General features: G+C 38.5%; 15 protein-coding genes and 1 non-coding gene across 26 annotated transcripts; 7 read left to right on the top strand and 9 right to left on the bottom strand.

Moving 5' to 3' along the window:
- Positions 1 to 1165: 1165 nt before the first annotated feature.
- fam131aa (family with sequence similarity 131 member Aa) lies at positions 1166 to 7304 on the bottom strand. The gene is made up of 5 exons (XM_059344816.1): positions 6928 to 7304; positions 3663 to 3774; positions 3400 to 3576; positions 2095 to 2235; positions 1166 to 1952 (listed from the first exon to the last, which is right to left on the bottom strand). Exons 2-5 carry the CDS (start codon positions 3751 to 3753, stop codon positions 1414 to 1416), a joined length of 948 nt encoding a protein of 315 aa, XP_059200799.1. The 5' UTR covers positions 3754 to 3774; positions 6928 to 7304; the 3' UTR covers positions 1166 to 1413.
- A 1833-nt stretch (positions 7305 to 9137) lies between these two features.
- On the bottom strand, positions 9138 to 31093 carry eif4g1a (eukaryotic translation initiation factor 4 gamma, 1a). 2 transcript variants are annotated; one of them, XM_059344098.1, is made up of 32 exons: positions 30650 to 31093; positions 28716 to 28842; positions 28540 to 28626; positions 28270 to 28302; positions 27618 to 27638; positions 26190 to 26366; positions 24060 to 24159; positions 21617 to 21768; positions 21277 to 21369; positions 20581 to 20656; positions 19575 to 20480; positions 19397 to 19485; positions 19021 to 19207; positions 18665 to 18798; positions 18362 to 18481; positions 17841 to 18227; positions 17491 to 17634; positions 17142 to 17378; positions 16810 to 16914; positions 16269 to 16574; positions 15855 to 15972; positions 15660 to 15762; positions 15139 to 15473; positions 14883 to 15004; positions 14584 to 14756; positions 14347 to 14472; positions 13951 to 14032; positions 13685 to 13783; positions 12742 to 12885; positions 12564 to 12645; positions 11493 to 11633; positions 9138 to 10567 (listed from the first exon to the last, which is right to left on the bottom strand). In XM_059344098.1, exons 2-32 carry the CDS (start codon positions 28788 to 28790, stop codon positions 10386 to 10388), a joined length of 5136 nt encoding a protein of 1711 aa, XP_059200081.1. In that variant the 5' UTR covers positions 28791 to 28842; positions 30650 to 31093; the 3' UTR covers positions 9138 to 10385. The 2 variants fall into 2 exon arrangements, with proteins under 2 accessions (XP_059200081.1, XP_059200082.1); XM_059344099.1 differs by lacking the exons at positions 27618 to 27638; positions 28270 to 28302.
- Positions 17021 to 17097, bottom strand: LOC131981159 (small nucleolar RNA SNORD66). The gene has a single exon (XR_009395285.1). It is a non-coding gene; the product is annotated as a small nucleolar RNA SNORD66 (small nucleolar RNA).
- Positions 31094 to 35032: 3939 nt separating the features above from the next.
- tfa (transferrin-a) lies at positions 35033 to 45114 on the bottom strand. The gene is made up of 17 exons (XM_059344296.1): positions 44956 to 45114; positions 44699 to 44841; positions 43409 to 43514; positions 42445 to 42636; positions 41810 to 41939; positions 40876 to 40931; positions 40004 to 40167; positions 39677 to 39830; positions 39405 to 39568; positions 39204 to 39300; positions 39083 to 39103; positions 38230 to 38394; positions 36735 to 36888; positions 36576 to 36646; positions 35868 to 36052; positions 35535 to 35724; positions 35033 to 35380 (listed from the first exon to the last, which is right to left on the bottom strand). Exons 1-17 carry the CDS (start codon positions 44993 to 44995, stop codon positions 35334 to 35336), a joined length of 2079 nt encoding a protein of 692 aa, XP_059200279.1. The 5' UTR covers positions 44996 to 45114; the 3' UTR covers positions 35033 to 35333.
- A 7281-nt stretch (positions 45115 to 52395) lies between these two features.
- Positions 52396 to 62981, bottom strand: ubxn7 (UBX domain protein 7). Of its 3 annotated transcripts, none has more exons than XM_059345206.1 (11): positions 62850 to 62981; positions 60996 to 61149; positions 60173 to 60237; positions 60000 to 60065; positions 59147 to 59259; positions 58226 to 58372; positions 57842 to 57932; positions 57429 to 57559; positions 55694 to 56198; positions 55518 to 55597; positions 52396 to 54510 (listed from the first exon to the last, which is right to left on the bottom strand). In XM_059345206.1, exons 1-11 carry the CDS (start codon positions 62953 to 62955, stop codon positions 54349 to 54351), a joined length of 1620 nt encoding a protein of 539 aa, XP_059201189.1. In that variant the 5' UTR covers positions 62956 to 62981; the 3' UTR covers positions 52396 to 54348. The 3 variants fall into 3 exon arrangements, with proteins under 3 accessions (XP_059201189.1, XP_059201190.1, XP_059201191.1); XM_059345207.1 differs by lacking the exon at positions 62850 to 62981 and adding an exon at positions 62344 to 62395; XM_059345208.1 differs by lacking the exon at positions 62850 to 62981 and adding an exon at positions 62065 to 62174.
- A 3618-nt stretch (positions 62982 to 66599) lies between these two features.
- ppp1r7 (protein phosphatase 1, regulatory (inhibitor) subunit 7) lies at positions 66600 to 73214 on the bottom strand. Its single transcript, XM_059345155.1, has 10 exons — positions 73142 to 73214; positions 72288 to 72383; positions 71331 to 71386; positions 71186 to 71251; positions 70945 to 71075; positions 70544 to 70706; positions 70242 to 70358; positions 70031 to 70135; positions 69806 to 69892; positions 66600 to 68498 (listed from the first exon to the last, which is right to left on the bottom strand). Exons 1-10 carry the CDS (start codon positions 73179 to 73181, stop codon positions 68322 to 68324), a joined length of 1038 nt encoding a protein of 345 aa, XP_059201138.1. The 5' UTR covers positions 73182 to 73214; the 3' UTR covers positions 66600 to 68321.
- A 2975-nt stretch (positions 73215 to 76189) lies between these two features.
- LOC131980434 (uncharacterized) lies at positions 76190 to 81497 on the top strand. The gene is made up of 6 exons (XM_059344677.1): positions 76190 to 76475; positions 77677 to 77859; positions 77975 to 78235; positions 79155 to 79253; positions 79571 to 79588; positions 80679 to 81497. The coding sequence occupies exons 1-6, from the start codon at positions 76409 to 76411 to the stop codon at positions 80762 to 80764; spliced, it is 714 nt and encodes a 237-aa protein (XP_059200660.1). The 5' UTR covers positions 76190 to 76408; the 3' UTR covers positions 80765 to 81497.
- A 2705-nt stretch (positions 81498 to 84202) lies between these two features.
- cdc20 (cell division cycle 20 homolog) lies at positions 84203 to 89040 on the top strand. Its single transcript, XM_059345444.1, has 11 exons — positions 84203 to 84305; positions 84729 to 84930; positions 85022 to 85164; positions 85252 to 85348; positions 85457 to 85582; positions 85688 to 85884; positions 86049 to 86143; positions 86239 to 86467; positions 86703 to 86828; positions 86936 to 87053; positions 88322 to 89040. The coding sequence occupies exons 2-11, from the start codon at positions 84750 to 84752 to the stop codon at positions 88498 to 88500; spliced, it is 1491 nt and encodes a 496-aa protein (XP_059201427.1). The 5' UTR covers positions 84203 to 84305; positions 84729 to 84749; the 3' UTR covers positions 88501 to 89040.
- Positions 89041 to 91518: 2478 nt separating this feature from the next.
- Positions 91519 to 97196, bottom strand: elovl1a (ELOVL fatty acid elongase 1a). The gene is made up of 8 exons (XM_059344599.1): positions 96867 to 97196; positions 96098 to 96190; positions 94373 to 94563; positions 94185 to 94265; positions 94035 to 94091; positions 93806 to 93911; positions 92415 to 92554; positions 91519 to 92301 (listed from the first exon to the last, which is right to left on the bottom strand). The coding sequence occupies exons 2-8, from the start codon at positions 96156 to 96158 to the stop codon at positions 91993 to 91995; spliced, it is 945 nt and encodes a 314-aa protein (XP_059200582.1). The 5' UTR covers positions 96159 to 96190; positions 96867 to 97196; the 3' UTR covers positions 91519 to 91992.
- A 7022-nt stretch (positions 97197 to 104218) lies between these two features.
- Positions 104219 to 116278, top strand: bokb (BCL2 family apoptosis regulator BOK b). Its single transcript, XM_059345107.1, has 5 exons — positions 104219 to 104469; positions 105010 to 105349; positions 108228 to 108356; positions 112714 to 112877; positions 115261 to 116278. Exons 2-5 carry the CDS (start codon positions 105127 to 105129, stop codon positions 115384 to 115386), a joined length of 642 nt encoding a protein of 213 aa, XP_059201090.1. The 5' UTR covers positions 104219 to 104469; positions 105010 to 105126; the 3' UTR covers positions 115387 to 116278.
- Positions 116279 to 116979: 701 nt separating this feature from the next.
- thap4 (THAP domain containing 4) lies at positions 116980 to 122202 on the bottom strand. The gene is made up of 5 exons (XM_059345108.1): positions 122062 to 122202; positions 119284 to 119437; positions 118511 to 118620; positions 117803 to 117906; positions 116980 to 117610 (listed from the first exon to the last, which is right to left on the bottom strand). The coding sequence occupies exons 1-5, from the start codon at positions 122084 to 122086 to the stop codon at positions 117494 to 117496; spliced, it is 510 nt and encodes a 169-aa protein (XP_059201091.1). The 5' UTR covers positions 122087 to 122202; the 3' UTR covers positions 116980 to 117493.
- Positions 122203 to 122312: 110 nt separating this feature from the next.
- agxtb (alanine--glyoxylate and serine--pyruvate aminotransferase b) lies at positions 122313 to 126396 on the bottom strand. Its single transcript, XM_059345106.1, has 11 exons — positions 126058 to 126396; positions 125355 to 125547; positions 125184 to 125248; positions 124911 to 125011; positions 124752 to 124822; positions 124578 to 124662; positions 124364 to 124462; positions 123743 to 123812; positions 123358 to 123453; positions 122979 to 123107; positions 122313 to 122666 (listed from the first exon to the last, which is right to left on the bottom strand). Exons 1-11 carry the CDS (start codon positions 126319 to 126321, stop codon positions 122559 to 122561), a joined length of 1281 nt encoding a protein of 426 aa, XP_059201089.1. The 5' UTR covers positions 126322 to 126396; the 3' UTR covers positions 122313 to 122558.
- Positions 126397 to 130772: 4376 nt separating this feature from the next.
- kif1ab (kinesin family member 1Ab) lies at positions 130773 to 167391 on the top strand. 6 transcript variants are annotated; one of them, XM_059345102.1, is made up of 49 exons: positions 130773 to 131062; positions 132807 to 132983; positions 135244 to 135317; positions 135519 to 135701; positions 135803 to 135871; positions 136160 to 136338; positions 136433 to 136544; positions 137780 to 137857; positions 137991 to 138056; positions 138158 to 138175; positions 138270 to 138348; positions 138441 to 138519; positions 139328 to 139470; positions 139678 to 139716; positions 141499 to 141698; positions 141898 to 141977; positions 143012 to 143087; positions 143171 to 143250; positions 143337 to 143443; positions 143582 to 143665; positions 144361 to 144541; positions 145105 to 145177; positions 145268 to 145364; positions 145455 to 145603; positions 146798 to 146976; positions 147775 to 147912; positions 148032 to 148150; positions 148839 to 148924; positions 149084 to 149219; positions 149793 to 149976; positions 151161 to 151251; positions 151343 to 151461; positions 151558 to 151613; positions 151757 to 151865; positions 151971 to 152037; positions 152780 to 152864; positions 152955 to 153060; positions 153337 to 153360; positions 153506 to 153620; positions 153754 to 153887; positions 154004 to 154065; positions 154148 to 154293; positions 156343 to 156531; positions 156624 to 156695; positions 158548 to 158657; positions 159416 to 159535; positions 159676 to 159868; positions 159965 to 160083; positions 163026 to 167391. In XM_059345102.1, exons 2-49 carry the CDS (start codon positions 132878 to 132880, stop codon positions 163090 to 163092), a joined length of 5178 nt encoding a protein of 1725 aa, XP_059201085.1. In that variant the 5' UTR covers positions 130773 to 131062; positions 132807 to 132877; the 3' UTR covers positions 163093 to 167391. The 6 variants fall into 6 exon arrangements, with proteins under 6 accessions (XP_059201085.1, XP_059201083.1, XP_059201088.1 ...); XM_059345101.1 differs by having other exon boundaries at positions 130774 to 131062; positions 141568 to 141698; XM_059345100.1 differs by lacking the exon at positions 139678 to 139716.
- Positions 167392 to 172678: 5287 nt separating this feature from the next.
- On the top strand, positions 172679 to 179675 carry espnlb (espin like b). The gene is made up of 7 exons (XM_059345182.1): positions 172679 to 172810; positions 173869 to 174004; positions 174130 to 174248; positions 175888 to 175901; positions 176188 to 176356; positions 177879 to 178259; positions 178371 to 179675. Exons 1-7 carry the CDS (start codon positions 172787 to 172789, stop codon positions 179469 to 179471), a joined length of 1944 nt encoding a protein of 647 aa, XP_059201165.1. The 5' UTR covers positions 172679 to 172786; the 3' UTR covers positions 179472 to 179675.
- A 1376-nt stretch (positions 179676 to 181051) lies between these two features.
- Positions 181052 to 189096, top strand: rab6bb (RAB6B, member RAS oncogene family b). Its single transcript, XM_059345432.1, has 8 exons — positions 181052 to 181202; positions 184087 to 184145; positions 184997 to 185050; positions 185463 to 185568; positions 186365 to 186476; positions 186615 to 186708; positions 187162 to 187228; positions 188065 to 189096. Exons 1-8 carry the CDS (start codon positions 181133 to 181135, stop codon positions 188127 to 188129), a joined length of 627 nt encoding a protein of 208 aa, XP_059201415.1. The 5' UTR covers positions 181052 to 181132; the 3' UTR covers positions 188130 to 189096.
- Positions 189097 to 191958: 2862 nt separating this feature from the next.
- Positions 191959 to 200281, top strand: aire (autoimmune regulator). 3 transcript variants are annotated; one of them, XM_059344850.1, is made up of 14 exons: positions 191959 to 192096; positions 192380 to 192532; positions 192616 to 192790; positions 193793 to 193939; positions 194025 to 194090; positions 194171 to 194302; positions 195207 to 195334; positions 195421 to 195542; positions 195689 to 195758; positions 196532 to 196651; positions 196750 to 196871; positions 198636 to 198717; positions 198807 to 198905; positions 200093 to 200281. In XM_059344850.1, exons 2-14 carry the CDS (start codon positions 192386 to 192388, stop codon positions 200174 to 200176), a joined length of 1494 nt encoding a protein of 497 aa, XP_059200833.1. In that variant the 5' UTR covers positions 191959 to 192096; positions 192380 to 192385; the 3' UTR covers positions 200177 to 200281. The 3 variants fall into 3 exon arrangements, with proteins under 3 accessions (XP_059200833.1, XP_059200834.1, XP_059200832.1); XM_059344851.1 differs by having other exon boundaries at positions 191979 to 192096; positions 192257 to 192532; positions 200096 to 200281; XM_059344849.1 differs by having other exon boundaries at positions 191980 to 192096; positions 192257 to 192532.
- Positions 200282 to 216644: the final 16363 nt, after the last annotated feature.

The following is a 216644-nucleotide window of genomic DNA, read 5'->3' as shown; positions in this document are numbered from 1 at the left end:
TTTGATCAGGTAACTAGTTGTTATTATAGTGTGGACTACTGCTGCACTTCAGCCTCTAGTGACCAAAATGAGTATTACAACAGCTAAGACTTAAAACTTCAGTACTCAAAGTACAGATCAATTAAAAAAATTCCAAAGATGGTTTCTATCATTTTATGCAGTTCTTCACACTGGTGTTTCTTTTTTCTAACAGGTTTGCTTTTAATTAGTTATTTGACGCTATAAAACTGGGGTGTGACATCACGATTGACAGCTGTGATTGACTGGTCAAGCCGATGACCTCGATACCACGGCTCCACCAGCTGATCGCTACTGCACACACTCTGGCTCTGAATGTTCAAGCTCCCGTATCTGGAAAGCTCTGGATTTATCTTTGTACAGTTGAGTGGATAACTAGAATGATTTTTCTCACTCGCCTCTCATAGCTTCTGTAAGTTTGTGTTTTCTGGAATAAATATAAGACAAAATCTTTTTTAAAAATTCATATTTATATATACTTTGCAGGACATTCAGACATTCAGTATCAAACATAGCCCAACCCACATGACACTGCATAACCCAGAAAAAACAACACTACAAAATATCCATAGAAAATCAATGATACACATTACTCTTCACAATAAATGTACAAAACTCAGTTGGAACAACAGCTTTACATTCTGGTTGAACTCTCCGATGCTGTATATATATGTATGTATATATATATATATATATATATATATATACAGCATCGATCAACGGTGGAGCGAGATCAGTACATGAAAGGCCTGGAGGATGAGAGACAGAAGAAGGCAGCGAGTAGAGAAGAGATGATCCGAGGAAGAGGCAGAGGAGGTGGAGGGAGTTTAAAGGTATAGTTTGGATGTTTGGAAGTGGGGTTGTATGACGTACTTATCTATGGTGCTACCAACAGTAGGTGGAGGTCGGCACACCTTTAGTTTGGAGAAGCAGGCAGGAGTACCGATATAAGACATAAGATTTCACCACTTTAGCTGTCACACAGCCTCCTTTAAGTTTGGGTGAGGGGAACTGAAGCCGTTCTATGCTCTTTTCAAAGCCACCAGACTCCATTTACAAAAACAGTCATTTTACTTAGCAAGACTAATTGTGTAAAACGTCAAAGTAGTAGAACTGCAACTCGACAGCTCTGTGATATAAAATTACTGTTTTTGTCAATGGAGTCTGGTGGCTTTAAAAAAGAAAAAAACGCAGAACCACTTCTTTTTTTTTTGCTGGTACTCCTGCCTGCTTCTTCAAACTGAAGGCATGCCGATCACCATCGACACACTGACTATGGATCATATAACCCTGATTCACAAAATCCGAACTAGCCCTTTAACAGTGAAAGCAGAATATATTATGTGATATCCAGAATCAACACGGACTCAAAGATACATAAAGATGGACAACACATCACATCAAATACTCTTTCTTCTCCTCTACCTCATCCCTCTCCTCCTCTTCATCGAAGGACGCCACTCCAGAGGAAGCCCGATCGGAGAAGAAGCTTCTCCCACTGGAATGCCACGCTCGAAACTCGTGAAACACGCTGCCTTCCTCCTCTTCATCCTCCTCATCCTCCTCCCCAGGAGACTCAGAGTGCGAAGTGGAGTAGCAGGAGTCGAACCTGCTGCTCCTGGCCCGAGGCCTCCACTCAGGCTTTTGGTGGACGCAGACCACACCGTGCTGCTCCTCAAGAGTATCCAGCCTCTCCTCCTCTTCCTCCTCCAGGAAGGGAGTCATGCAATTGCTGGGTAAAGTAGGTGAATTGGTCTTGGATGAATGTGGGTCACTGTGAGACGCAGGCCTCCCACAGAGCAGGCTGCCACTGCTGCTGCTGCTGCTGCTGCTGCTAATGCTGGAGCACAGGAGGCTGTCGGAGGCCGGCGCCTCACCAGCATCCACCTCAGGCTGGCACGGCGCTCCGCTGATCGGATTGGACGTGGTGGCGTCTGAGGGAGGAGCAAAAAGTCAGAACACCTGGAAAGACGGATGGGTGGTTGGGGGAGAGGATGGGCAGATGAGGTGTTTGTCAGTGATGATGCAGCAATGAAGACGATGAGAGATGAAATGAACAAAATAATAGCTGGATACCTGCGCTCTGGCTGGAGAAGTTTTGAGTATGTCCATTGGTGTGGGCGTCCTCATAGTCTTCACAGTCTTCCTCATCATCATCATCTATAGACGCCCAGGCACGCAGCTTAGCCTCAGCGATGGCAAACTGCTCAGCCACTCCTGGCAGGAACACATGTCCAATAAATTAATAACCCATACACACGATAGAATAGTTGTGTGTGTCTCTGATCACTTAAACCAAAGGGTGATTTTCTTAACATCTTTTATTTGTACTTTGCCTACAGATGATGAAACTTACAATAAAAACAAGTTGAAGTGAGAGCCAAAAAACAAACCTGCAATCACAGCCTTTTGCCATAGGTGCAGCCAAAGAGAACGTGCTAGGATGTGTTTTTTTGCCTGTGTCATTCACCACGAATACTTATTGCCTTTTTCTTCTGGCAGACTCTCTGTCTCAAGCTTAAATGTCCGGCATATTCTTGTCATCACAACCTGATGTGAGAAACTGACACATGTAAGTACTTGAGCTTGCCTATATAAACTGGACCTCCAATGTACCTACTCATGTGCATGTGAGATGAATCCAAAGCGCTCTGCCCATAACATTTTACTCTGTAACTCTGTACCATTTAGGTCCATCCGTACAAAAAACGCATCATGCAGATCTTTTGCGATTGTAACTTTAAATAATGGGAAAAATTGTGAAGACCACCCAACACTATGTCCCAAAGCCAGTCCGAAATGCAAAAATGTTAGGTTTGATAAGGACAAAAATACTATCAGCAAATGTGAGTATTTTTGCTTGAAAAGTATCTTGCGAAAAGATAAATTCATTTATGTTCCGTCTCTTGTCTCAAACTCTTTTGAAATCTGCAAAGCAGCAAAACAGTGTCCTTATTTTGGAGCAGTGATCAAAGCATGCAGAAAAGACTTTGTGATGCACAGTCACTATGTGACTACTTCCCTCCCTCTCTCATTCTCTCTCTTGATCAAACCACGCCGGCGTTACCGGCGCCAGAGAGGATGAGTCACAGCAAAACAACAGGAGCTGTTGTACCATTGGTGGGCAGTGAAGTGTTCTGGGAGAGTCTCTAATAGGCCACCATCTGCTGCCAAGACAAACCATCACCCAAGAGAGCGCGGTGGGCGGAGCGGACTGCTGACATACAGGAGTTTTAGGGGATTAGGTGCATGACAGAAGGAGATGATGCCGGAGCTAAACTGGGCTAAGTAAGAGGATGCACGTGCCCACGCAATCATACACCAGCTAGTTATACGGGGATGCAAAACACACCCTTGGCTAAAGGTCAGAGAAATTAATACCTGCAGCAAACCGGGCCTCCTTCTCTCCTTCAGTCAGATGGCAGTAGGAGCTGAAGTGGGCGGCTGGTGGTGGGTTCGCAGGTTTAGGCCAACCTTTCCACTCAATGAGGTGGGCGACCCGGCCCTGAGCCAGAGAGGTCGGCTTCGTCACATGGTCCCTCACTGCCTGAGAGATGCCTGGACACAGAGAGGTGGAGGTCAGCGTCGGAAACTCCATAGTTTTAAAACACACACACACACACACACAAAAAGAAGGTAATTACCATTTAAGGAGGATCTGGCAAGTGCTGCAAACTCATGGATGCCGACGCTTTTCCTCGAGTCTGCTGGAGATTTTCCTGACTTTGGAATCATTTCACTCTCCTCAAATTTCACCTGTAAGACACAATATGTTTTAGCAAAATGCCAATGCATGGAAGCAGCAAATTATTTGCTGTTTTGTCCAAAGTTGTGCAACACATCCAGCAGCTATTTCACAAAACAGTAAATGTTTACTGTGTCAATATTTACGCTGTGAGAAACATCCTAATAGCATCTCAATGAAAAGCTCAAATTCAAATATGAATCACAGGACAAACATACTGACACACACAGCTGTGGCTTCCATGCCAAAATAAATACTTCATCCTAAACTGAGACCTACACTGCTTGAAAAACGCCTTTCCTACCTCTTCCTCTCTTCGTCTCTCCCTTCGTTCTCTACCCCTGGACCTCAGCCTCATGGTGGACGTGCAGAGATGGTGTCACAGAGCAGCAAACCAACACAACTAACGGTCAAAGCTTGGGTTTACTGGTTTAAACCATCGGGCAGACAAGCAAACAGCTATGCCCTACATTTACTGCACAGATGCTAAAGCCACAGTAAGCCGGTGAAACCGGTTAGAATGGTCAGGGTCGAGGCAGCTGAGGGCAGTAGTGACAGTCTCCATGCAAACATATGGCATTAGACCAGCTTCGGTAAGCAGCTCCAGCCAGGCGGGCGCACAAAGCTGCTGATCCCTATTAAAAGTGGTATTGCTACCCAGCTAACCCCACATCCCAAAAAGAATTTAAAAAATACACAAGAATTAATTTAAACACATATTTTTAAATGTATTTCAGATTAGCATTTGATTGAAAATGTTTTTTAACATGATTATGAATAATAATTTATTATTTTATTCACTAATTTTCCTCTATCTATTATTTTAATGTAATTACATATATTTTACCCCTCTTGCGTTTGGCTGCGTTTGAGTGTATGTATCTGTCCATCTGTCTGTATGTCCACAGCACCGTCTATATGTTCATTGATCTCTAATAATTAGTTTAATAGTTTTTGTTTGTTTACCTAGTTTTTAGTCTAGCCTCTATTATTATTATTATTATTATTATTATTATTATTATTATTATTATCATAGCCTTTAAATCTACTTTTCTATTGTCAACATTTTATCCTTGTTTTGTATTTTTTATTTAGTTTTATTTCATTCTGTTTTACTTTTACTATAATTATAGCTTTTAAATGTATTGTATTACATTTTCATCCCTTTTATGTGTATACGTGCATTGGTTTCTGATTGTTAATTTAAAAAAAATCGGTTCATTTTATAGAGTTTTTTGTCTAGCGTTTATTATTATTATAGCCTTTAAATTTACTTTATTGTTTTTTACTGTCATTATTTTTTGTTGTTTTATGTTTTTACTCTAGTTTTAATTTCACTATTACTCTTAATATAGCTTTTAAATCTTTTTAATTTTTTAATTTTATTTTTTAAATTTGTGTCTATGTTATTGCATATACTGTATGTGCATAGGTCAGTCTGGTCAGTTTGTTGGCTGGCTGGCTGGCTGGATGGATGGATAGATGGATAGATGGATAGATGATAGATAGATAGATATATAGATAGATAGATAGATAGATAGATAGATAGATAGATAGATAGATAGATAGATAGATAGAGCAGGTGAGTATTTCAACATGTTGCCAGCACACAGCTCTGAGCACGTGCATGACTTGACAGATATCCTTAAGCAGATTGGCTCCTAAAGCAGCTAAAGGAGAAGCGGCTCCTGTCTGTGGTAAAAGGCTTAAACGTTAAAGTAAAAAATGACAGTAAATGTGTGTCAGAGGCAACACAGACAGATAGGGAGCTGGGAGGCAGTGATATGAAGCCCGGGCGATGTTCAACACTTTCAGATGTGAGCTTCAGCTTCAAAACACACCGGTGAGCGTCTCAGACGTCACTCATGCTCAACACTGATAAACACACTGCATGTTCACTGTGTAGAGCTCTGCACACACAGATTTCTGCACCATGGACGTCTTAAATCATGTTGACAAAATAAGACACTTTATGGAAATAAGCTTTTTTCTTTGAACTGTTAGAAGTGTGGATTGTTTTAGGGTCATATGCCAGCTTTTACCACCATCTACATGCTGCATAGTTCTTTTCCCTACTCTTTAGTCTCTCTTAAGTCTGTGTCTGTTGGAAACAAAGAAATAACACCTTGTCACAGAACACGTGTATAATAAATTTAGATTTTTTCCCCCTCCTAACTTTGTTTTTGTTGTTTCATTTATATAAATCACTTAGTCCCTTTTTTCCTTTGCTTTTTGACTCTTGAGCTAACAAGTGTCGTTCCCCAGTGAGAGATCAATAAATGTATCTTGTCTTATTTAAATTTGAAAATATTTGTGGTTTTGACTGTCCCAGCCAAAATGTATATTTTCACTATTTCCTAGCCCTTACAGACTAAATGATTTATAGAAGAACAATTGACAGAAAATTAAAATAATCATTAGTTGAATGTTTGAGACTGCTCTCTTTGATATTTGCCTTTTTTTTCTTTTGCACCTGCACATGATTTGGCCTCTCTGGAGCAGTTAATTTTGTGATGTTGCTTTTAAAAAACTCCCACCTTAACACGCTGATTGCCAGCTGACAAATGCTGTTATAATTGGCATCCATCAACAGCATCAACAGCATGTGAAGCTGTAGCAGTTTGCAATTGTAATCAAGCTGCTTAAAGTCCTTTATTATTATTATTATTATTATTATTATTATTTGGTCCACTCCTCTGCAGGAGCAGACTGGCTGTGTGCCTTTTTGACATGACCAATGACGTGAACATGTCTGACAGGATGCTCGTGTGACATCCACACAGCCAGTGATGTGACTTGTAGGACCAACAAGTGGATACGAGTGCAGCCAGGCAGACTGAATGGAGAGAGCTGCAGTGCTGATGTGATGTGTGTGTTTTTCTCTCTCTGTAAATTGAAGCAGCAGAAAAGCGACACGCTGACGGCTGAATAACACATCACCCCGCCATTGATGGGTGCAGGCCTGTAGCCTGCAATTATGGGGGAAACAACGCACGGATGCAGCGGCGGGTCTCATGGCAACCTCTGAAGTCTCCATCTGCATACCAATAGCTCCATACCTGCAGCGGATAAACACCGAGAGCCCCCTGCCCTTTATATGCACCCTCACATCTCTAACGATGCTCGCAATGACCCCCCCCCCCCTCTAGACTCTCGGTACCTACCTGTAAGTCGGACCGCTGCGGCTCATCATAATGCGCTTTAATTGTCTCCAATCCGATCAACAGATGATACCGCGCGGTTTGTGCCCCTGCAGCAGGCTCTGCGGAGGATCATTAATGCCACTCAGTCGGCGGAAACATCCTCCTAACTCCTGCATTAGGTCTCCAGCGCACACACACCATTTGTTGCTCGGTATATGGGTTACACAGGCTGTCCAAATGTCTCCCGATGGCAAGCGTCATCAACGCAAGGCGGTGTCACATCCTATCTCCCCCTCCTCCCCCTCCTCCTCATCCACATGCAGCCAACATCAAGATACAGGAACCTGCAGCTTTGGCCCCGCACAGCACCGTAGCTCATTCTCTTCTGTTACTATTATTTATATAGGCTTCTTTACCGCTTTGAACAGGCTCAACAGGACGCAGGCAGTAGGCTACGGGCATGCGGTTCATGCGTGGACGTTTACTGCAGTCTGTACTGCAGAAAACGCTGGAAAGATCCAGATATTATTTTGCAAAAAAAATAATAATTCTGCCATACAGTACAAACCAACGAGAATAATACATTACACAAGAGATAAAATCCACAAATTTTATCCAGACTTCTCTAACAAGTGTGAAGTGTCCTTGAGCATTCCTCCTATTAGTTCTGTACAAAAAGTGTGAAATTTAATTTTTTGGATTTCATTCCACTGCTTTTCTGTATTTTCAATTTACAGAAGCGAAAATTATTTTAAAAAATGAAAACTCAAAAAGCCAAAAATGTCTCTAGTTTTATAATTATATTTATATGGAGCACATTACTTAATAAATTGAAATATCACAAATTAATTTAGCACCAGATAAATTATTAATGTTAAAATGATGAGCTGAAGTAGTCATCTCTAGCAAGATATTAGGGGAAAACATTTCCTGTTTCCACCTAATGTGAGGATTATTTTATCAGTTTTATATCATTGTGTGTAAAATATCTTTGGTTTTTGGACAAAATTTAAAGTTGTCATATTGCGTTCTAAAAACTTGTTATAAACAGTTTCTTCTGAAATGTTATATTTATCATGTATGATGGATGTGACTGAATACATCCACAGTTGGAAGAAAAAGCCGTCAGTGGGGTTTACAGCCCATTTCTTGCCCAAGGCGACCTGGTGGGTGAATGAAGGCATGATAGAATTTACACAGAGGCACCAAACTCACTTTTTATATATTTTTTTTCAAATTAAAAATCTTCACTGCATGTAACTAATTGGAAATATTTTAATGTAAAAGTGACATGAGACCAGGATTAGTCAGTGGCCCGTTGTGACTGAACGAATTAAACATTGAATGTTTATGACCTTGAGTATCTATGCGGCTAGATGACATCATGGCTGATAACCAGTCTACTCAGTGTCTCTATACAACCAGAACACACACACACACACACAACCATATAATCACCCCGGATATGACAGGTCTCTACGGAAGCCCGGATCCATTTTCGTAGTCTGATCCAAATTATTTTCTTGTGTTTAAGACTTAACAGGTGGGAAAAAAGGTTGTGTCAGAATTACAAGTTACTTTTTTTATTTGTGAAAAAAGCAGTGTTTGAGAGGTGATTTCTTTCGTCAGAATGGTTGCTGTTGTAATACTCATTTCAGCCACTGGAGGCTGATGTACATCACTCCGCCGGGCTCTAAATTTGACTGAAAGCATTCATGTTTTCTTCCAGGTGTTTATTTCTCATGTACATGTATTGGGTTTTAGCAAGTCATGTTACATTACTGCCACGTCTTTATTTAAATTAATAAATATCCATTACATAACTAGCCTTCAGCCTCTTGTGGCCGAAATGAGTATTACAACAAAGACTTGCACCTTTTCCTCACGTAACAATTTTCTCAAGTTTTAATCATTTCCTCATCTAGTTTAACTCAGGGATATTCACAATTATATAATAAAGAGTGATATTAACTGTAAGGTTCAATTCTAAACAATGAAATAGGTTGGAGGTGGAGCAAGTGCAGGAAATTTTGCAAAAATAGAGCCATTTTTTTTTTTTACAGTGACACATCGCTTTGCCTTTGCACGGAAAATATTAACCTGCTTTTTAATCATAAAGACAGGAGAGAAACCCATTAGGACTTCAAAAATGGATCACCACAATTTTTTTTCCTCACTTGACGCTTCAGGCTTCCGTACGCTTCAGACAGACTTATGCAAAACTCTGCTCGGCAACTTAATAAGTCCTTTATTTGCAATGTTCCGTGACCTCATCTTTCCAGTTTCCGATGCAAAAGAAGCAATAATTTCTTAAATAAAGAAAGCAAAAGAAAAAAAATATTTACAAAATTCCAATACAACTAATAATCAATGGATTATCTAAAGCACCTCTCTGCATCTGGACAACTGCCGTTTCTGTTGGAAAAGGATACACTGCAATTACATCAGCAATTTATCGTTTCTGAAAAATAAAACTGAAAAACATGTTTTTTTTTAATTATTATATATGTACAGAATGCTCCTGAAATAAGTTTCCACTTAGAGTAGAAAAGGCTTTCGGATCATTTCTGCATTTTTTTTTTAGTTTTTTTTTTTTTCTAACTTTATATATTTTCATCAAGTCAATTTTCTGTAGATTTCAAGTTTTAACGGTGATTGGGTCATTAAGTGTCCTCTACGACAGCTCAGGTTTAAGTATAGAAGAGGTAAAGATGAAGAGTCAGTGTGGTTCACTACTGGGGATGGGAGAGGATGGCTTAGAGGAAGCATTAAGACCACCCCCTAGTAGTCAAGGTCAAAGGTCAACACCAGTCCTCCATGTTTTTGCCCTCTGTCAGTTCATGATGGGGCACAGGAATAGAAAATAGACAACCTTTGCTTTAAAAACTCCATCAAATTAAGATTAGTTCATGTACATTTGTCTATTGACGTTTCATCCACTGTATCATTAATAGAAACACACTTCAGTCATGCTGCACACTCCAGTAAGGGACAAAGACATAAGAGCTGAGTTTGGATTGAACACACATTATGGCATGACGTATCAGGCAACCCACCACACCACACGCCCTGCTGCAGACCAGATAGGATGTTAGGCGTTATAATTCATCTAGAGCCAAAAAAAGCAGCCTGTTGGTTTGTGTTATCGTGAGAGAAAAGAGTTTCGTAGTGATGTGGGATACTTCACACCTCGTTAACAAGCAATCCTGCTGAATCAGTTTTCAAGTTTATTTGATGAGGACACTTGCTGTGACAAGCAGGTGAAGAAATAATGAGGAAGCAAGAGAGAGGGAGGGTAGAGAGAAATGATTGTTTTCTGAGTCCATCCCTCAAAGAAAAGGAAAAACAATAAAGATTTATCCTCATTGAGGATTGATTTCGAGTCTGCCTCTCTGGCAATATTGTCCAAGACTCTCTGCTGCCGCCTGCAGAGCCCCCGCCTTGCCAAAGGGGGGGCGGCAGCTTTCAGTTCAGTCTCTTTATTCCTTGTCAGATTCCTCCTCGGCCTCGCGGAGCCAGGTGAAGAAGGCGGTGACTGATTTCAAGGCCACACCTTTGCCTGTTTGCTCTGCGGGGTCTTTGCTGGATTCCCATTTGTAGAAGGCCTCCTCTTTAATAACGTCCTCATCGTACAAGGCGTCAAAGAACATCCGCAGCAGGTCTGCAGAGAGAGGAGACAGAGGTCAGTATCGATCTGACAGAAGTGCCAGTGAGACAGTAATTTGCAAAGCTGTCCATTTTATTACTTTATATTCATGCAAGAAATATGAAAAATGCAATTAAATGGTAACCTGAATGGGACATAGAGAACAAAGTTATGAGAATCATCAGCTTATAGTGATCAATTTGTCCAAGAGAAACATGATCTCTCTTTATATAGTATATAAAGATATAATTCAATAAATTTGCCCTATCTTGAGCCTGAGATTTGATATCCGTTACAGAACAGTAAGGCTTGTTTAGCCCCAACACATTACAGCTGCCACTCTAAGGTAGATTTAGGGTTCTTTCACGTGTGAGCAGTTTGGTCCTTAAGAAACAAATTCGAACTCTTGGTTTTGCTAGTGTAAATTCTCGAATGTATTCTCAAACGAACTCTGTTCACTTCTGAGTGCACCAGAGTCAGTTCGCAGCAGGTGAGAACGCAGTCCGAAAAAAAAAGAGGAAGGAAGCGAACCAAAACAGCACATTCTGGGATGAATTTTGGCGCAAATTTGGTAATCAACACCAGGCAGGGCAATAGCAGGCTTGAAAAATGTCTCTTGGACAGACGTGGTCTAATGATGAAGTAAAGGCCCCTATGTGATCGTCTGACCATATTTCTATAACACAGCTGCTTGTGGCTACACAAAAAAAAAGCTGCAGTAAAAAATTATTATAGCGACAGAATGGTGGCCAGTGGATTCAATTGCACATCAGATAAAAAAAAAAAATTTAAAAAAAAGACAGCATCTGCAGCGTGACATTTGTTTACAGTGCTTGGTGCGCTTGATAAAGCACAGTGCGGGAGCAAATCAATTGCAACTTCATCACTGAATTGCACCAAGTCTGCTAGACTTAATAAGCGAAAGGGACCCAATACTCACTTGCTGGTTGCTCCATGTGAACCATCAGTGCCTGGAGGGCGTAGAGGGCCTGCAGCTCTTTATGCTCATCACACAGGTATCTCTGCAGCAGACTGGCTCTCTGGCCAATCTGCCGTGCATCCACCCTGTACGGGTTGTCACCTGAAACAAGGAGATCCAAACTCATAAACTGAAATGTTGTATGCCATGAGAAATTTGTTAATTTACAGGGTTGACTATAGCCTGGCTAACACCAGACCAAATCTCATTTGAGATTAGGTCTGGACACCTACAATGCATTTCTCTGTAGAGGAGGTGTGGTTTACGATCCTTCAGAGCCGTTTATTGGGCGCTTAGAATGTCTATCAAAAGCGTCTGTAGGTAGCTCTTAGCCAATCAGATCAGTTATACCAGATGACGTAGTAGAGCAACAGAAATGGATGGTTGTTGTGTGTGTGTGTCTGTGAGAGAATGTTGCTTGCTGCGTTGCTTCTCCAGTTCTCGCTTTCTGAAGATTATTTATTTTCACGCTTTATTCCCCCTCATGTCATTCTGCCACACACATCCACTGGTTTTATGGGCAACAAACAAGCTGCTGCGGCTCTCTCGGCGGATCTGCTGTCCCCCGGCTGGTAGCGAGATCATCGGCGGTGACTGACTGTCTCGCCGCCTCGGCGCAACGAGCCGCAGAGACCGCCGGTGCGGCGCTAATAGCCCCGCTACCGGTGATCTCGCTACCAGCTGGGGGACAGCGGAGCCGCCGAGAGACCTTTCGCCTTTCAACTTTCGCTCTAAACTATTTAAAACACCATCTACAGCTAAAGAGAGTTCCGCGTCTGCAGCAGCCATGTTGGATCCGGAAAGCTTCCAAGTGCCGAGTAGTACGCGTCATCGTCTCACCGTCCCTCCCCGCTCTGTGATCCCTAAAACAGGGCTAAGAATCTTTCCTGGTTTCCAGACTCCGCCGCAGTTCGAAATTAAATTCGAGCGTGCAAGGCAGTCTGGGTATACCCAGGCTAGGTTGACTAACAGACAAAAGACATTAGATGACCAGCAGCTCTTACTTTTACACGCTGCATTAGTCATACTTACATATAATGGCAGACTGACACACTGATGTCATCAATGCTCGTACAAACTGGTTGGAAGCAGTTTGTTGCTCATCCAAGTTAGCCTGAAAAGAAAAATTGAAAGGGGGAAATATAAATGATCCATGCAACTTTTACACTGAATAAAACATGGAGCTACATCACTGGTACAGGTCACACACCTCAGCCCAGTCTCTGATGCGCTGGTTGTTGGCCTTGTCTTGGAGGAGCCTGTCCAGCTGTTTGGTGAGCTCCTCTCCACTGAGGATCTTCTTTGTATCGGCTTCCTTTGACTCCGTCTCCTCTCCTGTGGTGAACTCCACTTTCTAAATTGCGTAACAAAGAAAATTGAAGATGTTACATTAAGTCACCAACTTGTAAGTTGATCGCTTTTATTTATGCATTTCTTTCAACTGCAAAAAAAACAACAACACAGGCTATGAGGGGTAAGTGGGTATTAGCATGAGGCCTTTGTCTTGATATTCTATATATATATATATATATATATATATATATATATATATATATATATATATATATATATATATATATATATATATATATATATATATATATATATATATATATATATATATATATATATATATATATATATATATATATATATATATATATATTTTTTTTTTTTTTTTTAAATCAAGACAAATAGGCTTTCTAACTGTTAAAATTTGGCATTTTCCAAACCCTGTGTCATGCCGTTTAATTAGCTTTTTGATATGTCACACCTGTAAGGTTAATAGATTATGGAGAAGGATGCTTACTAACATGGATTTTAACAGATTTGTGACCAAACTTGCGCATAGAACAAAGTATTAAATATTTATGTCGACAAATGACAAATAAAATCCAAAGTATTGCATTTATATTGGGAAGCTGCTAGATTGTTCGGCCCCGGCAGTCTACATGTCAAAGTATGCTTGGCCAAGACACTGAACCCCCAAATGCTCCCATTTGTGTGCAATGTTTACCCTGCCTACCGTACAAGGTGCCACATTTAGTATGAAGAAAAGTTCTATACATCACAATTGAGAAAAGCTTCACCCTCACCCCCCTCACACAGTCTGAGTGGTTGTTTTCTTTCTGATACCACTGAAGCCTACAGACCTGTTCAGTGACAAACTTGTTTACATCTTCATCCTCGGGCAAGAAATCACTCCAGTTCAGCCCACCCTCTGTCCACATGGCCCCGACTTTCTTAGGGGTCTGAGGGTAAAATAAACCAGACAAAAACATTAAATCAAACAGGTCTAAACTGTCAAGCTGCATAAAGATTTTGCTAATGTACAAGATGATGTAATGAAATAGATATTAAGGTTTGCATCCGATTCGCAGAAGGTGCCGGGTTTTTCGGGGACTGATATAGAACATACCATTTCTTTGCAGAGTAACTTGAGGATCTGTACCAGCAGCACGCCAGCCTGCCCCAGAGGCACGAGAGGCTTTGAGATCTCCCTGGAAATGTAACACACATACACTGAATTCCACTTTCTTTGAACAAATTATTATTTTGTTATATATTAGTAAAACCACAGACCATGCTTAAAATCGGCATCGGTCTAAAAAATCCCATATTGGTCGGGCTCTATGACAGACACCTGTAATCTTTGTGATAAGCTGACAACCAGGAAATGTTGCTATTACGTCTCAATTACTAAAAAAAAACCCTAAAAAACAACTTGAAATTAATAAAAGAAATCTATGCATAAAAAGGAGGATCTATTGTTATTTATGGACAGAGCAATGAGTCAAATGTCCGTTTAGCTCACCTGAAGAGCTGTCCCATAGGGATGCCTCCCTCATGGAGCATGGGGGTAATGAGTTCAGCCAAGTAGAGCCAGATGTGAGGTATATCTATGGCCGTGTCTTCCGCAGCCTCCAGGGTCTCTTCTAGCCTACAGTCCCAAAAAGCACACAGCACTCAATCTCACTTTAAACACAAAATATGCTGAATTTCCTCGAAGGCATTGGAGAACGTGTGCTTATGTTTTTCCTTTAAAACTCACCCTTTGTAGTACTGCTCTGTGGGCAATGCCTCTGCTTTTACAAGCTGGTGCAGCAACAGGCCCATGTGCTCTCTAGCGATCTTGCTGCGCTCAAGCGTCGACTCCACGCCGTTCCGCACAAACACGTAGAGCAGCGAGGCACTGTTGAGTTCTGACACACACTGCAACGCCTCCTACAGCAGCAGAAGACACACAAGATGTTGGCTGTCAGAGTGCTTTCATGTTCCAAACGTGCTGATTAAAGCTGAAAGGAACATTCACTTTGTTGCGTGTGAGTTTGCATGGCGTCATGTTTGTACCTTCAAGTCATTAATGTGGAGGTATTCTTCAATGATGGCATTTGACTTCTTCTCTAACTCCTCTTCACTCAAGGCAGGTTTTGAAAGAGAAGGAGGAGGAGTGGGGGCGCTTTCACGCTTAACTGCAGAGAAGAAAAAGGATCAGAGTTAAATATCATTCCAATCTCTGTGTGTATATATAGCCTTTCTTCCAGGACATTTTTTCTACCATTAAATCTATTTCAAATCTTCACTTTGGCTCAGTTGTTTTTTTTACCTGGGAGGTCTTTGCTTGGGGCCCTGTCCCGGCTTCCTCGGTCCCTGCTTCCTCTGTCTTTGCTTCCTCTGTCCCGACTTCCCCGGTCCCTGCTTCCTCTGTCCCTGTCGTCGGTCATGCTGGCAACGCGACGCACAGGCTCAGTTGCGGCCCGCAGGTCTCCGGTCCTCCCGCCGCGCTCCTGTGACTCTCTGCTGAAGCTTCTCTTGGTGATTTGGTTGCGGTTCCTGTCGTCACGACCTTCCCGTCCCTCGCTGCGATCAAAGCGGTCAAATCGATCCCTGTCGCGATCTCCCCTGTCTCTGTCACCACCACGCTCACGGCTGGAGCTCGACCTAAAGATTGTAAGTGACACAAAAGTTTCACATTTAACGCAATGTTGTACCAATAAATCTGATCTTAATATCGTCGCTATCAAGTCGCCATGCACTCTTGTAAACGGTGAAGGAGGTAAAAGAAGACAAAGAGCAAAGCATGAAGACATTTCATTTGGTGAGAAAGTATCTGCAGCTGCTGAATACCTCTGGGGAGCTCTGCGATCAGAGTCCGCTGAAGACAACAAAGAACCGGACTGTTGCAGGGCTGAGAAGCGGTTGAGTGTGCTGGTAGCTGGACGACCAGTATCTATTAAATAAAATTAATTAAAAGGTTAGATTAACACACCAATCGCTGAAACAGCTTTATGCCACACACTCCTTTTGGAGGTGGTGTTTTACCTGGCTCTCCGCTGGCTGGTTTTGCACCAGTTCCTCCGCTGCTGCCTTTGCCCCAGCTACCCCACATGCCTTTTCCCCCTGGAGCCAACAGCTGATTGTTGAAGTCCAGAGAGCCGGGCTGATGGTACAGACAAAAGTTGCATTAACAAACAGGATACCCTCACATTTATACAATGCAATTTAAAACTTAAGGCTTGTGACTTAGCAGAACAACCAAAATAATCTGTTGATCATAACAAAATGCATTTTTCCTCTACTTGTACAATGCTCTTTTCATCATTTACAGCTACACTCAATATACAGTCACTCAATATATACATTCTTGTTTTAGTTAGTCTGTGAATTGTCTGCACTATCTTTTTCATCACCATTCAAGATTTTAGACAAATGTAGCGAAAGCTTTTGTGTCGTTACCTTTGTGATCTTGCTAAGGCGGGTGGTGTCGATGGGTCTGTTCTTGGAGATGGGCACTGTGTTCCATCCCTCATCCTGAGGCTGGTTAGACCGGCCGCCTCCGGGTGTGTGAGAGCCTCGGCCCCCCATGTTCCCTCCCATCCTGTCCCCTCGTCCTCCTCCTCCACCTCCTCCCCCTCCGTCTTTCTTGGACATGAGCTGCTGCTGGACTTTAATCTGTTCCCTGTGCTCTTCCATCTCCGCCTCCTTGTGGATCTGGTCGATTGTTTTAGGACCCTGGTCTCCTCTACGAGGCACCCAGTTGCACTGTAGATCACAGATGGAGGAAGGTTATAAGACAGTCTGTAACTGTTCCAACACCTGTCATTAATGTCTACATTCATGGCTCCCATGCCACACACTCCCTGTGCATTACTTCACACATACACCGTATAAAACAATTCAGCTCATTCAAGAATACCTCTTTGCATTAGTCACCACTATAAACGCTTGTTATCGGTTCTTTATTGCTAAATCCTGTTGTGGAAGAATTAATATTTACCCTTCTGAGGTCCAAGACGTCTTGTAGCATGAAACGGATTCTGGATGAGGTCTTTCTCTCTTTGATGATCTTGTCCATCTGGTTGAAATACTGATCCATACGAGGCTAACAGGGAAAAACGAAGCAAAGTGTTTTTTTATGAGTCATGGCTGCAAAGTTTCCACCTCAGTGTAAATAAATTGAAGAGACTGATTAATAGGCAGAGAAATGTCTCCTCAGGTCCTCAGTCCCATCACTAATCATCAGTGGCCCAGACACGTGGCACAAAAAAAGAAGTCATCACCGGAGACGATCCGAATGTGTAAACGGCTGAATATACATGCTTTGCTTACCTTGGCCTTCTCAAAGTCCAGGTCTTTGCCGATTGTGGAGAGCAGCCTGCAAAGACACTCCAGAGATTCTTCATCATGATTCTTCAGTAGTTTCACTACGCAGTCATGCATGATGGCCTCCGTCAGCATCTTCAGCTTGAAGAGCTCACCAATGAACTTGATGTTACCCAGAGAGCGGCGGCGGGCCTGGTCTCTGGACTCCTGCAGCTCCACCCTCAAACGCTCACGCTCCTCTCCCTGAGGGCAGATAAAGGTGGACGTTTATGTTTAGTGGTGGGGTAATACAAGTTGAGTCTCATTAAACATCAAAACCTGTCGTGGTTGTGAGTGTGGGGGACACAATTGTTACCTCTTTCGCAGCCTCGATTTCTTTTTGCTTTTTCTCAAAGATTTCATCATCATCCTGGTCCTTTTCGAACTCTTTCTGGCATCGGTTAAGCAGCAATTTGCGGAAGTTCACAACAACACCTGGCTTCTCTGTGGGGACTTTCAACTGAAGGAGGAGAACATTGAGTATAATTAAACATTTTTACATACATTTTTCATTTGGCATAAAAAGCTGATGAGGAAAACGTCAAACAGAAAATGAAAACAGTGGTCAAAGTGTGCTTCATCAGTTCCAAGATAAACAGTCAGTGGCCAAGACAGAAAAGTCATCCCTGGAACAAATGATAAGATCTGGACAAAACCTCGGCTTACCCCCATAAGGCAGCGGCACATGTTGGCGTAGGCCACAGAGAAGTTGGGCTCTGAGATGGCCTTCTCAAAGATGAGGTCAATGGCTCCCTTCAGTCTTTCTTCTGTGTCTATTGTCAGCTCTTGAACTTGTTTCATCAGCTCCTGAAACTTCTGAGGGGTCAGCTTGTTGAGGATACTGCGCAGGCGCTTGAACAGCTCTCGTGTCTTGGCCTGTTCGGGATCATCGTCCTCCACCTCCTCTGCACGAGCTCGGGTAGACTTCTTCGCCGTTGGCTTCCAGGCCTTCTCAGCCTTATTGAGCTGCACGTCGTCACTGAGGGACATGCTGCTGATGATTTTCCTCGGCTCTTTCCTCTGACCCTGCTGGGAGCGACGTTGCCCAGGTGGCTAAAAGGAGTGGAAGGGATGCATATTAAGAAAAGTTAGAAAACCTGATTCAACATAACGCATGCATCGAATTATGATTATTGCCTTAGGGGCAAGAATAATCACCCCAGATAGGAAAAGACAAATTCACTCACTGGACCTCGTGGTCCTCCCACTGATCTGCTCCCAAGGTTCCCCAAATATGAGGGTGTAAAATCAGGACCAACATTTATCATTCGAGCTGGGTCAGCCGGCCGAAGTGGAGTCTTGTTTGCCTGAAGTTAAAGCGAGAAGAGAAATTACCTTAGTGTTGATACAAAATACTATCATTATCACCATCATATAATAAAAACACTAATGACATCAAAGGATAAGTGAATTACTTCCATTCAGCTTCTATTTCAATAGTTATGTTCATAATCACACTTCACAGCAAAATGATGTAAAACATTCCCAACCTTGTCCAGGACCACATCACTGATGATAGGCAGGCCATCAGGTTTGTGCATACTGGCGCTGCTAAACTGGAAGCCCAGGAGGAACTCCCTGTCGTACCGCTTCTTGTCTTCTGGGTCTATCGGCTTCCATTGTTCTGAGAGATGTATGAGAAAGGTTATATATACAGTGTTGCATCAAAGCAACTACATTAACTGCAAAAGGAAATGAGCAAACTGACTGTGCCTTCATTTTTTATATTTTTAAGTTTAGGGTTATGTGCATACAGCAACAAATGTACATTAAAGGAAGCTGTTACCATTTAACTACACATTAAAAATTAATAGGACCTTTTCTGGGGAATCTTAGCAAAACCTACCTTCTTTGTACTGGTATTTCTGCTCAGTTGGCTCAGGTGTGGCTTTTGGTTCGGCATTCTGCTTGTCCTCTTTCTCCTCCCAGGTCTCATCTGCAACCTCAGCAGGAGGTTCAGGTGGAGCAACAGGGACAGGGACAGGCTCGGCCTGAGTGGACGAGGGTTCAGGAGCAGGCTTGGCTTCTTGCTCCTGCAGCAGTAAATGAAAAATTGGAAAAGATGAAGTAGTGTTATGATAACCCAGTTACTCATCAGAGAATGCAGTGTTTTATATTAACACATGGTGTTTGAAGTGTCTCAGCAGTTCAGCTGTGTCAATAATATTTTTGAGGATATTTGGTATTAAATCTTTCATGTTGTCAACTTGACTAGTACACACCTCTGTGAAGGCATCCAGAAGGTCTCCAATAGCCTCCTTCTTGTTAAACTCTTTCATGTTCTTCCTCTTCTTTGGCACAGACGTTGCAGCTTCAATAAAAAAAGAACACAGTGTTGACATTTAAATGTTGCACGACACATATGACAATAAACCTGAGCCAGAATCAACTTCACCCTACCTTGCATAGTAGATTCCTCTGTAGGGCAGCTAACAGAAGCAGGAGGGGCTTCCTCACTTTTCTCCTTCTCTTCCTCTTTCTTCTCCTCTTCCTCCACCATCTCCTCCTCCTCTTCCTCCTCCTCCTGGGCGGGCACTGCCGTTTTAGCCACAGGTGTGGATTCCTGAGATTGAGAAGCGTCAGGCTTGTCAAGGGGTGTAGTGTCTGATAACGCCACCGTCTCGGACAGTTCCTCAGTGTCCTGGGGAAGACCGTTAGAGAGGAGAGGCTCTGCTGCTTCAGCTGGTGTGGGTTCAGGTTCAGAGGCAGAGCTTGGGGCGACGTTCTGGGTCTGTGGAACAGCAGGTTCCTGTGCAGAGGGTGGAGGTGAAGAGTCTTCAGTTTCTGTCTTTGTAGCCGTTTCTTCTTCTGCCTCATTAACAAGGTCAACTGTTGCAGCAACCTCAACTACAGGCTCCGACTTAGGGCTGGCCACCTGCTCAGCTTTTTCCAATTTCTTCACTTCCTCAGTTTTCTTTTCTTCCTTCTCTGGTGCTTTCTCAGCTGGAGCTGGGGAAGCCTGTGGTTCTTCCATTTTGACAGGTGCCTCTTGTGCTGCTAATGATGGCGACGGACCGACAGGAGCGTCTACTGTGTCACCAACTTTAGTATCATCTTTATTTTCTGTCTCATCAAGAGCAGTAATAGATGCTTCTTCTTCAGGGGGAGGAGAGGGAGACTGCAGGTCCTCTATCAATGGGGATGGCTCCTCAGCAGCGGCTGTCGGGGCTACAGATTGTGCGGCTAACTCAGCAGGCGGAATCATCTGGTTGTCCGTTTCTTGTTTGGGCTCCACCACGGGCTCTGTATCTGCTGTGGCAGGAGGTGGTGGGGTTTCAGCGCTAGCAGGGGGATCAGTGTTTTCATCTGGGTAGCGAAACACATAAAATAATCACAATAAGAAAAATGTGGAATACAGCCATCTTAATTTTTTTTATGTTAAACAAAACTGAGAATATGAAATCACCTCTTCTGGTCAGGGTAGTGGCAGGCTGTGTAACTTCACCATTGGTCTGTGCAGGACTTCCATCTGCTGACGAGGCCTACAGTCACAAAACAGAGTTAAATGTTTTGAAGCACTAATGATTGAAATGGAAATGCACAGATTTACAACCATCCTATTAAATGTTATGGTCATTCTAAGATTGTCGTGGGTCCTGTGTATTGCATTGCATTCTGTGCCGATAAAAAGATGTTAGCACAGATGTAAAAACTCCTTTATGATAAATAAATACGTTGGGAGCTTGTGTGTTAAGAATTTTTAAACTGTGCTTTGTTTTCACTTTCTGTCCTTTCTTCATACAAACAAAACCAAATGTAATTTCCTCTCTTCAAAATTAGAGTATAGTAATGACCTTATCATGATGTAGGGTTTTATAATCCCTTATATTCCTTTGTGTTATTAACTTATAAGGACTTTATATTGTAAATAATACATTTGTCACAAAAAAGTAATTAAAAAGTTAGAAATGCAGACAGTTCTACCTGTGAAACTGAAGATGTTAAACAAAAAACTAAACCGTCCTTTATTGGACACCACATGAATGCAGCGTAAATTTATATGAAAAATTAGTAATCAGTTTTCCTTTCCTTCCTTTAACCATGTACACAACCATGCTTGTTTTAAATCAGAGTTTAAACGAGTCACTAAAATGCTCCTTACCTGTGGGGGAGTCGGTGTGGTGGTGGACCTTCCACCTGACATTATCTCCTCTGTGATATCACGTCCGCCCTGGTTGGGGTCTCGTATCCTTATCTATAAGCAGACAGGGTAAAATCAGTTAGGTCTCCACAAAACATGTATCCAACATTAAAATACAGACAGAACCCAACAATGCTGTCACTACTGATCTACAGCTGCCACCCATCATGATGAATACTATTGTTATTTTGAGGTAAAAGAGAAAGTTCCACACTGAACACACAATACACTTTCTGTCTATACAATTTTTTTTTTTTAGTTCAGACAAGGGGCGCTCTGCCCTTTTGTTTTGACACACTACCGGTTTGCGTTCCCTCTTTAGTGGCCCTTGTGACTGTGCCGGTGGCTGCTGAGGAGGCGGGGCTTGTTGCTGTGGCTGGGGAGGGGTGATCATGACGGGTGCCGCCTGGACAGACGGAGAGTACTGTGGCTGAGCTGGATAGTATGCTCCTGCTGTTGAAGTAAAATGAAAAAAAAAAATGAAAAAAAATTACGTTGACAAAAAAGAAAATATTAAGAAGACGCAGCTTCACACTAAAACAACCATCCATCCGGGAGTCAGAAGATCTCCCCCGTAAATTATTTTTTCACTGGGTTTTTCTGAAAACCTCTGAAAATTCCTGTAGGAACACAGAAAGAAGAATCCACACTGAGAGCCTATACAAGCTGTGTGGATCAAAGCAAAAAAAAATTATTTTCATATTGACTAATATGCAGGTTGATTTATGTGTTGTGATATCGAGTGACAGCGCCATTGCTGTGGTAGCAGAGTTGAACTCAACAAATAAAACCACAGATGTAACAGGTAGCCCGTGTCAATGTTTAATATCAAAAACACAAGTATGAAATTGGGTATTATGACAAAGGCTTTTGAAGTACCATCTCTCACACCCAGACTGTGAAGGTCTGATAGAAGAGACATGTTAGAGTGTGCTGTGGAGTTAATGAACGCAGACAACATTATAAGATGAATTGTGATCATAAATCAAGGAACCGTCAATCTGGGGCTCGAACTTAAAGTCGCCTGCCGTCCCGGGGATGGGGACAAAATATTTAAAAAATAAAATAATAAAAAAAAAGACATCATGACTGAAGCATTTTGGGAATGTAGACAATGCAAATGTAATTAAACCATCTATGATGAAGTTATCAATGTTGTATATACACACTTGTACACGCACGACAGAGAGGTGGTCTTCTCGCCTGCATACAGGCCCATGCAAACCGAAAAAAAAAGGCATATCAATGCAAAAAACTTCTGGTTCATTGATTTATCCAGTTGACATGGATTCAATTCATGAACATATAATTTTTTTAACGTTTTTCACAGAATGTGATTTTTTTTTAAAAATTGCAATGGTGTCTTTGACTTGAAAATAATTTCATTGTAGAAAAACATTTTCCAAATAGGTGCACCATATGAACAGCAATGTGATCTAAAAGGGCATTTGTCCCCATTTCATCTCGACTTTAAGACAAGAAAAGAAATCTCAAGTTTCACTATTAAAGGTATTTATAGTAAAATTAATGTTTTTATGTATGTGTAATTCACTTTATATTCCATTTTCATATAAAAGTAAAAGTGTGTGTTACCAAAATAACAAAAAAAAACCAAAACCAACATTTACAGCACTATCAGAGACAGGAAGTGCTGCAGAGATTTTTGCCACTAAAGCCTGCTGACCAACACACAAGCACACACACTACTCACCAGGGTAGCGCTGGGAGGTGAGAGGAGCACCGTGGAGAGAGAGACGGCCGTTCTCTCGCCCGCCCCCTCTCCCCCCACCACCCCGCCTCTCCCTCGCAGCAAGAGAGGGCTCTGAACCAACGCAGCAAACAAGAGGAAGGGAGTGAGGGACGGGAGAGGGAGGAAAGAAGGAGAGAGGGCAGGAAGAGACAGATGCAGAATGAGTTAATGAGAGGATCCAGAGGAAGCAGGGTGTTAAAAAGGTCCCATGAAATGAACATCTTTTATGTATTCTTACCTTGTGCTACTAGCTGCATTGTGTTTTATGTCAACTGTTTCTTTTGCATATCTTTCAACAAAATTGTAATTTTTCTTCCTGGAAAGAAGTTCTGTCCACTGAATCATTGTACACTCGCCTACACAAGTGTGTATGAGTTTTAATTTTTTCCCATCTGAGGTCTCGTATTTAGGAAAAATCCATAAGATTTGTCCTTCAGCAAAGAGCATTTGCAGCAGTAACACAAGTCAAACAGTGTGTTTGGGGTGGCATTATAAATGTGTGTGGTTGTGGCAAAACTCACATTTCTCTATTTGAGTCTTTGTCAGGAATACTTTTCAGTAATATTCAAATTAGATCCCTCTTAACATTAAATCCAACCCCAACTGCATGTTTATGTTGACATGCATCCAGCAAAGGAACAAAATTCTTGTCTCAAAGCCATTTCATGGAACCTGTAAGGCAGTGTCAGGTGAGACTGCAGATAGAAAGAACACAGGCCAAAGCAGAATCAAGCCAGACCACATGCAACTGGCAGTTCACCACGTACAGCAGTATTTTGACCCATAAAAGACATTGATCATACCGACCAGCCAAGCAAAACCACAGCACACCCAGCAACACCTTATTGGCACAGAGATGTGCACATGGATATGACTTAACACTACACACGTCTACTGAAAATCTGTTAAAATTTGAAATTTCTCCTCTTAACTGATAATCCATCAAGTTTATGGTTGTGCTTGGTTGCTGTTGGTCTTTGTCAAAAACCCTTACCATAACCAGGGTATTCAGCAGGGCTAGTTCCCGGATAGAAACCTGCTGTCCCGCCGGTCACAGGATACTGCTGAGTGGTAGGCATATATGGGGCCCGGTACTGCAAGGACAAAATAAAGAGTCAGATGCAACAACAATAGATGGGACAATTAAGTTGATAGAGCATCAGGTTCATCTCTGTCACCTCCACAGTAATACTGTATACTACTGTATTGGTTCAAAAAAAGAAGAGACCCTTTTCCAGCATGCGTTTTTGGAAGATATCAAACCTCACTAGAAATACAGCTAATTCTCCATTACGTGTATCAGTCATATGCTACACACACTCCTGTCAGGCTCTTGGTCACAGACAGAATGATTTTCTCTGGCTGTTACTAGTTTCAGTCTTTTTGAGGTTCCCATTATGACAATATGTGACAGTGGAAATTTTTGCCTGCCTGACAGATGATTTGGTTCCCAATCTGTTTTGTTGGAAAATGCTTTCAACTCATTTTTACCTGCTGAAAAGGTAATTTCATTGTGGCTGCAAAATGAGCTACATGATCCATCAGAAACTCCAGTAAACCATTTTATTTTACACTCGCTTTGTCGGAGCAGGTAGTCTCTCCTCTTCAAAGAGAACATCTACGACTGTTGGCACGCACATATCTTAACTCTTGAACCAGGGGTTGTATGTGCTTATGGCCTCTGTGCGCTCGCAAATATTTGGTCTGACCACCGGAGCACTGTTGGAATATACAGTTGTTATATTCAGCGCTAAACACTGTTGGAGTTACTATGGGCACTCTGTCTGAGCAGCAGCGCTGAGCACATTGAATATGTGATAAACAGCTGAAATTGCAGCTAACTACCATGGCATGTCATGTAGGGCTGCAACTAACGACTATTTTAATAGTCGACTAGTCACTGACTATTGAAACGATTAGTCGACTAATCGGATAATTATTAATTTTTTCTTAAATTTAGCATGAAGTTGCTTTAAATATGTGGCAAATGATAATAACACAAGAAAGATGGGTACTTAAATGAAAAATGCATCTTTTATTGAACAATTCAGCTGCTGACTCATACAAAAAATAAATAATTCTCTGTCAGTTTTTTCTGGACAGGAAAATGTGTTTTATAAAACTGTATTTCTGCTCCATCAAGTGGGTGGAACTGGTTCTGGGTTCTGGATGTAGTCTGGGTTGAACTGGGCTCACCTGTTGGAACCTCGTATCACAGACCAGCACCAGTACTGACTCAGTGAGGAGCCTGTTGCTGCTGCACATCTGCTTCTTCTGCAGAAAGGCTCCATGCTGGCTTTCTGCTTCAGACTGCATGCATTTAATTTAAAATACGTTCGTCAGACATAACGTTAAAGCTCTCTTTTAAAGCGAAAAAAATCGCTTATAAACAAAACGTATTGGTTTGAATGTTACTTGAATCTTACCGAGGCGAGTCAGACTCCGTTTGGTTCAAACGCCCGACGTGCTTTCTTTTTAAATGCTCGTGCATCGCCGAGGTGCTGCCGTGATACGCAGGTCTGCTTTGCAAACCTTGCAAGCCATTTTTTTATTGGCCGTATCCAGGCTAAAATGCTCCCAAACTTTCTAAGTTTTGGTACGTGTAGCTGTGTTGGACGCCGGAAGCGCGTACGTTACCGCTCGCGCTCGGCAGAGATTGTAATGAAGTGAGATGCCTCACTCTGTTGGAAAAACACGTCTGCCGACAATAGTCGACAATGGAACTCATTGTCGACTATTTCTATTATCGATTTTTGTCAACAACGTCGACGAATCGTTGCAGCCCTAATGTCATGGCAACTTAGTGTCAGAAGTTTCTTTAAAAAGCACAAAAAGAGTGATTGGTGTGGTGGACGATGAAGGACGGGCTTGTTTCACCTATTTTTTGTTTGTTATATTTAGGCATCGTGGTGTTGATGTTAAAAAAGTGAACCCATGGTCTCGTCTTTTTCTTTATATTCATTATAAAAAATATGAAAATTAGATGCTATTAAATGTTTTTTTTGTTTATGGAAATGACTCATATTAATAGATTATGATGAAATTTCTATGAACATGTCAGTTGTTGGGTAAAGCAGTGACGTGTGTCACTTTAACAAATGGATGATTACTAGTGTGAACCAACCTGTCCAGGGGGGATAAAGTAGCCCTGAGAGCCAGGGAAAGACAGCTGCTGCTGGGAAATCATCATCATCTGGGAGCTGGGCGGGTAGACATGAGCAGGTCCGACAGGTCGTTGGCCAGTACTTGTCTGTACCCTTGGAGCACTGGTGGCCATGGCTGGTCTGTTCTGATAGTAATTCTAGAAAACAGGTAGAAAACCAAGGAAGAGGGATGAAGAGTCTTCACAGCACAAGCAAACCTTATGCGCTGTGTGTGCATTTTATGGATGTCAATGATTAATTGATTTTTGGTAAACTGCTGTTGACAACTTAACAGTTAAAAATGTATATTAACCGATAATGCAGAAGACGAGGGACATGTGGTAGAACGGTCAGAAAGTTGTAAGATGTGCATGGACCACTAGGTGGAGCTTCTTACTTTTTTTTAATGAGATTGAGTTACAGCCGGTTTGGTGATCACAAGTGGCAAGTGTTAACCAATAAGATGCGTTGACGTAGCGTCCTTCCGGCCGTCATATCTGTTGTGCGCATGTGTCGCTTCCAAACCCCCCAGAAGTGACGGCCAAAATACTAAACTCAAGGCTTCAAAATTGCTGTCCACAAATACATAGGTGACATCATGACTATGTCCACAACTATGACACAGTCAATGGGTGAGCATCACCAGAAAGGGCCGCAAACCAACGCACTTCAAAAGTAGAAAAAAGTGGTAGAATGCCTCGCTTTAGATGTAAGGAGTAAGGCTGGTTAAGGTTAGGCTAAGATTATCTGGGTAAGCGAATACAAAACTACATTCGATGGGCACATTCTAGCATCTACCCTGAGATATCATTCAAGCTGAGCATCTTTCTGTTTAATAATAACAGATGGGCACTCTGCAATTTTAAAAGAGCCATTATTTGTTTTTAGTTTATCATTTAAGTAACTTGCCATTTACTTGATCCATTCTTTCAACTCTTAATATAGCCTACTCTGATTCTGCACAGTGGTTAAAATTATTTTTCTAACAGAAAAATATCTAATGTATCAGAAACCGATTATCAGTTAGTCTGGTTGGACAGTCAGACTCACCACTGACCTCCGTTGGAAGCACTGACAGAAAGCATCAGTGCACAGCAAGTTCAGTTCTTGGAATACACAGAATCTAAATCAGAGGTGTCAAACTGATCCATAAAAAGGGCTGTGTTGCTGCAGGTTTTTGTTTAATAGAGCAAGAGCACATCTGATACAACACATCACCTGAGGGAAGACAGTTAAGTTGCTTAGGTCAGAGCACTCCTGCTTGGTTGGAACGAAAACTGACCCTTTCATGGATTAGTCTGACACCCCTGGTCTGAATTGTACTGAATGTCATGTCTCCATGCTACACTGAGGTTAGAGTTAAGAGCAAGTTAAGATGGGGGAAGAGGGACGAAGAGAAAAGCTGTTACCTGTAATGCTCTGTATCCACCCTGCAGCCGCGCAACACATGAGCAGAGAGCAAGAGAAGGAGTGAGATTAAGGTGCAAATGAGGACAAGAGACAATGTGGAAGGTTGAGATTACAAGGTGTAAGAAGGAATAGTATGAGAGGGAGCATCAAAATATCACTCAGCCATGAACAGTAAGCTCAAACAACCACATGCAACTCTGTACACATCGGCATAGAAGTAAGATCCCTCAAGTGCTACAGGTCCCTGTTATGGGAGGCTGAAGAATCACTTTATGGGTTGCAGGCACATGCAGGCAGCGAAACAATGTTAGAATGCTGCAGGTACTAAAATCTATAAGCTTTAATATAAAACATTTAATAAATAACATAGTGAATAAAGAATAAATAAGGCCGTGGTGAAATCTGCTCTTAAAACATTGTGACCAAGCAAAAACTAAAATAAAAAATATATTAAAAAAAGACACATCCTACAGAGATATATACATTTCTAGAATAAGATTAAGAACTCAATATTGCCAAACCTCAGGAAAAGTAAACTCATCTAATAAACACTACACCGTTCTCATCTAATTCTCCAACATGTGGAACTAAAATCATGCATTACACTAGGGATACATTGGGGATGTAAGGAAAAGTGAGGGGTGTTAGTACCTGTTGGTGTAAAGTACGGGGGCCTGCAGCAAACTGGGAGAACGGCAGAAGAAAGGAAAGAAGTGAAGATTGACATTCAAGGAGAAACATGGCAAATAAGCCAAAACACACACACAGAATTAGCCAAAGCCTAATAGCAGAAGAAGCCGTGTCAGAAGTCCTTGTGAGAGAGTAGGAGGGGGAGGGATCCCATACGAGGCAAAAATATCACATACTTAGACACCGAATACAAATACCTTTGCAAAAACTAAAACATGCAATGAGCAATACCTGTCTTGGCTGAGGTGTAGAGTTCATTTGTGGAGGTGGAGGGGTGGCAAAAACAAGAGAAGTGGGCTGTCCAGGACCGTAGGCGGCCTTGAGAGAAGAGGATGGAGGGAAAATTAACATTACTAGACTTTAATTCACCAAAACCAGTTAGATTTCACAATTTCACTTGCTCTCACCTGTGTCAATCCAGGGGATGGGGCAGGGTTTGGGACGGAGGTGGGTCCCGTTATAGGCTGTGGTGGTTTGTTCATTTCACGTTCTTTTGTGGTTCTGCATTAGGGTGGCCTTGTGTTGCCAACCTTCCTGAGGAAGAGAAGAGGAAGAAATACAAAAGAGATGAACAATCAGGCAAGTGTTGAAGAAAGGTACTGAGAGAAAGTTGCTTTGACTAAACAGTTGATCTGTACATATGATCATTTCAGTCACAAAGGTTAGATATTACTAAACACTGTATAAAGACATGAATCTTCAGTTTGGCATCATCTATCCAAGCAGTGAGGGTGTGGTCTGTGGTTTCGCCTCTGATAACGCCGCCACCACCACCTCCTCCCACCATGATGTTCACTTGCATATTGAATGGCTCATGCCTGCACTCTTATGAGCAAATTGTGATAACTTTATCCACACATTATTTGCTCAGATATTACAGCAATATACTTATTTTTTAACCTTCAACTAAAACTGCAAAGAGGTCAAGGTGGCTATTAAATCACTTTAAAACAGGGGACTGACTTTAAAAATACAAAAACAAATATTTCAACATGATCAGGACTAAGCCACAAGGCAAAGAGCAAATAGCTCCTGGGGATTATTTCTATGGTTTGGAGATCTGCCTCCAAATCATATGCACCTGCCACCAAATTACTTGGACTGGTCTGGTTTGAGAGAATTTAAGAAAATGGATACCTCAGGTCAAAGTTCATTTACTGTGGTAACAGTGGCTTCAATGAACCCCTGACTGTGCTAGCTACATGTGCAAATAATCCATTTGTATGCCTCTATGTCGATATGAGTTAGAAAAACTGATTGTAATTTCCCTAATCAAGATAAATTATTGCTGTACAGGTCCTGGAATAACTAATTCATTGTGGAGTTAATGGAGTTTAATACTACTAGCAGACGTGTCATCCACCATCCACCTGCTGACACGGGAACTACCGCTAGCTGCTAGCTAATGCCATGCTTTATCCAGACAGGGCATCAATGTACAAAGCTACCATACTGTCAGCAGAGAGGGCTAACAGTCTTTTGAAACAGTCATTAAATGTGACAGGTACTCTCGGATAAGCTTTCCTTTGTGTCAAAACCAAGTTATGGTATGATAGGACAATTTAGCGAGCCCGCTAACGAGGCGGCATTCCCGGCCGAAGAAGGTTAAATCGTTAGCCAGCAGCTAACGTTACGTGTCCCACTAGACATTCTGCTTAGTGACGCTACGTGGCTGAACGCCGAGTCCACGTTAAACCTTAAAGCACACAGATTGTTAGTTTTACTGTGCTGATGGATAATATATTTACTAACCAGGACTCGAGAGGGGCCAACCAGCCGGCCCTAGCAGTAATGTTGCAACACTTGACACCTATAAGGTTATAAGCTACCGTCAGCCCTGTCCTGAGGTGGTTCAGGCCCAGCAAGCTCCGTGAGCTGGTGAAACCATCTGACGTTAAACTCCACTTAATATTATACCAACAAGATTTTTAAAAAAGATCAGGTTTTCAGTGGACCCATTACAATTAAAACGCTCGCTCTAAAACACAATTAAAATGTTTTTAAGCGGTGATACCATAAGCGTGAGGGCTAACTAGCGTCACCTCATACCGATAACCTGAGTAAAGATTAGCTGTCATTGCAGCTTCGGCTCCAGAGAACGGCTCAATATTAAGTACCCACCTTTAAACTGGCGCTAAAACATTCAGATTACTTTGTTTTTGATCAGTTGTCGTGTTGTGAGCAGGAGTAGCAGGCTCGCTATCCCACTGTGAGCACTGACAGCCGGCAGGGCCTGCTCAACCAGCTAACATTAGCCAGCTAGCCTGTGTGCCTTTGACAAAAATGAAGCCCAGGCACGGGCGGACTTCAAGCTAGCGCCATCAATTGGTTTTATTCTTACCAGGAATCAATAGTGAATATGTTGTAAGATGGGAACTCGGGGTTTCAGCCTCGAGTGGGTCTTCTCTTAATGAAAGTAGTGGTGTTGTAGTTTCCTTGTCCTTTACTCCAACAGAAAAGTGATGCCCTTCTTGGCTATTGACTTAGCGAGCTAGCTAGCTAGCTAGCTGACCGGCAGATGGGCTGAGTGCTGTTACTGTCACTTCGGTTTAAATCCCCGGCCGTGCAACAGTGACAGTGCTCAAAATCAATTAATATAGTACTTCGGGAGTACTATTGACAACTCCGATGGCCCCGAAAAAAGCCTCTGGACCGGGGGTCCATGATCAAGGCGTCGATGGTGACGGATTGCCGGTTAGGTATGTACACAAGTGTCGCATCAGGAGGCTCACAGCGAGGCCATAATGGATGTTTCTGCTCTATGGAGCCGGCGCGCCTCCAAGTCGCATGGGCAACTTCCGGGAAAATTACATTTTGATGCCGTTTCCTTGGTCATGTGATACAGGAGCTCAGATCAATTCATCAGCCCTTACTAACAATAATCTCATAATCATGTGTACTACATTAACTGAAACAAATCGTCACACTGTTAAAATAATCGCCTAAATCATTTTTTGTCAATTTTTTTTGCCTAAATCATCTCCTCATAGCCACCTATGGCAAAAATCGCCTACATCCTCAGTTGATCAGATCATGTGATTTTACCCCTTTAAGATAATGGCCTATGTCAAGTGTGACTTAAGCGGATTTATTATGCCTAAGTCAAAATAAAATGTGACTTAGGCAATTTTTTGAACATGCCTTTGTGACTTAAGCAAGATATGGTAACACTTTATTTTGAAGGTGTCTACATAAGAGTGACATGAGTGTGTCATAAACATGACATGGGATGTGTCATGAACATTAATGACACTTTGAAGTAACATTAATGCTCATGATACTTGTCATGTCATGTTTCTGACAGGCTTGTGTGACTCTTATGTAGACACCTTCAAAATAAAGTGTTACCATATCTTGCTTAAGTCACAAAGGCATGTTCAAAAATTGCCTAAGTCATTTATTTCTCTTAAGTTACATAATTTACACACAGTGTTATTACTGTGCCAATAGTCTGCACTGGGCTTCGTTTTACAGAATGTGGCCCAACACATACAGATGCATCTCAATAAATTAGAATATCATAGAAAATTTTATTTATGTCAGTCATTTAATTCAAAAAGTGGAAATAACACATTGTATAGATCCATTACACAAAGAATGAACCATTTTGTGTCTTAATTTATTTAATTTCTTCTAACTATAATGATTATTGCTTACATTTAATGAAGACCTAAAATTCAGTGTCTCAAAAAAAAGAATAATTTTAAAAAGTATGTCTAATATCGAATTGTTGGCCTCTGAAAAGTATGTCCATTAATATGACTCTATATTGTTTGGGGCTCTTTGACTTGAACTACTGGAAATTGACTTTTCCATCATATTCTAATGTATTGAGATGCACCTGTCCAATATTAAATATTAAAACATTTAAACACACAAAAAAAATATTAGACCCTTGTTTCCTTCAATTTCTAATAACCAAGATCATTATCAAGAAAACCATGGAAAATGTCTAGATATCAGCTCTTAAATTAAACTCTTATGAGCTATTTTTGTTGTTATCATTATATTTGTCCAAACAAATGTACCTTTAGTTGTACCAGGTATTAAAATGAACAAGATAATAGAGAAAACAAGGGTGGTCTAATAATTTTTTCCATGCCTGTATTTCTTGAGAACTGGCTTAACTCCATCTGTAACTATAAAGAAAAGGGCTATTCCCACATCATATGTTTAACCCAGGTCTATCCCTAACTCTGGAGTAAGAGTTGACTCTGGTATACATTGTTAACCCAGGGTCTGGGCTGGGGAGTAACAGAATTAAAGTAATGGGATTACGTATTTAAAAAACAAAAAAACAACAACTGTATTCCATTACAGTTATAATTTAAATCGGTGGTATTTGAATACACTGCCTATAATAAAAGATTACCTGAAGGGATTACTTTTTTACTTTTGGTTTGTTTTGTTTATTGGTTAGTTCATCGTCTCCTTTTTATCATATTTTTTAAAATTGTTTTATTGTCTATATTACTTCTACCTATTTATTAGCATTTTTGTGTTTGTGTATCCAGGTTATCCAGGTCCTGATGATTATAAGTTGTTCACTTGCCTGCTGTTCGCTATGATTTAGCATATTTGTCTTCTTGTATTCATTTTACCCGGATTTTGTCTTGCTGTTTAGCCTTCTGTTGTTACATTACCTTTTGCTCTTGGTGGCCTTGTCTGTTTTTGAAGATGCTATACAAATAAAGGTATTATTATTATTATTATAATTGTGTAGTAATAATAATAATGATGATATTATTATTGTTATTATTATTATTATTATTATTATTATTAATAATAATAATAATAATAACAATAATATTGTATTATTATTATTTTCCACCCCCAAAGGGTCTGTCATGGACCAGCAAAGAAACTCTTGCAATTTGGAGCAGATCCAAATCACAGTGTAAATATACAAATTATGTTTTGCTTTTGTTTACTTTTCAAAATAGGGCATTTACTGAGGTCTGTGCTCTTAAATTCATACAAGGCATTTCCCATGAACAGATGAAAAAAATAATAAGTACAAAAAGTTGTGTGTTCAGTGCACCTGCCACATGACAGTGGCAGAGGCATAGACGAGACACTGTAGAAATGTGTTTTTGGCATGGAAATGTATTACCCAGACAAATGAACACAAATATTTGGAATACGTTACTTAATCTGAGTTATCTAATTGAATATGCTACAAAGTACATTTTCATGACATCTAGTGAGATACATTTTAAAAGTAACCTTCCCAACACCGCTCAGGGTTAACCTAAGCCCAAGGCTGTACAATTCACACTGCACTCCTACTAGCTCTGGGTTAAATGTCTGTTTGAACACATGAATAATGTTAACACTGAGCACTGTTTTACACTGGCAACTTTAGCCCCATGTTTTTTTGATTTTCAGGGGATAACCCCACAAAGTTGTTGCTAACAGGGCCAATATAAACGCTCCCTACGCGCGTACAGTGTGAAAAGCCATTAGAATAGAATCGATTTTAATTGCATCTGCAGAGGAAGAAACCTTCTGAGTAGACCTTATGGTAGAAGTGAGAATAACCCAAGGCCCCACAATACAATTTCATCCTGATACTTGAGTCACAAAACAATATTATTGCAATTTTGCAATATGGTGAGTTTTGCGTTACAATATATTGCGATTTAACTGTTTAACTGTATTTTGTGCCCACAAAATTAAATCCAGTCAAGAATTTTTTGTCAAATAAGATAAAATTCTCAGTCTATTCATCTCACTTCAGTCTTTTTATGTCTCCACAATGATTCAAACCCACAGACTGACCAACAAAGTATTCAGTCAAATCAAATTTAACTGATATCATCAGCAATATACATGCTGATATCAGATCAACATGTATGGATGACAACTATTGCAGCATTTTGTCAATCTCTCCTCAACTTTAAGCATCACTGCTCTGAATTTTTTTGAATGAAACATTAAAAAAAGCCTAACTTTGCATCATTATTTCGACAACTTCTCAATGCGATATCCGGACACACATGGCTGTAGATTCCTTAGATCTTCTAGTTTCACATGACACCAGTTTCTCCAGTTTTATTCCAAAAAGTGAGCCCACTATGGCAAATATTCTGAAGGCCTGCTAAATAATAATATAATAATAATATGATAATAATATTGATACTTTGCAGCTATGGATCGATATAATATTGCCACTCAAAATATCGCGATATTAATGGGAGCTTTAATCTTTCCAACCATAGTCTATTGAAGAAAAAAAAAGTACTATCTTTTATAGTCCAAGACTGTAATTTTTTTATAATGTCAAGCATAATCCTGTTAATGAAATGCCCCATCTAAAAAAATATTTTGTTCTTTGCTTTTATCCAAAGATGGCTGTTTGATTGGTTATAGCATCAGTAAATAGCACTATTGGCAGATGTGGAATATAATATTCATGATTATGTTTTCATCAGTGTATGATTACTTGAAACTAAGAATTCTTGTGTTTTTTGTTAGCTTAGAATGAGGAATTCATATCCATAGGGAGCGGGTCCTCTGACAGAGTTCACCTATTGCACCGCCATGTTTCTACAGTGACCCGAAACACTTCTGAAAACACATTAAGGCAAGAAATAGGCAACACAGTCACAACTTAATTCAAATTTCATCAGTAGAGAGCACTGTGGAAGCAAATTTGATAATATTCTCTCTTTCATAAAATCTCTCTATATATTTATATATAATATATACTGTCAGCACAAAAGAGCATTAAAAAGGTTTTATTTGAGAAAAGTCTGGCACATGTTGACAAACATAGTTGATCCAATAACACAGGAAATGTTACATTATGTCTAAACAGCATGAAAACAGTGGTTGATTTGATTTGAAAGTTTTGGTAGTGCAATGTATCTGTTTGTTGATTGTACTTCTAAAAAAACAACAGGTCTACAACAAGATCAGTAAGAAAATGCACAATGCGATTTTTTGATTGAGTGTGGCAAGTGTTGGTAAGGCGCTGGAATCAATGCGAGCAGAATTAGGCACCACATGGTCCATGGTTGCCTCTAGTTTTTTTGCTGGCATGAATGAAAAGTGCAAGCTGTCTCCAGATCTGTGGGAAACAGAAAGACACAAAAACTGACTTGGGACACATATTTTCACAATATATCTAGGATATAAAGACATAATATATAAAAATAGATATAAAGACACACTATTAATCTATTCATCTATTAAGTGACTACCCTGTTAGTCATGGTACCAACCTGGAGTGGATTTACTGCACTGTCTGAGTGACTTCATGGCATTCATGTAATATTTTCCCAAAAATGATTCATACGATGTCCCAGCTGGAACCTGCTGCAGACACCTAGTGGAGTCCTTGAAGAGGAGGTTCTTTCCATTTGGTGACTCGAACATCTTAAATTGGGCACTGGAATCGGGACCAAACTTGGACTATAGATAAGAAGAAAATCAAGATTTAAAACAGACTATTAATTCCTTTTTAGGTTCCATATCAAGGCCAAAAATCAACAGAGTTTTAGGGTAAAACCACCCTGTATCTTACACCTCATGACCTAAAAAAATATATCACTGACCTGCTGGTCCAGGAGAACGCTAACAACGTCGTTGTATTTATCCGGGCGAGTCACCACAGCATGGGCAGGCACTTGAGCCAGGTGGCAAGATGCATATTCACTGATTGGCACTCGATCCTTCCCAGGGCAGATCAGCCGGTATTCATCAGGGTTCACAGGCTTGGCCCATTCTGGTGCAGTTTGGCCTTTGACAAGAAGGGAAAGAATGTTGTAGTATTATACACTGCAAAAAGCCTCAAAAAACAAGAAAAAAAAGTACAACAATTAGGTGTATTTTGCTTAAAAATAGCAAAATTATCTGCCAATGGAACAAGAACATCTGGCTTGTCAAGACTTTCCAAAACAAGTAAAAATATCTATTATTATGCTTGAAATAAGAAATTATTACTTTGAAATAGCAGTTTTATACTTGTAAGTGTTGATGAAACAGCTTTGGAGCTTTTGATATTCTAGTTTCACGCAGTATAGGTCATAAAATCCCAGTAACAAGCTGTAATATCTAGTTAGATCACTAAGGACCAAAACACTTAAAACAAGTGAAACAGTCTAACATAAAAGATGCTTAAAAGAACAACTATCTTATCAGACAAAACATAAGCATATATCCCCTTGATCTAAGATATTTAATCTTACTTAGATTTCAGTTTTTGCAGTGTACAAAACAACATTCTAAGTTGAGATGAAGACAGATCGGTGTCAGTCTCTTACCAGTACGACTGTTTTCTGGAACAGTTGTGTGTTTGACGAAAGCAACATCACCGGCACCTTCAACCAGACATCTATAATGACATACATAACATAACTTAGCAAGCTGTCCTTAGAACATACTTGCATTTAAATTAGCATGCAGAAAATCATTGCACTTACCTAAATGCTCCAGCATAGCCATAGTACTTCTCCTCAGCGCTGGCTCTGCATTTGGAATTATCTCCCACTGTTGGTGTTTCGCTGCCGCCACACTGTTTGCAGAATGAAGAGTTCTGGTCTGATCCGGGGGCACAGCCGGAAACGAAGAACTTGCCTGAGGAGAAGAGGACTGTGTTAATGCTGCATTCAGAGGTGTAGAAAAGGCAACCATGCCTCCTAAACATTACATTTCTAGACTACCTGATGGTTTTGAAACATATATTTTAAGTGAAACAGAATTGCCATTAGGTTGATGTTCTCTGACAACATTTCCATACCAGCTGCTGTACATGACAGTTTTCTACAGCACAAAAACCATATAGGGGATTTTGGGTATACAAAGTTAAGAATTTTGTCACTTTGGTGAAGGAAAAATTGTGTTTTTTGTTGAGTTTGAGTTAAAAAAAAACAACTTACAGTCTAACATTTGCTAATAAAAAAGAACTACAAGGTTTGTGTGTTATGAAAGGTGGGCGTGCTTACAGGTGCAACTCAATAAATTAGGATATCATAGAAAAGTTTATGTCAGTAATTCAATTCAAAAAGTGGAAATAACACATTATATAGATCCATTACACACAGAATGAAACATTCCATGTCTTAATTTATTTAAATTTTTCTATGTATAATTATTATGGCTTACATTTAATCTTCATTAAATGTAATTAACCTAAAATTCAGTCAAAAAAATTGTAATATTACAAAAGAACGATTTTTAAAGTATCTTTAATTTAGAAATGTTGGCCCCTGAAAAGTATGTCCATCTATATGACTCAATACTTGGTTGAGGCTATTTGACTTGAACTACTGGAAATGGACTTTTCCATGATATTCTAAATTACTGAAATGCATCGGGGTGGAAAAAAGGAAAAGGAACTCTGCTGAGTGCAGATGATGATGTGTTGGGATTTGCCATGGAACGTGAATCTGTTACGCACTTTATTGTCATCGGCCACTCTCACTGCCACATCCCCTTGTATGAACGGTTAATCTGCTGTAATTTGGCAAATTACCAACCCATTTTCACTCATTCTTGTGCAAGGCTGCAAATCCATTTTGAAGTTATGCGCCTTTTTGCAACTTTGCTGCACCCCGCTTTAACCAATTGGTATGAGTGCAAAACACACAGCTCACAAATAAAATTACAAATAATTTACCTCAATGTCAAATTTCTGTCTCCTAGGACAAAAACTGTGGCTGCTGGAGGGTGGGAAAAATGTTGTGGAATCGGCAAGTTATAGAGCTGCTGGTCTGCTGTGGTAAAAGTCACAGCTAAGTGGACTTTGTATTTAAATATGTGCATATTTCGCAATTGTGCAGATACTGTGCGTTCAATAAGAAAACATTTCCTCACAATGCTGATAAAAAACAAACATTTTGTTTCTTTTCTAACATATTTGTGATTTCATAGTTAACTATATATAATTTTTGGGAGAAAAAGCACAGAGTCACTTACTGAAATCACAGTCGTTAGTCTGATTGTGAATATGGCCCATGGGGATGTTCCAGCCAGCAGTTCTGCCCACGCCTGTGTGGCAAGACCTCTTTCCCTTAAGGGTTTCCCAGGTCAACCCAGAGCTCTCCTTTACCACAGCAACAGCATAGTAAGAGGAGGCTGCGGCTACAAGAGTGTAAGTACAGAAGGTGAAGAATCAGAAAACTATGTGCCAGTTAGTTATTAGCTACTGTTTAAAATTTAATTTAAACATTCATCTAACAGCTGTGAGATACCAACATTTTTCCTGCTCACAAATCATCTCATAATTAATCATAATAATCATAATCTCATCATAATTTTGGTGTAATGTCCTCGAGAAGAAGAACTACACACTTTGTCACTTGAAAAAAGAAAAAAGAAAAGTGTTCACTTGGTAAACTTTCAATGAAATAAATCCTGTTAACTGTAACAACTGTCATAAAGTAGAAAGTCTTTTAGCCAACACGCAGCAGGTCAGCTGAACATGCCAAAATGCTATGTTTGTCACAAAATTCATTTAATTCCATCCGAACTTATCAGAAAAAATCCTGTTTTTCTCATAGTTAGCACCAAATTACTTAACTCTTTCCAAGTCACTTCCCAGGAGTTATTAGGAAAGTAACAAAATTATTTCTAACAGATGTTTTCTGGGATTTTTGCCATTGTAATGTTTCTTTCAGTGGACTGCATTACACCTGCATTACACCTAAACACTTTACCCAAACTAATAACATGATTCAAGATTAGTAAAAAAAAAAATCAGTAAATGTGTTATCTTTTGTTTTAACTATAGTGATATCTATACTTTAACATTTAATTTAGAGTATTTTACCTCCGGGGGTGCTGCACAGCGCTGTGAGGAGAGACAAAGATTTAAATATTACTTCTGTAGAAAAGGTGAAATAAAACACAGGATTGTATGGGATGGTTTTAGTGCTATCTAAGCTTCATACCATTATCATACTGCTCCACCATAGCAGGAACCAGACGACACTTCCCAGCTGTGTACACCTGTCCTCCATCCACTGCCATTGCATCAGCCTCTTGACGCTACAGGATAACAAAGATGACAGATAATCAGAGACAAAACGACAAACAAACAAAAAAATCTCAAGCCTATGACAGTTTCTCAATTTCATCCAAGACTGTTTTACCATAATCTTTTTCATGCAGTCTTCAACTGTTGGCGCACTCTCGCACTCAATGGCGGCTTCACTACCCTCAACCGTACTGAAAGCGCTCCAAGTGTCACACTTCGTTGTCTCAGCGTGGCCCACAGCACACCATTTAAGAGCAGTGGATGTAGACTCTGTGGCCACTGGAAAGCGAAGCACAACCATTATCCAAAAGTGTCTGCTGGCTTCTGCCTTTGTGTGATGGTTGGAGTGTTATTACGTGTGTTTTATCTGCCTTGGTTTACAAGTACCTTTCTTCAGGGAATGGGCGATGCTTGTGTACTCAGCGCCCAGATACAGGAAGAAATCTGTAATTTCCGGCAGCCGCAACAGCCTTGTTGCTGAGTCCTTGAACATCAGGTTTTTAGAAGGTGCATAGGCTTCAGAGGAGAAGAGGTTAAAGCCCTGAAAAGACAAAAAGTAATTAATTGTGAGGTAATTGAAATATAAGTCACATGTTTAAATGAATCCTTTCATATCATGATTCACTTTTTTTCTCCCTCTCATTAGGCAGTCAACTCTACAACTCGCTCTGATACCACACAGATATGCTCTAATACAAATATTTTGTATTTTACCACTGTACTGTTGAGGCTAGTCCAGATCAAGTCAGACAACACTTTGTCCTTGCGTGTGACAACAGCATGAGCTGGTACTCTGGCCAGGTGGCAGGTTTTGTAGCTGTCGATAGGTGCTCTGGTGTTATCCTTGCACAGCAGCTCGTAGTTGGCCTTTTCGTCGGCTGAAAGTGTGTCACAACAACATTTTATCAGTTGTGGTGATTATAACCAGGAGTTATTTGCTGTGATTTGAATTTAAGTGCAATTTTTTTTTTTTTTTTTGGGCATTTTGTAGCTTTATTGATAGGAGAGATATTGAGAGTGAAAGGGGGAGACAGAGGGGAAGACATGCGGGAAAGGGCTCCGAGCCGGATTCGAACCCGGGCCGCCCGCTTACGAGGACTGGGCCTCTGTGGTACGCGCTCTACCAGGTGTGCCACCGGGAATGCCCCTTTAAGTGCAATTTAACAGTAAACTGAGCCTCATAAGTATGTATTAATGGCATAAATACAGCACACCGACATTGGAAAGCTATAAAAAAAAACTTCTGCGAAAAAGATATTATCCGTAATTACAGATTAAACCCCCTACAACAGATAATTTGCTTAATGTAAATACCAGTTTAAATAATGAAAATGGTGGCAGGTTTCCTCTCTTCACTTTTTTTCTTTTGGTTGTATGCTTTCTTAATCATGTAATCTACATAAAAAAGTGATGCAGATGTAGATGTGATGTTAAAGATACCTTACAAGAAATGCAAGAATTTTTGTTGTTCAACTGAAATAATTCAGAAAGGTTGTATTCCATGAAACAACAAGTCTATTAGGCTGCATATTTCTATGAGATTAAAGTTCTATACATATTATAACTGATGATAATATGATACTGACCAGGTACAGTGAGATGCTTCACAAAGGCCACGTCTCCCTTGCCGTCCTTCAGACACCTATTAAGTAGATCAATCACAGGTGCATCAAAATTACAGGTTTGTGTGTTACCAGCAGTATAATGTATTTCTGCAGGGGTTAAGGAAGCAGCAAATGAGTTAAAAATGTCACAGAACAGAGATGTGATCATATTTATAGAGATTTTGTGTCATTCGTACAACTACAGCTGCCTTAAATGACCCATGTTTACATTTTGTAGTTAGTGGTGCATACAACTATATTCATTTGAGCATGAAATCTTAAAAGTGCAGTGTAAAAATGCACAAAATTACTTCTTGCAATTAATGTTGGTCTGCTGTGCTTGCACTGAAAAAAAAAAGAAGAAATCACGGTAAGTGGTATTTTATTTGCTTCAAACCTTTTGTATTCCTATTTATACTGTTATACATGCATTTGAGCATGAAATATGTTAAGTTACATATTAGTAACATATTTAAAATTGCAGTTTCATCATATCTGGTTAAGTGCACGGTCTTATATGCAGCCCTGTGGTAGTGTCAATGAAAAAATGTGGCCCCCTCCAGCATTTAAGTTGCCCATCCCTGGTCTACTTCATAATCAACAGAAATACCTCACTACCAAGTCCTCACGTCCATTTATTTCACTTTTTAACCATCTTTTCAGAGCTTGTTTACTTAGATATTTAGAGACTAAACTTAATGAAACTGCGACTGTTTCACAACATTAAGAATGTATTTAAAAGTTTAGGAATTTGGATTTGCGGATCTACTGCCACCGGTTGTGGCGGCAATTTAAAATGCACCACCATGGGTCGTTTTAGGGGTAGGACCTATGTGGTTGTTTGGATTGGAGGACTAAATGTGTAGAGGATAATAGAGAACAGTCACAGAAGAATCAGAGGAACACAGATACTGACTGGAAGGCGCCGGCGTAGTCGTAGTAAGGCTCATTGTGGGACCTGGAGCAGTCTCCTTTGCACAGTTTACACAGTGAGGAGTCACGTGTAGCTCCGGGGGCACAGCTTTCCACAAAGAATCTGCTCACAGCTGCAAAACACAAAGTAGATTTTAAAAATCCTGAAGTCCCCAGTCCCTGCAACAAAGCTCCCAACATCATGAAGACAGTTAGATCAAACTCCATGAAGAAAGTCCCAGCAGGTTTCAGATAGCATAAACATTTTGTTGGCTTTAAAGAAACTGAAATTAACCCAGGAAAGCAAACACACTAAAAGCTGTAGAAAAAGAGAGGACTGTACCATTCTGTTTCATTTTATTTGTAAGGTTGGTGTTTCTTTCTGTTTTTGCAGCCCTTATGCTATGCTAAGCTAAGCTAATGGACGGCTGCTGTAACTTCATGTCAAAAAGACAGATTACAATACCATTACAGGTAACTATAATGTAATAAAATAAGAATTCCCAGAAGAAATGCTAAGGAGAGTTTCTCAATGGTAGCTACAGCTCTGAGCAAAAGTACACATATTATTTTTGGCTGACTTACCTTTGACATAGCTATTTCCCACTGTGATAAGCGGTGACATAAGTAGTAACTCACCCTTCTCCACAGGCTCGTTTTCAATGCCGTCCCACGTAATGTAATTCATGGACAGCAGAGTTCCTATGGGGATGTTCCAGCCTGCAGATTTCCCCAAACCAGTGTGGCAGGATTTCTTCCCGTTGAGCTGGTTAAATTTAAAGTCAGTGCCCTTCTTCACCACAGCAACAGCGTAGTAACAGGTTTCCGAAGCTGGATGTATGCAAAACAATTGAACGCAAAAAGTTAAAGGGGAACTATAGTTCCTTAACTGATTGTAAATTGGTCATATATGACCAATTTACAATCAGTCTCCCATTCATTGTCTTTCTAACTCCATCTTTTAAACTCAATGGCATCACAAGTTTGAGACCAACTTCTCTGGTTTCTGGCTTTGTAGTTCATGTTCATAAATATTAATTGAACTTTTCTAGGCCATGGAAACAACATATTGAAAATCTTTAGGGCTGCCCTCTCTTAGTTGATCAGTTGGACACATCGGTTGTCTTGGTCTTAGTCGACTAAGAATTCTTTATTTATCTTTTTTTTCATGCTGAATGACAGACACCTCTCTGGTAAATACACACTTTAAAGTGTTTTTGGATTATTCTTTGAGAAACTCAGTTTCACCGATCTGTTGACTAAATTAACTTATCAATTATGATGAAATCGTATGAGTGTAAGTCGACCAAGAATTCTTTAGTAGATTAGTAATTTTTGTGCTTTTTTCATGCTGAATTACTTATTTCAAGAAGCGATTTAACACATCTCCGGTAAAAACATGCTTTAAATTGGTCTTTGTCATGTTGATTAATCAACTAATCACTTAGTTGACAAAATCTTATTAGTGTTAGTTGATTAAGAATTTCTTTAATCAAGGGCAGCCCTAGAAATGTTACTTGAGGTGGTGTTCCCCTTTTAAACATGTAGCTCATACAATTCTGTGCTAATTTTATTAGTAAAGACAGCTGATGAGTGAACATACAGCTCTCGCCGTAGTCCTCAGCAATAATGGGATGCAGCTCGTAGGGTTTCAGTCCAGCTGTGTAGATGTCCCCTCCATCCAAAGTGATGGCATCTGCAGTAGCATCCTGATGCAAAAACACAAAGTGTCACCAACCAGCAGCACAATGTGTGATGTCTTCAACAGCTCAAACATGTGAAGAGTTAAACTAAATTCAGTTTATTCTAGTATTATACTTTTTTTCACAGTGCTAAGATACGTGTACGTAATTTCTTGAATGCTTGAATCAAATGCTATTTTATAATTCTACTCCACGACATTTCAGGGGGAAATATCTGACTTTTCTATACTAATTTGACAATTGTAGTTATTACAGTTATTTCACATATCTCCATCCATTTTCATGGATTTTCATGATTTTCAATGATCATTTACAATTAGAACATGATCATTATATGAAATATTCTGCATGGTGTGGACTTTCCCCCCCGATACTTTTAAGTTTATTTTCCTCTTTCGGTACTTTTACTCACTAGTGAAATGTTAAATGTAGGACAAGCTTGTAAGTGCTTGCAATGAAAAATGTTTACAGTGCAGTGTTGATACTTTTGCATAAGTCAATGATGGTCAGTTCAAACCAAAAAATAATATTGACCATTGACATCAAACTGAATACAGAGCTATGATGATTATACTTTTTGGTAGTGGTTTAAGAAGTATTTAGATCTTTTACTTCAAAAAAGTATGAATACAACACTGTGAAAATACTCCACTATGAGTAAAATGACTGCATTCAAACTCTTACTGAAGTAAAGTACAGAAGTATCAGCATCAAAATGTACTTAAAATATAAAAAGTAAAAGTACTCGTTGTGCACAATGCCCCCTCTCAGATTGTAATATAAATACATACAGTACAGTGCAAAAGTCAGGTGTGAAAAAAATGGCTAGAAGAATTTATGCTGGCTTGAAGGCAAAGGGTGGTCACATCAAAAATTGATATGATTAAGATTTTTTATTTTGTTTACTCACTTTGCATTTTGTTAATTGATAAAAGTACATTTTTAAAATTTATATATTTTATATTATATATATATATTTATATATTTTCGGGAATGTAACTAAAGTTGTTAGCTAAATATAGTTGAGTATAAATTTATGTAAAAGATAAATACTCAAGTAAAGTACAAATACCTGGATATTGTACTTAAGTACAGTACTTAAATGTACTTAGTTGCATTCCACCACTACTTTTTGATGCTTTTATTTACTGAGCACATCTTATTGGATTATGTTAGGCTACTGTTCTCACCTTTATTGCAATGATGCAGTCGAGGGTGTTTGCTTTCTTCACACAGGTAAACACAGGATTGATGGCTGAGAGGGCCTGGCATTTCTCAAATTCTTTGTCCGACTTGACGCACCATTTCACCTTTGTTTCCGCAAACACAGCGGCTGCAAAAGCAAATGGATAAATAACAATGCAGATACAATGAGCAAGAAATGTGTATGTGTTTTTTTTTTTTTAAATGCCTGTGGAAAAAAAGAAAGAAAAAGAAATGTCTTTACCGAAGCATCCGAGCAGCGACACAAGGAGCAGAGTCTGCATGTTGGACGGCGGGTCTCCAGGTCAGCAGAGCAGAGAGTCCTGGAGGCAGCTCGCCCTTATATAGCAACCCTCAAAGAGAGGAGGGAGAAGTTTGCTCAGGTTTCCTAATGTGTGCGTGTGTGGGCGCGTGTGCGCGCGTGTGTGTACTTTTGTGTGCGGAGAAACGGGATGGTAAAAAAAACATGTGAAACACATCTGAAATTTCCACATATTGGAAATTCACAGACGCTGTTTTGAAGCTATTTGTTTGAACTATGTGGAAACATCCAGAGGACCAGAGAACTGTTTAACATGCTAAAAAGAAAAAGACAATTCAGTGTTAAACATGAGCACATGTCCTCGGTCCCATTCAAAATATTTTTCGGGATTTTAGGCCCATTTGTAATGAATTAAATAAAAATTAAAAAACATGCTGCACGTGTTAACATGCTTTGTGTTTTATGCTGTAGTTCTCTTTGGTTGCTTCCCCAGTTGACCTTTGAGGATAAATAAAATGACTGATTGACTAATCAGTTTATTTATTGATTGAGATGGCTTTGTATTTTTTCTGTCTGCCACTTATTGCAAAACCTGAAGTTACAGAGATTATATTAGAAAGTATTTTTCCAGTCATTTCAGGTAGAAGAATGAATGATCCTGTAAAAACTTATTTTAAAAAAGTTGCATTTATCAAAGTATTTTACTAGTATTTTAAGCTGCAGTGTGACCCACATAAGAGTGGTGTTTACAGAGTAAACGTTACCCAAGACGAGAGCAAAGGTTTATGTTGATTTGTAATTTGAATCAATGATACATCCTTCTTTGTTCCAATTTGGCAAACCTTGAAATATCCCCAAATAACTTTCACAGTAGATTTCATGTTGCACGAGGTGCCTTTGGTGGCGCAACTTTGGAAGATCCAGGACATGACACTGGACAAGTTGAGAGATTATAACTGTAAGGACACTCTCACGGTATTTTAACTATCATCCTTTTGTGCTTTTACCCCAGATAAGAGAGATCAAGAAGCCAATTTGATATTTATGGAAAAAAGAGCCAAATCAGTAGAAACAATGACATTCAGATGATTTAGTATATAGATATTGTATAGTGCAATGCAGCTGAACAGTCAAATAACAATGTTAACAATATATATTTCAATAGGAAAAACTAGCATTATGTAACCACACTACTCAAGCTGTTATATTCAAGGTTTTCAAACTACAGGTTGTAGAAAGCAGATATATGGACTGAGTACGTTAAATAAAACAGTACAGTTTTAGGTATTCTATTTACAGATATGATTGGAAGTGTATTAAAAGCAGAAAAATCCCTGAAGAGCAAAATCAAAATGTTTAAAGAAAAAAAATCACATCACATTCCATTTTAATTTGCACTGTTAAATGTTGATCAGGTGCCCATAAAGTAGATGTTCCACAAAATGCCATTTATGCTGAGTCATTTCAGACTATGTAATCTTGACCTGAGTCTAACCCTATGGCAAAATCAGTCAAGGGACGTGACACAGAAAGGAGGACTCAATTGCACGACAACATCAGATTCCAAAAATCAAAAGGTATTTATTCAGAAAGGAGGTCGGTACACAGGCAGGCAGCCAAACAGGTAAAGGTATCCAAAAAATAGGCAAAAAGGCAGAATCCAAAAGATGAGCAAGGTATCAAAATCCAACAAGACTATGTCTGAGAGTGAATTCTGGTAAGTGAACTATGAAGAACAATGAACAGGCAAAAAGATAAGAAACAAAGGGGGTTATATACACGTCTAATAACAAGTGATGGGAAACAGGTGTGGGAGACACAATCAGGGCTCAGGTGCACACAGAATCCAAAAGATGAGCAAGGTATCAAAATCCAACAAGACTACTGCTGAGAGTGAATGCTGGTAAGTAAACTATGAAGAACAATGAACAGGCAAAAAGATAAGAAACAAAGGGGGTTATATACACGCCTAATAACAAGTGATGGGAAACAGGTGTGGGAGACACAATCAGGGCTCAGGTGCACACAGACGAGGAGGTGGGCGGGGCAGACAGGAACCTGAAACAGAGACAGGGGTGAGTGATCAAAATAAAACAGGAAACACACGACATGGAACATAAAAGTGAAATTATGACAAAATCTTTATTCCCCCCTCATCCACTGAGATAAACCCTACACTTAGTATACATAGGCCTTCTGTCCACACTTGAATGCTGACCGAGCCGACAGGACACAGGCCCAGGGGCCCGAAGTGTGAGCATCACGACTTGGCTTAAAACCACAGAAATATGCGTAACAACTACAAAGAGACGCAAGACAACAAAAAAGATGCAAAATTATAACAAAGTCTGTATTTTGCTCCTATGCAGGAAATATGGAGGGGCCTTTTGCATGTCTGTGCCAACTGTCCACGGCAGACCTGGGCATGAGTTGGCCTGGGGGCCACATCCGGCCCGTTGGCTGTCCCTGTCCGGCCCGCGTAAGGTTACCCGGGAATAAGAAATCAATACAACCACAGTGCTTTTATTTTGAAAGCGATTTCCATATGTGCATGCATGCACCTGCACAGAAATTGCTTTCAACAAAAACACCAAGTTACCTTGTTACCTTGTCACTTGCTTTTTGCAAGTTAATAAATTGCTGGTTTGTTGCATAACATACATGCTCTTGATTGTTTTTGTGGTTTGAATGTATGTTGTGTTTAAAATAAATGGGAAAGTGAGATGACGATTGGAGATTTTATTATTTTTTACTGCTATATTTAACTTACTCCACATTAACATAGCCTTATCATAACATGTATTCTTTCCAGTAGCAGCTCATAACCACATAATTACTGCATTTTATAGAGTGATGAAATTCATATTGAGCAGAATTAACTCTTGAGTATTGGTCCGGCCCTCCGTAAACTTTACAGTATCACATGTGGCCCCTTGCTAAAATGAATTGCCATGGGGCCCATTGTCTTCCATAGTCACAAGTCATTTTAGTGATGAGACAAGTCAAAAGATAGTATACAAAATATCAGGAGATCATCAAAGGAGTAAGCCTGGAATTGCCCCCATGAGAGAAAATTGGGGCGGTCCCTGGTCCTATTTTTTTTAAAGCATTTTCAAACTTTACGCTAACAGTACACTAAAATGTGTGTCTGAAAACATTCCAGAGTAACAGGCAACGCAGTAACAGGATCTTGTGTCATATTTGATCAGCGATGTCTAGTTTGACAGTTTGATCTTTGTTTTGTGAGTCATCCTATCAAACCCGCCAGGCCCAGGCCACAGTGGCTAGAAATCAGTCTGAATGAGAGAGTAACCAGACTCATTTGCCAGAGCAAATAAAAATGAGCTCGGCAGACATACGGTATTATTGGTCTTTCACTGGTTAAAGATTTTCACAGTATTTGCCTTGTGAGTCTGAATATGAGTCTTTATCCCTGCACCAGTTTCCCATCATAGATTATTGGGCCTTTTTTTAAATGTGGTGACACTTTACTCAGTAATGCTACTTCTTGATAACAGCCACAAAGTCAATAACATCACTGTTCTGTAGTCATTACACAAGCTGACATTTACTGCATGTTTTATTTATAAACAAAAAAAAACAGGCATGGCTATTATTCTACACTTGAACGGTTTCTGTTCAATTGAGCAGAATTTTAGCCGAAGGCACCACACAAAAACACTAATTGTAGGAATTTTAAAATATTAATAAATGTTGAAATGTAGAAAATCACAGGAAATAGGCGACAAATATTTGTAGTAGTAAGAAGAATATTAAAATGAAAAATAATTTCTAATATTTTACATTATTTCACTTTGTATATTTTACACTTTTGTTATTGATGGCGATAGCAGTAATAATAATAGTAATAATAATTATAATAATAATAATAATCTTTTTCTTCTCTTACTTAAAATCTGCTGCTTGGAATTATTGTTAGATGTGAAAGAGGAAAAAAATAAATATGTATAAATATAAAAAAAAAAAAAAAATTTCTGAAGTAACCCAGCTTCCTGAAAAGCCTGTGGGCCTCTTCTGACTGACTGCATGTCTGACAGAGATTACAGCCCACAGGGTCATCCTCACTGTGCTAAATCAGAGCTGATAATCTTATTATCAATGATTGTTCTCCTGAAACATGCAGAGCAGGGGCGTAACAAGGCATTACAGGTTGGCCAGGTCTTTGAGTCTGTGACACAGCGCTCTACGTGGCTTTATGTACAGTGCTTCGGTACAATTGCCATTTCAGATGTACGTAAAACTTTGTACAATAACCTGTAATGTGCTGCTTCATAAAATAAGTTTGTTTCCATGGGAAGGGGTCCTGCACCTGACTAAGAGAAGCCGAGTATAAGTGCAGGAGTGAGCTGCGGCACCTTTGCAGAGGCTGAGGTTAAGCTAGTTGAAACAACTTAAACGGTTTAGCAGTTTAGTCCAGTTGTTCCAAACCTGAGGGTCAGGGCCCCTAATATGGTCACAAGATAAATCTGAGGGGTCGTGATTTGTTTGATGTTGTTTTATGAACTGTTGGATCATTTAACTCTTTTGGGCCACAAACAGCTGTTATAATTAAACAATCGAAGAAGTTTATGGTTTTTTTTAGGTAGAACAACTCATTGACTGAATGGGTAACATTTTCTGTGTCTGCCCTGTGATAGTCTGGCGACCTGTCCAGGGTGAACCTTGCCTTTCCAGATGGGATTGGCTCCAGCCCCCCACAATGAGAGTTTAGATAATGAATGAATGAATGAATGAATGAATTAAGCTTATCAATTGGTGGAAGAGATAAAAAAAAATCCATCTGAAATGTTGTGTTGTAGCAGTGTCAAATGGCCTAATATGGAATTACTCACGTTAAGTCCGACTTGTTGATGACAAAGACGCTGCACAGCAGGTTTACGCGAGCTGCTCATAGCTGGGATCCTGGTGGGATCCGCCTGCCTCACTTGTGCCTCTTCTCTGCAGGCTGTTATTCTCCCTGTGCTCCACTGAGCAAGAAATCCCTGCTAGGAAGGAACTGAACATCTTTAGGTGTAAAGTAACGATGCTAACTGTTGTAAAGCTATTTTCTTCATTCTCTCCGAGGGTCAGACTGGACACTACAGTGACTCATTACTAACTCTCGAAGGCACAAGTGGTATAACAAGACAGGACCGGCCGAGGCTAGCTGGTTAGCATGCTAATTTCCGTAGATATCTCTGCAACATAATACAAACAGACGTCTCTGACATAATGTCAACACTGTCACTTCTTCACATTCGCTTCATAATGTTCTTTCATTTGTAGAATGTTTTTAAAAACAAAAAGCTGGCCAAATCTTACACATTGCACCTTTAAGTTGCTTGAGAGGAGGGTTTACATTTTTTGCATTTAACTTTGATCACAGTGCATTTGATTAAGACTTCAAAACGTATCATATTTAGGTTACATCCAGCTGTTTTATGCAAGATAAGAAAGACTGGGCCAGTCTTGTGATTGAAATTGATCCACAAACACTTTAAACTGCAGGCTCCTGTCTTCTGCATAAATTACAGCTGTTCAAGCGATATAGAACCACACTGCTATAAAGTTGAGGAATTCACAAAATACAAATTGAAACAAGAATAGTTACAATTGTCGCCGGAGAGGCAAAGACACCCAGATGTTTAGTTCAGAAACACAAGACCCATTTCCCACGATGCCTTAGCACCTTTCATTTAGACTCTTGCCACTTAAATGCCCACTTCTTTCAAGCTCCACACTTCCAGTTTTTAACACAGACTTACTCTTAAATGAAATGATGCCTTAAGCCCAAAATAAATAGATAAAACTTTAGAAGGCTCATTGAGAGCCGCAGAACTTTAAACTCAGCCCCCACATGGTGAACTGATCACATATTAACTTCCATTGACTTATTTCTGAGAACTAGCTGACAGGTCTATGTCTGACTGGGGTCAACATCCTTCTTATACAACCGACATAACCTCAAACATGGCAGGTCATGAGGTAAACGTCCTGGTTACGTTAAAAAAATAAGGTTTCAAGTTAAATGAATGCAGGTTATAGTTTTTATAGGTGGAGACATGTTTACAGTTGGGCTTTAAAATGTTTTATGAGCTAGAACTCCAATATCAGAAAACTTTAAAACAAGCATCATGTGGCGAACTCAGGCTGTCTGAGGGTCAGCAGCAAAAAAAAGGGCACCAGCTGCACATGGTGAGCACCAGCACGTAGTTCTCATGTAGGGCAGCCTACAGGGCAATGCAGTGGGGTTTTTCTATCTAAAGGCACCCAATAGTGAACTGCATTATGCTTTCTCTACTGGAAGGACACCTTAGAGGGCACTTTACCATGTTTAATCTAATATAGGGGCACCAAAGATGGCACTTCTGCTGCATTTAATTTGAACACAGGGGCACTGCTGCCCCCTCCCTGGGCTCTTCAATGATATATTAACTACTGAAAGCAATGCAGATGGATCAGTGATTTAAAGTTGATCTTCCAAAGGCCATCATGCAAAGAAAACCTAGAAATATTAGTTGTTCTTTATTTGAGGCAGATGGTCAGGGCAAATACAGCATTTCTGGGTTTTTTTTTTTAAGTTAAGGGGGAAATGGGTTCAGTACTTTATTTGGTGCTGCCCTTTGCCAGCACATCTCCCTCCACCCTCCGTTTTCTTGTTACAAAAAAAAAAAGAAGAGTGGAGAAGGAATGCCCTTGACGTACTGTAGTATCCACACAGTCAGCAGAGTGACACGGAGTCAGTGTCCTCATCTGTTTGTACAGCTGCAGGTCCTTTTCTTTCACCTCTGACTGTTGACCTGAACACACATCATCAGCTGGGGCCCTAATTCAAATGCGAATATAAAAATGAGGTTTTTTTAACATGTTAACTCAAGACATGTTGCTTTTTCCCCCCAAAGGCTTCACACTAAATGTGATATACAGTATGAATAAAGTGTTATATTATAGCCGCAAAAGATACTGTAGCATTGATAGCAGCCTCTTATTTTTCTCATTATAAAGATTTTCAATATTGACACAGTAACGAGCACCAAAGTGAGGAAGCTATTTTGAAGATAATTTTTTTCTGCAGCACAATTGGATTTTTGAGGTTCTTGGGATGTTAAAAAATGTCAGAACCATAAACTGTATAAAATATTAATGTCGTTTTTCTGACATCACATGGGTTTCAAACAAGACAAAATGAAGCTCAGTGTGGCGGCTACGGCTGTTGCCATCTTGGCAGTGCCCGACTCCTCCTAACACGTGGCTTATCCAGAAATGGAAATGGAAAAGAGGTGGAGAGGGGGTGAGCTGAGGCGGGCTGAATGAAGCCTGGTTTCTGAAACACGCCACCTGTGATGGCACGCACCTGTCACTCAAAGCAGCCACATCATCAATTATGCGTTAGTTAACGCGTGGGGGACATAGCACTGCAAATTTCGATCATTGATATTATCTTTAATGACGTGTAAAAGAATGCTTGAAATTGTTTTGCTCGACAGGAAGAGACTGGTGATGGTTAAATCTCTTCTTATATTCATCAAATCAAAATTGCAACATTTGAACTAATCCTTTAAATGGCTTGTGAGCCTCTGTAATCAAATATTTATCTGAATGGCCTGCGATTCAAGCTGACATTTTACTTCATTGCTGATATCAGTTAGCTGACATGGCAGCACACATCACTTCCTTTCATCCTTTCCAGGGCTCGAGTGCTTGGTAAAAACAACAACCATTAAACAAAGAGAGGTGGAATAGAAAAGAGAAACAGCTACTCTCCAGGACCAACTGCAACAACTTGGAAGTTTTCTTGTTAAACATTTTTGTTTCATCACCCAAAAACTTCCTTAAGGCTGAACAAACGCATGGTGTTAAGTTTGTACTCTATAAAACATTTGTAAAGCTCATTTAAATATTTTTACCTCTTCATTAGTTTCACTGGATAGTGTTCTTGTCCCTCTTCACCCAATTTATTGAAGAATTGTTGCCATTTAAGGCACATTACTGCCACCAACTGTTCATATTTTAAGCTTCATTTAAAATTTCTGACTTTGACCATGAACTTCAGGTCACTTTTTGAGGCATTTAAACAGAGGTGGTTCTCTCATCTTTATGTAACTGCAGTCATCTTTTTCATTACTTAACATGGTCAGTCTCTGGTTTAGACCTAAATGCCAACAAATCAGGCTAGAAAGCAACATGAAACTATTGAAAGAAGTTGCTAAATGTGCCTTACTAACCTAATCTGATTAAAGACTGAGTAGAGACACGGGGCAAGCTGGGTGCATACTGAAACAAATATTTAGCTTGTTACAGTCGATTCTCAGCAGTTTCCGCTTTTCTTCTCTATTTGTTCTGATACCGGTTTGGATTGTAACTAACATTTGTCTCATCACCTTGTACCCGTGAGGCTCATTTAAAATGTGACAAAAGACCAAGCAGAATCTCCCTTGGTTTTGGTGGTTATATTTCAACATCAGCATATTTTCTTGGCAGCATATAAAAAAGAAAGGAAACAATGACTACAGCTAAATATCAGTCTCTCTAAGCGATCTCTGTACAGTGTAGGTCCGACTGATGAGATGTGCCACCCTTCATTCATTCCCTTCTGTATCAAAAGTTGAAATCCAAAAACAATCTACTAGTCTCTAATTAACCAATAGAAACTTGAGTAAAAATGTGCAGATCAACCCAAATGCTCTCAGATCTACACAAGTGCGTCGCAGATGTTCGACACATTTTCTTGACTTGTAATTAGCGGACCTTTTTCTCTTAGTGCCCCTGTGTTCCAAATAATTACAATTCCTCAAACAATGACTGTGTGAGAGACCAAATTTGGGTCAAAATAAACAATAATGAGCCTCCCTTTTCCTGTCCCCAGGTACAGAAAATAAACAAGAAGAGCAAGAAAATAAACTCTGACATTTAACATCCTTTCTGGGAGGTAAAAGTCTTTTTATACAAGTCCCCTGTGCCTCATTGTCAATCAGTGATCCATTATTTGGGCTTTTTAAAAATGTTTTAATATGAGCTATTGTGTATATATATTCTATTATGATGTGCCTCAGTGTTCAGAACAAAATGAAGCCTGCATCAGAAAAGAATAAATCACATTTAAAATAATTAAAGAGTGCCGACATCTGTAACGCCTTACTGGCCAATTGTAGAGAAAGGTATTAGGCTGTCAGTAAAGACGTCAGTATTCAGACTAGTGGGGCGGCAGGGAAAGTAGTCCATCCATTTAGAGTCGTCTTGGCAAAAACTGGGCCTAACTCCAGGAGAACAGAAGGGTATGGGATCAAGGCCTGTGACATCGTCCCAGATCATTGGTGAAAGGGTGAGGTCAATCAGAGAGATACGGACAAGCAAAAGTGAGTGTGTCTGATGAGGCTAGTTCCTCTCTTGAACAAATACAGTCTCTTGTGGACAAAGTCCTGCCTCCTGCAGTGTGATGTCATAGTCCAAGTGGGCGAGCTTCCTTCTGGGAAAGTTGGTGACGAGTTCGAAGCGTTCGTTCGGGTAGCCTTTGGACTGGACGTGTCTTACCAGGGCCTTGACGAGAGAGAGAAATCAGACATGTTAAGCAACAACCAGGATTCATGTAATAATACTCATGGTTCACTGGGCACATGTTCACATTTATTTGACTTCAAACAATAGTCTGACATTTTGGGAAATACACTTATTCACTTTGTTACTACGAGCTGGATGACAGGACAACCACCACTCACACAGCTGTACAGTGAATATGAAGCTGGAGCCAAAAAACACAGGTAACTTAGCTAAACACATTCTTGAATCCGATCAACTATCAGTGGGACAAAGATTTAGCCCCTTGGGAAACAAACATTTCTGGGGTTCTGGTGCAGCCAGAAGACAGCTGGATAATGGATATCCAGGCCAATATTTCCTCTCATAAATGGACTACAAACAGAAACCAGAACCCTTCCGAAACTTAAATGTTGTCCCGTTGCCTGCAGCTTCTGTATTCATATGCTGATATCTGTGTACAGAGATTTGGTTTAGCATAACAACTGGAAAATACTAAGGAAAGAGCTCACCTAGCTCACTAATTACCGTGTTATATCTTATTGTTTGAACAATACAAAAACCAAAGTGAAAATGTTTTTAAAAATTGCAATTTTGTAGGGAGTTCAGGGCTGGAAGCAGCAACGTCCTGGAATCTGGAGAGTGCTCCTGGTCATAAATAGTCGGACACACTAGCCCCTTTAAGATGGCGATTTTTTTTACACAGTTTTAAGTTGTCTACACAGATTAAACAAATGCAATATAATGTGTTAACTAGTGAGGTTAATAGTTACTGGTAGGCAGCTTTATTTTTAAACCTTTGGACAAAACTAGGTGAGTGGTTTGCCTCCAGTCTGAACACTAAGCTATGCTAAGCTAAGCTAAGCTAAACTCACCACCTCTTGGCTGCAGCTCCATAGTAGGTGTACAGACATGACAGTGGCATTCTCATCAGAGTCTCGGCAACAAATTCAAGATACGCATCTCCAAAAATGTTGACCTATTTCTTTAAAAAAAAATTGTGTTCTCACCAAAAGTTTTGCTTTAGAAGACAAGGAAATTTGCTCCCTCTGACCATCTGGGTAACGGAGCATCAACCGGGCTTTGGGACCTATGTGAAACAAAAACCCGACCATCGTGTTTAGTTACTCCATCACTTTAACTGTCATCATAACTGTTTGAGGATTAAAATGACACAATGACGTACCATTGTCATCAGGACAGTCTATGTCACAGGTATTAGTGGTGCTGGTCTTTGAAGGTCCAGCGCTTTCGGCCGCTGGGGGACAGTGGTTACCTCCAGAATCGGCGTCCGGCTGAGGATGACGAGGACCAGCAGCTGAGGGCTCCAGGTGGTTCTTTTTGCTGTCCTCCTTCTTGTGACTGTGGTTGTTTTCTTTGTACGGAGACTTTCTGTGGGAAGAAGTGGAACTATCCGGATGTAGACGCTGCTGGGCCGCTGTGGCTGAAGAGAGCAGGGTGTGTTTGCTGATACAACTTTTTTCTTCGTGGGGTACTGGCACTTCGCTGTCTGAGCCATCAACAGAAATGGGCCCCTCGCTGTCAGAGAAAGGCTCGGCGTCTGATTCGTCATCTGATCGAGGGGAATCGGGGACGTCGGGGGTATTTGAGGACTCGTAGTGGGTCTCCTGTAGGGAGGCTCGGATCGCTGCCTCCAGCTGACTGTCTTCGCTGGCATCGATCAGGCTCTCCTGGAACAGAAAACAGACTGCAGCTGTAGAAAACAAATCAAATATCTGATATAACTTAATACACTAGTCAAGGCCGAGTACTGGTCAGAACTGATGATAATGTGACAATCTTGGGGGGTGGGGAACTCATGCTAAGTTCACACTACACAATTCAAAAAATGGTTTTCACACTGCATGACTGACTGGTGACACTGCAAGATGTTTCAGCAGGAAGAAGAGTATGTAGGTGTTCCAAACTACAACTTGTCGCAAAAACACAGACGAGATGTGACATGGAAAATTATACAATACCATCAGGTTGCGTACAGCTTCTTAAGAGTGAAAAACAAGCACTCTGAAAGTGGCTAAACCACAAACGTTTCCAGACCCTTGCAGCTTTTATCATTACATGTAAACTGTTATTATAAAGGCAATTGCAAATCTAACCTTTAGAGATTTAATTTATACTGCAAGCCATCAATGTATGTTGGCACTTTTATTTATGTCAATTTAGATTGTATGTATGTTTGACAATGATTATTTCATGCTTGCTAATTTACAGATTAAGAGATTAACAGATGATTTATTTAGCTATGAATGACAAGTGAAGGCAAGAAGGCAACGACTTTCAAACAAGTGGATCATTTTGTTCAAATGTACAAAATGATCTGATGACGATCTTCTTCTTTGCCATCTCAATTAGATAAGTGTCAGCTTTGCATTTGGTTTGAATTACCAGGAGAAAACAAAAAAATGGGAAAACAAGACTGTTTCATGTCAAATATTTTGGGTTCGATTGATTGTGTAGATTTAACACCAGATTATGTTTTCAAGGAGTATATTCATATTCAAGTATATTCCTAACCTTGAAAACATAAAAGATTAAAGTTAAGCAATTTTAGTTGCAAAAAAAATCTGTATTAAAGTTGTGTAGTGTGAACCAAACATGGTGCTTTCTGAGGATAGGATGCATGCAGAATTTAAGAAGCCATCAGTAATATGAGATTGATGACCAATAGTACAATGTAACAAGTTCAAGTTTAAGTTTAAAATGTCATCTTTACATGTATTGCAGCCTTTAGGACAAGGAAGTGATAGGAAGGAAGTTCCATCATTAAATAAAATACCCACAATCCCAGTTAAAAGCTCTGCAACTGATAAATGAGAGTTTTGACATTCTCAGAAAGAGAATGAGAGAGCTCATAAAAAAAGAACAAGAATTAGAGGTGGCAAATGAGATGAGAAACCCACAGATCTTGCTCGTTTGGCAGGGGGTGCGTGACAGGATGGCCCATCGAGCTGCCCGTGCTCTGCCAGGAAGCCAGTTGTCTGCTCCAGGAATGATGCCACGTCCAGCTGATTCCACTCCACCATTTTCTGACCTAAAACGAACATATTTCAAAAGGTCAATAACAAAATAAATTCTATAACATTTAAGCAGCAAGAGCAATAGTATTTAGACATGTTTTGCCTTTACTTAATATTGTGCTTTGTGTGATTTAGATATTGCACTAGTCCATATTGCGACTTTGACAAAAATTCTGAGAAATTGTTTAGTCCTTGCTGTCCTCCTTCACCCAGAAAACAGCAGAAATATGGTGTAATTAAAGATCCAACAGCAGAACGGTGGATAATGCAGAGATTAACTTTCCATAAACACTTACCAGTGCGGGGATCGAGGATAGAAATATAAGGAAACTTGTTCAGCTTATAGAACTGGATGTATCTTTGCCCCTCTTCACTGTCATGGTATACCTGTAACGAAAGAAAAATGTTAGATACAATAAGGACATGGAGCTCACTCCAGAATATACTTAAATTAAGTTACATTTAACTGAATATCAAGATATCAAGACAAAGTCTTCACTCTTCATGTTCTACAGTAAAAGAAGTGGGTACTACAACATCATTGTGTTCTTAAAAAGCGTTCCGCTCGACGTTCCTGTCAATTGAGTATAGCCACTGGACCATTGCAAAGAACTCAAAGTTTGCAGGAACATGAAAGCATCACAGACCACATGCTACCCTGGACCTATGAAACTACTTACCTGCCAAAATATGAAGTGTTCTCTGATGATGGTCTTCACTGCATCGTTACTCCAAACATCCCTGTTCAGACATTGGCAGGCAAAGTCCTGAACATTTTGAATGTTGATCATTAGCCACTTGTTCTCCAGTTGTCCACAGTCCTTTGCCTGTATGCACAAAATGCCACAGGAAATCAGGCAGAGTTTAGTAACTTATTTGGCTGTGATTGGGTTCAAAAAGCATGTTTTTTATCGTTGAAATTAAACTATTAAATTAAAAACAAACATAAACCCTAATGTTAAATAGACAATGTGAGGCAGTCCCATCTCAAAAAGATCTATTTCAATGAAATTCCTTTACTCTATATGTCATAGTCATATATGTCATTTAAAATGTTGCATAACACAACCAAGCCATGAAAGACTTTGCTATGTGAGAGACAGTAACATGGCAAAAATGTATTGAAACTAGGGCTGAAATAGAATTTTGAGTCCTTTATAGTTCTAGCCATGATTATGCTGTTTCCAGATTAGGTACAGGGCTTAAATATTGCATTAAAAAAAAAATAGTCCACAGTGTGTTAAATGTGACAGGAGAAAAAAGCGCCTTGAAACTGCTCTGGGTTCAGAGGTTTAAATGTGGTAAAGCTATAGCCTGATAGAAGACTAATAACTAATATTGTGTCTCTTTATGGAGAACCATCTACATCAGCGTTATGTGATCACATGTCATGGTAAGTGTGCAGATTACATTTTACACTCTACACCAGCTGCACAGAGAGAGAACCTGCATGCTTAGAAAATAACAACTTGAACACAGCTGCCCCTCTTTGCATGGCAGACCTGGTTCACCTACACCACCACCTTCTGAAACTTCAATGAAAGTTCACGCGAACGGAGTAAAGGCGTGTGGTTTAAAGCGTCAGGTGAGTGACTCCTCACCGTCTCAAAGCTGCCTTTGTGCATGAGCTCAATGGGAGGACGGAAAAGGTCTGCCAGGGTGCTCAGTTTCTTATCCACTGTGCCACCATTACGCAGCTCCTGTTCCTGGCGAACTAGGAATAGAAAAACATTCACGGTCATTACAGGAAGTGAAGACACAGTGCAAAAGGTTGGGACAGAGAGAAAAGGGGCAAACTGTCTTATTGGTTGTACCTAGGGATGGGCGTTTGGAAGTTATCTGCCAACTCAATTATCTATAACGTTAACAATCAATTGATCGATTAAATGTTATGTTTTCATGCATACTCCAGTACGTATAGAAACATGCATACATGGGCAAAATAAAAGATATATATACAGTACTATGCAGAAGCCTGTTTTAATTCAGGACGCTTTTATTTTGAAAGGACAAAAAGAGACTTCCTGACGATCGTCAAACTAACTCCAGTGAGGTGATACTTTAAAAATAACTTTAAGGAGTTCGATGTTTTATGAGTTAGCCCCCTGAAGAGACATGAGGTTATTTTTCACAGTAATTCATGCTAGAGAGGTTTAATACAGTAAGATAGTTTTGCTAAAATTAATACTCTTGTATTTTTGTGTGTTTGTGATTGGCTTATTCACGTACGGCCGCAGAACTGAACACTCGGACGTGTTTAAGTTCAGTGAGTGCTGATACGCAGTCATAGATAAAATTAAAAAACACACAGATCAATAAAAAATTCCACGTGATTGACCAAATTCTTAACGACCATTAATCTTATTATTCCCACTCTTAGTTGTAACTGTGCAGCATTAAACTACACCACATCCAGTACTGAGCAGATTCTTTAAGCTTGGAAAGTTGACTCACTTGTTTCTGTCTGGAAGTCCCGGAAACCGTCAAATATAGATCGAGCAGGTCTTCTTCGCTTTGGCACTGCATGTACAACAGACGTGTTAAAAGTCACATTCAGCAGATGATTGAAACAGCACAGCTTAGTTTAACAAATGATAGCATGGGTCAAATAAGATAAAGTAGAATACCTCCAAACAATGGTTCAGGTTCCACCAATATGTCCTGCTTCTGGGGAATAGGTGCTCGTACTTCACTGAGACAAAAAGCAATAAACACACTATTATTCTAAGAAGCAATTGAGAGCAAAACATCTGAAATCCATTTAGTCATATAGATACACTCTCTTATTGTGTTACACCTCCCAGCAGAAAGACAAATCACAGCAGTGCTCTGAACCCCAGTTTCGCCTCTCAGCTAGGGATGAGAATTGATAAGATTTTACTGATACCAATGCCAATATTGATTCTGCTTATCGGTCGGATTCTTTATCGATTCCCTGATTGATTCCAGATCATTTTCAGTGTGGAAAAAAAGTAGGCCAACAAAAGGTTTACACAGAGAACGTTTTATAGAATTGATTTTTAACCAAACCAGGGAAGCTGTGGCACTCATTAGTGTCAAATACATGACATTCCTGGAATTAAAGCCAATGTTGCACAGAGAGATGTTGCAGCATGTGTCTGCTATTCCACCCTGAGGGGAAATTTTCATTGAACAAACATTGCAAGCAGCACTGTTGTTATATTTCTTTCTGTGAAATGTGGCCATAGCACCATCTTTTTACAAGACGACGCATGAGTTGGAGGACTTTTTTCTTTCAATGCGCAACTGTCAGAAAAACATGCCGGCATTGATAAAAGAAATTGATAAACACAGAGGCGTATGATTCTGATGGATGGGACAATTTGTAGCTGTTTCTCAATTCTGATCCCCCAGTCCCAGCTCACTGGCAAATACTCAGATAAAGTAAATTTTGTCTGACACAAGTTTGTGAAGAAAAATATCACTAACTCTGTAGGTGGAGCTCTGCTGCTTGAAGCTGCTGAACTGGAGCTGGTGCTGGGCTCTTCTGCAATCCCGCCTCCGTCCAGAAACATCGTCACTGCCATTTCCAAGTTGTTGTTGCATGCTTCCAACATATGCTGCCCTACACTCTCTGTGGCTCCTAAAAGAGTGTTGGACACAAGCACGACATTGAAAAACATAACTTATAAAACCGTAATGCACAGAGACATTAATATGTTCTACTACTTGCCTTTAAGAGGGCCTATGGTTATTATTATGTGACTATGTATGACTGAAGTGTGACCAATGCTGACCAAGATATGAGCTATTGGGAAACTTCACAGTTCAAAAATGAATAAAATATGTAATAGGACAACTGTTTCTAAATTACCACAAATACTTCACATTGTCAATTATGTTTGGAATTTCTATACCTATTTGCACACATTAACAGTGATGATACATCTGTAAATCTGAACATTAAAAGTGTAATGTTGCATCGCTATTAATAACACAGTACAATGAAATGACTGCAGCTCTTCTGTTGTATAGCAAATTATCCACTCAAAGTATCATAATAATAATTATGCATGTTTTATTCGGCTGACAACATATCACATATACATACAGCTAACCAAAGTTTTTGTTTTATTTCTTGCCTTAAAGAGACACTGTAACATTAATTTGCTTATTTTTAACGACAATGCAAACTTGCACACTTTTTAAACAGCTTGTCAAATTCATTGTTAATGTGAACATCGTGGTTAGTACCACTTTATTTTTAATCAAAATTACTTTCTCGTTTAGTGCTAAATTAAGTTCAACTATGGAATATGAAATGCAACAACAGTGCTTAAAAGGGCTAACATGCATGCTGTTGCAAGTTGACTGCCACACTTTTTTGATTAAATGAATGAAAGGCAAACAAATGCCTGTAAATTAGAAAAAATATGCATCCGGTCTTAACAAAGGCTACGGTATGCTTTGGGAAATAGAAGTCAGTATGAAATGTGGCAAGCATATCGGCTACGTGATTTGTAGGCTGCAAATAGGCAGCAAAAACACCGGAAATTACCTTAAATGAGCTAATATCATGAAACGGCACAATGAATAAACTATGAAAACAGCATGCACGTGAGAAAACACTAGATGTGAGGGTTAACTTTTAGGTTTTTTTTCCAAGTGCAGAGCACGGCTTGGCTACATTGAGCTTTCCGTGTTCACTGCGCATGTCCGTTTCACTTTCCAAGTCTTAGCAGCAGCAGCAGCCCCCGAACTGTTTTCTTTTTCCGTTAAATAACTTAAAGACTGAAACACTGTCCATCCGCAAATCACACATAAACTATTGAGGAACCTCTGAACGAGTAGTCGGAGGCGGACAGCGGGCTCATCAGAGTGTGGTTTTAGCGTTTAGAGTCAAGATTGAAGATTACAGTAGCACAGCGTAAAGCCTGGCTGGTGATGAAGAAGGGAAATGTTGCACAGCCCGACAGCCATTCCACATTATCAAACAACATGCAGGGGGAAAAGAGGCACAGAAACAGCTCCAGCCTGGCGATATAGTGTCTGTATTAACCAACACTAAGAAAATATGGTGTTATTAAGTGGCTGTGATGGATGAAAATCAAATCGGGTGGTTTAATGCTCCTTTTTCTGAGTCTTTGACTTGAGTTTAGCAGATAGGTGCCTGTGCTTTTCCCCCTCTGCTCAGCATTGACAGCGTAGGGGCCAGGGGAAGACTTAACGTCCGTTTTCTTGTCTACGCACTAATTTGGTGATTTGATGAACAAGGGACCTATTCCTGTTGGATAATTAGAACCTACTTAATAGATCAAGCGCGAAACAAAATGTTATTTTTACCTGTTATTGCTGTGAATTGTTGTATTAACCCGTTCACCCCCGGAGCTGAGGTGTCTCCGAGCGCCGCCATCTTACCGCCACAAACAACAACATAAATGTCGCGCATGCGCTACGCCGTCCTTTTCCCCCCTGCCTGGCGCGGCGCGAGCCCCATACGTCACCAGAAAGATTATGCTGCATTGTGGGTTATTTAGTTCACCAAAACTCGCCCATCCTTAAACTATTCAGAAGAATGTTCAAAATGATTTTTGAATCAATTAACAATGATAAATATTAATACATGTAGACATCTTCTGTAATATAATAATTTTGTAGATAAATTTGAGTTTTGTTGTGTCTTTCCTGTTTTTTAATGTATTATGGTTCTCTTATTATTTTTATTTATTACATTTTTGTTATCTTAATCAAATTTAATTGTAAGTAATTCTATTCTATTGTTATTATCGTTATCTGTTTTACTCTATTTTATAGTCTATGGTTTTACTTTGTACTTGAGCTGCTGCAACACCTGGATTTACCCATGGGGATCGATAAAGGAATTATTATTATTATTATTCATTACATTCATTCATTATTATTATTATTGTGGGTTATTTAGTTCACCAAAACTCCCCCATCCTTAAACCATTCAGGAATATATATTTGAAATAATTTTTGAATCTACTAAAAAATATAAATAATAAATGTAGACATACATCTTCTGTAATAGAATAATTATTTAGATAAGTATAAGCTTTGTTGTATCTTTGTTGTTTGCTGATGTCTTATGGTTCTATTATTTTATTTATTTACATTTTTTATCTGAATGTAATGTAATGTAATTCTATTCTATTGTTATCGTTATGTTTTACTCTGTACTTGAGCTGCTGCAACACCTGAATTTACCCATGGGGATCAATAAATCTTATCTCATCTTTTGTAGTTTGTCCTTGGTAAGTACTCGTGTTTATTTTAATTAATTAATGAGTTTTTTATTTATTTTCTCTCTTTTAGTTTTTCTTTTTAGTTTATTTCTGTACTATTTACATACACTCCTGCACTATATTTGTATATTTTATGTATATATACACACACACACACATATGTGAGTAGATATATATACAAGATATATTTATACATGTATGTTTATATATGTGCGTATGTTTATGTATTTCAAGATACTTAGTAAGAAATGTAATTATTTATGATGCCTAAATTTCTATGTTTATGCATATTGACACTGTTCTATTGTGAAAACATGTTTAAACTTTTTAAAGGTTATTTAGTTCAGTAAACATACATAACATGATCCCACTTCAACTAAACCAAAAAATGATATACAGGGAGTGCAGAATTATTAGGAAAGTTGTATTTTTGAGGATTAATTTCATTATTGAACAACCACCATGTTCTGAATGAACCCAAAAGACTCATTAATATCAAAGCTGAATATTTTTGGAAGTTGGAGTGGGGCTTTTTTAGTTTTAGCTATTTGAGGAGGATATATGTGTGTGCAGGTGACTATAACTGTGCATAATTATTAGGCAACTTAACAAAAAACAAATATATTCCCATTTCAATTATTTATTTTCACCAGGGAAACCAATATAACAGCTCAACATTCACAAATATACATTTCTGACATTCAAAAACAAATCAGTGACCAATATAGCCACCTTTCTTTGCAAGGACACTCAAAAGCCTACCATCCATGGATCCTGTCAGTGTTTTGATCTGTTCACGATCAACAGTGCGTGCAGCAGCAACCACAGCCTCCCAGACACTGTTCAGAGAGGTGTACCGTTTTCCCTCCTTGTAAATCTCACATTTGATGAGGGACCACAGGTTCTCTATGGGGTTCAGATCAGGTGAACAAGGAGGCCATGTCATTAGTTTTTCTTCTTTTAGACCCTTTCTTGCCAGCCACGCTGTGGAGTACTTGGATGCGTGTGATGGAGCATTGTCCTGCATGAAAATCATGTTTTTCTTGAAGGATGCGGACTTCTTCCTGTACCACTGCTTGAAGAAGGTGTCTTCCAGAAACTGGCAGTAGGACCGGGAGTTGAGCTCGAGTCCATCCTCAACCCGAAAAGGCCCCACAAGCTCATCTTTGATGATACCAGCCCATACCAGTACCCCACCTCCACCTTGCTGGCGTCTGAGTCGGACTGGAGCTCTCTGCCCTTTACCGATCCAGCCACGGGCCCATCCATCTGGCCCATCAAGACTCACTCGCATTTCATCAGTCCATAAAACCTTAGAAAAATCAGTCTTGAGATATTTCTTGGCCCAGCCTTGACGTTTCAGCTTGTGTGTCTTGTTCAGTGGTGGGCGTTTTTCAGCCTTTCTTACCTTGGCCATGTCTCTGAGTATTGCACACCTTGTGCTTTTGGGCACTCCAGTGATGTTGCAGCTCTGAAATATGGCAAAACTGGTGGCAAGTGGCATCTTGGCAGCTGCACACTTGACTTTTCTCAGTTCATGGGCAGTTATTTTACGCCTTGGTGTTTCCACACGCTTCTTGCGACCCTGTTGACTATTTTGAATGAAACGCTTGATTGTTCGATGATCACGCTTCAGAAGCTTGGCAATTTTAAGAGTGCTGCATCCCTCTGCAAGATATCTCACTATTTTTGACTTTTCGGAGCCTGTCAAGTCCCTCTTCTGACCCATTTTGCCAAAGGAAAGGAAGTTGCCTAATAATTATGCACACCTGATATAGGGTGTTGATGTCATTAGACCACACCCCTTCTCATTACAGAGATGCACATCACCTGATATGCTTAATTGGTAGTAGGCTTTCGAGCCTATACAGCTTGGAGTAAGACAACATGCATAAAGAGGATGATGTGGTCAAAATACTCATTTGCCTAATAATTCTGCACTCCCTGTATATTAAAAAAACACTTTTATGCAGTCCCTGTCAGTTCACTTCATGTTTTTAAGAATTGTAAGCTCTTGGAGACCACTCTCTCTGAAGCAGGAGTGTTCATATTTGAAATCAACACAGAAACAAATGTACCCCATCTGTGCTTCTAGAGAATCAGCATCAGAGATTGTAAAAAATATGGACAATATATAAATCTTTGTAAAAAATTCCATTTGATGAAGTGCTGTTTTTGCCACTTTTACATTGGTTTCATTTTTCAAATTAGTACATATTTAATACTTTTCATTTGAGTTTAATTCTCACTGGAATATATAAATTGAGGCAGACTTGATAGACTATTAATTTATTGAATTACTAGAGAACATGCTATATAGTGATGTTAAGATAATTACCTAACATTTTGACTTGAACCAGTATAGGCCAACCTCTCAAATTAAAACTATATAGACTTTCTCTTTAAGTAGTGATATTTTATTATTTGCATAATACATTCAGTTTGAAAACAGCATCCAGCAACGTCAAGAACCTGCAGACTTAGTTCTAACAACAATCAGCTACTAGCAACTTGAATTGCTCATCCTGCGACCAATCAAGGTCAGCTTGTTTTAATTACGGTATCTTACACAAATCTGCTGTACCTTGCGTAAACAAGGAAGAGAGAAAAAAATATTTCACTTTACAAAGGGAAGGTGATGATGGCACGACTTTCTACATCATGAGTGCAAACTATATTTACAAATACACAAAGTGACACTTCTGATCCCACTGGCCAATTGTTAAGTTAAATATGAAGCTGAATATAAAATAACATTACATTCTTATCAATAGTGTCCTTCAGTTTTGCCGATACTTTGATATGGGCTTTAGTTGAGTTCTGGGTCAAAATAACTAACCATAAATAATTTGATTTATGATCATAATGTCAATTTCTTTGAAAAAGAGCAAATTTGTCATCTGAAGACACCTTTATTACAAAACAGCAAATTATGCTGTAATTTTCTTGCCCCCAGAGGGAGATACAATAATAACTCAGGCCACTTTTACAGTTTGAAGGTGCAGTTTATACTCCAGATGAGAGGAAATGGATGATAATGGTCAGTATCTGATGTTGCACAATTATTTTGCATTCTCCATGTAAACACAGCAATGCATTCAAATCTGATTTGTCTGTACAAATGTGATTTTTTCATCCTGCGGTGGGAAATTATTCTCATACAAAAGATGCACCACTTCTGAATTGTAACTCGGGAGCAAATCAAGTGCACTCTAGCATTATATACAGGGGACCAAAAGAATAGGCCCTTCAAAGTTTTCATCTTAGTGCTGGATCTATGACTTCCTATGGCAAAACAAACATGATTTTCTATTTTTGAGCAATACTGAAGGGCAAATGAGAATATTACAGAATGTGTCACTGTAGCTTCTTTACACATCTGAACATTTTATACTCCAAAATGTGTTTAAAAATAGGTAGCAATTTATCTTACATTAGTAAACAACACTTATGTGAGACCATTCCTGCCATTAATAAGTAAATTCACTTCAAAAACAATCTACAATTAACTGTTATCAGTCAGAATAAAATGTATGAATGAAAAAGAGGACAAAAGCTGTAATCAGTGATGTTTTAGGGTAAAAATGAAAATAAAAATGGGGAGGTGATGTCCCACTGGTTGCAAAACTTTAAAACTTTATGGACACATTAAATGATTTTTACATTCTCATGAGCTTTTTTTTTTTTTAATTCAGAGGTCACTGTTATTCATCAGAAAATGAGCTGTAAAATATCTGGACATGACAAAGCATAGACAAGGCTGCTGGACATTAAGATTAATCAGTAATACTGGTTTATTAATATGATTCATACGTTTCTGCTGTTTTCCTTAAAAAGACAGATTTTTACTGAAAGGGCTTGAATCTCAATGGTGTCATTGTAGCATATTAGGCTCAATTTTAGATGTTTATGTCGCTGTTAAGTTTGGTAACTTGATTAGGCGAGCTCTGAAGCGTGTTGAAATCAAATGATAAGCATTAAAATATGTAAATCATATTTTGTTATGGATTTTCCCTTTAATGTTGATATTTATTTTACCCCGTGTTCCTTGTAAGAACCGTCTCATCCTGTCCAACCAAAAAGAATAAACTCAACAAAATCCCTCAAATAGTAAGAATGCCACCCTTTTCCTTTCATATGATAGCAGTGCAGCTTCAACAATGTGATAAGACTGATATCTCATTTTTCTGATGAATGATTGAGGAAATGTCTCCATACTTTATCCCACATGCAAAGCAATGAAAAATAAGTGCATAGGGGGAAAAATGACAAAGCAGGGTAGTTTTTAAAATCCTTTTCACAGTTCATATCCAGCTTAATAAATAAATAAGCTTCCACACAATAGCATAGATCAATTAAGGTGTGAGTGAGTGCATACATGCATACATGTATGTTGAGTGAACCATGGGTGAGGGTGAGTGTTGGAATGTATATTTGAGTGACTATATGATTCAGTGTGTTTCAAAATTAGCTTTTGTTTTGTAAGTAGGGCAGGCAGGGTGCTGTGGGACAACACTGTGAAGTTGACAGGTGGATTTTACACTGCAGTTTAGAAGCGGATGAAGGTAGCGTCGATCTGGCGTACGCTGGGCAGCGCCAGCATGATCTTTCGCCGGTACTGTGGATCCTTCTGTAGTGGGTTTCTTTCAAGGTAGACCGTCTCCAGAGACTTGGCATTCTTCAACTCATCGAGATCGGACCAGTTGTCTATCTGATTATCGTTCATCTGGGGAGGGATTGAAAGACAACACAGCCGATAAGAAGACAGACAGAGTTTTGTCCTAAAAAGATAGCTCAAAAACAAACTTTAAGGACTCTTGCATCAGTTCGGACAAAAGAATAAGAATTGTGAGCTAATGATGCAATAGGTTCCTCAAATGGTTCCTAACCCTAGGCGAAAGTTCCTGTAATTAGAATGGGCCTTGTGGTTCAAAGTCTGAGCAGGGATCGCCTCCACACAGCTCTTGTTCTCATTCCCAGCTCGTCACATACTGATGCTTGGTCAGGACGGCTTGGCCTCACTTTTTAACACATTGTGTAAGCCGAGTAACTTACATGCACTCGCATTCATGCACAGCCTGATATGCATCAACAACAAAGAACACAAAAGCTCAAATTACAACACACTCAGAGAGAGAGTAACTCTCTCTGCTCAGGATGCCATTACTCCACTACATCTTTCCATAGTGAATAGTTGTTTGCGGCTCTATTGATGTTCTGAATGCCATATATAGCAGCTTTAAATATCAATTGATTAGTTGCATTTTACATGTCACGGCAAGACAAGCACAGGTATAATAAATAATGCAATTACCAGCTCCAGGGCTCTGGTTTTACATGCTGGATCTGTGACATGACCTACTGAGACTTTTACTATAACAGAGACCCTATTTAGACTAGTTTTAAAATGCGTCTCGGGCGATCAGATCACAAATGGACAGGTGAGACACACCTGTGTGTATCATGCGTCTCCCAGAATGTGCGGATTTCACTACAACATACACCACTTCCGCTAGCTCAAAAATGCCCCGCACACATTTATTATGTTGGACAACAACAACTCAAGTTGCTCGATTTAAACTGTGTTTCTCAGGGTAACTACAAAGATAAAATAATTAACATGTATGGCCGTTGTGTTGGACCATTAGCGCTGTCATCAAAACAACCACCACACGGCCTGCACTGACGATGCATTTTCCTGTTATATCCTTATTGAGGACGCGTCAGGACCGGCGTTTACACTATAAAATAATTCCAATTTGGTCAAATGCGTTCTAGACCACCTTGGCAAGTGATTTGAGTGATATGATCACAATGCATCTTTGACCCTGTTTACACTTGTATTTAGCGCTGACCACTTCTGATCTTATCGCCCAAGACACATTTTAAAATCAAGTGTAAACGGGGTGCGAGACATTGTTTATGTTCAAACTTACTACAAAATGTCTCCTGTGAAAAGATGTATTGGCAGTTCAATATGATACCAAAGACCATCAAACTACATTCTAGTTTAAGTTCACAAAATATCCGTACCCAGAACTCCTGCAGGTCTGTCAGATGACTGATGTTTTCAATTTTCTTTACTCGATTGGCCGCAATGTCCAGGGTTGTAAGCTTTTTCTGTGAGGGGAAACAGCAGTGTTTGAATGTACAGGAGAAAAACATTGTTGTACATGTTTGCACAGTTAGCAAAATACATGACAGACAGGATGGCATTCAGTCCTTTCAGAAATAGTCTGTGGAATCTCTAAAACTCACATTGTTTTCCAAGCCCTCAATGACCTCAATGCCATTGTGGCTCAGGTAGAGCTCTCTCAGGTTGACAAGATTCTGTAGACCCTCAATTTTAGTAATCCGGTTACTCTGCAATGAAAGGTAGACAGATTGTTTCGGCAATGTTTCCACATACACACTTCAATATTATTCTTGTAACCACCCACACATGTGCTGAAGATAATTTGTGAATTACCTGAATGCTTAAAACGGTCAGGTTGTGTAAACCCTCCAGATTCTGAAGCGTAGTTATTTTATTGGTGCCAAGAAACAAACTTTTCAAAGATGAAAGGGTATCCAGGTTCTCTATGACCTGTAAACACAACAAAATGAAAAGGTCACAATAAAAAACAACATATTTATTTATTATTTCACTAATGTCCTGTAATATCTCATTTTAAACAGCAATTTGGAAAAGGCATGGCTTTCCATGTGCAGCATTGGTTTGCAAAGTTTTAACCACCTCTCTTAATACCCAAGAGACTATTTTTGTCCTACCCGGATGCGATTGGAGCCCAGCTCCAGCATGTCCAGGCTTGTGAAGTGTTCCAAGTTGGCAATGCTGCCAATTTTGTTATGTAGCAGAAAAAGTTTCTTCAGCTGAGTCATCGTCTCCAGACCCTCCATCTTCCTCAGCAAATTGAAGGACACATCGAGCTGCCTGAGCATCAGTAAAACAAATATGCTCATTAGGATTACTTGTATTTGAGATGAGTTATTTGTTCCATGTCAGCTACTTGAAAAATACTACATATTACAATACTAATATTTCTACATCCCAACATCAATTGATACCTAATCGGGATCTTAATTAGGATCTGGCATAAATAATTTTACTTTTTCCCTCTCTGGATATTGATAATATACAATAGTTTCCTAATAATTTCCTGTAAACTTACTCCATCTCTGTGAGGTTGTGCAGGTTCTCCAGCTTGCGGATCTGATTGTCATAGAGATCTAGTTCCCGAAGTGAGCTCAAACTTTCAAGGTTTTCTATCTTTTTAATAAGATTCTGTCGTAAGGAGAGTGTCTGCACAAAGAAATAGAAGAGAAGGAAAAAAAAAGATACGATTAACAAAGGGAAAAAAGGAATAACTTCTGCATAGCATTACTTCATCACTAAATACTGAGGTTACTTACTTTAGCCTTCTGTAGAACCTCCAATCCTTCAATCTTTCCAATGCGACAATGAACAAGATCAACATCCTAGTCAGAAAATAGAAAGCGTGTGAGAGAAGAACTTGAAGAGGAAGAACACTGCAGTGCTTTTAGGCAATTTTCTAACCTCTTCCTCTGGGTCCAAGGTTATGGTGTCCATGTCAACAGGAGACTCTTCTTTACCTTTAACAGGTGCAAAAATAAATAAAATACACCAAGGTATGGTATTTATACACAGGATATAGAAACAAAAAGCTGTTTTAAATAGATTTTTTTTAAATTGGGCTTGTATACTTATCAACAGTGTGTTACCTACAGTAGATGGCAGCACACCCTCAGCTTGGAGAAGAAGGCAGGAGTTCCCTTTTACTCTGCAGTCAGACAGCCCTATTCAAGTTTACGAGGGGAACTGAAGCCGTCATCTATGCTCTCATCAAAGCCAACAGACTCCTTTGACAAGAACAGTCATTTTCCCTTGCAAAACACCAGAGTTGCTGGTCTATTACTGCCTTGATTGGTTAATTTGTTTGTGTTAACGTATGACTTTGATGCTTTAAAAAGTTAGTTCCTATTCAACGCCACACTATAACACAAACTAAGTAAATGATCGAGGCATTAGTTGACCAGCAGCTATGGTGTCTGTGAGGTACAATGACTGTTTATGTCAAATTAGTCTGGTGGCTTTGAAGAAAGCATAGATAACGTCTTCAGTTCGGAAGAGGGCTGTCTGACAGCAAATTAAACCAGTTAAAACTTCTAAATATATCATACTCTGATACTGATACTGACTTTTTTAGGTAGCTACAGTACATTTTGTCTGCATCATTATATTGCTTAGCTTCCATGCTGGTTCACCTTCCTGCTTCTCCAAAATGGGGAGCCTACTCTAGGTAATACACATATTATGTAATAAGTACTTCATACTATCCCACTCAAAAATCCAATCTATTGCTTTAAAGCAATTATGCTCTCATGTAGGCAGAGTGATCGCTCGGTGTGACACTCTTTATCATTCACTCTGAGGTTAAATTGCAGCTGATTTGTGTCTCGTTCTACATGTCTGTGGAGAAGATTGATGATTTACTTGTGGTAGCGGGCTGATTGGGGTCCACATTGCCATTGATACTCCTCCTTCTGGTCTCATCATCACCAGACTCCTCAGACTCACCCCTTCGGTCCACTATAGTCAGCAGACAAAAGAGAGCAGAAGATTAATTACACCATACAGACGCAGAGCTGTTGCAACAGTGACACATTTTGCTGATGCACATGTAATGCGATGCAAAGGCCAGGCCCAGCTCCATCTCGCCCACTTGGGACTCGGGGGCTCATGTGGAGCATCCAGCCTCTGTCTGACTGTCACAAACCATAACTATTAACCAATTTATTTTGTTTCTGCCCTCCGAAACACTACGAAAACATGTGTTGTAAACCTGGAATTCACCCGCCGCCTATTACCTATTTAATCAGTTGGGTTTAATTGGTGTGGGTGTGATCACAGCTGTATTAACAGTCGTGCCTGTTTAAAGTAAACTCGGAAGCTAATATTAGCTTCTTCACATTAACACACGGGGTCACCACTGCTAACCATGCTAGCTAGCTGATTGGACCACAGTAGGCAGGTTTAGGAGCTAAAATTTGAAGCGTGTTATCTGGGCATACACAAAACCCTGTTTTAGACCATAAGACTAGACAATGAGCCTACAGAAAGTGAAAATAGATGTTGACTAGCAGCTACGAGTTATCTGAATAACGCAAGCTAATGAGGATTGTTGTTAGCCTGTTAGCTAGCAAGCCAAAGATGAAGGTGTGGTTAGCAACAAGGAAAACAAGCAGCCAGATGTGTTAATATAAAAACACATAAATTTGTCTGAATGAATGCCGGCTCATCATGATAATACAATAATGTCACGGCAGTATCTTTATATATTTTCTCACCTTCCATCTCTTGAAGCTCTCCAACAGACCGGGAAGCCATGTTTCCTGTAAACAGTCCTGACAACCGCTCAGCCAATCGGGTGGAGGCTTGATCTGTGGCCAGACACTAGAGGGCGCTGTTACACCACACACTGAAAACTGCAGGTTGAGTTCACTTTATATTTAACAGTGGAGGAAGAAGTATTCAGATCCTTGAGTGAAAATATCTCTGTTACAAGTAAAAGTCCTGCATTGAAATATGACTTAAGTAAAACTACAAAAGTTGCATCAAAATGTACTCAAACTAACAAATGCAGCCATTATGCAGGATGGCCTATGTTAGAATAATATTCAGTCATGAAAAAAAATATTAGACCACCCTTTTTCTTCAATTTGTTGTTCATTTTTATGCCTGGTACAACTAAAGGTACATTTGTTTTGACACATATAATGGTAACAACAAAAATAACTCATAAGAATTTAATTCAAGAGCTGATATCTAGACATTTTCAATGGTTTTCTTGATAATAACCAAAATCATTATATATTTAAGAGCTGATATCTAGCCATTTTCCATGGTTTTCTTGATAATAACCAAAATCATTATCAAGTAAACCATGGAAAATGGCTAGATATCAACTCTTAAATTAAACTCTTATGAGCTATTTTTTTTGTTATCATTAGCCTATATTTGTCCAAACAAATGTACTTTTAGTTGTTCCAGGCATAAAAATGAACAAGAAATTGAAGAAAACAAGGGTGGTCTAATATATTTTTTCCTGTATATTACATTATTAAATTCTAATATAACGTTATATATGCAACTGGGTGGCTTAACTTATAACAAAACCTATGTTCAAAAAGAGATCATAGATACAAAAGATCAGTAAAATAAGTTACTAAAGCTTTAAACAAATGTAGTGGAGTAAAAGAAGAATGTCTGCCCCTGAGATGTAGTGGAGTAGAAGGATAAAGTAACAATATATATTTAATAGTAAAGTACCTCAAAGTACTTGAGAAAATGTGCCTTTGTCACGTTTCATCACTGGTATTGACTAAAACAATACCAGCATCATTACTGAAGTACTGAAATTTGAGGCGCTTTGCACAGCTATAAATATCAGAGGGAAATGTAGTTTGGTAGTACTAATACCACACTGTGAAAGAACTGCTTTACAAGTAAAAGTCCTGCATTATCAGAAAAATGTACATGAAAGTAAAAGTAAAAGTGAAAGCAGTCATCGTGCAGATACCTGACAGTGTTTTAATATTATATGTGATGTGTCTGGGTTAATATTACTTCCCCAGGAGGAAACTTAAGCCTAACATATTTATTTTTGATTAAATATTAACTTTCAACTCTTTTTAGTATGGAAGAGTACAGAACATTTTACTGTTTTGAACACAAACACTCCACATGAGTCCCTGTTTAGTGTCACAACTGACCATGATTCTAGAAACATGAGACACACATTATTTAACGAAGCAGGGTCACAAGCTTGTGAAAGGTGTGGTGAATGTGAGTTTATCATCCAGCACTGCAGAGACAGCCATATTGGATTGTTATGAGAACATATAAAACAATGTAAGCATTTAATCCAATAGTGTGTGTTAAACAAGATTAAAAGCAGTGGTGATCATTCTTGTCTTATGTTGAGCTAAATGTGTGTGTGTTACAAGTAGGAGCTGTAACCTGATATACAATGATTAATCACTGTAATGTCAAGACTAGTAGCAGTATGGTAAAATCTTGATATGATAATCTTGATAAGATTTTGGTGCATGTGTTTTTGGCAAAAGCTTTGAAGCTGCTTAATTTGCCACAGAATCACATGAAGCATAAAACAGTCCGACTCCCCTCTCTCTGCAGAGTCCCCTGCACGCTCACAGCAGACTGTTTATACAACCACTTCCCATCTGGCTTGCATACCTTCCATTTTAAGAATCCTCCTGCAAAAACATTAAAGCACTTAAAGGTCTGGTCACTACATTAGCACCCAAATTATTATCCTTTATATAAAATATCATGACATGACATAATATAATGTAACATAACACACAATCAGAAGATAGACTGTACCTCAACATGCTTAATCAGTATACTACTATGTCATTGTATTTCTGATAACATAAACTTGTTTTGTTTTTTAACTTACAGCATCAGATATGATAACAATTACAACATACATGACCTGATATTAAACTGGGAGACTAAATGAACAAAATGTTCCTTATTATCAGAAAAATAAAAACAACTGACTTTATCAGCCAGCATAACATTACACCTCATGCATTCATTCTTCTCTTTCTCTTACTTTTTTCTTTAAGATTTTTAAAATAAAAGTCACCTCAAAGTAATGAAATATACAATGTATTAGTGAAAAAACTGCGCATTATTCCTACAACAGGTCTAGACCACACATAAATTGTGTTTGGCAAGGCAAAATACTGGAAAAATTCTCCTTAATTACTCGTACAAGCCATTTGAAAAACTATGGTTCTTGCGTGAAATTAGTTTGAAATGAATTACTAAAATAAACAATAATACAGAACATGTAGCCATATCATGCTTAACTAGGTAACTGATAGACTGACAGCACTTACATTTAATTATTAACTTAAAAACACCAAAAAATATGTTTTGGGGGGTCTGGATGTTATATTTTCCTTGTATCAGAATATATAAAGTGATTATTGTATTGATAAATTTAAATATGCATACCATACAGGACAATAAATTAATTGTACAGAGACCTCAAAACATTTCTAGTTTGATGTTTATATTTATGGTAAATCCAGATGCAGGTGATGGTAATGATATAACAACCTATTGTCATATGAACATGACACGCCCATGAACTAACTTTTAGGGGATTTGTGTTAAGTTTGCAACTCAGTCACCTCTGTCTTGAGTTTGTTAGTTAATTAGTTAGTTTGTTTGTTTAACTCATTTTGTGGATCAGGGCCTTGTTAATGGATCTGTGGGAGATGACTTCCTGATCCACGTGCAAGCTGAATTAACCAATCAGAAGCGAGACAGATGAATATTTAAAGAAGTCTGTCAAAGCGAAACAGCATCCAGCCGAGGAGGATAGTCGTGTTGTCGTCCGTCCCCGTCATTTTCAAGTATTAGTGAAAGTTTGTTCTCTCGTGTAGGATTATTATCAGCGCGTGGGTTACCCTTAATGGCTTAAAACAATCCTTTCTATTTATAACTCTGGAGAGTTTTGTCCTTCCTGCACGGTTGAACATCGCACGGTTTTAAGTCGACCGCAAGTGGAGCTAGAAATGCATTTTCTCGGCATTTTTGTGCTAATTTTATGCGACTTGTCACTGGCTATTCCTGTTCCTGTAGGTAAGGAGCTTGTCTCTTTGAACTGAATTACTGTTTTGTGTTGCTAATAGACCACACCGTGAAAGAATAATACACAAAAATGTGACTGGTTTGTGTACTTTAGTTAATCTTTGCAGGCACTTAACATTACCCATAATACCACACAGTCAACTATTGTGGTTACGGTCACACGGGTGAGACTGATTTAATGTTTACACTGTAACTATCATGTACAGCTGCACAATGTCACCTAAATAGCCCTGCAATAAATTCTGTCTTTATGACATTTACGACTCAGCTTTTGTCACTGTCAAAGGAGTGCTAGTTCTTCCCAATTGTTATTTATAAAGCCATAGTTAGTTGTGTTTTGGCATTATACTAAATTAAATTGAAAGTTTAGTTTATTATCCACCCCTATTAAGGAAAAAAATATTAGTCATAAGAGTTTAATTTTAGAGCCGACATTTTGCCATTTTCCCTTGTTTTCTTGATAACCAAAATCATTATCAAGAAAACCATGGAAATGGCTAGATATCAGCTCTTAAATTAAACTCTTATGAGCTATTTTTGTTGTTAGCATTATATTTGTGCAAATAATAATAATAACAAATGATAAATTGAAGAAAACAAGGTTGGTCTAATAATTGTTTCCTTGACTGTACATGGCTAAGGGAACACATTCTTGCAAACACTTTCAAACATGCAGTCCCTGTCTGACAGTGTCTTTTTGTGGTTTTCTTCTCTTAGATTGCATTAAATTGTACATGTGTATCTAAACATCCCAGTGACACAGTGTAGGTTACTTTTTATTCCACTGCAAATGCAATGATTATACTTTACAGATTAAAAATTAACTTTTCACAGTGCATTGCGATGGTGAAAATGACCGAACATGTAATGTGGTTGGACCCTGTGCCACTTAAACCAACACATGAGAATGTAACCAAAATTGATGTGAAGCCATTTAAAGTTTAACACACTAAAAAGGACCAGTCATTGGAAATGAGAGTTTCTTTTGAGTGCTTTCACTTCCTCTTTACATTTATAATCTCTTCAATCTAGGTTTTGCAAATTAAAACATTCATGCGGGACTACTTTTTAAATGAGTTTTAGGCAGTTTTGCATCGACGTTGCTATAGTGAGTTTTTTCCTGTTTTACTGTTAATCCATGTGTTTTGGTCTCCTCCTTTTTCCTGTTAATCCATGCGTTTTGGCTGCTTAGATACCATCATAGTGCAGGTCCAGCAGTGGGGAGTGGTCGGTGCACAGCATGTCATGGAGCAGGTCCTTCTTAATGGAGTCTCTATTACTGGAAAAAGCCAGGAAGTCGGCAGCATAATCCAAACCATGTCAGCTGATGCACTCCTTCCAACTCTTATCAGTGTCAACCAGACTTCAGTCCTGGGTAAGAAAATCACCATGTCCCAGTAACGAACATAACGACTCTGAAAATTGACATAATCAAAAGCTCAACTCAGTCAAACGTTTTGTTTGCTAATAATAACCTTTACCTTCTTTAGGGAACCACACTGTACTTCGTTCTCGTGAATGCATACTGGAGGGGTCTCAGCTGCACTGGGCTGACCGTGTGTTCTGTGATGGGAAAGTCTATCTGACTCTGGACCACACTGACACGTGGACGGCCCACGTACCGGAAGCACTGGTCTTCAAAGTGTTGTGGGAGCGGGAAGAGCAGCAGCGCACAAAGACGGAGAGGACACACCTGCAGGAGGGATGCATCAAGCTGATGAGAGAACTGAAGCTTTCTGTGGAGGAGCCAGGTATATAATCTTTCTTGCTTTTGAGAACAGATTTTGTGAATATCAAGCTTCAAGAGATGTGGAAACCAAAAGTACCAAAGTACATCCTTTCAAAATACTCCAGTAGTGTGCTGTGGACATTAGCTTTTAAATGACCAGATTTTAACTAAACCCTTTTCTAACTTAAAGCAGCTACAATGAACTTTAATTTCATGTTGATTTTTGTGCCCTCTGTGGACAACAGCTGTCATGTTTCTGCCACCACCTTGTGTCATAAAGATCTTGTTCTGGCTCGCTTGGCTGTTTGTGTAAGTGAATGAATGAGGAGGCAACTTTAAATGAATAAATACATACTCCCAGGAGGTCTAAGAGGAAGGGGGACAATTCAGGATTTGTTTTGAATATTAAATGTGAATATTATGAATCACATCAGTAAGAATATTATAGGATAATTCCCTCCATAACAGCCTTTTGATTTTAGCTCTTACTTGATGATCTCATGTATAAACATTACATCATTAAGTACATGATTGTTACAATAAAAGCACTCTGCCTGTGACACAATAATCAAATGTAGGTTTATTGTAATGCAGGATCCGTTCTGCATTATTAATTGTTGGATTGAATTAATCACAATATTAGCTGATGCATTTCCTGGGTCTGTAGGCCTGGTAGTTTTGACTATTTCTAGGGTAAAAAAAATGAGGGGAAAAATGTCTGAATGCCGCTGGCCGTGGAGGCAGCTGATGCCATTTGACTACAAGTCATATGACACAATGCATGCTCAAGATATTAAAGAGTTGTATGAAAGTAAAACATCTTTTCATTTTTTCCCCTGCGGTTGCAACAGTTCACCTCAACATGCACTTACCCACAAATTTTACAGTGGCCAGTTTGGTTGAAACGCAGTTTGGGTTAAATATTGTTTTTGTTTTCCTAGGTCCAGGGATTCCTTTGCCTCAGTTTCTGATCCCAATCTTGGCCCTGCTGGCGTTTACAGGACTTATCATAATCAGCCTCCTCCTCTCCAAAAACCGGGGTGAGTAAATGGGTATTATATAATACTAATTTAATAAAACAAGTTGCGCAACCTTTAATCACAGCTACATACTCAGACGCAGCCTTCATGATACAGTAAAACATTGTGCAATCTAGTCTTGTGGTGCATGTTGTCAGCAAACAGCAGGAACTATTTAGTCTTTACATCCACTTTGATTTAATTCCTCGTAAAATGCAGCATAACTTTGCCATATTTTGAAACGTCTCCTGTCACATGATTTTGGTATGGAGTCTCATGCTCACAGGGAAATGTAAAGCGTAGTCATGTGCTTTGTCTTTCTCACACTCTCTGCCTAGGTTTGAGGCACCCTGGAGGTAAGAACACAAAAATCCTTATGCTTTCTCTTAAGTCGCTGTAGGCTTCTCAGTTAACAGTGCTGGGGAAAGATTGATAGAGGGTTAAATATTAAATGAACTCAAAGCAACATATGCTTTAGATGGGTATTATGTTAACTGTCCTTTGTCCATCAGGTGATACTGTGGGTGCAGTTTGACCTTACTTGACTGCAATAGTTAGGTCAGCTGGTGGCATAGTGGTGATAGTTTCTGAAATAAAACTCTGTTGTGGGCAGTGGATGTTTAGGAGGAGATAGCTGGTCAACAATAAATGCCACATGGAAGTGGTGGGCATCATCTGAAAGGGGGGAACCTGAAGATTAATTTGAGATTCAGCTCAGCACTATGTGTCAAGTTGTTCAAACATCTCTAATAAAAAACAATTAATCAATGAATTAATTAAACTTATTAACATTAAAGTTTAGTCAAAACATTATCATCTTTCTGAAGTTTATTTCAGTGCTCAACTATGCCCCATAAGTTGTTGCAGCCTTTTTGGGTTGATACCATTTGTTACATACATTTGGTACTGAATTAGGCGTTTTTTTATATTGAGGATGGATAAAAATAATTTGAAAAACTCTCCAGAATATTACATAGATACACCAAGACCTTTGGAACAACACAGACAAATCCAAGCTGTGATTTGGTTTCAAATTTTTTTTGAGATTTCTGTATTTTCAGTGATATGATGACGAGCACCTGTGTTCTCTAAACTATTGAGAAACCCCTTATTATCAACACACCTAGGAAAGCTTCATCTGAATGCTCTGGGTCTCTAGTTTGTGGTTGTAATGTTTCATGAGGCTGTGATCATCATAGAGGTCACAGTAGCTCATTTTATAAAGTGAGGTCAAGAATCTTAAAAGAAGAGGATCTTCAGTATTCCCTAAAATTGAGGAAAACTGATTAAAAAAAGCCTGAATGCTAACAGGTTAATGCTCATAAGATTTAATTAGGAGTGATTTCCAATAATCTCTAACAGTAGATGAAAGTGTGCAGTTAATTATGCTAGCTTGTTTTCTTTCATGAATGTCAGCCTCATCTGTGCTATTTGATTTTGTTGCAGGTGTTGTTGGCTCAATTATTCATTATCCTAAAGACATGGCTGAAACGGCTCCGGACATAAAAGGCAGTGGTTACCATACCTTGTAATTCAAAGCTCCAGCTGGTGAACAGGGTCACGTTTGAATGTTCTGCTCCTTTGCTACTGTTTAATGTCCACTTACTGATTTATTCAACACTTCTACTTCGTTCTGTGTGTGGAAAGTGTTGATTGTAACCAAACTTTTGCTACAGTACCAGCAGCTCACTGTATGAAACGTGTGGTTTGGCTTCCAGACTGTACTAAATGCACTTTAATGCATGCATCACACTTACACTGGTGCTTTTATTGCAAATCTATACACACACACATGCACAAAGAAATGTAAATATGTCCGCTGCTTGCAGCAATGGACAAGCTTGTTTTTGCACAATTAAGAACACTAGGCATTTTTTAATGTCTGGACTAAGCTATTCATCTAACCAGCTTGTGGAAATGTATACAAAGGAAATGTTCTATTTTAAGTATGTATAGCATCCGTTGCAAGTTAATACAGTGAATGTCACAAATTATTTTACAGTCTGTAGATGAAGCTCTGCTGAAATCAAGTGTGTGATTTGTTTATTTTTAGTTGTGTGATTGACCAATCACACATAACTGTGCCAAACACTGGATGGACTCCTGTAAGTGTATCCGGTTATCCAAAGTCTCGACTGTGCTGCGTTGTTATGATTTTCATATTTCTTGGTGATGCTCTATATTCTTATGACCGTTTGTATGTTATCCCTTATATTTGTTCATGTTCAATTTTAAGAAAATGTTAATTAAAATGCTTTTACGGAATGTTTTTGTTCTTTAATCACTCGGTGTCAGGTTGGCTCAATGACTGTTTAAGGACAAATTGCTTTTCTTCCTCACTTTTTATTTGTGGACAATTAAATGCAATGGTGGAAGACCTTTTCAGATCCTTTAAATAAGTGAAAACTGCCCCACTACAATACACAACACTACTGATAGTACACTACAAGTAAAAGTTGTGTATTTAAACTTTACTTAAGTAAAACTATGTAAGTATTATCAGCAAAATTTACGAATTTAGCAAAAATTATCAAAAATTAAAGTACTCACTGTGCAGTAAAATGTATCCTGTCAGTGTTTTACGATTAAATATGATGTTTTTGATAAACCATAATGTGTATGTTGTATTTTACTGTTGCAGATGTTTAAGGTTGCACTCATTTTAAACTCCTTTTATACTGTTAGGTAGTTTAATCCACAAAAGTGCGTCATATTCTGTAAGATCATGATTGTAGCGGTGCTGATAATGTGATGGTTTGGGCCTCAGTCTCTCACCTATAGGCTGTCAATAAAATGAATGACTTGATATAAACAGTGCAAAACTAGATTATTAGATTTATTTTGTTGTATTCTTCAAATACTTACCAGATGTGGTGGTCAGTGCTTCAGGCCACTTCGTCTCATGAGCACTAAAAGCTGTGATACGGCGCCATCACCTGTTGGAAACATACCTACATCATACAGTATTCAAATATAAACATACTGTTATTTGAAAGTTAGACCTATATTATTTGTAACAACATTATCAATGATCATGGTTTTAAAAATGGCAGACTTTTATTTTTGTGAGAGGATTTCTTCATGGTTTAGAAGTTTACATGTTTTATGTTCATTTCCATAATTATTGTTCCAAGTCTCCAGAAAGAAGAAATGAAAATGATGGTTATTCTCTTACTGGACACAACTGCTTATTATTTAACACAATCGAAGAGAGCTATCAGCTGCTTTGGATTATATCCATGTAGTCCTTGGAGATAAACATTAAGTAGTGGATTTGATATTTTTTTGATGAGGTTTAATCAAGGACAGAATGTTTCTTTTGCTGTAAAGGTTAGTCTCTGTGATGTGAACAATGAAGTTCTTACTTAAAAGTGATAGTTTTAAATTTGCTCTAAAACCATATTTAACATGTTGACAGAAGTTTAGTGGGAGCCCACTGAGAATGAATGCTGTCAAGTTAATTTATGTTATTCTCATGAATTTATGTGTCCGAGACTTCAGTTTATATTTCACTTTATGTGTCTCCCATAGAGACAGAGAATATTATTTTCTATGTATTAGTAAAGTATTTTGAGTGTATTTATATTAATAATTAAAATTATTTTTAAAACAATGTCTGGTTGTATCTTTTGGGGATTTCATGATGTTAGCACTCGAGCACCATTGAAGTTTTTCAAAGTAGATGTACTTCTATTAAAATAATGTGAATCAGGACAAGTTATTAGGCAATGATCAAGCTGTGAAAAGCTTATCAAATGGTCCATTTGTCTCCTGAAGATTGTTAGAAGTCTTTGATTTTCTGAATTCAATCAGATTACTCGCCAATCATAATTTGACAGTTAATCACCAAATGTTATTCATGATGACACCAGCTGGGCCAAACTCACACACATCACTAACACCGCTGCCAAGATAATCGGACTCTACACCCAACCTCACAGAACTGAACAACAGGGCCATCTCAAACATTGCAACCACAATAGAACAGGACATTTCACACCCACTCAACCAGTACCTCACCCCACTGCCCTCTGGGCGTATGTACAGAACTTTAGGGTGTAAAAGGGCTCGCCTTGGCAAAAGCCTGTCCCACAGCCATTACTGCTCTAAATAACAGGGCGTGCTGAGTGTAATTTGTAATACCTGTCATGTATTATCTGTGTTACTTGGTGTTGTCTGTATGTACAGTGCTGTTAAAATGATCTAATGGCTCTTAGGCCACAGTGCACCACCAACTATGTTGAAAGGTCACCAATTGGCCATTTTTGATCCTTAGTCAAACTGGATAATTCCCAGGTTAAGTGTTTAGGTGTCATCGAATCACTGACATGTTTTAATTTAAATTTTTTACTTTTAATGTCATTTTCCTGTGATTATATGACCTTCAAATACATTTCTCAATCTTCAAATAAGGAAATAAAACACATTTTATAACCGATATTTCAAAGTGAAGCAAACATGTGACTTTTGAGAAAAGTTTTATTGGAATTTCATTTATTTATTTATTTATTAGATTGAATGAATGAGATAATTATCTCATTAATTAGATATTTTTATTATTCGTAAATCACAATCAAACATTCAAAGAAAATTATCTGACCAGTCTTAAAACTAACAATTGCAAACTCAATCTTTGAATTAATTTACTTTAAAATGTATTACTGATTGATTTTTTAAAAATGTGTTTTGCTTGTCTGAGTAAATATTTGTAATGTTTCGAGGTGTCTGTTAAGTCTATAATAATAATAATAATAATAATAATAATAATAATAATAATAATAATAATAATAAAAACAACCCTAATGTAATTTTGGCCAATAGGTGGCGATATGTTTTCTGAGTAGAGGGTTGCTTTCGGCCTGTGATCTGTGCAGAAGCTCCCTCCACCAATCACATAAAGGCATTTGTAAATGTTGCTATAGCGATAACGAAAGCTCTTTAAACGAACCAATCGCATGAGCGCATTCTGGCATTTAAATTGTGGAGCGTCATCATCACGAAATTCAAACTTTGGGAAGAGACGAGAGAGAAAGACCAGTATTGCAACAGTGTATGCCACGTTTTCTTGAAAAGGTGAGCTCATTTAGTTTGTTTTGATGTTATGAATGTGCCACTTTTTCATGTATTTAAACTATGAAAGCGGTTAATGCAACGTTGTGCTTGTTTAACGTTACATTAGGTCAATGCTAATTTGAGTTAGTTTACTTTAGGTTAACGTATTTTTAATTACAGCAGAGTTAAGTTGGGTTTACATTTATGATCTATGATTAATACATAATTGGGTAAGCTGATGTAAAACGACGACTTGTTTTTTTTAACTCCCTCTCAAAAAAGACGCTTTCATTCTCACAACAGCCGCTATCGATACATTTGTGATGCTAGCGTTAGCATGCTAACGCCTAGCTAGCTAACACTCCCCCAAACATTAATGTTAGCAGGTGACTGTTGCACATCAGATGAACGGCTTTTATATATTTTTGCACGGATGTATTACAGGTCGTGTGATACCTAGATGAAATGGCGCAGTTTGGGTTTGAGAACGACATCCACAGTATCTTGAAGCTGGATATGCCCATCACAAACGCTCCCATGGCGAGGTGGCAGAGAAAGGCCAGCTCATCCAACACCTCCGGGTTGTCTCCTGGCAAATCTGGCAATGTTTCGCAGAGTTTATCAAAAACTCCGAGCAAAACACCAGGTAATGTCTGCCATTATATCCGCGCAATACAACCCTTAACAAAGCTCTCTGCAAATGTTAACCACTTGAGTATTTTTTTTTTGTAACCTAGGCAAAAATAAAAAACAAACGCCGTCTAAGATGGGGGGCGACCGCTTCATTCCCACCAGAAACAGCAAACAAATGGATGTGGCAAGTTTCCTGCTCACGAAGGAGAATGAGCCTGTAGACACAAACAGTGCTCCTGGAACATCAGTAAGTTATTATCTTGATGCATCTCCTTGTGATCCTTCAGAGAACTTTTTTTTTTTTTCCAAAAATAATTTTGGCTGTGTCTTAAAGGAAAACCAGAAAGCTTGGTCCATGTCACTGAATGGATACAATATTGAAGATGCAAAAATCCTACACCTTGGAGGGAAGCCGCTGAATGCTCCAGAAGGTAAGTATATAAGTCTGTCAACATGGTTCCCGGCAAGAATATTGCATGATTGTAGAAAGTGAGCTTTTTTTTTATTTATTAACATGAATTTATTGGTCTAACTTACAGGCTATCAAAACAACTTGAAAGTTCTCTACAGTCAGGGTGCAACTCCTGCGTCTCTGAAAAAGACAAGATACATATGTTCAACTCCTGACAAAATCCTGGATGCTCCTGATCTTCGAAATGATTTTTGTAAGTCTGACACAAGATAATGATCTTAGTCTTACTTAGTCTTAAACTAAGTATACCAATCCTCTACACCTAGTAAACATTAATTTGGTCTCCTTTTCCTTCCAGATTTGAACTTGCTTGACTGGAGCAGTCGAAATGTTGTTGCTGTAGCGCTTGATAACAGCGTTTACCTGTTGGATGGTGCAACAGGAAACGTCACTTTTCTAATGTCACTGGAGAGCGAGGATGACTACATCTGCTCTCTGTCCTGGACCAAGGACGGAAGCTACCTAGCTGTCGGCACAAGTGACTGCAAGATTCAGGTCTGTGCTAGTAAACATGCCACCTTAGTTCATAAGGACACAAACAATCAAAAAACTTCTTCCCGTTTTGTGTTTTATGGTGTGTGTGTATATGTGTGTATGTGTGCATGTGTATATATAAATAAAAATGTGTATTTTTTATTTTTATTTTTATTTTTTCTTAGTTGTGGGATGTTTACGTCAATAAGCGTCTACGCAGCATGGCCAGCCATTCGGCTAGAGTTGCTAGCATGAGCTGGAATGACCATGTTCTCTCCAGGTATATTTTTTTTAAATTTATTTTTGATACAGAAAACAACACTTGGTGTGGCTTTGTTGGACTCTTGTGTAATGTCTTTGTTTCTCTCTTTTTAGTGGCTCAAGAGCAGGACACATCCACCATCATGATGTGAGGGTAGCAGACCACCACATCTACACACTCACTGGTCACTCACAGGAGGTGTGTGGGCTGAAGTGGTCCCCTGATGGGCGATACCTGGCCAGTGGAGGCAATGACAACATGGTGTACGTATGGCCCCGTATAAATGAGGGCAGTGCCAGCCAGCCAGTCCTCAGCTGGGGTGAACATCAAGGAGCAGTCAAGGTGAGTGTCGTCTTGTAATGGCAAACTGAATTTTACAATTATCCTAAAAATCAAATTTTTCACTCTTTCAGCATAATGCCTTTTAAGACACGGTGAACTGAAGCATTTTCCCAGTTTTTAAGACTCTCTAACTGCATTTTCACTGCAACTTAAAAACTGCAAGGTGTTGATACTGTTACTCATTTTATTGCCAAAGACTGTTAAGCTTGAAACGCACTTTTGTTTGTCACTCTAGGCTTTGGCTTGGTGTCCATGGCAGACAAATATCCTCGCATCTGGAGGTGGTACCAGTGACCGTCACATCCGCATCTGGAATGTAAACAGCGGCTCCTGCATCAGTTCACTTGACACTAAGTCCCAGGTACCTACACATGGCTGAACCCTTTTTAGTTCCAATTTTTGGGGGAATTATTTTCAGTCAAATGTACTAGATTTTTCAATTAAAAAATTTTTTTTTTTTCTTTTCAGATCTCATCATTGGTGTTTGCGCCCAACTACAAGGAACTGGTCTCTGGTCATGGATATGCCCACAACAATGTTGTTATCTGGAAGTATCCTGCTCTCACCAGGGTGGCAGAGCTTAAAGGCAAGTAACTGTTTTTCATTGCAGTGTCATTGTTGTTCGTACGAAGTGTCAAAAGTTGTAAAGGCTTAAGTTGAACCATTGTGTAAACTGGATTATGTTGGAATATCTTGCAGTTTAAAGGAACACTCCACCGTTTTTTCATATTAAAACATGTTATTCGGTCAAGTAAGACGAGTTGATACAGACCTCTTGTGTCTCAATGCGTGCACTCAATCGCCCTGGCGCGCGGCACCACTTGGCTAGCACTTAGCCCCGTTCATTCATTAGGATCCAAACAGATGGACAGTTAGAAGTGACCAAACTCCTCCACGTTTTCCCTATTCAAATACAGCTACACGAGTAGTTAAACGACCAAGTATGGCGACACAAAATAAAACGTGGCGCTTTTCTAAGCGGATAAAAAGGAGAACTATAATGTATGGCGGAATAGCACTTGGGAGCACTTCGACTCGGCGCAGTAATATCATCACTCCTGAAAAATCTTCTCCCTCTCCCTCTCACTTCCGCTCCCTCTCACTTCCGTCAACAGAACCAACGTGAGCTGCACCAGGAGTAGTAGTTCGAGCAGAGCTGACGAAGTATCAGGTTGTAGGAAGATATTTGTGAACAATCATGGTTATAACGTGCATCGTAAAGGGTTGCGATAACAAGCTGTTGACGGAAGTGAGAGGGAGCGGAAGGGAGAGGGAGAAGTGCACGCAGGGCGATTGAGTGCACGCATTGAGACGCAAGAGGTCTGTATCAACTCGTCTTACTTGACCGAATAACATGTTTTAATATGAAAAAATGGTGGAGTGTTCCTTTTAAGACAAATGCTTGAAATAATAATAATAAAACAATTCGGTCACTGCATTCGCATCTGGAAAAGTCCCTTGCTGTGGAAATTTGCATTAATTAACCAAAATCAAAACATACAAGTTAATATAAATACCAGGTTAAATAAACTGATTCGTGTGAATATTTATGTTAAGGCTTCGAGTCTGAACATTTTTGACACCTTGGAAGTGCTTGTTTTACTTTTAAAAGCTGTAGGAACTAGGCTTGGTCCAGAATTAATAAGATGGTGGTTAAAGCCCATGTAGCGGGTTTTGTGCCCATATGATTTTAGCATTTTCGATGTCTTGCACTGATAAAATCATTTTTGTTTGACTGCACATAACTAGCTTTTGCATCATTGTAAAAATCCCCTTTTAAAGTTGTAGGAAACATGCTGTGAGCTGTAAGGTCTTGTGCTTTCTGCAGGTCTAAACGTATTTCTTTTATTACAGGGCATGAGGACAGAGTTCTGAGTTTGGTTCTGAGCCCAGATGCCGCCACTATGGCCACTGTTGCTGGAGACGAGACTATCCGTCTGTGGAAGAGCTTTGAGGTGGATCCTCTTAAGAAGAAGGCCAAAGAGAGGCTAGTCAAATCAACTAGCAGTGCCATTCATCAGTCCATCAGATAATTAATGCCTTTTTTTTTTTTTTTAAATCAATGTTGAATGAGTTAAAGTTTTATTTAATCTACAATAAAGATATCTACAGTGTTTTTGCTGTAACTGGCAACTTTCTGCTCCTGTAGGATGTATTGAATTGTTAGCCTCTTGTTTATACACTTGTATTGCTAATTTGGTGAAGTAAAATGGTGACTGTTGGTTTTTAAGCTATACTGTTTAAAGTGTATTTATGACTTTCACTTGGATATTTTATAGTTTGGATGCATTGTAGACAGCCAACTGGGTTTAAATAAATGATTTGCTTACCACTTAGGCTGTTAATTTTTTTTATTGATGCTATTGAATTACAAACTGGAGAACTTGATAACAATTCAGATGCTGTGATAAGTCATAACGTTAATCTCCACTGGTGCCTAATCCTAAATGAAGGATGTAATTTTATTTTCCTTTGCTCTCAGTCAATGTAATAACACAAAACTGACTGTTTCAAGGTAGTGTGCGACCAGGGGAGTTATGTAGGCCACATACAAATAAAATGCATTGCCAGACCATTTTCCCACTGTGGTTTTAGTGTATATGACAGATTGAGACTGCTGGACATTGAAAGTACACATTGAGGCAAAAGTTTTATGTAATGTGGCTTTGATTTAAAACCTTTCCAGCAGTGTTATAGGTAGTGTATGTGTAACCTTTATCTTAAACTATAGGCCATAGATGGATATTTATCAACCTCCATGCTGGTACATCTAATATTTGATATGTAATTTCATTAAACTAGTGCAGTGCCCGTAGGAAATATGTATTTGTATAGTTGGAAATGTAATGCAACATAAGTGAATAAAGCTAAATCTCCGCTTAGCATGCTAATCTCGAAGTACAGAATTTGCGCATTACATGCAGACCACTACAATGTCTGCAACTCCATAAAACACTTTTCATAAGGTACGCACACCATCCAGCACATGCACACTGAAGATTGATATTTGCTGGAAACTATTTGAATATTGGAAAATCGAACCTTGTAGCGCACTTTAAAACTGAAAGATAGGTAGGTTAAATAGACCTACAGATGAGATGAGTCAGGATGGAAATCAAGAGTGAATTGTGTTACTGACCAGGTGTAGGCCTATCACACAATGGGGCGGAGCTCCTCTAAAAGGCGTCCGATCGGAAACAGCAATGCTGCAACACGTCCGACGTTTAATATTTTGAAAAATGAATTAAAAAATCTTAAATCGAGGATGCACACCTTCGTGCCATGTGCAAGCCACATACGAAATCTGAGGTCAGTCTGACTAACGGTCAGCGAGATATGCCCTAGACCAGGGGTCTCAAACTCAAATGAGCTGGGGGCCACTGCTGGCACTGTCGTCTCAGTGGGGGGCCACTTCAGGGTTCCAGTTTTTTTTTTAAATCACACATTTCTGAAAACGGGGTTTATTTTCAAATATTGTATATTACAAAAATATTAAATTCACAGTAAGTGCAAATGTTTTTGGTCTCATTCTTAAATAACTAATCAAAGCCTTTCATGAACTAACTGACAGCACTTCTGTTCATATTGTCTTCATATTAAATAACACAAATTATTTTAACATTTAACTCAACAGACAAATCACTTCTGAGTCCATGTGGGCTTTATTTCTTGCCAGATACAGATTTTTCTTGGAATTGTCTGTGTTCGTCATCCACTTTTCTCTTACATTTGGAGAGCGACATCTTTAGCTTCTTCTCCTACTTTTTACCTTTTCTTCTTCTGCACTTCTCTTTCATGTCATCAGCACTTCCTGAAATCATTTTGGATTTATTCATTTATTAGATTTTTTTATTTAAATTGCACGCAAAATTATTCTCATTGTGGAAAACAAATAAAAATAAACTTGAAGGGCTAAATTGCATTTAACTTTTTACGTCAAGATGCGGGCCGGCTGTATCGGGGCTGGAAGTGGTCCCGGGCCGGGAGTTTGATACCCCTGCCCTACACACACACACACACACTTCTTGCTTTATAGATTGATGTGAACAAATGCTAAAAGGGCAGATCACAGCAGCACAGGTGCAGAAAGTGATAATCATTTCAATGCAATGCATGCTGGGAAGCTATCAGACACACCTACTCCCAGCACATTGCATGAGGGTTAGGTTTTGCCACCTCCGACACTTGGTTTAGCTGCTGTTAAAATACTGTATAACTAAGATATGTGGGAAAGTTGCCAGAATAAGAATATTGTAAGAATATTGACAAGAATATTGTCAGCCATGGCTGTGGCTCTCACTTAAGCGATGACATAAGATACCTTTATCAATAAAATAATTCTGTTAGAACAGAAATAATCATCTGCTTTACAGGAATAACAGTATCCTGTTTAGCAGTGTTGCTGGCCGTTAACAATCTAATTGTCAAGTCTTTCATTGGGCTTCTATTAGAAAAAATGGGTTAGATAAAGTATTCACTTCCAAGGTGAAACATTTAAAAACACAGAATTATAAAACATTTTTATTTCTGCTTAAGTCAGAAGCAGGTTAATCTATTGAACATTGTGAGGGTTAATGGTAACATAAACAGCTCCACCTTAACATCCATCCCTTAGGATTTTCTGTTGTAAATATCAGATCCAGTTCTTAAAAGGTACTGCTTCAAAAATAGATCATCCTTCGGCTGTCATCAGTGCACATATGTAGTTAACAACAGCAAAAACACTGATAGGTTTACCAATCAATATATACATTCTGCAGTGATGGCACACTTATCTAATTTAATGGAAAGTACTTTCTTCATGCACAGTGTGCTGAGAGAATAGACCACACATTGTTAAAAAAAAAACGCTCAATGGATCAATATAACAGTGTAAATGTCACTACCTAATTATGTGAAAATGCTCAATGCATCAATACTGTAATATACTGTATAACATTTATTTTTCCACAAGTCTTAAAATTGAATAATTGAGGTGTGGTATGATTTCTTTTTTTCACAAAGTGCACACCATAACTGCTTTCCAAATGACATAGACCTTTATCTAAAAAAATGTTTTATTCCAAGAGATAAATAGAACAAACAGAAAAAAAACTAAATATTTGACATTTACAGTGAAAGCTTTTTTTGTGGCAGTTATTTATATGCGCTGGCCTTCAGTGGAAACTGTGCAATACTCCCAAGCAACAGCGGTCATGCCAGCCAAACGGTAGTGTAGGTCAAGCTTGTGTGTACCAAGCCTGAGTTGAAGAATACCATCAGTGACAAAATGAGCACCAAGTGTTCATCACAGTTAATAGTTTTCACAACGACTAACAAACGCAATGCTGCAAGTAGAGATCACCACCAAAACACATATCCCAACAAGTCTGCATAAGAACGACAAGATTTAAAAAGTAGTTACAAAGTTTGACATATCGAAAACTGTGCAATTCCAATATGCAACTAAATATGAATGACATTTTAAAAGGTTGCTCTGGGGGGCCTCCTTTAAATGTCTCCTTCTCATTTCCAGAGTCACCATGTCAGATTTCCTTGACTTTGCCCATGACGATTTTGCCGTTGGTGTGGTGGTGCGCATGTCCATTCTCCAGGTGTTTCCCATTGGCCACCACAGTGACGGGTTCACTGATTGAGCCGTTCTGTTGTGGCTTGTCCACTACGGCAGGAAGTCGCTGTCCCTTTATGTAGGCCTGTATCCAAAAGTTGGAGAAGAGGACTAAGAAGAAGACACCGTGCATCCAAATCAAGTGGATCCACATGGGAACCTGGAAGTCGCACTTTTCCATGAAGTAGTACTGGCTGATGTGAAGTGAGACCAGAACAAACTGCGTCTGTAAAACAACGGAGAAAGGACAGACTGGTTTTAAAAACGCCTTGGTAACCCAGATCTATTGTAAAATCACGTCATGTCATTATAGATATTCATTTTTTTAAGGGGACATACTATCTGAATGGCAGTCATGTGCTTCTTCCACCACAGATATTTCTGGAAGCGAGGTCCTGCAGCAGAGAGTAGGTAGTAGAAGTACATGATAACATGGACGATTGCATTCACCATGGCATGGAAGGTGCCCATTCCTGCAGCTGGAAAGACACAAAAAGGAAGTTTCAATACACATTTTTATGCAACTGAACAGTGATCGGCCTAATTTTTTTTTTCCGGAAGTGTATTTTCATTTATTTGGATTCAAAGTAGTGTCATTCTGTCTTTTAAATCATACAACCACAAGTCATTGGTTCCAACCTTTTAATACGACCCACGGGTTTGTTTTTAAAAAGAGAGCCCGTAGTTCCCACATTTTGTGGGACGATGTCTCGTCCCAGAAATAGTTGCTATAAATTATATTATCCTTGTTTTGTAGAATGTTTTATACCACTGATATAATGTGGTGAAGTGCATTATTTGATAAAATAATAGCACAACAATGCAAGTTCACCCTGTTTGAAGAGCAATTCACTTTTTTTGTTTATTTAGAATAAAAAAAGCTAAGGCGCTGTGCCTTAGCTTTAAGTTTTATGTTGGCTGGGAAAACATTGCTGTTTTTGTGGAATAATACTGTCAAAAACTTTGGTGCCACTCTTATGTAAACACAACAGGCGACATCCTATGATAACTTCTGCTGAGCTCCATAAATTGATGTTGTAAAAAGTGATCGCAAGGTTGTTCTGAGTGAACAGACTTAAAACAAATAGGCAGATAACTGCTGATTTACAAAGTCTGAAGAGACGCTGAGCCTCGCGTTGTACATTCGCTGCCATGACTAAAAAAAAACAACTAAACAAACTGCATTTCATTGTCTAAGTACCTGTACTCAATACTCAATGACAAAACTAAATCTAATCTAATCTCATATTGTAATTCTTGTGATGGGCCTACTGATACACTTATCGGATGACGTTTTAAACACATCATTAACATTGTGAAACAGTTGGGTTAAGTTTAAGCTTCAAAACTTTTCACTTAAGGTTAGGTCAAAAAAAGTACATGGTTAGGCATAGCAAAAGATAATAAAAATAATAATTAAATGGACTCTACTACCAGAAGTGAGGCGGTTATGTAGGTGATGTATAGTGCAAGGTAAAGTGTGACGTTCATATGCATGGTAGCTTCATAACTTCACAGAGCAATTATTTTAATACTAATACGCAACATCACTTCCATACTGGCGTCCTTCATAATTACTATGGCCACTAGGGGACGCTGCCTAACGACAAACGTAAATGTGGGTAATTTTAGCTGCTGTACAAACGACCAGTGAGGCTGTTCTTTGGAGAAAGGACAATGTTGTCATTTTTTATGCGTACTATATTCATGTATGAAGTGTTAAAACTCACCAGGAGTCAGCGTGATACCCCACCACCACGACCACGGCATGAAGGAGTGATGGAATACATGAAGAAATGTGATCTGGCTTTGTTTCTTCCTCAGCACGAAGAATACCTCAAATTTTAAAAAAGAACAAACTAAAGTTACCAGGCACAGAAGACATGTCAGAGGATTAAAAAGTCACGAGAAAAAGGCTGTAAAAAGAGGAAATATTTGGTAGGATGAAAATGTCCTTACTGTGTCAAGGAGTTCGATGTATTTTGAAAAATAAAACATCCAACACACCCGAACCAGCTTTGGGAAGGAAAAGAAGAAAAGTGGGATAATTAGAGATCATTTTTTAAACTGTGCACAATCATCGAAGGACACAACAAATTACTGGCTTACCCGAAGAGCCTGCGGGCTGCTTGAGTAGTCAACAAGGTCACATCTCCATGTGAAGGTGGTGGCCCATCCAGACATCAAGAACTAGGTGACAAAAACACATCAGCAGCTGTTAATCACGTTTCACAATCTCTCTGGTTTGTGAGGAAATAGGGCTTTTAGTCACTTACAACTCAAATCATTTTGCTCACCTCGTACACGATGTAGCCGTTCAGTGAAACCATGACGAGGTTGTAGACAATCATGGCTTTGTTGAGATGGAGGGGCTTGCGGTTTGCCATCAGACGAGGTCCGATGTAAACCGAGAAGAAGACATATAACAACAGGATGACGTTCATATCTACGGGGTCATTCATCAGCGGGTAGTCTCTGATTCTCGCATCTGGGGACAACAAAAACACACTTGTCATTGTCTCAGCATGTCTCGAGATAATGAGATACAATCATGGAAAAAAAATATTAGACCACCCTTCTTTTCTCCTTTCTTTCTTGTCCATTTTAATGCCTGGTAAAGGTAAATTTGTTTGGACAAATATAATGACAAAAATAGCTTATAAGAGTTTAATTTAAGAGCTGATATCTAGACATTTTCCATGGTTTTCTTGATAATGATTTTGGTTATTATCAAGAAAACCATGGAAAATGGCTAGATGTCAGCTCTTAAAATAAACTCTTATGAGCTATTTTTGTTTTTATCATTATATTTGTCCAAACAAATGTGCCTTTAGTTATACCAGGTATTAAAATGAACATGAAATTGAAGAAAAATGGTGGTCTAATATTTTTTCCCATAACTGTCAGTCATTTGAGATCATGAAATTAAACAAAATAGAGCTAAGCCATTGCAGCCAAGTCACCAAATGAAATAGCAAACTACAGATATGTTTAACCTAAACATTTTTTTTAAAACTACAAATATGTTGAAAGGGAACATTTTTCTCAACCTGTTCTTATTGTGACATGTGATGATTTCTGTTTTTTAGAACTTTGGTTCAGGTTTGACACCAAAACCTCTTTGTTATGTTTAGGTAAAAAAGAGAAAAAAAAGAAGTCCTGCGCTGATTGGTGACAGACACCCCACCCCCCGATGGTCCTACGTGACTTATCATTACGTCGTTTCGTCACTGAAGAAGATCCATGCATTTCTGGTTTTCAAAATAATTAAAATGCCAACATTTTTTTCTGGTGACTGGGCTTTGCCTCTAGATTTCTATCTCACTTGACATTCCATGCTGACGACTGATGACTTCAAAGCTCAATGTAATGAGAACGCCTATTACTGTATGTGCTTTTGTTTTTATGATTTGTTCTAAATCTGTTTTTGAGTGAACAAAAAAAGTTGTTATTTAGTGAAAACTAAATTCTGCATCTTGAAAAAAACATGTATTTTGATATTTTGAGAGAACACCATATTGTTTGAACAACTCATGATCTGGAGAATAAAATTAACTTGTTATCAAAGGAAATAAAATGTTTAAATCCATGGCCATTAAGGGCCTTTGTTCATGTAGGAACTGTTTTCTTTCTAGTATAGTTTCTTCATGAAACTGCTCACAACAAGGTCCGAGTATCTACTTGAGTATCATGATTTCTGGAAAGAGACACTGCTGTTGAGTTTTTCAAATGTTGAGCACCACAAGTTCAACATGCCATCTAATTCCATTGTATGCGAGAGAAGGCAAACATCTCTACAGTTGATATCTCCAACACTTGGCAACTTACACCAAAACAATCTAGATGTATAAATAACACTGCAGGTAAGAGGAAAACATGCATTTTGATTTGGGGTGAACTGTCCCTTTAAAGGGACAAAAGCAAAAATGCCTTTCTCAAACAATTTACACAGAATTTTACTATAAAGTCATGAAATCACCAGTTATTTATTCACAGAGAGAGACTGAAACAAAGACACTTACCTGTCCTCAATTTTATATAATTGTGGAGTTTTAAAATGTTTGATACAGCTTCTTGCAGCATGGTGACTGCGTGTTTCTTGTCCTATAAAATTGCTGGAAAAAAGGGAAAAAAGGCAAAAGACAAAGAGTCAGAAATTGGAGATGAAGCCAAGCTGAAAGTGAAGTTGGTTGGGCAGGTGAGCGACAAAGCGACCTGTCCTCTTGCTTCCCCCACTGACTGAACAAACAGAAGACAGCTGCAGGCTCATCAAACAGCCCTGAGTGCTCCTGGGTACAACCTTTCAACAATACACAAGCAACATGCACTAAAAGCTCCTTTCACTGCCAAAGTGTAGCATCTAAGCTAGAAATCCTCACAGTTTTAGCAACAAATGTGCTCCATTTAAAAGAAAAAACTTCACTTTATTTCATTAAATGTAAAAGAAAACAATGATTCAGTGTCAAAAAGATAAAAAGGATGAATGCTTCATGAAGGATTGTGAAACATCTGTCAGTCTAGAGACAATAAAATATTCTCTTGCTGACTAACAGAGCAAGTTGAACAGGTGAGGCAAAAACTTGGCCTAGATATGAGCTCATCGGTGAGTAGGGGAGTAAAACTACAGAGCATACTTTATTTAAAGCAGCAGAACTAATGACTTGGTGTCCTTATTCAGATAAACCTAAAGTAAACTAGAAAGTGTATCTGGCAAAAGACACAAGTCTAACAATGATAGATTTACATTAAAAAAAACAACCCACAATGAATATTTTCACAGCAGATACAAACCTTAAGTCCTCACAGTCCTCAGCACTCTCTCCTGTGTGGGGAAAGCAGCTGCACAGCCAGAGCAGGCAGGGACTCAATCCAGAGAATCAAACAGATCAGCAGCACCAGTGAGAGGTGATCAGGTGGAAACCAGATACATGCAAAATTATTATTCCGTGGGTGGTAGCCTCCAGCTGTCTTCAAATGTCTCTGATCTTTCTTTTTTAAACTAGAAATCCAACAAGAGCTGAAAGTTTCACAGGTAAGAAACAGGAAAAGAAGCAAGAGAGAGAGAGAGATGAGGCCAGCTATTCTAACTATGGCACAGAGACCATTCAACTCAATTTAAACCCTGGTGCACTTCGACAGACCTTCCTAGTTTCAGAACCACACCCTGTTTCAATGCTTAGCTCCACCTTCCTATCCTCACTCAGCCTGTTTGTGATTGGGCTGTTTCATCACTATGTGGTGGAGGGGTCGGGGTCATTGAGTTATGGTTAAAGGAACGCAGACCCAGGTGTGAATGGCCCCATTGTTGGGCAATGAAAACCAGTTATTGACATGAGGATAAATAACTAAATAAATAACTGTAAGACAAAATAAAAATTGTCCTTGAAAAAAACAAAAAACATTCAGAAACAGTTTAAAAGTTAAACAAAATTCAGCAATAGGAGCTACATATAAAATAATCAAAATACTCAATAAAATAAAAGTTAATCAGCATTATGAGGATTTTAAAAAGACTGTGTGACCGAGAGCACAATTATTAAATTATAATTTATAGATTTAAAATAAATTTATTGGAGTATTTAAAAAGTAATAACAATGATAGAAAACTTAAAAATAATAAAAATAAAATGAATTATTGATTAAATATTATTAACAAAAAGTTCAAGGTTGAAAACTGCAGAATAGTAGAGTAGTTTAAAAACAATGAAATCATGATAATATTAATAACAAAAATAAAATAGTACACTATTTATATATAATAACAGGGATAGAAAAAAAGCGAAAAAAGCAATGTAAAAACAATTTGAACGTTTTACAACATTAAAGTGAAAAAAGTTACACAACATTGAGCAACAGGGGCTTCATGTAAAATATTGTTAAATAATTAAAATATTCAATAAGATAAAAGTTAAGAGAATAACTTTGTACATGAACAGGTTTAGGTGACAGATAAAAGTGAATTTAGGCCATAAACAGTGTGAAAGCACACTTTTAAAAGTTTGTTTTTCAGTGGGATTTAAATTAGGATAAGCAGCTCATCAGTCTGGTTGTTCCTTTAGAAAAGTAAGATGCTCCTTGTGTCAATCAAAATAAAAAGGCTGATCAATTTTACTTTAAATATGTCCCTCGAACATGATTTAGGCCAAAGGTGAAATCAGATATCAGGCATTCAAGAACCTAACGTAACTTCTTGAGTTGCCCATCCCTTCCTGTTCTGTTCGGTTGCGGGCCAACCCTTGCTGCTGCAACTTGCTGCCTCTGGTTTTACCTGTTCCCCCAGTGCCAGGTATGACGGGTGTGAGACCTGGATAAGATTTGAAAGGTAGGCTACTCCCCAACTCGTACGATAGACTGAAGGTTGGCAGGAATGAAAGGAATCTCTGCACGAGAGAAAGAGGGAGGGAGGAATCATAACTGTCTGTTTACATATAGTATGACACATGGTGGCTCTTCAGTAAAGTGAAGGCATGAAAACCACAAGCAGGACATCCATTCATGTGTGGTTAATGCAGAAAATCTTAAATGCAAATATGACATTATGATGTTTTTTTCCTAACATGTGCACAGGTTTTGATGCGAAAGATGCACATAAGCCCCCACAGTGGACACTAGTGTGTCATGCTGAACACTGACTCCAATGGGTCAGCCCTTATTAGTGCTGCACAAATCTTTCAAAACCAAGGTGGTAATATGAATAAATTAACTAAATTGGATGGGATGCATCACTGGCTATATTTCTTCTGCAATTCATGCTATTAATGCGCCTTGTTTTTCTTGAATATACTCCATCTGCACTAACCTGTCTTGTGCAGATTAGTGCCATTATGTGGCTTTTATATTTTATGCAATGTGTGATTGAAAGGCCCATAGTGCAGTGGAGCAAATATAATCAGAGATAAGTGAAGATGATGCTTTTGGCAGTGATGCTGAAAAGCTGCCAGTAAAACAAGGGTTAAAAAAATAAGTTTAAATACTTCTTTTCATGGCTAAAAAAACATGTAGAGAAGTTTTTGAACAAATTCCTGCGTTAGACAGTTTACCAAAGGAAGTAAGGCTGATTACATTTGGTGTTTGTATGTCATGTAGTCTAGACTTATTTTTACACTGAAAGTGTAGTTTGGATAAAAATTTGACCCATGGCTACTAAATGGCTACTTAAAGGTGTGGCTCTCAGTCTCACTTGCCTCAGGTCACCAAAAAAACCTAAATGGAGAAACTGAGCTTGTTAACATTTTCATTTTTGGTTTCACTTATTTGTCTCTAAAGAGGGGGGATGCAACAGTTCACACAAGTAATTCTGCAAAGGAGAAACTACACTGGAGAATTCTTTCAATGCTACCAGAAGCCAAGGGTCTGGACAAATCAATAAAGCCATCCACAAGCAGTTGGCAAAATTATAAAGCATTGGTGTACTTGCCCAACCAATTGGCCTATCAGACATATCGATATCTATCCTATCAGCAAATCTGTTTTTCAATATGTGCCAATTTGAAATATTTAAAAAATATATATATTTAAATGGTCAGCAATTGGCTTATACTGAACATACACTGATTTCTGTATGCTATTAATATTATTTGGATTTATTTAAATTGCCAAAAAATGAGTGATAATGAAAACACATTGGTTAGTTGTTATTGTATTCTTTATTTAATTGGTCAGTGGCTAATTCTGATCATACAGGTGCATCTCAATCAATTTTTATCTATGTAAGTAGTTAAATACAAAAAGTGCAAATAACACATTATATAGATCCATTACAAACAGAATGAAACATTTCATGTCTTAATTTATTTACTTACTTCTTATCATAGTCGTTATGGCTTATATTTAATGAAGACCTAAAATTCAGTGTCTCAAATTTTTTTAACATTACAAAAGACCAATTTTAATTTTAAAAAGTATGTTTAATATGGAAATGTTGGCCTCTGAAATGTATGTCCATCTACGTATATGACTCAATACTTGGTTGGGGCTATTTGAACTACTGGAAATGGACTTTTCCATGATATTCTAATGTATTGAGATGCACCTGTACATTATTATTTACCTATTCATTTTATTATTATTTTATTATTTTCTCAGTGTTTCTAGAATTGGCTGACAATGTAATACACTGTAAATGTAATGTTTAAAAAACGTATAATAATATAGATATATTTTTTATCAATTTATTTGTTCAAGAAGGCAGCCTTCTGAGTAGCTTTGCCCAGTCATATTGGTGTAAAATTTGATGCACAATCCACATATAAAATTACAATTTTTTATTACAGCTAAAAAAAAAAATAATTATATTTGAAACCGTATTGGCAATATTGCTCATAGAATGAAAGCATGACTGAAACATGTCAATGTTTTGCACACTGACTGAGAGTTGCTGTCATTATTGTCTCTAATATGACACAGTCAGCTGTTTTTCATGGCAGCCATGCTGCCAAACACTACAACACACTCTGTTGTCGAACCCTGTTCTTCTTGGTCTTGTGACCCTTTCACATTGCCTTCAGCCAAGGTTTTGCCCAATAGAATTACATAGAAACTAACAAACAACAAAACAACATAACTTTGTCTGCTGCACATACTTCTCCGCCCAACAGCATAATGAGAGAACAGACAGCGGCCTCTAGACATACCGGGTCGTCCTCAATTTACCAATTGTGAAGAATTAGACAGGATAGATGCCTCAGGATGTGGATGGCTTGGTTGCTGGGAATGAATGAATGAAGTCAGTGAACATGAATGCAGACATGCATGTGGTGGTTTATGAAGCAGCAGTCAAAGCCGCCTCACACAGGCTGATGCAGTCACCTCTCAGTGATAGTGACAAAACGAGTTTGTGTGTAATTAGCAGTGGTGTCTAATATGCCAAGAATTGTGTTTCGTAATACAGTATTGTAGTTTGCAACTCAGCTGTGTTTCATTCATTGCAGTTTTAAAAAATAATGTCCAGGAATTAACCATACTCTTAATTATATTGCATACAACCTGTTATACAACCCAAGAACAGGGTCAGTTGTGCTCATATTTAAATGTTGAGGTTTCACATTGGAGCAAACAGACATGAATACAGACTCAAAGGGGGGCGCGGTTCTCCATCATAGCCATGCTATTCTTTTAACAGGATCACTAAGAAACCCATTAGCATGCTGATCACTGAAACCCCAATGTCTCAGGACACAGTTGACTTTTAACATTTTGTGGTATAGCGTTGCTCAAGAATGTTCAGACATTGATTCTGGGCTTTACGTTGATGATTATAGTAATTTGTATGTTTTTTGCATTTTTCGTGCTGTTGTGACAGTGACAGAGAGAATGGAAGGAGGAGACAGAGGGGAATGCAGCAAAGACACCTCGGGCTGGATTCGAACCCAGCCTTAGTGGTATGTGCTCTACCAGTGAGTCACCGGATATCACCTCATTGGTACTAGGTGCTATATTTACACTTTGAAAAAAACCCCAAGAAAAACCCCAAGCTTGATTTAGTCTTTGAAAAACTTAAATTATAAAAAAAAAAGTGAAAAAGTGACACACACACACACACACACACACACACACAGGTGAAAGGTAGAAAGGTAGAAAGAAAGAAAGAAAGAAAGAAAGAAAGGTAGAAAGAAAGAAAGAAAAAGAAAGAAAGAAAGAAAGGTAGAAAGAAAGAAAGAAAAAGAAAAAAGGTAGAAAGAAAGAAAGAAAGAAAGAAAGAAAGAAAGAAAGAAAGAAAGAAAGAAAGAAGGAAAGAAAGTGGCATTATGTGGATATGGGGTCGCATTTTTTCTTTAACAACAAATAATAATTGCAGGAATATTTACATCCTGTTAGGTTCATTTCATTTATATGCTCAGAAACTCCATGAAACTTTCCTTGGTAATTATTTGTCCTACCTGAAATTACCTGTTTCTCTGTCTCTTATGATCAGTGTAAATCCTATTATTGTATTATTAACAACAAGGATCAGGCTATGATGAAGGTAAAAATATTAACCATATTAACCAAACACTACTTGCTAATGTTATGGTGTTTTATTTACGTATATCGCTGAAAAAAATAAGAGTTTAAATTGCCTCTTTCTTTTAAATGAACGAACTCTTGAATGAAGGAAACGACCGTATTGACCTCAACAGTAAAGTGAAAAACAGCGACACTCAGTGGCCAAACAGTTAACTATACAAAAATGAACTAATAATTTAGCCTCATAAAGTTTGTAGATAATTATATGTTAATGCCATTATTAGAGTAAATAAACAACTATAATATGACAATCAACACCCACCCACACACACACACACACACACACACACACACACACACACACACACTGGGGTAGAGGGTAATTAACTGATAAGAGACACTGTTTATGGCCTCGCCGCCTCTCTCCTCTGACTGACCTTATTTTCTTTCTTTAATGTTGTTGGATACATAATACAATTATTTCGCCATCACTACCTTTCAAAACAGCAACAATTGGCCTATTTTATTTTAAAAATTACATAAAATAACATCTATGGAGCCCCCAGGGGGATGAACATTATTGTATTTGGGTCTAATAAACACAAATAATAATAATAATAATAATAATAATAATATTAACAACAACAACAGCAACAGCAACCATCAAGCAATAAAACAAATGTGACAATACAATAACTAAAACTTCTTCAGACAAGTAATACCATAAAGCCCAATTAACTCCACGTCAGAGGACTCTAAGTGCAGAGTAGGACACCTATATTTATCTGCCCTGCGTGGGATTAAAGGTGTAACACTTTTGGCCATGGAACTATGGGAGGAGATTATGTGTTGACTCATTCACCTGGGAAACCCCATTTTAATTGTCTCGCTGTCATTAAAACGTTTGTCTTGAGTCCAGCCCTGGATATATAGGCTAAGTTCTTTCAGGGTATGGCTGTCACGATTTCAGTACTTGAATCATAATTCGATTGAAAGCAGAATGTGTTAAACTGAAAAATTGACCATAACAATTTATGGTGTGTGGTGCATTCCAGAAATATATGACAGTTATATCACACTTTATGCTGTATAATATATCTTCTTAAAGAATTATTTTGAAAAAGTAGGCCTAAATGACAGCTATCAGGAAACAACACGTCACACTGTTAAAATAATCGCCTAAGTCATTTTTTGTGAAAATTGTTTTTTTAAAATCCTAAATCATCTCCTCATGACGCCGGCCACCAATGGTAAAATCTCCTACATCCTCAGTTGATCAGATCATGTGATTTTACCCCTTTAAGATCATCACTTCTTTGACAATTTGCCACATTCATAGGCATCAGATAAGAACCCAGCAAAGAAGAGCTAGAGGGAGATTGTTTAGTTATCAGTTTAGTTTATCTGTGTTTTATTGTTGACACTAATATTGGTAACACTTTATTCTAAGGTGTCTACATAAGAGTGACATGAGTATGTCATAAACATGACATGGGATGTGTCATGAACATTATTGACACTTTGAAGTAACATTAATGCTGATGATACTTGTCATGTCATGTTTCTGACAGGCTTGTGTGACTCTTATGTAGACACCTTCAAAATAAAGTGTTACCATATCTTGCTTAAGTCACAAAGGCGTGTTCGAAAAATTGACTAAGTCATTTATTTCTCTTAAGTTACATAATTTACACACAGTGTTATTACTATGCCAATAGCCATCCTTTGTTACATCCTTTTTGAGTGAAATGATCAATAAATGTCATATGTTACACTTTTGGTTTCCTGCAAAACTTGAAAAATGAGTCAGGCGATTATTTTAACAGGGTGACAAACAGCAACAATGGTATTTTGATCTTAATGCATCAAGATTTGATCGTCCAATGATCATAGCACAGCAAAAAAAAAAGAAAGAAGAAGAAAAATTGAATAGAATCGTGACGTTGAAAACTAATCGTGAATTTTGGAGAATTGTCTTTTATCACATCATTACGCCAAATTAACCTGCCCAAATTTGTGAATGAAAATCGAGATGCAGTTGATTTGTCTCCCTCCCCTGGGTCTTGTCTTGATAAACTGCTGGAAGGCAGGAGTCGAACTCCTCCTCCGGGCTCTCCTGACTCAGAAACCAACGCACCCGTTGAGCGCCAATGAGAAGGTGGAACAACAGGTAGGCGTCCTGTAACTGCGTCCATCGACTCAGTCAGACAGTCGGCGCTTTCCTTTCCGGGGGGAGAACAAGTGGACCGAGAAGACCATGAGCTCTTTTAGGAGTAAGACCTGAGGCAGAACCCGTTTTCTAATCATCTGAAAGTGTTTATTTTGAGAGGAGACGAGCGGTTTGTCTGTGTTTGTCGCGCTCTTTTGGCTGGGAAACGCGACAGAGAGCTGGTCTGAAAGGTTTTTCTGATATCAGAAGCAGGGGCATCTCAATGTGGACACACTAAAGGTAAACTTGTTCTTCTTGTGCAGCACCCTTAAATATTAGCCAAATAAATCTATACTCTGAGAGAGCATATATCTTAAATATTCTACTCTTTATCCGGTTACTAAATGCTGCACTTCGCACTTGCAAATCGCATGCCTAGACAAAAAAAAAAATTCTCATATCAAGATAGGCACTGTTGCTGTCTAAACCGCTAAATGTTTCCCTTGTCATCTTGTGGTATCAGCTTGGTGTTGCATAATCCAAGAAATGTAGCAATATCTTGACTATCCCACCATGTGACTCACAACAATAACGCCTCCATCATATTCTTATGTAAGTTTCTGGTCTGATTTAGATCCTCAGTGTCTGTATACACCCAAAGTCCTTGTGAATGTAAAAAAGTAACAGCATGAAGTGAATCACTCAAGATGCTTACTTTTTTTTTTGCAGCATTGTGTTGATTTAAAGTGTCTTTGTCTCTCACCCTGTCTGACAGAAACATTTCAAGATGCCTTTAAATCTGTCTAGCTGTCTCTAAATAAGGATTTTCTGTCTTCACAGCTGCCATATTGTCTCCATCGTTACACTGTGTTCCTCTGGGATTAAGTGACGCAGAGACACAGCTGATCCGAGGAGGTCAGACGCTCTCTGACCCAGATCCCCCTGCAGCAGGAGGACATGGAGGTCCTGCGGCGGTCCTCTGTGTTCGCTGCAGAGGTCCTGGATGTGTTTGACCGGTCATTGACTGAGAAGGAGCTGGTGTCCCAGTCCAAAGCCTTGTGCAGAGACTTCATACTGTCCAGACTCAACCAGAATGGACTGGGGTGGTCCAAAAGTGAACTCAACCTCTCTCCCTCAAACGCAGCGCTCGCTGAGGTGTCTATGGTGCTTCTCTGTCTTGGTAAGACAAACCTGAAGTTCTGCAAAGGCTTGAGTTCAATAATGGGCCTACATTCAATTCATCCTTTTGTACTTTGAGCCTCATACATTCAGGAGAGGAGGGCTCCAGTAAGATGATGTGTCAGAAGTGGTTTTAACATAATTATTTTAATTACATCAGAAGTGCATACTCAATAAACGCTGCATCGTCCATAGACTTAATTTTGTATTGTAAGTGGCATTTTAATACATCAAAAAAATATTTATTACTTATATAGGATGAGGACAAAAACTTTGAAATTACAAAAAAATAATAAAAAATAACTGTAAATTAATATGTGATTGAAATGCACCAAAATAATATAAAAAAATAAATGTGGGCTCAAATGTTCTTTTTTAGATAAAATGTGATAAATTGGCATTTATTTCTAAATGTGCTTTTTAAAACTTATGTACCTGTGTTTTATTGCCCCTATGTTTTACTTTTCCATATATTTTCCCCTTTTCTGTATTTATTTTGTATTCATTTTAATAATTTTAGTATAGGCAGTGGAGAGATGACACGAAATAGGGGAAGACGTTGCAGGAAATTGTGGTTTATGGTTAATGTCTTAACAACGCATGTTATTTCAGTAGAATGAGTGAGACAGAAAATGTTTTTGCCCTGAATTTTCAGTATTTTTTTGAATTAAATGTTTTGTGTAGAGCATTTGATCATTTTTTCCATGTCATATCATTTAAAATAAATAAATAAACCTCAAATAAATCTTAAATAATTTCTAGAAAAATCCTGAATCCAAATCTGTACCAACATGTTATCACATCTTAAATTAAAATCTAATTGTTTTTGAAATATGAAATTTGCCACCAAGTTTTTAAAAAATATTGAACTTAAATCTAACAGGTAGAACTGTTAGATTTGATAAAATATGTAAAATATAGCTCCTCTGGAGGTAATAACTGCAACAGGAGCAGGGAAAATAATCAGTTATTATCATAAAAGCATTGGATTTGAGACTTCTATTGGCAAAATGCAAATCCCATGTTACACTTCTTACCAGTAAAAACAATAGCATAAATGAACACAACCCCTGCCCAATGGGACTGGTGCTGGATCTGAGAAATAACCAGTAAAAAGAAGATCCACACATCAAATAGCTATCATTTGGAGGATGTATTTCTGTGTGTCAGTCAGTTTATTGTGTGTATTTCCTTGAGTAAATTAAGAAGGTTTCAGAATTAAAGTCTTTGACATTCTGTTCGCTGGAAAGGAAACTCAGATCGATCAATAAGTTCTCATCATCTAGTCTGACTATAACTGGAAGCCAGTGGGAGCTGACTGCGCTGACTGTGATATGATCACTGCTCTTGGGTCTAAAATGCAGAGTTGCTAATCTACTTTTAGATAATAGTAGGCTGAGTTGAGCTGAGATGACTCAACAGAGCCGGAACAGATAATTGATACATGTGAAACATAAGAATCTAGACTGAATAACTGCTCAGACTTGACTGTTGAGGACGTTTACACACTGCTAACCGACACAGATACAGATTTTAGAGGTGAAAATTAATCTGTAACAGATATGCTGACTGATAAATTAATTTTTTGAGCTAGAATGTAAAAAGACCTTTTTAAAGTGGAGTGTGCATTGATTTTTCACCACTCTGCAAAGGTAACCAGTAACGCAAACATTAAACTTAATTAAAAATAATACATCATACAAACAATGAGTTACATTGTCAGCCAATTCCATAAATGATAACTGAGAAAATACAGAATAAATAGGAATAAAATAGATAGCTAAATAAACATAATTTCTATTTAGTCAATTGCTGACTTTTTTTTAATATATATATATATATATATATATATATATATATATATATATATATGAATAGCTAACACCATTTCATTATCATGCCCAGCATTGTTTTCTGCATTATATATTGTGCATAAACAGTTTTCATAACAGCACATATCGGACAGCATATACACTGATATTGGTATTTTGGCATTTGTCAGCCGATATATCTGTCAGGCTCTATTAAGGATTGTGTGTCAGTAGTCTTGTTTCCATCAACATATTACTCAAATTTTGAAGATTCGCATGAGAAAAGCTTGATGGAAACTCCAAAACTCCATAAAACTTTTGAAAATGCGCACAATGGTTTTAAGCTCGGTTTAGGTGGTTTTTGTCTTTTTCGAAAACTAGTTGATGTGATGAACGGGAGACGAAAAGGCTTTTTCTGAATAAATTCTGACGTATTGAACATTTAACTTACATGACTGATCAGCTGTTTCCGCTCTGCCGATTATTAGTTGCCCAATTGAATCAAATTCCTGAAGACTTCTCTCCATTTTCTCTCGTGGGTGGTCAAAATTGTCTGATTAGCAACCTCTTTTTTGTTGTTGTTGTTATTCTCTCATGCAATCTCTACTTCTTCTACTGTTTACTGACAGATTAGCCTACCGCTATACATTACATTGCCATCGTCTGAACAAAGTACGTTTATGCAGCTTTGTTTTTTTGCTCTAAACCAGTTGATGGAAATTTGCATTTTCTTTAATTTTGCCTCAAAATTAGCTTTGACTTCAATGGAAAACTTGGCTTGTGTGTGTGTGTGAGAACAGCTTGAACCAAGTGATTACATCTGGAAGACTTGACTCACTCTACAAGCCTGGTGTGTTTTTAAGAGATAAATGTTTTACTCTGAGCACGTGAGTGACCCTCCTCAGCAGGACAGAGTAAACCATTTGAATCTGTTGAATGGTTGGATTGTATAATAGTTTATATAACCCAGAGTGTTTAAGTAATTGGCTTGAACGGCGGTCTCACCAACAGACTTCTGATGCTTCTCTCTCTTTTCTCTTTTTGTCTGTGCTCTCCCTCTGTTACTAGGCGACGAGCTGGAGTGTATACAGCCCAGCTTGTACAGGAACGTGGCGCGGCAGCTCAACATCTCTGTTTCCATGGAGAACATGGTTTCAGATGCCTTCATTGGAGTTGCAACAGAGATCTTCTCAACAGGTACGCAGCTGCTGCTGAAGGTGGTGGAGATGATGATGATGATGATGATGATGATGATGATGCAGCATGCTGTACGCTGTCCAAACTAAACAAGGAGTCTTCCGCCAGCACAGGAAGTGATTTACACTTCCACAGAGCCTCAGACTGCTGACGGAGGCCGTTACTGTGATTAAACAGGTGTGACTCTGCGGTTTCCGTCAGGCTCTTCTGGCTGAGAGCTGTTTTAGTGAGAGTGAGTGGGTGTGAAGCGTAAGTAGGTGGAGTGAGACTTCAAATTCACATAATCACTCCCACAGATTTTTAGAGTCACTAAGTTAAGACACTGATTTGTGGATAGTCTGAGGGTATGTGCTCTTATAGACTACATAGTGGATTAAAGTATACTGCCTTATTATTAGAACAATTAGACTTTTCTTTTGAATTCAGGTAATGTTTGGCCCAAAATACCTGCTTTAGCCCACTCCTGATTTAACTGATTTACCATTGTATTAATTCCCCTATTCTTTTTTAAAACATTTCTATATACTTTTGTTTATTTATTGTACTATAGACAGTAGAGAGATGACAGGAAAGTAGGGGAAAACATTAGAAAAATACCTCCTTCTGCCCACTTCCTCCTGATCTGATGGAACACCATGGGGGAAAACATGTACAGTCATGGAAAAAAATATTAGACCACCCTTGTTTTCTCCTTGCTTTCTTGTTCATTTTAATGCCTGGTACAACTAAAGGTACATTTGTTTGGAAAAATATAATAACAACAAAAATAGCTCATAAAAGTTTAATTTAAGAGCTGATATCTAGCCATTTTCCATGGTTTTCTTGATAATGATTTTGGTTATTATCAAGAAAACCATGGAAAATGGCTAGATATCAGCTGTTAAATTAAATTGTTATTAGCAATTTTGTTGTTATCATTATATTTCTCCAAACAAATGTACCTTTAGTTGTACCAGGCATTAAAATGAACAATGAACTAAAGAAAACAAGGGTGGTCTAATATTTTTTTTTTCCATGACTGTATGTAGTTACGCTGAGTGACGAATTAGTTTTTGGTCCCATGCCATTATTTACAACTTAAAGAATTATTTCGCAGGTCAAGAAAGTCACAATTTGTTTAAATCTCAAGCATGTCCCAAGACATTTTTTTCTGTCAAGTGTCAAGTCACAACACAAAACCTCATTGTACATCTGATTTGCCCATTTACCATGGTATGTTCTGCAGTTTGCAGAAACATAATGTTACAATGCTGACATAATATTTTGGGGGTTGGGTTACAGAGTTATGAGAGAGCAGATTGTATTGGGCTAAAATTAGCTAACATTAGCCCTCACAGATACTAACTGATCCTGAATGCTTCTTGTCAGAAATCTTTGATGTTGTGAGTTCAGCAGTTTGCCTTTTTTGCTGTAATTTCCAGTGCTACATCAGGCATGTGCCGTGCAGTATGTTATTCTTAAGCCATTTGATTTCCTGTTCTTATTGTGCAGACAGGAATAACAGAATAAATCAGTATTAGATGTTTTTGCTTGAATCTTTGTCCAGTCCTGGTTTTGTCAGAGGTTTTGTCAGTCTAGTGTGGTCTAGAAGTTATAGTGCTGGCCTTTGAACTGGTTTTAAACAGTCCTAAAAACAGCTCTGCTTTGTCCACTGTTCAAAGCAGCACTGATATTTTGAAGTAGCCAAAAAAGAGACATTATGTCCTCAGTGTGAGCCTTTGGGATTGATTAAAGTGTGACAAGCTACTAAAACATGTTTCCAGGAAAGATAAAAAATGGACCTACTTAATGTAATTTTCCTGCCTGTCTTCTGGCTAAACTTGAGCTTGTTTAGACGTCACAAGGATGTAATTTTTGGAAACAGCGTGGGATTCCTCCTGAAGAAAAACAAACTGTTGAACCCAGGCTGCCCCAGCCTTCTGGGATGGGTTGAAACCTGAGTATAAATAGAAAAAAGCGCATCCAAGTTTATTTTTCCTGCTCTCCGGAATTTGTTTTATAAGGACTTATGTAAGTAATTCATCATTATGCCTCCAAGTGCTTAACATGACCACAAAGGAATGAAAACTCCAGTGAATTTATGTCTCGTATCTTTTTTAGAAGCAGTTTAGTGGCCATCTGTACCGCGGTCTCCGTCAGTAAAATCAACACGGCTTGTCTCTCCACCATCTATCTTCGCCTGCCTCCCACTTCTGTTCTTCCTCTTTCCGCCCTCCTCTCAGCTTTATCCCTGACAATCTTGTCTCTATTCTTGTCCTGCTTCTCAGTAGGGAGTGAGATGTGACGTGCTCTGACTGCTTCCATGTACAGTTATCTCATTTAAGCTCGCTCTATCCCGATATAGCCACAGTCAGACGCCGTCGGTCAGCCATGACAATGAGAGGTTGACTAAAGAGGCTAATGCCATTAGGTCCTGCTGTATCACCAGCGGTCGTTAGGACACTCCCTGATGCCCTGGAAACTCAACCTAGAATGCCATTAATAATGCGACTGGATTATTTATGTAGAAAAAAGGACAAAGAATTTGCCTTTTATAGCTTCATGGCTCTGCTTCTTAGGGGTTGAGCTGGCTGATTAATCAAGTTTTCTTTTCTTTTCATTTTGGCTTTCAACGATGTGAAATGAAAACAAGATATTTGAGATAAAACCATTATTGTGCTGCATTCCTTTTAGAAATTATTCTCCTGCTTTGCCTTGTGTTATAAATCCAAAGCACCCCTTCTTTCCTTTTACAGCGATGCTCTTTCACAAGAGATACAAACTGGGACATGTATGCATTTTCAGTAGCTTGTGGCAGTGCACTACAACATATTTGATGTAATTTATTTTGGTCTAATTTATTGTCATATATTGAGTTTATATTTTGTAGTTTTCAGTAGGTTGTGGAAGCGCACCAGTGTCATTAGTTAAGATCAGTTGAAACCTATATTTTTTTATCTAATTCATTTTAATTATTAATTTTCATATTACTTGTTTCAATGTATATGTTAACATATTTATTTTATTCATTTATCTACCTTTTTTACATTCATTTTCGAATTTGTATTTCAGTTGAACCGTATTCAAAATTACAATTAAATATACACTTTTTAAAATTTGATAAATGCATTGTGGTAGAATATTTATGTCCTAACTTCTTAAATTAATTCATAAAATATTTCAGTGGAGGCCATCAGAGTCTCCTAGTCAAGCAACTGCAATTTCCACAACATGCATCATATTTCTGGAGCCAGTGAGTGATGTTAAATCATTGTGATCTCAATATTGACTAAATAATCAGGAAAAACCTTTCTGTGAAAACCCAGCAGCTCTTTTAACCTCAGTGATCGCCAACCTCCAGGCAAAAACAACACAATCTCCCCTTTAATTAATAAGTGATCGGTGAGACGTCTTATCAGCTACATTAAAACAAATGTACTGGTTTGTTGACTTAAACCTGGTATTTACAGTTTATTTCAGTACAAGGTCCACCGCCTGCCCCACACACTCCGTGTCAGGTCACAGATTATGCAACGGATAATAAGCACAGAGGGGAGATGGGTGCTGAGGCTTCGTCTGGACTGGGTTGGACACCCAGAGAACAGGAAAAGGTGGTTTGACTAAATATGGCAGTTTATTGATTCCAGTCAGGAAGCTCGGGTCTTCTGGTGTGATATTTTTGCTTCTCACTTATCAAACAACTGCTTTGTGACTGCAAGACTGAATCAATATCGGCTTGAATTGCTGAAGCATAAAGATCCACTCAGACATATTTTAAGGCGAGACACTACAGGCAGAAATCGGTCAGTTTTGGGATTTTGGGCTATTTTATTTTATGGTGATATCTATTAGTTCCCCTGTAGTGTTTCCTCTTAACCCTTAATAGGGCACTCCTTGAAATACTTGCAAATTTCAATCCTAGAGAACATTGGAGGATATTACATACAGCCAGAATGTGGACTGTGGAATGTGTTTAAAAAACATAGGGACCCGGGGGAGGGGGGGTCATATTTTCAGAAAAAGTTTACGAGATTAAAGTGGCAAATCTACAAGAAAAAATGTGCAGATTAATGAGATTTAAATTGGTGAATCTGCGAGAAAAAAGTTGCTTTTTTCCCACTTTTTTCTCGTAAATCTGCGACTTTTTCCACGCAGATTTGCCACCTTAAATCTCTTAAATCGGCAACTTTTTTTCTTGTAGATTTGCCACTTTAATCTACTAAATTTGCAACTTTTTTCTCGAAATATTAAGTCACCAAATACGGTTCTTCACCCGATAAAGGGTTAACAATATATTAATAATGAGCATCAGGTGCTTGCACATCTATGGATAAAGACATGAAACATAACCAGATGATGTCTGTTTTTCTCTCTGTAGGTATAACATGGGGGAAAGTGGTATCCATGTATTCAGTAGCCGGAGCCCTGGCGGTGGATTGTGTCAAACAGGGTTATCCAAGCACCGTTCACATCTTGGTGGACAGCCTCGGCCAGTTCGCCCGCAAGTTTCTGGTTCCCTGGCTGAAGAGACGGGGAGGATGGGTAAGAGACTATTTTATTTGGGGGGAACTTTCCTATTTGCTAAACTAATTAATGTTTCTGGTCTCAGTTTTTTAGCTGATTTCTATAAGATTAAAGCTGTGATGCGGGTCCTGACCCCCTCTGGGGCTCGCCAAAGCTTCATGGGGTAACAGAAGTAAAGCCCGCCTCTTGCTTTATTTGATTTGCTGGACCAAGTGTGTAGAGGGGAGCATGCGCCAGGTGCACTGTACCATAGCTTATGACAAACATACCGGATAGTAGAGGTGGGAATCACCAGAGACTTCACGATACGATTTTATCCTAATACTTGAGTCAGGATACGATATTATTTGCATTTATTTATAAAGCATTTTGCGATTTGGTCGAGTAAGAGAAAATTTTCAGTCTATTCATCTCCCTTCAGTTTTTTGATTTCTCCACAATGAGAGTCAAACCCACAGACTGACCAACAAAGTATTCAGTCAATCTGAACTTAACTGATATCAAAAATGTATGGACGACAACAATTGCAGCTTTTCTCAAACTTTGCTCAACTTTAAGCTTCACTGCTCTGATTTTTTTTAAATGAAACTCCTAGTTTCATATGATACCAGTATAACCAGTATATTCCTAAAAGTGAGTTGCTACGGCCTCCGAAAAAAAGAAAAAAACAACTGTGAAAATACTGACGCTAAATAAACACTAAATATTGATACTTGGCGGACCATGAATTGATATAATATTGCCACGCAAAATATTGCGATACTGTACTGTATCGATTTTTTTTTTTACCCCACCTCTACTCCATAGGAGGAAGATGGTGCATTACAAGCTTTGCTAATGCTCCCAAATTGTATGCACTTTCTTGTGTCCTAAGGCAAATAATAACATTTTCTTTTCTTTTGTTTTTGTAGATATTTACACAGCTAAAAGTCACATTTAGCATTATGAAAATTAGTTATCTAGGTTAATAAAAAATATGATATATCAGGCTTGTATATATCAGCGCTTTTCTAAAAACTCAAAGATGCTTTACGAGCTGTAATATATAAAATGAAATTAAGCAGACTTTAATAATCACATTTTTAAAAAGAGTTAACTAGGTAATAAAAACATGGGAGGTGGGTTTTGAGGGCCAAAAGAAGACAGTGTGAGGGCTGTTTTGATGTGGTTTCGTAGTGAGTTTCATACAGAGGGGGCGGTGACTGAGAACACCCTGTCTCCCTTACTTTGCGTGACGCTAACGCTATCTGTGTTCTCGATCTGTGATCTGAATTGCTGAGACAGAGACAGGTCAGGAAATAAAGTTCATGCTTTCTTTTGGATTTGTCCGTCTGAAAAAAAATCCATTTTCATATCAGAATGTCCAGAACACATGCTGCTTCTAAAAAAATGGGTCCAATATTTGCTTTGGCAGCTCTCCCATTCGATTAAAAGGCCTCACATCTGCTGCGAGTCTCCTAAAGGGGCGTGGCCTGACCCAGATACAGAAACTGACTCGACATTGAACCGTCTCGCTTCAAAACTGTCTCTAGTTTTACCTTTGGTACCACAATGGTTTTAAAATATATTAAAATATATATTTTTTTTACCACAAACGCTGCCTTTTTCCTGGCTAAAAACTCACTTTTATTCATTAGCGTTCCCTGATAGGGCCTGATATGTGTCTGTTAAAACTGTGTGTTTTAACACTCCTGTTTTGTTCATTTCTCAGGAACAGCAATAAGGTCAATCCAAATAAACATTGTTTATATTTCATAATTAACTCCATTACTTGCCATCTCAATCAATATTTAGTGCAATGTTGTTCTTTACCTCTCACAGATCACAGATCATGGTTCATTGAGGATAATTCACTCGTTTTTCATTAAAAGAAAATGCATGTTAAAACTTTTTTTTTGTACACTGGAAAGACCTACATATAAAATACAATAGTCTTACATGACATTGAGTTTTTGAAAATTGTATTTTACATTTTAAATTTTTTTTATTTTTTGGAGTGATGTTGATAAATTAACACGAGTCACCTCTTCTCTTCGGGGTCAGATTGCCCCCAACAGTATCTATGTAATATAAACATGAAAATATGTGAAATGAACAATTTTCTTTTTATATGTTGATTGCACTTATTAAGCCAAGCAGAAGTTTCAACCCGTTAAAATACTTTTAAACTATTTTTTGGGGGATTTTGAAGTTTTGATATGAGTCAATTTGACCCGTAACATAACAGAAGGGTTAATGATATTTTATAATCCTGAATTTGTTTTATGGGAAACACTTTTTCCCTGAATGTGCACCTGTTTTTGTAAATAATATTTTTATTTGGCAAAAAAAAAAATCTATTAAAGTTAATACTTTGTTTCATGGTAGTCTAATTTTTAAAATATGAATTTCCTCTCATCAGACGGAGATCACGAAATGTGTGGTGAAGAAGGATCTAACCCCTGAGCATCACTGGCTGTCGTCTGTCATCGAGTCCCTGAAGTACTTCCTCACTACTATGTACGTCTACATCATGAAGGAGCCTTGAACCATCAGAGATTTAAATCTCAGACTTGTCAATAATCGATGGAGCGGAGATGGTCGCTGTGCCTGTCAGCTGTTATCAGTCTGTCACTGAACGACCATCCGCAAATGTTTCATCAGCTGTGTTGTGTTGTCTTGCTGTTGGACAAGTGATTACCCTTCATCCAAAGTGTAGTCACCGTGTTATTTAAGAGTATAAACGGCAACTAAACAAGCTGTTGTCGCTCCATCTCTTCTACATACTCTCCCGCTGCTTACATCGGTGCAGTAAACCAGGCTTCTCCAGTGTTGTGACCGTAATGTGTGATGGTGTTCTGGTTGAATGTGAGGCCCTTTGCACTCCTGAGATAAACTGTTCGACGTTAAGTTTGTCGCAGAAAATGTACCTGAAGGAGGAATGAAGGTGGAAGCCACGTTTGTAATGAAAATGAGGCTCAGCTGGCTGAGCAGTTAGAGTCTGAAAATGACACATGATGAAGCAAAGGCTTTCCCACTTAGGCTTTATCTACACTATTTTACTTCACCAAAGCACGAGCAGCGTCTCGTCCCAAATATAATTCAACTTTCTGCTGCAATTTTTAGACACCACCGACCGAGAAATGTTCAGTCTCACTTTTGGCCAAAGAACTTCAGGACATGAGGAATGATACAAACTGCACCCACGTATTTTTTGGTGAAATTAATCTCCTTTTTAAATGTGTAAATAGTTTTATTTATGATTTTATTTTACTTTTTTCTATTTTGATTATGACTTCAACAGTTGAAGGCTCTGCAGTATGAAGACAGCGGCTCTTCTGTGTGACTGTTTGGTATGCTTGACGGTTCTCATTTGCACAGTGTTATAAATGTGTCTGAATGTTTTTTAAAAAATGCAAATAAACTTAACAAAATCTTCACACATGTACTTATCACGTTGATTCGTTTGATACTGTATCCCACTAATCTGACACAGGTTTTACCCCATCCTACCATTTTACACACGAGGACCCTAAAATACACTAATGTAAGAAACATCCATCATAGCAAAAGGTTAACTTATTTCTTGGTTATATAATTACGGTCATCTGAATTTTACCCCTTTTAAGAAACTTTGCCAATTTCCATATAGTTTGAAACAAAAATGGAGCATGAGGAAATCTGTCTCCTTCAAAATGACAATATGTAAGCCTTAAGTTATGGCAAACATTTAATCTTTGTTGCATATCTATTAAAGCTGCATAGGCATCATTTGGTGCTTTTTAATTTGCATTTTTAAAGAGCACTAATTATAACATGAATAATTACCTGAACACATGACTTGAAGCTGTAATGCACAAAAGCATCAATAACACTTGTAAATGTATTTAATATCAGTGGAGATAAACTCTAAAAATTAAATGGATGGAACATGAAGCTTAAAAAACATCAATATGTCAAGAATAAATGACAAAGTGAAGAAAAAAGTTAAATAACTTATTTCCTTTATTGCAGCCTATATAAAACATCTCCATGTTTGCTTTCCAGAAAAAAATTATTAAAACCAAAAACACCACCAATAAAATACAAACATGATTGTTAAAATCAGGGCGTCAGCGTTTGGAGCTCTGGTTGAGACAAACAAAGTGCATTACAGTAGTCCAGTTGAGAAAAGCTGAAATCATGTATAACTTTATTTAAATCACCTCTCCGTGAATCTATTACACACTCAAACAATGTTCGTTGACTTAAGAAGGACAGCATTTACATCAGCTTTTCATCTTAAAATAGTGCTATGAAAGCTGAAGGTAAGAAGACATTGGACTTAACATTAATTCATCAGTGCTTTATAATTCTTATAGCTCCATTAAACATCCAAGTGATAAATATTACGATAACGCAAGCACCCATACTCAACCAACCCCACTTAGTGCAATATATAATCTTTATTTTTATTTTGACAGCAACATTAACTCTACATCAGTCTCACTGTAGTGCCTAAACAAAGTTAATACTCTATGTCATGTATTTACGTACCATAACTCATTTATAGATTTATCGGACTAAACTGTGATAATTGATCAAGTCACAGTTAAGCATCATTTATCGTTCCTGACACAAGAATATGTGTAAAAGAAGCCTGGCGGCCCGTTGGGTCAAGATGACCGACGGTAGGTGATGTGCAAGTGCTGCATCAGTGGCTGGTTGTCTGTTGCCATGGAAACTGTCTGCTCCAGTCTCCCATCTGGTCGGAGCTGAAACACTCGAGAAATCTGAAAGATGGATGAGAGCGGGCGAGGTCGTCGGCATAAAAGGAAGCAAAAAAACCAAGTTATTTTATTGATTGAAATGAGTTCCAGAGTGAAGTTCTGTTGGTGCTTCATGGACTGCGTGGGAAGAAATGTTAGACAAGATTTAATTATTAACAATGAGTGCTGGATCCATGGTCAGAGAGTCAGTTTTACCTTCTGTACATACGGCTCTCTGGCAAAAGAGACTCTGGCTAGAGTCTGGCTCTGTAGGTTCAGCTGCTGGGCTGTCAGCTCTCCCTCCTCAATCTCCACCAGACCTGCTCACAAACACACTTATAGTCATTATAAAGTCATGAAACACACAATCGAATTACCAGCTTCAACAGCGTGCGCCTGGTATTGTTTTAACTTTATGTGTGTGTGGGGGTCCTGGAGACAGCTACTCTACCACCACAAAAGCAGTTTTTTAGTACTCTGCCAGGTGTTTCTATGTCTGTCTGTAAACTTGATATCTGCAAACATGCAAGATGCAGCCATGATACTTTACAGGTGTGACCATGAGATCAAAATAAAAAGGTAAAGGTCAAGGTCTAGTTTATTCCTAGAGCACCTTATACGCAACCAAGGTTGACCAAAGTGCTTTACATAAATGAATAACAACAAAAAATCCAAGGTACAGGTAACAAACAAATTAGAAATAAAGTCTTAAATTGTACATTGGAAATTGTTTAATAACAGTATAACTCGTTTATGAGAATAATTTATTACCTAAAATGCAACAACATGACAACAAACAAAGAGGTGTGTAATTACCACTATAACTATAACCCTTTCCCCTGATTCCCTGAACCCTGATTCCAAAAAAAGCTAGGATTCCTAAAACAGAAATAAAACAGACAATCATTCAGACAATCAAACTACCTGAGTTCTGTGCAATCATGAACGCCACTCTGTTGGTTCCTGGCTGCATCCGGATGAAACCACACTCCCTGTGCAGAGGCTTCTTGCTCTCTGCATGGAAGGCATTGAACCTGTCGAACACAGTGACAGCGAGGGATCAGCTGAGGACTGAAGATGTCAATATGATGCAGTTTTCCTGCTGGTAGACTGTTTAGTTGAGTATTTAAGTTATCAGTGATGCTGGGTGAGGGTCAGATGTAACATAGGCTTTAAACTTTCAAACAGATTGGGCATCAAAACACAGTTTTCAGGCTGGCGTTAAAGGGATAGTTCAGATTTTTTTAAATGGGTTGTAAGAAGTACTATTCATAGTCAACCTGTTGCCCACAGTAGAAGTTATTTTTCAGCAAAGAACCTTTTACAGATCAGGAATATACTGGGGACCGCCTCATGTATGTCCTTTGGAATAATTTTGCCTATTCTTAACACTTCTGTAGTCTCAGTTATGTAAAACATAACAGAAATGTATTGTAGATTCAAGTAATGGGTTTGTTAAATGAAAACATAATCAATGAACTATTATTGATTCAAAAATTTAAAATTATGCAAAAACAAAACTGCATTCTTCAAATGATATTCCCTGAAAATATTTCACATCATATTTTCAGAGAAATTTGAGTAAGTATGTTGTATCATGACATCTTCATATATGATTTCTTTACAATAGGATTCCACTGAAAGACAGTAAATTATCAGACTGAATAATTGCCCAGCTCTACTCCAGTTTAACCTACATGAAGTTGATGACTGGTTGTCCCACGTGGCTGAAGTTCAGTGTCTCTATGTAGCGGAAAGGTTTTATAGAGGTAAAACAGCCCTCTCCAGGTTCATCTGACTCCCAGGTACCCAGAAGCCAGTCTAGAGGGAGGAGGGCTGGGTTCAGCTCCACTGGTGGTAAAACACACACAAAGTTTATGCTGCATTATCATAAAAACAAAGAACAGAAGGTCCATGTGTGGTGGTGATCAAATTTTGTGTTGCTTTGTGTTGCACTGTATGCATTGAATTGTGCAACTGAAATTATTTATATTATTATTTATTATACAGTATATTTATCTTTTTTTATTATAATGATCAAAATATTGTCTCACAATTAATTAACTTACTCTTCACTGAATGCTCCACTTGCACATTCAAATAATGGAAAAAGAAATAATTAAATATATGTGTGTATGATGTTGTGTAATTATTTGTTTACCAAAGTTCTTTATAAGTAGAATATTATTTTTGTTATAGAAAGTGATTTCTTGACATGACTCACTTTTTAACCATCAACATGTTTAAATATTTGAATGTAGTACTGAAGGAAAGTAACTTGAAATGTAAAATTGATGTTTTTACATTATTTAAGGTTTTTATAGCAAACACACACGCGAAAAATAAATATACTGGTGGGATTTCTAAATTTGAATCAGATCCAAATCTCACCCTATTTTTTTGTGTACACCTTGATTATTTCTTTGTATTTATTTTTATGTTATTATTATTATTTATTTGTACTATTTTTTTTAAATAATGAAAGAGTGGGAGTTGTACTCGTTGTACAACTGTAAAGTTGTACCTTGGCTCCCTCATCCACTCGCATGGCTTCTCCTATCATAGCTATGCCGACGACACCCAGCTAATCTTCTCATTTCCCCAGTCTGAAACACAGGCAGCAGCACGTATCTCTGCATGTCTGGCCGACATCTCCCAGTGGATGTCCTCGCACCACCTCAAACTCAACCTGGGCAAGACTGAGCTACTCTACCTCCCAGGGAAGGGCTCTGACCTCTGACCTCCACATCACTGTGCAGAGCACAGTGGTTGCCTCCACAGAAACCGCCAAGAACCTTGGCGTGACTCTTGACAACCAACTGTCCCTCTCCACAAACATCACCGCCACCACCACATCTTGCAGATTCTTGCTGCATAACATCAGGAGAATCCGTCCGTTTCTCACTCAGAAGGCAGCTCAGGTCCTGGTCCAGGCACTGGTCATCTCACGCCTGGACTACTGCAACTCCCTCATGGCAGGTCTGCCTGCCAAAGCCATCCGACCTCTGCAACTCATCCAGAATGCAGCTGCTCGATTGGTCTTCAATCTTCCCAAATTTTCACACACAACACCCCTCCACCGCTCCCTGCACTGGCTACCTGTGGCTGCTCGGATACGCTTCAAGACTCTAGCTCTGGCGTACTCTGCTGCTAATGGTTCAGGTCCTACTTACATCCAGGACCTTGTCAAACTCTACACCCCTGCCCGTCCTCTCCGCTCTGCATCAGCCAAACAGCTAGCGACTCCCACCCTCCGCGGGTCAACTCGCCTCAAAACCACTTCCAGACTTTTCTCTGTCTTGGCTCCCAAATGGTGGAACGAGCTCCCCACCGACATCAGGACCTCAGACAGCCTGTACATCTTCCGCCGCAGGCTGAAGACCTATCTCTTCCAACAATACCTTGGTTAAGCCATGGTCACCTAACACATATATATATTTAAAAAAAAAAAAAAAAATTGCTCTTCTTCTTCTTCTTCTTCTTTTCTATTCTTTTCTTCTTTAACATATAGCACTCCTGTAGCAACGACAGTTAGCTCTTAAAGTTATGTACTTACTCGATTCCTATGGTCTATGTCTAGTACCATCAGGTTGATGCACTTATTGTAAGTCGCTTTGGACAAAAGCGTCTGCTAAATGACATGTAATGTAAATGTAATGTAATGTATGAACCATTTGGGTTTCTTTCCTCTCCCAATTAATATTACCTGTTAATAAATACTATATTATCCTTGATCTTTTTGCAAAACAATAAAAAAGCAAAAAATTACCAAGCAAACATAGGAACGCTAAAAAAAACCCGGAGAAAAAGTGTGGAAATTTCATGGGATAATTCCCATAATTTGTCTGCCTTTCATCAAAATGCGCCATGGTGCTATTCACTACTTCTACCAGTAGGTGGGAGCAGTGTTGCGCTTTGGTGTTTGGCAGTTTGGCAGAAAGAAACCAGAAGAAGACGCTTCTGTCGTAAAACCAGAGGAAAGTGAATGTTTATATCACAACTCACATGAATATAGAAACTCTTCCAACAAGACGCAGTTACCACAGCGACATTTGAGTATCGATAAGCCTGTCACAAACAGCAGCATTCAACATTTGGTATTAAAAAGTAAAAAACAGCTCAACCTTTCCGGCGGTTGGCATTTGTTTACTATAACTGAAGCTAGAGTTAGCTAACAGCTAGCTTACTTTCGTTATCAAAGTTAACTTAAGATTAACTGAAAAACCCCAAACAGTCAACGGTAAGTTTAAGTTGAATGTAAAAAAGGGTTAAAACACATTTTACGTGTGTACTTTGATATTTTTCTTTTAAATTAATTTGCTTAAACCATCTAAATAGGTAACGTTAGTAGACGTTAGCCTCTTGTCCATTTTATACAGTCTATGCTCTTGTCACTGCGACATTGAAGCTAACGTCAGTACAGTTTACATAAATTCACTACTTGTCTTTAATTTAAAATTTAACCATCATCCTACCTGTGTTATTAGCAGGACACGCCATCTAACCGCAGTGAAGGATTATGAATGCATAAAATCAGGAACCAGATTAAATGCCACTAAATAAATAGTTGCACTGCCACTGTTTATGACGTACTTGTATTTATACGGCCTCACAGCAGGGAATCTTGGGAAATGTAGTTCAGGCAGTCAAGCATATTTATAGGCTTTTGTAGGTATTTCTCAAATAGTTTCTTACAGTTATTGCACACATTGGGGCAGGAAAAGTGTTTGATAAATTAAAGCACACTTTATTGACATCTTTCAATGCTCTCACATATCTGCTCCTTTATTGGAAAACTAACCTACTTATACAATAAAGGCACATTGTCTTTGTTTAATAAAATCTCTATATAGTGGAATGCACAGAAAAAATCCTGAACTTTATGCACTGTTCCAGGTGTCCAGCAACTGAATATTTACTCTTGATTCCTTAATGAATGAGTACAGAGTGAGAGGTCAGGGAATTTGGTGTCTTAAGCCCTGCTCTTTTTGCAGTTCTTGAGGGCGTCTGCCAGGGCATGCAGTGCCATGTCAGCATTATGCTTCTCACAGTTGTATCCCATCAATCCGATCCTCATTACCTAAAGAAAAGAGAGGTGGAAAGCACATTGCGTCAGAGCCAGCAGTGACTCAGCAGCATAACTCAGAAAGCTGTAAAGACAGCAAACTGATGACACTGCCCCTGCTTTAACTGTTGAAATGTATTTATTCTGGATGTTTCATTTAATTAGTTTCATAGGGGGGATAAATGTGGCTATTTTTTCTTGTAAAAAAAACATTATTCTATCCAGGGGCATTTTCCTTTGTCAAAGATGAGCTGATGACCATTACCACAATGTTAAAGGAATACATTTGTCAACTGTATAGGGTTGGAAAAACTTGCAGTAACCCACCATGCCAATGGAAGGGCCCAGGCCTCCGGTCATCTCCATCTGGTGGTGTTTCATCATGTATGCCAGCAACTCCCTCCAGTTGTAGCCATCAGGGATGGCGATGGTGGTAACAGAGGGAAGCCTCAGGTCCTGCAGGATATGCCACATGGTCACAAAAGCGCACACAATAACTGGTCAGTTGTAGTGCAACATAACAGTGCTGTATCTAAAAGTGCTAATATGCAAGGCTACAGTCTGTATTACTGATTATTTCTATCTATTATATATGTATATTTTTATTCAATGTTGTTTATTCTTTTTGTCCTGTACAGACAAGCTCTTTGTTGACCCTCTGCAGAAAAAACCCTGCACGCTTTTGTTTTATGTCTGTCTCTCTCACCCGTTCAGGGATGAAGAGCTTGAGGCCCAGGTCCTCCAGTCCTCTGTACAAATAGGATGCCACCTCCTTGTGTTTCTTCCAGGATTCCTCCAGCCCCTAGAGGGAGACAAAGATCAATTGAGGTACTTGAGAATCACACAGAAAGAGGGTTATTCAAACACTGCCAACTTGCACTATTAGAGGTAAATTCAGAAAACTAAAAAACACTGCTTTCTACTCACTTTTTCATTGGCAAGAAAAATAAATGTATTGAAAATAAAAAGACTAAGAAGATTAAAACATTGTGTCTCATGGGGGATTAGAGTGATGTAAATAAAAGTGATTTGCATATTTAAAGCCAAAAAAGAAAAAGAAAAAAGTAAGGCAATAACTTATGATCCTTTACCTTCTCAGCCAAAATTGCCAGACCTTCCCTCAGAGCAAAGAATCCAGACACTGGACCAGTGTGGTGGTACCTAAAACCCAGAGCACACGTGATGAAATATCCAGCACACTTTAAGTTTAACTTTTAACTTTAACAAAGCTTAAGTAATATAATCACGGTTGCTAAAGATGCTGGAAATCCTTGACACTTAAGTTCTAATGTGGTGTTTCAGGGTTTAAAAAAAACGTGGATACATTTGATTAGATTTTAAAATGTGTTGAAAATGCTTGAAAATGAGGTTATATAGGATGTCAAGTCTAACATCACAGGTGACACATTTTGAATACATTTTGTATTTTGTGTTTTTCTTTAAGCAAACATAATTGTGTTTGCTTGAACCACAGTAACATTTAATTTAATGTAATGAAGAAGTGAAATAAACAATATACTATATATACTTTATGTAGGTTGTTATGTAAGGTGCCGGTAAACCTTTAAAATGCACTTTGAAAATGCTTTAAAAGTGCTAGGAACCCTGAATAATAATCTCAAAAATCTAATATTTTTAGTCTTATGCAACAGAGTTAAAATAGGGTTTATGAAGACAATCAGGATGTAGTCAGTTGGCTGCAGTGGACTTACACTCTGGCTGGTTGGCCATCACAACCCCAGTAGTTGGACAGATGTGTCATATCAAATAGGTAGGATACCGGTTTTGTTTTCCTGTTAAACATCTTGTGGCTGTGAGGGGGAACAGTGACACAAAGAGATGCTTGCTTTGGCTCAGTTTTTTTTGCAGTTGTGAACAGTTTGGACTTGTATATGGAAAAAAATAATGCAAAGAGTTCCACCTTACCATGCTCTGTCATTAAAGGAGATGGGTGCGGTGCCAGGAGGCGCATTCAGAGCCTTTTGAGAACCACTGTACAGGATATCAATATCTGGGCACACAATGAAAGGCATAGTTTATCACATGCAAGCACATAGTCGCTGGTAACATCATTTAATCCATTGTTAATCATTGTCTTACTTTGCTTGTCCATAAAAATTGGTGCCGCACCAAGAGACGCTACTGTGTCAACCAGAAAGAGGCAGTTATGTCTGCAGGAGATATGATAACAGTGAGACATTTGGTATTCTATTTGGTATTGTATAAATGTGTTGTGAAATGTTTTAGGATGAGACTCACTTCCTGCAGATGTCTCCAATGCCGTCCACTGGGTGACAGAGGCCAGCGGAGGACTCTCCATGTGTGAGGAAGAACAGGACAGGCTTGTGTTTTGCCATGGCCTACAGAAAGAAAACAGTTAAATCACATATGTGTTTTTGTTACAGACAGAGAAACTCATTTTGTTTCTCAGTCACGTATTCAACATAATAGTTGAGGCATTTTTACTGCTGACATAATGTTTTTATTGGAGCTTTAATAAATTATGGGCTACTTCAGAAGCAGTGTGCCTACCTCTTCAATTTCCTTATTGCTGAAATATCCTCCAGGTGTCTTTACCATTCTATGTACATTGGCACCTAAAGATGAAACACATTTAAGATATAAGTACGTATATATATGCAGTTGTTTATATTCGTTGATGACCCAATGGAGCGAGCGTAAAACCCGTGCGTAAAGACGTACCCATTCTTTCTGCAATTTCTGCCACGCGCTCTCCCCAGATCCCGTTGATGGCGACGAGCACGCTCTCTCCGGGCTCCACCGTGTTGAACACCGCGCACTCCATGGCCGCATGCCCGGAGCCGCTCATGGCTATAGTCATGTTGTTCTCGGTCTGAAAGATGTACTGGATTCCTTGCTTGATGTCATTCATGATCTGAGAAACACAACGGAAACATTTTACCCTAATTTGTCAGTTGCTGTCTCCAGTTGCTTTCAGTGATTCCAGTGAATGTGTGCAACGTCGTTCTTGCGCAATTACGCACAAACTATTGATCTTCGATTCCATGCACATATCAATTTGGTCTGTTTATAATGAAATCTGAAAAACAGTTGAAAATGAATTGATTAACATGTATACTTGCTGCACCACAACAAACTTTACATTTTAATTTAGTCTAATAAAAACAACATTTAAGGGGTTGAAAAAAAATATTTAAGCAATGTATATAAATTTAATTAAATTATACCACAAAGTTAAATGTCACAATTCTACTCTAAACTACTTAAAGAAATAATTCTGTTTTCCAGGTTTTACAAGACAGAGTAGTAATCGTATACAGGAAGCACCTGCGCCCCCAGGTTCAGTATTAACGTAAGACTTCTTATTTCTAGCTTTAATAATTAAACATGAATATATAATATGAGTTTTAAGCAAAGCGTTTACCTCATACATTTCTGGATGCAGGTGACCAATTATCGGCCTGCCCTGTGCGGCTAAAGTACGTGGAGGAACGTTTGAGGGTCCCGGTCCGAACAGGTAACGCAGAGGAGCCTCCAGCGGCCGCAGCATGCATGCTGGCGGCGGGATGGAGAGTGAGGACATGGAGCGGTCCAGGCGCTGGAGCAGAGGCGCGCTCCTCGCGGCCAGCGGACTGTCGAGGGCCTGCTGGGCGAGCAGCGCGCTCCGGCTGAACAAAGCCCGCTGCATCACGGCTGGTGTCCTGAGAAGCCTGCACCGAGTGGGATCAACACCGACAGACGGAGGGACTGAACCTGACTGTGAGTTTTTGGTGAAGATTTAAGACAAACAGGTCTTTGACCTATTGGCCATAGGGCGGTGTGCCTCCCCTTACAGCCAACCCTTCCCTTGACTTCAGGGCTGGCAATATGGGAAACAATACCATATTAAGTAATTACAACACATGGGGAAAAAGTGTGTGTGTGTGTGTGTAGTTCAGATCCGTGGTTAAGCAAAGAGCACTTACATTTTAAACTTTATAATCTAGAAATCAATAATCAAATCAAAAATCAATCATCGAGAGCTTACAGGTGACTTCAAAGTAGGACTGGAAATATATTAATGTATATACAGTATATATATATTGTGATATAAGACTGGATATTGGGTATCCTAGCATGGGATAACTGTTGTCTTTTGCTGGTTTTAAGGCTGCATTACAGTAAAGTGATATACTTTTCTGAACTTACCAGGCTGTTGTTTTGCTGCTCTGTTATCAGCCTTTACCCTCTTAGTCATCATATCCACATTACAGTTGATTATTTACTAAAAGTCTTATTGTGTAAATATTTTGTGAAAGCCCTAGTGAACCCTACACTATTGTTAATCGTTACAGTTTGAAGATACCAGAACAATTTTTGTGACTTATTTGTGGTCAAGATTCACAGTACAGTGGAAAAGTGAGGACTTGACAGCCTTGAACTGGTTCAGGTCAGTTTGGAGGTGGTTTATTGATTTTGTCTGTGCCTTCAGTCACAGCAGCATTGCATTTGTAAAGAGGAGTATCCTCTCAGAGAACCAATCTGCTCTCTCAGAGGAGGACGGGGCACAGGCACACACCCCCCCCCCCACACACACACACACACACACACCAATACACACGCACATGCACAAACAGCCACCTCAACACACACCACAGAAAATTTCTCAATTTTATTGTCTAGTGCACAGAAGCAGCGTGCATGTTGTCAGTGTTGCTTGTAAAGATAAATAAGCATTTGTGGTTACATCAGGCTTTGTCCTGCTTTTTTGTGTTTTCACACGTTAGATGTTTTCAGATGTTTTTAAAAAAATGAAATGTTTTTTCTGATTTCAATGAAAAATGAAATTCCGTACAATAGTCTTGACCTCTGCCTATTTAAATGTTTAGAGTTTTGCGTTATTAGGACTTTATGATGGAAGTATATGAAGACCTTTCCCATGCTTACTTGTGTCTCACAAGTTGTTTATGGGTTGATTCATTTGTTAAACAGATTTGGTAAATTTGAATTTTAATCCATACAGAATACCACATTACCTTGAGGAACACTGTCGAAAAATCCATCAACCAACCAATCCATGCTGTGATTTGGTTTTAAAAACTTTTTTGATTTCTCCAGAATTGCATTTTCTGTGATTGGATGGTGCTTCTGTTCTCGAAACTGCTGAGAAGCCCCTTTATTCTCAGAAAGGCCATACATCCTCTGAATGCTCTACGTATCTAGTTCATGGCTGTAAAGTTTCACAAGACTGTTATTATCCTAGAGGTTACACCAGGTCATTTGATACAAGGTCAAGTTCAGAAAATGGTCTCAGTTAAATGGCTTCTATGGGGACTAACATCATCACACATGAATATGATATTGAACCCACTAGAGTCTCAGCTTTCCAGTGATATTCAGTTTATGCAATTGGGACAAAATATGCAGAAATATTAAAGTACAGTATACACATTTGTTCTGCATGCAAAAACAGCTGTGTGTATGAGTATAAAGTGGGCCTGTCTGTAAAGGGGAGAGTTGTGGGTAACCAAGGAGCACCTTTTTCATTCAGATATCTGGATGTCAGTGATCAAGAAGCCCTTCTGAAAATGGCTGTGTCAGTTTTTCCCTCGCTAAACTTTAGCCTAACATTGCTGGCCTTTGTCCCAGCAAAAACGTACGACATGGTTGGCACCAAGGGATGCTGTTGATCTTCTGGTTTCATATGATACCGGTATTTTCAGGCTACTAATTAAGAGAGCGTCCTTAGCTGGGCCTGAGTGAGGTCCAGGCTAATTATTACAGGGGTTCTGCCCATGTTTTGGGTGACTCACATCTGTATGTTGAACAGCTCGATAGATAGTGAGATAATTTCACTCCAGATTCATTTTTAGTACAAAGTGTGTATGGAACTGTCCAAGGCCGTATTATTGGTAATTCAGGGGGGGGAGTCAGCGCTGTACTGTACTCTAAATGACAAGTTCTGCTTCACCTGATAATTATTTTATGTTACCAGATATGCAAAACATTAATATTTAGTTTTATGCTCAAGTATGAAGGAAGAAATCATTGTAATCATGTTTTTAGGGATGTTAAAGATTAAAAGAGGTCAAGATGGCACTCGAACCATTCAGGTCAAACATTTACATGAACATTTCACTGTGATGTTAAACATATGTTCTGATTAGGTTGTATTTTTCTTTAGGACATGATTATGTTTCTCATCCATAAATGAACAGAATGTCATATTGCAGCTCTTTTTTAACTTTTGTGTCACAGCGAGCAGGATCACCAGAAGGTGCCCCTCTCTGAGTCTGGCTGGGTAAATAATTACACCACTGGTAAATAAATGGGACTCGCTGTTATCCTCGTAGTGGCCTTTGCACTGGACTGAACACTCAAAATCTACCAAAGAGAGCAGGAGGAGGAGCCGGGGAGGGACAGACGTAAAGAGAGAGAATGAGAGGCATGTGTGTACAAGTTCATCAACAGGTGGCGTCATAAAACCTTCAGGTCAGGCCTCAAAATAAGATAATAATGTACAAGGTCATGTCCAATTCAACCTCATCCCAGTTTAAATAACATAATTATTATGGCTTATAAAAATGAATTCACACAAATACCGTTTCATAATTTAACTTTATAATAAAATGTAAACAAGGATGAAAATGAATGTATAAAATATAACATTCAGTTTTTCACAGATAAACTGGTTTCTTTTATTACATTCCAAATGTTATGTGGCACATTCACTGAAAGTCTTTATCCTTATATATAATTGTCTAACCAGTCAATAAATGTCACTATATGCTATCCTTATAGATGCTTTACAAAAGGGCACTCGGTATAGATTATGATTATTGTTGACAAAAAGTTAAAAAAAAAAAAAATTCAAAATTCATGAAGTACTTTTTTATTTTATTTATGTATCATTAAATTTTACTTAAGAAGTGAGTGAGAGAGTTTCTTCTTCTGTTGGCTGCATTAATACTTTAAACATCATAAAAGTGGTGTTCATTTGTGAAGATTATCCAGTTGAACAAAACACGTAAGCATCAGAAACGTGTGTTTACCACAGAGCTTATTTTCTGCACTGATCCAAAATCCCATTGGAGAATTCTCAATAGACCCCAGGGCGATGGTACTTTCAGGTTGGCCTCCAAAAAATATGTCATTTTGTTTTCTCTCCTTAGAGAAGCTGTTAGTTGTGTTTCTTTATATACATCTGATAATATACTAATGACAGTGAGAAGGTATTCTGCATTAGAAGTAGAGAAAAACTGAAATTTGGTTATAATCATCTGCTTATAGTGATCAATTTCACATGGACAGATGTGATCACTATATGCGGTTTCCTCTGTACTAAAAACTACACACTCCTTCACATATGTAAGGAGAGGATTTGAGTCAGGAGACAAAAATAATGAGAGAAGGATATTAAAGTTGTTATATATATATATGTGTAGATATTCACAAATGTGTTGTTCCCGTGTCAATAAGTCATCAGAGGAACGGCTCGTCTAACAGTTAGGTAGACTGCAAGCTACAACCTGATTTTCATCAATGTCATAAAATGAGCAATAACCACAATATTTACCCCCCCTCCCCCTTTCTTTTTCTCGATATATGATGACTTTTTTTTCCCTTCTCTCACTATTTTTTCCTCCTACCTGGCTCCAATCCTCTCCCATAGTTATGAGATCTACCATGCAAGCTCATGTGGGAAGTGGTTATTGAAGAAATGTATGACATGGCCCTCAGGTTGTCTCTTTTTGGTGAAAAGGGTGTTGTTACAACCATCCCCAGTCTCCCCTACTCTACTGACTATCAACAATCTCGAAAAAAGAACAAACCTTAATCTGTTTTTCTATTTAGAGATAAATAATGAAGCTCAGACTTAAAACTAACATGTGTTCCCAAACCTCAAGTCTCTTATTTCCTCCCATATGTGTTTCAGGCTCATTATGGTCCCTCTCCCTGCCTGTGCTGCGTGTCTGTGCTGCATCGCTCTGCCTCATGGCTGCCTGCTGCTCATGATGATGATGCTGATGCTGATGTCATCACCGCCTCCCAGCATCCCTGTCACAGCAGCACCGCCATTTTCCCTAGCTTCAGACCGACTGACGGACAGACTGACGGCGGGGCCGCTGGAGCATCCCGCACCCATCATCCTGTTGGTACACCCGGCCGTCGCTCCTCCCTCCTCCCGGCTCTGAGTAATTGACGCACCGCTGCGTTCAACACTTCAGCCCACCAGCTGCTCCTGCCGCTGCTGCTGCTGAAGCTGAGACGGATTCTCCATGTATGGATGCGCCAAGGAAAGGGATGTTGTAGGCTGACCAAAGACAGAGAGAAAGAGGAACAAACACACAGGCTGCTGAGATTCACCAACGAGGCACCGGAGGATCCGGGCGCTGCTTTGAATGGGCAGAGGATTCACCCTCTGCGGTCGTCGAGTCTGAGCTGCTGAGGTAAGTCACGGCTCCTCGGAGGTGTTTTTCTCAGCACTGATGGGTGTCACGCCTTGGTGAGGACAGTATGCGTGTGTTGGTTGGTTTCGAGGCCTTTTTGTGCATGTGGGGCGGTAAATAAGGACGCTGCGTCAGGGTGTTGGATGTTTGATTCCGCCGCTGTCCACCATCGGCACGCTTAAATCCAGCCTTAAAAATGACAGTAATCAGATAGATAAACATTTGAGCTTATAAATGTCATTTAAGCTCTAATGATGTGTGCTGACCTGCTTTCTGACGCAGTGTTAGATGATTTTGTGTTTGTGCAGTTTCTGTTTACGCGGCCTGGCTTTGAGGTGCGGCACGCATAGCAAAGATGGAGGAGACAATATTTACATGGTTTAAAAAGCTTTACCGCAAATGTCTCCTCAAATGTCTTCTAAGAATGTACATTTTTCTATATATTAAAAATGTCTTATTATAAAGAGGAGTTCAGGTTTGTGTTTTCATCGATTGAGGCAGAAAAAGATGGATGTGCGCGACGCTGCCTGGAAGTAATTATAACGTTAAAATCACCTTAAATTTTCTTGTCACTAACACACACATAATCTAAAAGCGATTTTAAACTTAAAACAACAGCGTCAAGAGGCTGATTATTATAAGGATGACGGTTAATTCTAGACATTTCTCTGTTATCCTCTTTGGGGAGAAGCAGCAGTGAGGAGATACAGTTTCATCACAAGGCCTTCGTGATATATGAGGCCAGCAGGGGATGATGCCCACAGAATAAGCAGCCATTTTACTGTAGAATAGCAGGGATGTTTATCTTCCTGCCAAATAATGTCCCAGCCTGTTTTAGTCAGTGTGTTTTCAGAGCTGTGTGTTTCAGACCGACTGATTCAGGGCCTGAGAGTGGACAATGTGTCTCAGTCTTAGCCTTCTGGTTCTGCTAACAAGGCCCTGCCCTCAATATTTAATTGCAACAACAACAGACCATAAAGGAGTCAAATCATAATGGTTTATGTTGCATTTTTTGGAATTTATCCCAAGGCAATAATACAATGTGGCCATTTATCGCCTTTCAGTGGAATCGTATCGTGAAACATGTCTAAAATTATCATAACAAGCACTAGGAATTGGCAATATGATGATATATATAATTAAAATTATATAAAAAAAGAGTTAGAGTTTTGATTGCATTGTTGTAAAACCAGTGACCGAACTGTTTTACGGCAATAATTACTTTATTTAGATGATGCTTTATGATCTGATCGATGCATGAACCATAGAGGAGCTGTTTTGCTGACATGGATTATGAAGCATTTGAAAAAGGCTTGAATTACCGGAGAACAAGTGACCTATATCAGTAATGAAATGTCTCATAGGGCAAAACAAAAGACCCATTTCTACCTGACAAGTTTATTTATTTAAGTGACTGTGTACAGTTTTAAAACATAAATGTCACCATATAAGTTAATTGATTGTCCCTAACAGCACAATGATGAGCAGTGCAGACTAAAAAAATCCTTTAATGTTATACCAAAAGCACATATAAGATGCACAAAACAAAGCTACACACAATAACACATAGCAATAGCACAAGTCTCAATGACTTGTTAAAGCAAGCCATTGAGACCATAAGATAGAGTTCAAGGTCTGTGACAACAGGGCTAAGGAGCTGTTAACAGTCTTTTTAAGTTGGATTTGAAAGTGCTGTATTCTACTTGAACTGGTATTAATTCCCTCTCATCATCTACCCGTGCAGGTACCAGGTGTGTGTCTGTGTAGCCGCGCAGATCGTCAGCTCTCCTGCTCTCTCACACCTCCTCCTGCAACATGGCGGCGGCTTCAGTGAAAGTGGCCGTGAGGGTCCGACCCTTCAACTCCAGAGAGACTGGGAAAGACAGCAAATGCATCATTCAGATGTCAGGAAACACCACAAGTGAGTGTTCAGTCATATTAAATCTGATGGATGTGGACTTTAATGTTTATATTGTGTTGAGAGATGTTTATATACGGTTCTGACACTCAATATTATGACCACAACACACATTTAACTATAAAGGGAGCAAAATAAGTAAAGTTCAGACAGTAACTTTAACAGTAAATTAAAATCATTACATTTTTTTTATGTCTCCTGCTTTAGTTAAGGTAAGACCATAAGACACAGCAGGTGAAAAGGGGTAAGCTAGTTTGTAACTAATAGATATAACCATGAAACTTCCCAGTTCATTACTGATATTAAGACAATTATATTTATTTTATTACTTTTTACAAGTTTTCTGATGTTTTATGCTTAAATAAGACATTATCAGTGCTAACTATCTGTGAATTTAGGAGAATACTACAGACACCAATAGACATATGTAGTAAAATAAGAGCAAGTTATTACCGTCAGCTTTTCTCTTTCTACCGAACTACACTAGCAAACTGTATCATTGTGCAGAAGTGAAGCAACTCAGCCGGGAAGGATGGCTTTAATGTTTACGTCTCGAGCTGTCAAGAGCATGAGCCTCTCATACATGAGAAGATGCACGCTTCCTTCTATGCTGTCATACAGTTTGCGGGAATAGTTCTGCAGAAATAAGATAGCTCCTGCTCACAACAAGCTCTGTGGATTATCTTGAATGACTCGGTCATGATTTCTAAAATTTCCAACTTATTTTTTGGGTGCGTTTGCACCACAAGCCATCTAGTTATATCTGAGAGAAGGCTGACACCTCTATGGCTAATATCTCCAACAATCTAGATTGATAAATAGCACTAAAGGTAAGACATGAAAAATGTGTATTTTTGATTTTGGGGTGAACTGTCTGTTTGGAATAAAGTTTTTGCAGACAAAAACATGCCATAAAAGGACTCAAGAAATAAAAGTTGTGCATATAGGGGCGTAAAAATAACTTGGTTTGATACATTTGGATGACTGCATCAACCTCAAAACCTACAATAAAAAAAGATCTTAAATGGTTCTCAAACTGAAATATTAATGAATTCTTGGGAAACTCTTAGTCAGATCATTTTCTAGTCTGTTAAGCTGAATCACAACATTTTGACATAAATGACCAAGACAATCTGATTTAGCTGTGAGACGATGTGTGTTTTAAAGTCATGGCTTTTGAGTGCAACACTGCTGCTCTTCTGATCTAATTTCTGTGACCTACATTGAGCCGAGCTTAGCCTTTCACCTCAGCTATTTGTCTGGTGGGCAGCTTTGCCCCGCAGTGGGCAGGGAGGCATGCAGCATCATGGCCGCCAGAGAAGGAAACAAAAGCTTCAGTCAGGCCTGAAGCCTGTCAGTGTGTGTAGGATGTAGCGACTGTCGCAGCTCTCCTCTCTCATGCTACGAGCTGCGGGGACCAAAAAAAGACCTTGTTGTTTTGGTTGAGCCCAGACGCAGGGTCAGCTGATGCAAGTGAAAGACGGAGCATGTCAGCCTGTTGTGCCTGTCGCTGTTTTTAATGACCTCATTAGAGCCAAAGATTCAAACTTGCATCGTTTCACCTAATTAACTCTACTGACTCTGAATGTGAGTGCTCACCTTTTCCAGCAGTGTTGTTATTTTCTTCTGCATTATGGTCACACGGCTCCCACGACAAAGATAAGCAGGTATAGCTAATGGATGGTCACTGTTTGTTTCTGCAGGATGTGTATGTGCTGCGATGTTGAACTTGTCCACAGGGGGCCACGCAGTCGCTTCACTTCACGGCTAGAAGAGCATCTGCTGCTGCTCAGCTCTTGTTTCATATTCTACATGCACTCCCCCCCCTCCCCTCTTTAAAAAGAACAAGGGGTGCATTTTAAAAGTGCTGCTTTTGGTACAAACTGTAACATAGTATGCCCTCTCAGAACTGTGTGTGCTCAATTCTGGACCAGTTTACAAAATTGTTGTTCCCATTAGTCATTCAGAAACATAGGATCCAGGTTGAAAATACTGAGGTTTTACCTTTAAAACATTTCTGGTTCAGGAGTTCTGGTTTCTGTTTAGCAGATGATAAATGCTCGGTGAAGTTGCAATGAGACAAATGGTGTGTGAGAGGGAGAATGTGTCGCATTAAAAAAATGTTTCATAATCAGTATGAATTTAAATGTTTTCACAGTTTGTCTCCTGTGGCTTTTTCTTAACTGGAATACACTGAAATGAAAGATCATGCAGGTAATTAGAGTGACTCAGTTTCTGATGCCTGTTTTTTTCTTTTTTTCAGCGATCCTGAACCCAAAACAGCCAAAAGAAAACAAGAGTTTCAACTTTGACTATTCCTACTGGTCACACACCACGGTGAGTTTCACTACATCACTTAGTTTGAATACATGTAATACTAGTCAGATAGAAAATGAATGATATGCTCTAGAACAAGTCATAATAATTTTTAAAGATTTTTTAATGCCTATTTGAGCATTTTCATGCTATGATTGATGATAACTTACTGTCTCTCATCTTTTTCTCTTTATTCCCTCTGCGCTCCATCTCTCTCTCCAGCCTGAGGACATCAACTATGCGTCCCAGATGCAGGTGTATAAGGACATCGGAGAGGAGATGTTGCTTCATGCCTTTGAAGGCTACAACGTGTGCATATTTGCATACGGCCAGACAGGGGCAGGCAAAAGCTACACCATGATGGGACGACCATCAGAGAAGGACCAGCAGGGGATTATACCTCTGGTAATACAGAAAACAATTCTCTTTAATCATTGTGAGAATGAGAAAAAAATTGAAGATGCAACTCTGACTAAAGTAAACACACTTTGTTCTATGTTTTCTAGCTATGTGAGGACCTTTTCACAAAGATCAATGACAGCAATAACGACAACAGCATGTCTTACTCTGTGGAGGTGAGTGATGTCAAACTACTTGTTTTATTTTTTCAATATTTTCGAGGCTTTTCTGTGCATTTTTTTCACAATTTTCCTCCATCTTGAAACAAGCCCGTAAACACCTAGTTGAAGAGTTAAGGTCTGACGTTTTAGAGCATAAATGCTAGTTCTTTAGATAAATTACAGGAAACATTACAGTTATTTTAGAGGGGCAGATAGTCTGAATTGCATTCACTTGATATTTAATCTTTAATTAATTAATGATAATTTAATAATAACTGACAACCGACTCTTTGCCTCCTGCAGGTGAGTTACATGGAGATCTACTGCGAGCGTGTGCGTGACCTGCTGAATCCCAAGAACAAAGGGAACCTGCGTGTCAGAGAGCACCCTCTGATGGGACCCTACGTTGAAGATCTGTCCAAACTAGCCGTCACCTCTTACAACGACATCCAGGACCTGATGGACTCTGGAAACAAGGCCAGGTAACAGTGTAGATTACTGTGTGTACTGATGGATGGAGAAGATAACGCATGAGTCAGTAATATGCACCTAACACGCATGTGTTCCTTTCTTCAGGACTGTGGCTGCTACAAACATGAACGAGACCAGCAGCCGCTCCCACGCCGTCTTCAACATTATCTTCACACAGAAGAAACACGACATGGAGTCGGAAAACACGTCAGAAAAGGTTCGGAAAACAAGCTCAGCTCACAGTCTTAGAAACAGTAGTGACATGTAACTAAGTACTTTTACTCAAGTACTGTGCTTATATTTTACAGCTTTACAGCTTTAGTTACTTTACAAATTCAAAGTTTTGCACATGATACATAAAAAGAGCTTATGAAATATTAGGTTTTCTTATTAATTAATAATTAATTGATTAGTTGATTGACAGAAAAATGATGAAACTATTGTGATAGTGGTTTTGCATGCAAAAACATTTTGTGGTTCCAGTCTCACAAATGTGATGATATTCGACTTTCCTTAAATTTCTTTTCATTTGTTTTAAATCATTTGGAGTTTTTTTTTTTTTTTTACTGTTGGTTGGACAAAAACATGAAAGTGTCACTTGTGATTGTCATTTCTTACAATGAAACAAGGGAGAAAATATCATAAGATTAATCCATGAGGAAAATAATCTGGTTTTACACGAATTTCCATGTACATTTCCCTGTTTATACTTGCATATTTTTAAGTCATTTGAGTCATTTCAACTCAACTTTTTAAAATTTATATAGCATTCTACATGCAAATATGCAGCCCAAATGCTTCATGGAGAAAACCTGAAACACTGAAAAATAAAGTAGACAACCAAAAATAAAGACAACAAAATGTTAAAATCAGTATATAAAATCCAACAGAATAAAATTAAAGAAACACCAGGGTTAAAAAAAAGCATAGAATCAAATCATTAAAACTTAAAAATTTTAGCCTATAACATACCTTCAGGTTAAAAGACATTAAAAACACTGATACTCACTGGTACATTTAAAATAAATGTGGTGGAGGACCTTAATAATCTAGGTGGAACATAAAATTAGACAAAATCTTTATGGTGTTTTCGAGTTTAGTTCGAAGACTTTTACTTCACTAAAGGATCCAAAAATTTCCTCCACACTCCTGTATGAACCAGACATGATTTGCTCCTCAGACAAACAAATCAATAAGAGGAATAGTTTTCTTATTCGCGATTCACCACAGCAGCCTAAGAAGAGCTGCTACACTGCAGACATTATTTTATTACCTTTTATGACCTGAGTGGAGGCCGTCTGTGGTGCAGTTATCTGATGAACGTGTTGTCGTATTGATTGATAACCACATGTTACACGTTACTGCCTGCCAGTTCTCCCAGTGCAGTTTCAGATGTTCGCTGACTTGGATTATTGAGCGTCTTATTTTTGAAAATATTTCGTATCATCACAGGTCAGCAAGATCAGCCTGGTGGACCTGGCTGGCAGCGAGAGAGCCGACTCAACCGGAGCTAAAGGAACCAGACTGAAGGTGAGGGGAGGAAGCTGTTTTTAGATGGTTTTCATGCCATTTCTATATTAAAAGAGGAGATGGAAACAAATTCAATAACGCTTGTTTAACCACAATATTCCAAATTTAAATTTTAATGGACTTTTATTTGCAGGAAGGAGCAAACATCAACAAATCTCTGACTACACTGGGGAAAGTTATTTCTGCTCTGGCGGAACTGGTATGTTTTTTATTTTTTTGTCATAAAAAATATACTGTTACAAATATTTTATTTTATGTTTTCCAAATAACAAATTCTGGCATTTATCTTCCAACTATCAGGACTCCGTACCAAACAAGGTCAGTCACAGTAACACATTTAAAACATTTCATATTTCCAACATATTTTTCCGACGTGATTTAGAGAAGAAATTGAGTTTATTTTTATGTACAGAACAAGAAAAAGAAGAAGGTGGAGAGTTTTATTCCTTACAGAGATTCAGTTCTGACTTGGCTGCTGAGGGAGAACTTGGGTATGTATACATAATAATAAACCTTATCATTTACCAAAATAAAATACATTTTTGTCAGTTTTATGTATAATGTCTTGTTTTCTGTCTTTTAGGAGGAAACTCCCGTACAGCCATGGTGGCTGCCCTCAGCCCCGCTGATATTAACTATGATGAGACCCTTAGTACCCTCCGGTGAGAAAAAATTTAAATACTCTCCTATTAGAGATTAAAGAATCAGATGTTTTCCCTGGAAATAACATTTTGTAGGTAGTGTCACACTTATACCACATATTCAAGCCCAAGAAAAGATGCATGGGTTATATTTTGGAGTATTTTGCTGCATCCATTTAGGGCATTTCAAACCATTTAAGATTTGATTTGATTTCTCTTCAAATTAAACTACAATAGACTAAGGGGTCATTAAACATTTTTGTAATATTTACTTTAACAATTAAAATGATTTATAAAAACTTAAAAAATGAATATTAATTTACCTTTTGTAAGTAATAAGGTAAACTTCACTTTCACCAAACTTTGCTGTTAATAATTATTAAAAATTAAAGGCACCTCTTAACATTTTTATTTTTTATCCCTAAAGATAAAACACTTAAAAAGCTCAAAATAAAAAGATGGTTTTGCATGCTAAATAAGTCATATAGAGGTGCTTTCTGTGTCTTCCAAATGTTTAAAGTTTTAAACATTTTCCTCAACCATAAATTCAAGTGAATTGATCAAATATATTGATCGTCCAGCTCTGAATTAATTTGCATATTATTGAGTAGCTCAGTGATGTTGCAATTTTTTGTAGACCCTTACAAATGCCTGCTGAACTTTTTGCACTTTGCAATGTTTTTGTAGGATCTTAAAAGTGCCTTTTTTTCTCCTCAGCTGTGGGGTTTGTCATTAGTTGGTCATTGTTATTTGGTATTGAGAGCGATAATTACGCTTCGATCATAAATGATTTTTTTGAAACTTGGCTTCTTGACCTTCGTCTCTCCAGGTACGCTGACCGTGCCAAACAGATCCGCTGTAACGCCGTGATCAACGAGGACCCCAACAACCGCCTGGTGCGAGAGCTGAAGGAGGAGGTGGCTCGCCTCAGAGACCTGCTGTATGCTCAGGGTCTGGGAGACATCATCGAGAGTGAGTGTCGCTCAGAAAACCACAACTCACTCACAGAAGATGCATTTATACTCATAGGCACACATACAAACTTTCACACACACAAACCTGAATTCAGACCCTTTGTGCAGTTGTTTTCGGACTGTACATGTCGGACAGAGGACGACAGTGTAACTTGGAGTGTGGGTGTGTCTCACACTCAATCTCTTCTCTCCTCTGTTCTATCAGCGTATCGCTGCACAGGCCCTGCCATCGCTGGTTTGAAATGTGTGTATAACTCGAGCAAGCCTGCGCTTTGCAACTAATAGAAATAAATCCCGAGCCGGCCTTCCTCCACCACACCAGAGACCGAACTAAAAGAAAAAATATATCTAAATTTAGTCATGAAATATATTAAAGGGGACATATTATGCTTGTTTTCAGGTTCATATCTGTGTTTCTGGCTTATACTAGAAGATGTTTACATATTTTAATGGTCAAAAAACACTTTATATTTTGCATACTGCCCATGGCTGCTGCACTTGCATTCCTCCTCTTTCTGAAACGCTTTGTTTAAGCGTCTGTATCTTTAAGCCCCATTCCCGTAAAGCCCGGTCTGCAATGATTACTCAGCGTTTTTCGGGTATTCTGCATCTGTGCTCTCGCTGTCTCTGTACCGTACAGCAATTTCTACTGTGAAAAATCACCAATTATATCTTCTAAACCAAAATCAAACATGTTCCAGCACAGATGTGATCAGAAAGTGGGGAGAAATTAACAACACTGGTGACCAAGATTACCTTTCCCTGACATTAACATGTAGCTACATGTAACAGTGTTTGTTATGTAAAGGTTATGTAAACATTATAGATGACCATCGATAGCAATTTGGCATGAACTGAGTGTTCACAATGGTGAAAAACCTGAGGCCCTGTCTTTGCCCTGATGGATTCCTTTATACAATTTACAGCATTATTTGACACTTTTAATATAAAACATTTTATATATGACAGAAAATAAGCAAAAGCATAATGGGTCCCCTTTAAATAAAACATATTGAAACCCTACATATTTAGAGCAACACAAAAATCACCTATGGTTGCTGTATTGAGTTACTCTTTTCTCAGGAATTCTGTCATATGGCCTCCTTTTTTCTCTGCATTAGTTCTAGCTTCCATGGTAAAATGTGATTTTTTTCTCTCATTTAATCTGGGAAGTCCAGCCTCTTAATACCTTCACCCTTGTAACACAGTTTTTAAATTGGCTGGGATTTTCTATTTCACTGTGAAGCTCTGCTCTCGTGATTCTAGAGTCTGAAGTCTCTCTTTGTTTCTGAAACAAAAAAAGGAAAAAGAGAAGCAGACAGAGTCAAAGCCAGCTTTGGCATACAGCATGCTGTGTAATGCATTCTGTTTTACGAGACTAGTTATCATGGAAGAAAGGACTGACTGAGGGGACGCCATTTTAGATTGCTGAGGAACTATTTTCTTTGCATCCTGGTTCTCTGTGTGTGGAGCTAATTGAAGCTGTGAGTCAGGTACTGAGAGGCCTGCATCTCTGGGAGCTGTGCTAACAAAGGCTGCGCAAACAAACACTTCGAAAACATGAGGACATGCAAAACACAAGAAAAAAAATATCAGGCTGTATTTTTGCATTGTATTGATCTATATATTTTGGTTTTATTTCTCATAACATTCTCATGCTTGCGAGCTTGTCGAATGTGTACGTGTATTTCAGTGTCAGAGGGGGAAAAAAAAGCTTCTGTTCTCTAACTTTCAGTCTATTTGGCATTTTGTGCTCGATCAGTTTGAGTTGCTCATTTCTCTCTGTCTGCGATGGCTTTGGTAAGCAAATGACTTCTGCTTCTGTGATCCATTATTTGAGCTTTCTCCTTTTTTTTTGTACTCCTCCCTGTTGTTCCCCTAATTTTTTTCCTTGTTTATCCTTTTCTCTGCGTGTTCCTCTCAATCCCTGATGTCTCTCCTTAAATTCCCGGCGTCTGCTCCGTCCTTCCGTCCTTCCTTCTTTCCTTCCTTTCTCACTTCCATGCAACGCCTCTCTCTCTGGCAGACCTGTGCGATTATAAGAACTTTGTGAATAATCGCCAGGCTGTCAATCAAAGGGGTGATCTTTCCGCAGTGTCCAATGCCATGACAGGAATGAGTCCCTCCCCCTCGCTCTCGGCCCTGTCCAGTCGCGCCGGATCCATCACCAATATCCACGACCGCATCTTCAGCCCGGCCAGCGAAGAAGCCATCGAGAGGCTCAAGGTAGGAAGGATGACGCTGAAATATGTTGTATGCAGTTGGAAAATGGGTGGTCAGAGAAAAGGTGAATGGGAATAAAAAAGAAAGAAAAGAAAAGGGAACGAAAATATGGTGAAAAGGCTCTTCTTCAATCCAAGATTAAGCAAAGTAAGTAGTTCCAATTTGTTAATTTTCTAAATATCTTTTTATTTTTTGCCAACAGGAAACAGAGAAAATCATTGCAGAGCTCAATGAGACATGGGAAGAGAAGCTCCGACGTACTGAGGCCATCCGCATGGAGAGGTTTGTAGAAACATGTACACTATTTTTAACCTAAATAAAAATAACTGGACTATTCTTGATGGTGTGACTCTTTAAGGTAAGGTAAATATGAACAAAAGGTCTTAACCTTCTGAACATCAAGCCGTTTCAGTGTTTTTTGCTCCTCTTTTGCTCTTGCACCTCTATGGAAAAAGCACAATCATGGCCGGAAGTGGACAGAACAAAAAATGTCTTTTATGCAGTTTAATACACTTATAATGCCATAAGTCACAACAAAAAGAAAAAAAGGTGCAAGTTGAATTTCTTTGATTTACTTCACCAAAATTTAAATACATTTAATTTATACATAATATTTTTTACCATGCATTTTACCTTAAGTATTACCAATATTGGCAAAAAATGGAGACTCCACATATTAAACATTTACATACTATTTACATTTTTACAACCTGTCTTGTCCTCTCCTCTCCACTCTGTGTAAACAATTGGTCTCAGCAGAGTCATTCATGGCTTCTCAGTTAAATTGAGGAGTGCAGAATTTATTGTTTCTTTTGGAATATGGTTAGTGGGAGGTGTTTATTTTTGAGTTTTGAGTGATTAAAGTGATTTTGATAAAATTGTCAATATTATTTTTTGGGGCTTTTTTTGTCTTTATTGGATAGTACAGACAGACAGGAAAAGGGGGAGAGAGAGGAAAAGACATGCAGCAAAGGGCCAGAATCGAACCCAAGCTGCTGTGGTAAATGTAAGACTTAGTATATGGGGTGCACCCTCTACTACAAGGGTGGCCAAAAATATAACTATTTTAAGTTCAGACATGATTACCTTTGCTGACAAAAGGGTCCATCACACATGATTTGTTTAAGGACCTTCAGAAATGTGAAAATCTGACCATTTTGGGCTATGATACATTTAAAAAAAAGAAAAAGCATATCTTTCAAATGCGCCAGCGCGTTGTGGGGTTCAGAGGATTAAAGGATATTTTACTTTGAAAGTAATATTATACACCATACCATTGGTCACGATAGCAGCTGATGTGTGATTGCTTCCTGCAGAGAGGCCCTGCTGGCTGAGATGGGTGTTGCTATGAGAGAAGACGGAGGCACTGTGGGCGTCTTTTCCCCGAAAAAGGTACGATGCTCGTTGGATATATGTACAACATCTGTCTAAACTCACATAAACACATAAACTCATTTGTCATTATTTCCCTTTAGACGCCTCATCTGGTGAATCTGAACGAAGATCCGCTGATGTCCGAGTGTCTGCTGTATTACATCAAAGACGGCATCACCAAGTAAGGCTTTCAATTTTGAGATTTTATCCAGACACTGTTCTGTTTCTGTGAATTTGTCTCAATTGGATTACCTTATCTTTCCTCAGGGTTGGCCGTGAAAATGCAAAGACTCGCCAAGACATTGTTCTCAGCGGACATTTTATCAAAGATGAGCACTGCACCTTCAGCAGCACCACAGGTCCTCAAGGAGAAGGTAAAGGCTCCCTGCTCTATCTTAAATGTTACATGTTCAAATGTAAATACACATTGAATTGAGACGGCTATATTATATATATATTGTAAATGTGTTATTGACTTTGTTGTAATTGTTCTCTAATCTTTTCTTGAACAGGATGTGTCGTCCTGGAGCCATGTGAGGGGTCAGAGACGTACGTCAACGGGAAGAGAGTGAGCTCTCCCATCGTTCTACGTTCTGGTACGTTTGAAGCTTCATATCATTTTGATAAAAAAAAGTTGTAAAACAAAGCAAGTGAACCAAGAGAAGTGTAAAGGATCTCAGGTTCTTTGATTGGAAGCCCAACATTAGACACAACCGGACGGAGAAAAAAGACTGGTGTCAATGCAGGCTTTTTATTCAGGTCACAGGTAAAGTTATGCAGCGCTGGACTCAGACTGACACAGCTCTGGCAGGATCCCAGTCAGAATGAGCCCAGATCTCTCTTATAATTCACATTTCGTCTTCTACAGAATTTGGACTTACTCGCAAACCAAGCTCTATTGGCCAGTTACCAATGACGTGGACAGGCCAACAGCTGTCCAAGTCTCGTTTCGATGATTGTGATACACAATGTGTGTGTGTGTGTTGTTCTTACAGCACTTATCTATGCGTTACAAAGCCTAAATATGATTGTAGTCACATATTACTTTTGTGAGAACACAGACTGTCTGTGCTCCTACAGGCAATATCTGTGGGAAAGAAGAAAACTACATTGGAGCAAAACACAAATGCTATCTGAGCTATCGGCCTTCTTATAATTATTAAAATATAACAGAGGAATCAAAGAAATGTATCAAGAGGAAGAAATAATCACAATCAGTGAAATCAGAATTTCAGTATCATAACACACATCTTTTCTGTTATTACCAAACTTTTAATTTCCTGTGTTTTAGGAAACCGCATCATCATGGGAAAGAGCCACGTGTTTCGTTTCAACGACCCGGAGCAGGCGCGGATGGAGCGAGAGAGGACGCCGTGCGCTGAAACGCCGGTGGAGCCCGTCGACTGGGCCTTCGCTCAGAGAGAGCTGCTGGAGAAACAGGGCATCGACATGAAGCAGGAGATGGAGCAGAGGTGTGTGGAGAACGCATTAAGATTTATGTAATGCTGGGTTCGATTCCCGCCAGGACGCTGTGGGCTTTGGAGGCGTGTCCCCACCTCCATGTCTCCGGTGTCCGCAGCGCTGGTCGGTGTCGGCAAAAGGGCCTTTCTGTGTGGAGTTTGCATGTTCTCCCCGTGTCCCCCCGAGGATCCCCCTTACAGGGACCTCTCACAAAAACATGCATTGATCCTGGTCGCTATAGTGCTCCCCCGTATAGGGGAGGAACGCGCTACGTACCACCGGGGAATCTCCCCCTGTCAGGTGACAAGAAGCGGTCTGCTAACTCCGCATGTATCGGACCGACGGGGACGAGGTAGCGCCCAGGATCATGAAATAGGACAAAACTGGGTGATAAATAAAAAATGGGTTACAAAATCGTGGGCTAAAAATTTAAAAAATGTAAAAAAATAAAAAAAAGATTTATATAATGCATAGATGTTTAAAGTGCTGCCTGCGGGCAATTAATGATGGCCCTCAGAAACATGTAATGCAGCCTCTGAACATGACATGACATGCAGTTTTTAATCTCTTTCAGGCTTCAGGAACTCGAAGATCAGTACCGCAAAGAAAGAGAAGAAGCCAGTAACCTGCTGGAGCAGCAGAGGCTGGTGAGTACTCAGTGAGCCAGTGGTTCAAATGTGTATTTTTTTTATACAGAAGCAACTAATTTTGGGTCTGGATCATATTTTTTCTTTCAGGATTATGAGAGTAAACTGGAAGCTCTGCAGAAACAAGTCTCTAGGAACTCTCGGTATCTGGAGTCTCCTGAGGAAGAAGAGGAGCCTGAGGAGGAAGGTGATACTGCAACTTTTTTACTGACTTCATTGAATCATGAATGAGGCTTTTATTTGGTCAGAATGTACTCACACTGCCCTGTGTCTTCAGTGCCGTGGACACCTCGTGAGACCGAGTTGGCTCTGTGGGGTTTTAGGAAGTGGCGTTTCTACCAGTTCACCTCTCTCAGGGATCTGCTCTGGGGCAACGCCATCTTCCTCAAAGAGGCCAACGCCATCAGTGTGGAGCTGAAGAAAAAGGTGAGATGTTTGTTACTGCAAAACGTTGTCCTCATTTAGCACTGTGAGGTGTCATTATTTATGCTTTTAACTTGGTTTAAGGTAAACATGAGACAGATTCTTTAAAATCTACTTCAATAAACACAACTTATTTGTCTTAAGATAGACTTAAATCTGTATTTTGTTGCTTTGGTTAAAACCCTATAGATAAATCGGTTGACAGATATTGTCGGTCGATATTGACCTGTCAAAGGCCTGTTGGTATCAGTGTATATCCTGTCCGATATATGCCGTTATGTAAACTTTTTTAATTAATATATAATGCAGAAAATGTTGCCTGCCTTGATTAGAAATGGTGTCAGCTACTGATTATTATTATTTTTCAAATAGTCAGCAATTGACTGAATCTGAACAATAATGATATTTATTCTTAATTTTCCTAGTTTCATCATTAATAGAATTGGCTGACAATAAAATACATTGTTTGTATAATGTTTAATAATGTATAATAATGTTAAATATTATTCAATAAAGTTATATGTTTAAGAAAATAGCTCTCGGAGTACCTTTGCTGTATGGTGAAAAATCATGTAATCATAAAAAAGGTCTATTTTCATTCCAGCTCAAACAATTACTTCATTGGCCGCCATATCTTTTCAGCATCGGTCTCAAAAATCCAATATTGGTCGGGCTCCAAAAAAAAAATCTATTTCTCTAAGTCGGAGTGCAATTTTGGCTTCATTTCAGTGATGGTGTATGAAGAGTTTGCTCTTCAGTCCAGACTAGAGGCAGACGGCAGATTATTAAGTCTCTGTCGGTATACAATGATTTAACCCTCTGAGTCATCACAATGTACTACACAGTGCTGCATATTGAATGTAAGATCTCTCCAAGCATTTGTTTAATAAAAGGTGCATATGATCAAGTATTTTTTTTTTAACCCTGAAATGAAACTTTATGTCTCACCCATTAAATAGGCAGAAGAATGAGCTCTTACTTTTAAATTAAACATTAAAGCTAAGACATCTGTCTGATGCTCTGTAGCTGTAGTACTACCTGGTTTCAAACTGGGTTGATACAAGAAAAATGTTGTTGTTTATTTATATATAGCATAAAGTAAGATAATAGTGAAATCAATCATTAGATACTGCAGATACGACGCAGGAGGATAATCACCAGCAGTCACTCATGTTTTATGTCTCATGTGGCCTACAGGTGCAGTTCCAGTTCGTCCTGTTGACGGACACTCTCTACTCTCCGCTGCCTCCCGACCTGCTGCCCGCCAGTGTGGCCAAAGAGAGGGAGAGACGACCGTTCCCCCGAACAATCGTCGCCGTTGAAGTACAAGATCAGAAGAACGGAGCCACACATTACTGGACTCTGGAGAAACTCAGGTACTGTGGTGTTTTATCAAAAAAGAAACGGTAAAGGAATAGAGGACTTAAAGCTGATAACATACCCATGGTCTGTTGATTCACCCATAAAAAAATTTAAATTTGTGAGTTCACATGCCTAAAAAAAAAAAAATACCATTTTAGTCAATATTAAAAAAATGAATATATTATGTATTGAATATACAAATACATATGTACATAAGTAACTAGATCAGTAAGTATGGTTAAAAAATAAATAAATAGGTTTTTATTTAAAAAAAAGAAAGATGTTTTCCACTTTTATTTCCCGGTGCTACATTTATTTTCCAAGATGTTTTTATTTCCATTTCCTATATTGAAATTAATAAGCTGTGGTTATCTCACAGATTCAAACTAAATCCATTAGCTAGTTTACCCTACTGCCTTTCTGCTTCAATTCCTTTTATAATAAAAAAAACGTTTTATTTATTCAACCATAATAACTAATTTTTATTGAATGTATTTGTCTATATAATTATCATTTATTTATTTCAGGATTTACTCATAGCATTTTTATCTATTTTGTAGGTTTATTTATTAAATATTGACATAAATGACAATCCATACATACTTTTCATCTGATGCGGATTAAAAAAATATATAATATGAATATTGTTACATGCAATAAAAAGAGTATGTTCCACATCACTTTAAAGTTGCCACAACTATTCTTTAACAGTGCCTTTATTAAACTATAATACATGTTTTTATTTCAGCTTGCACACAATTGACAGGTAGGCATCTAATAAGTTTTGTTTTGTTTCCATGCTGCCCCTGCAGGCAGAGGCTGGACCTGATGAGGGAAATGTATGACCGTGCTGCAGAGCTCCCCAGCAGCGCCGTAGAGGACTGTGACCACGCTCTGACCGGAGGCGACCCCTTCTACGACCGATTCCCCTGGTTCCGCCTGGTCGGCAGGTACGTCACCTTCCTCCCTCCCGGAGGCAGTATTGATTTAAACCACTGCTCGTTCTTTTATAGCGCAATAAACGTGTGTTAATGTAAAGTCCCCTCATTACTTCGTACCTTCTCCTCAGGGCTTTTGTGTACCTGAGTAACCTGCTGTACCCAGTGCCCCTGGTACATCGTGTGGCCATCGTCAGTGAGAAAGGAGAGGTGAAAGGCTTCCTCAGAGTGGCTGTGCAGGCAATCTCAGGTACAAAAACATAAATTATAATTTTTTTGTATTAACCATTTTTTTTAATCACTAAGGAGATTTTTAATTGTTTAACTGTTTAACTTTAAAAGCTTTTTTAATAAGTCAATCAAAATCAAGTTCCCAAGTAAAACCGATTAAACCCACAATGTTTGGTCTCATAGCCATTACAGTATAAAATCATGAAATCTGTTACAATGAGCTTCAGAATTTTAGTTTTTACTGTTTTCTACCAGATTTGTGGCAAATACCTGATTATAATCAAAAAATCAAAAATGAAATCTGATATTGTCCCATCCCTATTTTGGAGCATCAAAGTGTTTGATGCAATACATCAAAACCAGTATTGTTGCTAATCACTGACACATTCCAGACTGAAAAAATCGTCCCAGAAAACAATTCGATTTTTGTATTTTTTTTTTTTTTTTTATAAAAAAAACTGTGGCATTATCTAAATAAGCTGGAATTTAAAGGGTTAAAATACAGAAAATGAATTTGGTAGTTATGATCAGGAGTAAAGTTGGTTAAAAAGTTTTACTTAAGTAAAATTTAGTGAATTTAGAAAATATTGGCAGTTTCTTGATGCAGAAATGTTGTCATGAAGGACATCAGAGTAACCTTTTAAAGGGATGCACAAGGGTTTAGAGATTATGGTTTAAAATGATGTCTCTCTGCTTTTTACCTTCAGCTGATGAGGAGGCCCCTGATTACGGCTCTGGTGTGAGGCAGTCAGGCACTGCCAAGATCTCCTTTGAAGACAAACAGTTTGAGAAGGTACTGGCTAATGATTTTTACTGGTATTTTCTGAATGTGTCTTCTACAACAACTAAAAGTCAGATATAATTTAATTGCAACTGTGGAGACTTTCTGGATCTCTGTTCTTGAATGTTAATGTTTGGTGTAAATGGGTTGCAGACTGATTCTGTCTTCCAGTTCCAGACTGAGTCGTGTCCTGGCGGTATGTCCCACTCCAACACCTCCCAAGAGGAGCTGCGGATAGTGGAAGGAGAAGGACAGAACGCAGAGATAGGAATCTCTGCCGATGAAGTCAACAACAACACCTGTCCAGGTGAGGTTACATCAGTGCAGGGAACAGGCAGTTCATCACCGTAAACTAAAAGAGGAAAATAAGCAGTGACAAATATTGTCAGAAATAGAAAAGAAAAGAAAAAAAATCTATATTTTTTAAGAAAAATGTAACCTAATCTGAATGATGTTGCACAGTTAAAAAAAATCATAAAATTATAATGAATGGAAATGTATTTAGTCATTTCCAGTTTTTTTTATATATCACTACAGAAAAAGGGACGCAGCGTGAATTTCCATCAACTGTTAGAAATTCTCTCTAGAAATTCATTGCTACAACCATGTTTTGTTGTTTGTATATGAAGCTACATACTTCTGAGAAATCTAAAAAAACTTTCTGAAAAACTGAAACTATTAAAAGTGCTCTGAAAACCAACTAAAACTGAACTTTAATGCAACTAAAAAAGTTAAATCTAACATAGAATAAAAAGTAATTGAAAATGAAATTATGACTAAAAAATGCTACAAAAAAGTTATTTAACTAATAGGAAAATATAGTGAAAAAAATAAATACTAGACTCGTGTGCGTTTCTGTCTCTTTTTTTGTTTCATGTAGCAGATATGGAGGCTCCTCGCAGCCCAGTGAAGAGTTCTGGTCTGGGTCTGGATCTTCCTCTGGACCTCTCCCCGGAGACCGCTCTGTCTCACCTGAAGATAGGAAGCACCTTCACCTTCAGAGTCACCGTCCTGCAGGCCTCCAGCATCTCGGCAGAGTACGCCGACATCTTCTGCCAGTTCAAGTGAGTTCAAGCCACGAAAGTCATCTATAACTTCTAATGTTAACCCTTTATCAGGCAAAGAACTGTATTTGGTAACTTCAGGTAATATATCTAGAAAAAAGTTGCCAATTTACTAGCTTAAAGTGTCAAATCCACAAGATAAAAAGGTGCAGATTTAAGAGATTTAAAGTGGCAAATCTGCGCGAAAAAAGTTGCAGATTTACTAGAAAAAAGGAAAAGCAACTTTTTTCTCCCAGATTCACCACTTTAAATCTCAGAAAGCTGCGCATTTTTTTCTCATAGATTTGCCACTTTAATCTCGAAAACTTTTTTCTCAAAATATTATTTTGGTATGTTTTTTTACACATTCTGGCAGTATGTAATATCCTCCAATATTCTTTAGGGTTGAAATTTGGAATTTGCAAGTATTTCAATGAGTGCCCTATTAAGGGTTAAACAGTTGGTTCAGACCTAGTAATTTGACTTGAAGAGGCATTTCATGAGTGCTGATATACAATGTAACATCACTTTTAACTACACTTATTTAATGTGTTACCTTAGATTGTGGCAAACTTTGAACAATGTTATAAAATTAGAATCAAAATGCTTTATTGATCCCCAAGGGGGAAATTGCTTTTGTTACAATTGCTGCTGTATAAGAAATAAGTAAGTATTTAAATAAAAGAAAGATAATTTAGCAACAAGTCTTAAGTATTGAGTAAATAGAGATATGTACAAATAGAGATAAAATAGAAATATGGAAATATAGTACAAATATGTATATATGTAACAGTTTAAGTAACAAATTGAATAATTTCACATGATTTCTATAGAAAGTATGGATTATCACTACAGAAAAAGGGACGCACCGTGAATTTCCATCAACTCTTAGAAATTCTCTCTAGAAATTCAATGCTACAACCATGTTTTGTTGTTTGTATATGAAGCTACATACTTCTGAGAAATCTAAAAAAACTTTCTGAAAAACTGAAACTAAACTGAAACTATTAAAGGTGCTCTGAAAACCAACTAAAACTGAACTTAAATGCAACTAAAAAAGTGCACTGATTGATTATTATAAATAAATAAGTTGTGAATGGTATGGTCTAAAATAGCTAAAGAAGAAAGTCAAATGTATGTGTATGTACTATGTAGAGAGATCAGTTTAACATAATTTAATATTGTGTTGTTAACACTGTTTTCAGCTTCATCCATCGCCACGACGAAGCTTTCTCCACCGAGCCGCTGAAGAACACGGGCAGAGGGCCTCCGCTTGGCTTCTACCACGTTCAAAATGTAAACATTCAGATCTGTTCACGGATTTTATTCATTACAAACATGTATCTTGAGGCCGTGTTTGAGTCGTATTCCCTCTCTTTTCTGTTAGATCACAGTGGAAGTGACAAAGTCCTTCGTCGAGTACATCAAGACTCAGCCCATCGTCTTCGAGGTGTTTGGTCACTATCAGAAACAGCCTTTCCCTCCGCTCTGCAAAGACCTGATCAGGTCAGGAGAGAAAGAAAGAAACTGACACTTAATTCCTCCCAGCTGATGACTTAATTTTAGATAAATTTCCTCATGCTTGTTTCCTTGTGTTTTTAGTCCTCTGAGACCTTCCAGGAGGCAGTTTCCCAGGGTGATGCCCTTATCCAAACCAGGTGAGCAGTGACGTTTAATGTGCCTGAGAGTAAATCAGCACGTTATTTATTCATGATGGGATCTCCACACTTCAGTTTCGGTTCTAGTACAGTCTGGTTTACTCGGTGTCACACATTAATCTGTTCCCTCTTCATTCCTTCAGTGCCGGCCACAAAGCTCAGCACGCTGACCCGCTCCACCGCAGGGCCGTGTCACGCCAAATACGACCTCATGGTCTTCTTTGAGATCTGTGAGCTGGAAGCTAACGGAGAGTGAGTTTTTTATGTCTGTGTTTCCGATTGAATAAAATAAAGCAATGAACGTTTTTGAGATTTGACTATTAATATTTAATGTTTTGATTATTTCCCTTTTTACAGCTACATCCCAGCTGTTGTTGACCACAGAGGTGGGATGCCCTGCCACGGCACTTATCTCCTACATCAGGTCCGTCATGTCACACCGTCATGCTTCCCCAATTGATATTTACATATTTATTGTTCACTTTCATTAGATGATATACATAACATACGTTATATCAATCGATTTCCATATTTTTATGGTGTACCATCAAGATTTAGTTGAATATATTTATTTGAGCTGCAGCAAACTTAAGTGCACAGGATATTTTTTAAGAGTTAAATTTAAATCCAAATGTTTTTAAAATGTGCAAATGGTCAACATTAAGATTTAGATCCTACATTTATATTAAGATGTCATGTTTAGATTTAAATTTAACATTGAGATTTAATGGTAATTTCTTTCTTTTAATTATTATTATTTTTTTTAGATTAAAATAATAAAAATAATTTGGTTTTGATGTTACTTTCACAATTAAATAAGCTTTTTGATTTAACATTAAACATTAAGATTTAGCATTTGCATTAACAGTTTTGTCACAAAAATTTGTCTGAAATGAAAGGAAAATGAGCTAAATCTGAGAAAAGTGAGCTAAAAATGTAAATATATCAGATAGGAATTTGTAAAGAAATGTTTACACTGGTCAGTCACCCCTTAGATTTGTTTGTATGTATGTATCAATCATTTGAACAACTGGGAGGGAGCATCTTTGAATAGCAGTGATAAAGTTTAAAAACCTGGAAAAATACAACACAGAAACCAAATTCAGTTTTGTCTTCATCACCTGAACTCCAGTAACTAACTGGTTTATCTTCTCTGGACTCCACAGGGCATCCAGAGGAGGATCACAGTCACCATCGCTCATGAAACAGGAAACGATATTGAGTGGAAAGAAGTGAAGGAGTTGGTTATTGGTAAGTGATACGGACAATTACATAACACCTTTGGCCAAAACTCAAATTTGTCTCTCTGGTTTAATCTCATCATGACTTGTTTACTTTCAGGTCGTATTAGAAACACACCAGAGGCTGATGAGACCATCATCGACCCCAACATCCTCTCGCTCAACATCCTGTCATCTGGATACTTCTGGCCCAAACACAATGACAAGTACACATTTTAGAATTTTTATTTTCTCTGTGTATTTGCTGTTTGATAATCAACAAAAGTTTCCTCTTTGAATTTAATAATAAACCTATATTAGTTTCTGTGTTTAGTACGTTTTTGTAAACATTGCTTCTATGTGCCTTTTAAATTAATATGTTATTTGGCTTTAATGCTCTTTTCAGTTTGCATGGATCAGTATGGTTTGCTGAGTTCAAACTTTTAACAGCTGCCGTTAAAAGTTTCTAACTCCTGTTTCTCTTTATCCTTTGCTAACACCAGCGTCTCCTTGGGAGTTGATCATAGGTATAAATGACAATCATTTTTATCTTTTTATCAACTATTGCTTCTGATAACAAAAAATGGCTATTTGCTCACAGCCGTTTCATGAGGTTTTCTTCTTTAGAAATTCCTAAGAAAGTTGACTACATTTTCGCTTTTCACATCGCAGAACTTTCTACCGGTTTGAGGCAGCATGGGACAGCTCCATGCACAACTCTCTGCTTCTGAACAGAGTCACTCCCTATGGGGAGAAGATCTACATCACCCTCTCTGCTTATCTAGAGGTACCAAGTCATTCAGTTTACAGATTGTTTTCTTTGTAGGCTGGACTAAAACATTCAGTCAGTAACCGGATTTTAATAACATTTTAAGCTTTTCTGGATTCTGATTTGCTGCTGTTCTGTTTATTTTAACCAGATGGAGAATTGCACTCAGCCAACTGTGATCACCAAAGATTTCTGCATGGTGTTTTATTCCCGTGACGCGAAGCTGCCGGCGTCTCGCTCCATCAGAAACCTCTTCAGCACCGGCTGCCTCCGGCCCTCTGAGAGGTACAGACTTATGAATTCATACAGCCTGGATCTTACAGTGATTGTCAACCTCTGTATCTAAGAAACATGCAACACAATAAAACTGGCAGTAAAATTGATTTCTCTCTCCTTTTCAGTAACCGTGTCACTGGAGTTTATGAAGTCACCCTCTGCCATGTGGCGGACAACGGAAGTCCAGGTGAGGACGAAATCAAAGAGAATAACCAACAAAACCTTGGGGTTTGTATTTTGATTTACAATATTCACATCTTCTATTTCAGGCATGCAGCGACGTCGCAGGCGTGTGCTGGACACCTCGGTGGCGTATGTCCGAGGAGAGGAGAACCTGGCTGGGTGGAGGCCTCGCAGCGACAGCCTCATCCTGGACCACCAATGGGAGCTGGAGAAACTCAGTTTACTGCAGGAGGTCAGTACGGTGAAGAGGTTTGTTAGTGAGATAAAATATATTGTTTCTGGAAAAGAACAGTTTATTATATTTTGATTGAGCCTCACGAAGTTGAATAAAATTTGGATTCCAGCTCAGTTTCACCCAATTGTCGCTGTCCTGTGAAAACCAGGTATAACAAAACATCTTCTGATGAGAAAACCAACCTTTTCACAGCTTTGAGGTAATGCACCTTTCAGGTAGGTTTTTAATATAGCTGTGAATCGGCAAGAATCTGGCAATACTTTATGTATCATGATACAGTGGTTAAAGTGGAAAAAACTTTCATAATATACAGAACACACCACCATATGCCATTCTACAATGTCTTTTATCCAAAGTGATGTACATTTGGCACTACAGAGGAGAAGAGTCTTGTTTGAGACGTAGAGCCCTTCAGCGGCGGAGGAGCCAGGCGCCTTTCACTTGAAGAGCGTAGTGGGTGGGAGGGTTTGTGGACCTGAACAAAGGAGTTCGGATATGCAGGGGCTGTGCCTGTTGCTATTTTTTAGCTCTTTACTTATGCATAAGAGTTAGCTATTTTCACAATTAGAACAAAGGGATCTGCATTTGCATTCATCACAGTCTCAGTACAGTACATACAACATTATAGCAATACTCTTGGTGCATTTTGTGTGCTACAAATCTTTGCATGTAAACTATTAATTAAAAATCAATGCGTAATTTTTGAGTATCAATACTTTATTACAAAAAATAACAAGAGGGTCGCCGGTTCGCCTCCCACCTGCGGCTCTTCTGTGTGGAGTTTGCATGTTCTCCCCGTGTCAGCGCGGGTTCTCACCGGGTACTCTGGCTTCCTCCCACAGTCCAAAAACATGCACTAAGGTTTAATTGGTGACTCTAAATTGCCCGTAGGTGTGAATGAGAGTTTGATTGTCTGTCTCTATCTGTCAGCCCTGTGATAGTCTGGCGACCTGTCCAGGGTGTACCCCGCCTCTCGCCCAATGTCAGCTGGGATCGGCTCCAGCCCCCTGCGACCCGAATGCGGATAAGCGGTTAAGGTTAATGAAAAAAAAAGGATTAGCTCCCCTTTAAATTTCTCCAACCTTGTGAAAATCTATTCATACCGGGTGCCTATAGATGTAAAATTATAGAAGATTCTGCAGCTGCGGCCTAATATATCAAATTCAGTGTACGACCAGTGCTCTCCTGTTTGCTGTTGTGTGCCAGGGAAGCACGTTGAGTGTTGCGAACACCAACAGACTTAACAAAGTGATCCGCAAGGCCAGTCACATTGTGGACCTGAACTTTCTGGGGGCGGTTTCAGAAAGAACGATGCTGTCCGAGTTATGTGTCATCTTGGACAATGTCTCCCACCCACTCTAGGACGTGTTGGGCAATCACAGGAGTACATTCAGTCCAAGACTCACTGCACCGAGATGCATGTAAAATACATACATTCAACTGTGTAATACTCTAGTTTACTCTTGCATCAATAGTGCTTTAGTACTTACATACATACATTATAACTAATATACGTATTTATACAATTTCTTTATACTATTCTTGCATTTTAACAAACCTAATCATAGATCCCACTTTTAAGCATTATTGTCATAAACACTGTTATTTATATTGTAGTATACATATTTATTATTTATATTTCTAAATATGTTGTCGTTATTTATTGTAGTATGATGCACATTTTTATATACTGTACTTTTTTTCTATTTTCTCTATGTTTATATATATTTAAATTCCAGGATGGGAGCAACTATTACAGTTTCCTCTGAGGATCAATAGGATCAAGCTATTTCTGATCCTGGTATACAGAAACTATATTTGGTAGATATTTTAGGAGGGATTTGACACAGCTGCAATCTTTCCTTTGAAAATGAATCAAAGACAAAAGAAGCAAATCACTGGTACATTCATCTAGTCTCAACAAAATCGAGCATTCCTGGATCTCCTTGTGGACAACCTGCAGTGCCTAAAATGTCACCAGTCCCAGTAAAACACCGTTTGAGCCTTTCTGGACCACAACAAGTCTGTATGTGCTTGTGTTTTCAGGTGGAGAAGACCAGGCACTACCTGCTGCTGAGGGAGAAGCTGGAGGCGACTCTGCAGGCGGGACAGGATGCGCTCTACAAGAGCAGCGACATCAGCGATTTTGCAAAGAGTCCCGTCCTCAGCCACAGTCCCAGCGGCAGCCCTGCCCTTGACAGTCCCAACCAGAGGCAGAGGGAGCTGGCTGCCAAGGTGACTGCAGTTTTTTTTGCCTGTTTTTAAATAGTTTTGATCAGATACAGATTTTATTCAACATCATCCGTCCTATTTTTTCTTCTCTCCAGTGTCTGCGTCTGCTGATGCACACCTTCAACAGGGAGTACAGCCAGGTGAGCAGCAGTGCCAGTGAGAGCAAGGTGAGCCCCAGCCTAGGCCCTCTAACCCGGCCCGTTAATCCTTCTGAACCTTTAGCGTTTACCTCTGTACCTTTTACACAGTATTTAAGCCCCACACTTAACCCACTATCTTCCATTCTATTCATTCATTATTCTGTCTTTTTTTTTTTTTTTAGCAGAGACTGTCTTTTCAACATCTTTCTTACTTAGCTAATCTGTTTTCATATCACTCTGATTTTTTTTTAAAAAGTGGTTGTATGAGGTATTTATCCATATCCTACAGTAGATGGTTGGACCGTCCAAAGTTTGGAGAAGCAGACAGGTGAACCAACACAGAAGCTAAGAAATGTACTGCTGTGGACCAAGGTTATAATAGTTCTGGATTTTTCATTAGTTTTAGTTTTAATTTGTTTTAAATTTTTGTTTTCAAATTCAGTTGGTTTTAATTAGTTTTTAGATTGAGTTTGCTAGTTTTAATTTTTTTTTTTTTCTTTTTTAGATGCTTGGTTTTCGTTTATTTTTTATTGTTTTTTAGTGTTAGTTTTTTGTAATGGGCTATTTGTTGGATGCAAGGTTTAAAAAGACACAATAAATTTGGCCTTTATTTCCTTTTCCTATGCCTATAGTTAGTTTTGTAACCACACAATACAGTTTCACTTAGTTATTGTTAAAAAATACATTTTAAAAAAGTGTTCGTTATTTTGTTAGTTTTCGTTAAGTATAATAACCTTGCTGTGGACAGGGGCAGCAGCAAAACATATTTTAGCCATCTGAAAAAAGGCCCACCTAAAACTATCTATTTCAGAAGTGTACATATTTAAATACATATTACTATAGTACATATACATAATATTTTCACTGCTTTACCTCAGTGTCAGAAAGCCCATTCTGATGGAGAACTGAAGCGCTTATATGATGTCTTCAAACCAGACTCCATTGACAAAAACAGGAATTTTACTTTGAGTTGCTGGTCTACCTTGATCGGTTGGTTGATTTATTGTGTGACTTTGGTGTTTTAAAGGGTCACACAGTAACACAAACTAACTGATAAAGGCAGTGGTTGACCAGTAACCACTGTGTAACATTACTGTTTTTGTCAAAGCCTATGCCTTGTCTGGTGGCTTTGAAGTAAGTATGGATAACAGCTTTATTCCCAGTCAGAAAAAGTGATAGACAGAGATATAAAGCAGTGAAATTATTCTAAATATAGCTATCGCTGGAGGATCTCCAAACTGGAGGTGTGATAACGGCCATCTACTGTAGGTAACACACTGACTATAGATGAGTGTCTCATACAACCTCACTTAAAAGAATCCAAACTATCCCCTTAACCTTTTCTTTCATGTCTCAGTAGACCTGGGCTAAATATTATTCACAAACAATTCTTTCTTCAGATGAGCCAGATATGACAATCAAACAAGATTTTTTTTTCACAATAATATTGACTCAGGTTTACTGCTTAACTCATGCATCTATATTTCATGCCTTCGAGTAATTTCCCCTCCTCCTTTTCCCGGCCTTATCCCTAACTGCCCCCTCCCTCTTTAGACTCTGCGAGGCTCCCACTAACGTGATGTTACTCCTGCATGTCCTCTAACATGTTAATCAGCAAGGGGCTCTTAGATTAGATGAGGATTACAGTGGTTCAGAGATCAGTACATTTCTGGAAAATGACAAATATTCTGAATGAAATGTTCTCTGAATGCATGTCTGTGTTGTCTGTGCTTAATTGTTTGCTGGTATGTTTTGTCTGTATCTGTGTTCGTCCCTCTTGTTTTGTGTGTGTGTGTGTGTGTGTGTGTGTGTGTGCTTCTCCATGCACGATTTGTTGTGAATGCGTTTCTGTGTGTGTGATTGGGTGTGTGTGTTTTAGCTTTCTGAGATGTCTGCGTCGCTAATGAGAGACTCCTCCTCGTCTGGACTGAGCACGCTCACTCCGTCATCTACCTGCCCCTCATTGGTCGAAGGGAACTATGACATCAGGTATGTAACTACACACTGTTACTCGTCACAGTCTCGGGTTTTAGATACTTTGCTCCACTGTGCATGAGAAGATAAAGTAAATAAATTCAAGTTAGTATACGCTATAATCAAGTGACAACTGTTAATTGTAAAATTACTCTGATTGCACTGCCTTCTTTGATGATACAGTAGATAGTTTTTGCTCTGAAATGTCCCGACATTTACTAAACAATAAAATAAAATAAATAAAAAATTGTTGTTTCTGCTTCTGCCAATTAAAAAGTGGGAAAAGTAGGTATGGGTTGTAAATTATGCATTCAAAATATATATGTATATTAATATTTCAAGTATACTTGAAGTATCAAAAATCAAGCAGATTATTCCCTCTCAGAGAGTTTAATTATTATGTATAACATATCATTGGATTATGATTGCACATGCAGTAACATGTAAGCAGTATATTTCATAATATTATATTATATTAATGTATATTTTATTTTGTTGTAGCAGATAAACATGCAGCTGATTGTTACTACATTTAACCCTACTTGGTAGCTTAATCTTGGGGCTGCCTGATTATGTTAAAAATTATTATCATCATTATTATCAATATTGAGATCACAATTATGGCACACAACTATTGACTGACTTTGGAAACATTATGTACATTTTTAATTTGAATGGCTTTTTAGCAGTGGATTTTAACTGAACTGAACTTAAAAAAAATATTTTCCCAAATCATTCAGCCTTATTATGAACATGTTGTTTATGTTGTATAGACACACTGAACCTGGTTCAGGAGCTTCCACACCGGATCTGGACCCGTACAGTCCAGTGGACAGAAAGAAAGCTCTCAGAGGATGCACCTTTGTTCCTGACATACAGGAGATCCGTGTCAGGTCAGAACACACACACACACACACACACACACACACACACACACACACACACTGTACCTGATATTGAGTCACTTTGGAATACAATAGATATATTGCAAGGCAGTGGTCCAGTATTTAGTCTTCTCTTTCAACATGTGCAGCCCCATCGTGTCAAAGAAAGGTTACTTGCACTTCCTGGAGCCGCACACCAGCGGCTGGGTGAAGCGTTACGTGGTGGTGCGCAGGCCATACGTCTACCTGTACCGCAGCGAGAGGGACAGCGTGGAGAGAGCCGTCATCAACCTGTCGTCTGCCAAGGTGGAATACAGTGAAGACAAACAGACCTTACTGCGGGTACGATGAGCTCACTAGTAAAACAGATTTTTAAGGTGAATGAATAAACATTAACTCACTGAACCTGATTGAACTTAAGTAACCTCATGTCTCCAGACCCCCAACACGTTTGCTGTCTGCACTGAGCATCGTGGGATTCTGCTGCAGGCCACCAACGACAAAGAGATGCACGACTGGCTGTACGCTTTTAACCCTCTGTTAGCCGGCACCATCAGGTGAGTGGTGGAGCGACTGTGAAGGGGACAATCCATTAAGGTTTTCGTCATATAGAAGTTTCATCTAAAGTAGACAAAAAAAATCCCAAAAAAGTGTAAATGCAGAGAAGCTTAATGACTAGGCAAATCAAACAGCTAAAAAAGAAAAAGCTGAAATGTAAAATACAAGTAGAAAGCAAAATTGCTATTAAACATTAAAATGACTATTTTACATCCTGTTTTTTAATATTATTTTAAAATCCTTTTGTTTATTTATGAATTTATGAATTAATGTATTTTTAAATGACTTGCAGTGGCAAAAAAAAAGTATGTGAACCCTTTGAAATGACAGTTTCCTGCATGAATTTGTCATAAAATGTGACCTGATCTGCATCTAAGTCCCAAGTATAGAAAAACACAATGGGCCTCATTCATGAAACGTGAGCAGAACGAATTTGTGTGTAAACCGTTCGCAGACGGAAATTTACGTGCATCTCCGCATTCATCAATATTTTAGTAGCTCCGATCTTTTCGTAGCTACTAACAAAATCTACACATGCTGCTGACCACACGTAGTGCTTGTGTAAATTTAAGAACGCATATAAATAATGCTCGTCACTGTTGGAAATTACAATTTTAATTCATAATGCGTTCTGTTATGTACACAATACGCAGATGCCTTTGAAACATGTGATATAAACATGACAAACGATTAAAAATATAACATATTTAGTTAAATTAGTTGGCAATTGGCGGGATTAAGATTCAGATTAAACTCATAATTGTGAATTATCTATGTAAATTGACTCAATAGATTACGCGTTATTTTCTACATGTTAAATGATGATAATAAAAATATAGGCTAATAATAAAATCACAAAAAGGATGTAAACCATTACCATATCTGGATCAATTCTTATTAAACCTCCCACAGTATAAAAGGCCCTCAGTCCTAGTTAATGGTAACCATGGCTGAACTTGCACTTCTACATGATTTGGCGCAAGGCGCTATTTGGAGAGAGCGGTACTTCAGGGATCGGGCAGATCTGTTGGCTGAGAATGATGAATGGTTGATTAGTCGTTTCAGACTACCGAGACCAATTCTGTTGCATTTATGCAACATTATGGAGCCTAATCTGACGAGGCCAACAAAACGCAGCCATGCCATCCCTGCACACCTACAAGTGCTATCTGTGCTTGGCTTCCTAGCCACAGGGACGTTCCAGCGGGAGATAGGTGACAGGTCCGGCATTTCGCAACCATCCATGAGCCGCATCCTGCCTGCAGTTCTCAGAGGTATCATTAAATTAATGCCAGAGTATATCCAATTTCCATACGGCGCACAACGGCAGACAGAAGTAATGCAGGGGTTCAGTGCAGTTGCAAACATGCCAGGTGTTATCGGTGCCATAGACTGCACACACGTACGCATCAAGGCTCCATCCGGTGATGCATTTGCTTACATTAACCGGAAAAACTTTCATTCCGTGAATGTGCAACTGATCTGTGACGCAAAGTGTGTGTTGTTAAACGTTGTGGCACGGTGGCCCGGTGGGACGCATGACGCATTCATCCTGCGTAATTGCGCAGTTGGCACGCGTTTGGAGGATGGAGCTGTGAGAGACGGCTGGCTCATTGGTAAGAATATAGCCTGCATAATCACATGTGTGTGTTATATATGGACTTACCCTTCTATATCCATAGGGGATAGGGGTTACCCACTGACGCCGTGGCTTATGACCCCACTGGCCAGCCCGCAGACACCACAGGAGCTGTCACACCACTACTAACAGATGAAAATAAAAAAAATTTTTGGACTCCTCTTCTCCCAAAATAATTTCAATCTCCGCTTCGGAAAAATTCTTTTTTCTTTCTCGTTCTTTTTTTCTTTGTGCCATGACTGACAGGTCGACAGGATGCCTCTACACACCTCCTTATATGGTGGTCATTAGCAATTCATGGGCGGGGTTCATGCTAATTGCTGATTACCGGGAGCGCGCTGCCACCTTGCGATGGATTGGCATTCATGATCATACACACGTGTATACGATCAGATCTGAGTTTCCCGCGGCGTTCATGAATCCGGAGTAGGTTTTTAGTAGCGTAGGCTTTTATGTGCAAATCTACGCACAAATCTACTAACGTTTCATGAATGAGGCCCAATGTGTTTAACCTATAGTATTTCATGTCTTTTTTGAACACATCCATGGAACATTCATAGTGCTGGTGGAGGTGAACCCTTAGGCTAATGACCTCAGCAGGAGCTAATTGGAGTCAGGAGTTAGCAAACCTGGAGTCCAATCAATGAAATGAGATTTGAGCAACGTGTAGAGCTACACTCAAACTTTTTTAGTGTGCTGTTGACGAGACGCATCTGCGGATGAACCTGTGAAGACCTACGAGCAAGAATTGTTGATTTGCACAAGACTGGAAGGGATTAGAAAGTAATCTCAAACACATTTATGACAAATTATTGCAGAAAACTAGGTCATATCAAGGGTTCACATAACATAACATTGATCTTTTAAAATGTTTTAATTCTAAAACTTGTTATAGTTGGATAGATAGATAGATAGATAGATAGATAGATAGATAGATAGATAGATAGATAGATAGATAGATAGATAGATAGATAGATTAGACTTTATTGTCCACTGTGGTGGCAATTTGTCTTTGGCTTCTCCAGTATATAAGATACAAACATGACCCACATAAAAACATAATGAATATACAGAAATACACATAAGTAATAAATAAACACACCAGCAAAACACTATACACCAATAAAAACATACAGCAAAAAACAATTAAAATGGAAATGGACAGGAACCAGCAGCAGCAGGTGAACACATATTAACTAAAGCAAAGCCTTATTACTGTTTCCATGTCTCTTGTGGTCCTCCATATTTACAAAGTGCTATTTTTGTGTGTGTTCATCATCTTCCTCCATCTTCTCTCCTTAGGTCAAAGCTCTCCCGGAGAAAGTCGATCCAGTCGGCCTCACCAGTCTCGTCTGCTCCGAGGATGTGAGAGGTGAACCAACCTGGTGGAAAACAACAAACAAATAAAACAATACAATCTAAAAGCTCCACTCACCATCCTGCTCTAATGAACATAGACCATATAAACAAAGTTATACATAAAACCACTTAAATAACCTTCTATATGACGACAGCTCCAGTCCCAAACATCACTCGATCGCTCATCCTCAAACCCAACAAAACCGTCCTTTATCTCTTTTTGCAGTCACCACCTCAAAATCCTGCATGGTGTGCTCCCTCCTGACCTTTATAAGAAACATAAGACAAACTAACCACCCAAACCCGTGAATAAACTTACCTCTGCTGGGCATTGGGACTGGTTTTGATTAGCTTTCATGTAGAAATCTGTCATCTGTGAAGCTACCTGTTACCTGTAGAGAGTTAGTATGTGGTCAGTCCCTCCTTCAATCATTATAACTGAAAAAAAGTCCCAGTTTTAAATCAGCCATTCATGTATTTACAATAAACGCCACCAGGTGAGGGGGAAATTGCATACATCAATGTTTCTCTTTGTAGTGAGAGTGTGTTAAGTGCAGGGATGATCGCTCCACATAAATCCATCATAAACTGTACATTACCTCAGTTTGGATTGGCTTGGTGCTCTACAGCATAGAGTATTTGTTTCACTGCAGAGGTTTCAGTTAGCAAACAGATTGGTCATTTTAACACTGAAGTAGCATGAGGGATATGCTAGGACAAAAGGGTACGTTGTTGTTCCTGTGTCTTTTTTTCTTTCTGATTCCATAAAAACTGAGCTTGTGGGCTAGATTAAGGTGAAATAATCCTTTATCAGGAGAGATAACTCATGTCCTTGCCTTGTTATTGTTATGTGCTTTTTTAAAATTGTCAATAACCCCATGTGCGTAGAACCATGAAGGATCATGTTGTTTATTTATTTATTGTTGCTATTCTTGGTATTCTGCACTGTTATTTATTTGTGACAGGACCACTGACCAGTTTTGTTGCATGGCACTTTATTGTCTTTATTGAGTTAATGTATCATTTACTCACTTGTTTTAACCAAAGCGTTATTTTCTTGTTTTAATTGTTTAAAATCATTGTTCACTGTGCTGCTGTGTTAGCAGGCTTTTAAGATGTTAAAGAAATTGTTTCACATTTTTGGGATTACATTTATTTGCTTTCTTGCCAAAAGTAAGGTGAGAAGATTGTTACCAATCTGGCTTGTAGGTGATGGCATGAAGCTACAGCTAGCAGCCAGATAGCTTAGCTTAGCTTAGTTTAGCTTGGCTTAGTTTGTTTTAGCTTAGTTTAGCTTAGCTTAGCTTGGCTTAGCTGAGCTTGGCTTAGCTTAACGTAAAGACTGGAAACAAGGGTAGACAGTTAGCAACAAAATCCGACTACCAGCACCTCATAACACACTACATCTTGTTAGTTTAATCTATACAAACTGAAATATAAAAACTACAAATTGTATAAAAGAAATGTGATGTCAGTAATTGGTTTGTGCACTACAGCATTGTAGCCTCGAATCTGGCATTTTGGCTGTTGCATTTCCTTAAAGTGTCTTTAAGTACAACCGAACGCAGAAGAAGATAGTTTTAGGTGATCAAAAGGTTACACATAACTTTAATGAGCTGATAACACACTGTGAAAGGGTCAAAGTCTGTACACTGAAAACACCCAAAAAGGAATTGTATGGCCATTTAAATGTACACAGTGCCATCGACCGATGAAACTAATTAGCCTCTTTTTTTATTTTTTTTTACAGCCAGTGGAGTCGCCCCCTGCTGGCCTTTTGAAAGAATGCAGGTTTAAGAGCGCTTCGTAACAATGATAAGTTGAGGTTTTTTTCAGGGGAGTCATGTGCCCGGCTACTTCTTGGTGTCTTCCAGGACAAACAAAGATACAATTTAGATATATTGTATGAATAAGTGAGCTTTAAGTGTGCTGGTACCCAGATTATTTACTTTCAAATTGAGCTGGGTCAACGATTTCTCCTGTTTCCAGTTTCTATGCTATGCTAAGCTTCTAACATCTTCTCACTACAAACCCAAGTGTACCATCCAGTCTGTATGTCATATGGAGTTTCCCTCCCTCATGGCAATATGCATAACCTCACAGTGTAACTTTAGGAAAGAAAGCAAATAAGCCAATTTTTTTAAGTGTTGATCTATTCTACCTAAATTAACCTAAGATGTTTTACATGGTAAATACACCAGGAGGACAACTGTTGATCAAATAAGCACTTATTCTGTCTGTTATGGGCCAGCAGAGTTGCTACAGTAAATATGTTTACTACTTAGAGTCCTCCAGTAGCTAAAAGGAAAGTTGTGATCGAACATGGACCTGTAATCTGTTGAAGGCCGTTGCTTTGAGTGGGCAAGAGCGTTGTCCATGCACCAGATAGTGCCTCCCTTTCTTCACCTCTTTTTCTTCTCTCCCTCTTTCATCGTTGTAATTGACATTAAAGTGAGTCACATGTGTCCAAGATTAAGCTTTTATGTAGAGTAAAAGTAGATGCTGTGAATTTTTTTTTTTTAAATACTGATGATCTATGTCAATGTTTTGGAGAGTGAATATTATCAATGATGCTATATAGTATGTTGGTATAGCCTGTAACGGTACAGCGTATATCTCATTATCACTGACTATAAATGTTGCATTTAAAAGCAATCCCCCTCTTAGCTTTTGTACTGTAGCTGCTAGATATTTGACAGCTTGAAGCTTGTGTCAGAAACCAGTACAGTATGATTAGCTCGGTGTTGTTATGACTTTTTATGTCCAGGGATGGTTTCTAGTTGCTTTTACTTGCTGTCTGTTATTTTGTATTATATCAAGATGACCCAAAATGTTGGTTTGAGATCAATATTATTAATGTAAGGAAAAAGAGTACTAAGAAAATTACTTGCCTTTGTTAGAAAATGTTTAAGGCGGGCATTATTATGATTTTTATTGTTTTATTTGCATTGAAAGGGATATTATCCTCTATCATAGACATGGCCAGCCAACCATTTTGTCTTTTTCCACTTGTTTATTGACTGGTTACGATCAGATTTTTGTTAAGTAATCAGGACTCTGTACGCCACAGGCCATCCAACCTGCTGAGCAGTGCAGCCTAATACGTAACAAAACTGTTCATAATCTGACAAAGTAGAGTTATATTTCACATTGAGATTCCTTGATACTTGTTGCGTCCTGTATTTTTTCTGTTAACAAAGAATTACATGGGATTAGATCTTTTATTTATGGGTCATTTTGTTATAATCAAATTGTTTTGTGAAATGCATATAGATATATATATATACTGTATGTTGTCTGCTAGAACAGAAGACAAATGGAAAGTTTATTATTTATAAAGTTTAGAAGGATGGATTATGTTTCTAAAGTATATTGCACTCATGCACATGGCATCTTTATTTAATATGATTTTGTATGATAATGTGTTTAAGAATGTATGGGAAATACTGGTTTGTGTTTAAAAAGATATTATGGCCCGGTCCTGAAGGGAGAAGATTAGATTCTGACACTGTGCCATTTTTGCTTCAGCAATCAAACCACCAACAACACTGCATCAAATTATATCGATTTTTCTTTTATTAGTGTACAACTAGCAGATGGCTTGCAATGCTTCCAGCCCTAATAGTTTAAGGGGTACAATGTTAAAAAACACTTTGTGAGACAGTTTTAGTGCACTGGCCAATAATTGTTGAAAGGTAAACGAGTTGATTCATTTCTATTTGGCTGCTTTTTAACTGTCATAGCTCTGGATCAAAGCATGCAGGTCCACTTATCTTCTGCTGTACTCTGTCCCTCTCTCCTGCCTTACCGCTTGCTAATGACAACAGCTTTCCCCCCCTGAAGTGCTGCTTGTAAAGTATTGTCATTCATGATCCTTGTAATGACTAACTGGAAACCTTCCTCTTGGCTCTGTCTTGTATATAAATGAAGATTTTCTGTGTTGGGTCTCATCACACAGATGATATTAACTCTCTCTTCCTCTGTATACCATGATGAATAAGAATAAATGGCCTGCTGCTTCGTCAATGTCACCCTCAGAGTAACGAGTGCTGATCAGGGATCAGTTTTTGCACATTTGTGAGTGAGGTGACCATCGTGGACCAGGGGTAGGTGATCGCAGGTCTGCCACTCTTGCTCTGAGCTGCTTGACCGAAGCAGAAACGGGTCTCTCAGCCTGTAATGAAGTCTTAATCTCAGTGCTCACGTTTATCTTTTGAGTGTTCTGGAGTTCTTTCTCATGTCTGTGGACACGTAACAAAAGTTGTCAAGAAAAAAACAAGGCGAATAAATAAATGAGTGTTGAAACTTATTCAATACTTAGTGTGATGTGTTTATCTTTATCAATGTTCACGTTTATCATCACAGCATGTGCATTTGGCTCACAGGAAACCTCATATTAAGGCAGAGGGACCAGTAGCGGTATTATGAACAATTTTAATCACCTTGCAGGATTGCTGTTGAAACATAAAGTTGGAATAATTTTGTTTTCAGACACAATACTCTGTTAATTGTGGTTTCACTTTCATTGTGATGTGTTTGGAAGAGATTGATTAATACAGTTTTGAGAAGATATACACTTTATCTGTCACAATCATTTCATGGAAAGAGGTAAAAAATATTTTATTCAAACTTTATGGGCTACCATATATATTGTCCAAATTTCCCACCAAACACCAGATATACACTCACCGTCCACTTTATTAGGTGAAAGTGGCAGTGTGGTCTTCTGCTGCTGTAGTTCATCTGCCTTAAGGTTGGACATGTTGTGCATTCAGAGGTCTTCTGCATATCTTGGTTGTAACGAGTGATTATTTGAGTTACTGTTGTCTTTCTATCACCTCCAACCAGTCTGGCCATTCTCCTCTTACCTCAGGCATCATTTTGGTCCAGGTAACTGCTGCTCGCTGGATATATTCTCTTTTTCGGACCTTACTCTATAAACCCTAGAGATGGTTGTTAGATCAGCAGTTTCTGAAAAACTCAGACCAGCCCGTCTGGCACCAGCAGCCACGCCACGTTCAAAGTCACTTAACCCATTGACTCCTAAAACGCCTGTAAAACCTCTGGGCAATTTTAAAATAAGCCCCTAAAACCTGAAGTTTTTCTGGAAATTCAACAGAAGTGTCAACGCTTCTACTAAATAATAGATTTTTCAGCCTCTGTAGCACATAGAAATGAAATTCAAAAAGTATTTGAGAGCTTATACAAATACTACAAAACGACGTATCCGCTTTCCAGGCTTCAATGGGTTAAATCACCTTTCTTCCCCATTCTGATGCTAGCTTTGAACGTGTCTACATGTCTATATGCCTAAATGCATTGAGTTGTTGCCATGTGATTGGCTGATTAGATATCTGAATTAACGAGCAGTTGAACAGATGTACATAATAAAGTGGCCAGTGAGTGTATCTTGACATCTACAAGGAAAAGAAAGCTGTTGGCTAATACAAAAATATTAAAAATAAGTGTGTAAGTGGAAGATTATTAATAACAAAAATCTTATTTTCCTCATCTTATCACACTGTCAGATTTAGTTTCCATATTAATTTGACTTATGCCATGACAGAATCACGACAATTAAGCACTCGATCCCTGAATCCAGTCTTTAGCCAGCGTTCATTCAACACTTTCAGTGAGAAAGTGTGATTGTCAATAGGCTTTATTGTCCTTAAGGTCTGCAGTATCTGTGGGCCTCTTTTATTTTGGATCGTACCTAAAAAAAAAAAAAAGGTTGACTGGGAAAATATTCACTTACTTATTTTTTTAACCTATAAAGCTCATTTTCTATCTCGTTTGTTTTATCTGTATAAATGTTCTGAAGTCTGAAAATGTTTTTTTTTTTGTTGTTTAACTGGGAGAAAAACTAGCTGCCAAAATATTGCTCATGTCAAACACAAAATATCATCAAAACTGAACCATGTTATATCTTAAAACACATATTGGAGCTTTAAATCTTGATTCTGATTGAGTTTTGTGAAATATAATATAACTAGAACAGCCTTTAGTCACTTAAAATATGAATAGTTCAAACGTGTTTTGTCACAGGGGAGCCAGGAGAACTTATATTTACCCTGTGTGACATTACATTATGCTACATGACCCCTTACAGGTCAGTGTTTTAGCTGACGGAGCAACCTAATAAATGTACAAAATAACATCGTGCTCTTCTCGTGTCTGTTCCGTAACAGTTTGTACTTTTGCTCAGGTTGAACACATGCGGCCGCCTGTGTGAGACTGTTCTTCTGGGTTTGTGCAGCCTTCCATTATTGATTATGTCCTCGTCGTGTGCTCAGCTGCAGCAGCCAGTCAGACAGACTAATCCCCTAATAACAGAAATACTGGAGTGGACACAAAAGCCCTGAGCTGAGTGAGGGGCACCCACCTCCCATCAGGCGCTGAGGTTACAGCACACTATTGATACACAAAAAGTTGGGTAAGATATCTGTGGGGCTTTTCTATGTAACAAATGTTGAATATTTAATCATATGTTGTGTGTCTGTTTCCATATCTCTGTCTACCTGCCTTCACTGTGTTTGTACTGAAGGTGTACAGTGATGTGGCGAGCTAAATACATTAAGAAGGGCACAGACCTCCGCCAAGGCCAAATGCCTTATTGTTAAAAAAGTGAGCAATAATTTGTGAATCTGCCCTGGGATTCTGATGCAAAATGTAATGGGTTCTTCCTTGATTCATACTACACCCTTCCACTGAGTTTTATGAAAATTGGCCAGTAGTTTTTTCTGGAATCCAGCTGAAGATCAAACCAAACTGAAAACACAAGCTCTTTGGTGGAGGAAATTAGGGAAATCGCAGCTTTCAAAAATTTCACTAAAAGCAATTTTTAAAAAGTAACACTGTGGAAACAGTGTAGACAACAAATCAAACTATATTTTTTACTAATCAGTAAAGAACATTTTAAAATTGATGCAATAACAAGAAAACTGGATCAAATAGTGTAAAAGAGTGTGAGCAGTAAATTGATACCACGAAAACTAAACAAAAAGTTTGAAAAAAAGCCGTTGGTCAGTGAAGTTTTTACAGTTTTTAATCTAGTAAACATATACTGCAGTCCATAACAATACAAGCAAAAAAGTAGGCCTGCAGTGAAAGTAACTGCAGTAAATGAACAGTAAGCATGACTCAGAATGTTGTGTAAGCTACACATATAATAGCCACAGGTAGCAAGGCTCATACAATGGGTGATAAATGATAGCAAGAAAACAGCTTAAAAAAACAATAAAAAATAAATATAATAAAACAAGCATAAAAAATGGTTGTCAATATTTGCTTGGTCACAAAAGCATATCGTATGCACAATTTATTCTTATTTTTCTTAATACCTGTTGATTTCTGATATTCACCAATGTTTCCTGATTTTGCTCCTCTGTTTAGTTCAGAGAGAATTTTGTAAGTAGCTGAGAAGATTCTTATCCATATTAGAAACATCTTTTTTTTTTCTACAGTCCCAAAATTGTTTGCCCAACACAAATACACACACACGCACACACACATGCACACACAAAATCACATGCTTATAAAATCAATTTTTGATTATATATATTTTATAATGTTATATGTTGTATATGGGTTTTTGAGTTTCCTGTAATGGTAGTATGTGATGGAAAATCATGTATTTTGTTGATTTTAAAAACAACAACAATATGTTGATTTCACTACTGCCTTTTTAAAATTAAATTAAATTCTCCCCAGTTCTCTGCCCTTATAAAGTGTTCAGGGGGTGTAACCTGTATGCTCATAAACAGTTATGATCAGGTAAGATTCATCGTTTGGCTGAATGCATGTTGTAATGGAACTGTGCCATTAGGGGTTGCTATAGCAACAGAATGTCCAACTGAAACCAACTGCTGCTGGCGGAATAATTTATATTAATTAATTAATACACAACTCCACATTTCCCTGAAGCCAAATCTGTATGCCACAAGAAGTCAAAAGCTCACGCTCCAGTGAGCTGTGGTGAGGCAGACATGGCCGTCATCTTGTGTCATAAGTGTGAACACAAACAATACACACATCTTAGCATGTGAGGAGGTGTTCAAGCACATGCACAAACACACACACAGCCGCGTACTGTATGTTGTCTCCTACATACATTCACAGAGCTTTTGTTCTATACTTCCAGGTGCAGGTCACCCTATCCCACTTCTTTAATTATGCACACTAAGAAGGCCCCCCATCTGAGGTTTGCGCTGCTGCTCCTTGGCCTCACTGTTTATTGGCTGCTCCAGGGTAAAGAGGCAACAACTTCTGGATTTCCTGCCTAATTTTTTTTCTCCATTTACTTTTTTCATTATTATATTTTTCTATACTTTTTACTTACTTACCTGTAGCACTCATCCACTTTCACATTGTTGGTGATTCCACAGTTTCTGGGTCATGATGTAAGTACTACATGCATACTGTATGCATTTAGATATATAGATATAATATCTCTTGAATTAAAAATTAGGAGGTCTAGAACTTAAGGGTAAAAAAGTGATGACAAAAAACATTTAGAAATTATATTGAGCTATTTTTAATATATTTTATTTTCACATATCCATATGTCTTTTATATACATATACATGTATATAAAAGACAATAAGAATTGTGTTATGCTGCACACGTTAAAAGGCAAAAATGGCTTATGAAGATGCCTCCTCTATTATATATGTAGACATTCTTACTAAAATAAATAAAATATTACATAATTGTTGAGTTGAGTGTCATGAATAAGCAGTTATAAAAAATGATTAGAATTGATTAGAATAATTTTGCATAGAAGTTAATGTTTTTGCATTTATATACTGTATATATAAATCTTTGCTAATAAAAGTCCTTTTCAGATGATTTTTGAATACATGCAGTGTAGATAAATATCCACATAATTATGTAATTTGTTTTTGGACAGGTGACATGGTAACCTTTCTTTAACCATCAAGGCCTAACAGAGGTACAGTATTTAGTATTTATTATCTTTTATCAAGAATAGACAGCAACTAAAATGAATGACAGTCATTATAAGACAAATGACACTATTTTTTAAAAGCTCATCATTGCAGGGAACTAAATACATGAATCATATAAAAACATCAAATATGTTAGAATATGTTCCTCAGGCTAGATGAAGATAAATGTGTTTAACATAAAATGTTTCATAAATAAAGTAATGTATGTTGTGCGTAAAGCATTTACACACACTTAAGTATCACTTAAGGCATCTGATGTCTTAAGCTGCAGTTTGCATCCACTTGGGAGAAACAGTCTAATTGTGCGTGTAGTATTTAGGCTATTGAATGGCGTGGCGCTTGTGAGAAAGTCCTGTGAATCAGTTACCTGAAGCAGGATATCAAGTCTCTTCAAACTCTAACACGCTTTCTCCTGCACTCTGTGTGGGCTACGCTACCTTCACTGACCAGGGTCATGTTTCACCACTTCTTGTTTGTGTTCCAAGTACTACGAGCTGTGGCCTGTGTTCTTTAAATTGAGCATGTGTGGCATCAAGGGGGTCTCTTAGAAGATTACTTTGACATTGTTTATATTCACTGCTGTCTGTGCGATGCTCTGTGTCGCATTTCTCTCCAGGAGGGGTCCTCTTTTACTCACTGTAGCTGGTGGATGTTACTGTGTTGTATTCTTGTTGTCATTTTCAGAAAGAGGAGCTCCTGCTGCTTTGAAAGTCTGGACTCTGAATAAGCACAGCCGACATGGAGAACAGCAAGGTGACCAAGGTGACTTTTTTTAGGACTCATTCCTGCAGCGCTTTATTATAATGACTTGCACTTTTTATATAGAAAAAAGAAGATCTAAGAAAATCACTTACCGGTCACAAAAGTCCAGATTCAGCAGAGTCCTTGTCCAAAAATGGAGGAAGAGACAGGTCCAAGACGGTCCAAATAGGGCTGCCAGACTTTATTGAACTGGTCCACTTTGCTATGCAAAATATTAGTAAGATATTCCTGAGGAAGCAACCTTACACCAACCTTTAACCTTTAACAGAAGGGGCCTAATCACAAATCCACTGAAACAATATACAGGTTCATCTCAATAAATTAGAATATCATAGAAAAGTTTATTTATGTAAGTAATTCAATTCAAAAAGTGGAAATAACACATTATATAGATCCATTACACATAGAATTCAACATTTCATGTCTTAATTTATTTAATTTCTTCTAATTACAATGATTATGGCTTACATTTAATGAAGACCTAAAATTCAGTGTCTCAAAAAAAATGTTTTAAAATTTAAAATTTAAAACATTTTTAAAAAGTATGTTTAATATGGAAATGTTGGCCTCTGAAAAGTATGTCCATCTATATGCACTCAATAATTGGTTTGGGATATTTGACTTGAACTACTGGAAATTGACTTTTCCATGATATTCTAATGTATTGAGATGCAACTGTATATTTTTCCTAGCAGTAAAAACCAGGATGTTATATAATCTTTTGCTAGCTACAGTGATTAAATGTCTACTCGGGAGGCCCAAAATCAAACATATTGGATCAATTTCCAGGTCTTTGCCAATTTTTTCCCCATTTTGCACAGACCAGTATTTCTGACCATAAACAATGGACCTATTTGAGTCATACATTTTCAAACAGAGGAGAAAATGACATTCAATATAAACCACAAAATATCAACATGAATAAAAGCATCATTTAGGGTAAGTAAGAAAACAAAGTTGAACTGTCCCTTTAAGCATGGCTCACCCCTGCTGTGTGTGTGTGTGTGTGTGTGTGTGTGTGTGTGTGTGTGTGTGTGTGTGTGTGTGTGTGTGTCCAGCAGCCAGTGAAGGAGGTGCTCCCCCTGCCTCGCCACCCTTCCCCACTTCCTGTGACCTCTTCCTATCTGACCCCTGCTGCCACTTCAAAGAAACACACCACAGGCTCCATGCAGCATGTGCAGGTGGCGTCCTCAGGTAATTAATAAAGAAACCATGTGTTTGCATTTCATTATGTACAACTGAAAGTGAAGAGAATATTTTAGATGTAAATGGTACAATTTATTTGTTTACATTTGGCCATTTTTTATGTTTGTTTACAGTGGTGACGTCGTTCAGTCATCTGAAGCCTCCGGAGAGGGATCTTACCCTGATGTCCCACATGAAGTCTATTAAGTCTCTGAAGCACGCTGGCTTCACTGCGGTCTTCACTGGACAAACGGTGAGACCTTCAAGATAACCATACATCATAAACTCTCTGTTTAAGGTGCAAATTATGATATAGGAGCTGGCTGATTTCCTTCAGGATAAATGGGGAATAATCAACAATATTAAAGAAATAATCAACTGAACATGGGTAGAAAATTAGATATTAGAATAGATTTTCACATTTTAAAGCACCTATATGCAACTTTTAACCTTAAAATAACAGCTTCACAATCATTTTGATTTTACACAGAATTGTAATAGGGATAATGATGCCTATTTCATGTCCCACTCTGCAACCCAAATGTCTGCTCTTGCACAATGTTACTTTGATGAGTGGGTACAATTTCCCAAGAGAAGTGCACCTTTTACAGCACTAAGTCAAATAAAAGCAGCTAACTATAAGAAGAGTCCTTTGTTGTCTGTATTCTCAGTACACACATCAGGGCAGAGGCCTTTGTAAAAAATGTAAACTTCATAAAATGCATGAATTAGACACCAGCTCTGGAGACAGACCTTCACTTAGCCACTATAGCAACTAGTGCAGACCCCAGGGGTCACAGCAAACTGGTGAACACTTGTGTAACAGCAGCAGAAAGATCCTAGATCAGATGCACAGCTTATTTATGACAGTAGTGTGCCACTGCAAAACTGTAGGGGTGCCAAAAAAAAAAAAAAAAATCTTGTATAATTTTGCTTTCAAGAACCTCCGCTATGACCATCATACTGTGGCCCTGAGAGCTTAAAGCGCTGCAACTTAAGAAAACACATGCAAATACACAAAACACAAGCAAATTGAGAAAACATCTTCATCAATTTGACAACACAAGCGCAGCATTTAGAAAACACGCTGCAAAGACCACAAAACAACACGATAAGTAAACTCGCTGAAAGTAGATCAGAACGCAACAGAAGTGTTTCTACAGGACACTTAAAAGTGTTGCACGCGTCTGGACATGCATGTGATATTATCAAGTTATTTCAAGATAATCATAATTTCACGTTATAACATGAAATAATGACGTTATTTCATGGTAATGATATTTTCCTGTTATAACGTGATATATAGTGTCAGCCCGCTAGCTTGTATCAATCACTTATTGTAAGTCGCTTTGGACAAAAGCGTCTGCTAAATGACATGTAATGTAATGTAATGTAATGTAATCACACTGCAGTTACACAAATCAAATAAATGAATGATACAGTTTAGTTGGTCTCCCTCAACGACACCGAGTTGGCCTTGGTCTTGCTCGCCTGCTAATATTAGTATGCTATCGATCGCCGGCTAACGTTAACATGCTATCGATCGGCTGTTAATGTTAGCACGCTATGATCATCATAACGTGACATTTTAATTATCTTGAAATAACTTGTTAATATTAGATGCATGTCCAGACGTGTGCATCACTTTTAAGGGTCCTCTGGAAACACTTCTGTTGTGTTCTTATCTATTTGCAGCGCATTTTCTTATCCTGGTTGTGTTGTGGTCTTTGCAGCGCGTTTTCTTAATGCTGTGCGAGTTTTGTCAAATTGATGAAGATGTTTTCTCAATTTGCCTGTGTTTTGTGTATTTGCATGTGTTTTCTTAAGTTGCAGCGATATGAGCTCTCAGGGCCAGCGTACCATCAAGCTGAATAACTAACGCCGACTGTGAGTTGGTTGAAAAATCGTATCTTAATCTTATTTTAACAAGAATACCAAAGGTGTCAAATCTTAGTGATGATGAACATCTTGGATGGATTATTGGTGTTAGGATTAATGTTAATGTCATGTTTAATTCTGAATATACAGTGTATGTTTACTCAATATGACATAACTTTTAGCATACACTTGTTCACACTTTGGATATAATCCATTAAAGGACATCAGGAAGTAGTTTTTATGACAGTGGAGTTATTTACACAAACACTGACATGACTGTCTTACATGGTTGAATGCTGACAGAAGCTTGACAGTGAGGAGCTGCTGGAGGATGTGCCGATCGTCGACGTGATCCTGGCTGACATCGACTCCCTGGTGCCCACTCACGATGAAGCTGGCCGCCCCATAGCAGAGTGGAAACGACAGGTGATGGTGCGACAGCTACAGGTCAGGCTGCAGGATGAGGAGGAACAGAGGAGACAGGTACACGTGTACTTTTATGTGCTGCGTTTGAGTCTGTGGCGATTTGTGTAATTGTTCGTGTGTGCATGAGTGCCAATCTGTGTATGCAATCATATTTGGCACAATTAAAAGAGGGAGAGCCTGATTAAGTTTCTGACTCTCAAACTATTTAGTGGGCCCACCAGGGGGAGAATTGAGCCTCAGCAGGAGTGAAGAAAGAAGAAGAGAGCATATTTAGTAGTATTACTGATTTTTGAAGGAACAATATCCAAATAAAAATTATCTGATTCTAGAAAGACTATCAAGACATCTGACACGTGAAGTCCAAAATGCACAGACTTTCCACGATTACAAAAAACTCAAACAGGCATCTGTTCATGAGCAAAAATGTGAGATCTTTTTCAAATCCAAAGTACGGAAAAGCAACAAAAGCCACAACAGCCACCTTGAGCACAACAAACCCTCAAGAGAACCATACGTACGAAAATAAAAGTGGTTGATGAGGTTCCTTTTGCATGTTTTCTCATATATTTCAGTCCGTCAATTTAAGTAGTCTCAATTCCAAACAAAAACCTGGATTTTTTTTATTTTGTACTGACCCAAAACAGAAAGAAGTGTTATAGTGAAGGAAGCCTGGTTAACAAATGCTTAATTAAAATTGGCCTCTACAATATATACTATATTATATTTTGTACTTTTTAAGAAAATACATTTTTTGAATATGACTTTGTTAAAGAAATATTTTGACATTTTAGGAATTACACTCCAGTTTGGGAACAAATATTGCAGGGTAACAGCATTTTATGAGCTGGACTATAATTTCTTGGCATTAAACATCATGAGGTTGCATGATCATGGTGAGGTTGGAAATTACTGCTCCTAGCCAAGAAGTCTGGTTTATAAACCTCTATAACCATGCAACATATAGTTTTTATCAAACGAGATGTAACTTGTTATATAGTTATCTTTAGATGTTCTTGGAGGAAGGGTGAGTGGTCTTTTAAATAAGTACACTTGACGCCAAAGTCCAGTTCATTTGATCGGTGTGAACACTTTGTACTGTTACCTGGGCACAGCTGGTTCATGCATGCCCAAGTCCACTTTAAAAGGGGGTCTTGAAAGTAACACGAAAATGAATTACTATTTAAAGCAAGTTGCAAGTAGAGTTTCAACGACTTATCTTATTGTGGCCTGTGTCCTCTGAAATCTGCATCTTATCTTCTAAAATGCACAGCTGTAGGTGATAGAAGGCAGGCGAGAGGGTTGTTCTTGACATTTTCTCCAACATGTACGCATTGCTAAGGTTGACTCCATTGTATAGGTTTGTGATCTTGCAATTAATGTGCTTTTCTACACTAAAATGACGACATAAAGAAATGTCACACACAAGAGCTTCATATTGACTGAACAAACATTAGAGTGGTTTGAATTTTCTCATCTAACTTTTGTTAAGTAAGCAAGCAAAATTTTAAATGTTAAACGATTACATTGACAAAATCATCATTCATGACTGTTTGCTAAATTCTCTTTGCTCCTCTAACAGGACATGACTAATGGCCATACACCAGTGGATGGCTGGAAGTTCTCCCAAGCCCACAACGCAGTCTTGGGACCCTTTGGTGAGCTCTTAACAGAGGATGATCTGGTGTACCTGCAGCAGCAGATTGAGACTGTTTCACTGCAGAAGCGCTGCCAGGTGTACGAGCTGGAGCTGACCAGGCTGACCGAGGAGCTGAGGGCCATTTTACCCAATCCCATCATAAACATCTCCCTGAACAAAGAGGTCTTACAGAAGATGGATGCAGAGGGGAAAATACACCCGACTTTGCCCGTGTGGTGCAGTCGAGTCACAGAGATCGTTAAGAGTATGTCCCTGCTCGTGGCTAATCTGACACAAACCACAGAAGGAGGGGAGGGGAAGATTGTGGAAGGCATGATGGAGGAGGGTTTGCAGGGGGTAAAAGATAGTTTAGGAGCTGATTTAGGTCAAGGATCGGTGCAACAGGAACAAGAGATGGCACCAGCACACGGTGAGACCTTGAATGGATGTAGGATTCCTCACATAGGGATGGCGTCTGCTTTCAGCCACCGTCTGGAGACCAACAGCTACAGCAGAGCCCGGAGGGAGAGGGTGGAGAGGGAGATCCAGCAGTCGGGGGTGTCGGTCAGAGACCTCAGATCCAATTTTGAAGGTCAGATTGGTGGCATTTACCCCTTCGCTGGGGTTGTGAAAGGTGGGTTGAACAGCCAGGTGGTGTTTGGAGGTTCAGGAGTAAACAACCAGAACAAAGGCCTCAGCAGCGAGTTGAGCCATTGTGGTCCTCCTAAAAAACTGATACCTGTGATTGAGACTACCAGCTTAAGGAAAGAGCGTATTGTGGTGCTGTTCCTGAGCCACTGGAAGAAATCTGCATACGCTATTTCAGTGAGAGCAGCGAGGCAGAGACAGGGACAGGAATCGCTGTCAGGCAGACTGACAGGAGCGTCGCCCCAACAGAAAATCCCTGCCATGTTTCAGTTCTGCCAACAAAGAGGCGCTGTGGACAAGATGCTAAACTCTTGGAGGAGTAAACTAGAACTCAAAGATGCACAACAGTCCTCTTTGTCCTTTGCACAATTTCCGCCACCTCGAGTAACTTTCTCCCCGGAGCAGTTCCTGCCAGACGTGGACGGTGTTGCGGTGACCCACGACAGCTTGACCCTCGACCTCTTCATGCTGGGATACTTCCACATTTTAGAGCAGGAGCTGTCGCCCGAGGAGAGGAAGATGAGGCACCTGCTCTGCTTCGAAGTCTTTGACCACGTTGGCAGTTTCTCCTGGGAGATGGTGAGGGAATTCCACAAGGCTGTTCTCCAGGAAATTCAGGCTGGAAGTCGACAGTGGAGCGACGGCTTCGAGGACATTAAAGTTCGCTTCTTTGGGGACTCGAGACCATGCCGCTGTCCCTCACCCTCTTCACTGTTGTCAGATTCCAGACTCGTACCACAAGTTATAGTTCAAACTGCAACTCCAGATGAGTGCGGCGGTGACACAAACTTCTCTTGTTTCAACAACGAAGACATTTGTAAATATATTGACCGCAGCTTTGCTTTCTGGAAGGAGAAGGAGGCGGAGCTGTTTGATTTTGAACATTAACATTAAGGATGAATTTGACAATTTTTGCACAAAATGATAACATGTTAGTGTGTTTACTTTGGTTAACTGACGGGAGCTGAATAAAACTCTATTGAGAATGCATTATTGATGCATTATTATTGAAAATGTTATTGATAATTAGTTGTTTACATCCCAGTACAAGAAAAAACCTCCAAGTAATGCATTCAGTCTTCCTATATATCCATTTTCTGCAAACATTAAATGTTCACTTCCATTAAAAAAAGCTTTATGGTATAATTGTTGTAATCTGACAGCTGAACCACAGAAAACATTTAACATAATTTATTAACCACATTAATATCTCCATTGTCACTGGAGGGGCACTCCAGTGATTTCATATGTCAAAGTCAATATACCAATCATATTAGTATATGAGTAGGATTTGTCTGTTGCTGTTTGTAAACACACCATTCAATGTTTTAACCCTCTTCCTGACTGAAAGACATCTAATTAGCCAGTCACTCTAGCTAGCTACACATTGCATTTGTGTCCACATAGGAGCATTTAGTGGAGTTCCCTGAACTTCCAACTCCGATGACACAGATTACAGAGTTAACCAGGCCATGCCCAGAAACATCCTGAACTCAGCAAAATGAAAAGTAAAGAGAAAATACAGGCAGAGGGCAAATAGGAAACAAGGATATGCATGATATTTTTTGTTTGAAAAAAAAACAACTTTCACTTTCTTTTGTTAGAGAATTTTATTAAATGGCTAATTGTTTCAACTGTTATTTTAAATTTTTTATATATTTCTGGACATTTTAATGTATATTACACATCATATTTTATAAGATGTAGAAATGTTTTATCAGAATATTTTAAATCTGTAACTGTAAAAGAAAATATATTACAATAAAAGTACAATATTTATCTTTAGGAATAAAGTGTAAGCATAAGGCAGTTTATGTCCCGAAATGTCCCAAACACAGCAAAATAAAAATAAAAGATTAAAAAAAATAGGAAGAAGGCAGGGAACAAGGATTTGCTAAATATTTTTTGCAATGCAAATCAATTATTTTTTAATTGACTACTTGATTTTCTGGTTAATTAGTTCAGCTCTAATTTTAAATACTTATATAGTGTTGGACATTGTAATAATAAATGTGTATCACACATCATATTTTTCCAAGATGATTAAATGTTTTATCAGAACACTTTTAATTTGTAGCATTAAAAAATATAGTGCATTAAAAGTACAATATTTATATTTAGAAATAAGGCGAACTAGTAGAAGTAGAAGGTGACATTAACTAAAAATACATATAAATATATTGTCAGTAAAGTATATATTTTATATATATTTTTTAATTACTTAAAAACCACCTGAGTAAATGAACTAAGTTAATTTTATTTTCTACACGAGGTCTGCTCTCACTGTAACCATTTTATATTTATGCTTGTTTTTAAATCTTATGTCTACATTAAAATCTTATATCTACGTTTCCTATTGAAAGGTGACGAATTGAAATAGGTGAGGTCGCGCATGCGCACAAGCTCCCTCAAATTGACAGGAGGATGCTGAGCTGCATTCCCATCATTCTGTGAGGAGAGGAAGATACCCCTGCGCACCCACAACGGAGGAGCCGCCGAGCGATAAGAAACATATAAAATAATCCAAGTTGAGCTCTTTATCTGCCACCATGTCAGCTGGAGGAGATTTGGGGAACCCCCTGAGGAAATTTAAACTCGTGTTTTTGGGCGAGCAGAGCGGTGAGTCAGATGTTGGGCAGGTTTGCTGATATCCTCCCCTAATGCTAAACATGCGTATATGTAGAAGGCCATAGCCTATGTAATCTGTGTTCATTTTGAAAGTTATAACTACATTTAGAGGATGTAATTGGCTTGCTTTGGGTAAACTGAAATACCCTTTGTCACAATATGTGATTGTAGAAAATCTGATTAGGAAAAAAAAAACGCATGCATAGCCTATAAATTCCACCCTTGGATTAAATGTAATTATCACGATCACTCTGAAATACCTGCTAATCGTACTGAATATTCTCAAGGATTGTTAGATTGTCGCAAATTGTCATAATTCGTATGATAGCCAGCGATATGATTTGGGATGTTTTGATGTGCTGCAGTGACCGACAAACATGCTCAGCCTGTTTTCACATAACCGCTTTATTTCGCTTTTTTCTAACACGAACAATCCTTTATTCCTTTACATGACAAGTGTGTAATATCTTTCTCCATAACTCGTGTTGTTGTTGTTTTTTTCTTATTCGGAGAAGATAACAAACAGTTCCCCATGTGTCAGTTCGGGACACACCCTAGGCTGGCGATGTCTGTAGCATCTCTAAACCTCGCAGTCTCCACTTCGGCCCCATAAATAATCAAATAAAAACGGCCTTGACGGCGTCACAACATTATACTATTTATTCAATAAGCCATCTATTCGTGGTGGGAATGTGTGTGATTTGATGTGATGGCACAAATTCGGGAGGTGCTGATCGATAATGGTTTAGCGCTGTAAAGCTGCCTGGATACGTGTTCAGACAACCAGAGTGGCAGCACACATCCCATCAAATACAGCAGCACAAAACACATAATTAGGCCTAATATGACAGCAGCGTGACTGCTGTTTGTGTCTTACATTGTGATGCTCCCAGTATGTGTGTGTGTGTGCTGCATGTCTATGAAGAGGCTGTGTGTCGACTACAAGCCTCCCTGCGTGTGCGTGTGTGTGTGTGTGTGTTTGTGTGGCCTGCACTGCAATGTTGCTGTCCATGGTGCTGAATCGAGGCCTGGTGTGGCCACTGCCCATCGCTGGCTTCAAAACTACACTGCTGTCTGCACAGAGAGACTCGGGGCCTGCTGGAAAGGTCCAGTCCTCACTCATGTGTAGATGTGATGTAAAATGGTGCTAAAGATGGTGCTGGGTGGGATGTCAATAACAATCCAGCTCACTACAGGCTCACCTTGATCCTCTAAAGGAGTCACCAAACGGCCTATGAACGCTGCTAAATAGACGATAGTGAAAAATTTCAAAAGTCTGAGGTCCGACCAACACATATTCATTTACTATCATACATGACAAAGAAAAGCTGCAAGCTTTCATAAGCTGGGGAAAAAATAAATGTTTGGTATTATGTTAGGAATTTAGTTGCAGATTTAAATATTAAATTATTTCATTTAATATACCTTATAGTTTTACAGTATAGTATAGTTAGTGAGTTAGTTAGTTATTTTCATCCATCACAATGCATCATAATTTGTTATTAAAGCAGTCATTCATCATTAAAGCATAATATTTTAAATTATATTATGTAAAATTGTGTTAAAGACGGTGCTATGTAGGCTATAAGTAAGAATGGAGCTCAATAGGTTCACCTTGATCCTCTGACATCATCCAGCTAATGAACGCTGCCAAATTAATGTTTGTTGTGAAAAAATGCCTTTTACAATTTTATAAGGTGACATCTTCCATATGTACAGTTAACAGGCAGAAACCCTCATATATTCAGTACACTATTTACATTTAGACATTTAGCAGACAATTTTATCCAAAGCAACTTACTGGAAAAAAAGGGGAAAAATCAAGGTATAATAAATATACACTATCATATTCATAAAGTTGCACATCACACTTCAGAAGCAGAAGCAAGGAAATATTTAATTTTTATGCTAAAAAAAGTTGCAGGTGTTTGTGTTGATCGACTTATTAAATGATGAATCGTTCAGGTTGGGCAAGGGATATGGTCAAAATCTTCTTTAATGACATTTTATTTCATATCTCAGTTAAGATCACAATATTACATGTTTTCTGGTAAGTCAATAAATAAGAAGTCTATATGAAATAAGCACATAGTGAAGCCTATTTTCGTATACTCCATACTCCATGTTAGCAAAACAGCGTCTCACTCCAGCTTCACCCACAGGTGCAAGAATCAGAACGTAAATCGTCCTTTTACTTTCTACTCATCACAATAGAATAAATACAGATAGAGCTGAGACTGTTAGTCCATCAATCCATCAGCCGATCAAATGAATCAACAGCTATAATTTCAGTATTTATATGTTTATATTTATCGGGATATTTAGCATGGGTTAATACCACTGATGCAGTATTTATATCCTCTGTGGATGGCCTTCATACAAACTCACAACACTTAACAAGACTATACAAACAATACACAAACAATTTTTCAATAAGAAAATGATGATATATCAAAATCGTTCAAATCTCAGGCTTTTTTCCACAAATTCTTGACACATCATAGACTCAATGGATATATATTCAGAGGACTTTTTGGAGCCTTTTGGTCATACTTGGACAGTGTTGACTTTAGAGGACAGTTTAATGCTGAATTATTGGGCAGATTTTGTTCTTCGGTCCATGAGATGCCTCATGATTTTTCTTCTAATGGTTTTGTCTGATGGTGATGGTTACAGTGGCAGTGGTTGAATGCATTCTTGGCTGTCATCTCCTGTCATTTTGTCAGACTAGGGAACACAATGGACACCAGTTTTCACGTCATTGTGTTTCACTTGTTCAGTAAGCTGTGTATTTGTGGATTTCTGAGATGATTTATTATGTTACAGGATCTAAAGTAACTTCTAACTAAACACCAACATTTGTTCTCTCCTCTAGTGGGGAAAACATCTCTCATCACTAGATTCATGTATGACAGTTTCGACAACACGTATCAGGTAAGACCAGATAAAGAAGTACTTTTATATAGATATGGTGAATGTTACTGTAATTATGAAGTGATGATAGGGGATATCTTCTGGTATAAACTTCTTCTTGCCATTATTTAAAAAAACAGTTCTGTAGCACTATATGTGAGAACCATGTCTATAAGGCATTATAAACATTCTTATAATGTGTTATTATATGCTTATAGCATCTTAAATATTCATAAGAACAGTGATACATTATAAAGTATCACAAGCATCATAGTGTATTATGAATCTTATAGTTGTAATACATTATGATCTTTTCATTATAATGTGATTACAAGGTTTAGAGTAGGGGGTTAGGCTAATCCTAACCCTATAAGTATATTTATAATGCATTATAGACATGGGTTTGCAAAAACAATGTCAGTGAGGGACCAGCAATGATGAAGTATTAATATATTTGATGTTATAAGTCATTATGATATACTTTAAAGCAAACATTTATATAAAATGAGTTCATTTGAATGTTTCAATGCAGCTATCAAAAGGAAATGTCAGTATAGTAATATTAGGCTCTTAAAATGAGAATCCAAAATTATTCTGCAGAGTGCCTTTCTTAGAAGTCAGACACATAACAAGTCTGATGATTGAGCCCTGAGGGCAATACAAATGAAATTAGTTTTTCAGTCTGATTCAATTTTGGTGCTTATTGGCCGTTTTTTTCTCCTTCTTTTTAACTTAACAGCATTTTGTGTTTTCCTTCATTTAAACAACGTTCAGTCTGCTTGGAACAACAGATGGTGCAGAGAGCATTTAGCTTTTAAATTCTGGCTAATACTGATGATTGTCCTTTCTCTTCTGTTCTTTCTCCACTGCAGGCGACCATTGGAATAGACTTCCTATCAAAGACGATGTACCTGGAGGACCGAACAGTATGAAGCCTTGATTGCCATTTAAAATTCACATGTAGTCCCGCATGTAAAGATGAATTCATGTATTCGTACTCCTCAGTAAAAATGCCCCAATTTCCACTAATCTTTGATTTGATTTGCTTAATTACTTCTCTCTTCACAGACTAACACGATTATCCTAAGGTTATTTCTGCTAGTAATAGCTCCGGCTTTTCTAGCCCTAAGAAGTCAAAGCCTTTCTCATGGATCATCTACTTTAGCTAGTATTAATATTATTTCTTTGTCAGGATATTATGCCCTGTCAGCCTGCACACATGCTGATACTGGCTTATCCCTTTGGATGTGTACTTACAAGGCCTTACATCTATATCATGTGTGTGTTGCATGATGTTGAGACAGCTGCCAGTGTGTATTTCTGTGTGTGTTAATGCAGGTAAGGCTGCAGCTGTGGGATACTGCTGGACAGGAACGTTTCAGGAGTCTCATCCCCAGCTACATTCGAGACTCTACAGTAGCTGTGGTCGTGTATGACATTACAAGTGAGCAGCAACCTGCTTATTTCCCTTTGTGCATGTATCCATTGTACTATATGTTTTGATCTGTTTTTGAACTGTTATTTTATGTTTGAACCATCCATCACCCTTCCCTCCCACCCTACACGGACCTTACTGCTCTTTATATTATGTCAGTTACTCAGGGCCTAACATATTGGTGCAGATTTTTTGGACTTCATGGAAAGACCAGTGTGTTTCATACACACTAAAGGGTGACTTGTGTGTTGGTATCAGACACCGAGGGCCTCGACAAAGCGTCAGTATCTGACCAGTTGGGGAGTGAGACTGGGCTTAATATCAGTATCTCAGTTTGGTTGCATTTCTATGTTGATTGCATTTTAAAATTTCTGAGTATCATTTAACAATGCACAAATGGTCGTTATCATTTGAATTATTCTGTTTCATGTTGTAACTTGACTTGGCTTAACTTAGGACTCAATTCTTTCCTAGGTCTTTTTATTGATTTGTCAATTATGAGACAGAGACAAAAGAAATTTCTTTCACAGTAAGACGCACACCCTTGTCACAACACATTTAACTTCCCAGACGAAAAACACACACACACAACCACAGCTGAACACAGGAGACAAATTATATATTCTAACTTTAAATTATAGACAACAGTACAAAGAAAATATCTCTACCTTTGGACTGAATTCGACTTGACATTACCTGTGACTTGGCTTGACTCACTCAAGAAAAAATGACTTGGTGGTTGCTTGAGACTTGGAACAAATTATTTGAGTCACATATCTGGTCTGGTCTGTTCTGGTCTCCACAGATGTGAACTCATTCCAGCAGACCTGCAAATGGATTGATGATGTCAGGACAGAGAGAGGAAGTGATGTCATCATCATGCTAGTCGGTAACAAAACAGATCTGGAAGAGAAGAGGTGAGTTTTCAGCTACAGTTCATGTATTCTTTCACATGAAGCATTTATTTTTTTAACTGAGCATGAAGCAACACATAGGTACTGAATAAATTATCCTTCAACATCGTGATGCCTGAGCCTGGCCTGATTTTCTTGCAGGCAAATCATGATCGAGGAAGGCGAGCAGAGAGCCAAAGAGCTGAACGTCATGTTCATCGAGACCAGTGCCAAGACAGGCTGCAATGTCAAACAGGTGATCCCTGCAGTTTCACCATATTTCACAGCATTTTGGGTGTCAGTTGCGCCCGGCTTTTCTGCCTTTCCTGTGTCCCTCCAAGGTGATCTAGTCAGCAATGTGAACAGATGCATAAATATGTGAAAAAGTGATAACGTGTGGAGGATCCAACCCTAGAGGTGCAGGACAAAAGTAGTAAATATGGGGAAAAAAGAAGATTACACTTTAATTTGGAGATTTACATACATATAAAAACATAATATCTTTTCCCGAATTCCATTGGGAATGTCCATGCAGGACAAATATATTGCAGGACAAATATAATGTACATTTTTGCACATTATCAACCCTCTTATTATTGCTATCTTATCTCGCATGCTCTCCCCCTATTTTCCCCTCTATGTATCTTATCATCTTTTGTGATTCCTAACTCTCCCTCCTTTCCTTTCCTCTCCTCTCCTTTCCTCTTAGCTGTTTCGTAGGGTTGCAGCAGCCCTACCTGGAATGGAAAGCTTGGACGATGCGAATCCTGAAGGCAGTATCCTTTACAGCCACTGTGACTCACTTGTGCCGAGAGCCACACAGCCAAGAAACAGGCAGCTTATTTTTAATCTCTTAGTGGTTGTTGGCGCTAGTACAAACAGACAGCCCGGCCTACTGTCTTCTGAGGCATCAGCCATTAAACCTTTTATGCTTAATAGAGAGGAAATGCACAGAGCCAGGAAGGTAGTGTGGATGTATAAGTATAGCACCACATAGTGGTTGTCTGGGAAGTGACAAACGCTAAGGATGTATGATGGAGGACGAATGAGGGACTGATTGATAAGAGGAATAACTAGTGTTACTGCGCTACAGTAATATAATGATTGGGTAAGAAAAAGAAAGGGTAAAACAAGCTGACAGTGTTAAGATTCATGTGTCAAAATGTTTATTGTCACTCCAGTTGTAATTAGTACAATTGTGTGAAATATTTTCCCTGGGAGACATGATTCAATAAAAACAGTAAGTATAAAAACATTTAATATAATAACATACAGGAAACAATTATAAATAATAATCTATATAAAAATATATATACTAAACAAAATAAATACATATATATATATATATATCGCTAAATACATGATAAAGTGACATAATTTCCCCCCAGTGTTAGGGAACATATACCATTTAATTCAATATATTAATACATATATAGCTTTTTGTTTGTACTTCCTAGTATTTTATTGGTGTTCTGTCTGTACAAAATAATTTATACATTTATAATAACTTGCTGGCTGTAATTTAAAGAGCTACCCATTTGACATGTCGGTTCATAATATCTGACTTTTTCTCATCAACCACCTGACTTTTCCTTAACTAGAGAATTCCCAGTGATCGACATCAAGCTGGACAAACCGGCAGAGCCCACTGTCCCGGAGGGCGGGTGCTCATGTTAATGCAGAGCTGAAATCGGACAGCTCCCTTCACACCATAGGCTTGTTGTGTTGCTTACTACTGGTTAGCTTCCAGTTGACTTCTCTAATTGGATATAGGATGCGGGCCTTGTATCTGATTGGACAAATCAAATGTTATCTTTCAGTCTTGTTCAGTTGTAAAATATTGTATACTTTGTCAATATGTAAGTGACTGGAGGAGAAAAGGGAAAAAAAACAACTAACCAAATGCTGAAATGAAAACGAACAAAAAACAGTTTTGGAAAAATGGAGAAAAAGGAGAAAAACGGGACAACCAACGGAATTCTTTTCGCTGTTATGTTTTGTATTTTTTATATATAAAAAGGGAAAGCACCAAAAATGATGCCTAAACATAGAGGGAGAAATAGCGGGGGGTCGGCCATTTTTCTCGATGACCGAACACGTCTGAATGTCTGCAGCACGCATGCACGTTGATCTGATCTTTGACCTTTGACCTTTGGCCTGCCCTCCAGGGTCTCTGCACTCTGGAAGGTTGACTATCTTAGAATGTTTTATAGCATCTCTCTATAGCATCTCATGACAAAATGTATCTCATTTGATATTCCCACAAGAGTCAACTTCCAGTAGGTTCACCTAACAGTAGCTGTGAAAATGTGACACTCTATCTCTCTATGGGTTTAACTTTTATAGAACAAACTGTACTGTGGTTAAAAAAAAGAAGTAATAAAAAGACAACTTACTATCACAACTCCCCCTCCCTCCAACCACTCCGCTCCCTTCCCTCCTTACCTCGACCTTCTCTCTCCTTCCCTGTCTCCCCATCCCTTCATCCCGGTAATACACATATAACGATCCACTGTAATGCACTGCACTGTATATAATAATGTAATATGTATGTTGTGAACGTCCCTCTGTAGAAGTGGTCCTTGTTCACCAGTATGAATAATGTAATAATGTTTAATGATTAATAAATTACAGATTAAAGGGCTTCACTCTCCATTAACATTTACCTGGTAGCAAAATGGTCTACTCTATTCAATATTGGCTTTATTTCTGGTTTTACTGATTAAAGCAAAAATGTTGCTTCTTATACACAAATAGAAGAAGCCAGACTTTGGTGAGATTTTCAAGTAGGCTTTTATATCCTTCTTTGCTAGTTATGCTGAGAAATGCATTGAGGAAACCTTTAAAATTAAATTATCTGACTCCAACACAAAATCCTCACCTATTTCTCTGCGCCGACTGTTGGAGACGTCCGAGTTCTCAGTTTAACTCCCCCCCCCCCCCACACACACTTCCCTGACATGACAAAGGATGGTCGGTAAGTTCATGAGGCTGGACCAGTCTACTTACCCTTGAACCCTTTTTTATATCCTAACAAAGTTTACTAAGAATGTAGGTAGATCTCGTCCGGAAGGTGCCTCCTTCCGATCCGCTGATTTGTCAGTTTAATCAATATGTGGACACGTCATGTCACCAAGCAGAGAAGACAGGTATCTTTCTGCTCAGGACACCATGTCCGTGACCTGACCTGTTGACAAAACTTTCAAAACACAAACTCCTGCCTTGGTATGACTTGCAGAGATATTATTGGAGACACAGATTTTGCAATGTCCATATAAAATATAAAAAATCAAATATATCTTTTTGTGATTATAGAATCTTACTCTAAGTAGGACAGAGAACGTTTAAGCAGATAGAATAAATGTATTTAGTTTGGATGTATTTAGAGTAATCATAGTTTTAAAACAATATTAGCACATGATCATTGTATCAAAGCATCTTGCATGATTTATCTATAAATGCACAGAGAGGGCACACACACAGACAGTAAACCTACGCAGAGATAGTGTATGTCAACAGACAGCAACGGAATGACAGATTATTCTAACAATTACTATTCTATACACAGATTATTTTTAAGTAGATGTGAGTGCACAGTGCACATGCCATAAGACAATGTTAGAAAAGCACCAGACAAATGAGCTCGGCAAGATGATAATCAAATATTCCAAAAGTAATCCAAACCATTAGATGTTACTTAAATTGAGTAATGGAATGGAATACGTTGCAAATGACATTTTAGTGCATGTGTTCAGTAATCTGTAGTGGAATACGCTTAAAAAGCAAAGTTTTAGGTAAGAGCAGACAAAGTTTGGTAACAGCTTTGCTTTTCGCCAAATTCTCCCCAACAGTTTTCACAGTTGTCTTCAGTCACGAAATCTCGCGAGGTCTCAAAGCGAGACTTGAATAAGATACAAGAACAAGAAGACTGGATCCAGCGAAAGGTAAACAAAAAACCCCAACAACCAACAAACTTTATTTATCTGTAGGTTCCTTCCCATAATCTTTTCAGACACTTATAATTGCCGTGAGATTACACCGCAGTTTGTTTCAGTACTCTCAGTAGTACTGTTATATTAGCACTGGACCAAATTAAAAACAAAACAATGTTCTGTCCCAAAAACATGGCTAAATGTGGTGGAGGTTAAAAAAAAAACTACCTTATAAATATAATTACATAAGATGAATATTCTTCACGCCCAATTTTAATAAGGTAGAATGCTGCCGACAGCAGTACTGAACGGAAGTGAAATGTGGTCCTATACAAGATTAATACCCTAATACACGAGTTAAACATCCTCACTTGCTGCTGTTATTTGTCATTATTCTACATTTTAAGTGCATAGTATAGTAGGACAGCTTCAAGTAATATTTTCAAAATCATATATCAACTACCCCTAGTGTTGGAAAACAATAACATGCATTCCCCAGGGCTTTTAGTAGCTAAAGAACAATAATATTACTTCTGAATAGCTGCATGGTGAGTCACATTTTATTTACCTTTACGTCCCAGGTGTCTTGAAATTTTCAGTTTACTCAAATTCATAATAAATTGAAATAACATTTGGTTTTGATGGTTGTTTGTAACCAGCAGTGGTGGACTGTAATTAAGTACATTCACTCAAGTACTGTACTACAATTACTTCACTACAGTTTGAGGCAAATATTGTACTCTTTACTCCACTACATTTAGCTGCCAGCTTTAGTTATTTTTCAGTTCAAGATTTAACATAAAAAAAATGATATGTTAAGATAATTTCTTCATAACAAACCGAAAAGAAAAAGAAAATTAAAGTGCTGCTCTCATAAATGCATCAATGATAATTATCCCAAAATATATTTGGAATATATATATTTTAAAAAATCTGAGTATCTGCATAATGAGTACTTTTACTTTTGGGCATTATGTACATTTTATGCTGATACTTTTGTACTTTTGCTTCAGTAAGTTTGGAACGCAGGACTTGTACTTGTGGTGATGTAATTTTACACTGTGGTATGGGTACTTTTACTGATGAAAGGGATCTGAATCAGCCATTGTGAGTTGAGCTGATACTGTATACTACTCAGATGAAAGGAGAGGCTGATTTGGGAATATGGCCAAAGTGGTGGAAACCGCCTAACTGGTACCAGAAGTAGCCCAAATTAATTCCTATTAAATAAAAAAGTACCCCAGCTAGGCAGAAACTGTCTAATTTGGTCTTTTTTTGAGATTGTGTTTAATTCAACGAGAAAAAGTGACAGCGAGTAACAGCGACTGAGACAAACTGTGGCAATCTACCAACCATATAATTAATCTGTCAATCAGATAATTGTTTACAGTGTTAATGTTCTTCTGCTGTCTGCACAGACATAATTATCATACTTGTTCCCTGTGGTGAGTCAGAGTCTGAAAACCTGATTGTTGAGGGGAAGTTGTGGTGGAAAGAACCTGTTAAGAAGGAAACTGTCACTGTGGCGTTTTCAGGTCGCTTACACTCGGCCCTCGTAATGCAAGAGGACAGGTATTCCCCTAGATGGACAGCTCGTCATTCGATCCCCCTGAGGGTCACCAGGCGGACGGAGACAGTTAGTGCTGTTAGTGGACACATGAACTCCTCAGAGACACAAGGTTGAGGGTGGCCTTGGTTGTATTTCCTCAAAGGTGAGAGTTTTTTCAGCCTGTCAAAATGACCGGTGCTCTCGTATACAGTAAAGGCATGGATTATATGAAAAAAGACATTAAAAACAGTTTCACAAATGATTATATATATATATATATATATATATATATATATATATATATATATATATATATATTTCAGCATGAAATGTTGCAACTGTGCAGTATGTTCTTCCTGGAGAAGGACACACCTCCTCCATCCAAAGTACCTCATGTATGATCTCTGAGGTTTTCGGATCACTTTGGATCTCATTTACAAACAAAGCGGATCATGTCGAGAGTGGAAGCCTTCAGGGACACAAACCTTCGCTCGCTGCTGAGGGAGCTGCGGACTGATATCGCTATGGCTGTAGACGACCCTTTCCCTCTGGTCTACGGCTTGGTGGACAAAAACATCATCACCGACCAGCTACTGAAGGTAAGAAAAAAACATGGATATCCAAATTTAAGTTTATTTAATTTTGATCGGATATGTTAACACCTCTTGTTGTTTTTTTTTAGGACACTTTGGAAAAGGAAGGCAGAGAAGGGATCCACAAGGCCATGTACTCCCTGCTGTCCTGGGTCCTGGAGCAGAGCAGATCCACCGTCCAGGCTTTCTGGAGCAACCTGTCCAAAGACTACAACCTGGACAGCTACCCCAAGCTGCAGACGCTGCTCTCTAACCTGCACTCCAGTGTGTAACGTTCAAGTTTCCCCAAAATATTTGTCAAATGTTAACAGTGCATCTGATTATTAATTTCAGCTCCGGCGCAATGTATTTTCCAGGACCTAACACAACTTTATGTCCAAATAAATGCTGTCCTTTATATGTAATCTAGAGCTGCAGAGATAAATGAATTAATCAAACAGTTTTCAATTAAAATAATCACCAACTATTCAGGTAACCGATTGGTTTTTTTAAACGAATTCTCTGATTCCAGCATCTAAAATGCGAACATTTGCTGGTTTATTTGTCTGAATAATTGTCTGGCATTTTATAGACCAAACAACTGATAGAAACAAAAATAGAAATATTCATTAAATGCAGAGATTCAATATAAAGTACAGTACTGTACTTTTGTTATTTTAACACTGGTGGAAGAAGTGCTCATTATGCAGAGCTGCCCATTTCAGAACAATTTAAATTATATTAATGCATCAATATTATATATTTGATGCATTAATGCGTTCACCACTTTAATGTTTAAACTGGTAAAAGTGGAGCAAATTACAACTACTTTATATATGTTATCTGCTGAATAGTTGTTAATCTTTTTACCTGATGGTAAAAAATTTTTAACGATAAATAATAAATCTTAAACGATAAAAATCATAATTTTATTGTTTATTAAATTTTTTATTATTAATCTGAGTTTGCAAAGTAACTAAATTATCTGGTGAATGTATTTGAGTAAGAAGTACAATATTTCCTTCTGATATGTAGTTTAATAGAATTTTAAAGTAGCATAACATGGAAATACTCAATCAAAGACTAAATTGTCAAGCACAGTACTTGGGTAAATGAAGTAAGTTACTTTTCGGAAAGAGTTAGGAAATTTGTAAGTAAAAGAAGTTATGATTTCCCATCCTAGTTCTTTTCAGGACAGAGTTCTTTATGTAGGACTACATGGTATTTATAAGGATTTATAGAGTTCGGTCTTTATTATTCTGTCACTTACTGACATTTTGTTGACAGGACGGGATGCTGCAGGTTCCAGAGGTGAGAAGAGATCCTCTGGAGGCCACAAAACGCCTCACACCAAGAAGAGGAGCAACAAGGACCGAGACACAAACTCACACAATCTGCTTCCACAGTATCACGCCAAGACAAGCAATGGACCAGGTTATTTCTCATAATTCATCTCTTCTTCAAACAAAAGTCATAATTAAGCTGCTGATAATGATAAAACCTATATGTTTTTTTCCAGGGGGTAAAGTGCGGCTGTACAGAGTGAAGAGTGAAGCTGCAGCTCCACAGTTAACATCTGGAAACAGTAATTAGAAACCATTAATTTTCTAAGATATATACAGTCAGAATGATTTAATACTACAAACACATTGAACCCTTGTTCAGCTGCAGGTGATCAGGCTGTGTCGAGACCAGTCACTCTGTCTTCCTCCTCCTCTGCCTCCTTATCTGAGCCGGATAAGGTCAGCCATGAAGCCGAGGAGAAGATCCAGATCAAGCAGATGTTTGGCTCAGATGGTAAGTCACTGTTTTACTATGGTCAGAAATATCAATACAACTGCGCTGCATCATCAGGACATCAAATATGAGTGTTTAACTATTTTTCAATAATTCTGGCTGTGTTAATGCACCCGGTTCTGTTGTTATCACATGATTAAATTTGTGTTATCAGCAACTATCAGCCTCATAGGTATGGGTTAGAAAATGGTTTCCACTTGTGTTATTGCTACTGTATTATGGAACACTGTAGTGTTTCATGACATGCATCAAAATCTGCTAATCATTGACATCTTCCAGACTGTGAAAAAATCCCCCCAGAATAAGAATACAGAAAATAATTTAATGCTTATCTTTTTCCAGTAAAAAGTGGCATTATGTAAACAAATTCGCATTTAAAAGTTTAAATTTCTGAAAACGAATATATATTTGGAAGTGATAATCAGGACTGATGTTGGTTAAATTATCAACTCAGTGAAAGTGGAAAATAATATTTGTGGAGAATATTTGTTGTATTTTATTGCAGTTTTATGAGGTAACAAGGTAGTAGTAGAAGTTTTTTTAACCTGACTGCACAAAAATGCATCAAAGTCAATGTAAAAATTCCCCTTTATTTTTTGCTTTCATAACAACAGTGGCACTATGTAAATTTTAAAGGGTTAAAATATTGCAAAAAAACAAAACAACAAAAGAATATTCAGTTGTTATGATCAGGACTAAAGTTGGCTAAAAGATTTGCCTCAGTTAAAGTGGAAAAAATAATATTAATATATACTTTTATGGCAGTTTTTCAACCTGGACATTTTTGTCCTCTAAGGACACCAAATCAGCTTTTAAAAAAACAACAAAAAAAGGTTAAATTATGAACTGATTTAGAGAAATGAAGTTAGATATTTCATCTATTTTAAAAGCTGTCATTCAACAGGAAGTACCAAAAAGTGCATTAACGTTTGTGGGGAGTTTTACTCCTGTGGCCAGTCAGAGCAGATAAATGGAGCAACCAAAGCTGTTCAGAAGACGTTTCGACACCAGGGGGAGACAAACACAGGCCTGGTAAAGAATCCACAGCATCCACTCACTCACTGTCACCTGTGTTTGCTTTTGTGTATATATGTTATCTTTTATGTTCTGTATCTCAGGTTCAATATAACGAAGATGAGTGTGCAGTGTGTAAAGACGGAGGTGAGCTGATCTGTTGTGACGGCTGTCCTCGAGCTTTTCATCTGACCTGCACCGACCCGCCACTCTCAACTGTGCCAAGGTAAAAATACATGATACATGAATACAAGATTCATATTTCAGTATATTAGCACGTCTATGTGTGTTCATGGATGCCTTTTATTTTCTTTTTTTAACTCTATCACTGAAAAGAAGGTTTTAACGTCATATTAAATATATAATCTGCAGTGGCACTTGGCAGTGTGGATGGTGCTGTGGCAACAGAGTGAAAAGGGAGAATGCTCAGCTCCCTTTACGAGTAAGTAACTGAAGGACTTTTACATCTTCAATAAGTATGTGTTCATTTCTGTATTAAAGTCCCTGCAAGTCATGATCTAATATTTTCAGATGCTAAAAATAAACCTCACATTTCCAGTAATTTTCATGTCTCTAATGTTGGATTTTGCTCCCCTCTTCTCTAAATCTTGATAGTTTGATGATACAATTTAAACAGTCAAGTCTGAAAAACTTCATTTTGTACTGATCAGTGGTGGAAGATATTCAGATGTTTTGCTTAACAAATCAATACTGCCAAGTAAAAATACTCTATATGTAAACTTCCTGCATTCAAACCCTTACTTTGGTAAAAGTACAACAGTATTAGCATCAAAATATCATTACAATGTCATATAAAATAACTGGATTATAATTTGTTGGGCATTAATGCCTTTATGCATTGACACTTTAATGTTGCAGCTGGTAATTTGAAGGACTTTATATACTGCTGGGTAGTTTTATCTATAATATTTCATCATAATCTATTAGTTAAATTAAACTGCAAACTGGTAACTAGTAACTAAAGCTGTCAAATAAATGTAATGGAGTAAAAAGTGCAAGATCTGCCTGCATACTGTAGAAGTATAGGTGTGTTTTTATGATATATTGGAGACCCAAACATAAAAAAAGTTGCATTAAATTGAAACACTCGCACACAAGTACATCATTGTAATTGAGTGCAGTACTTTAATAAATGTACTTTTAGTTACTTTCCTTCACTCGTACTGATTGTGGTCATAATATTTCATATCACAGCCACTCGTTGCCCAGCCGCAGAAAGCAAACACGAGCTCCATCGTCGACGTCTCCTTCTTCTCCTCGCTGTCATCCTCCTGTGTCGCTGCTTCTATGAATGATGTCAGTGGCAGAAACCAGGTAAAGACTTCATCGTCTTTTATTTTATCGTCTTTGCTTCCTCTCACATTTTGTACTTGTCATATATGTCACTGCTACTCACTGAAATGTGTATCCAGTACTCAGGTGGAGAGCTGCTCAGTGTGAGGGAGGTGTGTGGTGTTTGTCACATAGAAGGAGGAGACCTGACTCACTGCCTGCAGTGTTTGCAGCGCTTCCACGTACACTGCCACTTCTCCAAGTAAGATATCCACTCCTCAATTGTTCGTCCATCACTGTGTTATCTGGTGCAGACTCATAATGAGACATTGGATGACATGCATGTATACATCCCACAAGGTCAACATGTCATTTATGTGTCAGTGTGTTCATATGTCCCTCCCTCCCTGTGGATTCCTGTCTGTGTAAGTATTGATCGGGCAGCAACCTCCAGGTTATGAAAAGTAAAGCGAATGCAGAGGTTTATTTAACCTGCATTCTTTCCAAGGGCCAACGGGGGGAACACTCCACTGGTTGCAAAAATAGTCTGATTGTATAGAAGTCTATGAGAAAACTAGCCCTTTTCTAAAGATGATGATGATGATTTTGTTACTGCAGAAGGTGACTTAGCTAGTGGTTACGGCTAAACATATCCCACTAAGATAGTTTACAAAATCCACTGGACGTCAGTTGAAGAGTTAGAAGGCAAACAACATGTATTCCTCATGTGTCACAAGTAAATCCACAGAATCCTCGGATATTATGAACTAAACAGGACAGGACACGGTATGAAAAACGTGTGACTCCACAGCTAGTCTAGGGCTCCACTGCTTTCTCAGTTTAATTTTTTTTACAAAGCAAAATGCATGAAGGCTCTCTTAAAGGAACAGTACACAATTTTCAAACAATAAACAAAATAGCATGTTCCAGACATAAAAGTACTTATTCAGTGTCATTAGTTCACTTAATAATCGAACTTCAAAGATTATAACTCAAAAATGTACAATGAGAAAGAATAGGATTAGACAACTATAATAAAACACAATCTTATCTATGTCTCACACAGATTTATTGCATCAGTAAACATTATCCTAATGAGTTTATGGTTTCAATTGCTCGTTTCAAATCTTCTTCAATACAGCATGGTGTTTATTTTGTACATTATGGTCCCTTTCAGAATAAAATAGTGAAACTTCAAGGAGACAGCTGTTAATTTTCGCTTGCTAACCAAGCGTTATAATGGCATAAGGCATAAAGGCAGTTGGGAATATCAACATTTTTCTGACATATTATGAAATTATGAAGCAAAAACTCCACACAGCTAAAATACAATATATAATCCAATCACCTCAAAGGCTTCTGCCGTATCTGAAATGTCAGCAAACACATAACAAACTAAAGAAGTTACATAACATTCCCACTTACCAAGTTGTTATTCAAGGTAGCATTGGCTCCACCCTCTTGTCCAAATATGGTCACATATGGTCAAACTTAAGGCCTCTAAACAACTTTGTTGGCATAACACAAACCAATGGCTGACGTCACGGTGGCTTGGGGGCTTCTTTTATACCGTCTATGGTATTGATCAACATTGTACATTAAGGGTGTGATCATTATTTAGCTAATGGTGACTAATGGATTGTAAATGTGCAGCTGCAGCAGGGTGAACATTATAACGTACACTGCAGATGAAGATCAATGATTTCACTAAATGTTACCAGAGATACAAAATCCATGTGATGATCTCATGTAGCACCACTTCTTTTTTTTTCTCAGCATTTCTATGTTATAAATTGATGAGATTTCCTTTATCTTAAATATTTTGGATCATGACGATGCACATGACCTAAGAGTAATATGTTTTACATAAAGAGCCCATCCTAACAGTTTAGTTTGCCATCTGAAATGCTCTGAACCTCTTCCTCTGTTATCCTCCCGAGTGTTGCAAATCACATATTGATTGACAGTAACATTATACGGCATACAAAACAGTCTGACTCACTCTCAGTGTGCTTGTTCCCGCTAGAGGGAGATCCATCTGCTTGTCCTGCTCCCTGCCCTGGTGCAGCTCTGCAGAGAAGGAGGCTGAATCATCCAGAGGCTTACAGGTGTGTCTGCACGTGTGTGTGTACATATGAAATATACGACTTCATTATCTGAATATGATGTGAGTGTAATCTCTCCTGTGTGTCTCCAGCTCACCCCAGTGGTTCAAAATGCACTCGGCCATGATCGGAGCTCCTCCGTCCCTGAGCCCGTCCTTCATAAAGACGAGCTGGACTCCATCCTGGGAGACGTGAGTGAGGCTCAGTTACATGTCGATAGTACAGATCCTTATCACGCAGACAGGGAATGAGTAGTCAAGGTAAAATGAGGAACAAACAGTAAGTGATTAGTCATGGTGATGTTTGTGTTGTAGTCTAGTTTGCCAAAAAACAGCACCTCTATATTGAAAAAATTAAACCATATTATGACATTTCATGTGCAGCCAACACAATTGCCAACCCTGAACTACCTGAGCTTTTATATTTGTATGATATTTTAATTAACCAGCAGATAGTAGCTTAAAGAAATGTACTGTTTATAACTGCTACCACTGCTAGTTCTGGCTAGCTACTCATTCCAGAGTGGGCTGTAGCTTGATTGAGCATGCTAATGCTTATTTATGTGTTTTTATTAATCTATTTCTATTCATTCTTAATGTAAAACTTTTATTTCCTAGATTAGTTGGTCACTTTTACGCACAAATTTCCACCCAGCCCACATTGTAGGCTACATTATATACAAATGAATGTTTTTTTGGCAAATTAATAGATTATGTCTGCGTGTGTTATGGTAAAATTTAGTTTTCTATCTGCATATGACATGGGGCCTGAGCAGATAACCCCTATATTTCAATATAGACCATAATTTATCATATTCCTGGAATATTACAACCCTATTGAGAAATACGTATAGCTACTTGCCCCTGCAATATCACAGTAATTGCAAGAAGGCTTGATTACTTGACTGATTTTTTTCTAATATACAGAGAGATGTTTTTTATTAACAAAGTCAATATGTATTTATTACCTGCTGGTTGTGAAGATTTTGCTCTCAAATACAATAAACTCTTAACAAGAACATTTATCATTTTATAGAATAAACTGATTCGGGCCATTCTTTGGCCCCATATTCACCTCATCCTTATTTGCTACTTTTGTTGAATACAAAACTCTTAACACATTTACAGCTAAGATGATCCGATCCAGGAAATATTTCCTGGCTGAACTTTTCAGTTCTATCCTTGTGAGGAAAGGTGCAGACAGAATGACCTAAAAACATAACTTGATATAACTGGATAACTGCTGCAATAATCTGGTGAATATTGTTGCCGTGTGATATCATCGTTGTCACTGACATCATACTGTACACGTTTGCCAAATGATGTCACCAGGACTCAGTCTTTTGTTCATCGATTTATCCCGCTGTTCTGTATCTCAGCAGGGCTCCATTGACGGCATCTTTCAGTGGGCTTTCCACAACATCTCTCGGCCTCTTCCAGACTCTCAGGGCTGCTACCAGTGACAGACAGACGATCAGAACTCATGTATGAGCTCTCAGTGTAAAGTTACCCTGTAAAGTTACAATGATGACATGAGTATAGCTAATTAAATAGAGATTACTGAGTTATTTTCTTGTTTCCTGAAGTAAATCTCTGGTTGTTGTTGTTTCAGATTGATTGAACAGGTTATTATATGATTAAATATTTGAACATGTCTTTATATTTCAAGTGAAAACATGGTCTTTTAAAAATACAGAATTTTAACGAATCTTCTCAGATGATTGTGGGTGCATTAAGAAACAAAATCGATACCTGAACTCATTATTCACAGGCTAAAATACACAGTTGTGGCACATAAAGCTTTGGTTGGATTGTTTTAGAAATCTATGAATTTATTATTTTTTCTTTTTTTCAAAATATACAAACTCACATGCACAAATGAGTAATCAGTCCCGATATTCACAGTTTCTTTGCTAGATTTCTAACAGCAACTCCAATACTAATATACTTAATATAATATCAGCTATGTTCTGAATCTAAAATCTCTCCTTATGGTGGATAAAACAAGATGCAATGCCCTCTAGGTTTCCCTTCCAATGAAGAAAATGTATTTGCGAAAGCACAAATAATGTGACAGAAACAGATGTTTTTCTATCCAAAGTTATTTTTCAGGGGAGAGAAGCCAACATTGACATGTCTGTGTGTCACTCATCATGTTTCTTGACGATGTAAAGTAAACTCTAAATAAACTTTAGAGAGAAGTATATAATGCCAATAATTAATAAATTTGATGATTTGAAAGCACACAAAAAATAGCATTTCCAGTAAATATTATATTCGAATATTTCCCAGATTTCATTTGACCACCATACAAACCATGCCCATTTGTGTTCTTCTATCGGAAAATAGGTACATATAATTTTGTTGGTTGAACGAATACAGTGAAGAAAATTAAATTCAGTGCACTAATGTCCTTGTATTGAGTAAACATGGTGTAGTGCACTTTTAGTGAATACAACACAGTGACCTCTAGGGTGGCCTTAAAATAGAAAAAAACGATGCAGTGCCATATAGGCTGCACATGTGGCTGGTTTTTTTTTGCCCCTCAGACAGCCTGAGTCCTTCACTGGGGGTCACCACTGATGTGGGAGGGCTGGCAGCGGGCCTTGGACCTCTCTTTGCTAACTTGACCTAAAAAACTGAAATGCCTCTTTTTAAAGTTGTCATTATCCCACCACCGTCACCCTGGATACATTCATGTATTTTTCTCACGTCTCATACTGTTTTCATGCGCGTGAATGTGTTTATATCTTGAGGGAAAATGGTGTTGGAGGAGATAGTATACTAACTGGTTAAGAGATTGAAATCACACTAATGCCAGAGGAGATCAGCGTCTCATCACAGCAGAGAAAAGAGACAATGCAAACTTGCACATGTGTGCACAAAGACAAAAAATGATCCCTCTTGCTGTGTGGATCTGCAGAAGAATTCACATTCACACGTTACACCAGATGGTTTCAATACGATGAGGTATGCATGCTGAGAAATGCCTCTGTTTAACAGGAATTCCTTGAAGACTATCACTTAGATGTGGAATGTTGTTTTTGTCATGGGATTCATGAGTTTAAGCATGACTGCCAGAGGGATGGAGCTCAGCCAGGCAGATTTTTCTCCCCTCGGTATTTGGTTGCCATGGCTCTCAGCTCCTACAGGCCTAAAACAGAGGATGAGAAACATGTTCCAGTGTGTGTGTGTGTGTGTGTGTGTGTGTGTATCTGTGCGTGTGTGTCTCTGTTTGTTTATGAATCCATTTTCTAAATGGTTCATGAAACTTCCTGCATACTTGAGGGGCTCTGTGACCTTGCAGGGAAAGCACTGACCAGCAGATAACAATTTTCTTTGAATATCTGCCAAAGACATGAGAGAGGAGAATAGAAGAATATTTAATGCAATGAGAAAAAATCTGATATAAGTTTGTACATGCAAGTTCTCACTGCTTCACTTTGTTTGTCTTTATCTGTGTCCAAATTGCAGTCGTAATATTTTTTTCTAATGCTGGCCGAGAGAGATATTTTGCATAAAAATATTTTCCTCTACTTACTTTGCATGTTTCAGTCATGACTCATGCCTTACTATCACGCAGCTTTCTCCTGGTTTTAGTTGCATACCGCATGAGAGACCACATGGAAAAACTCCCTCTCTTGCAGAAGGAAAAAGTGGCAAACACCGTATCACCACTAGGTGGCGTCAGTCTGTGATTGATGTAGTGCAACATTTACTCTGAACTGAACTCAAGAAAGCAGCACAATGTGATAAGAGGAAGTATTTCCTTTTACAAACAACATGCAGTTTTTTTAGAGAAGTGGAATTACCCAGATCCTATCAGAACAAAAGGAATGTCTCACAACTATTTACAACATAATTAGATTATGTGGAGCATGATGAAAACATTTTTAATGTAGGTTGTCTTCACAAAGACCACTAACCAACATTTTCTCAAGTACTTCAATTAATAGATATAATTTTTAACACTTAATATGCTGCATACTTACTGATGCATCAATAATTACAGTAACATGACACATTTTAAAAATTTTCTCTCTTAGCATGAGCACTTTTACTTTTTAACATCTTGCTTCTTGTACTTCAATTCAGCAATTTCTCCATTCTTGTATTGCTTGACTCTAGCTGCCTCATGGTTCCTTTTCTGCAAACAACTCCTGTGTGTGTGTGCACTGCTGCTTCCTGCCGATCTACTGAAAATCATTCAAATATAAAATGCAATATAGTCAGTTTATCTATCCATTTGCACACATCTGTTATCTAGAATTTAGAAGTCTGAGTGGCAAGCATCTTGTGTGAAATCACATAGAGATTTCATCATACCATAAGCTATGTAGCCTACATTGTTGTAGCCCTGATTCTTGCTCACCACCTCAGTTGCACCATATCTTCTCTCTATTCTTGTGTATCTTATTTTTCGCCACACTGCATTCCTATATGATGTCTAATGAGGCAGTAATGTCACAAAGGCTATCAAGAGTTTTCGTCATGTGTTGTGTAACTCCTCAGCTATCACAAACACACTTTTGCCTGATGCTGTTTTAAGGAAATAGTCTACATTTTGGGAAATATGCCCTCTCACATTCATGCCAGGAGTAAGATAAACATGGAAACCACAGCCAGCAGCCGGTTAGCTTATTTTAGCATAAAGACTGGAAACAAGGGCAAAACAGCTAGCCTGGCTCTTTCTGCCGTGCTCCACTTTTTCCTGAAGTCTTTTATTTTACAACTAACAACTAAAAGCCAAAAACTCCACACAGAAGAGCCGCAGGCCGGAGTCGAGCCGGCGACCCTCTTGAGTGCTAACCACTACACCACCGTGCAGCCCAAAAGCATTCATAAGAATCATAAAATCAGTTTTTATATATTTCTGTGCTAATTTTATAGATGAAAATCCATGCTTGGTGTGAAATTACCTTTACACACGATGCATAACGCAGCAGTTTAAATGGTAAATGGACCTGCACTTATATAGCGCTTTTCTAGTCGCTTTGCGACCACTCAAATCGCTTTACACTACAGACTGCGCTCATTCACCCTTTCACACACACATTCATACTGGTGGCAGCGGCTACCCTAAACGGTGCCACCTGCCACCATTGGGAATTCATTGACGGTCAGGGATCGAACCCCCAACCCTCTCCCAACTGAGCCACAGACTTAAGACTTATGCAATTGTTATTTTCTGCTAAGATACATATTATGTACAAAAAAACATGATTCATTAAGAGACTAAAAACAACCTCTTTGGACATGTCCTAAATGCACTTTGGACCGTGCGCTATCGATCGTTTAAACAGGGCCCCAAATGTCTTTTATGTAATCTGGACAAAAACCTAAAATTTGCTTTTTTTGGGGGGGTTAGTAGCTTCCTGTAATCCGGTATCTTCCCTTAAAAACACACAGTCTCAACAGGCTCAGTCTAAATCTCTTAACATGTACATTTCTCACAGTTTTATCGGGCTGATTCATAAATATGTTGAAGTTTATTTTGGGAGACTGCAGGGTGTTTCTCAGATGACTGTTTGATGTTTGAGAAGTGAGAAAGCAAGAGTTAAAAGTTCTCTGCGTCAGTGTGAAGGTTAAATTCCTCAAACACACACACACACACACACACACACACTCACATCCTGTTACGACTGTTGATCACAGGCCTGGAATTCTTTGGAAAACGATGATAGGTGAAATTCCCACGCTTTGGGCATCCTCTCTTCTGCATTTTTTGGCACTTCATAAGTGTGTGGGCAGCTGTCCAGTCTGTGTTCCTGCTGGGCCATCGGTGGTCTGTGGGTTTCTGGGGAGGTGAAGCCTGTAAAGCTTCCTGTCAGGAGCCTCCACTCTTTCTTCATACTATTGTTGCAGGCAGGAAACTGCGAGAGGCCCTCCATTGTCTTGGCACAAGTTTCAGAGCAGAAAGTTTTATTTCTCTGAACCACTGAGTAATAAGAGCCCAAGAAACTTTTCCAGTAAAGTTTTATTTGTGTTATTCACCTTTACCTTTCACTATTATTCTCCTTTTTTTAATATTCAGAGTTAACAATAACTACTGAATTCTAACAAATCAGACAGTCTTACTGTCGTACTGTTGCTGATTTAATTAATTAATTAATTAATTAACTAACTCATTTTTTAAATAAAATTTTCAAATAGGTGGAATACATTCATAACGAAAAACCCAGCAGGGAACACTATTGGATCAATATAGATTATGGCTTTAAGTGGTATTTGTATTGTATCTCTACTAACTGTGTATTTACATTCATTTCTTTTAAGATGTTTATCTTTTGCATCAATATTTTTTGTGTTTTTGACGGTTTTGGATGTACAGAACCCATTTTTTTCTTTTGATTCTCTGAAGGCCTCTTGGTTGTTTTTTTCTCACCCTAATGGCTGAACATGATTATCTAATCACCATCAGATGCGTGAGGGTGTGACCAATAAAACATATCAGTGCCTTCCTATGATTGCTGATCTTGAAAAGGCCTGAGGGCAGAGATGTAACCTGAATGTGCCATGGGCCAAATGTCACCTTTCAAGTCTACTTCCAGTGATCAGCACCTCACTAAAACCTGGCGGCTGAGGCTCAGGAGGCATAAAGCAGTTATCCACTAATTGGAAGGTTGCTGGTTTGGGAAAGATACTGAACCCCCAATTATGTGAGTGTATTTTACTTTACTGATGAGACTCGGACACTAGTGTGAGAAAGTGTGTGTGTGTGTGTGTGTGTGTGTGTGTGTGTGTGCGCGCGTGTGTGTGTGTGTTTATGGGTGAATGCTTGCTTGTATTGTAAAGCATTACACAAATGCAAACCCTGCTTGTTTTTTTTTCAGATGATATTCTATAAAGCAGTCATCTTGAACTTGTATTTGTCTTTAAAGATGTGATATTGATGGAAAGAGTTAATAAGAGTTATTAATATGATGAGCTATCTTATGTACTCCAGGCTCTTGAGTTTTTGTGTAGTTTTGTCGCAGTGCTGCCTCTGGAGTCACTGAAGGCCCAAAGGAGGCATATCATGTTCATTTTCAGGTTCAAAAAACGCATTTGTCTGTCTGAATATACATGTATTCATCCCGTTTTAATGCCCAGATTGCTCTAATTGGTCAGTGTTTCCAGGTGTTCCACACCTGCACTCTCCCTGTCTCTGCACCATCATTGCAGCCGGGGAATGACTGTAACTGCACTTTCTTCCTGTGACATAATAAACCCTCACAATCCCTCAAATTCACAGTATTTATACAGCACCTAGACCTGCTATATAATAATAATAATAATAATAAAAAAAGACTTTAATAATTAAACCCTTTTTTTTTTAAATCACATGCAGTAACACTCCCCAACACCTGTTGCCTGAGTATTTTTTTTTTTTCACACATTTGTAGTAATGTAAAATACATTTGTAGTGTTACTTAAACATTTGATAGCAGGTTATTTTCATTGTGGTGTTGCAAATTTTACTTTAAGTAAAAATCTGAGCTTTTTCCACTAGGAGGATTTGAATATACAAACAAAAACCTCAAAGTTATTCATTGAAAGTGTCTTTGATTACACTACATTTTCAAATTGGCTTTATATCTTAGAAGTAAAACAATAACATATTTGAGATTGTAACCTCTGTTTCCTTTGTATGTTTTGGTCCGGTGAGATGGTCCAGGTCCAACATTCCTGTGTTACATAAGAACGGTCTGAAGTCAATAAGGTCTGAGTTCTTATTTGTGTTTCTGATCTCACTGAAGCAGATCAGAACATACTGTTAACTGGGGGTGAACACAAAGCCCTCACCCACCCACCCACACACACACACACACACACACACACCACCTGCAACTCAGCTGTGTCACATGCTTTTCCCATTCTGCCAAGAAACATTTGCCCTCCTCTCTCTCCTGACATGAAGTTTCCACTTTTAATGATAAAATGTCAGAGTCACGTTTCCTTCCGGATTTGAGTGATGTTTAATCTGTAAACCGACACAAGACATAAGTCAAAAACAATGATCACTTTGCTCTGCTTCACAATGAATAAATGCCTTTTCTTTTTCACCACACAGCCAAGAACTATGACACTGTGTGACCACAATGCAACAAGATTAATCTGACATGACAGCGGCTCCCCAGCATCTAGCTATTTGTCTAGACATCTCCCTAATTTGAAGAGGTTCACAGCAATTTATTAAAACTCATGAAGTCACTGTCTGTGGTCGCCTCTTGTCTCTGTCTTTCCCGTGCTGTTTAGAGCAATCTGGTCAGCTCTGTAGACAAACATCTAAACCTCTGCTTAGGGAGAAGAAAACTGCTCTAACTCTCTCTGTGTCCCGCGAGGAGGCCAGATAATGATACGCTGGCAGGGCAGATTGCAGGGTTGCCATTGGGCTGGAACTGTAAACACAGCGAAGAAACCTCGTTAGGACATTCCAGAAAGGTCCTCAACTGGGAATTCTTGGAAGAGCTTCTCGGGTGTTTGCATTCTTCCTTTTGGGACAGCAGCGCTAACAGCGTCCTCTGTGATCACTGCCCTGTCCCGAGTGAGAGTTATATGAGGAGGAATGGAGGCTAGCAGATGTTGAGCATTCCTCAGCAAATTGTGAACTGGACTGTGGTGATGCAGGTACATCCAATAATGTCAGTTCAACACGTGTTTGTCCTTCTTTTTCATACTGCAGATCCAATTATCATACACCTTCACAGAGTTTATAGAAGGTTAACCTATTTAGGATTCTTCAAACAAACACATTTGTTAGAAATAAGTGCGATTTCCATGCCTTTTTTTAATGATGAAGCAGATCTAGGTGTTATATGAATGCTGTGAGCCGCTCTCCACAGAGAAATGCATACAGCCCGTATGCAGAAACTGTCTTTAAAGCTGACAGGACTTCTGTAAATTTGTGAAGTCACTGTAGGTAGAAAGTGCTGCTGCAATGATGGTGCAGAGACACCAGAAATGCAGATGCAGAAGGCACAGAAACATCGTCCAATCAGAGACTCGGCTTAAAGAGTTTAAAGTTTAAATGGATCGTTTCAGCCAGAGTACAGTATGAGAAAATTATTGACATTATTGACAGGTTGAGACACACCATAAAAAAAAAGAATACAATGCCTGACCTTCAGTGTATATTTTTCAAAAATCCAAGTCAGTTTGAACATTAAATATATTGTCTTGACTGTTTGCCATTGAATATGTGTCACAAAGGATTTGCTGTCCCAACTTTTTTGGAATTGGAACATTTAAATGAGTACAATATGTATTGGATGGCCATATATTAACAAATGTCCATATTAAAGCTGTAGATGCATCCATTTTTGTTCATTTGCAGCAATGCAATTCATCCGCCTTTTCTATTACTATTACTATTTAGTTTTTTTCAAATCTATTACTGTTTTTGGAATGAATAAATGCAATATTTATGCGTTTTTTGCTTGTCTTTCCCCTGACAGAGAGATTCTCTTTGTGACTCCATAAGGACCCAAAATACATGCACCAGAGAATAAGTATATGGTCCTTTTACCACCAGCATCATACTAAAATGCTTAGAACACCTTAAAACCAAATCAATTTGATAATGAAAAAAAAGAATGAAACATCAGGGTCACAGTTAATGTGGGTGTTAATCATGTTAATCTCATGGTTGCACAAAGGTGACATCAGAGTCATATGGTGCGTTTGGAAACTGTGAAGTCATGACAATTTTTCCACACTGGGTTAATGGATTTGTTCTGAATAAGGTCAAGCAAGTGCCACAAATGTAATGTAACTGATGAAGTCGCTCACAATTAAAAATAATCGAGTTACAAAATAATTTAAATATTGATAAAAGTTTTGGTTGTTGAGAAGTAATACAAACATTTTTTTTGTCAAATGATGATGCCAGATCAGTGACACACTATAAACATTTAGATACAAACATACAAAAAAAAGTAAAAGTTTAAAAAAGTAACTTATTCTGCCTATTTTTTCATGAACTTTAAGCATACAGTGCAGACACAGCTGATCCACCAACTTTATCCGCCTGGATCAATGCACAATGTGACTTTTCATGAACTTTAAAGTGATTCAAATGATTATTTTCCATTTAGTATTATTAGCCATTTGAATTAGTCTCAGAATAGATATTTTCCCCCTGGCTTTCCCCCCTGCCTTAAAAATAGACAGTCTGTGTAAAATAAGACAATGGCCTTCTTTTAGTCGACACAACAGTGTCTTTGTGTGTCCTGGACGTGTCAGCAGACACGTCCAGGCCTTCAGTAGCAACCATCAACATATCTCACAGCTGAATCATCAACACTTACTGGCAGTAACACCAAAGCTGGCAGTCATTGGCAAGATAATGGATTCTTCCAGTTAACACTGTTAGAAATGGTTTTATTTGCACAATAGGCTCACAGCAAGCCAAGCAGAAGAACAAGCTGCCGCCAAGGGAGGCTGCTATTCAAACAAAGTGTTACAGACCGTTTGTGATGTATGTGTCACTTAAGGACATTAAGTTAACATAAGTGACAGACACCTGAGTCTTACCCCCCCTCCCTCCCCCCATTTATTTATTACTGAAAAACAATAATAGATAACCCTTAATAACAATGATGCAGAAAAAAACATAAACTTTATTATAAATGATAATGAATAACAGTATCATTAAAGTGAAAGTAGTCGTTTAAGATAGGAGGTATTACATTTACATACCTCCTTAACATTAGGAGGTATGAAAAAGAGTTGGACCAGTACTAGACCACCTGGATCAATAACAATATTGATATTTTCAACAAAAATTAAATCTGACACTTGCTACCCGAAAGTATAGTGTATTTTCCTGCTTTTGTTTAATATTTTCACTTATTCAGGCTTTTCTTTGAACTGTCCACTATTATAAATGTAGTGAAATATAGTAGAAACTAAAATGTTAAAAATTATTTCATTTTTAAACTTTAATTCAAACATGCAGAGGTTTTACCATGGCTATACAGAGCTTGATGGTTTAGTGTGCAGTGAAGATTGCACAATATGGAGAATTGCACAATGTCTGTCTGTCAGTTGTAGGAGTGTAAATAGCTGAGTGGTGACTAAGTAATTTGTTCTTACCCTCTAATACGACCCAAAGGAGTGCTTCCTAAATTAGCTCCCATACAGGTGGCAGGAAAGCAACAGGTCCTTGTACCTAAGCAGTTACGGTCACAGTTTTATGTAGAGTTGGTATTTTAGCTCCTGGGACATAGCTGGTGGTGAGTGACTTCTTGTGGCAGTTCGTACCTGCTCACCAAAGTAACATAGTGCAAAAGGGTGCAGAGTGGAAATAACAGAGGCACTATTCTGCCTATTACAAGTCAGAGGAATATCAAAATGACTGAGAAGTTGTCATTTTTTTGGTAAAATCGTTGCGTAATGAGGCTTTAAAGGGGCTTTACACAACATTTAGAGCATTAATGTAGCAGTAAACAACTACTTAATATGTAAAGATATAGTGGAGTAACACTGTCCTGACCAGAGAATGAAGTCACACTCTCTCTGTGTCTTTTAATCAGAGCTTCTCTGTTCTTTGTTGACAACAAACAACAACAAACTGTCTGTTTACTGTGGCTTTAGCACCACTAGCATATCCGCCGGCTCAACCAACGCCATGTTGAGCGCCATGTGCAGGCAATCGCTATGCTCTAAACATTTGAATAACGCCATAAAGTGTCCCAGTTTGGTTTTGTTCAGGCATATTTGTTGCATTAAAATAAGTCAGTGCTGAGTTTTGGTTTTACACGGGACACAAACATGCTAAAAAAACAAACATTTTGGCTCCTTCGACAATTGGAATGGTGTTTGTTGCTCTTTATATGTCACATGACTTCCTCTTTTCTCCCATCACAAGTATTACAACAACTAGAGACAATCAGTGTAAATATGGGTCATAATAAGCCTCTTGTGCAGGCAACCTATAGAGTACAGTTGCCCATAAAGTTGGAAGAATTTTGTTTTCAGACACAATCCTCCCTTAATTGTGGTTTCATTTCCGTTGTGATATTATTGGAAGAGATTGATTAATAAAGTTTTGAGAAGATATACACTGTCTGTCAAGAATAAATAACATTGTCATCATTTCATTGAAAGAGGCAAAAAAAAATGTTCTGGGGCAGCCGTGTACATAAACAAGAGTTTGAGGTTTTACCTGCAGTTTAAAATGTAACATGCTCTCATTAGAAAGTAGTCAACTTCTGACATGTCATATATTGAGAACATGTTCTTTTGGTTGTAGTTATACTGTAACTCTAACAGCATAATCACATTTCCTGCTTTTTTAAAAGTCCTTACATCACGTCCTGACCCCCATCCAGTCTACTGTGTCCATCACCTACCTGCCTCTCCTCTCAACATGAGCTACACACACCCACCGTGTCCCCCGCCCCGCTCGACCTTCCAGCCCACATTCCCTTCATTGCTTCTGGACCGTGGAAAGCCCCTGGTACATTTTCAGAGCTGAGTCCGTATACAGACACAGAGCCCCCTCTCTCTCTCTTTCCACGGTGCCGCCGGCCAAAGCCAGCCATCAGATCACATGCTATGTGCAGCCTCAGCAGCAGAGGAGCGCAGCTATTTGCTGGGGGCACACATGCTGGGGCCCGAATGAATGACTGGCATTCTGGTGACCTCCCAGGATGGCAGCCGACCGCTCGGGTGGAAGGCTGTTTTAGGACAGGGAGTCACGGCTTGTTGCTGTGTCATTCGTCTGCGGTAGGCATGTTGTCTCCGGGGCCTAAGGCTGCAAAATGTTTTCACACCTCTAAAGGGCAGTTTGGGCTGGTATTTATACAAGGGCCTCGGAGCTACGGCGCAGAGTAACGGTGCATAGTTTGGTGCAGATTTGCCCTGAAGATCAGGCTCGAGAACAGAAACGATAGTCACTCTCCTAAGTGAACAAACGTCTGGCTGCTCGCCCTGTGGCGGAGTACTTCTATTGCAAAACTTTATGACTAATTTTCCCACCCTGACACTTGACCTGCCACATACCAAATATACAGTTAACTTGTAGCTAGCTTCAAAGTGTTAACTGACAGAAAAGAGGCAGGAGAAATATGGGGATGGGAAGAAAATGGAAAAGGGAACATCATTACAGTGACACTCAGCTATTTGCCCTCAGCGCTGTATGAGTAATAAGTCTGAGAGCCAAATATTCAGAGTGTTTTGAGACAGAAAAGAAACAGTAATGTTGCTATGGCAATGTAAACATGTAACATTACGTGTCAAAGGTGCAAAATGTAAGTGTTTTATTACCCAATAGTGTAAAATTCCCATAAAATCGATGTTGGACAGGGTTGTTGATGAATACCTCAACTATTAGTTCACCAGACTGGAGGGATTTCTGGCTTTGAGAACTCATAATCTGTATTCTTTGTTTCTTTTTTTCTGCACCAAAAGGCCACATTTACAACCACCAAACTATATATTAGAATGGTAGGAAGTAAGTGTTGTGGGACTTCTTTTTATGTCTGTAAAGGTGACTTGTAACTACTGTTACGGACCTTAGTGTGCTGAGTTGGTTAACGTTTCGTCATTCACTTGCCAACAGAGGTCAATAAGTTTCTCTCAGCATTGTTCTTTAAAAGCTTCCAGTTAAATGGAGCGCACCTTTTTTAGTCTTCCTTTCACTTTTGGATGCTTGTAACTAACTTTCATGCAGCAAAGCACAATACACAAGAAGACTTCTCAGATATCATGACTGAAGAGAAAAATGTGGATTTTCCGGTTCTGCAGACACACGGGGTTGGGTGCATGTGGTCCTGTGAAAACACACCTAAACATCACAGTTGTGGATCAATTGAAGCAATTCAAATATTTCATATTTAAATTATGATATTTATTTTGTTGTAACATCTATTGTAAGATCAGTTGTCTTTTGTATTACTAAACCACAGTAAAGGAAAGGTTTGATATTTTTGGTAAATAGGCTTTTTTGCTTTGTTCCTGAGAGTGAGATGTGAAGATGGATACCACTCTCTAATGTGTGTATGTTAAACATGCAGATACAGTCAGACACTTTCTTATGCTGGCCCCACATTAGCGGATAAGGGGGTTGATCTTGCGTCTAATTTGCCCCTTCGGGTGTTCCAAATTTAAGCTAGGTCTGAACCCATTAGCTTGGAGCATTAAGTTCCTTGAGCCCCGTTTAAGACTAACGATAGAAAAGTTAATTCCCACCTGGCGTGGAAAAATGTATAAGCCATGCTGATTTTGATTTTTTTTCCTAAATTCTCTGGATTCACTGCACTTCACCAAATGTGAGGTCCTGTGTCTTGGCTAAATCGTCTCATGTGTGCATTATTATTAAGTCGTTATGCTCATGGCCTCCCACGTTTTTAAAATCAGTAAAAATCTAAAAATCCTCTAGTGTGCACCAGGCATTAGCATAAAGAATGGAAACAAGATGAAACAGCTGGCTTAGCTCTGTTCAAAGGTAACAAAATCTGCTCCTCAAAATCTCACTAATTAACACTTTATATGTTATTTGTTTAATCCAGACAAAAACTGAAGTATTAATAACATTAAGTTGTGGTTTGACAGGAGGTTATGTGCTGTTTCATCATGTTTACAGTCTTTATAACAACCAACTGTTGTTTGTAGGGTAATATTGTCTGTATAGACATAATAAACTCTCCAATTCATTAAATTGATTGCTTTCTACATCTATGGCAGTCAATACAACAAAACCTGCCCTCTGTGCCTGCACCACACATCTGTTTTGTCATCTTTGCACTCTTAACAGATTCATCCGTTGTGACTCACGTCTGAAGTCTGTTTGCTATGAATGTCTGGAAATTCCCCTTGAAAGCAGCTCGACTTGCTGCAACATGCAAATATTTCTCGACTCTGTACTTTAAACAAATATGTAACCAATAGACTATTTATTATCTTTCCCGTGGCTCTTCACAGGTGTCCTAACAGAGGAATTAGGTTAGATCATTCTCTGCCTGCTTGCCTCGACATAATTTCATCTGGAAATCGAACCCTGGCATTACAACCCAAGCTGTTGCGAAATACGAATACATGGGAAGCTGGCCGTCAGTGGTTTCCTGAGAACAGGATACCACTTGAGCGCAGCGCACCTTGTCCATGTCTATTGTGCACTGTGTGAATGAGGAAGCCGCCTATAGATGTGAGAGCCAAGGAGAGGAATCCATCCCATTCCTTCCAACACTATCAGTTACATTCCTCACCAATCCTGCTGTATCAGATGACCTTGTCTGCTATTCTGTGTCATTCTTTCCCACACAGCCCGCCACTGTAACGGGCATCCTGTTCTCTGCTGTCCCTTTAAACTCTTGTCTCAAACCAGAAGAAGTCATCACACTCTCAGATTATCTAGTAATCTACAGACTTTCAGATGCACGAGGGAACAAAAAGGAACTGAGAGCGAGATAAAAAGAGTCAAACAACTTATTGTTTGTTCTTCAGTTTAACAACATTGTAAATCTCTCTTTATGTAATCACTTATCTAAACTATGACAAGTGAAACAGCCCTCAGCTCATATAATGTGACCTGATATTTAAGTCTCCAGCTATTTCAAACCATCCCAGAGTAGAATACAATAAATAGATCTTAATTACAATGTGTAGGTTATATTTATTACAAGCCTGTTCAGTAGTTGTTTGGAGGATGGATTGTTTTCAGTGTCTTGATGTGGTTCAACAACTGCAGCTCTTAGATGATGGAAAGTCGCCATGTGCTATACATATATACTGTACATCTGAGGCTCAATCTTCCGCTGTCCATTCCAATAACTTCACTTTCAATATCTTATACGTTAAAAATGCTACTCGTCTACTGTGTCACACTGCACCCCCCTAACAAGCATCTGTTTGTGTAGTAGGGGTGTGCATTGGCACTGCCCTCACAATTCGATTCGATTACGATTCACTAGGTAACGATTCGATTCAATTTGATTCTACGATGCATTGCGATGCATCACAATTATACTGCACACAACAAGGGACATTTTTCGTCAGTCATGAGGCAATACAAGCAGTCAGACAGGCCTAATAACAATAGATTTTATTGGCTATATTTTGAAAAGATGGCAAAATGAATCTCCTGCCTGAGTTCATCTAAAAGTAAGGAAAGAGAAATGCCTCCTCCTGCCATAAAAAAGGAACCTGCTGAGGTGAAATTTACATCAGCTAAATGTGGAGCCCTTGTCCCTGAGGTAGGGAAGAATTAGCGCTATCCCACCTAGCTAGCTATCGCTAGTTTTCATGACGCAAAAATGTAACGTTAACAGTCTAGTTTAAATAGGCAAATACAATGGTAATTACCTATCAATAGTACTTTCTATAAAAACGTAAATGTTAAGTTCTGTCAAATACTACCACATACTTCAGTCACAACATATTAAAACAGCTTGTCGGCTAGCTTACCTGTGCTGCGCATCAACACATGGCTCATTTAAATATTCAAATGAGCCATGTGTTGATGCGCACCCCTCTCGAAGGACAGGGAGTGGGTCAGGTTAGCATTGTGTTTACTGGAACTTTGACAGGGGCGCAAAGGCCACCTTGGCCGTAAATTTTTTCACAGGGCATCAAGGCCAGAGTGTGGGGCAACGACGGCCATGGCCCACCCTGTCCCCCACAACTTTCCACTGGAGGACAGGATATATGGCACTTTGCCGCATCGATGCTGAATCGTGCATGCCCCGCATTGCGATGCATCGCCGAATCGATAATTGTTGACACCACTACTGTGTAGCATCCCTGGCTGAATGACTGTCCTCTCTTTAACTGATGGTCCACAAGATATATTCACAACCTCCATGAAGAGAAAAATGAGACATCCCTTGAATTCACCGTAAGAGCTACCGGATGGTAAAACAATTGCAAACATTGGCAGTAGCACTTTAGCAAATAAACACTTTTACAATAGTTAAGACAACAAAAATAGCCACTAATATATACATGCGAAAAAAATAAATAAAAATAAATATGCCCCTGTGGACCAGGCACTATATAACTTTTTTTTAAAAATACTTTCTATCAACTTTATATGAATTTCGAATAACTCATTATATACCGTTGGTTCTTTCATCTTACCGTTCCACTTTATTTTCCTGTCACTTCCTTTCAAAATATAAACACCCGGTTCACACTAGATGGCCCCTTTTGAAAATAAAAGCATCACAACATTGTAAAATACAAAAATGAAAAACAAGCTATATAATATAAATACACCACAAAGAACACAAAGTAGAAATGACTGCTGGTGGACAACTTGTGGCTGCGTTTTTTCTGTATGTCCCTCAATCTCATGCTGGCTCCCTACATTGCCCCTGTGTCATCCAAACATTGGTTGCGCTCCATGAAAAATACAATATAAAGTAACACAGTTAGCTCGCTAAAAACCTGCTACAGAATGATAACATTTATTAAATCTTTATGAAAATATTAATGACATTTTACTGTCATATTGCCACACTTACTAACCGTTTCATAAAAGCGATAGCTCAAAACGGGCTGTGATGTATCTGTGATGTATGATATATATAACAGCTAAGAAGGTCATCAGCTGAATAATAATGGTGCTTTGCTGCGATTTTAATCACAACTGCATTCAGTGTAAATTGTTGCCAACAACTGCTCTTACATGATACAAAAGTATTTGTGTCACTTTTAATTTCAAAATCAATCCATTTATCAATGAATGAACACAAATTAATTCATTAAGTAAACCATTTCACAAAATGTGAATAAAGACCAGTGTTGGAAGACGTATTCACTTCCCTACTAATAGTACTAATACCACACTGTGAAATTACTCCACTACAAGTAAAACTCCTGCATTCAACACTTACCTAAGTAAAAGTACAAAAGTATCAGCATCAAAATGTACTTAAAGTTTCAAAAGTAAAAGTACTTGTTATGCAGAATGGCCCCACTCAGATTGTTATATATTCCAAATATATT

Source organism: Centropristis striata, chromosome 11 (genome assembly GCF_030273125.1).
Source record: "Centropristis striata isolate RG_2023a ecotype Rhode Island chromosome 11, C.striata_1.0, whole genome shotgun sequence".
NCBI classification, from domain to species: Eukaryota; Metazoa; Chordata; class Actinopteri; order Perciformes; family Serranidae; genus Centropristis; species Centropristis striata.
This window is presented reverse-complemented; position numbering and strand designations above follow the sequence as displayed.

What these genes read in the sequence shown, in the direction of transcription:
- fam131aa (XM_059344816.1), bottom strand. Translation starts at nt 3,753, where the DNA reads ATGATTCCAAAGTCAGGAAAATCTCCAGCAGACTCGAGGAAAAGCGTC. An exon ending in GGAGGCCCGGTTTGCTGCAG is followed by an intron (nt 2,236 to 3,399) that starts GTATTAATTTCT and finishes TGTTCCTGCCAG; the next exon opens with GAGTGGCTGAGCAGTTTGCC. An exon ending in CTTCTCCAGCCAGAGCGCAG is followed by an intron (nt 1,953 to 2,094) that starts GTATCCAGCTAT and finishes CTCCTCCCTCAG; the next exon opens with ACGCCACCACGTCCAATCCG.
- eif4g1a (XM_059344098.1), bottom strand. Translation starts at nt 28,790, where the DNA reads ATGAACAAACCACCACAGCCTATAACGGGACCCACCTCCGTCCCAAAC. An exon ending in GATCGCAGAGCTCCCCAGAG is followed by an intron (nt 15,474 to 15,659) that starts GTATTCAGCAGC and finishes TACAATCTTTAG; the next exon opens with GTCGAGCTCCAGCCGTGAGC. An exon ending in CCTATGGGACAGCTCTTCAG is followed by an intron (nt 14,033 to 14,346) that starts GTGAGCTAAACG and finishes TTACATTTCCAG; the next exon opens with GGAGATCTCAAAGCCTCTCG.
- tfa (XM_059344296.1), bottom strand. Translation starts at nt 44,995, where the DNA reads ATGCAGACTCTGCTCCTTGTGTCGCTGCTCGGATGCTTCG. An exon ending in GTCGCTGCTCGGATGCTTCG is followed by an intron (nt 44,842 to 44,955) that starts GTAAAGACATTT and finishes TTGCTTTTGCAG; the next exon opens with CCGCTGTGTTTGCGGAAACA. An exon ending in GGCTATGCTGGAGCATTTAG is followed by an intron (nt 36,647 to 36,734) that starts GTAAGTGCAATG and finishes ATGTCATTATAG; the next exon opens with ATGTCTGGTTGAAGGTGCCG.
- ubxn7 (XM_059345206.1), bottom strand. Translation starts at nt 62,955, where the DNA reads ATGCGCGACATTTATGTTGTTGTTTGTGGCGGTAAGATGGCGGCGCTC. An exon ending in ACAAAGGCAGCTTTGAGACG is followed by an intron (nt 58,373 to 59,146) that starts GTGAGGAGTCAC and finishes TTGTGCATACAG; the next exon opens with GCAAAGGACTGTGGACAACT. An exon ending in TATCCTCGATCCCCGCACTG is followed by an intron (nt 57,560 to 57,841) that starts GTAAGTGTTTAT and finishes TGTTCGTTTTAG; the next exon opens with GTCAGAAAATGGTGGAGTGG.
- ppp1r7 (XM_059345155.1), bottom strand. Translation starts at nt 73,181, where the DNA reads ATGGCTTCCCGGTCTGTTGGAGAGCTTCAAGAGATGGAAG. An exon ending in CACAACCTCACAGAGATGGA is followed by an intron (nt 70,707 to 70,944) that starts GTAAGTTTACAG and finishes ACTGATGCTCAG; the next exon opens with GCAGCTCGATGTGTCCTTCA. An exon ending in TGGGCTCCAATCGCATCCGG is followed by an intron (nt 70,359 to 70,543) that starts GTAGGACAAAAA and finishes TTGTGTTTACAG; the next exon opens with GTCATAGAGAACCTGGATAC.
- LOC131980434 (XM_059344677.1), top strand. Translation starts at nt 76,409, where the DNA reads ATGCATTTTCTCGGCATTTTTGTGCTAATTTTATGCGACTTGTCACTG. An exon ending in CAACCAGACTTCAGTCCTGG is followed by an intron (nt 77,860 to 77,974) that starts GTAAGAAAATCA and finishes TACCTTCTTTAG; the next exon opens with GGAACCACACTGTACTTCGT. An exon ending in GCTTTCTGTGGAGGAGCCAG is followed by an intron (nt 78,236 to 79,154) that starts GTATATAATCTT and finishes TTGTTTTCCTAG; the next exon opens with GTCCAGGGATTCCTTTGCCT.
- cdc20 (XM_059345444.1), top strand. Translation starts at nt 84,750, where the DNA reads ATGGCGCAGTTTGGGTTTGAGAACGACATCCACAGTATCTTGAAGCTG. An exon ending in ACAGTGCTCCTGGAACATCA is followed by an intron (nt 85,165 to 85,251) that starts GTAAGTTATTAT and finishes TGTGTCTTAAAG; the next exon opens with GAAAACCAGAAAGCTTGGTC. An exon ending in CAAGTGACTGCAAGATTCAG is followed by an intron (nt 85,885 to 86,048) that starts GTCTGTGCTAGT and finishes ATTTTTTCTTAG; the next exon opens with TTGTGGGATGTTTACGTCAA.
- elovl1a (XM_059344599.1), bottom strand. Translation starts at nt 96,158, where the DNA reads ATGCTGCAAGAAGCTGTATCAAACATTTTAAAACTCCACAATTATATA. An exon ending in ACGGCTACATCGTGTACGAG is followed by an intron (nt 94,266 to 94,372) that starts GTGAGCAAAATG and finishes TTTGTCACCTAG; the next exon opens with TTCTTGATGTCTGGATGGGC. An exon ending in GGGTATCACGCTGACTCCTG is followed by an intron (nt 92,555 to 93,805) that starts GTGAGTTTTAAC and finishes GTGTCTTTCCAG; the next exon opens with CTGCAGGAATGGGCACCTTC.
- bokb (XM_059345107.1), top strand. Translation starts at nt 105,127, where the DNA reads ATGGAGGTCCTGCGGCGGTCCTCTGTGTTCGCTGCAGAGGTCCTGGAT. An exon ending in AACAGAGATCTTCTCAACAG is followed by an intron (nt 108,357 to 112,713) that starts GTACGCAGCTGC and finishes TTCTCTCTGTAG; the next exon opens with GTATAACATGGGGGAAAGTG. An exon ending in TGAAGAGACGGGGAGGATGG is followed by an intron (nt 112,878 to 115,260) that starts GTAAGAGACTAT and finishes TCCTCTCATCAG; the next exon opens with ACGGAGATCACGAAATGTGT.
- thap4 (XM_059345108.1), bottom strand. Translation starts at nt 122,086, where the DNA reads ATGGCGTGTCCTGCTAATAACACAG. An exon ending in CATGATTGCACAGAACTCAG is followed by an intron (nt 117,907 to 118,510) that starts GTAGTTTGATTG and finishes GTTTGTGAGCAG; the next exon opens with GTCTGGTGGAGATTGAGGAG. An exon ending in GAGAGCCGTATGTACAGAAG is followed by an intron (nt 117,611 to 117,802) that starts GTAAAACTGACT and finishes TCCATCTTTCAG; the next exon opens with ATTTCTCGAGTGTTTCAGCT.
- agxtb (XM_059345106.1), bottom strand. Translation starts at nt 126,321, where the DNA reads ATGCAGCGGGCTTTGTTCAGCCGGAGCGCGCTGCTCGCCCAGCAGGCC. An exon ending in GATGGCCAACCAGCCAGAGT is followed by an intron (nt 123,813 to 124,363) that starts GTAAGTCCACTG and finishes TCTGGGTTTTAG; the next exon opens with GTACCACCACACTGGTCCAG. An exon ending in AGCTCTTCATCCCTGAACGG is followed by an intron (nt 123,108 to 123,357) that starts GTGAGAGAGACA and finishes CATATCCTGCAG; the next exon opens with GACCTGAGGCTTCCCTCTGT.
- kif1ab (XM_059345102.1), top strand. Translation starts at nt 132,878, where the DNA reads ATGGCGGCGGCTTCAGTGAAAGTGGCCGTGAGGGTCCGACCCTTCAAC. An exon ending in GATGCCCTTATCCAAACCAG is followed by an intron (nt 151,614 to 151,756) that starts GTGAGCAGTGAC and finishes TCATTCCTTCAG; the next exon opens with TGCCGGCCACAAAGCTCAGC. An exon ending in GCAGTGCCAGTGAGAGCAAG is followed by an intron (nt 156,696 to 158,547) that starts GTGAGCCCCAGC and finishes TGTGTGTTTTAG; the next exon opens with CTTTCTGAGATGTCTGCGTC.
- espnlb (XM_059345182.1), top strand. Translation starts at nt 172,787, where the DNA reads ATGGAGAACAGCAAGGTGACCAAG. An exon ending in AGGAGGAACAGAGGAGACAG is followed by an intron (nt 176,357 to 177,878) that starts GTACACGTGTAC and finishes CTCCTCTAACAG; the next exon opens with GACATGACTAATGGCCATAC. An exon ending in AAGGAGGGGAGGGGAAGATT is followed by an intron (nt 178,260 to 178,370) that starts GTGGAAGGCATG and finishes GCACACGGTGAG; the next exon opens with ACCTTGAATGGATGTAGGAT.
- rab6bb (XM_059345432.1), top strand. Translation starts at nt 181,133, where the DNA reads ATGTCAGCTGGAGGAGATTTGGGGAACCCCCTGAGGAAATTTAAACTC. An exon ending in ACAGATCTGGAAGAGAAGAG is followed by an intron (nt 186,477 to 186,614) that starts GTGAGTTTTCAG and finishes ATTTTCTTGCAG; the next exon opens with GCAAATCATGATCGAGGAAG. An exon ending in CAGGCTGCAATGTCAAACAG is followed by an intron (nt 186,709 to 187,161) that starts GTGATCCCTGCA and finishes CTTTCCTCTTAG; the next exon opens with CTGTTTCGTAGGGTTGCAGC.
- aire (XM_059344850.1), top strand. Translation starts at nt 192,386, where the DNA reads ATGTCGAGAGTGGAAGCCTTCAGGGACACAAACCTTCGCTCGCTGCTG. An exon ending in TCACCGACCAGCTACTGAAG is followed by an intron (nt 192,533 to 192,615) that starts GTAAGAAAAAAA and finishes GTTTTTTTTTAG; the next exon opens with GACACTTTGGAAAAGGAAGG. An exon ending in GTACACTGCCACTTCTCCAA is followed by an intron (nt 196,872 to 198,635) that starts GTAAGATATCCA and finishes TGTTCCCGCTAG; the next exon opens with AGGGAGATCCATCTGCTTGT.